Source organism: Staurois parvus, unplaced genomic scaffold (genome assembly GCF_062004578.1).
Source record: "Staurois parvus isolate SC_StPar_1 unplaced genomic scaffold, SC_StPar_1.0 ptg000151l, whole genome shotgun sequence".
NCBI lineage: Eukaryota > Metazoa > Chordata > Amphibia > Anura > Ranidae > Staurois > Staurois parvus.
This window is the reverse complement of record NW_028317947.1, coordinates 18,846,076-19,110,390: the sequence shown is the minus strand read 5'-3', so window position 1 is coordinate 19,110,390 and position 264,315 is coordinate 18,846,076. Positions and strand designations below refer to the sequence as shown.

General features: G+C 43.8%; 4 protein-coding genes and 2 long non-coding RNA genes across 9 annotated transcripts; 3 read left to right on the top strand and 3 right to left on the bottom strand.

The window, feature by feature from the left end:
- The first annotated feature begins 22,045 nt into the window (after positions 1–22,045).
- Positions 22,046–75,717, top strand: LOC149464580 (myosin light chain kinase, smooth muscle-like). 2 transcript variants are annotated; one of them, XM_089674585.1, is made up of 18 exons: positions 22,046–22,255; positions 33,030–33,116; positions 38,120–38,287; positions 40,116–40,229; positions 43,440–43,595; positions 48,217–48,252; positions 50,377–50,504; positions 52,031–52,184; positions 55,454–55,759; positions 57,859–57,961; positions 59,440–59,643; positions 60,049–60,266; positions 61,052–61,175; positions 63,489–63,641; positions 64,653–64,773; positions 66,549–66,630; positions 68,711–68,842; positions 72,933–75,717. In XM_089674585.1, the coding sequence occupies exons 1-18, from the start codon at positions 22,138–22,140 to the stop codon at positions 73,181–73,183; spliced, it is 2,655 nt and encodes an 884-aa protein (XP_089530711.1). In that variant the 5' UTR covers positions 22,046–22,137; the 3' UTR covers positions 73,184–75,717. The 2 variants fall into 2 exon arrangements, with proteins under 2 accessions (XP_089530711.1, XP_089530710.1); XM_089674584.1 differs by having other exon boundaries at positions 57,856–57,961.
- A 4,857-nt stretch (positions 75,718–80,574) lies between these two features.
- FMNL1 (formin like 1) lies at positions 80,575–146,356 on the top strand. Its single transcript, XM_089674579.1, has 26 exons — positions 80,575–81,146; positions 104,395–104,478; positions 104,618–104,701; positions 105,396–105,469; positions 108,362–108,445; positions 108,606–108,743; positions 110,093–110,198; positions 112,069–112,145; positions 115,029–115,122; positions 116,521–116,595; positions 117,218–117,328; positions 117,830–117,979; positions 118,067–118,168; positions 118,489–118,681; positions 121,044–121,577; positions 124,132–124,256; positions 124,345–124,547; positions 124,845–125,079; positions 126,837–126,905; positions 128,586–128,666; positions 131,939–132,068; positions 134,508–134,671; positions 137,115–137,216; positions 138,171–138,254; positions 140,821–140,941; positions 143,250–146,356. Exons 1-26 carry the CDS (start codon positions 80,988–80,990, stop codon positions 143,348–143,350), a joined length of 3,480 nt encoding a protein of 1,159 aa, XP_089530705.1. The 5' UTR covers positions 80,575–80,987; the 3' UTR covers positions 143,351–146,356.
- Positions 120,340–211,719, bottom strand: LOC149464577 (uncharacterized). The gene is made up of 2 exons (XR_016312364.1): positions 208,644–211,719; positions 120,340–120,626 (listed from the first exon to the last, which is right to left on the bottom strand). It is a non-coding gene; the product is annotated as an uncharacterized LOC149464577 (long non-coding RNA).
- Positions 198,552–200,134, bottom strand: HEXIM1 (HEXIM P-TEFb complex subunit 1). The gene has a single exon (XM_089674578.1). The coding sequence runs from the start codon at positions 199,810–199,812 to the stop codon at positions 199,000–199,002; it is 813 nt and encodes a 270-aa protein (XP_089530704.1). The 5' UTR covers positions 199,813–200,134; the 3' UTR covers positions 198,552–198,999.
- LOC149464576 (uncharacterized) lies at positions 210,641–230,857 on the top strand. Its single transcript, XR_016312365.1, has 3 exons — positions 210,641–210,727; positions 224,581–224,626; positions 229,681–230,857. It is a non-coding gene; the product is annotated as an uncharacterized LOC149464576 (long non-coding RNA).
- Positions 219,112–257,181, bottom strand: ACBD4 (acyl-CoA binding domain containing 4). 3 transcript variants are annotated; one of them, XM_089674582.1, is made up of 11 exons: positions 257,003–257,181; positions 245,178–245,313; positions 243,502–243,622; positions 241,614–241,698; positions 238,316–238,436; positions 233,718–233,852; positions 230,712–230,812; positions 230,036–230,120; positions 229,663–229,859; positions 225,528–225,578; positions 219,112–222,877 (listed from the first exon to the last, which is right to left on the bottom strand). In XM_089674582.1, the coding sequence occupies exons 2-11, from the start codon at positions 245,257–245,259 to the stop codon at positions 222,770–222,772; spliced, it is 1,086 nt and encodes a 361-aa protein (XP_089530708.1). In that variant the 5' UTR covers positions 245,260–245,313; positions 257,003–257,181; the 3' UTR covers positions 219,112–222,769. The 3 variants fall into 3 exon arrangements, with proteins under 3 accessions (XP_089530708.1, XP_089530707.1, XP_089530709.1); XM_089674581.1 differs by having other exon boundaries at positions 230,036–230,165; positions 257,003–257,179; XM_089674583.1 differs by lacking the exon at positions 245,178–245,313 and having other exon boundaries at positions 230,036–230,165; positions 257,003–257,133.
- Positions 257,182–264,315: the final 7,134 nt, after the last annotated feature.

The window sequence follows — 264,315 nt, the reverse complement described above, 5'->3', positions numbered from 1 at the left end:
GACTATCTTCTACTCTGTCCACTTTTAGGCGATCCCTAAAAATCCTTCTCTTCAGAAAATCCTTCACCTAACTTCCACTTTCTCCATCATTCCACCCCCACAGTTATTACCTTTTGTATCACTTGACCTTCCCTTTTAGATTGTAAGCTCTAATGAGCAGAGCCCTCTGATTCCTACTCTGTTGAATTGTATTGTAACTGTACTGTCTGCCCTCATGTTGTAAAACGCTATGCAAACTGTTGGCGCTATATAAACCCTGTATTATAATAATATCAACAATTTTTTAAAATGAACCAAAGAACCACCTTTTAGGTGGCAAAATCATAAGGATTAGAAATGTAAGCATAGCACTTGTCAACAGTCAAAGCACTCACCTCCTAGTGCGGGCAGCAAATTATTCATCTGATGTTCTCTTCTCTAATGATACCCTACATGTCTGTGCAAGCTCTAAAGAGATTTTCACACTTGCATCAGGGGTTACATTTATCACTTGATCCATCAGGGCTTGTTTGAAGGGATTTTTAAATGGAAAGCCGCTTTGGTGAAATAATCCCTAAATTGTAATCCCACTTGATTGTACTCTTATTGTCCTCAGAATCACTGTCCATCACTGTATTTTGTAAGACTGGGCACAGTCTACATACACTCGTTCTGACTCACTGAAGTGACGTACGGAGCGGAGATCTGCTGAAAATCAAAGTTCCACCAAATTTTTGGCTAACGGAATATACAATGAATCTGGAAGCATCAACTAAGACACAGTAATTCACAGGGCAAACGTTATCGAAATGAGGCTTTAAAGTTCAATGCAATACAGATGCCTGGCACTGCTTACCCAGGGGCGTATTTACCACAAGGCACTTGCCTAGGGCGGCAGCACCTCCCCCCAGAAGAAGGGATGAAAGAAGGGACACGCATGCCATGGGAACCAGGTGGGATCCAAGACAGGCTGTGGGCTGCTTGGTGTGTATGTAGAGCCTGGGTGTTGTAGAGGGGGGTGTTGGTCAGTGTCTGCGGGGGCAAACGATTTTTGTGTTGCCTAGGGCAGCACAAAACCTAAATACACCACTGTGCTTACCAAAACACATCCATAGCCTAGCCTTGCTGGGCAGAATGAATGCAAAACACTGCAGAAATGCACTATCTTGCATCTCAGCAGCTTCTTCATTGGACTCTATGGTAGCAAAAACGCTGCTTTTTGCTTTTTAAAGGCACCACCTGCCTAGAGTTTGCATGTTCTCCCTGTGCCTGCGTGGGTTTCCTGCGGATATTTCGGTTTCCTCCCACACTCCAAAGACATGCCGGGAGGTTAATTGGCTCCTGTCTACATTGGCCCTAGTATGTGTATGTATGATGTGCGTTAGGGACCTTAGATTGTACACCCCTTGAGGGTTAGGGGCTGATGTGAATGTACAATATATATGTAAAGCGTTGCGTAAATTGACGGCGCTATATAAGTACCTGAAATAAATAAATAATAAAAAAGTCCCAGACCCTTTCCAAAAACGCCGCAGCTCAAAAAAGCATAGATGTGAATGTGTTCCATAGGAAACCATGGTAAATGGACTTTAGTGTGTTTCTGCAAAAAGCACTAAAAAACGCATTGGTGTGAACAGAGCCTAAAACATGTTCCTTCCCAAGTTAAATCTATAGACCTACACAGCAAATCTCATGCTCAGTGCTGGTTGGAGAGTTCTAGCCCTGACTCAGCAAGTGGATCTCCGCAGGGAGACCACTACTTCCACAAAGAGAGCAATGGTCCTTCTCTGCCACATGCTGGCAGGAGACAGGCTTTTCTACTCAAGCTGTGGCCGCTCTCTTGTAAAGCTGGTCATACACTGTTAGTTGGGTTTCATTCAGCTAGTGGACTGAGACGTTTTCTAACCTATTTGACAAATTGTCCCCGTCAAGCAGGGATGGCCATACATGGATCAAAATGTGTCTGTTCCCTGCTGAACTGGCCAGATTTCAGACGAGTGTATATGACCAGCTAAGAGTCTGTACAGCTTTTGATTTGATATCCTGGTATTTCACTATATTAGGGACTGTGCTGACAGGCTTTCGTTCACTTCATGCCGTTTTCTATTCCTATATGTCTATAGGAATGCAAAATCTTCTTAAAGGAGGTCAGTGGAGATGTCAGATTATGAAAGATCTCAGACGGATGAAAACCAAAATGATACCCATTGCCAGTCACCCTGGGCCCAAACTGACGGGAGCAGGGGCGGACTGACAACTCATGGGGCCCCCGGGCAATAGGGGATCATGGGGCCCGTGTCCTTGCCCAAACTCAAAAACGCCTATGAAAAAGGTACCAGGGGCATCTCATGGGGCCCCCTACTGACCCCGGGCTCTCGGGCAGTGCCCAAGTTTCCAAATGGTCAGTCCGCCCCTGCAGGGAGAGACCTGTATGTAAACAATACAGATCTCTCCCCTCTCAGCTTTTGCACACTGCTTTGTATGGCTCTGCATAGCATTGGTTTCTACTCTATCATTTTCCTTCATCTTCAACCATGACCTGTTCTTACGTGGTCGTATCTGTTCTTACGTGGTCGTATCACCTCTCCAAATATGTAAACCAAAAGAACTACTGTTGTAAACTTGTTTCAGTTCAGGTCAGAACTTCATGAGCATTTCAATGGGCTGCCTTAAACCATGGCAGAAATGTCAATGGTCCCTATAGCTATACTTTCATCAGCATAGAATGCCTGCAAATATTTACAGGTGAAACGTCCAACTTTCCAAGTTCTTTTGTTTCTAACCTTGGCATCACCTGACCACACTAGGTCACCTCATTGTCTAGAATTTTCTGGTTGCCAGCAACCTGTTTTTTTTTCTGAGGACACCAAACAACGAGTTCATTGGCCAAGAATCAGAACCCTTCCTATAAAAGTCTTTGTATACCTGGCTTGCCAACAGAAACAACACAGCTTACATTCCATCAACACCTCCACTGTCTACTAGAAGCCTGCCAAACAGGACAATGGACATCTGCAGCATTAAAGAGATGAATGACAGAACCAGCAATCTGAGGCCTTCTCAAGACCTTTGAGTTGACTTTCTGTCTTTTGTAGAACTTCAAGTATATCCAGTACTTGTTACCTGGAGTTGCCCTTTAACCAATTACTGAGCTTTTTCATATGTAGTCAGCAGCAGATGTACCAATGATGTATCTCTCTATCTATCCATACAGTCGTATCTGACCCTTGGCGATTGCATGGACTGTCACTTGTAAGCGACTTTTTCCATGAATTCTCTTAGCAATTATTTTTACAGGGTAGGTTGCCAGGTCTTTCCCCAACCCCTACCATGCAGGAGATCCCGCATGGCCAGGGATCCAATGATGTATAATACATGCAAAAGAGGTAACCAAACCCAAGAACCAAAAGTGCAGTACATGGCAGCTTACAGTCTTTAGATCTGGGGCTGCATTTGTTTTCTTTTTATTTAAAGCTAAGAAAATTTTCAGCAAGTACAGCTTGAGGTGATTGTAGCCGTGTTAGTGCAAATAAAAAAAGTATCACGGACAGTACTCAATTGTTTCTGCAGCAAGTACAGAAAATATCTGTTGATCTTGCCAAAAACGAAGAGTCCTTGTCACTTCCTGTGAGCTGCACCAAAGAAAATCTATAGCTATCTTCTGTAAACTACTGTAGCACCCCCTTGAACCCCAGCATCAGGGAGGGGCTCACATTTCCCCTTAGGATCAGGGTTGTCTTTAACATGAGGCAAAAGGGACGGCTGCCCTGTGCCCAGGCATTGTTGTGGGGCACAAAGCAGCTGCCCCTCAAGCCCGTGCTGCCTGCAAATAGGCTAGGTCCTAGTCACAGAGCTACTCCACGTCCACCCTCCCAAGGCCACGGCTTGAGGGGAAGATCACTTGGACTCTCTAGATATTTATACTCACTCTCAACATGCACCAGTGGCCAGTAAACTCCTACTGGTTGGCTAAGAGTAGCATAAATATTCACAAGCCAGTTTTACTGCAGCTCATCAAACTAATACTAGGGGTACCAATGACACTTACTGGCAAAAGAGAGGGACTACAGCTACACTGGATTCAGAGGAAACCCCATATGATTAAATAAACTACAAATCAGCTGGGTTACTTACCACCCTGCAAAGCTAAATTTGGCTGCAGCATTGCATGACCACCCAATTACCAGTTAAAGTAGCATAGTGCTGAATAGCAAAAAAAATGCCCTGGTCAAGAAGGGGGTAAAATCTTTCAAAGCTCAAGTAGCTAAGACAAGGGCGCTACACTACTAATTACCCTGCCCTCCTTGTAATGGAGAATAAGACATTCGGACATGATTGGAGTGTATACCAGGAGAGTGACAACTATGTCTCCTCCATAGATACAGTGCAGGAGTGATGTAGCCACCCAGGGAAAGGAAGTGTGTTATTTGTAGGACTACCAGGAGAAAATAAAGCAAAATATACTTGAAAACAATGTAGCCACCACACCAAGCATTAGTAATCTGCAATAGCTTTTGGTTTAGACACTCTCTAATGATAATATTAGTGTGCGTGTAAAAGATTTTCCTATGAATAGATTGTAATTAACACCTGTTTGGTTATACACTATATTGCCAAAAGTATTGGTCGGCCTGCCTTTCCACGCACATGAACATTAATGGCCTCCCAGTCTTAGTCCGTAGGGTTCAATATTGAGTTGGCCCCGCTCTTTGCAGCTATAACAGCTTCAACTCTTCTGGGAAGGCCGTCCACAAGGTTTAGGAGGGTGTCTATGGGAAGGTTTGACCATTCTTCCAGAAGCACATTTGTGAGATCAGGCACTGATGTCGGGGGAGAAGGCCTGGATCACAGTCTCCACTGAAATTCATCCCAAAGGTGTTCTATGGGGTTGAGGTCAGGACTCTGTGCAGGCCAGTCAAGTTCCTTCACCCCAAACTCGCTCATCCATGTCTTTATGGACCTTGCTTTGTGCACTGGTGCGCAGTCATGTTGGAACAGGTAGGGGCCATCCCCAAACTCTTCCCACAAAGTTGGGAGCATGAAATTGTCCAAAATGTCTTGGTATGCTGACACCTTAAGAGTTCCCTTCACTGGAACTAGGGGGCCAAGCCCAACCCTTGAAAAACAACCCCACACCAACCCCCTCCACCAAACCTTACACATGGAACAATGCAGTTAGGGAAGTACCATTCTCCTGGAAACTGCCAAACCCAGACACTTCCATCGGATTGCCAGACAGAGAAGCGTGATTGGTCACTCCAGAGAACATGTCTCCAATGCTCTAGAGTTCAGTGGCGGCGTGCTTTACACCACTGCATCCGATGCTTTGCATTGCGCTTGGTGATGTAATTGTGCTAATCTGAAGGCCACACGAAATTTGGAGGTCTTTAGCTATTGACTCTGCAGACAGTTGGCGACTTGTGCTCACTGTGCGCTTCAGCATGCGCTGACCCCGCTCTGTCATTTTACGTGGCCTACCACTTGATGGCTGAGTTGCTGTTGTTCCCAGTTGCCTCCATCTTGTTACAATCCCACTATCAGCTGACCGTGGAATATTTAGTAGCAAGGAAATGTCACGGATGGACTTATTGCACAGGTGGCCACCTATCACAGGACCACGCTTGGAGTCACTGAGCTCCTGAGAGCGACCCATTCTTTCACAAATGTTTGTAGAAGCAGTCTGCATGCCTAGGTGATGATTGTATACACCTGTGGCTATGGAGGTGATTGGAACACCTGAATCCAATGATTTGGAGGGCGGGCCCAATACTTTTGGCAATATATTGTATATGTGTATTACCTAATCCACTTCCTGGTTGGTTTATCCTCTATGCTGAATGTTCATCATACTATACCGCACAGTTTTTTGGAAAGCCCCTCAATAAGGGCATGTGCCTGGCTAAACAGCAGCGCAGTACAAGTCCAATCATATGAGTAAGTCAGCACGCCAAACTGAAAATCCAGGTTAAAGATTTACTAAAGTCAGATATCATCATTCAGATATCAGAAGAAATAAACCACCAACATCTGAAGGGAACAGCGGCCGTCCTTATCAATATGACAGACAGAGATGTTTCTTCTGATATGTGTCACTAGTAAACTTTCCACCTGGATTTTCAGTTTGGCATGCTGACTTTTCCTTATGATTTGATGCTCTTATGCTGGCCATACACGGTTAGAAAATTGATCGAAAAAGTGCTCGATTGTTCGACTTTCGAAACATCAGTGGGCTAATTTTGATTATCTAAATGCAAAGTTAAATGGCAAAAAAATAACTGTCATGTCAGATTTTTTTGAACCCAGGGGCGGACTGACCATTTGGAAACTCGGGCACTGCCCGAGGGCCTGGGGTCAGTAGGGGGCTCCATGAGATGCCCCCTACCTTTTTCATAGACTTTTTTGAGTTTGGGCAAGGACACAGGGGCCCCATGATCCCCTATTGCCTGGGGGCCCCATGAGTTATCAGTCCGCCCCTGTTTGAGCCTAAACATATAGATTTTCGAGACATTACTACTGGAATCGATTGAAAAGAGTTCGAAAATATCTACAGCGCATGTGCGTGTTAGAATGTAACCCTGGTAGTCGATTCAGCAAGCAATGAAAAGAAAGATCGTGTAATCAATCGATGAAAAATGTACCATTTGTGTTGTTATAAATGGATAATTATCTATTTATCTATCTATCTATATTCTATAACATCTATCAATACAACGATGGCGTTATTGCATGCACGTTCGATAGAACTTTAGAAATCCGACTGTGTTTTTATAACAATTTTCTAACCATGTATGGGCAGCATTAGCTGACTGCAAGTCTGGCAGACAGAAGCTCTGCAGTCCCTAATAATGGGAAACACCCACAATGTGACTGATAAACAGAGACCATGTGATCAAGACTCAAGGGATAAGCTCACCTTTTGACAAATAACAATAAATGCACTTTTTTTCAGGTAAAAAAATGTGCATTTATTATTTTTTTCTTTGCATTGCACTAGCGATCAGCAGATCTTTGGTGCCATGCAGGTCTCCTGCAGACCTGTCAGTATATCTTCTTACCCATGCAAGCAAGCCGATACACTGACAGAAAGACTCAATGAACTAACACGGCACTCCACAGTGCTGTGGTAGTTCATTGAGAACTACAAGCTGAGGTAGGCGGAGCCCTGCATGGATACGTGTTTTTTATAATTTTGACAGCTAGCAGAGGGAGAAGATCCCCGCTATCTGTCAAAGTGGGGGAGCGGGGAGCAGCAGGGGGCGTTCCTTTCATAACATGTTACATCTGGATAATGTGTGTAACACGTTATGAAAGGTGCAGTTATCCTTTAAAACCACATGACAGAGCATTGCAGCATTTGCTGAAAATAATAAAAGTCAGTTGTTAAAAAAAAAAAAGACACACAAACTTACCTTTTGTGCTGCAGCATCAATGTGATATTGCAGTTGTCCCACATCAGCTCAAAAAATGCACCAAAATCACAACTGCAGTCCATTTTTGATGCAATCAAGGGACCTTTCACATGGAGTTTCCGATTGGGTCCACACGTTTTTCAGGCGGACCTGATCGGAACCTCCATTCTCCTCTATGGAGTGGTGGGTGTAAATGGACACGTGTGGGGAGGAAGGTGTTTGTAAAGATCTGAGCTGTCTAACGTATAGGTTATGTCTTTAAATGAATGCCCCTTTAAAGTACCTGAGCTGACTAGTTCATACATAGGATAAATATCCCATGATGGCCTAGCAGACCCCACCCTTCATCTACAGGTGCTGCAATCAGAGTTCTGACCCAGAATACAGGACACCAGAATTTTTGCTGTGTACCTGAGAGGTAAGGATTCCATGATATTGAACGATGAAAGTGTCTTTTAGCTGAAAGCTTGTCAGCAGTGTTAGGTTGGCCATACACTATACAATTTTCCTTTAGATTTACCAAAATCCTATAATATGAGGTCACACCTAAACCCTTTCCTTTTGTATGTAATCAGGCAGGCCCTTGCACTGCATAACTGAAGGTAAATCTAGTAAGAAAATTGCATAATGTATGGCCAGACTTGGTTTTTTTCCTATTGTGATTCGGTCACTTCTGCTGATGGTGTTTTCTTTTTTTGTTTTGTTTTTTAGGATGAGTACAAAAAAACTGCTGTTTAAGTACTGAAGGCTAAGGCTTGTCATATGTAAGATCACAGAGTTGCATGTGAATCACTCAGGCACGCACAGTATGTTCCTGTGCGACTCCGATGCGGTCATGATCTGAACCGGCCCTAAATCTGTCACTCTGGTTTCTACGGTGTTGCTGTACGGGGGAAATCAGGAGGCTTATTTAGAGACAGATTCGGGTATTTGCACTAGTTCAGCTTAAAATTTTATTTTTACTGTGTTTAATTGTTACTTTTTATTTGCCTTGAGTTCAGACTTGGTATTTGGTCACACCCAATCCGACTTTGAAATCGTGCAACTTCACTTGAAATCGCACAATTTTAACGTCTGATGTCAGAGCGACCTGGAAGACATCTGTGTGACTTCATGCACCGGTGTCTTTGCAGGTCGCACCTGAACTTGCAAAAAGTAGTGTATGAACTCATTTCACAATTGGTGTGACTCTGACAGAGTTGGAATCGCACTGATATGACCACTTCCATTGAGGACGACGGGATGCAACCTGTCATGCGATTTGAAACGATCAAGTTGCACTGGTGTGACCAGGGACTTAGCCTGGGTTCACACTGATGCGGCACGGAATTCGCAGCAGTTTCTGTGCAAATTCCGCACTGCATTGGAATTGCACCCTGTTCATGCGAGCCGCTGTGGGGCCCTGAAATCAGGCTGCAAAACGCAGTGCGATGTGCAGAATCAGATCGCATAGGTGTGAATACCCATGTGATCCGATTCTAGTGCGGACCCAAAAAAGGGTCATTTACCTTTTTGGGTGCGGTGCGATTAGAGCCATACAAAATTTTTGAGCCACTACTCTTATGCTAGAGGGCAATACACAGACCCTTAAGAAATTGCAGACAGTTGTTTAGCCTGGGTTCACACTGATGCAGTGTGGAATTCGCAGCATTTTCAGTGCAAATTCCGCACCGCATCAGAATCGCACCCCATTCATGCAAACCACTGGGGGTGTGTATGTTAATAGCGGTTTGCAAAACGCGGTACGATGTGCAGAATCGGATCGCTTAGGTGTGAATAACCATGCGATCTGATTCTAGTGCGGACAAAAAAAAAGTCCTGCACCTTTTTGGTGTGGTGCGATTAGAGCCATACAAAGTGTATGGCACATGCATGTGATTCGCACAGGAATGTGGTGCAGTTCTTGTGCGAATCACATGCGATGTGCCGAGCTGCATATGTGTAAAGCGCTGCACAAATTGTTGGCGTTATATAAATCCTGTATAATAATAAAATAATGTGAACCCGAGCTTAAAGGCCTAATCCACCTTTTTGCAAATCAAAACAATAATAAATAAATGCACCTTGTCTGTATTTGGGTCCATGCGGTGGTGTCCAAGCACACAGCTTGGGGTGGACACAGATGCGCAACAAAGTTGTCTTCTGCATGCAGGACGGGTGCCAGCAATTGTCTGAGGCCTAGCTGTCTGTCCCTCATTCTCAGGCAGGGGTGCTCAGTGGCAAACCTGGAGGGCCACTATCAGACGGGACACAGCTGCAGAAGTTGGCAACCTGGGTAACACGAATGTCTCACCTGTGACCCGGTATAGTGAGTGCCATCAGGACACCTGAGACTGACGTCGTACAAACCCACAATGTACAGACGTGTGCTGGGAGTGAGTGCTCTGAAAATGCCAGTTGCCTGGTTGTCATGGTAACCTGCGCTGATCCGTACCACTTCCTGGTTCTGTCAGAACTCTCCCTCCTTCACAAATTCAGGGCTCATACATACAGGTGTGTAAAAGCTGGTGACTGAGCCACAGTTTTACTGCCTTCAGACTGCGCACCTTAAGAAGGGCTGTACATATCCACATACCCTAGGTTCACACCTATGCAGGTTGCGTTTAATGCGTTTCTGCATTGCACTTGCGGTTTTGCCATGATTTTGATGTGTTTTGCAGGGTTCTTTTTTCATTTATTTTTTTTTTCTTGTTCTTAGTAAGATTTTAAATGCAAAAACACACTACATGCTTTTCTGCAGCCTTCCAATTGAAGTCTATAGAACCAAAAATGCAATGTTTTGCATAAAAAGTCCCTGTCCCTTTCCAAAAAAACGCACCGGGTGAAAATGCAGAGATGTGAACCTGTCCCTTAGGAAGTCATGGTAAATGGACTGTACTACGTTTCTGGAAAACGCTGCAGAAAACGCTTAGGTGTGAACCTGGGGTTAAAGACCAGGCCTTTTTCTGACGCTTTGCTTACAAGTAAAAATCAGTATTTTTATGCAAGAAAATTACTTGAAACCCCTAAACATTTTATTACACACACACCTCTGTTTAAAAATTTAATGCGTTCTCCGTGACAAAAAAAATTTGTAAACCGAAATGTGATTTCCCATAGGAATGCACTGAAAACCAATTAATCCGTTCTGGAGGTCAGAAAAAAGTAAAAAAAAAAAAAGTTGCTGTCACTATAAGTCAGTGCCGGTTTTTAAATGTAATTTACAGCTTTTTATATATATTTTTTTTTTCTCTTCACTATAGCTTACAGAATCAGCTGTCACTTCCCCCCCAGCTAAAAGAGAGTTTCCTTTTTTGTTTATTTTCCTGAGTTAAAAGAAACAATGTTTTTTCTTTTAGTTTGTTTCCCAAGATAAAAGAAACAAAGTATCCTTTAGCTCCTGAAAATGTGACAGCTAATTCTGTGAGCTATAGTGAAGGGAAAGACTAAAGCCAGCAAATGCATTTAAAAATCGTCACCAACATACACTTCGTATTGCAAAAAAAAAAATTGTAACCCGAGGCATTATCTTCAATGGATTTTCATTCGTAAACCGAGAATTATGTTAACCGAGGCGTTCGTAAACCGAGGTATACCTGTGTGTATATATAAAAGTTTTTAGCAGAGGCCCCATATTTTTAACCGCTTCCAGACCGGACAGTTTTACCCCCTTCCTGACCAGGGCAATTTTCAGCTTTTAGCGCTATCACACTTTGAATGACAATTGCGTGGTCATGCAACACTATACCCAAATGAATTTTTTACCATTTTTTTGAGATAAAGCTTTATTTTGGTGGTATTTATTCACCACTGGGATTTGTATTTTTTTTGCTATGTAAATGAAATGTCCAAAAATTTTGAAAAAAAGTGGTTTTTTTTATAAAATTTTGCAAATAAATAATATTTCATCATAAATCTTAGCCAAAATTTATTCCGTTATCTTTTTAGTAAAAAAAAAAAATCCAAATTAGTTTATAAGCAAAAATTATAATTTTTAAACTTTGTTTACATTTTTATTTTATTTTTTTATAATATTATTTTTTATTTATTTATTTTTTTTTTTACATACTGTCACCCTAGCAGTACAGTGTCACCATGGTGACACTGTATTACTTGTGAGGGGTGATGAAGATTTTTTTTTTTTTTTTACACTGATTGCTTTTACACCCATATAGGATGTAAAAGCAATCATTTCTCTTTCTCTCTGTGTGCATTCTTGCACTCATTGAGAAGAACTGAGTGAGCTGTGATTGGTCACAGCTTGTCACATGGTACAAGGCTTTTGTGAATAGCCTTGTACCATGTGACCTCTGTGATCATTCACAGATTTCACACATAGTAAGCAATGATGTCAGAAGTGACATCTTGCTTACTACTTTGCATGTGATCACTGATTGGCCAATCAGTGATCACATGATCGGGACCTCGTACAGAGGTCCCGTCCGATGATCAGTGTTTCACTGTGTCCGGAGGGCACAGCGGGCACCGGATCGCTCCCAGGGAGCGCGCACAAGCAGGGTGCGGGGAGGCCGTTTATAGATGGCCACCCGACCCTGCAGTGCCACCGTCCGGCCGTTTATATACAACGGCCGGTCGGGAAGTGGTTAATTATAAATAAATAAAAATGTATACACACACTTTAACCTCTTCCATACCGGGCACTTTTACCCCCTTCCCTCCCAGGCCATTTTTCAGGTTTCAGCGCTCACACTTTGAATGACAATTGCTCGGTCATACAACATTGTACCCAAACTAAAATGTTATCACTTTCTTCACACAACTAGAGCTTTCTTTTGGTGGTATTTAATCGCCGCCGGGGTTTTTATTTTCTGCTAAATTAAGAAAAAAAACCTGAAAATTTTGAAAAAAAAACCTACATTTTTCTTTGTTTCTGTTATAAAAGTTTGCAAATAAATAATTGTTCATAAATTTAGGCCGAGATGTATTCTGCTACATGTCTTTGGTGAAAATAACCCAAACTAGGATGTATTTTTTAGTTTGTAGGAAAGTTATAGAGTTCACAAACTATGGGATATATCTGACTATTGATCAATCCTGAAGTACTGACAGCCAATCTAATGTCTTGAGGTCCAAGAATGTACCTTTTTCATAGGCTTTTTTGAGTTCGGGTAAGGACACGGGCCCCATGATCCCCTATTGCCCGTGGGCCCCATGAGTTGTCAGTCCGCCCCTGGTTAGAAGATGGTATCGATGAGTGTACATGGCTTACAGATGATGTTTGTAGCATCAATGGTTACCTAGCTAACATCGGTCATTAAAAATAGGTTTGTGATAGAACCATGATAAAAAAAAAAAAAACACCTTGGGGGCAATTCAATAAGGCGCTGTGGAAGGAGTTGAAAGCCTTGCGCTAAATTCATGAATAACCTACAACCTTTATTTTATTGTTTGTGCTGACCTGTGCAACAAACTCAATTATTTTTAACATTTTTACTATGACGCTATTGTTGCGAGATTCAGCAATAAAACCGCTATATTGGAGATTAAGGAAAGTGGTGGTAAATAAGACCTCCATGTTGGAGCAAATTGTTGATTAAGTTGCACTTGTAATCATTGTGTTGCATCTTTGGGCAATTATGCAACAAATATTTGTCTTCAAGTTCCTCAGGAACTGAAGCTTTTGATATGTTTCCATTACTCTGTCAATTGCCCCCAAATGGCTTCTCTGCCTGTAAAACTTACCCACACATACATGAATCTGTTGCAAGGTCCGCCATTTGTTATACTACCGCGAGGTAGATTGCCAGAAAGAGTATCTACGACACTTTCTCTGAATTCCAGGGAGTGTTTGATAGGCCTCAATAATATCCTATGACCTGCTGGTATGTAATGGCATTTACCTTATTCCTCACGTATGAAGGTGTGTGGGTGCATGTATTATCTGGATTGTGTGCTCATGCCATATTGGAGAGCCATGCATGTGAATAATTGACCTATTAGTCTACATTAGTTGTATGACATCCGTGTACCTTCAAGGTGACTAAGCAAGGTGGTTTTATTGTAATTTTGTATGTGTATACGATACACTTGTCAACTCCCATGTTAGAAGGTGCAACCTCAAGATGGGTTTATAATGGCCTTGAGCTGCTTCTCAGGTTCAAGAAGAGTTTTTTTAGCTCATGGTTGAGGCACCTCTACGACCATACGCTCTTTAGAGTAGAGTTCACATTACAATGCGGGTTCTTCCTTTTGGAATTGTTCCAGTTCTGTGAATGTCCCAGAAAACAGATATTCATAATGCATATTGATTAAGCAATAGTTCCTCTTATTACAGATCTCAATAATTGGACCTCTTTCATAATGTAAAAAAAGCAAATTGTCATTGGGAGCCAGTCACTTGCTGGCAACAAGAACTATTCGCCGTAGCACCCTCCTTGTTAAAGTAGGCTGCTGGGCCAAATTTAGTTTAATCTCCCCAATATTCCGTGTAGCAGGGGTTGATTAACTGGGGCTGCTCAGGGTTTCACAGGCTGCTGCTCTACTTCCCCTTGTCTTTTAGAACAGTGGGAGGGAGGGTGGGCAGAAAATGCAGCATGAATATTTATGCCATGTCAGCCAATCCCTGGGGTGGTGTGCCCAGAAGGTGGGGAAGGGTCCGTAAATGGTCTGAAACCTGTGCAGCATGGGCAGATTGCAGTATGTGTGTGTATAGGGCCACATCCTGAGTCCACCCTGGTGTAGGAGACCCTTGTTGAGGGGGCTTGCCCTCCTGGGCAGAAGGCGGAGAAGAAAGCCAGCTTGAAGGCAGAGGTCCCAGCTAGGCTTAGCTGGGGGGCCTATTCGCAAAGCAACCAAAGAATCCAGAGGGTCAGGAGAGAGCTTATGGGAGAGAGCCGGTTGGAAGCTTTGGGAGAGAGCCCAAGTTGATCAAGAGGTGGTGTGAGTCTACATCTCAATCACTAGACAGAGCCTGGAGGGATACCGGCAGGAGGATACTGATTATGCTGGTGGCTGAGTGAGTACAAGACCCCAGTGCTGCAAGAGTGACAGTTAGGTACTTTGGATTGTACATGAAGAACAGGTCAAAGGCAGCTGGAGATTCTATGGGACTTTGCTGGGAGAGTGCAGACAGAAGTTATGCAGTACAGTCAAGCAGTTGTGGAATACAGTCAGGCGTTGTACAAGTACAGCCAAAGTAGTGCAAGGCTTTCAAGAGTTATGCAGAGCAGCCAGAAATTTAGTAGTCCTCAAGTTGTACTGTTTTGAAATTCTGGGATATTCCATGCTTCCCATCCCTATCAGTTACTGTCCCAATAAAAACCCAAAAAGAAACTTAGATTGATCTTTCAGCCAGAGGAAGAATGCTAAAAATGCTGTGTTCCTGACTGTGTGCTTCAAAGTGGGGGGAAATAGGCCCAAAGTACCAGCAGCTCCTGCAGGGGGTACTGCTAAATGTACTTCAGCCCATTTGCTCACCTTTTACGTAGAGGGGGTTGGTGTTTTACTTGGGATTAGAATACTAGCATTTCATTTCCATGTCTCCACCACCAAAGCCTATCCCACTGTTTTTGTTTGTGTTTGGCTTGGCAAAAACAGGAAGGAGTTCATAGGTGTAGCAACATGCCCTATCAGCCCTCAAGGTGTGACTTGCTGTTGGCGCTTTTTATTCCATGATCTTTGTGTAGGTTTCAAACGCCTCTTTCATACGTGCAGAATGTACAAAGCATATTCTCCCTAAGTCATGTTCCACATATCTCCAAACCCCATCACTTGTCAACTCCCATGGTTAGAAGGTGCAACCTCAAGATGGCTTGTATAATGGCCTTGAGCTGCTTCTCAGGTTCAAGAAGAGTTTAGCTCAAGATTGAGGCACCTCTACGACCATAAGCTCTTTTGTGTAGAGTTTACATTACAATACAGGTTCTTCCTTCTGGAATTGTTCCAGTTCTTTGAATGTCCCAGAGAACAGATATATTCGTAACGCAGAGAGTCTCTAACCGGTTTTTGCTTTTTTTTTTTTTTGGCTAGTCTTTACCAACAAACCAATTATGACCATACTGTCAAAGTTGAGCTAAAGGGGAATACTTGTAGCCCTTGTTCACCCTGAATGTGGCTTTGAAATTGTGCTACTTCACTTGAAGCAGTGTGATTTCAATGTGCAGCTTGCCTGTCGTGTGCAAATTCATGCACAGATGTCTATGCAAGTTGTACAGTCTTAAACCGCACCTCAACCCCCTGGTTTTACCACTACCCTGCTGGGCAGCCTGGTCTGGTAATGGAAGTTGGGGGAGGGGGGGACACTTGACACGTGTTTACGCCAGGCGCAACTTGTCATGTGACTTGACAGATCAAAGTTGACAAGTCACACCTTCTTTGCCGCTTTGGAACTGTTCAAATCAGTGCCATTTCATGTACGACTTGGCATCGGTGTATGAAGTTGCACAGATGTCGGCAAGCTGCACACGAAGATTCAGTGATCGGTGGCACTGAAGTAGCGTGACTTCATAGCCACACCTGGTGTGAACTAGGATTTTGGGTGAATTCCCACTCTGCTGTCAGAATACACTGATCAGCCCTGCATCCAATTGGCTGCAGACCACTGATGGAGAATCATTTTCTAACAGTCTTGAGTGGGAATGTCCGTAGATTGACTGACTGAAATTCAACTGGTCACTGCTGAATCGGCCGAATTTCAATCCGTCTATGGTCAGCTGCTTCACCTGAGCTGTGGGAACCTGTACAGCACAGATCCATATTTATAAACTGATGGGTAACTATCATGGATGTAGCATCCTCTAGTGATAGGCTTTGTTTTGTTAGAGGCTCAGTATCAGCCTGGGTGAGTAGGCCTGGGTGTGAGGCAGGAGTTAATCTCAGGACAGGGTGGGTGGCTCTACAGGTCAGGGCTTCTTCCCACCCTTCCAGAAACTGAAAACTTTCTGGAAAAGGGAAGGGGGGGGGCAAAAGGAGGCCCAGATCTGTTGAGGAACCTTGGCCAATCCTCAGGCAGGAGGCCAGGCATGGATAACCCTTAAATTTGGCAGAGCATGAGCGGCAGAGTTGTTGCTGATGTTGGGTGGAACTTGGACTGAAGGAAGAAGCTGGATTGTGGAGTCTGGGAAGAGAGCCTACCTACAGGCTGGTTGCTGGACAGGAGGATCTCCAAAGCTTCCTAGACAGGACATCCTGAGTCAACAAGACACTTTAGGGACGTGGCACTTTGGTATAAGCTGGGTCTTTACCTCCTTCCACCCAATGGTTGTCCCATTTTTCTTAATATAGGAATGGTACAGGATCCTTTGTGGTGTAAAGTGGGATGTAGCTGTTATCACGATGACTACAGCTAGGAAGGAATTTCCTTTTCTATATTCTTTCCATAGATCATGAAAGACCCAGACATTGAAACAGAGGGAAACGGATTCCTGTAAATCCTAGCAATCAGTGTGACAAGCTGTGGCATTCCTTCTTTACTGTGTGAAAGAAATGTACCAAGATTTTATAGATCTTTGCAGTCAAGACTTAGGAATTTGAGAGTCCCTAGGCAGCCTCAGTGCTGAAAGGAAGCTGGCACTGACCGAAATCTGCCGGCTGCCATTGCTGCGTCTCTTATGTAAATACAAATGCAATGGCTTCAATACTTCAGGATTCCCTTAGGCCCCTTTCACACGGGCAGAACGTATGTCCGTTTTTTCATCTGATCATTTACGGATGAAAAACAGACACCCATGTATTTCTATGGACTAGCAGTTGTAAATGGATGATCATCTGTTTACATTTGTTTAATGTCCACATTCGTTAACATCCGTGTTTTTGAACGGAAGAAAACCCTATTCGTGTGGGGTTTTTTTTTTTTTCCTCTTGTTTTTGAACTGCGTACCATGGATTAGGGTGGACAGGACCTGAACTAGACTTTGACTTTCCTTGACCTGATCTTTGTTCTGAGTCAGTGACTCAAAGTAGTTGTAGCGCTACCTCCGCAGGGGCCGCTTGATAATGCTTGTCCCCAGTGGTTGCCCTGACCTTGCAAGCCTCCCAACACCTCTGACACTCTGGGTTCAGACATTATTTCAACAGTATAGGATAATAATGCAAGAGACACAAGTCTTTTGAACACGTTTAATATAGAGGTGTTACTAAAGAATAGACCGCGTGAATACCGGGTTCAGGATATACAACCTCATAAAAGCATAAAACTGGTAAACTGGGAATAATCAATTGGCAACATGTAACAGGTTATACAGTTATCAGTAGTAATCTTCAACTATTTAATTGCAACACCAGCAAGAAGAAGGGGAGAAGAAAAGGCTTGTTGACCTATCTGCTTCCTCTGTGCCACCGGCACCACAATGGGGCATGCAATGCATTATGTAAATGTATACTCCTGGAATAAATAGATATACATACCCTAAACTGCATAACAATGACCTTTAGAAGAGAAAAGGTCCTTTTTAGAAATTGAAACTTAAGTCCTGCGATGTTTAAAGTTCCTGATATGGTGGTGTCTTCTGCTAGCAATGGTGGGGTCCGTAAGCATTAGTCAATACTGGTAATTTAATGAAGTTAAACAGATAAGTCATGATACTGCTCAACGCAAAGGTCTCCTGGTAATTGTGCTGTAAAGGTGTCTCTAGAGTGATGACAGAAAAAGGTTGGGTATCTGCCCACTCGCCAACCCCATGGATAGCATGGAACAGAGTTCTTGACCAGGCTATTTGCAGGTAAGTGCGGAGTTGCCACCTGTCAGCACGGCAAGCAGAGATGTCTGTGTGAACTCCGGACACTGACAGTCCATATGCAGAGAAGCTAATGTAATCTGTGTGGCATCACCGCTGTGCTGAACTGATGTCCAGAGTCCCACAGCAGCAGACCAGCAATCTGTCTCTGGAGGAGAATGGCAGTTCCCCTGTGTTCGGCTCTGAATCCAGCACCAAGAGTGCCAGTTCCTTGCTGTAGAATATATCTGCTCTCCCAGCATCCTCCTCATTCCCCAGCTCTCTGGTAGTTGTAGTTCAGTCAGCACTCAGGAATACAGGATGTATTGGCTATAAGACTAGAGGTCCCAATATCCTCCTGGTGTCAGAAAAACTGAATCGGCTCTGTGAACAGGAAGAGATATAGCAGTCCCAGTACTAGGCACTAGGGGGGGACAGGATTAACCATAGTCTTCTCTGTAAATGTACCTGAATGACATGATATAGCTGGTGCCTGGCTACATCAGGTTTATTTTAATACATAGGTGTGGTCTGTCATACTGAAGGGTTGCATTGAGCCTGACCTACGCACATATTATATATATTCTTTGCAACGGAGCAAAGTTCTGTACTGGAATTTTACAAGAAGTGTTTTACAGCTTCTTTTTAGATGTGTGTGGGTGTTTTTTCTTTATATCCGTAAACTTGCAGGACTAGTATTGGCCTTTGTTTACTCCAGTATATACATATATGGAACTGAACTAGTTGCCAGTAATTATACACTCCGTATACTGGTGCCAGTGCCTTCGTCAGTACAGTAGAGTGTGGTCAGATTATGGTATGGCCAGGTGCCCTCTTAGGTCTAGTCCAGCCCTAGACTTAATGTGAATCTGTCATTGCATCTAGACATGGAAGCAGGGCCAGTGCTTCAACATGGCAAACTAGGAGGCCGCCTAGGGCACACTGCCACCTAGGGGCGCCAGGGCACAGCACAGGCCGGCACTCTGTGTGGTATGCCACCACATCATAAATGATTCTTCAGCTGAGATGGGGGGGTGGCAGAGGGGAGGAAGATGCCGGGTGTCCTAGCTCAGTGTAGCAGCTGAGCTGCAGCTCCTTCCAGTGTTCCTCTCAGACTCAGTCCCTTACTGCAAGCCTGCTACCAGCTGCTGATCACTGTGGAGTTCCAGCCCTACTCTTCCCATTCATCAGCAGAAGTGGAGCTGTGCCTGCGGAGGAATGTAATGTCTGACTCTGATGTCTGTGTGAGTGGGACTCAGCTGGCCAGCCATTCATCACATGTGCAATGTGTCAGTAAGTGATGACCTCATCACGATCCCACAGCCTGCTCTTCTAGTGCCAGCTGGGCCTGCTGATCTGTGTCAGTGTTGGTGGTGGTGTGTTGTGTCCCACTGTGTGGGATCGCTCAGTTCAGAGCCTGCTGTCAGTATTTTATCTCAAATACCATTGCCTGGGGAATTCCAGCCTGGGATCTGTCAGTGTAGATCCATCATCCTCCACTCACTGCCATTACCTGGGGAATTCCAGCCTGGGATCTGTCAGTTTGGATCCATCATCCTCCACTCACTGCCATTACCTGGGGAATTCCAGCCTGGGATCTGTCAGTGTGGATCCATCATCCTCCACTCACTGCAACTGTCACCCTGCCACTGCCAGCCACAGATAGTCATTCTTGTCTTTAATATTGGTGCTGGTGGCATCTTACGGCACTTATCTTTGCAAATTAAAAGAAATTTAGCAGTTTCGTTATTTTCGGGGTGCAAGTAGTCTAGCATGCCAGGATACTGGTCCCACTAGCTACACATACTTGCCTATCTTGCAGCTGGCCATACACGGGTAGATTTTCAAGCCAACCTTTGTACACACGTTCCTATGAGCATTTTCATCCATACAGTCCATCGCTTGGCAAGTGTTGTTAGAAAGTGCTCCAAAAAACTCCGGTCATGAAAATTCTTATAAAATTCCTCAACAGCCGCAAAAGGATACAAATCTACTGTTGTGTGCACCAAATGCCTCTGCAAACCCTAATAATAAAAGTAGCAGTGATATCATTGAACCTTGCATAGTCTGAGCAGAGTTGTGGGAGGGGCCCAGCAGGCCCCACCCACTACAGGCTGCCTGCGGAAAACTACAGGAGGGGGCGGAGACCAGACAAGTCACCCTGCACAAGGTGACAGAGCAGCAATGAACGGTCTTTATTACAGGAAGTTCCTGCCCAGAGGCAAAGTTTCACACTGGATTACTGCATAGATCATGTCCAGACAGGCACAGGGATGAGGACTCTCTTGACCCCATGTGACCATGTTAAATGCCTGTCAAGCACCAATGCTGGTACATGGAAGGGATAGGAGGCAATTGCGCTCATACCAGGAAGTACTGTTTTTCCCCTGTTAAGTTAACAGTGGCAGCGATAGAAACAGTCCAGATGCATTTTGGATGTGTTCCAGTTTTTTTTTTTTTTGTTTTTTTTTCATCCCCCTTCTTCAATTTAAATAGGGACATGTGCATTTTTGATGTGTTCACTTATTTTTTTTTTCCCCCCTTTTTTCCTTCAATTTAAATTTATTGTGTTCCAGTACAGTTCTGTGTATGAAAAATGCAGCCTGTTCTCCTTCTCCCCCCCCCCCTTTTTTTTTTTTTTTTTTTTTTTTTTTTTTCCTGCAGCTGAAACGCAGTAGAACTGCAAGCACTGATGTGAACTATGACATTGACAACCATATTACCTACTTTCTGTGCGTTTTGGATGCAGAAAAAGAGCAACTGAAACGCATGTCGTGTGAACTGGCTCTTAAGGTTAACCTTTTTGGAAATTAAAATCTGGTATTTTATTCTCTCTATATCCACCTGTGACCTCACTGGGGAGATTCACTCTTTATTTGTCCTATTTACCACTATTGCCAGAGGGAAAATTGTTGATGGAACAGCACCTGCATCCAATCAGATAAAGGCATTGTTTGTGGTGTTGTGACAGCCGGTGATCAGTGGTGTATTTAGGTTTCGTGCTGCCCTAGGCAACACAAAAATTGGCTCCTCACCCCCCATGGAGAGACCCTGACACCAGCCAACACCCCCCCCCCCTTTCTCACGAGGAGGGTCTGACATTGACCAACACCCCAGTCCCCCGCCCACCCCCACCTGAGAGAGCCTTCCACTGCCCCCTATACACTGGCAACCCCCCCACCCCAGAAAGAGATAAGACACCCACCATCACAGCTCCCCAGGAACAAGAGTCAGGCTCTGCATTTACCATCAAGCAGCCCGCAGCCTCTCTCAGATTCCACCTGGTCCCCGTGCTGAGTGTGTCCCTTCTTCCTTTCCTTCTTTCAGGGGATGGCACTGCCCCCCTGAAAAATACTGCTGCCCCCCTGAAAAATGCCACCCTAGGCAACTGCCTTGTTTGCCCTGTGGTAAATACACCCCTGCCAGGGACACCAGCTAGCAGAATACAATAGCTCACAGCAGAAGATTGGTCTGCCCAGACTGTTCCTATGGATGGAGGAATCTGTTAAGCTGCCCAATAGTTGTGTGTGGGTTTTGTTTTGTTTTTTTTTGTGTTCAGCCTACACAGAAAATATGAACAGATTGCTCTATCCCTCCAAAAAGGTGGATGGAGGAATCCCCCTGCCAGGATTATGTGTTCTGCTGATCAACAAACGCTTTCATCTTGTCCGATAAATCGATCTTACAAGCAACTTTTGTCAAATAAGGAGGGCCACATGCTGATTAAAATTTGCCTTTTCCCTGTAATGTATGGCCAGCTTTAAAAAAAAAAAAAAGAAAAAAGTTTGATGTTTGTGTATAGTGTTTGTTTATTGTATATAGCTGAAACACAAAGGGATCCCTTTGAATTGTGCTGGTAGCTCCTCCTGCCCCTATTAGTAGCAGACTACATGGCAATGTGTGCAGTGAGTGCCCCCAGGGAATGACACCACTGATTAGCTCCACCAGGTCTCCTGTGATGTGTTTCCATGTCTTGGTGGTGAGCGCTGCCCTCCCTTCACCTACTATAACTAGCTCCGCTGAGAGCAGCAGGCAGACTGGGTGTGCACTGACAGTCCACTGAGATCTGATTAGACACACCGCACACACTCTACTGAATGAGCAGGACACGCCAAAGGATGAGTTATACTTCTACCCTCCGGATCCAGATCAAGAACAGACCTGGAGGAGCGTCCAGGGGCTCGGAGAATGGCTGTGGAGGGCTACACCACTTGGGTATGTACCAGTGAGTATGGGATATCAGTGCTACACCACATACTAATGTATGGGATATCAGTGTTACACCACATGTACCAATGAGTATGAGATATCAGTGCTACACCACATGTACTAATGTATGGGATATCGGTGCTACACCACATGTACTAATGTATGGGATATCGGTGCTACACCACATGTACTAATGTATGGGATATCAGTGCTTCACCAAATGTACGGATATCAGTGCTACACCAAATGTACTAATGTATGGATATCAGTGCTACACCAAATGTACTAATGTATGGATATCAGTGCTACACCACATGTACTAATGTGTGGGATATCAGTGCTACACCACATGTACTAATGTATGGATATCAGTGCTACACCAAATGTACTAATGTATGGATATCAGTGCTACACCTAATGTACGGGATATCCGTGCTACACCACATGTACTAATGTACGGGATATCCGTGCTACACCACATGTACTAATGTACGGGATATCCGTGCTACACCACATGTACTAATGTACGGGATATCCGTGCTACACCACATGTACTAATGTACGGGATATCCGTGCTACACCACATGTACTAATGTATGGGAGATCAGTGCTACACCACATGTACTAATGAGTGCTACACCACTCTGTGTACTAATGTGTGGAATATCTGTGCTATACCACTCGGCTATGTACTAATGTATGCGATATCAGTGCACAGATCTATCTGTTATACTGCCATCTAGTTTGATATCTGCTGCATCCAAATGTAAGTATAATTGTAAGATTTCCAGAGACCATTAACCACTCAAGTGTTTTATCTAAGCTCACAATACTGTTGTGAAAGACACTGAACATTGTATATTTGTTTGTTTTTTGTTTTGTTTTTTTGTTTCCCATTTTTAAATATTTATTTTTATTTTACTTTACATTTTTATTACATTTACAGAAAAGTTAGCATGCCATTAAAAAATTTCCAGGTAACATGTACAACTTCCACTAGAAGCTGAGCGGAATAGATAGGCTGACATGGAATCCTGAATTGTACAATCAGGACACCTTTCCATACAACGGCCCCTTCCCAGAAATGTGTGCTTTTATAAATGTGTGCAAAGACCGGCCGCCCTCTGCTTGCTCTCCCCTCTGGTCAGGACGGGAAGGTTCCCATTGGTTGTTTGGGGTCATCACACATTGCCTCTCCATAATACAGCAGAGAATGGCTTGCTGTAGATGATCAGTAGTTGTCAGTAATGCCAATATTTCCCTTCCTAGTATCTGTCAGCATGGTGGACAGGAGTTTCCGACTGATGGATCATTCATAGTGCTCAGTGGAAGGAGGAGATCATGGTTCACTGGATATGGTTTTAAAATCCTCTTCTTGGTCATGGTGCATTGATCGCAGTAAAGACTGCCTGATCTGTGGGAAGGGAGGGGGAGCCATGTGACAGCGATTTAGTTGTCTGCTTCCTAATGTCAGGATTCTATAGGGACTTCAGGGGGAAGGGGTGAGATCTGAGGACAAACAATAATTAAAAATTAGATGAGGGTGGTGATACCATAAGTTGATTTTTATTTTCAAATCGTATAAACAATAATATTGCTGTCCTGTTAGGAATTCATTGCTGTTCATTATTTCACCACTGTCGGTTTTAGATTTAAATATAACCCAGTTGTGTCAAAACAAAGTATGTCTATTCATTTTCTTTAGAAAGCAGCCATAGCGAGTCCCCTGCCAGCATGCTGCAGAAAAGGACTGTTGCTCTCTGTATGGAAGCAGTGGGCTCTCTGCAGAGATCTGACATTTTGTCAAGGCACCCTGGTTGAGACAGACTGCTGTACAGCATGCTGGCAGGAGACAGACTTTTCTACTCAGGCTGTGGCACCTTTCTAAAGAAAATTAAAGTACATGGAAACTCTTATATGACTCCTTTTCAGTCTGTTTCATAGACCATGGACAGCTTTATGCAGTATCTGCTCAACAAATGCAAAAAAAAAAAAAAAAAGCTGTTAGTCCATCCAGAAATCTTGTAAGATTCTGGGATGTGTGCCTCTGGACTGTTATCTAACCGATAGAGGTACACATCACAGAAAGTGATCAGCTTTGTTTCTAGCTATCACCATGTACTATAAAACGCCTCCCCTCTTATGTCCCAACACACTCCATCTAAGGGAGACAACCATGGCAGGATCTAAGTGGGTGCTGGGGATGGGCTGCGTACACCCAGATTTGTTGTGCCCCCCGCCCAGGTGACCCTGCTGACTTCTGACCTTCCATCCTTTGTCCTGTTAACCCCCTGTCCTCTGCCCTGCTGACCCCCTGTACAATGCTTCTTCAGTTCCTTTACACTCCCCTTCTGACCTTCCGACCTCTGCCCTGCTGACCTTCAATCCTTTGCCCTGCTGACCCCCTGTACAATGCTTTTCCAGTTCCCTTACGCTCCCCTGTGGACCTTCCATCCATTGCCCTGCTGACCCCCTGTACAATGCTTTTCCAGTTCCCTTACGCTCCCCTGCTGACCTTCCATTCTGTGCCCTGCTGACCCCCTGTGCAATGCTTTTCCTGTTCCCTTACGCTCCCCTGCTGACCTTCCATCCTTTGCCCTGCTGACCCCCTGTGCAATGCTTTTCCTGTTCCCTTACGCTCCCCTGCGGACCTTCCATCCATTGCCCTGCTGACCCCCTGTGCAATGCTTTTCCTGTTCCCTTACGCTCCCCTGCTGACCTTCCATCCTTTGCCCTGCTGACCCCCTGTGCAATGCTTTTCCTGTTCCCTTACGCTCCCCTGCTGACCTTCCATCGTTTGCCCTGCTGACCCCCTGTGCAATGCTTTTCCTGTTCCCTTACGCTCCCCTGCTGACCTTCCATCCTTTGCCCTGCTGACCCCCTGTGCAATGCTTTTCCTGTTCCCTTACGCTCCCCTGCTGACCTTCCATCCTTTGCCCTGCTGACCCCCTGTGCAATGCTTTTCCTGTTCCCTTACGCTCCCCTGCTGACCTTTCATCCTTTGCCCTGCTGACCCCCTGTACAATGCTTTTCCAGTTCCCTTATGCTCCCCTGCTGACCTTTCATCCTTTGCCCTGCTGACCCCCTGTACAATGCTTTTCCAGTTCCCTTACACTCCCATGCTGACCTTTTTATCCTTTGCCCTGTTAACCCACTGTCCTTTGCCCTACTGACCCCCTGTACAATGCTTTTCCAGTTCTCTAACACTCCCCTGACTATTTGCCCTGCTTTACCCACCATCCATGTGAATGCGGCTTTACTCTCAAGCAGTGGATCTGGGCTGCAGAAATTCACTGAATTCCGTCCTCCCTTGGTAATGATGTCCATTTGGGCTTAATCATTTGCTAATTATTTAAGACCATGCTTTGATAAGCAAGCTGGCAGCTACACAGAACACCATTCTCCTGGGCAAAATCCATGGGTCATGTGGAATCCTGCCAGTCCCAGACTGTCCTGAAGTCACTCTGCATGGCTGATTGCACCACAAAAAAGAAGAGCTGCAGTAGGCCTGGTTCACATCTATGCACTTTGCGTTTTGATCCATTTCTGCTGCGCATTTTTGCGGGGGGTGTTTTTTTTTTTTTTAACTTGTTGCTAGGCAGATTAAAACTCGTCAAACGCACTACATGCTTTTCTGCAGCATTTTCATTGAATTCTATGGAACCAAAAATGCAACTTTTTTTTTATATATTTTTTTTTAAACTGACCCTTTCCGAAAATGCGGAGATGTGAATGTCCCATAGGAAATCATGTTACATGGACTGTAGTGCGTTTCTGCAAAACGCTGCGGTAAACGCTTACGTGTGAACCTAGACTTGGATGCAAGGGGGTGATTTACTACATGCAAATTGACTGAAAACTAATGCAGCCACCACATCGAAGGTTTGGTCAGCTGCAATATGTTACTTGTTTGGCCAGCTAAAAATATTAAAGAAGATTGAGGACTTTAAAGCTTTAATACCAAAGGGTAGCAATGTTATTTGATTTTAAGCCTGGGTTCACATATATGCGGTGCGGTTGTATTGCATGTGATTCGCACAGAAACTGCACCACATTCTTGTGCAAAACAAGTGCGATTTGTGTGATTGGAGCCATACGTTTTGTATGGCTCTAATCGCATCGCACCAAAAGGTTCAGGACTTTTTTTTTTTTTTTTTTTTTTGGGTCCGCAGTAGAATCGGATCGCATTGGGTATTCACACCTATGTGATCCGATTCTGTACATCAGAGTTTTGCGGACCGCTTTCGGGGTGGTGTTAACTTAAGTTAGCATACGCACCTGCAGCAGTTCGCATGAACGGGGTGTGATTCTGATGCGATGCGGAATTTGCACAGAAAATTCTGTGAATTCCGCACTGCATCAGTATGAACCAGGGCTTAGTGTACTGTAATGTATGCTTTTAGTTTCTGAGCAGAGATTCAGAGGACTACTGTACTGATTGAATGAAAATCATGTGATCTGGTATCATCCAAAAATTTTCATGTTTTTGATCCTTTTGCATAATTTTGGATGAAAGCAGTCTATGAACAAATAATTATTGTATGATCGCTTCAAAAGCAGTATTTCTTCATCTGATTTTTCTGATCAAGTGTACTAGGCTTTAGTTGGTAGGGGCATCCCATCCCATCCCATCCCCCAGTAACGTGCAGCAACTGCTAGGGGTCTTTTAAAATTGTGTACATGTCCCACTTGCCTGAGAAACCAGTTGAGTAAACATAGAAAAGCATCTAGTAAAAGCACTCTCCTTTGACATTGCTCTGTAATTATGGACCTTCCTGTTGCAGAGTGACATTCCTTAGGCCTGATCAAGAAAACCCTACTAAGGAAGAGGCTCACTTTCTGTGATGGCAGTCTGGTTTATAAAGATTTGGCATTGCTGTGCTTTTTATTTATTTATATATATATATATATATATATATATATCATACACAAATGATGTGGTATAATCTTGGACAACCATCAAAATTCCTCTTGTATGAAGTGGAATTAAACTCAGTTCTGGAAAAAACAAAGGCTGATGAGTAGGGTTTTATAACAGAAGAGACCCTAGTTCTGTCATTTGTGCTTCTGGCTGCTTGTCGGTGGTGTTGTACTTGTATAGCACCATCAATTTACACAGAGCTTTACATATATATATTGTACATTCCCATCAGTCCCTAACCCTCAAGGGGCACACAATCTAAGGTCCCTAACTTGCATACGTACACATGCTAAGGTGCAATTTAGACAGGAGCCAGTTAACTTATGTCTTTGGAGTGTGGGAGGAAACGGGAAACCCACGCAGGCACAGGGAGAACATGCAAACTCCAGGCAGGTGGTGCCGTGGTTACGATTCGAACCAATGACCCTATTACTGATAGGCGGAAGTACTAACCATTTGGCCACTGTGCTGCCTATTACCTTTTTCTTCTCAATCTGCAGCCACTCTAATTTTCTGTAAAATTTGATGCAGCCTGTCAGCCTAGAGGTGTTCTGTACACTGGTGGTTATTCTGTTTGTATGATTTGGTTTACTGACTTTCATTTTCCCGGACACATGCATTTTTAGCCTTGGTTCACACCTGTGTGGGTGGTTGTCGCTGCAGGACCTTCCTCTTCCAGCAGCTGCAACCACCCGCATAGTGAAATGCGGGTAGGTGCCAATAATTCTAATGGCACGCTGGTGACACTGGAAATTGTACCTGCAGTGAGACTCATACTGTACTTGCAGTTCCCGTGCGGGCTGCGATTCCAAAAAATAGTGCAGGGACCTTTTTACCTGCTTTTCATGAGACATGGCGGCCGTGCCCGCGCAAACCGTGGCCGGCAAAGCCACACATAATGTGAACCTAGCCTTAGACATGGCCTGCAATACGAATTTCTGTTTTTGGTGGGATAATCCCCAAGGGTTAAATAGTTCTGAAGGGATACAGATTCTGTAAATTTGTTTAGAATACTTTGGATTCTGAATTAAAGGGTCTGGTTCGTTATCTGGTGCATTCCAGTGTGTCTGCAAAGGACATGGTAAAACAGCTATTTCTTCAAAGCAAAACAAGTTAGAATCAGCAAAGTCTGTGTTTTTTGTTCTTGCAATGTAAATTGATCACCCAGAGGGGGTTGTTTTATTTTCTCAACAAAAGTGGAGTTGTTGTTTAAAGTAAATGCATTTCATTTGAAAGAATGAAATACCCATGTACAAGAGCAGCTTTTGGTAAGGAGCCGGTGAAATGACAATCCTGTACTAGAAGCATGAGAAGATCTGACAATACACCCGGTGATGTAAGCCTTTAAACAGACATTTGGGTGGTCACGGTACAGCAACCCATTATCACAAGACTGTGTTGTACAACCTCCCTCTAATGTTCCAGTGGGCATAGCTGAGGCTGCAGTGGCCTTGGATTGATGGAGAGGGCAGTGCTTAGACTTGACTCCGTATTGCTCAGATCCAGGGTTATTCAATGACATACTGTGATCTACAGATTGTGAACTTCCAGGAAATGAACTGAAATAAATAAACCCAGATTTAGCTAGTAGATGGTGTTCTCTGTGTTTGAATGTAAAATATTATTGTTTGACTGGATTATGCCACTATATGTTTAGGTGTGTCTTTTTAGTAGATTGAAATGCTTTGGTGCATTGTTGGCCATTTGTGATCTGCAGAGTACCATTAGCTGTGTAAATTCACAATTGGTGTCAAGAAATGTTTCCATAGAGTTCCCATCCAGGAATGCTCATAAAATTGCAGATTGTTTAATTACAATTCCTAGCCTTTTTTTTTTTTTTTTCTGAGGAAAGTTGCTTACGTGAAAGGTTTAGGGAATTCCTTTGAGTAAGTCCCACATCCTATTAATGGACTCTACAAAGAGCCGGATGGAAGTAGTTGTCATCATTTTGCACTTGGGCTGGGTACATTTGTTCAAAAGAGGATCTTGTGCTTTTGTGTACTTACTGGAACATCAACCCCTAAAAGAATCTACTCTTCCATAACAAAATCTATATAATGGACATTTGTTGAGTTTAGCAACCATACAAAATGGGTTTGTGAATGTCATGGTTGGAGTTGACTCTAAAATGCTTTTTAATTTTAAAGAATTTTGTGTAAGAAGAATTTCATGCCAATATATGTATATAACACACTTGCCTAAAAGTTGTTCTATTGAGTTGTGGAGTTGCAATATGCCCAACTGAAAGGTGAATACCATCAGGACTCTCTGGATGCCAGAATTGTTGTACAAGAATGAATGGAGAAAAAAAAACAACCAAATATATATAATTTTTTTTTTTTTTACTGCATTTTTGGCACATAGAATCCGGTACAAACATACAGTATCTTTGATATTCATGTCAATACAAAAAATAGGTAATCTACACCCATCAGCACCACACTGTAATATTTGGTAGGTCCCGGGGGAGGGAGGATTAGCATGTTGATGGGAATCTGAAAGGTAGCAGGTTCAAGTTACCTCTTGAACAGCAGCAGGAGTGGATAAGTAGTTGACTAGGCTGGGGAAGGCCTCCAGACCAAGCTCCAACTCTGTGGTAGTGAGGATACAAATTCCTAAAGGGAAAATATCTACTGGAGTCAGGATTAACCACGGTGGGAAGAGCATAAAAGGCGAGCAAGGATGTTAGAACGGGTGAAGTGTCTGGTGGGGGGGGGGGGGGGGGTGTGACCAAATCGAGCTAAGAGGTGAAAAGAAGATCATCAGTTAACCAAGGAAAGGTAGTAGTTTGGGTGATGTGGAGAACTCTATCCACACAAACCACAAGTCTCTAAATTTTTTTTATTTTTTTTTTAAATTTCAGTGGCACCAGCAAGTAGCTCTTCCATCCTCCTATTATGGTTCAGTTACCCAACCCCTGATTGTGGGGACAGTGGAGGATTTCCAATGCCCTGGAGATCAGGGCATTCCCAGCTAGGATGAGAAATCAAGATACCTCTCTGATACTTTTACTAGATTCTGGGATCAAGAAAAGAAGAGAAACCTCTGGCCATTGTCCTCCCATAATTAGGTGGCTTAAGTGAAGGATTGACTTCCAGAATGGTCTGATCCAAGGGCAGGACCACTACAGATGGAGATGCGAACCACCTAGCTCTCCGCACCTCCAGCACTGGAAGAATGATCATAATTACTGCGTTTATCAATTTGTGTAGCCAGCCTTGATCAAATGCCTTCTTTTCATATTTCTTTAAAAATGTGCTTTTCACCACAAAATGTGCATGGTACCCCTGCTGCTGTTTTTAATAAAAGTTGTTGCACCCCAAGTGTGGTGAATAATTTCCTTTTCAGGCTGATTTGCCATTGTGCAGTAAGCCAGATGGGCACTCGGAGATTTTGCAGTGGAGCCTGTGATGAGCCACTCACCTTGAGCATTATGAACATTTCTTTCAGTGAACCTATTCATCTTGCTTCTGATTAAATTGCAAAGTTGGGAGTGCTGTGGAGGTCGAGGGCTGCAGATTTTCTTTGAAGTATTTTATTTAAGGGTTTACATATTCAAAATCAGGACATATGCAAGACAATAACAAGATATTCCTTGCCTCTGGTCATGAGGGCCAGTAGGTAACAATTACAGAGTACAATAACCATTTGTGTTTGATGTCATGGATATTACACTCCGGGTATATCAAGTGAAGAAAGTTGAACCATTTTGAGGGGTGCAGATTTTGGTACAGAGGAGGTGCTAGGAGTGTTGAGGGGTCTAGGTGGAGGGAACTCTTGAGTCAGGCTATGAGTGTGGGAATAAACCTGAGGCCCTGACTCATTGCAATGGGGGGGGGGCAGGTATAATAAACTATGCTACTGGTATGATATAACTGCCAGTGCTTGTAAAATATATAGGATTTCTCTCCGCTGTAGATCCTGGCCTAACCACCAGTAGCACGTCTTCACCTACAGCTGCATTTCTTTGGTATGGAAATTTTTTTTTTTTTTTTTCCTTCAATGTTTTTCGAAGACAATCATAATGCTCTGTTCTCTACATGGAACTATGTGCAAGTCCTGTTTCAGTGGCTCTATCAGTTCACATTTGTACAAAAGTCCATATAAGCACTCGCTCATACATTCACCTAGTTAAAGGAGATTCATTTGTACAGGCCACAGCAGGTGGGAGAAGCTTAGCACTTGGAAGAAGAGACCTCACTGCTGGAGTTAGGAAATCTTGGTGCTGTGACCAGAGGGCTGTATGCATCCTCCTGGTAATTGTGTAGGCCTGGCTCAGGCTTCACAAAAGAGTATAGGTCTGAGGAAAGACTTTTAGGCCATGTGTTGTAGGAGAATGTATTCCCTCACCTCTGCTCTACAGTATCTGCAATTTGCAGAACGAAGACTGGTTTTGAAGTCTGTGACTACTGCCCTGGGAAATATGAGGATCCATTGAGTAGCTCAGCTGTGAACATCCTTTTTATAACTGCGATATGCCCTTTTTTTATATAAAATAAGTGTGTATATGTGATATATATTACACTTTTACTCGCCCAGTAAATCCAGCCTGGATGTGCTGTCATCCATCATTCCACTGTTGTGCAAGTCGAACATTGCTGTGCTGCCATCTTCCTCTGTCATCGGGTTGGCGGTCTTTTCTGATTTGGACAGCCAGCCCCCTGATGTGTCTCCAGGCTTGTTCTCCACCACAGCTAGGTCCTCCCCGCTTTCAGCTTTGTGTTGTACCTCAGCAGAAGTCTCCTAGGATATGTGATGTGGATATCTTATTACTCCTTACTCACTTTATTACTATTTACTATATATCGGTGGTTTTTACGTGGTTACCTGAGTGTATCAGCTGCTATAACTGAAAGTGCTCACTATTGCTACTTCATATTGTGGATAGCTTAGATGGCTGCAGAAGCCAGGTAACGTGGCATTCTCCTGTACAAAAAAGTGGGAACCACCCCAACCTATAACTGGCGTTTTACAGCAAGGTGCACATGGAAGGGCAATGCACATTGTAAACACAGGATTTCCCAGCATACTTGCCAACCAGCCTGCAAAACAACCAAATTGGACCTGACCGTTTACGTTTAAAAACAGTGTTTTTGTTTGCACACACTTGCAAATATACGCATAAGCCTCAGTGCCCACACCAAGGGACCTCTGTATATACTGCAGTCCTAGCTCTATATTTCATAACGTGAACTGTTAGGGCTTATTCAGTCGTTTTGCAGGCTGGCTGGTAAGTGTGCTGTGAAGTCCTTTGTTTGTGATGTGCATTGCCTTTCCATGTGCACCTTGCTTCAAAGGCCAGTTATAGGTTGGGGTGGTTGCCACTTTTTTGTACAGCTGGATAAATTGGGATGCACTGAATGTCTTTTTTCTTCCATTGTGCTCTTGGTGGGCATGACGTGTGTCCCTATGCCTTTTTAAGGAGAGGTTGGCTCCCTCCAGGCACACCTGCCCTTAATCTATCCATTCTTATATGTGCTCCTACTATAGAGGCTCTGGAAATTTTATTGTTAGGACTGTACTATATACAGAGGTCTCTTGGAGTGGGCACTGCGGCTTGCGCATATATTTGTAAATGTGTATAAATAAAATGCTCTGTTTTTAATGTAAACTTTTGGATGGGGCCAATTCAGTAGTTTTACAGGTTGTGTGTGTTTTTTTTTTTTTTTTTTTTTTTAGCATGTGTGATTCTTTTCTAGGTGAGAATAGAGGGGGGAAATCAGGAATTTTGCAAAATAAAATGTGACGGTCATCTATTGTCATTTACATACATTATGTTGTACAAATCCTGTTTATAGGAGGACACCTGGCATTTAAACCAATTAAAAAAAAAAAAAAAGTAAAATTTTGTTTTTCTAGGAAACGCGAAGATGGTCTTACCTGACAAACTACACGTTGAAATGCAGTGCCCTGCCGGCTCACGAGTCAAGGAGAAACCTGGGAAAGGTAATTGTGGCTCTTAGCAGAGTTAGTATAGAAGTGGCTGCACTTACTGGGGAAGTGACACTGTTACTGTGCATATGCAGGAGTAAGAAAAATTCTGGAAAATGCAGGGCACTGATAATCTTTGACTGTCAATGTTCCATTAAATGAGTGTGCGGTTCTCAATCCTTTACACAGCTCCTTGAATTGACCTTGTCAGTCACCTTTTTATATTATATTATAATATATATATATATATATATATATATATATATATACAGTCATGGCCGAAATTGTTGGCACCCTTGATATTTTTCCTGAAAATCAAGTATTTCACACAAAAAAGGTATTGCATTAACACATGTTTTGCTATACACATGTTTATTCCCTTTGTATGTATTGGAACAAATATAAAACAGAGGCAGAAAAGCAAATATGACATAATGTCACACAAAACCCCAAAAATGGGCTGGACAAAAGTATTGGCACCCTTAACTTAATATTTGGTTGCACACCCTTTGGAAAACATAACTGAAATCAGTCGCTTCCTATAACCATCAATAAGCTTCTGACACCTCTCACCCGGAATTTTGGACCACTCTTCCTTTGCAAACAGCTCCAGGTCTCTCTTATTGGAAGGACACCTTTTCCCAACAGCAATTTTAAGATCTCTCCACAGGTGTTCAATGGGATTTAGATCTGGGCTCATTGCTGGCCACTTCAGAACTCTCCAGCGCTTCTTTGCCATCCATTTCTGAGTGCTTTTTGACGTATGTTTGGGGTCATTGTCCTGCTGGAAGACCCAGGATCTTGGACGCAAACCCAGCTTTCTGACACTGGGCCCTACAGTGCGACCCAAAATCCTTTGGTAATCCTCAGATTTCATGATGCCTTGCACACAGTCAAGGCACCCAGTGCCAGAGGCAGCAAAACAACCCCAAAACATCATTGAACCTCCACCATATTTTACCGTAGGTACTGTGTTTTGTTCTTTGTAGGCCTCATTCCGTTTTCGGTAAACAGTAGAATGATGTGCTTTACCGAAAAGCTCTATCTTGGTCTCATCTGTCCACAAGACGTTTTCCCAGAAGGCTTTTGGCTTACTCAAGTACATTTTGGCAAACTGTAGTCTTGCTTTTTTATGTCTCTGTGTCAGCAGTGGGGTCCTCCTGGGTCTCCTGCCATAGCGTTTCATTTCATTTAAATGTCGACGGATAGTTCGCGCTGACACTGATGCTCCCTGAGCCTGCAGGACAGCTTGAATGTCTTTGGAACATGTTTGGGGCTGCTTATCCACCATCCGGACTATTCTGCGTTGCAATCTTTCATCAATTTTCCTCATCCGTCCACGACCAGGGAGATTAGCTACAGTGCCATGGGTTGCAAACTTCTTGATAATGTTGCGCACTGTGGACAAAGGCAAATCTAGTTCTCTGGAGATGGACTTGTAACCTTGAGATTGTTGATATTTTGCCACAATTTTGGTTCTCAGGTCCTCAGACAGTTCTCGTCTCCTCTTTCTGTTGTCCATGCTTAGTGTGGCACAGACAGACACACAATGCAAAGGTTAAGTGAACGTCTCTCCTTTTTATCTGCTTTCAGGTGTGATTTCTATATTGCCCACACCTGTTACTTGCCCCAGGTGAGTTTACAGGAGCATCACATGCTTGTAACATTCTTATTTATCCGCAGTTGTGAAAGGGTGCCAATACTTTTGTCCAGCCCATTTTTGGAGGTTTGTGTGACATTATGTCGAATTTGCTTTCTTTCCTCCCTTTTTTTGTTTTGTCCCAATACACACAAAGGGAATAAACATGTGTATAGCAAAACATGTGTTAATGCAATACGTTTCGTGAGAAATACATGATTTCCTGGAGAAATATCAAGGGTGCCAACAATTTCGGCCATGACTGTGTGTATATATATATATATATATATATATATATATATATATATATATATATATATATAGGAAGTTCTTTGCAATAGAAGAGGTTTTATATTGACCTGTCTGGTGGCCTGTGTCTCCTGTCTTTTGCTTTGTTGAAGCTCTGCAGTCTCCTTTTGGACTCTCCAGCATTCAACATTTCCAGGTCTGGCAGGTAACTATGTCCACCACCATATGTTCTGGGTCCTATCTCTCATCTCTGTACCACTACAGGACACAGCATGGATGTAGGGATTAGAGTCTGGCCAGAAAATGGCCATTAGAGTGTGAAAACCTCTCTTCTGTAGTGGCCCAGCTAACAATTGTGTTGTAAATAGAGATGTAATAAAAAGAGTAGCAATACACTCCATGTTTGGGAAGCAATGCAAGACCAAGCTCAGTCTCTACATGTCCCTTGCTCCTGATGTAGCCTACAGCTGGGGATGTTGTCATGGTAAAACACATCAATATTCACAGGTCCATACAGCAAAAAGGGGGGAATTGTATAATCGGGTATTTATGATCCCAGCTCCACCTACCCCCTAAGCATGAGGCAAGTAAGCATTTTGGGAAACTCTTTACTGTTACAGGAAACTGCCATGTAAATAATTTTAGGTGACTGAAACAAATACCGTTTTTAAAGTGACCTTGTCCAAGTATGGGCCCTTTCACACAAGTGGACCGATCGGGTCTGCCTATCCGTTTTTCAAGCGGACCCGATCAGGTGCTCCATTGCTCTCTATGGAGCGGCGGGGGTAAACAGATGTGTTCATTTACACTTGCCTGCATCCGATCCAATCCTGTCCATCAAAAAGTCAGGTGTGGATCCGTTCCCCCATCTCTCTGGCTGATCAGATGATAGTCGGATGGAAATGGACAGGCGGTCCGTTTCCATCTGACAGCCCATAGAGGACAGTGGGCTGTGTCCGCTCTGCATAATCAGAGCGAACACAGACCATTCATACGCTTGCTCAGTGGGGATCAGCTGGCAGATCCCAATCTGAGCAAGCTGATCCACTGAAGTGTCTGCCTTGTGTGAAAAGGGCCTAAGTGCTATTCTTTAAGGCATTATAAACCTCCCTACCTGCATACTGTGTTTTCAACTACATAAAATGTATATTGAATTGCAAATCAGAAGCACTTGATGTCATTCTCGCTCCAGGGGCCATTTCTCACCTTAGCAGCATCTTCCTATTTCGTAGGAACCTCCAAGCCATTCAGTACTCGGGAGCCAGAATCCCTTCTAACCTCCACCTTCTTTTCTAGTTACATTTCTAGCCTCTGCTGGCTTCCCTATCTGCAGACCTAGCTGTCTCTTGGATTGGTAGATGCAACGTCCTTAAGATGAACATCATAGCACATCTCCTATATCTCTTACAGGCTCTACCAAGTAAAATAGCACAAACAAGCATATTTTTGAACGATCAGGGCAGTTTTTATCAAATATGCATGGCAAAGGAAATTGTATCTCAGAAGAACCCTTCTACATTGATCCAAACCTAGGGGAGGCATTGGCTGCCCCAATCCTGACTTATACTGCACTGCTGTGCATATGACTAGAGTGACTGACTGACTGGTTTAGGCATTCCCCCTACACGCTTTGGGTCTCCTTTGAACCTGATTTGGTATCTTTCCCCTTAGTCGTCCTTCCATTGACAGGTGTCCAATTCTCTCGTATCCACCTTTCCCACCCTTTTGAGTTAATGGTTTTTTTGAGTTTGGGACTTTGTCCAGGGAGTCCATAAGGCCTTTCAGCTCTGACTGGACTCGGACTTGATTAGGACTTCCACTTTCCTACACCCCTTGGCTCTTACAAACTCCACATTGAGTAGATGGAAGCTGCTGTAGTTCTCCAACTCTTTCCGTTTCCTCTCAAAACACACATGCTTTTGCAGACAACTCTCCCTCTTCGAAGACCTCTGTTTTAGGTTAAGGGCCCATATGGAAATCTTCTTCCCCTTCTTTTTTTTTTATTGGAAAAAACTGCATACTTTTTATTGGCCATATATCTTCACTTTGTAGCAAGCATCTGGAAAGCACACAGAATTTGAACGCGATTTGTATTGGGCTCCCTAATTCTTAACATCCAGCTTTGCTTTATGCTGGAGATTCAATACCTAGGTCAGCACCATACTTCACATTTTTTTGGATATGTCCAAATATTTTCCCCTTTTGGCAACAAGTCTTGCATATTCTACACAACTTATGGCTCTTTCTTTCTGATCCAGCCGCGGTGATTCTCAACTTGACCCATGTGTCCAGTAAGGGATACCGCAAGTTGTCGGTAAAAAATTACCGTGACAATGGACCTAACTGTAGGGCTAACAGACCCTAGGTAGACCTATGATTCCAGGAGCAAGAAGGGCAAGAAAGGACTTTGTCAGTGAGCTCACTCTAAGCCCTGATGCCACAGGCAAAGAAAAATAAAGCACAATTTTGGAACCTGGGTAAGGGTTCCCCATTTTATAAAAAAAAAATTGCTACATTAACGGGAAAAGGGGGTGTCCTTGAGGTAAGGGTTTTCTGTGGTTTTCAACTAGCTATGAGAGGGCCCAAAGGTATTGCTGTGCAATGGCAACCAGCAGAGTGAATTGGATAGAAAAGGGGTATTGCCCAACAGTCTTTAGGCGAATGAGTAGAGGGTAACAGTGTCTGCATGCTCTTAGGGGAAAATGTTTGGACTTGCACCCACTCACCAGGCCCATGGGAGGTGACACAACCCAAATCCGCTGTGGAGGGTCAGGATCCTGGCAGAGTAGAGTGGCACCAAATTGCCTCGTGACAACCGATCAGGACAGTGGGTAGCAATACCTGTAAAATGACTAGCGGCGATCAACATGATTTCTGGATGATACCATGGTCCCTGGAACATTTGAGGGTTGCTCCATGGTGCTGGGTGATGCTGGACTGCCAAGGAAGTTCCCTGCACTGAACGGTGGTAAGCCGCGGTCTGGTCCTGAAGGCGAAAGACATTGCCTCTCTCCAGCTCCAAATCCCCAAGCCAAGAGCTTCAGTGTGGCTGCTGTAGGTGGAATATATATCTCTCTCCCCAGAATGTCCTATCAAACTTTGCTGAATGTTCTTTTCTTCTCATTTTTAGCTGTTGATGTAAAGGTGACAGCAGTAGAAACCCCACCTAACCTCCGAGTGGTGAAGACCTCGGATAGATACCTCACAGTCCTGTTTGAGCTGAGTCCGCACAGTGGAGGAGGACTATGTGTACGCCGGGTGGAGTCCCCTGTGCCTATCCTCACTACTGCCTCCAATGGTGAGCCTAGAACTGGGTAAAAGATCAATTCTATGGAAAATGTATTTTTATTGGCGGATACATTTAAAAGATACGTTTGTAGAATAAATAATAAATGCATTTGTTTGCAGGACAAAAGTGCATTTAGTTTTTTCCTGAGGGAGTCTGGAAAGCATTGCACCTGTGATCAGTGGATCATGGGTGCAAAGTAGGAAAGCCCTACAACTTTCAGCCAGTACCTCCCATACAGGTTGTCCGTTTTTAAAACTACAGATCTTGTGAAATGAGTGCCCTCACTGCTGCCTCCAATGGTGAGCTTACAACTGGGTAAAAGATCAATTCTATGCAAAATGTATTTTTATTGGCGGATATATTCCGGTTCATTCTGTCACAGTGGCAGACAGTTGTACAGTAGTTCATTCAAAACTCTGAATGAATGGTGCGGTTGTGTGGGTGGAACTAGGCATAGCTGTGCTCTTTTCAAATGGTGACAGCAGGTGCGGGGAGAAGAACCCCTGCCTGCTGTCAGGAGGGGATCAGGGAGGAAAGGTGGCAGGAGCTGGAAGTATTGGTGGCACGTGCAACATGTTCCAAAAGTAACTTTTAATCTTTTTTCTTAAAAAAAAAAAAAAAAGTCAGGTCAGAATTTCAGTAGATGAAATGGGGTAGTTTTAGTGTTTATCTTCCAAAAGAGAACGGAAACCTAACAAAAAATGGCAGCCTTGGGAGGGACTTTTTTTTTTTTTTTTTTTTAATAGTGTTGGTTCTTATTTTTTATTTTTTTTTAACTCATCATTTTCAACACATAACCTTAGCTATCACTCAATATACAATCGTACTCAGATCTGTACCTAGACAGGGATCCGACAACCTATAATTAGCCCCTATGCAGAATGACTGACTGTTTCTGCACAGAATAGGTGACTTTTGATTCTCAGAGTGGTCCCGACGATCCTACGTGATCAGTTTATGGATCATGCAGTGGTATGTAGTGAAAGGTCTCTACTCCAAATAAAAATTCCAAATATTATGAGCAGAGGTTCCCTTTTTTAAATGTGCCTGGAGACAGTTTCTTCTTAGAGAGGAATGTTTATTGAGCATGGAATAGATCTATAAAGCACAGCATTTCACACAAAAATGGCTGCTTCTTCAGGACTATGTGTAGGGTACTTTTTAAACAGAGCCGCAAGTCTCCCTCTGCTGCGGCTGCTTTTATCATCAAGTAATCCTGCGAATAACACACTTTCTGTCCATTGAGGGCTACACTTACTCATCCACTGTATGTATGGAGTGAGCCATGGTTTTCACTAGGCTACACTACAAACCATGCCTGCCTTTTTGCTCATCTCCTTTAGAAGGTTAGATTAAGAGATGGTTAACTACAGAAAGATGTGATGTGTTGTGTTTTTTTTTTTTTTTTTTTTTAATAGGCTTTTTTGAGTTTGGGCAAGGACACGGGCCCCATGATCCCCTATTGCCCGGGGGCCCCATGAGTTGTCAGTCCGCCCCTGGTTGGGGTATAATTTTTAATTTGATTTGAGCATCTTTGTGTTAACAGGCTGTGGAATGACACTCCTGTACAGAACAGTCTTTCTGTTATACATTCCATGACCTCACCTGATTGCTTATGTTAGATTCTTTACTCCATAACATGTAAGGCAGGTGTTATCCCCCCTCCTGCACTCTTTACACAGGAATATTTGCCCCGAGGTAATGAATTCTTTAGTCTTTTGACTGAGCGCAAAATCATTTCAACAGTGTCCAGTGATCCTTGACTATTACAGCTAGAAATGAATTCTTCTGTATTTCTGGACGCTTCAGGACTTGACCTCTGAACTTTCTTTTTCAGCCAACAAGAGACTGGTCAGGGAGGGACAGCTTCCGGCATTGCTGGAGTTTTGCTCACCTGAGGGCAACCATCAGACCTGTAAGACTGAAGTGGTTAACGCCTCATTTGCTGTAGGTAAGAACTTCTCCATTAATTTGTACTTAAACACGGTGTCACTGGGTAATGAGACCTACATAAAGGTGTGACATTAAGTCTTTCTGTTACTCAAAGGTTAGAATGAATATGCATGATGAAGTATGTGTTGTTCATGAGGATTGTGCAGAGCTCTAGCAGTACAGGAGTACCAGAACAAGAAATACCGCCATTAAGATGGGTTTTCTAACCTGTTCTCTGAGAACAACTGTCCAAAGCAGCCTTTCTCAACTTTTTCAACACATAGATAACCTGGGAGTGTCTTTCCACTCTTGGGGGACCCCTGCTAAAAATTACTATATCTACATCTCATGATACATTAGTGTAGTGGTCAGTGGGAAGAATATTCCTTACACTTGTGGCTATTGGGAAGAATTACCCCCTTTTTTATATAGATGGCTAAAAAAGATCAGTGGTGTCAGTGGGACCTTCTCTTAGAAGCAGAAATTGATCATTGTTCAAACAACTCCTAGCAATCTCTGGAGGAACTCTGTTTGAGAAACCCTGGTCCAAAGACATACTGGTAGGTTCATTGGTTCTTGTCTAAATTGGTCCTAGTATGTGCATGTATGAATGTGACCTTGGATTGTAAGCTGTTTGAGGACAGGGACTGATGTGAATATATATTAAAGCAATTCTAAAGGTTGTAATTCAAAAATGGGGGGGCTCTGTGCAGTGGTTATGTACAGAGCAGCTTCAATCGTCTTTTTGTGTCTTCTGGTGGTGGTCTTTCCTGGCTCCTCTCCTCCTCCTTGCTGCGCTCCTGTGAATTGGCAGCAGCCAATGGCTTACTCTGCTGGGAGCCAATGAGCAGAGAGACCCAGGAGATCCGCTGCTTTCATGCACACTTCTGGATCGAGATGGGGCTCAGGTTAGTATAAGAGGGGGCTGGAGGGAAAGCTACACCCAGAAGGGTTGTCCACCTTCATGCACAGAATGCTTTAGAACCACTTTAAATATGTAAAGCACTGCATAAATTGATGGAGCTATAAAAGTACCTGTAATAAAAAAAAAAAAAAAAAAAAAATGGATGGATAGATATACATTTTTTTTTTTTATTATGGTGTCCACTAAGCTTCTGCAATAAGGATCTCCCTTGTGCTACACAGGTGTCAATTTCACCTAACGCAAATTGGCTACAGAATTTGCTAACCTGTTTGAGGTATGAGAGGTTTTACTTTGAAAAGGATTTATATAGCTGTGCATACAGTCCTGAGAGTTTCGGAGTCAAGTCGGTGACCAGACATTCTCTAATGGAGCTAGGCAATGCAGCCTGGTCACCCCTATTGCCCTTGGCCTGCAAATCCTCTCAAGCTTATTTAGGTTGCATGGGGACTGTCAGTGCACAGCCATTTTCAGGTCTCTCCGGAGATGTTCAATAGGGTTCAAGTCAGGGCTCTGGCTGGGCCACTGTAGAACATTCAGAGTTGTTCCTAAGCCACTCCTGTGTTGTGTTGGCTGTGTGCTTAGGATCGTTGTCCATGTTGGAAGGTGAATCTTTAGCCCAGTCTGAGGTCTTGAGGAGTGCAACAGGTTTTCATTGAGGCTATCTCTGTACTTTGCTCCATTCACCTTTCCCTCAACCCTGACCAGTCTCCCCGTTCCTGCTGCTGAAAAACACCCCAACAGCATGATACTGCCACCACCATGCTTCACTATTGGGATGGTGTTGGGCAGGTTATGAGCGTTGCCTGTTTTTCCTCTAGACAGAACATTTAGAATTGAGGCCAAACAGTTCAATCTTACTTTTCATCAGACCAGAGAGTCTTGTTCCTCTGAAAGTCCTTCAGGTGCTGTTTTGCACTGAGGCTTCTGTCTAGCCACATTGCCATAAAGTCCAGATTGGTGGAGTGCTGCAGTGGTGTTTTGTCCTTTTATGAAACTCTGTCCCATCTCCACACAGGTTCTCTGGAGCTCAAAGTGACCATCAGGTTCTTGGTCACCTCTCTTACTAAGGCCCTTCTCCCCTCATTCGCTCAGTTTGGCCGGGCTACCAGCTCTTGGAAGAGTCCTGATTGTGCCAAACTTATTCTGAGGCCACTGTGCGCATGGGAACTGTTTTGTGTTGTGGTTTTTTTTTTTTAAGTCTTCCCCAGATCTGTGCCTTGCCATAATCCTGTCTCTGAGGTTTGCAGGAAGTTCCTTTTTGACCTCATGGCTTTTGCTCTGATACAGCATGCATTGTCAGCTGTGAGGCCTTTTTGTAAAGAGGTGTGTGCCTTTCCAAATCATGTCCAATCAATTTAATATACCACAGGTAGACTCCAATCAGGGGCGGACTGACAACTCATGGGGCCCCCGGGCAATAGGGGATCATGGGGCCCCTGTGTGCTTACCCAAACTCAAAAAAGCCTATGAAAAAGGTACCAGGGGCATCTCATGGGGCCCCCTACTGACCCCGGGCCCTCGGGCAGTGCCCGAGTTTCCAAATGGTCAGTCCGCCCCTGACTCCAATCAAGGTGTATAAACATCTTGGCAACAATCGAGAAATAGGAGGCACCTGAGCTAAATTTCAAGTGTTGTTGCAAAGGGTCTGAATACTTATGCCGATGTGGTATTTCAGTTTTTTTCCTTTTTTTTTTTTTCCATACATTTGTAAACATTTCTAAAATTCTGTTTTCACTGTGTCATTATGGGGTACTGAGTGGAAATTCATGAGGAAAAAATGGATTTAAACTGTAGAATTGGGCAGCAACATAGCAAAATTGGAAAGGTCTAAATAATGCGTGTTTTTTTAATGTATTAATATTTTATAGTTATATTTTTGTCTGTTACGTTATACATGGTATCTCTTATCTGCCCAGAGTTCAACATTAAGGGGTTGATTTACTAAACCCGGATTTACTAAACCTGGTGCAGCTATAGAAACCAATCGTCTTCCAGGTTTTATTGTCAAAGCCTAATTAAGCTGAAGTTAGAAGCTGATTGGCTACCATGAACAGCTGCACCAGATTCTGAGTGCTCCAGTTTTAGTAAATCAGCCCCAATACGTTTTCATAATCTAAATTCACCTTTTTCCAATCATGTGTTGTAGATCCTTTTTATTTTATTTATTTTTTTTGCATCTGCACCACTGCTATGGCTAGAATTGGCTTACTGATCATATCTAATAGTTGGGCAGCATATTGTGAATTTCTGTTGCTGCTGGCTGAAATTGTACAGGAAGTGACTGTTTCCTATTCAACTTACCAGGCAGGGAGATAAAGTCACCGTGTTGGGAGAAGCGAGAAAGAGAAGGGAAGAGAGCATCGTCCACTGTACTGGCATCACCCCACAAGAAGAGCAGCATCTATCAGTTACAGCCAGTGTCCTCAGACTCCAAGGGCGGCTACACCAGCCCTGCACAAGGTGAGAGCACCATGCACCAGTGTATGGAGAGGTCATAGAAAACGCCATTTATGGACAATACTATAGTTCATTTTAGTTGCGACCACTAATCTTTCCTGTGGATTAGAACTAAATGTAGTAATTTGACCAAGCCCAGTCACTGACAGGAATTGCAAATGGGTACCCTATGATATCCTCCTAAATGTTTCCTTAGTGTGAGAAGTCACTGGATCAGGTGGGACAAATACCCCAAGCCTTTATTTAACCAGGATCGATTTGTCAGCAATGTCTACAGAACTCAGTATTTTTGCACATTTCCCCATGTTTCATCCTTTTTAAAAATACTCCAAGTGACCTCTCTTTTTTAGTTGTTTGCCATTTCCTAAAATGGAATTTAATTTCCAGCCCATGTTATCACCTGACCTCTACCTGTTCTAAAATACCTAAAGCATTTTGCTTGAGCTAACACTGTCAGGGCAGTCTGAATGAATGGGTACTGCCCAGGGGCTGTAGGTGCATGGGGGGGAGGGGCACATGATCAGAGCTAGGACAAGGTAGAAGCCAGGGCACTGTGTTTTGGGTGGGGAGAGATGCAATGGTGATTTGGCTGCTTGTGCCATTCTTTGACAGGAGGAACTCTTCCTTCTATCAGAAGCAGCTCACTGATGCTGGAGAGAGAATTCAGCTTTCTCCTCCCTCCTGCAGGGGGCTGAAGAGAGCCAGCACTGAGACTGAGAACTCATCTCAGCCTCAGCAGGGGAGAGGAACTGCCTTCATTAGAGGAGGGTACAGCACTTGGGATCTGTGATTACAAGGGGGAAGGGGGGTACAACTCTGATGTCTGGGGGACACGGCGATGGGAGACGCCGGATGTCTGGGGGACACCCAATGTCGGTACACTGATGACACCTGATGCAAGCTGGTGGGGACCCTAGTTCATTACTTTGCCTAGGGGCCCATGGTGCTATTAAGATGGCCCTGAACACTGTGCCACTACTGCATGAATGAAATCTCAAGCAGTTATCAGCCCTGCCTAGGTACTCCCTTCCTACTCTACAGAACTCTTCTCCTCATCTCCATAATATAAGGGCACATTGATCAGGTCACAAAACACCTAACATTTAGCCAGGAGACACTGGTGCCTGAGGACTATCAGAGTGTCTGCACACCTGAAAAGCCTCTGTTGTCTATGCACACCCTGTGCTATTGGTCCTAGAGGCAAAACATTGTGGAGAGAATTTATGTAAAATATGAGGCCTAAAGGGAGGCCACATGGCATGGAAGAACATGAGTGAGATCATGTAGATCAGAAGACAATTACACTTTTAAAGCACAATGAAGAACATAGACCAGCTGTAGTAACCACTCCAGTTCAGTTGTGTATTTGATATGGGGATGCTATTCCCACAATCCAGGCCTCTAATCTGTTGTATCAATAAACATCCATTCTCCCCGGGGCGTAAGTCGCTCATGTGGGTTGATGTCAATGTGTTTTCATTTCATTACAGAATATTTATTTTCAAAGGAATTAATTTTGATTTCCAAACTGACCCACCCCAAGCTAACAACAATAAACACTTCTTGTAATATAGCAAGGTAACTATTAGATTGTGCAGTTAATTACTTGTAGGGTGATCAGTATCCATGCAGGTTTAAACCGAACAATCTACAGGTAATCTTGGGCGAGAGGTCCACATTATTGGGGTTGGTTGACATTCTATTAAAGTGGGCCTTTTGGGCAAGTCCTACTTTTTCTTTCTTCTATTAAATTTTTTTTTTTTTTTTTTGTCTCCCCGGTGGGTGGGGTAAAATGTCAGGGCGTGGCATGTGGAGTGGTGCACATTTACCCCACAGACTAATGGGGTGGAGTGGTAATTTTTCTAAGTATGCTACACACTACTGGATGGTGATCTTTTCAGCCAGCACTCCATTTGTGAGTACCAGCAGGACTATACACATTCTCCTTCTTTGCTCAGAACTGCACAAGTGCTAAGTCATATACGAGGGATAATTCTTCGCTCCCTGTCTTGTAAATGCAACAGGAAGTGAAAGATCACCCCAGGATGAGGTGGTTCTATGCTCTGGAACAAGTTGCATATTCCCCTCTTTGGGCTGTCATCAAAACTTTAGGATTTCCCTCACTTTCAGTCCTGTTGACAGTGGTCATCGGGGCCTGAAGAGTAAATCTCTCCCAGCAAGGACAGAGAAATAAAAACCTTACAGGGGGTCAAATTCCCACACAATACAAATCTCAAACAAGAAAAAGGTTACTGATTTTGGGACCAGCATGCATTTGGTGAAATCAGAATTACTATCTACTTGTTCCAGAGCAGTGACACAGATGGCATTGAAGCCAATGGATCAGCACGAGAGCCAGACTAAGCATTGGTCAGCAGTGGCATCTTTCATTTTTGCCTTGGCAAAATTTTGTTTAAAAACTTCCCACCTATAGGACTTCACATGAGGTCCTGGACTTGAAGGGGAGATATCTAGATGCTACAGCAGCTACAATCATCATCCAGCTATCTTTTATTTTCAGCCGGCAATGCGCTGTAGTATAAAAGCCATCCTAGCAGCTGATTAGCTGCTGGATGGCTTTTACAGGGCACAGGAGGGGATGCCCCCGCCACCTCCTGGGCTCTCCCATGCAATTGGGAGCCTGAGATCGGATTTGGTGGCAGTAGGTTACCACAGAGCTGGCCAGGAACCATATCTATGATCGAGGCACGAAGCAATGTCATGATGTCACTTCCAACTCTGGCAGAAATAAACACTGCCATTTTCCTTGGAAAAGCAGAGATCAATGTTGTGGTGTGTTTGTGTGTTTTTTTTTTTTTTTGTTTTTTTTTTTTATCTTGTGACCTCCCAGAGGAGAGATTTGGGGTCTTATTGACCCGAGAGGTCTCCATAAAGAGGGCCTGTTATTCCTATAACAAGCAATGTGTGTGTTTTTTGTGTGGTGTTGTTTTTTTTTTTGTTTTTTTTTTTTTGTTTTTTTTAATCACTTTTTATTCCTATACAAGAAAAATGGGACAATGTACAAATTAAAATATTTATTTTTTTCTTTTAAATTGCCCTTATCCTCTCGTGCTTACATGCAGAATCTAACAAATACGTAGGTCACGCATCATTCAACCTTTAAGACTGAGGGCATTCTGTTAAGTGTAGTGCATGGCCTGTTCACTCCTACAATGATGCAGAGCGGTGATGTCCTAATTTTCTTGCACCTCTCTGGATCATGGTTGACCATCCACTTCTAGGAGGTGACCCTAAAAGTAAGACCACCGTTTGCCATGTGACTGGCCTGGGGGAGCAGGACCACAAAGTTGGACTTTGGGTCTTGTCCCCACTGTGCCGTGTTATCTTGAATAAGTCATATCTAATATAATTTGTCTGTACTTTGTCCTCATTCTGATCTCATAGATGCCGATGCCATAAATCTCAGTCCTGCTTGGAAGGAGTGTACACAGGATAAATGTGTGCTGTGCTCCTTGCACTCTTCTGATCATTTTAGTCTTTATTGCTAACTTCCTGAGACGCACATTCCATATTTTGTTGTGTCTAGCTTGACTACATAAGTAGGTATGACTCTTTGCTCATGAAACCCAATAGAACAGGTTTGTGTGGTGTGTTTTTTTTTTTTTTTTGGGGGGGGGGGGTTGTAAATGAGTTTTGAAGTTAGTTTTCAGGTATTTATCAGAACTGTTTGAGTTTATATAATTGATGGGATTGATGTGTTCTACTTGAATGACTAACCTCCTGTGCTGCAAATGTAATCTAATCAAAGGACAGGCAGGAATTTTCTGACTCGTCTCTAAGCCTGGTATGACCCATCTGAGCAATATGGTACATATCAATATATACTTTTGTATAAAAAATGTTCAATCTTAGGTTTTCATAATGTCCATGGATTTACTTTTTTATTTTTTGTCTCTTACTTGGCGCAAATGTCCAGCGCTACTACCCATTATGTGTTGTATCAATAGAGCTCATGGGTGCTTGATCCGCAGTTGCATATATGAAAGTAATAGTCCATAAAGATGATCTGCACAACTGATGTGGTTCTAAAATCCTGCTTTTATTCAGAAAACGAGTGTACAATACACCTATACAATTGACGTGTTTCAGCCTACATGGCCTTAATCATAGCAGTTATGATTAAGGCTGTGTAGGCTGAAACATGTCAACTGACTATTTGTGTATTGTACACTGTGGTTTTCTGAATAAAAGCAGGATTTTAGTGCGACATGGGTTGTGCAGAATATCTATATGGACTATCTTTTACTTAACATTCTAGTAGCATGGAAAGCATTTAGATTAAAGTCAATCAGACATCAGCATACTCTGACTGGGCTCAGCACCATACCCTTGTACACTGATCACAATAATAGGACTCTGTACTTTAAGCCCTACCTTTTTTGATATAACTGTGTTGGGCTGGGCAGCAGGCATTTTCACTATATGACCATAGACTGGATTGAAATGCATTTCCACTGAGGCAGAATGTTTCATTGTGATATTGTACCAGGGCATTGCAGTAATCCAGAAGAATGTTAATTCTGATTAGCAATTGAGCTTCAGGATGGTAAATCTAGGAACCCAAAGGAGAATGCACCGTTAACAGTCAGTCCGTGTTTTTCAGATGTGGTTTCTCCGAAGAGAAAACCTCACAGATCTGGTAAGTTGCTGTTTTTATTGTATAATGTCACATACATAGTATATAGTGTAGAAGTGTAATCCGATGACCAAAACCATCTTTCTCAGTGTTCACTTAGGGACACTAGACCAGTGATGGCGAACCTTTCAGAGACAGAGTGCCCAATCCCCTTCCCATCCAACCATGTCTCAGTGTTTGCTGAAAAATCACTTTGAAAATCACTAACCTTTCTGGCTGTGGCCATCTTGAGTAAGGGCAGATGCTTCATGTTGCATTTACTACCTGGAATCCATCTGCTCTTAGCTCAGGTATTGACTGAGCGGAGAGCCATCCCTTCCGTCCTGAAGATTTCTGGGATGTTTCACATCATTTGCCTAGGCAGAAAACCAGGAAGTAACTGAAGAAATTAAATGTACAAAAAAAACCCCTGTAAATATGATATACCATCATATCCATTTACTAATGTTGGCAGCATAAGGATTTAAAATGGTCAATGTTGATTGAGAGAGTGAGGTTCCACTTTAAAAAGGACATTGCATTGGGCAAACTCCATTTCATTCATCATAGACCACATCAGCATTATATTAGCGGTTATACACGATATTAGCGGTTGTATCTGTAAGACTAGATGTACAGAGCGTGCCACCCCCCCCTTACATCATTTGTCAAGAGTTCCCCCACCATTCTTTACATCGGTGTACCCCCCCCCCCTTACCTTGTGCTGCTGCCAGGAAGAAGCTGGAAAGCAGAAAGTGCAGGGTCTGGAGGAGGACCAGAGGGGAGCTGGAGTCTGAATGCTGAGACCAGAGGAGGTGGAGATGAGGGGGTGTTGCAGCTTCAAAGAGAGGCGGGGGATCTGTAGGTGGAGTTCTGTCCTCTCTGCTGCCGTCTGCTGTGACAAGGTGGGGCAGAGGCAAGGAGGGTGCCACAGGAGAGGTGTGAGGGCCACATGAAATGGCCTGGCAGGCCGGGTTCAGCCTGCGGACCTTGTGTTTGTCGCATGTGGCATAGGGTGTTTGCACTATGGTGGATGCTGCAATTTTCATGGGACTTTTTATTATAATGAAAAGACTAAAGGATTTACAGTGAAATTCTGATCTTGCTATTTTATATTTTTTTGTTTATCAATATGTTTTGTTTTGAGGTTTCTCACATTTTTGTTCTCTAGGGTTTTACTGAAATGCTTAGTTCCATTTTTAATTTGCACTAGGATTTATTAGATGTAGCAGTTAAGTAGGATGAATTTTAAATGCTAGTATAGTTTACAGACTGTGATTTGTTTTAAGCATGGAGTGGGAGAAAAATACATTTTAGCTTAACACCATACAGCTAGTTTAATGCCCTCACCGCATGAATAGCAATGCCGGATGCCTCGAGTGGTCTATCAGTTTGGCATGTGGGGGAGATTTACTAAAACTGGAGCAGACAGAATCTGGTGCAGCTCTGCATTAAAACTATTCGTCTTCCAGATTTTATTGTCAAAGCCTCATTGAACAAGCTGAAGTTAGAAGCCGATTGGTTACCAATGACAGCTGCACCAGATTTGTGCGCTCCAGTGTTAGTAAATCTCCCGTTCATGGATACTTTGAATTCAGCAGGCAGGGTCCAGGGCCTTTATACTAAAATATAACATTTGGGTCTATTCATGTTTTTCATCCAAGATTTACACCTGGCCACCCAACATTCAATTAAAATGTGGTGTTCTTGGGTGTAAACATTGATAACCCCAGCACAGTTTTTACACCCTTCACTTTAGAAATTGAAAGAGTAAAGTGGTATTGTAAGTATAGACAAAAGTACAAAAAAAAAAAACCCAAAACGCCACGCCATCTTGGTTCCCTCTTCCACTACCATACACGCCCTAAATCCCAGATGCTGGCCCTGTCCGCAGCATACAAACAAAAAATCTGATGGCGGCACATCCAGTAAAACCACCTTTTTTTATTTCTTCTTATAGCGTATTCCAGAAACATGACAGGGATACAGGATTCCTCCAGCTAACGCGTTTCATGCTCCACTGGCGCTTAATCATAGCTAGGACTAATATATAGATAGAATATATCTGGGCTCTTTTCCCTCGCGCGCGCTTTTTTTCCCTCTCATCTCATTTTGATACATTTTATATTCTACTTCTCTCTCTCTAAGGGGACAATCTGAAGATCCTGAATGGAGTATCCCATTTGGAAGTGAAGAAAGGGGGTCAGGCAGAGCTGCGTTGTGTGATCCAGGGGACTCCCCCTCTGGCTGCTTCTTGGGTGCGCAACAAGAAACTGGTATGTGAATCTGCAAACGATACCCATAGACTTCAGATGAGTCAGGAGCAAAAGCACCTTAAAGCTGCCTGCCAGCTATAGAAACCGGTGCTCTAGTGGTCTACAAAACCTATACAAGTAACATTTGCTCTCGCCTATAAACTGGTGCAGACAGTATATATATAAGTTGAGGTCCCCAGAAGCAGTAGGTGGCGTTACAGAAAGGGTTGTTCTTTTGAAATTGCAGGATAATTTCAAGAGGAATGGTTTAAAAAAAAAAAAAATTAATTTCAAGAAATTTCAAAATTACTCGCTTCTGCCATTCCTTTCTTTAGGTTACAATGGCATTTATACAAAGAAATTTTAAGTTTTGTGAAAGTTGGTCAACAAGGTAAAGAACAGCTGTGGCAGCCATAACGATGGCCCCGTCAGCGGATCTCTCTGCTAATCCCTGCTGAGTAGGGGGATGAGAGGTCCCTGTCCGCTCCGCTGTTGCAGAGCAGACACACTGCATGCTGTCTTCTACGGGGTGGTCGGGATGGAAACACACCGCCTGTAAGTTTTTTTTGTTTTTGTTTTTTTTCATCTGATCCGATCCACCAGACGGAACAGATCCCCATCAGTCTGTTTTTGGCCTACAGGATCGGATCAGATGCTGGCGGGACACTTCTCCGCTGACACCCGGAGGTCCATAGAGGTCTATGGATGGTCCGATTGGGTCCGCCTGAAAAACTGAGAGGTGGACCCAAATGGACCATCAGTGTGAAAGGGGCCTAAATCTCCCCAACCTAACCTCCTAGCCTTGGTGATGTGCAAGCAGCATGGAGATGCACAGGACAAGAGTGACTTCTAATTGTGAGACTTATGAAAGACCCTTAAATGTAAAGACTTTAACCATCCTTGCTGAAGAGCCACATGGGCCAGTTTTTACCTTCCATACCCTCCTGCACAACATGTACGGTAAGGCCAGGTTCACATATGTGCGGGCCGCGTTTTGCACGAGAGTCCATTCATTTCAATGGACTCCTGTGCCCCGTGATGCGCAGGGAACAAGTCTCTGAACTTCTATAGGAAACGTAGCCCGCACGGGAACCTCTGTTCTCAGTATGGGTGCAATTTCCAGTGCGGGCAGCATGCCATTAGAATTAGTGGTACCCACCCGCGTTCCCACATTCCTCTGTGCAGGTGGTGCGACTGCAGGTACATTTGTGCGGGTCCTGCAGCGGCACCACCCGCACAGATGTGAACCAAGCCTAAATGTAAATTACAGGACTGAATTGGGGCAGTGCTGTACAATGATGTATTGGGGGGGGATTTACTAAAACTGGTACTCACAATCTGGTGCAGCTGTGCACGGTAGCCAATCCGCTTCTAACTTCAGCTGGTTCAATTTGGCAATAAAACCTGGAAGCTGATTGGTTTCTGTGCAGAGCTGCACCAGACTTTGCACTATGCTGTTTTAGTAAATGACCCCCAATGTATTTTGTGTCCTGTACTTCTTGCACATTGAGATTTGATGCTTTCTCTCACTGCTCCTTATTTTACAGATTGTTGATGGTTCTCGAATATCCATACATACAGCAGACAGAGAAAGCTGCCTACTGATTCGAGAAGTGTGTGAAAACGACAGCGGAAATTACACCCTCTGCGTACAAGATCAGACTGGCAGCACACAGCATCAAACCACACTGACTGTTGTCGGTAAGTCTGCTGGCCACTTCTGTAGTGATTGTGCATCTGTTTTTGTGACTAGTTTCGAGACTGATGTTGTAACGCGCCAACAGATGGCAGCACAAGGCTGCACTCAGTCACATGGAGCACCGGCCTTCATAAGTCAGTGTCCCAAATGAACTTCTCCTGTGTACATCAAGAGCTGTGCAAGTGGTGCTATTCTGACCATACGCATTACCATGGCTGCTTTTTCAACGAAAGAGGACGTGGGTAAGAGAACTACAGGTGAGGCACTTTTTCCTAGCAGCTCGGCCTTTCCACTACCTAGCAAGCATGCAGCCAGTGTGATCAGAAATTCAAAATCTCAACGCTTGTAGAAGAAGAAAACTTCTACTGTAAAGAGCCATCAATAGTGTTTTTATATTTCTCAGCTTCAATTCAGTCAGGTTCACTAAATGATGCTGGAATTATTTTTATGCCCAATAAAGCAGACCAGAAATGTGGGCGCCTGACTTGGAAATATTGGGCATAAAAATAATTCCAGCATCATTAAGTGAACCTGACTGAATTGAAGCTGAGAAATATAAATGCCATTGATGGCTCTTTAGAAGTTTCTTCTACAAGCTTTCAGATTGAGTTCTGATCACACTGGCTGCATGCTTGCTATGTAGTGGAAAGGCTGAACTGCTAGGGAAAGGGTGCCTCATCTGTATTTCTTAGCTATGTCCTCTTTCGAGAACAAAATGTGCTTACTCCGTAATAAATTTATCATGGTTTTGTGACTTATTTTGCCTTCGTTTTTTTTTTCTGAGAGTGATTTTCACACTCCGTTGAAAAAGCAGACATTGTAATGCGTTTGGTCAGAATAGCACCAATTTCACAGCTCCTGATGTACACAGGATGATGTCTGTTGGCACACTGACTTATGAAGGTCGGTGCGCCATGTGACTGAGTGCAGCCTTGTGCTGCTATCTGTTAGCACGTTACAAAACTAGTCTCAAAACTTTTTGGTACCACCTCGTATGTAATTCACCATGAGACCGAAAACTAGGTAAACCAACCATAATGGGTTGTCCTACCTCCTGTAATACCCTATTGGATGTCAAGGCCTCCTTGTGACTCTGCGTTCCAGTAATGAGTTGTTGGAGGGGAGTGAGCCAGTCATTGAATTTTTTTTAGAAAAAAGTAAATTTTTCTCATATTGCCCCCTTCCCAAATTTCCAAATGTTAAAGCTCCCAGGGGATTTGTGAGAATGGTGACTGATCTGTGCAATCCACCTGACTGTTCGTGCATTGCCTTCAGGCTGACCTTTTTACTAAAGGTTTTGAAACGAAAGGTTTACTTTATGGGTAAGGCACCCTTTTTTAGGCCTCCAAGCTGCATCAGGCCAAAGTTCTGTATGTTTGTGTTTATTTTTTAGTCGCATGGATTACAATGAATACGTTTTAGACCACGGTGATACCGCGTCATTATTTGTTTACTGGTCTGTTGTAACATGAAGCACAGAAGGTAAAGCCAATCTAATCTAATACAGGGTGTGGAGTTATTTTTTTCGTTATGTAAAACCAACCATTGCATCTGGCTGCCTTACTGAAGCCAGCGCTGAATGACCTCATTGTGTTCATGTCCAAGTATCTCGTGATGCTCAGTGCTTTGATATATGTAGGCTGCTAGGAACCATCATAGTGAAACACCTCCTTTACCCCCAGGTTGTTGAGATCTTTGTGCAACTGTAATGATGAGTCTGTTTGGTATGTGGTTGACGTGAAACTTTTAATCATCCATTAACAGTCATTCAAAGCTGAACTCTAGACAAGCAGCTACTTTAAAATCTGAAATACATTTTATAGAAGCTATCTTAACTGCCGAAAGACCTCTTTTTAGGCTGTCTGTCCTTTCACCCCTGCCATACAGCATAGTCCGATGCCTGACCTCCAGTGCAGTTTGGTCCTATGCTCATCATGGTCTCCTGATTGGACAACGAAGGTCTGCAGAACCATGATGAGGTCATTAACGCTCTGGTTCTGTAACCATCCTCAGTGTTGAGCTGATGGCTTTGGCAAGAAATATCCTGGGTGTATGCAATTTTGGTTTGGATCCTATATTCTCCAATGGCTAAATTTTAAAAGCTGCAATCAAAGTGGTGAGATTTTAAATTTTGTTACGTATCTTTTTACTGGAGAAAAACTGGGTTTGGCATTGCTGACCACCTTTTTAAAAATGTTAAACAATGGTAGGTTAGCCCAGCTACTGGTCAACAAAGTCACTGACCTGGAGAAAGTAGGCAGATTGGATAGTTAAAGAAAAATAAGGACTTTATCTGCATGTTTGTTGCCTGGATAGTTCGAGGCAACAAATATTCAGATAAAGACCTTTTTATATTTCTCCAAGTATTGAAGTCCAACATGTTCCAGTCCCAAGTTTCTGGTCTTCCTCAGTGTACAGGAGGTGGTGTCCTTCAGGTGTCCACACCACTGCCCCTGAGAAGTGGAATCGTGCTATTGGCTATACAGAGGTGGGTTCCTTTTAGGATCCAGAGGAGGGTGACCTCAACCAAAGGGGACTGATGAGGATTGGCTGATGCAGGCACATTTTACCAGGCTGGATTTAAAATTCTGCGTGGTTTCTGTTAAAGTAGAATTTCATTATGGCATATTATACATAGTTACATTGGTCCAAACTAGATCAATGCAACTATATACTGTATATACCATACCTGTGAGATCCTTGAGAAGCTGAAAATCTTTGTAGTAGACTTTCTATGCCAGTGATCTCAATTTGCTTCTCGGTCCTGTGCCAAGCGGCTTCCCTGCTGTATCATGAACACAGAAGTTCGACCGCTTGGCATGGTCGCCATTCAGAGAATGCTTTGAATTGTCATTGAATGCAAAGCGTTCTTTGATTGGACAAGGCGTAGGAGGTTGGATCACCACCCTGCCTTTTACAGCTTGTCCAATTGGAGAGCACTTTGTAATCATTGAGCAAAGCATTCTTTGAATGGCACTGGTACTGAGTGACTGATCTTCTCTGTTCACAATGCAGTAGGAGAGCAGCTTTGCACAGGACCTGGAATGCTAGTGGAGGTCACTGGATTATTGATGTTTACTATAGTTTTCAGCTTCTAGAGGGATTTCACAGGTATGGTATATGCAACTATGTGAAGAATGTAATACCTGGAATTTTGTTGACTAAGATAAAAAAGCCAATGCAGGTATTGGTGTGTACATTCCTTCCCCCACCCCCACCAACTGTCCAGGTTTGCTCATTATTGAATGCCTGCTATCCTTTCTCTTAACAGATCGCCCCTCTCCTCCATTAGGGAAGCCACTTATCTCAGCCTTGCTGCCCTCATCGCTCACCCTCTCCTGGTCAGGGCCATGTTATGATGGTGGCAGTGCTATTCTGAACTACAGGGTTGAAGAAAAGCAAGTTGGACAGGACAGTTGGAGACTGCTAACAGACACCTGCGTCAACACATCGTATAATATAAATTCTGGACTGGTGCCAGGTCAACAGTATCAGTTCCGCGTAAGGGTCTGTAACGCCTACGGAGCGAGTGATCCTGGGGACGAGTCTGAAGTTGTTACCATGTCATCCGCTGCAGGTAAGAGCACAAGTTTCTCTGTGTGCTTCAAGAACTAGGCCAAGTACTATTTGAATGTAAACTAGCCACATATCATATTTCCAGTGTGATATCAGAAGAATACGTAAAAATTACTGCAACATAACTGCTTATATTTGGTGATTTTCAAAAGCTCCTTGTTTGAAAATGACAGGAAAGGAGGAAGAAGAAGGCAATGGTCATGAATTGATGGAGTATGTCAAATATTGATGTGTATACAAGACTGTAAGGGGATGTGATCCCAGATTGAAGAGTGGTGGGGAGGACTGGATCATTAGGATTTCCTAGGAGGGGAAAAAGAATGGGTGGAGGATGTACTGTAATTCAAATGTTAGTCTTTATGGCTTGGAAAGAGTCAGCCTCTGTGGGCTATCTAGAAGGTCCACATGAAACAGGTGTTCTCTGGGTCATTGCTGTTGGCTGCCACCAGGGTCTCCATTGATTTGAGGATCTGGGTCTATTCTTCGCTATACAACAGGAAAATTTCCAATGCTGGCAATTGGCAACTGAAACCACTAACACAGTGTCTCAAGATGCCCTTTCTTGATTTTTGGATAAAAACCTTAGAATCATCAATGGCAAAGCCACTCAGGGGAGGTTGAAATATCTGAAAGGCACATATTATTGTATGTGGTAAAAACAGCCTTCCAAAAGGCATTGAGCAGGTGACAGTCACACCAAATGTGCAAGTAGGTGCCTTTCTTTTGAGCATCTCCATCAAGAGCCCTGGGTTGATGGTTAAATGTGCCTTAGCTCAAAGAGACCCCGATACCAGAGGGAAATCTTGTTTTTAATAAGACTGGGACATTTTATGCATGATAAAATATTTCTTCCAGTTTTCAAGAGAATTGTCTCTTCTAGGTAATATTCCCTGTTAGATATCAGCAGTGGTCTACTCCTGGAGGTCTTGTCTCTCATCATGTGATACAGTTGTGAAGCCACGTGAATGTGTGCACAACTTTTTAGATACCAGCAACTATGTAGTGAAAAGGGCTACCCATACACTCACCGGCCACTTTATTAGGTACAACTTTATAGTACCGGGTTGGACCCCCTTTTTGCCTTCAGAACTGCTTGATTCCTCGTGGCATAGATTCAACAAGATGTTGGAAACATACCTCAGATTTTGGTCCATATTAACATGGCATCATGCAGATTTGTCAGCTGCACATCCATGAACTGCTGATACAAGGCAGGATGAATCCATGCTTTCATGTCTATTCCAAATTCTGACCCTACCATCTGAATGTTGTAGCTGAATTGGAGACTCCTCAGACCAGGCAACATTTTTCCAGTCTTCTATTGTCCAATTTTGGTGGGCCTGTGTGACTTGTAGCCTCTGTTTTCTTGTTCTTGACTGACAGGAGTGGAACCTGGTGTCCTTTTTGCTGCTGTAGCCGATCTGCTTCAAGGTTCAACATGTTGAGTTTTCAGAGATGGTATTCTGCATTCCTTGGTTATAACGAGTGGTTATTTGAGTTACTGTTGCCATTCTAACATCTCAAACCAATCTGCCCATTCTCTGACTCAACAAGGCATTTTCATCCACGCAACTGCCGCTCACTGGATATTTTCTTTTTTCGGACCATCTCTGTAAACCCTAGAGATGGTTGTGCATTTAAATCCCAGTAAATCAGCATTTTTTTAATTTCTTTTTTTTAATACACAGCCCGCCTGGCACCAACAACCATGCCACATTCAAAGTCACTTAAATCCCCGTTCTTCCCCATTCTGATGCTCAGTTTGAACTTCAGCAAGTAGTCTTCACCACGTCTCGATGCCTACATGCATTGAGTTTCTGCCACGTGACTGGCTGATTAGCAATTTGCTATCAAAAAATTGAACAGGTGTACCTAATAAAGTGTTCGTTGAGTTTATAATCACATTTCTAGCCAGTCAAGTTGACCCTTGCACAACAAACTTGGTAGTATGCCCCAATGGTATAACATACTCTATCCGGAATGGCAAACTCTGGGCATTCAAAATGGAATGAAGGGGCTGCCTGTACCAATTTTTTATTTCAGTAGTTGCAGCATTCTATAAGATAACTTAACTTAATGTTTTCTGATTACACCCAGTAGATGGTGAGACAGAGTGTGAAGAGGCGGAGGAATACAGGACTGTCTCCATGAACAGCACAGACCGTGTGGATGCACTGTACACCAGACTGGAGAAGCTTGGAGTGTAAGCGTTGGGCTGTAAAGGACCACTCTTGCACACATCATTCTGCTCAATTGTCAACACCTTGTTATGTCTTTTTTTTTTTTTTTTTTTTTTTCCAAATATTATGTCCAAGAACCATGCCCTTATAAATATGCCTCATATTGCTTCAGTCCCATCCGAGTTGGTGAACTGTAACGCACACACAGTACGCACCCATCCCCACCTTCCTAAACGCTGCTGAACATCTCCATCTTGTGGACATTGTTGACTCTAAATTTCCTCTCGTGAAATAACTGGGGTGGTGAACTTTTTAGATACTCAGTGCTGTGAATTTAACCCTGGACTAATTCTTATTTGCCCCTTAATGATGCTCCTGTAAAATTTCAGTCTGCCAATCCACACTTTTTTTTTCTTTTTGGAAGATTATAAAATTTGTAGCAAAAGTTCCATCTGAAGGCTTTACACAGGTCCCAAACTCACTTTCTGTGTGAAACACAATCCTCAAAGGAAGACCAATTTTCTTTACTTTTGAGTAAGCCAAATCCTCATTTTTTGTACCTTGAATGCTGCCCCCTCCAGACATGAACCTGGAATGCTGCCCCCTTCCAGACATGAACCTGGAATGCTGCCCCCTTCCAGACATGAACCTGGAATGCTGCCCCCTTCCAGACATGAACCTGGAATGCTGCCCCCTTCCAGACATGAACCTGGAAGGGTTTTGGCAACCAAGGCAGTGCTGTCAGTCCAGAAAGCAGTGGTCAGGACTAGGTGTGGCCAAGTACTTACTGACCAGCTCCAAAATTATTTACAGTGACTATAGCCATGTCCCTTTTTGTATTTCAAACAGGCTCCGCCTACATGAAGGTGATAACGCTAATTTGAATTCAAGAGCAGTGCAGCCATGTTGTCATCTCATTGCCCCCCCCCCCTCCCATTTGCAGTAGCTCCAAAGTCAGTAATGCTGTAATGGAGGAGATGGTGCACCGCATGTGTGGGGGTTTGAGAGCTCATTCCTGTGATGGTGGGTGGTGGGGGTGAGCAGTAATGGCTGGGAGTGTCCTAGCAACAAGGCAGGATGAGATGATGCTACCTCCTGAGAGTTTTAGGGAGATATGTAAATGGCAGACATAATAGGCATTATTAAAGGCTGCTTAGGCTGTTTTTTGGAGTAAAAAGCAATCTGAGGTGTAATTTAAAAAAAACACATTGTTTGAGGTCTCTTGTTTAACAGTTTGTGTTCTACATTTGTAGCCTCACTGCAGGCTTTTTTCAAATTTTATTTAAGAAAAAGGAAGGTTTCATCACAGTCAGTAACATAGATCTTGAAATACACAACTCGGTGTAAAACCTGACTTCCAAGACAATCAGCTATGACCTTTTTTTTTTTTTTTATACCTCTGTACAGTAAAAGGGCAAATAAGAACCAAGGTAAGGGAGACCTCATATAGGAACTTCCAAGACTGGCGCAAAGTGACTCAATCTTTTTGTCTATCTTCCAGGGGGAAGTTTGGCCAGGTGTTCAAGCTTCAGGAGAAGGCCACCGGAAAGATCCGGGCCGGAAAGTTCTCAAAGGCACGGTTGCAGAAGGATATAGCCAATGCTCGAGCGGAGGTGGAGTTGATGAATAAGCTCCATCATCCCCGGCTAGTACATCTGGTGGCTGCTTTCCAGGAACCAGGCTGGGTGATCCTGGTGATGGAATAGTGAGCATACTTGCACGTTTACAAGACTCGCTTCATTTATCTATAGATGTTCTTCCTTTTTTTTTTTTTTTCTCTTTTCCATCTAGGTTTGTGTTTCCTTATGTGTCCTCCTGTTCCCCACTTCTCAAGGATCATTGTCCACTCTTTCTTCCACATTGAATACTGTCCACTCCTTTTCAGCCATATTGGTTACTCCCCAACCCACCTGTCTTTCTCCTCTTCTGTACAATTCAATACCTGCTCTTCCTTTTTACCTTTTTGACATCCTATAATTTTGCTTCCACCATCTTGTTGTCACCGGACATGTCCCGTCTTATGTTCTTCTCTCACTTTCTCTCCATCCTCTTGAATGTAGTCAGTACTCATATTTGGTTCCTCTAATAGTTTCCTTTCTCTCTCTTTCAGTATTGCAGGAGGAGAGCTATTTGAGCGTATAGTGGCAGATGATTTTGACCATACGGAGATCACCAGTGTTCAGTACATGTCCCAGATTATTATTGGTGTGGGTTATATGCACAAACAGGGCATTGTCCACCTGGACCTCAAACCGGAGAATGTTGTCTGTGTCAGCAAAGTCGGCACAATGGTGAAAATTGTTGACTTTGGCCTGGCCAGAAAACTTGGTAAGTTGAGATCATTCAAGAGCATTTTGGTGTATTTTCTGTGTACGGATATCCGGAGCGTTTTTAACAGTGACTTTTTTTTTTTCTTTTTTACAACTGGCCAATTGGCCAGCTCCAGTGGGTTGCTTTAAAAAAGTCCTGGATTCTTTCCTAGTATCCAGTTATATTCTGTGTATCTAACATTTATAGGTAAGGTTGATCCAGGGAATATCCGATTTTGCCTCTCGTGGAATCGGGAAGGAATTTTTTTTTTCCCGTGCAGGAGCAAATTGGATCATGCTTTGCTGGGTTTTTTGCCTTCGTCTGGATCAACTGTGGTTATAAGATTTATATATTTTTTTTTTTGTTATTGAACTGGATGGACTTTTGTCTTTCAGCCAGACTAACAATGTAACATTTGTCTTTCCATAATTTTGTTAATGTATTATGTTCGTTTAGCAAGTGCAATTATGCCAGCCATAGATGGTTCCAATCTGGGCCGATTCAGCAAGGACCGGCCAAGATTTGAACCATCTATAGGCAGACTGATTATACCCAAGTATTATTATTATTATTAATATATATAAATATATATATATATATATATATATATATATATATATATATATATATATACTCTCTATCTTTAACCTCCAAAGAAGGAATAGGAACGTGTATTAATGCGATGAGTTAGAATGTAATTTATATGCAGCATCACCACCTAGAGAAGGGTGATTGCAGAAATGGATAGAATACTGTAAGTGATTAGCACATGGTTTCACTCTTCGCTTCTTTTTCCATCTTAGAACCTGGAGTCCCAGTGAAAGTGTTACAAGGGACCGCGGAGTTTGTAGCTCCTGAGGTCATTGCATATGAACCTGTGGGGTTCACAACTGACATGTGGAGTCTGGGAGTAATCTGCTATATTTTGTAAGTGTTATGGCTACTTGTCTGCTTGTCATCAGCTATACTTCTTACCTTTTTTTAGTTGTTTTATCAGTCCATTGTTTTCACTTTGTGCTGATACTTGCCTATCCTCTTGTGAAGTCAGAATTAGTCCTCATGCCCACTTGACGTTTTTACAGCTGCTGTTTTTGGCTTTTATTTATTTATTTCAGGTACTTGTATAGCGCCGTCTATTTACGCAGAGCTTTAAATCTATATATTGTACATTCACATCAGTCCCTAACCCTCAAGGGGTGTACAATCTAAGGTCCCTAACTCACATTCATACATACACATACTAGGGCCAATTTAGAGAGGACCCAATTAACCTACCAGCATGTCTTTGGCGTGTGGGAGGAAACCGGAGTACCCGGAGGAAACCCACGCAGACACAGGGAGAACATGCAAACTCCAGGCAGGTGGTGCCGTGGTTGGGATTCAAACCAACGACCCTAGTACTGCCAGGCGGAAGTGCTAACCATTTAGCCACTGTGCTGCCCTTCCTTCTTTTTTTTTTTTTTTTTTTTTTTTTTTCTTTTTTCAGCTAGTAAAACCCCCCCAGCATGTTATCCTATGTGTCCATGCACACAGACTGTTATCCAATGTTTTTTTGGATGGAAATAAAACCCAGAACTAGTTGGTTTCTAGAGGAGTTTTTTTTTTTTTTTAGCTGTAAAAACGCTTTAACGCAGTAAAACGCCTCAAACTGGTGTTTTTGGACGTTTTTGACTGGAAAACTCACGTTTTTAATATGACTTTACACAGCTAACATTACCAGCATTCTCAAAACGTCCCTTGTGCATGAGGACTTAATGCTTTAGTCCTTGATAGATTTAAAGAAACATCATCTTTTGCTTGGGAGAGACCTTGCTGATGCAGTAAAACTACCTTGTGTCTTGTTGCTGTGCTCAGCCTTGCCATGGTGTATCACCTGTGACCGGAAACGGTCTTCCACAACCTCACCTTGGTAGCAGAGTGTGGCTGTTCCTCACCCAGTGTTAAGCCTTCTACAGTTGTTTCAGTTAATAAACTTGGGGGTGAATCTGCTCTGAAAGTCCCAGGTACGCCAGGCAATATGCATAAAAATGTCAACTGTACTATTAAAAAAAAAAAAAAAAAGTAACTTTTTTGAACGCTCATCACCGGTAAGTGATCAGCTGAACTTCCTACCTTTTCACACACCATGCTATTTTGGCCCCGGTCACTCGCCCCTCTCCATGTGCATTTCTGTTTCAGTTAATGACTACCTTCATATGAAATGGATCATTAGCTCCTGCTTGTAATAATTGGCTAATCATACACCTACAAAATCCCTGACTTTGGCTTCAAACCAGCATCAGATCATATACTTGCACAAAGGGTAGTCACACTAAATATTTGATTTAGATTTTTCTTCTGTTCACTCACTTTGCATTTTGTAAATTGATAAAAAATAATTAAACATATATTTTTTAAAACGTTCTTGCGTTACAGGCGCATCTTTATCCTTACCATGGAGATTATTTGATTTAACTGTACAAAAAATGGCAACCACCCCAACCTATAACCAGCCTTTACAGTAAGGTGCACATGGAAGAGCTATGCACATCGCAAACAAAAAGATTTCCAAGCACACTTGCCAGCCCGCAAAACTGAATTGCCCTGTCTAACAGTTTGCATGAAGAACAGAGGGTTTTGTTTGAACACACTTGCAAAATACATGTGTAAGCTGCAGTGCCCATGCCTCGGTCCTAAATCTATAATTTTAAGGGCAAGCATGCCTGGAAGGATACCTTTCTCAAGGCGGAGGACTGTTTGGACAGCAAAGGACTAGATGTACACTACTACTTATTCTCTCTTCCTGTCAGCATGTCACCCTTAGCACAACACACTTGGACTTTAATATACAAATATCTCTGCATAAGTCACTTGTATAAAGTATATCCATAGCCAAAGAAATGTTTTTGGATAGGGGTGAGGGCATTTAGACCTTTTTGTTGACAACCTAATTCATTTTTTTTTTTTGTTTTTTGTTTTTTCCCCCAACTGTCTATTGTCCTGATGGCCACTCACAGGAATAGAAAGTGATGGAAAAAAAGAAAATGTTAATAATGTTTTGTCACCAGATTGAAAACGGACAGGGCTGTTAACCATCCACTACTCTTTAAAAAAAATATAAATTTAAAAAAAAAAAATAATATATACAGTATATATATATATATATATATATATATATATATATATATATATAATGAATATTTTTACGCATCAAACTAGAATCTTGTGTTTTTGTGGTTTTTTTCTCCCCCTTGTCTCCAGACTCTGTGGGGATTCCCCCTTCCAAGGTGAAAATGATGCGGAGACCCTGAGGAATGTCACGTCTGGTAGCTGGGATTTTGATGACGAGACTGAGGCTATTCTCACTGACTCTGCCAAAGATTTCATTAGCAGGCTTCTGCAGAAGAACATGAGGTGAGCTGTGGGGACCTAGATTAGGAGATGTAAAGGTCCAATTACCGATCTGCTTTTTTTTTTTTTTTTTTTTTTTTTTTTCTTTTCCAGACCTCATCAAACCCAGTGTATATACACCCACATGGGTATAGGAGCTTCTGATCCGATCTGCCTGTAAAACTCAGGTGGACCTGATCTGATTGCCCGTCTGAAAGGGGCCTTATTAAACACAAAAGCACACATTTAATTTGTTGCAGCTTACCAATTCTTAGAGGTGGTGGCTTCATACAGGTTTTTCAAAATAACAGGCAGATGTTTTAAGTCGGTGATGATATAAACCATTTACCATTTACCATGTAATGGGTGCTTACAAAGATCGGCTTTTATTTATGTAAAACCTTTATCCCAAAGGGAAAAAAAAAGTTTGCTTCAACTGATTATAAGGTGTTACCTGGCGTTTGGATTCAAATTGTTAGTGTATCTAAATCTGCTAGTCCCCTCTCCCGTCTTAGACTGACAATGCTGCTGCTCAAAGGTGCCCCCCTGTGCTCCTTCATCCAGAGTGGGGGTGCTCTAATACAGGAGGTGTGTTACTGGCCAGATCAACAGGTGAAAACTGGGGAAAAAAGCCTACAAAAAGGGAAAAAAAATCAATGCAGCCACCTCACGTAATGATTGGTAAGCTACAAAATATTTTTGGTTTGGGGTTTAATACCAATTTTATATTGCATGGACTGGTAAAAAATTTAAATTTTTCCATCAGGACCTGCACTAGAAATGGGGATATGTGGTTGTCACCAAGACAAGAAGTCTTGAGCAGCACTTGTTGCATTAAAAATAAATTTTTGAGTTGGTCTGTCACTCTGCATAGAAGTTGTTTTAGGCCAGTGTGTGAAATTGACCTTGGCCTGAAAACTGACCAGTTAGCTGTCACTGCAATACCTCTGTGTTTACCAAACTGGTGGCAGGCAGAGAACTACTAAAGGGCAAAGTCTTCACAATGCAACTACATCACCGTATATCTGTGCCTAGATCCCGACTGACTGCAGAGCAGGCCCTGGATCACCCATGGATCAAGGACAAAGATATTTCCAGCACAAAGACACTGCCTAAGGAGCGTATAAAAAAGTTCCTGGCAAGGCAGAAGTGGCAGGTATGACCCCTACCACCCCATCCCCCCCCCCCCCCCCCCGCCCTCCCTCAGCTCCCCTTCCACACACCCCACCCAAATCCTTATTGTCCTATCTCATTGGAGAGCATTCCAGTCAAAACCTTTTTTTTTTTTTTTTTAATAGAGGACCTATGCCTGTTGAAAGATCATTCTCTGCCATTGATGGTGCATGTTTAAAGCCTAAGTGAATGAAACTCACTCAAAAGAAAATGTATCTAAAGCCTTCATTTTCTCTAGAAAACAGTCACATTCCGAGTAGAAGTCTTTCCTCCACCAGCATGCTGCAAAGACAGATCCTTGCTCTGTGTGGAAGCAATGGTCTCTCTGCAGAGGTCCAACATGCTCACTGCTGAGTGAGTTTTCGCTCTGCAGATGGCATGTACATGGCCGAATCTAGGGGGACGCTGAAGGGGGAAACCTGTGCACCACTATATTTTGGTCTTGCCTCCCACCCCCAGCACTAGTGGCAGCAGGGCAGACCCTATAACGAAGCACTGAAGCCCAGCTTGACCACCACGGTGTACATAGACCCCCAAGATTTTGGCCTTTCTCCTCAGGACTAGTAGCATCGGCAGGACAAACCCTAAAATTAAGCACTGACGCTCAGCTCGACCACCATGGTATACATTGTCCCCTGCAGATTTTGGTCTTGACCCCCCAGGACTAGTACCATCAGCAAGGCAGACTCTATAATGAAGCACTGAAGCCCAGCTCCACTGACACAGTACACATGGCCCCCAAGATTTCAGTCTATCCCCCCAGGACTAGTACCATTAGCAGGTCGGACCCTATGCTGAAGCCTAGCTCAACCATCATGTTGCACATGGCCCCCCAAGATTTTGGTCTTGCCCCCCAGGACTAGTAACATTGGCAGGGCAGAACTTATAATGAAGCACTGAAGCCAAGCTCGACCACCAAGGTGCACATAGTCTCCCCTTCAGCCCCCCCATATTTTGATCTTTGCCCTCAGGACTAGTAGCATCAGTAGGGCAAGCCCTATAATTGAGCGCTGAAGCCCAGCAAGACCACCATGGTGCATGTAGCCCCCTCCCCAGATTTTGGTCTTTCCCCTCAGGACTAGTAACATTGGCAGGGCAGACCCTATAATGAAGCGTTAATAAACTCGGCCTCCACGGTGTACACCAGTCTTGCTTCCAGGACTAGTAGCATCAGTGGGGAAGACCCTATAAAGAAGCGCCGAATCCCAGCCCAACATAGCCACAAGCATACACAGTGCACATGCCACAAGGATGAAATGAAAGCGTTTGCACCCTCAGATCAGACAGGGTAGATCCAGCCCGGGGCAAATCTTGCTGGTTGGGGAGCTTTAGCATTGAATCTGGGGGTGTACATTGTTGGACATCTGCAGAGAATATGGCTTCCTGGAGGTAAGCAAAGTCTAATCTCTGTAGAACCTCACAAGGTTAATGACCTGCTCCTCTCTTTAAGAATTCAGTATTTTGAGCCTGGAAGGAAGTGTGTGTGTGGGGGGGGGGGGTGGAAGGTCTCACTCTCCTTTACAAATACTGTGTATTTCTTAGTGCTTCTACAAACTAATGGAGCACTGGGGTTGGGGGTGCACAGTGAAGCCAAGTATTGGTGCCCTGAATACACATAGTGACAGGTTGTATTTATACCAGACGCACCATGCCTCCAGCACTGACATGTATTAGTCCTACACAGCCTGTAGTCAGGGTAAACACTGATGCTTTAGAAGTAATAGAAGGCTTCGGGACTAAACCTGATCTCTCCTGCAGAAAACCGGTAAAGCGGTCCTGGCCCTGAAGAGGATGGCGTTGCTCAGTAACAAGTCGGATAACAACTCTCCTGCCATGGAAGGTGCGGTATTCATCTCCGTCAGCCTTTCCTGCTATTATACCAACAGTGTGAAATGAGTCACTTGAGACGCCCACTCTAATGATCTGTCACTTCATCGGCTCACAGCTCATAAACACTGCGTGACAAAATCACAGGGCCTCTTGCATGTTGGTACTAAGCATAGCTGTACATTTTCCTATAGCCACCAGTCCCAGGCAAACTTCACACTATAAACGTCATCTAATGGGCTGATGGTAAATATGATTGGTGCCTATGGAGGGAAAAAGACAACGGCTTGTCACACTTTGATATGAGGCTTACATTTCCTTCATGTGTGTCTTTGTTTTTTTTGGGTCCCCTTTGGCCTAGGCCTCATGTACACATGAACTCTCCTAGATATTAAGTTCTCCTGGCAGCATAAAAACAGTTTAGTGCTTGGATCTTTATTCAGTTGATTGGCCAGAGTATTTTCTATTGATCTCGATAAAGCATTTAAACATGTTTTTAGCCATTTTTGTTTTTTTTTTTCTCAAAAAGCAACTTTGCCAATAAAAAAGATGGATGCAGTTGCATGTCATGGTACACCTTAAATGATAGTTTATAGCCGGATTAAACAGAATAAGCATTTGCTGGACCAGTAGGAAGTAGTAGGTACATTTATACTAAGAATGAAAGTGTAATGGTCAGTCTCCCCATGCCAGGGTTGACGTGATTAGGAAAATACTGTTAGGCAGAACTGGACAGTTAGACCCAAACTTCCTGACACAAGTATTGGGCGTGTTGAGCCACCTATTCCATATTTTATGTCATGGGATAGCCTCTGTGTAAATCAATTTCTTATAGGGGAGTGTCGAGTTGACTTCTATCACTCTAGCTTGGAGGGTAGGAGGTGTAGCCTGCATCCAATGGCATGCTACTAGTTTTCGAGCACTATAGAAGGTTTCATGCAAGAAGGTCATAAAAAACGTATCCTCTTCCAGATCCGAAAGGAGGCCTAGCAGACATTTAGGGTCTAGTTGAAGGGGAGAACCCATATGGTCATGCAAGAACTTGATGATTTCTTCCCAATATGTCTAAATAACTAGACAGGACCACATTAAATGGGGGGGGGGGGGGGGGAGTACCCATATCCCCATATCCCCATATCCCCTGAGCAGCGGGGACACAGAGGGCTCTTCTCTGGGCAAAATCTAGAAACTCTCGAAAGTGGGGTTAGATAAGATCATTATACTATATAGAGCTGAGTAAGTCTATCAGGTAGTCTCGGTGAAACTAGTTTAGCATCTTCCAGAGGCCCAACATCCGGCTCCCAGTGGGTTTTGGCCCTATCCACTATACGGGTAACCATGAGAGCACATAGTGTGGTGTACAGTAAGGATATCAATTTATTTCGTTCTGAACCAGAGATGACGTCTAGCAGGGAAAGGGATGGAAGAGGAGGCACCTGAACAGGGAATTGAACCTGCATGCTGTAGCTGCACATATACCAGAGGTCGTATGTACCTGGTATGGATATGACCCCATTTTAGAGGTCCATAACTTGGGGTTGGGAATAGAGGTGGCTTACAACCACTTTAAGACCTGGTTCACACTAGTGCAATTTTTTTGCACAGAATCCCATGACAAGGGAAATTGCACCCCTTTTTTTTTTTTTTTTTTGATGCCTGTTCTAATCATTGCGACACTGCATGATTAGATTTTGGAAAAAATTCCTGTTACCTTGGTGCCATTTACAGTACAACCTGGTCCCAAAGAATATGCAAAATCTCTTGCTGTAAAGCACATCAAAATAGTGTGAACCAAGCCTAACCGAGTTCATTTTTAAAAAATGTTCTTTGTGAAATGAAAAGCATGATTCCACCTTGTATCCCAAAACTGAAGAGGAACTGAAAATGAAAGAAGCTCCTATGCTTGTTCTGTACATGAATCCTCTGAGTGTTCAGGGATCACATTTCTCTCTATTGTCTTGTTTGTATCCTGGGAATCATGCAATTAACTACAGTGCAAAAAGGAAACCAGATGCAAGAATGTCTTTGATCATGGATTATCATTGATGAATCCTGACTTTCCATAACATTGCACATCTGCTGTCTTATTGTAGAGGGCGGTGAAAGTCAGGAGGTGTTCAGTTTCCTGCAGGAGCAGCTCCAGAGGCCTCCAGTCTTCTCTTCACCACTGAAGGATCAAGCAGAGGTGGTGGGCAGCTCTGCTCGATTTCACTGTCACATTGAAGGTAAGAGGCTGCTGGGGGTTTTCACATCTTGCATACCCAGATCTTTGCCTTTCTTTCAGTTAAAAGGGCTGTCCACTGGAATAAACCTTTTACCACGTTCTTTCTGAGCTATGAGGCCTTTAGTGTTCGAGGACCATTTTCTTTATAATGAAAAATACTATCCCGTGAGAGAATTAATAAACCAATAACCACACCTTATTTCACTCCTCAGTTGAGCACAAAAAAAATTGAATTCAACCAGGTGTGCTATCACAACTCAAATACTTTTCAAAAACATGATATGCAAACACAGAATTGTCAATATGAAATAGTCTGTTTTTGTGTCTTTAACAACACACACGTGAATGTGTGCCGTTCTAGTGTATCCACTTCCACGCTCCCTTGAGTGACCAACACCAGTTGTGCTTTCACCTTAAATATATGCATCCCCCAGAGGAAGTAGTGAATTCTGGTGACGAAACACGCTGGAAGAGAGCCTTGTATGGCATTTACATGCCAAGAAGGAAGTGTGGTACTGGGATTACTAGCCAAAATACTGATTATCTTTTTATACTGTGTAAGTAGTCTTACCTTTTTTTTTTTTTTTTTTTTTTTTTTATAATGTGAGTGTGGTTTTATTGGTGGCTTGGTCAAAATAAATTTAATTTTGTTTTTATGGTAAAGCACTGTTTTTTGGTGTGTGGTGTTTTTTTGTTTTGTGTTCATCTTTTTGTGATGCTATACATTGTAAGAGTGGTGAAAAGGCCGTTGCTTGCAGAAGATGCCAGTTAAAGGGACTAAACCTTTTTGGATCTGATCAGTGGTGGACAAAAGGTGCTGGAGGAGAGAGGATCTCATTTTTAAAGGAGATACATGCACATATTTCCTTTTCATTATATGGGGGTCATATATTTGAGCTTAAGCTGAGAGCACAACTGGTGCTGGTCACCCACAGGAGGTGGAAGAGTGGAGTGGATGTACTATAGGAGTATGTATTCACATGTATGTTAATAAAGAAGACACGAGAGACTATATTTCATATGAACAATTCTTTTTTATTAGGTTTTCAGCACATTCATGTTTTTGAAAAATACTGTCTCCAGTGCTATACCTGGTTGATTTTATACAGTTCTTTATTACGTTGTCTCCAGGAACATATATAAGGGTTTTCTTAGGGTGTTTACATTTTTAATAGACCATATTAAATTTAAATGCCCAAAGGTGATAGAGCACAGTGTTTGACTGACTGCCAACAAATGTTTTTAAAGGCAAATTTTGTGATGGAGGGGGGGGGGGGGGTTATGTATGTAGAGTGCACCAGGTGATTATAATGAACTAGACCCTCCCCATGCAGAATCAGTCTGCACAGGACCGGGTACAGAAAACGGCTATTTCTTCAGTGGAGAAAAAGGTAGGACTCTGTAACAGAGTGCTTTAAAATCCTTGCAATCAACCTAAATAACACAGAGGGGATTGTTTTTCGTTTTCCCAACAAAAGTGAAACTACACTTTAGGTTGTTTGACTCGTGCTGTTCTTCGAGTTGTGCAATCGTTCTTGGAATAACACATTTAGAAGCAGATCGGTGGCTCTAAGCGGCACAGTTCTGCTTTCAGGCAATTTTTTTTAAAGGTGAGACCTAGTAGGATTCAGAGAAGGTTGTGTCATTCATGAAGAAATAGAAGGTTTTCCTGTGTGAGGATATGTGTTCACATTCTGAAATTAAGTGGAAAAAAACGATTTAAGATGTTAAAAATGAAGTATACACAAGAGAATGGTTAGTTTTCTTATGAGAAGTCTTGTATCTATCCTTTCCCATCCCTTCTACCAGTAGATCTTGGCCAGGTGAATGGTAGATCACGGTAAGGGCTTGCTGACCCGCCATCCTAGAGCATCAAATGGTGCAATGGAGAGAGACGACTTGTAAAGTTGGAGCTGTAGAAGGGTGCAAGAGCCACATAAGTTGAGGTCTCCTCTAGTTCTGTATCTTACACCCTGTCATGGTTGGTGGGTGTAGCACCTACTTTAACCACTTGGACCCTGCAGAAGCATGCAGTTGTGGGGCACTTGCAGAATGGGTCTTTATTGACAGACGGTAGCACCCACCAAAAGCAACAGGGGATGTAATTGCTGCTGTGGCATGTGTACACCTTCGGCTGCTACCTCAGCAACTAAAGAGAGAATGGATTGGGTGTGGTAAAATCGTGACTCAAACCCCCCCCCACTTCACAAATGAAGGAGCCCTAAGGGTGTTGCTGCTGCATGCAACTAAGGGCTCATTCACAAGTGCAGCAGGCATTGCTGCTCCTCTGCAACACCATCACAGTATGTTTGACAGGTGGAGAGTCAGCGCTATGTTGCCTCCTCACCACCTAACGTGACTGTGACATGGTAGTGCAGCAATTAGAGGTTTAAATCAGGTTTGAGGAGGTGACACTGGCTGAAACTGTGGCCAGTGACTTCTCCTATGTTGTTCAGGTAGATCTCCACCTCTTTAAAGTTTTATACCAGGGGTAGGCAACCTTAAACATTTTAAAGCTGAACTATGTTTGCTTTCTCTAGTCCCTCCTCCCCTCTCAACAAGGATGACCGTAATGGATCAAAATTTGGCAAGTCTTAAACTGGATAAATTATGATCCATCTGCAGTTAGCCTACCGCAGGCAAAGTGGCACAAACTGTTACTCCTATGAAAATCTTGAGGTGTTTTTCATGTGTGCTTACTTATTTAAAGTTGATCTTGGGAGTTGAGAAAAATCTTCCCTGGCAGTGGATTCCCCCCCACCTCGCACTGCAAGGTGCAGGGATAAAGTATTCTACTTACCTGACTCTTTGGCCAGGTCCCTCCATGCATGCGACCAGTTCCTAAACCACTTGGGCTCAAGTTGCAGGCTCGCCTTTCCCTGCCCTGTACATGATGATGCCAAGGGACCACCAGGAACTCTTATTTCTGCAAGGATTGTCTAATTTCCGGAGTACAGCTTTAAGGTCCAAGCAGTTTTTTATTCCAGGGCTTGATTGAAAGTACCTTGAAAATGAAGCCAGTTTGGTTGTTATGGCTAATGCCTTTCTCTGGTAAGTATAGGTACTCCCTTACCTATACAAATCTATTCTGTAAAGTGTTACTTGTACAACATAGGCTTTTATGTAACATTGCTGGTTTTGGTTGCCAGTTTCTGTAAAAGGACTATTTTGTATGTGGGCATATGAGGTCAGTAGTTAGATTCTGCATGCCACATCTACCCAAAGTACCCAACAGTTGAGTTCACAGGCAAGCCACAAATTTTCCGTAAAATTAACACTAATATTTTATGTAATAAAATAAAAAATGTAATTAAATATTCTGTTTGCTCATCCCCTACACTGCCATGTCTGGGCAGAAGTTAAAAAAAAAAAAAGTGCATCGTGCAATGCATGCACATTTCCCCATATTTTGTCTCTTTAAAAATGCTGCAGGTGTTGAAAAATTTGCGTAATTTTGCCAGAAATCCAGGGAAAATCTGCATGTATTGTAGAGATAAAAGGAGTGCTCCCCTCCCGATCCAGCACATACTTTCATTATAATTGGCTCTAGTTAGTTTCTGAAACTTTTTTTTTTTTTTAACAGAGCTGTACATGTTATTTAAAACACTTCCTAGAACTATAAGCTATGTTGCTATATGTAAGGATGTACAAATAAAAAATTCTGAGCCTACAGTAATGCAGTCTGATACCAGTACACCTCCGACATGTTCAGTGGACTACTAGTACCATCCCCACACTGGATTAAAGAATACATTAGGGCCGATTTACTAAAACTGGAGAGTGCAAAATCTGGTGCAGCTCTGCATAGAAACCAATCAGGTTCCAAGTTTTAGTGTCAAAGCTTAATCGAACAAGCTGAGGTTCGATGCTGATTGGCTACCATGCACAGCTACACCAGATTGTCATCTCTCCAGTTTTTGTAAATAATTTCCATAGTGAACTAGAGTGTGTGTATGTATGTATGTATGTATTTGTGTATATATATTTATTTATTTATTTTATTTTTTTACATATTTCTATGGAGTTCTTCAAAGGTGGCGTGTATGTGGGTTTTTTTTTAATTTTTTTAATTTTCTTCTTCCTTCCAACAGGTTTCCCAGAGCCGGAAGTTTTGTGGTTTTTCTCTGAACAGGCGATCCAGGAGTCGAAAAAGTTTCAGATTGAGTATGAGGATTCTGGTAGCTGTATGTTGGTGATATCGGATGTGTGTCTGAGTGATGCTGGGTTATACACTTGCCAGGCCTCGAATGCCCATGGACAGGCTGAGACCTCATCTAGACTAACTGTCCACCAATTAAGAGCACAGCGACACTCAAGGGAGTGGGCTGACAAGACCACCTGACCGCATTACAAAGGCAATCCGCATTTACGTTCTGTGTATGGGGGCACGGGAACAGGATGATCTTCATTATGTAAAATGTTCTTGTCTGTAAAGTGTTTGATAGGGCTGTCCTGTATACTACACATAATCTGAATTGGGCTTGTTTTAATAAGGCAGAGACAGAGAGCAGTATCATCTTGTAATTGGTTTCATTGATTTGACTGCTGGACTTTGGCGTCAGTTTGGTCACTGACTTATTGCGTGTTTGTACAGCAATATTGGTTTTACATTGCCTATTTAATATGCCGAATTCTGTGATATTATGAGCTTTTATGTATTAACATGGTGCAACTGCATGCATCAGCTTATGATCGTAATCAGAAACTGTCTCCATTCAGTTGAATCAGGAACACTGATGCTCTCATTTTTGTTTTGGTGGTTTAAGTTCTTGTATTGATCATCATCCAGTGCCAAACCCTTCAATGGTATTGTGGTGCTACTGCAACCTGCCATCATAATTGGGACTTGGTTCAGTCCTTGTTTTGTAACTATCCCCCCCCCCCCCTAGATAATGATAGCACTTAAGAGCTAGCCTGTCCACTTTACATAGCCGGATCCCCCTGAACTGATTTTTATTTATTGGTTGGACTGAATCAACCACTGATCTCTTGTATGTATTGGGGGACCTTCTAGAAGTGCTCTAGGCTCTACCTTGAAGCTTCAAATATTGCAGTGTTGTAACCGAGTCCAGAAAGTCCTGCAGCAGGACAGGGGTTCTTAAAATGTTGGGCGAGAAGACTTGAACCTGAGATATCAGAAGCCAGTCAGTGATTCAGCTCTTTGACCTTTTTCGGACTAATCCTTAAAGAATGTGCTACATTTGTTGGGTTAATTTCATGCGCTACTGAAGTGTTTCACTCTAAAGGCTTTGTAAGATGAGTTACTGAAACACAAAGATTGCACTACAGCAAAGTGCCATTTATTTTCAGTGTGGGGTTTTTTTCTTTGACAAAAGAACCTTTTAATTTGGGCAGACTCTGCAAGTTGTGTGTTTTGTATTTTATTTGGTCCCCCCATCGGGAGGTCTTCCATGCATCTTGACGCCCTAGATGGGAGATCTGCCACAACCTCAACAAGAGCATTCAACCTCAACAAGAGCATTCAACCTCAACAAGAGCATTCAACCTCAACAAGAACATTCAAGAGCTTGACTGTTGAGTTGAACTTCTGTTATTGCCTTCAGTCTGTGGTTTTAAAAAGAGGCAAAGATGGTGGCACTGGCAGCAAGGAGCCAAGTTTCCGGTTGTGTCAATGGCGCAGGAAGGTCTTTCCATTGGCAGCAGGCATGACGCACAAGGCCCTGTTCACTCCACCTAAACTGAGATATTTGAGATTGTGTTGTCCTTTTTCATAGTGTGTTGTCCTTTTTCATAGTAAGATGGTCTGTAGGAAAAATGTTTATTTCCAAGTGTGTCTGTTGGTAATGGCAACCATTCTTATTGCAGGGGTGGTTCTGTGTGTCAGATGGGATCTGAACCTAGTTTCTGTCATTGACATTTATTACTCTTTTTTTTCTAGTTCTGGTGATGTAACCAATATTGCTGAGCTGATGGCAGCTAAGATAAAATATGAATGTCTCTCTCAGACCCAAGACTAGGGACAGAGTGATACACTCCTATAAACTGAATAATGATTTCCTTCCCACTTAGGGGACAGGCGAAAGCGATCCCTAGTTAACTACTCTGAGCTCATGTAGAATAACAGGATTGACACACAGCACTTATTTCAGAAAACATATCAGACATTGTGCTAAAAATCCACTGGTGTGCTAAAGTACTAAAAACCCATTCTCAAGAGCAGCCTTTAGAACTTAAAAAAAAAAGGTTTTGGCTTGAGACAGATTTTATGAATTCCTGTCCAGAGAATGTTGTCAGGTGGACAGAAAGTAAAGGTGAATCTCCCCGGTGAGGTCTTTTGACTGCATTAAAACCCTGACAGAGGTTCTAACCTTCCCCCTACACACTCTAAAAAGATGTTTTGCTGGAATTGCACTTTAATGAATGGTTCTAAAATTTTGCTGTTGAGTAACTTTAACCTTTTGTTCGCAATAGCCCCTTTTTCAAAGCACTGAAATCAATATTGAAAATTCAGCTACTGCCAACAACTGAAGCTTCAGAATCTGACATTAAAGTCTCCTGAGTAGCATAGCCCTCGTTGAACAAATTACAATGGCCCATTGGACTACTTGGTCATTCTGCACCAACATAATGGAGTTGGCAATACTGGTCGTATGTGGCTTTGCCATTAGAGGGCAGTAGAATGACTCGGCATTCTTTTCCAGCAAAGGAGACACACATTATGAATGATTGCTGATTTTTTTAAAACTATGCATTTGTTATACTTCTTCTTTTTTGTATACTGGCTACCGGATTATAAAAACCTGGTAGCTTCTAATACTACTGAATTTTTAAAAATGTGTTTTTGTTTTGTTTTTTTGTGTATTGCTTAACTTTCAGTGTATAAACTGTGCAGAATAAAATGACAAATTTTGTGAATGATGTGTCTTGTTTTCTTTACCTATTCAGCTGTCTGCCTGGTAATCAATGCACAGGAGTTCTAGCAGGCTACAGAGAGATTGTGTCTTCATAACTATGACCAGGCAAGCAAGTTATAAGTATTTCTGTTCATTAAAGTGATGCTAAAGGTTCAGAATTAAAAAAATAAATAAATTAATTAATACTCCTCTGCTCTGTGTAATAGTTTTGTACAGAGAAGCCCTGATCTTCCTCTACTCAGTACGGGGGAGCACTGGCAGGGGACCTGAGTGCCCCCGTAGCAACCAGCTTGCTCTTGGGGCACTCACTCCTGAACTGCCTCTGTGTGACAGTGTGGCTTGCCCTCCTGCTCCCTCTCCACTGGCTGTAAATGACAGTAGTGGGAGCCAATAGCCAATGACTCCTGCTGCTTTGTCTTAGCCAATGAGGTGGGAGAGATCTGGGAGAGCCCTTACTCCTGTGCACATCACTGAATCAAGATCAGGCTCAGCCAAGTATTAAGAGGGGGGCTAAGGGAGGAGCTGCACACTGAAGGCTTTTTAGCTTTATGCATAGAACGCATGAAGGTAAGAAACCTTCAGCCTTTACAACTACTTTAATGTGGTAAAAGCAGAACTCCACCCAAAAGGTTTTCCTCCTGTTTTTTTGAGTGGTGTAGAATGGGAATCCCCTCTACACCTCTGAAGAGATTGATACTCAGTTTTTTTAATATAGCCGAATCTGTGTTATGGGTTTATTGCCATTCTATCCTGTTTGGACATGAACGATAGTGGCTTAGTGATCAGCACTTCTGCCCTCTAGCACTAAGGTCCTGGATTCAAATCCTGGCCAGGATGTTCTCTGCATGGAGTTTGCATGCTCTTGTTGCATGGGTTTCCTCCCACACTCCAAAGACTTTCTGGTTTGTTAATTGGCTCCTGTCTCAACTGGCCTTTGTGTTTGGGTTGAAGGGACCTTAGATTGTAAGCACCTTGAGCTCAAGGGCTGATATGTAAAGTGTGTAAATTGACGATGCCTTATACATGCCTGTAGTAAATAAACCGTACAGATCCAGATACGTATCCTAACAGAACTCTTGGGTAAGCATGCCAAATGATAGAAATACAAATCAAGGGTACAATGGAATGATTCCAGTGCATTGATTTATTGTATCTGGAGGGGGCAGGGAATGACCAGTTTATAGCCGAAAGTGAATACCACTATTCGGGGTTTTTTTTTTTTTTTTTTTTTTCCCCCCCCTCCCAAAATGTTTACATTTTAAGAAGGTTGTAAGTCTGACATGAGTGTTCTCTGCATAACAGTCTGGGATAGGGGGACAGCCCTGTCGTGTGACTCCTGTGATGGGTTTCTGATGCTTTATTTTCCCATTCATTCAAATGATTCTTGGTTTGAGACTTGAAGCATGCAAAGAGGAAAGTATATCTATAAAGCACAACTCTATGCTTCATAATTGTGCCAGAGTATTTTTCTCTTAAAAGCAGTATTAAATCCAAAAGCATGTTTTTGTTATATTGCAGCTTACCAATTCTTAGATGTGATGGCTGCATTACATTTCTTTTTAGGCTTCCTTCTGTTTTTCATCTGGTAAGCCAGCAAGTCTTCTTTTTTTTTTTTTTTTTTTTTCCAAGAACAAGCTTTCGAGCAGAATGCATCAGTTACAGAGATGAGACAAACCATTTACTGCTGACAGGGGTGCTTACAATGATCTGCTTTTATTTATGGAAAGCCTTTATCCCAAAAGGAAAAGGTTTGCTGTAACGGATTATACATTATTAGCTGGAGCTTGGCCTCTGTTTAGTCTATTTAAATCTGCTAGTACATCTAGCACTGACAATGCTGCTGTCCAAGGGTACTCGAATACAGGAGGTGTGTTACTGGGTAGATCACCAGGTGAAAACATAGGAAAAGGCCTAGAGCTGAAAAAACAGATGCAGCCACCCCATCAAATGACTGGTAAGCTGAAACCTATTTGGGTTTAATTCTGCTTTCAAAATGTAGTGGCATGGCTGCAGCTGGGCCGTACTATTGCTGTATTCATTGGCCCCAAAGAAAGTCTGGCAGCCATAAAATGCCATATTGTGGATATCAGGGCTGTAAATGTAATAAAATGATTTAGATGTGCTGTGTTTGTGGTTTTTGGTTTCATATATTGCCTGTGTCCTGTTCTGTCAACTTCAGTTTGGCCTCTCACCTGGAACCCTGCACTGCATACTCCACTGAAGAAAGAAGCCTTCTAAAGCCATCAAAATCAGACTTTTATATCAATAAATCTGAATTAATAATAATTTTTTTATTACCTGGTACAATTTACACAGCACTTAACAGACAGTTACATCAGTCTCTGCCCTCAAGGAGCTTACAATCTAAGGTTCCTATAAGACAGGAGCCAATTAACCCACCAGCATGTCTCTGGAGTGTGGGAGGAAACCGGAGTAAGTAGAAGAAATGTGTGCAAGCACAAGGAGAACATACAAAGTCCATGCAGGTAGTGTCCTGGTTGGAACGTGAACCGAGAAACCTGTTGCTCCAAGGGCCAAATGCTAAATACTAAGTCATATGTAAAATGAAAAGTGAGATTTGATGTACAGTTCAGTCTGCTAGCATCCACCTAAAACGTAAGTTGGGGAAGACTGGCCCTTTTTAAAATAAATCTAGCATGAGCGAAATCTAGGGGCTGCTGATGATATGGTTATCACTGACAACTTGGGCTTTATAGTTTTTGAGTTGCTGACCTGAGACACGCATGCATCAAATAAACTGAGATTTCCTTACCTAGACACTTCTTTCAGGTCAGCGACTCAAGTATTGTAGCCAAGGTGCGACCCATTTTCAGCAATGAAGGAACCTATATTTCTCTCATAACTGATAAACTTTAAAAATGGAACTGTCTTGCCCATGCAGAGCAAAGCAACCGGTTCACCTTGATGTAGATGCATAGACTGTTTGTTTTTTGCTCTTTGCTATGTTTCACCACCAGTAGTGAAAGGAATGCCCTGTGAGACTACAAGTCACTAGAATCCTAGCTTAGTCATGGCTATTGATTTCAATGTGACATGTCTGATTGGCCCAGTGCTGTCACATGGTGTGAGTCCAATGCTTCCCCCCCCCCCATACCCAGAAGTACAAAATCTATCCCAGAGCTGAACAGAGCAAAAGAAAAGACGTCTATGCAAGTGGTTTACTGGGGTTATGGCTGAAGCTATCAGTCATAACCCCAGTTTTTTTTTTTTTTTTCTTTTTTTCAGTTGGTGATTGTCTATCACATGAAAGTGGTCAGAGTGGCTAACGAGCTGCTGGATTGCTTTCAGAAGCAGCAGGAGAGGTCATTCTCTCCAAATCCACCCACTACTTGCCAGTGTTTCTTGGGCTTAACGTTCAGGAAACAATCTGGCTGGCCATAGAGGTGATCGATCATATGCAAAATCTCCTGCGCTCAAGGACTCAGGCGGGTGGCGAATAGATGGAACCAGACCACCAATGCATGTAGAGTTGTGCAGTTCCAAATAAGGCTGGGGAAGCCCGACCAATACTGCAAATCAAAACAAAAACGAGAAGCGCACCAACCTTGTGCATTACCTCAGTAACCAAAGTTTATTAATTGTAAAATAATACAAACAGCGAATAAAATCAGGCATATAGGTCCTCAAAGGGACCTGAAAAGTAGAAAGCCAGCGTGGATCCCATCGTGGGGGTAGATACTCAGAGCTCTGATGAAGAAGGAATGCCCTTCGAAACACGTCAGATGTACTGAGTATCTACCCCCACGATGGGATCCGCGCTGGCTTTCTACTTTTCAGGTCCCTTTGATGCCCTATATGCCTGATTTTATTCGCTGTTTGTGAGTATTATTTTACAATTTAATAAACTTTGGTTACTGAGGTAATGCGCAATGTTGGTGCGCTTCTCGTTTTTGTTTCGATTTGCAGTATTGGCCATAGAGGTGACCAGAGACGAAATCGTCTCTGATCACCTCTATGATCTTGGAGGACCGGAGCGAAAACATCTTCCTGTGTAAACTACTCCTCCCCATTAATCCACCATGTAATGGAGATGAACAAAGACAAACATGCTTGAAGTCCAACCTGGGTAGCAACCATGGCTCCTCCATAATACAGTGGAGAAGAACATAGACAAGAAGGTAAGGAAGGAGTTGATTTACTAAAACTGGAGAGTGCAAAAGCTTGAGCAGCTCCGGGGTGGTTTTTTTTTACTCTGTATTTGTCAAAGCTTAATTTTGAACAAACTGAAGATATAAGCTCATTGACTACCATGCACAGCTGCACCAGAATTTGCACTATCCAATTTTGGTAAATTAACCCTGAAGTGAATTATTTGCATGATCTGCAGGTGAGAACACGAAAGAAAAAGCTTTGAAAAAAAGAAAAAAAATGCAGTTACATACTTCTAGGACTGGTAAGCTGAAATACATTTTTCTTTTTAGGTTTGGGTATACTTTAAAAACTAGTGTCTGGTTTTGAGGGAGACGGACTGTAGACTGTGTGCTTCTGAAAAGTAGTAAGTAACTTTCCTCCTCCGGTGCAACGTGAGGGTTAACAGATCCTGCATATAGAAGAGCCAGGGATCTTATAACCTGTCATGGTATCTAGTTTCATTCAATGCACCTTGCCATTCTGTTATCCTTCAGCTCTCAAACAACACCAGCATGTCAAATGCGGTTAATACGCTGGGTCCCCGTGTTTTTGTGGCTGTCAGTTTAGAGGGTAGATACGTTTTGTACTCAGGACTCTTGTTTCCGCACAGTACGTACCCCCTCCTCCACACACCATCTACCATCCGATTTTGAAACCTAACTTCCTTTTTGTATTTGTGGTTTTGTATCTTAGCAAGTTTGCAGCAAATGTCCACTGCGAAACACACACTTTTTCTGCTGCAAGCTGACGAGAAGTGAATCGGGAACTGGGGAGCAAGTCATCAAGGTGGAACTCATATCAAAGGTAAAAAGGAGAAGATACAGTTCAAGACGTCAGTTCTGCCACTGCTAAATCCTCATTACAGACCTGCAAATGATATATTGCCACACCTTCCTTTCTGCGTGTACCCCGTGGCTTTTGTGGTAGAGTGTGATGTCGAGATCTCCAAGACGTAATCGGAAGTTGGGCGTGTTCCCATCAAACTTTACCAATACATTGCTCTGATTCGATAGTTCTGCCGGTTTTTATCTTTCCCTCCTTGTCCCCCTCTGTCTTGCGTTCTACATTAAAGTGTTAAGCCTGGATTTAGGAGCGTGGAAACGAGGAGCTGTCTGGATCATGGGGAACGCAGCGGGGACCCTGGAAATGTTCCAGGCCCGTGATTCAAAGACACAACCACCAACAGGGACTACCCCACCAAAGCAGAAAGATGGCAATGCTTCTAAAGTTCCAAGGCCAAGTTCGGGAGAGTTGGAGGAGAGATTCAACCTAGTACTGGTAAGGACATGCCAAAATGGGTGGGTGTAACTTCAGGCACAACAAACCATGCGACTGAGGTCCCTATATTACCTGGCTATGTAATGGTTATCCAGGCAGAAATGGTAAAAATATGGCCTTTTGATTTAAATGTATCTCAGGAACAGCTGCCAAGAGGTAGTGGAAGATGGTTTGGAGATGTAAAGAGTTTGCTGTATGACTTCATTATACATTTATCTCACGTGTATATGAATAAATACATTGATTCTGTAACTGTTATAACTGAACGTGGAATTCATATAGCAGGCTAAAGCAGGGCTTTGTAACCAGGGCTCCATGGAACTTTGGGGTTCCTCCTGAGGTTGACACCATTGATCTGTTTAGCGATCTGTAAGGGGGTAATTCTTCCCAATGACCACAAGTGTAAGGAGCATTCTTCCCACTGACCATCACACAAATGTATCATGGGTTGGAAATGGACATTTTTATCAGGGTTACCCTGAGACTGGAAAGTTATTTCAAAGGTTTTTCTGTGTTGAAAAGGTTGAGAGAGGCTTCTTTAAAAGGCTCAGCTGACAAAGATAACACAAGGATAAAGATCTTTTTTTGGCCATGTGACTAACCTTCCAATCTCATTGGACTAAGCTAAAAAAATAACTGTTACTTTAAAAGAACACAAACCAAAGATGATTATCATGCTTTTGAACTGATGTCTCCTAATCAGACTGGTACATGGGGGAATATCAGAATGCATGCATTAGAGCTGTGAGTCAAATGGAACCATTTTCTATGCAGTGTTCAACATTTAGTCATTGATCTATGTAAGTGTACAAAGATGGGGCAGTAACACTTACCTACTTTGACCTACTTTGACTAAAAATAGCACAGACAACCATTTACAGCTTTTTGAAAAATGTCACAAGGCTTTCTTTATGTGAACCTGTCATTAAAAATGACACATTTCTGTGAATCAATGGGGCAATAACAAATAACGTGTTATTTGATACAGTTAGAGACTGAACAAAGTCGTCACCAGGAAGCAGGGCCTACTAAAGCTGACCATAGATCCCCGGTGCCCAACCTGCGGCCCTATGGTTTATGATGTGCGTCTCTCAGAAGTCTGTAGTGGGAATATTGATTAGGGTAATAACATTGATCTCTACTAGTCTCGTGTGTAACATGTCCCCAGTTTCATATTGTCTTCTGTAGCCTATCCCCAGCAGAAAATGTAGCATGTCCACACTCTGACCCTCCTTCTCTTTCCTTTTCTCTAGAATCTCCAAACTTTCTAAACAAAGGGCCAGATTGCCATCCTTCAAACTTTAGGAGGGCTAGACTAGCCAGTGGGAGTAGGAAATATCCAAGCCTCAATAGGAGCAAATGATGCCTCAGGATGGGTGGGCAGTGGGAGTAAAAAAAAAAAATTGCATAGCATCTGTGGTCAGATGGAAGAGGTATAGTGCCCCATCAGTGGGAGGAATAGTGCCCCATCATTGGTGTTAGTGGGAGGAATAGTGTCCCATCATTGGTGTTAGTGGGAGGAATAGTGCCCCATCATTGGTGTTAGTGGGAGGAATAGTGCCCCATCATTGGTGTTAGTGGGAGGAATAGTGCTCCATCATTGGTGTTAGTGGGAGGAATAGTGCCCCATCATTGGTGTTAGTGGGAGGAATAGTGCCCTATTATTGGTGTCAGTGGGAGGAATAGTGCCCCATCATTGGTGTCAGTGGGAGGAATAGTGCCCCATTACTGGTATCAGTGGGAGGAATAGTGCCCCATCATTGGTGTTAGTGGGAGGAATAGTGCCCCATCACTGGTGTTAGTGGGAGGAATAGTGCCCCATCACTGGCATCAGTGGGAGAAATAGTGCTCCATCTTTGGTGTCCTTGGGAAGAATAGTGCTCCATCATTGGTGTCAGTGGAAGAAATAGTGCCCATTAGAGGTGTCAGTAGAAGAAATTATGCCCCACTGTTTCAGTGGGAGGAATGGTGCTTCATTGTTTGTATTAGTAGGAGGAATAGTTCCCAAGGGCCACATAAAGGCAAGCAAAGGGAGGCATTTGGCAACCATTACTCTATTAGATCTGAAGTTTCTGACAGTCCTCTCAAGCATTACATATATTGGACATTATGTACGGCCCTTTCGTGGTGTCCGGGGCCAAATCTAAGGAAACCTTTTAGCTCATAAGTTTACAACCACTGTCATAGATGGTTAGGGTTTTTTTTTTCGTTAGGCCAGTGGGCTGAACAAAACTTAACTAAAGCAGCAATTAGTTTAATCGTTTCTTTTCCTTTTATTGTTCAGCCAGTAGGCTGAACAGAAGAAAAAAAAAAGATTCCCCTATCCACACACGCAAAGTGGATGTATTTATTATTTATTTCAGGTACTTATATAGCGCTGTCAATTTATGCAACGTTTTACATATATATTATACATTCACATCAGTCCCTAACCCTCAAGGGGCGTACAATCTAAGGTCCCTAACTTGCATTCATACACATGCTAGGGCCAGTTTAGATAGGAGCCAATTAACCTACCAGAATGTCTTTGGAGTGTTGGAGGAAACTGGAGTACCTGAAGGAAACCCACACAGGGAGAACGTGCAAACTCCAGGCAGGTGGTTCTGTGGTTGGGATTTGAACCAATGACCCTAGTACTGCAAGGTGGAAGTGCTAACCATTTAGCCACTGTGCTGCCCATGGAGGAATCCTCCCAGCTGTGACGTATTCAGACAGCAGGACTCCTCCACTGTCAGAATACGCTGATCAGCCTCTGATCAACCTACGTTTTCCCTCCTGAACCCCCTGAACTTCAATCTTTGTATGGCCAACTTGACAGATTCCTTCATCCACACAAACCCCCCCCCCCCCCGTGGAACATTATATTCTGACAGCGTTTTGTGTTGTGGGTGTGGTGGAAAGCATACTACTTGCTGTGTCTTTGGTGAACTTTAGCAAAATGCACATGGCAGGAATAAATGGCAAGGCATGTAAAAGTTGCCTAAAATGCATCTGTGTGTATAAAGCTTTGGAGTCCAGTTCAAGAAAAATAAATTTTTCAGTTTTTGTTGGGGCTAAACCACCTGGCAGGTCCCTGTACCTCTCGGTGACTCTATTGGTCCAATCTGAATTTCTATCTGCACACCTGCCGTGCCCATTAGAAGGGGATCCCACTCACCTTGATGGGTATTTTATTATATTATGGAGGAGATGGAAAGGGGTACTTATAATGTCGAGTGGGCAGGAAATTATAGCAAAAGAAATCTCACTGTTGGAGTATTCATGACCTTCAAGAAGCCAGGAACTGTCATCCGAGGCTCCACCTAAAACTAAAAGACTCTTCAAAAAGACCATACGTCCTTTGAAGTTTAGAGGTCTATGCTTTCTACTTCAGATTTTGTATTCATTAATGTATTTGTTTTGTTTATGCTTCTGTTGTTTTATGTAGCCCACAGCCTGATTTTTTTTTTTTTTTTTATGTGGACTCTGATATCCTTTTACCCAATGCATCAATGTGTTAGCCTGAACAAGGTGGGGCAATGAAAGTGAACCTTCAGTTTCAGTGATTGTTAGGGGGGAAGGAGACCATCCCCTTGCAGTTTAGCTGTCTACTTTGCAAGGAATATAGCAAACATTACTGCGATTCCTTGCACATATATTGACCAAAGCAATCCACTTGTTGATTTTTGTTGGTTCTTTTTTCAAAACGAGTGCTAGGTCGAAAGGTTCTGGGGTTCTGATGTTCATATGATAAGCTCCAGTATAATGATGAACATTCCTACTACCCCTTTAAATGTGGAAGATTAAAGATTTCTGAGCTATGACTAAGGTCATTGTGGGACGAAATGCGTTAGCACTTTTGTATGCTGGCTTGCACACCTTTTTATAGAACATGATGATTTCTATATAGGACATAGGCTAGATATCTTCTATAGTAATCATTGTCTTCTATAAAGGGGTGTGCAAACCACCATACCGCTAACGCATTTCAGCCCACAAGGGCCTTAGTCATAGCTCAGCATATCTTCAATTTTGTATATTATCTGATAGATATCTTCTGTCTATACAGATATAGAAGACAAGATTGCGGTTTCCTGCGGAGTCACCATGTTGCCAGCTCTATTTATTTGTACAAATGATCTAAATCTGGGGCTGCAATATTCCATGCAACAGTCACTTAACCCAAGAGCAAGATTCTTGCAGATGTAGGGACAATGACACCATCACACTAGAGGAAAATGGTACCAGAAATCCGTAGAGTCCTTGTACAATCTACCTGCCTAAACACTGGCACATGCACTCCATAGTTAATGGTAGATCTGAGACTGGCTAGAGATTGTACAACCAGATTGTAATGTGTGTGACCACCTTTAAAGCTGAACTCCAGCGGTTTTGAATATTTTGTATACTTACATGGGGCCAACTTTGCACCCAATTGACCCCTTTGGAAGTTGTACATCACTGCATTAACTTGAGAAGCTGCCCTTCTGAATAGTAACCACCGTAGGGTGCTAGCTTTGCACAGTTCCATTCAGACAACGCCTTGTGTGTTTCTCAATGAATGGGAAGCATTCTCTGACTGGATGAGGTTAAAAGTAAGGGAAGTGACGTTACAATCTCCACTTGGTCCAGTCGGGGGAACACTTTGCATTCCTTGAGGAAAAATGCAAGGCGGTCTCATATTGACCATCGCGTGGTTACTATGCAGAGAGGCAACCAATCTGCACCGTGTCCAGAAGTGTGGGGCTACCTCTATATAGTATCTCAGACTACTACAGTGTTTTACAGAGACTGACTAGGTATCACATATGCATACTTTATGCCAAGCTGGCCCAATGTAAGTATATAAAATGTATCCTCACCAGAGGCAAAATGTTCCAATGGGGATATCTGTTCACTTTGTTAACCAACATTGATGTGTGAAAGACCGAAATTAATTTTCCTTTTTTAAATTTCCTTTTTTTTTTTTTTGTATGCCTTCTGTAGGTAGGATCCTTACATGGACCACTTTGAATCTTTTTGGTTTGATGTAGACGTTCTAGAACTAGGTCTTAAAAATGAAGTTGCCTTTTTGTTAACAGTACCCCCCCAGTGTGTTTTGGGGAATTTAATTTGTTTAAAATGACTCATTTAATTTTAAATACATGGATGTTTACTGTCCAGTATGGCCTAATATGCCTGGCACTGTACACGGAGGAAGTGGTTATTGCATCAGTTCAAGCAATCTGCCTGTCAGTTGACCAGCGTGATATCACACAGGCATGAGTCATTAAGGATTTCATGACTTTCTGATGTCATTGCAACTTATGGCTCATCTACTGCCACACTCTCACTCCCCCCTCCTGATGAAGGGGTGTGTTATGTCTCCAAAATGAGTTGGCTTTTTGTAATAAAAAAAAATATATTTTACTCTATTTTGGAATTATTGTGTGCCTGGCGCTTCAATCTTTGAACTGTTTCTGTTACAAGCAAAGGAGATAGTAAATATCTTTTGGCGTGGAAAAGCTGCCAGCCCAGAATCCAGATTCCTAGTCCAAATACAGTTATAGCTCCTCTAGGCTATAAGATAATTCTAAGGTCCCAGAGCTACAGTGGGGATCGAAAGTTTGGGCACCCCAGCTAAAAATTTGTATTAATGTGCATAAAGAAGCCAAGGAAAGATGGAAAAATCTCCAAAAGGCATCAAATTACAGATTAGACATTCTTATAATATGTCAACAAAAGTTAGATTTTATTTCCATCATTTACACTTTCAAAATAACAGAAAACAAAAAAATGGCGTCTGCAAAAGTTTGGGCACCCTGCAGAGTTAATATCTTGTACTGATCCCTTTGGCAAGTATCACAGCTTGTAAACGCTTTTTGTAGCCAGCCAAGAGTCTTTCAATTCTTGTTTGAGGTATCTTTGCCCATTCTTCCTTACAAAAGTCTTCCAGTTCTTTGAGATTTCTGGGCTGTCTGTCACGCACTGCTCTTTTAAGGTCTATCCATAGATTTTCAATTATGTTGAGGTCAGGAGATTGTGAAGGCCATGGCAAAACCTTCAGTTTACGCCTCTTGATGTAATCCCCCGTGGATTTCGAGGTGTGTTTAGGATCAATATCCATTTGTAGAAACCATCCTCTCTTTAACTTCAGCTTTTTCACAGATGGCATCAAGTTACCATCCCAAATTTGCTGAAATTTTATTGAATCCATTTTTCCTTCTACTCGTGAGATGTTCCCTGTGCCACTGGCTGCAACACAACCCCAAAGCATGATTGATCCAACCCCATGCTTAACAGTTGGACAGAGGTTCTTTTCATTAAATTCTGTGCCCCTTCTTCTCCAAACGTACCTTTGCTCATTCCGGCCAAAAAGTTCAAGTTTAACCTCATCGGTCCACAGAACTTGTTTCCAAAATGCATCAGGCTTGTCTATATGTTCATTTGCAAAGTTCAAACGATGATTTTTGTGGTGAGGACGTAGAAGAGGTTTTCTTCTGATGACTCTTCCATGAAGACCATATTTGTACAAGTATCTCTTTATAGTGGAATAGTGTACCACAACTCCAGTGTCTGCCAGATCTTTCTGGAGGGATCGTGCAGTCAAACGTGGGTTTTGAATTGTTTTTCTCACAATCCTGCGAGCTGTTCTGTCTGATATTTTTCTTGGTCTTCCAGATCTTGCTTTAACTTCCACTGTTCCTGATGACTTCCATTTCTTAATTACATTCCAAACAGAGGATATTGACATCTGAAAATGCTTTGCTATCTTCTTATAGCCTTCTCCAGCTTTGTGAGCATCAACTATTTTCAGTTTCAGTTTTCTAGACAACTGCTTAGAAGAACCCATGGTGCTGATTGTTGGGGCAAAGTCAGATGAGTCTGGGCATTTAAAACCTTTGAGATTGACATCACCTGGTCTTCCCAGACAATGATTGAGAACAATCCATGACACTGACAGGTCTCAGCTTGGCAAAGGGGGCAGTGCATGCTATAAATTCTGCAGGGTGCCCAAACTTTTGCAGACGCCATTTTTTTGTTTTCTGTTATTTTGAAAGTGTAAATGATGGAAATAAAATCTAACTTTTGTTGACATATTATAAGAATGTCTAATCTGTAATTTGATGCCTTTTGGAGATTTTTCCATCTTTCCTTGGCTTCTTTATGCACATTAATACAAATTTTTAGCCGGGGTGCCCAAACTTTCAATCCCCACTGTATATTTCTGTTTATCGTAATGTTGCTCAGAACACTGGAAAAGAGCAACAGGGCTGCCTGAAGGAGGTTTGTCATGCAGCGTGTTTTAAACTTGAGGTTTTGTCCATAGCAGAAGTTGCAGATGCCAGTATTATGGTGCAGTTTAGAGAATATGTCCTCTTTGGGTTGATTTGTGCTTGACTGCGGCACATGTTTGGTAGCATTGGAGGTGGTGTAATGTAAGTTTGTGTGATTCTACTGACCGTTCCTACTAGTACTCCCGTTGTGTCCCCCCCAGCCCTAGTGGGCCAGTCCATGTCCCATCACAATTCCTGGCCAAGATGGTTACATGCCGGTGGGGTGCCCTCCAGTTTCTATTTGCTTTTTTGGGCAGTTCATCAGCCCCTGCATATGTTTTTCAAAGTCATATGATATGAATTGAATTGGTGTTACCATTCCAGATACCATACCTTCAAGCTTTGTGATCTCCTGAAGAAGTGAACGTTGCTTCACGAAACGTGTTGAGATGTTGCGCAGAGAGCTTGTGTTATGCAGTTTATGGATCATGTAGATTTATCTTCGTTACTGGTTTACACTTTATACAAATTTGGTATTTGATGTTTATTGACTTTTTTGGAACAATTTTAATGTCTCTTTTCTAACAACAATAATAATGTGATATTTTTTTTTTTTACTTTAATTTAGTGTGCCTCACAAAGTCCCTTGAACATGTTTGTTTGTTTTTTTTTATACTGATGTACTCACCTTAGTCTATTTGTATGCTCCAGAATTTTGGACTGCAATGTTTATACAGAATCTGCAGGATATTCAGAGAACTTTACGTTTTATGCACCATGTTCAAAAAGTTGAGACTACACATATATTTTAAGGGTTAGTTATTTCCAGTATTTATGAAATGCATATATATCGCCCTCAGCCCTGTAGAGTACATACACAATCACATCAGTCCCCACCCTAGAGGAACTTCTAGTCTAATGTTCAAAGTAGAGTATTATGTACGCGTGCACACTCTTGCAATTCTTATGATCAGCCATTTCACCTACCAGTATGTTTTTTTTGTTTTTTGGATTGTGATAGGTGATCTGAGTAAAAGCACTTTCAAAAAAAGTTCATGTAGTTGGTGACCTTGGTGGGAATTGACCCCAGAATGTTAGGGTTACTGTTTCTTGCTGCACCAAGCTGTAAAAATAAGTTGTAAGGTGTTGCCTGTGGAAAGCAGTTCAATGTTTTTGACTAGTACAGGTTAGCAGAAGACCATGTTCTAATTGCATTCATTGTGATTCAGAAACTCAGCTGCAGTATGCTGCGTTAATGAGATTGCTAGATTGATGGGTTTGTTTTGATCTATATTATGCCATATCTTCAGAAGACGTTGGGTGTGTCAGATGTTGTGTTTTGTTTTTTGATTTTTTTTTACTAGACGCATAGAAGTCTCTCAGCTGTCTGTGATTTCACCGCCGTCTGCCATCCCAGCTGTGAGCACCAAATAACACATCTGTAGGTCTAGGACATGTCACTTTATTAATGTTTGTTAACCTTGTTATATTTTTATTATATTTTTATTAGTGTCCATTGGAGCAAGAGTGCCATTATACTGTGATGTCACCACCCCCTAGTCCCCCTAGAATGTACTGGAATTATTAAAAGCTTCACTTTGACCCCGAAAACAAGTCTGATATTTATAATTGTAATCATTTTTATAAATGTATAATTTAATATATATAAAATTATATTATATAGTATTTTTATATATATATATATATATATATATATATATATATATATATATATATATATATATACAGTCAGGTCCATAAATATTGGGACATCGACACAATTCTAACATTTCTGGCTCTATACACCACCACAATGGATTTGAAATGAAACGAACAAGATGTGCTTTAACTGCAGACTGTCAGCTTTAATTTGAGGGTATCTACATCCAAATCAGGTGGATGGTGTAGGAATTACAACAGTTTGCATATGTGCCTCCCACTTGTTAAGGGACCAGAAGTAATGGGACAATTGGCTTCTCAGCTGTTCCATGGTCAGGTGTGTGTTATTCCCTCATTATCCCAATTACAATGAGCAGATAAAAGGTCCAGAGTTAATTTCAAGTGTGCTATTTGCATTTGGAATCTGTTGCTGTCAACTCTCAAGATGAGATCCAAAGAGCTGTCACTCTCAGTGAAGCAAGCCATAATTAGGCTGAAAAAACAAAACAAACCCATCAGAGAGATAGCAAAAACATTAGGCGTGGCCAAAACAACTGTTTGGAACATTCTTAAAAAGAAGGAACGCATCGGTGAGCTCAGCAACACCAAAAGACCCGGAAGACCACGGAAAACAACTGTGGAGGATGACCAAAGAATTCTTTCCCTGGTGAAGAAAACACCCTTCACAACAGTTGGCCAGATCAAGAACACTCTCCAGGAGGTAGGTGTATGTGTTTCAAAGTCAACAATCAAGAGAAGACTTCACCAGAGTGAATACAGAGCGTTCACCACAAGATGTAAACCATTGGTGAGCCTCAAAAACAGGAAGGCCAGATTAGAGTTTGCCAAACGACATCTAAAAAAGCCTTCACAATTCTGGAACAACATCCTATTGACAGATGAGACCGAGATCAACTTGTACCAGAGTGATGGGAAGAGAAGAGTATGGAGAAGGAACTGCTCATGATCCTAAGCATACCACCTCATCAGTGAAGCATGGTGGTGGTAGTGTCATGGCGTGGGCATGTATGGCTGCCAATGGAACTGGTTCTCTTGTATTTAATGATGATGTGACTGCTGACAAAAGCAGCAGGATGAATTCTGAAGTGTTTCGGGCAATATTATCTGCTCATATTCAGACAAATGCTTCAGAACTCTTTGGATGCCGCTACACAGTGCAGATGGACAATGACCCAAAGCATACTGCAAAAGCAACCAAAGAGTTTAAGGGAAAGAAGTGGAATGTTATGCAATGGCCAAGTCAATCACCTGACCTGAATCCGATTGAGCATGCATTTCACTTGCTGAAGACAAAACTGAAGGGAAAATGCCCCAAGAACAAGCAGGAACTGAAGACAGTTGCAGTAGAGGCCTGGCAGAGCATCACCAGGGATGAAACTCAGCGTCTGGTGATGTCTATGCATTCCAGACTTCAGGCTGTAATTGACTGCAAAGGATTTGCAACCAAGTATTAAAAAGTGAAAGTTTGATTTATGATTATTATTCTGTCCCATTACTTTTGGTCCCTTAACAAGTGGGAGACACATATTGTTGTAATTCCTACACCGTTCACCTGATTTGGATGTAAATACCCTCAAATTAAAGCTGACAGTCTGCAGTTAAAGCACATCTTGTTTGTTTCATTTCAAATCCATTGTGGTGGTGTATAGAGCCAAAAATGTTAGAATTGTGTCGATGTCCCAATATTTATGGACCTGACTGTATATGGATATATAGATATATAGATATAGATTATATATTATAAATTATATTATATATTTTAATATTCTAAACCTGTTCAGCTTAAAATAGAAATAAAAAGCAAAACATTTGTGTATAGATTAAAAAAAAACATAAATACCTGTTTTTCTTCACTTGGTACCCACTGTTTTCAGCTGCATAAGAGTTGGGGGAGGAGAAACATCAGCATATTTGCGATTCCAGGTGAAAGGCTGTGTGGGAATATGGGGGGGGGGGGCGTGTCAGGACAAGTCTCTTATCATTGGAGGAGAGTTCAAAGCATAGCTACAGAACTGACCACGCTGTGCTCTCATGCCCAGTGTGGTCAGTTTTGCAAATGTCAGTAAAAGTCATTCAAAACTAAGCAGCTCTGCTTACCCTGTGCTTACAGGTTACAGCTGCTCGTGTGTGCTGCATAGAAACCATGCCAGTGTGTGAATCCTGGCACATCAGTGTTTATTTTTTTTTTTAGAACTTCAGTGACATGGCACAAGTGACATATCATTTATTGCTGGTATCGCAATGTGAGCTGGTGGGTTGCGTTGCACCATGCTGCGCTGAAAATATGTACTGCATGCAGTGTTTTCAACATGCACCACCACAACTCTATCCTAAGGAGAAAGCCTAGTGCACCTGGTGTGAATGAGCCCTATCCGGAGATTAGAAGGTTGGAGCTCTGACAGTCACTTCTGGGAGAAGGTAGCGAAGTCAACTGTGGAACTGGGCGTAGAAGCTTGGGCTGAATTGCTGTACAGAGCCAAAGGAAATGACTGGCTGCACAAATACTGGTTACTTTATTCAGCCAATCAGGAAGTGAGATCTGAGTTGCTGAAAGAGGGGTTTTAATTATTTCTGTGTTTCTGCTGTGAGCTTTAAGGATGATTTGGTTCATAGTGGCCACAGATACACAAGTGGCTGAGGGCTTGTTGTAACCTCTTCCCATCACCATAATGCTTATATGCGGCTGCTGGGCAGGTGAGCGTTTGTGTCCATGGGGGTCCAAGGTGGTATATTGAAGGAGTGCTTACTGTGCAATCTCAGCACTTTAACTAGGCTGTCACCGGCAGCCTCTGAGAACCAACCAGTGATCATGTGATCGGTATTGTGACAGACCCAACTGGGACAGGGGCTTTTGGAGGGGACTGCAGGCTAGCCCTCTTGCCTACTGACCCTGGCCCTGGCATCAGAGGGGGCTCTATTCTTTAATGTGTGCCTGGGGGGGGACCTTTTGGAGTAGTTTTACTTGGGATTCAAGTCCATGTCTCCCCAAAACACACAGACTGAGAACTGGAGGACCAACATACAGATTTAGGGTCTCTGTGCCCAAACTAGCATTGACTGCTTCAACCCCCTCCTGGACTCAGAGACTCTAAGAAGATGTTGATGTAATTAGCAAAACGACCTGATGTGAGGACTCTTGCTCTAATGTGTTTATTAAGGTGATATGTGTTTACTATCTTTCCCATTATGTGCCTCCTAGGTGTGCATTCCCATTGCTAACTGAGTCACCTATTGTGGGTCTGTTGGCAAGTCCTCTTGGAGGCTCCTACATGAGCAGGTCAGACTGATGGCAGCTTCACCTCATCTGATCAGTGTGGGATGTAATATTTGTTTTATTCATGTAGGGGCACTGCCCCTATTTCTGAAGTGTATAAAAACTGTATTTCTGTTCAATAAAGTAGTTTGTTTGGTATCTAAACTAGTCTTGTCTAGACTTGGGTGCAATGCCCAGCTATAATACTGGGTCCTGTGTCCCAGTGGCAAGGAAGCAGTTTCTGATAGAATAGCCCAATCTTGGTGACACGCATTCCGTCACAGGTACACTGCTTCCCAGCATTAGGAACCACTTAAAGGGTCACTGGAAAAGTGTGAATTTTAAGGATGAATTGCTCCATAATGCCCATGGATACACAAGTGGGTGAGGGCTTGTTTTAACCTCTTCCCACCGTCATAATGCTTCTATGCAGCAGCTGGGCAGGTTGGCATATGTGTCCATGGGGGTCTGAGGTTGTATGTTGAGGGCGTGCTCACTGTGCAATCCCAGCACACTAATTGGGCTGTCACTGGCGACTCTTAGTCTCTATGAAAACCAATCATAGTGATTATGTGATCTGTATACTGCCTCCCAGCATTAGGAACCACTTGAAGGGTCGCTGGGAAGGGGTTAAAGATAACTGATCACCTATTCTGAAAATGTAAATACTTGTGTCCATAGCCTGGCCACAGGGTCACATTAAAGAAATATTAAACATAATTTATGGGGCAGGCAGTGTTGACTTGCCCCCTCAGTTGGATGACGTGGACTTTTTTTTTTTTTTCCTTTGACCAATCGCAGTCTCTGGCTCTGCATATGCCGTGCATTATTATGGAAGGAAGGAGCAAGTAAACACTTTGCTGGTCCTGGACCATAATCCGTTTTATTTCTTCAATATGTAGGTGTTGCTTCATTGCTGGGAAGTCTAGCAGACATACTTGATGACAGTATTGTGCCCTTTTTCCTTTATTGATTTGATAGAAATCCTTCCTGAATAGTTAATCTGTCAAACAATGAAATTGTGGCTCAGCATTGCAGATAATGCCATTCCTAGGTAGGTAGGTGGTCAGCCAACGCTTGGCCTGACACCAGAGATGGAGATGGAGGTGAGGGTGAGGTCACACCGAAATAGTTCATGTATTATTCAGTCTGTCATTCACCTGCTGCTATTAGCTGTTGTATGACTCTGTAGGGCGGGTGTGTGTGGCTAGGAGAGGCTCCACTTGTGCGCTTCAATGCAATCAGCTGTTGGTGTTAGAGGAATGTCCTTCTTAATCAAGAGAGTACCTGTCCAGCTGGTGTGCCGGGATGAATGGCGTCGTGTGAGCATAATGCGATGAGGTTCCCACATTGGGCTACACAAAGCTGTATTCTTAAAGAACATCAAATTGTGGTTTTCGATATCAGCCTGCAGTTCAGATATTTATGAGGTTATATTTAAAATAACCTTTACACTGAATGTCTTAATGCTAGTCTCCAGGACGCACGTTGGGAGGGGTAGGAGCAGAATTCTGAGCCATTAAGGGATGTACACAGAGACATCAGTTGCCTCTACTGGACCTGCCTACAGGTCTGGTCAGCTCCTCAGAATCCATTGGAACGTGATCTACCACCATACCCTAGACCCTATTACCTACAGGAGAGCAGAGGGATGACATCATCATTGTGCTGCTGCTTATGTACAGTCCAATCAGCAGCCTGATGACCAAGCTCTGTTGCCTAATTAGAGAAATGCAAGGTCATCTACCTATTTATACTGCCTAAAAGGAGTGTATAGAGAACAAGACTGAACAGAATAAATTGTCAGTCGAGGGAGTCCATACATCTGCAGCACAGTTCCCTTATATGTATGTATAAAGTTCTTTATCTGAAGTTCAATTTGAATAGACTCCCATCAAAAGAGTGTCAGCAAAGTGTTATAACTATGCAGCACTAGTAAGAAGGAACCTCATGGTGGATATCACTAGAAACAAAATTAAGTTTTTTTTCATATCTTATTCAATTTTTGTTACAGGTACCTATATAGTGCTATCAATTTAGGCAGCACTTTGCATATACTCTCACCGGTCACTTTGTTAGGTACACCTTGCTAGTACCGGGTTGGGCCCCCTTTTGAACTGCATTAATTCTTTGTGGCAGATCCAACACGGTGATGGAATCATTCCTCAGAAATTTTGGTCTATATTGACACGATAGCATCACGCAGTTGCTGCAGATTTGTTGGCTGTACATCCATGATGCAAATTTTCCACCACATCCCAAAGGTGCTCTAATTGACTGAGATATGGTGACCAGGGGCGGACTGACAACTCATGGGGCCCCTGGGCAATAGGGCATCATGGGGCCCCTGTGTCCTTGCCCAAACTCAAAAAAGCCTATGAAAAAGGGACCAGGGGCATCTCATGGGGCCCCCCTACTGACCCCGGGCCCTCGGGCAGTGCAAGAGTTTCCAAATGGTCAGTCCGCCCCTGATGGTGACTGATGAGGCCATTGGAGTACAGTGAACTCATTGTCATGTTCATAAACCATTATGAGATGATCTGAGCTTTGTGAGATTGTGCATTATCCTGCTGGAAGGAGCCATCATGGTTACACTGTAGTCATAAAGGGATGGGCATGGTCAGAAACAATACTCAGGTAGGACGTGGCATTTAAACAATGCTCAGTATGTACTAAGGGGCACAAGGGGGGGGCCAGGAAATATCTCTTGCACCACCAGCCTGAACTGTTGACCATACCATCTGAATGTTGCAGCTGAAATCGAGACTCATCAGACCAGGCAACATTTTTCCAATCTTCTATTGTCCAATTTTGGTGAGCCTGTGTGAATTGTAGCCTCTGAGGAGTGGCACACGGTGTGGTCTTCTGCTGTTGTAGCCAGGGGCGGACTGACAACTCATTGGGCCCCCGGGCAATAGGGGATCATGGGGCCCCTGTGTCCTTGCCCAAACTCAAAAAAGCCTATGAAAAAGGTACCAGGGGCATGTCATGGGGCCCCCTACTGACCCCGGGCCCTCGGGCAGTGCCCGAGTTTCCAAACGGTCAGTCTGACCCTGGTTGTAGCCCATCTGCTTCACGGTTTGAGGTGGTGTGTGTTCAAAGATGGTATTCTGCATATCTTGGTTCTAACGAGTGTTTTTTTGAGTTACTATTGCCTTTCTATCAAATCGAACCAGTCTGCCCATTCTCCTCTGACATCAACAAGGCTTTCCGTCCACACAACTGCCACTCGCTGGATATTTTCTGTAAACCCGAGAGATGGTTGCGCATGAAAATCCCAGTAGATCAGCAGTTTTTGTAGTACTCTGACCAGCCTCCCTGGCACCAACAACCATGCCATGTTCAAAGTTACTTAAATCCCCTAAATCCCCTTTCTCCCCCATTCTGATGCTCAGTTTGAACTTCAGCAAGTTATCTTCACCACGTCTAGATGCCTAAATGCATTAAGTTGTTACCATCTGATTAGCAATTTGTGTTATCAAGCAATTGAACAGGTGTACCTAATAAAGAGGCTGTTGAGTGTATATTGTATATTTACATCTGTCCCTGCCCTCAAGGAGCTTACAATCTAAGGTCTCTAACTCACATTCATACATACACATACTAGGGCCAGTTCGGACAGGATCCAATTAATCTACCAGCATGCCTTTGGAGAGTGAGAGGAAACTGGAGCACTGGAGGAAACCCACGCAGGCACAGGGAGAACATGCAAACTCCAAGCAGTTTGTGCTGTATTTGGGATTTAAACAGACAACCCTAGTGCTATATATATATTTTAAAAATCATATTGGCATGTTTGATTTTTGACTGGGGGATATTCAACTGATGGGCATATTCCACCAAAGGGATCCAATCCTCAACATATATTCATCTTTCCAATGTATCCTGCCCCCAGCACACACCCTCACTTGCAAATGAGAACAAAAGAAAGCTCACCAATCTTGCGCATTACCTCAGCAATACAAAGATTTTATTAAAATAAGATGTGTACTTACAAACGTAGCAGTATAAAAAGCGTATAGTATCCAAGTGGATCACAGGAAATCGTAGCGTGTGAAAAACATTTCTTGTAGTTGGCTACACGGTTTTCACACATCACGGAAGGGATTTTTGGTTCATTCTTCTTTGCAGATCTTCTCTAAAGCTTTAAGGGTTCTTGGCTGTTGCTTCGCAACTCAGTTTCAGCTTCCTCCATAAATTTTCTATAGGATTAAGGTGTGGAAAATGTAGGCCACTCCATGACCTTAATGTGCTTCTTCTTGAGCCACTGCTTTGTTGCCTTGGTGGTATGTTTTGGAAGACCCAGTTATGACCCATCTTCAATGTTCTGGCTGAGGGAAGAGGGTTCTCATCCAAGATTTTACAATGCATAGCCCCGTTCATTAACTCTTCAATGCGGCAAAGTTTGCTTGTACCTGTAGCAGTGAAGCTGCCCCAAAGCATAACGTTTCCACTTCCATGCTTGACTGTAGGGATGGTGTTCTTGGGGGCCATTTTTCTTCCTCCAAACACGGCGAGCTGAGTTAATGCCAAAGAGCTCAATTTTGATCCTATCTGACCACAGCACTTTCTCCCGGTCCTTCTCTGAATCATTTAGATGTTCACTGGAAAACTTCAGACGGGTCTGTACATGTACCTTCTTGAAGAGAGGGACCTGGTGGGTGCTGCAGAATTTCAATCCATGGCGGTGTATTGTGTTACCAATGGTTGGTTTGGTGACTGTGGTCCCAACTGCCTTGAGATCATTTACAAGATTCTTCTGTGTAGTTCTGGGCTGATCCCTCACTTTTCTAATAATCATTCTTTACCCCATGAGGCCAAATCTTGCATGGAGCTCCAGACCAAGGGCGATTGATGGTTATTTTGTATTTCTTCCATTTGCAAATAATCTCTCCAACAGTTGTCTCCCCACCAAGCTTCTTGCTGATGGTCTTGTAGCCCATTCCAGGATTGTGTAGATCTACAATCTTGTCCCTGATGTCCTTTGACATCTCTTTTTGGTATTGCCCAATATATTCCAAATGCAAATACCACACTTAGAATCAACTCCAGACCTTTTAGTTGCTTAGTTGATGAAGTAATGGAGTAGCCCACACCTGGCCATGAAACAGCTTTTGATTCAATTGTCCAATTACTTTTGGTCCCTTGATAAAGGGGGGGTGGCTACTCTTAAGAGCTGTAATTCCTAAACCCTTTCTTCAATTTGGATGTACATACCCTCAAATTAAACCTGAGTGTGCACTTTCAGCCCATATTTATTATGTAACTATAACTTGAATATATTTTGGTAAATACCTGTAAAAATCTAAAATTGTGCCTGTGTCAAAATACATGTGGACCGAACTGTATATTAGAACAGAATGCCAGGGAGGGGTCCTGAACAGCATGTATATTTCTCCCCACTATTTTGATTGTGGTCCCTTTTTAAGGGGGATGGTTTGGAGGTATGTTGAGTACTCAGGAGTTCTCACCCATGCAGGGTGAGGGGTTCTTGGGTAGTTCAGCTGGAGAGGAGAGGTCTGATTTTTCATTACTTTCTGGATTGCTAAGTCCTTATTAGGGAAACAGATATTCAGACTTTCAAAGAGTTTTGGAAGAGAAGAAACTCCAAACCCTGAATGCAAGGACTTCGGTCCTGAAAGGGCTAATGCGGGTGTATAGGAGTCCAAAAAAATAAGTAGAGACTGCTGGTACTGGACTGTGAGAGAGAGAGCTGGACACACCTGAGTGAGCAGGCTGAACTAAGCCTGGGACTGAGCTATGGTTGCTGACTACAAAACCCTTCTCTTTGGGACCCTTGCAGCAGATGGGAAACCCCCAAAACCCCAGTGTGAGACAAAATGGTGGCGGTGAGCCATTACTTTATGGACTTTTTTTTTTTTTGCTGAAGTAAGCTACTTTATTTTCTGGACTGTGTACAAGTTCAATAAAGACTATAATTTTTACAAGTGGCTGGTGGTGATCCCAAGTGCCTATATCACAATAAATAAATATATACAAAGACAGTATGCATACAGGATGGAATGAAGGAAAGTCCATGGTGAGGACACAGGCACACTGGGCAACACTTTCTTCCTGCAGTGTGACGGTCCAACACAATGAGATCATACACAGAGAAGTCAGAACTGGCCGACAGGACCATGTCTACTGTACAGGCTCATTCAGGAAATCAATGAGAATGTTGATATGTAGACTGGAGATACCCCTAGCAGCCGGGTCTCCATTTTTAGTTTTATGGGCATTTTGTTTCAATTAGTAAACATGTGTTCACCCATTAACGGGCTATTATTGGAGTGTGTACAGAGCCTTGGTTGGTGTAAATGTGAGCATATGGAATGTTTCATGTATGATTGCTTCTATTTAATGTGTTATTATGGAATAACCTCTGATGCAAGTGATGTAGAATATCATTATAAAGTCTACAGTAATAGGTAAAAGGCAACATCCGGGGGTCAATCCTCCACTGCAGTTTCAGTGTCCTACTACAGCTCAGTGTTGCATTGTTCAAAGACACAAATGGTTTCACTTTAGATGCAAAGTGGTGCCCGTATCAAAAAAAAAAAATATATCGGAGGGCAGACATTACTGTGAAGAGGGTAGGAACGACAGTAAAGGGTTAAGGAAAGGTAGGAAGATTGTAAAATGTGTAGATTTACCTGATTGGTGATGGGCAGTGTGGGGTGGGGTCTTCGGCAACTTTGGGAGTGGTGGAGGGTCGGACGATCCAGTACAGGAGTGGTAGCGGAAGAGGAGACTTCCCTCCCACCCTCCTTTTGGGGTTGTTTGGGTCTTTCAGTTCCTGGTTTGTTCTGGCTTTGGGTGCGGTTGTTGGTCTTTGAAGGCAGCAAATCATTTTAAACTAAAGTGAATGGTTGGGACCCATCGGTGGTATGGTGTGCCCGGGTGCATTCCGGTTAACCAAGGTTTAACTGGAAGGTGGAGGTTTTGCACTGCGGATGGTTTGTTTTGTCTCCAAGCCAGTGTGTTGCGGCTGGAGGCTTAGTATTAATATTATGGTTAAGGTTCCGCAGGGGGATATTGGTATTGTTTTGTGCCTTCTAAGACCAACAACTTTTTCCTGTATGTTTCTGTTTTAAAGAATGTTTTTGTGTTCTTGAAGTTGAATTGTTAATAAAAGGCCATGATGGCCATTTTACTCCAATAGTGGTTTGGTCTCCTTTATTGAGAGTTGGGGGATGGGAATATGGAGTGAAAGAGAGAGAGTTGTGTAGGGGATGGTTCAGCAGCTATGGTCTTAATTAGCAGTTGTTAATAAAAGGCCGTGATTGGCCATTTTACTCCAATGGTGGTTTGGTCTCCTTTTTTGGTATATTGAGAGTTGGGGGAGATTGGGGATATGGAGTGAAAGAGAGAGAGTTGTGTAGGGGATGGTTCAGTAGCTATGGTCTTAATTAGCAATTGTTAATAAAAGGCTGTGATGGCCATTTTACTCCAATGGTGGTTTGGTCTCCTTTACTGAGAGTATATTGAGAGTTGGGGGGATGAGGATATGGAGTGAAAGAGAGAGAGAGTTGTGTAGGGGATGGTTCAATAGCTATGGTCTTAATTAGCACATCTCCTCTACACTAGTCATGGGTTCAACAATGTAACTGAGAGCAATTGAAAGGCTGGATGTAAAGGGATTCCAGGAGCAATGTTTCTTTTTATAACATTGGGAGTTATAATGAGAATAAAACAAAGAAGCTTTTATTTAACACTCCTTTTTGAAAGATTTCAGCCATTGTCCAATAGTTTGCCCAAACCTTTCTATGGCTGACCTGGAGGGTGCTGTGCCGCACTTGTATGGCACCTTGGGTGTGGTGAGCTGCGACGCATTGAAATGTTGATCATGATGAATGCTCCTCTTATGGTCTCCTACTATATATGCTATATTTATATTAAAAGAAAAATATATATTTGGGGTTTTCTGACCCTTTAAATAGAGACGTCCTAAAACCATTAGAGCGATGAGGCTTCCCAATCTGGTCACCTCTCTGCATCTCCCTGCCTAGGCGTTCCCCTCCCCCAGTCTTGCTTGCTAACAGCTACAGGAAGACTAGACTTAAACGGAAACCCACAGGGAGGGGAAGAAGCAACTGACACCTGCAGGGGAGCTGCAAAGCTCAGTGTAACTAACAAACAGATAACACTGTTTTTATATAGAGATCAGGGCAAACAAGTTGAAGGAAAGCCTTGCCAAGCTGCAAACTTTTCCCGACTACAACTTGGCCGTCTCTCGAAAGAGGTTCATGACTCATTGTTGTACGATTGGCTGACCATCAACATAGCCATTGCAAAATAGTAATGCTGGCCACACATTTTGCAGTTTCGTAAAACGTTGATGTGTAAAGAATTTGTATATGTGTTAAGTAAGGTGATGAGCAAAATAAACTGACTATAGTATATGACGCCTGAAGTTTTTTATATGGTTGCTAAATGGTTAGCACTTCCGCCTGGCATTACTAAGGTCGTTGGTTCAAATCCCAGCCACGGTACCACCTGCCTGGAGTTTGCATGTTCTCCCTGTGACTGCGTGGGTTTACTCCGGGTACTCTGGTTTCCTCCCACACTCCAAAGACATGCTGGTGGGTTAATTGGCTCCTGTCTAAATTGTCCCTAGTATGTGTATGTATGAATATGAGTTAGGGACCTTAGATTGTACACCCGTTGAGGGTTAGGGACTGATGTGAATGTACAATATATGTATGTAAAAGTGCTGCGTAAATTGACGGCGCTATATAAGTACCTGAAATAAATAAATAAATATGACATATAATATCTGATCTACAAATCTCCCTGAGAGGGGGAAAAAAAAAAACGATGAACGCCAATCAAATATAACAAAACCTAAAACAAAGCAATTTTGTCAAAATGAATACGTCACTGAATGTAGTGTTTTATATGTAAGCCGTGTAAGTACCTACACTTGACTTGCTCAGCGGCCACTTTATTAGGTACATCTGTTCAATTGGTTGGTAACAAAAATTGCTAATCACCCAATCACAATGCATTTAGGCATCTAGATGTAGTGAAGACAACTTGCTGAAGTTCAAACCGAGCATCAGAAAGGGGATTTAAGTGACTTTGAACGTGGCATGGTTGTTGGTGCCAGGTAGGCTGGTCTGAGTATTTCAAAAACTGCTGATCTGGGATTTTCACACACAACCATCTCTAGAGTTTACAGAGAAGGGTCCGAAAAAGAGAAAATATCCAGTGAGTGGCAGTTGTCTGGACAGAAATGCCTTGTTGATGTCAGAGGTCAGAGGAGAATGGGAGACTGGTTGCTGCAACATTCAGATGGTAGGGTCAGATTTTGGTGTAAACATGAAAGCATGGATCCATACTGCCTGTATCAACAGTTGAAGCTGTTGGTGGTGTAATGGTGTTGGGGATATGTTGGCCACTAGAGGTGGACCTATTAAATTGGACGGTGAGTGGGGCCTTAGGACCAGCCTCTTGCAGTCCCTGTACAGCAAAGCTCAGACTGGGATTGGCAGGAGCAGCACAAAGAGCCAATTTTTATAACCAGGAACATGATAATAGGAGAAGAGAGCAGAGAGATGAGCTCATCAATGTGTTGCTTCAACTTTCACAGTTCAGTTACACGGTGGGGAAAGGGCAAGACTTCAAGTGTTACATAACAGAAGAAGAAGAAAATAAGGTCTCCTTCCCTTCCAGACAGGACTGTGCTGTATACATCTCAGGACTGGATGGAAAGAAATACAACTTTTTTGGCAGATAAAACAGCTCATATAAATGTATTTTATGTAACAGTTTGAGAAGCGTTCACCTTTAAATACTAACATGTTTATTGTTTTACCTGCCAAAGGATTTTCACCTGTTAGTCAGATACTACCTATTTGATTGTCCCCTTCCCCAACACCCAGTGGTATCGGGGGGCAACGCACAGACATATGAAACTGGCTACAGTTCAGTGGGTATCATAACCCTAGATATACCCATGGCTGCTTGGTCTTGGCGATGACTGGTGATAAATTTGGGTCCCCCATTAATTGTGGGGTATTGTGGATTTTATCAACTGAACATTATTGTATCCTGTGATACAAGGCCAGACCCTGAGGTGTCTTCTGCTTCTCATTTACATTATCATGGAAGCAAGGACAGTGCCATCTTAATAGCATCATGGGCCCCTGGGCAAAATAATGCACTGGGGCTCCTACCAAGAAAATGGTGGCCTGCGGTGCATGTAGCACGCTGTGACAAACAGTGGGTGTGGATTTTTAGTCTGATTTAGAAATTTTAATCTGATCCCTTTTAAAAATTTTAAAAATAAAAAGGGGGGGGGGGTTGTCTTTGGTGAGACATCAGGGGTCTAAATAGACCTCTCAAGTCTTACTTTGAGACAGAAAGGGACTAAGGAATCACATTCCCCAGTTTCATTCTACAGCCTCAGCTGCACTGCAGATTAATGAATAGGAGACAGGCTCCTGTTCATTCATACACTGAAGCCTAGTAAACACAGTTTACAAGGCTTCAATTATGAATGAACACTGTGAGTGATCGGTACCGTGTTCATTTAGAGAGGGAAGGGGCCAGAAAAATACGCATTTACCAGCCCCTTACCCATCTCTCCATCCTGTATAGATCCCCCGAAGCATCTGGTAGGAGAGAAGGGGAGTCGGCAGCCCTGCTCTGTCGGCGTACAGGGGCCCAGGCATCGGGAGAATTTGATAGTGGACAGGTGGGGGTGATCAGTATGGCGGGTGGGGGAAATTACTGGAATTTATATTTTATGGCTCTTCCAGCTTTCAGCTGCTGAATTAAAAGCCACACAGAAGATTGGTTCCAGGTATTTTCCCATCTGCATGTTGGTCACCTCCTCCTGTCCACTTCTGATTGCCCCTGCTGGAGGAAAACTGCAAGGGACCCCCCATGTACCTGGGGCCCCTGAGCAGTGCCCAGGGGTGCCAGTATGAAAAGACAGCCCTGCGCAAGGAGATAAAGCATGCATGTTAACATAAGTTGTTCTGTAGTTGGATTGCACACGTTTTCCAATCTCCATGTTATGGATGAAGTGGTTTTATTAATGGTTCTGTCTGATACTGTTGTCTCTTTTCAGGAAGCTATGAATCTCCCTCCAGATAAGATCAGCGTTCTCCGGCAGTATGACCAAGACAAGAAATGGGAGCTGGTGTGTGATCAGGTAAGTGGGAGTTTGTGTGGACATTATGCTCCACTATGTTGATCTTATGCTTCATGGTCTTCATAGGAGTTGCAGCAAGTTTGGTTCAACCTTTTGTGTTACCACCTGTGCATGCCTTAACACAGATCTGTTTTATCAGGAAAGGTTCCAGGTGAAGAACCCGCCAGCCACCTACATCCATAAACTGAGAAGCTATGTGGACACGGGTGGAATCAGCCGGAAGGTAAGCTACAACAGGAATGTCTAAAGCTGTCTCTACAATCCTATGCAAATGACGTTCAGGAAAGTGAAGACTGACTTCCAGGCACAGATCTGCACTGTATTTGCCATAGTGACCCCTGTATAGGTTTCTCAGAGAACTGGGACAATAGTGAGTGCACCATTCTATTGTCAAACCGTAAACCTAGCTAATACTTTTTGAGTTTCTGCATCCCCTTCATCATGGCTAAATAAAAATGTGAAATTGAAAATCATACAGACTATACCTTTCAACAGTTATGTAATGTAGGCGGACTACAGCCAGTCTTAAAAAGAACCCAGGGGTATGGACAGTGGAGCTGGATCCAACATTATAAAGTCCTTAGGAGGTACATGGATTGGCATTGATCCTGTTGAAGAGAATAATGGCAGCTCCTAGACCAAAGTCGTACCAACAGTCAGTAAACCTATAGAAAATGTCCATAAATATACTATATGTATTAGGCTTGCCAATGGGAGAATTTCACTTTAATGGGTTACATTTGGTGGGCACTAAGCACTCTGACAGAGTTGGGGGGTACGATTACCGCTTTGCGCTCGCTGCTTGTGTACACCCCGCCAAATCCACCCCCCCATCCCCCAACCACACCTGTGAATGAGCCATAATGGAGAGGAGCAGAAGATCTATGACCTAACCTATGTGAATGTCTTAATTTTAGTTCAAGAGAAGAGTTCAAGAATCCACACAGGTTCTAAGAGAACTAGAGATCTCCTTACGGACCAATCACATTGGGTGAGTGTTGCATTCTACTGAGATCAAAAACTTCTGCTCTTCCACTGAATCCTCCATGTTTGTATTGTATGGGTTTAGATACATCCCCTTCACACTAAAGCCAGTAATATGTGTGAATTAGGGAAATTACTCAATTTTCCTAAACGTGTGGATGGATGAATCTGCAATGCTGACTATTGTATTCTGACAGCCAAAACTCACGGTCATTGGATACAGGCACTATTTGGCCAAGGATTTTCTGACCATCTCCTTTGACAACAGTTGATTGAAAAATCGATTCTTGTCCAGCCAGGTGGTGCCAACAGGGCCAACAAAGGAACAAATTTCAGCCAAATCGGCAGGAATTGCAAATAGGCACATAAATAGGATTTTATAGGTACCAAAAAACACTGAGCAGAAATAAAACATGCATTTTATTCAATAAATAAAAGATGAAATCATAGTTTACATACACGTATATGCTTGCGACAAATACGCTATATTAGATCATTCAAATGTACCTCTGAATGAACACTTCTTACTGTATATCCATATTTCACTGTGTATCGTAACAATAGGTTAAGTGGCACAGGACAAGATAGCTCTGTTACATATGACTGCTCTATGTAGTGCTCCATGAAAATTCTCCAATGCATGGTGGAGGTGTATTGTGGGTCAACCCATTTTGTATTCAGCTTCATCAGGTAGACGGAGGTAATATTCTGTGCATTACAGGTTGGATGTGTATTGAATGCCGCTAGCCTATAACTAATAAAACACCTTCTTTGGTTGGGACTGCAGGGGAAGATATGAGGAGTCACAATTCTGTCTCTTTGCGCTTCATATTCCTCTTGGCATAATAGCCCAATGGAGACCACCACTGGATTCCAGTAATGGTCACTATCCAGATCACTGTAATGCTCCTCCTCATATGTCTTCCCCATGGGCCTGCAATGGTCGCTATCCAGATCACTATAGTGCTCCTCCTCATATGTCTTCCCCATGTGCCAGCAATGGTCGCTATCCAGATCACTATAGTGCTCCTCCTCATATGTCTTCCCCATGTGCCAGCAATGGTCGCTATCCAGATCACTATAGTGCTCCTCCTCATAGGTCTTCCCCATGTGCCAGCAATGGTCGCTATCCAGATCACTATAGTGCTCCTCCTCATATGTCTTCCCCATGTGCCAGCAATGGTCGCTATCCAGATCACTATAGTGCTTCTCCTAATATGTCTTCCCCATGTGCCAGCATCAACAAAATGTCACCAAGAATCGATCTGTGTGAGTTTAAAATACCACTTGATGAGTGTGATAACGTCTCCGTGGTAATGGTTTTAAATGATGCCTCTGTAGACAGGCAATTTACTGAAAACTAAAAGTGAGAGAAAAATGAGGAAGAGGTTTAGGAAATTTGAAATTATTTCTAGACTACTTTTCGATAGCTTTTAAATAAAAGTAAACCACCAAATTTTATTCAGCTAAGCTCAGAATATTGTATAGGGCCACTTAATTGCTTGATTTTTTTTTCTTTTTTTTTTTTCTTGGCCTAGAGAGCTTTTCATTGGCTGAGAGCTTGTTCACATCACAGTGCATGCATTTGTGCACACATAACATATATGTGCTGGCATGTGTCTTTTTGCACTGTCATGCACTGCACCACACTGCAATGCATTTATAACATGCATTGCAGTGCATTGTTTTTGTTTTGTTTTTTTAGTTTTTGATTGTGTGCAGTTTTGTTTTTGTTTTTTTCTTGTTTTTTTTTTTTTTTTAATTCTTTATCAGTGTCAACAAGGTTACATACATTTAAGAAGCCAAACATGATATTGATTATACCAAGAACATTCCATTTTAACAGCTGGAATCCACAGACACAATGGCAGACACAATGGGGTTGATTTACTAAAAGTAGATGCAAAATCTGGAGCAGCTCTGCTTGGTAACCAGCTTCCAACTTCAGCTTGTTCAATTAAGCTTTGACAAAAAAAACAAAACTGGAAGCTGTGCAGAGCTGCACCAGATTTTGCACGCTTCAGTTTTAGTAGATCAACCCCAATGTCGTGCATGTGGTTGTATTTTTATACTGGGAACCAAATAAGGTGAGTACACCATTCACATGCCTGTGCAGTTAATAAAAATCAGTTAAATAATTATTTTAAGTGCATCATACCCCATAAATACAAAGTGCAATACATTTGATAGAAATAAATAAATGTAAAATCCCCAATTCATGAAATCAAATAGAAATAGTTTCAGCTTATATGTGTGAAAAATTGACTGTTTTCCCTCAATTTGGAGCCAATTAAATCAATAACCAAAGGAAAGGGTTAAAGGAAATAAGCCTAGGGTATAAAGCCAAGGATCATTATTACCTATAGCAAGGGTGAATGCTACTGGGAAGGGGTGGGGGCATGAAACACTAAAACCTGGGCAGGGTCGGTCTAAGATGGGGGTTGACCAGGGGTGGACTGACAACTCATGGGCCCCCCGGGCAATAGGGGATCATGGGGCCCCTGTGTCCTTTCCCAAACTCAAAGCCTATGAAAAAGGTACCAGGGGCATCTCATGGGGCCCTCTACTGACACCGGGCCCTCAGGCGGTGCCCGAGTTTCCAAATTGTCAGTCCACCCATGGGGTTGACTATGTGCTATATCTATGATCTGCAGCTAGTTGCATTGGCAATAAGTGTGCAAACATGTACTTTTTATTTTGAAGCCCAATATTGCAGGTGTGACCGAATCCTGAAGAATCCTCCAGTTTGTGTGTGTGTGTGTGTGTGTGTGTGTGTGTGTGTGAAGCATTAAAGCTGATCCAAATAGCTGAATATTTCCTGATAAAACATGTGAATATCTACAATTGGTCTTGTGTTTCTTGCATAAGATGGTGTAAGGCTCCTTTATTCTGTTCACAGTTGGGTGGAAGAATTCCTGAGTCCAGAGGTTGGTGGCCTTGAAGCTCTAGTGGAGTACCTGTCCTATGCTCAGTGCTCCTTCCCGTAAGTCAACACATCTAAACAATGACATTAGAATGCTTTGTGTGCAGTTACATGCAGATGCCATAGTTGTTTAGATATGTCTTGTCCAACCCTTTCCACCTTTCCAATTTCAGGCTATTTCAGGCTATTCACTGTCTTTTAACTTCTTTCTCTATTCCAGGCTAGATATGGAGAGTTCAGACAATGGGACGCCGGAGAAATCAAAATCCTTACAGAGGTCAATGGAGGATATTAACAAAAGCAGCACATCTTCTTCTCCTGCAACCATTCCTTCACGTGCCCGCAACCTAACCACCAAGTAAGTCATATGTGACCATGCATGGGATCACCACTTGATCTCAGGCTATTCCTTCCATATTTGAGCACCAGTAGGTCATTACTTACATAGACACTGACTCATTACCAGCTCAAATAGCCTCTTACAAACCTTTGTCTGCTAGAATAACCTTTTCACAGCTATAACTACACAACTTGTTGTATTTTGTCTTGTTTTTTTTTCTGTTTTGTATTTGCTTTGCATTATGTATTTTATTTGCATTGTATTACATACAATGCTGTTGAGCAGTGGTCTCCAAACTGTGGCCCGTTGGCCAGATGTGGTGCTTTACTTGCCTTTTTCTAGCCTTTGGGGCACTATTCCATCCACTGACCCCAGTGATGGGGCACCATTGCTCCTACAGACACCAAAGATGGGGCACAATTGCTTCTACTGACGCTAATGATGGGGCACCATTCCTCCCACAGACATCAATGATGGGACACTATTCCTCTCCTGAATACCAACAATGGGACATTATTTTTTCCACTAGAACCAAAGATGGGGAACTGTTTATTCCCACTGAAGTCAGAAAATTTTCTGTGCCCACTGGCCAGTCTAGGCCCCCTAAAGCCTGTAGGAACAGTAAACAGGCCCTTTAATTAGAAAGTTTGGAGACCGCTGCTATTGAGGAACAGAACATCTTGTTGGAAAATCAGTCCATTGCGAACAAGGATACAATGAACAAGGAGCATGATATTACAATGACGCTGGTAGTTTAGACTCATAGAGTGAACCAGTCTGGATGAAAATAAAACAGGTGTCAGTGCTGACTGCTTTTTAAAAATGCATGCTTTCATATAAAGCTGGCCATGCATGGCTTGAATTCCGGCCTGTGTATCTCTGAACACATGGTTAAAAATGAAGAAATTGACAACAACCAATCAGCAATGCTTTGACTGTTCTAAACTTTTCTATTGATAACTGACATCTGATTGGTGACTGTAGATCACTGTAAATTAGTGCTCGTTCACTTGCCTGTTAAAGAGATTTCTATGTGCAAGCTGAACAAAATAAATCTAACAGATTCCTCCATCTACTCTGAACAGTGAGAATGGAATAATCTCCTCTGATGGCTAGTGCATTCTGACAGCTGGCCCCAGCAACAGTCAGAATATCCAAACAGTACCTGCAGTTGTTTGGCCAAAATTGTTGAGCTGGGTGATGCTGACAGGGGCACCCATGGCTTGAGATTTATACGGAATCAGCTGAAATACAAGCCATGTATGGCAACCTTACGTTTTGACCTTTATACCTCTGTGCTGCTGGCCATGTTGTCTCATTGGTGTCAAGAAATGTCTAGCAAGCTGACTTCACGTGTGCCCTAACAGATACAACTTTTACAACCGCGCTACAATGAGGAACTCTCGGCATGCTAACATGAAGGATGACGTACACGTGTGTATCATGTGCTTGCGGGCAATCATGAACTACCAGGTTTGTACCAGGAAAACCTAAATTGATTTAATTGACATTAGCTAGCTCAGAAGAATGAAATGGGAATGTTCTGGTCTCTCCGTCAACCTTGGTAGACAATTGAAATGGTATTCTCCCTTTATATACATTAGAACAGAGTTTCTCAACATTTTTTCAGTCAAGGCACCCTTTAATATCCCGCACATTCCTGAGGCAAATATAAAATATAAAGATATAAATTTAATAGCTTTCCATAACATTACAACATCCATATATGTAGGGCACCCAGAATTGGAGGTGATTTATTCTAACAAAGCTAATACATCTTTGTATACTGGTGCGAACTAGTATTACACCATTCCTCTTCTCCCTCACTCAGCTAAATGACATCAGGGCTGATGGAGAGGGGCAAACACAGATGGAGGCGCCTGATGTCCTCCCTTATCAACTAATTCATAGGCCAATGGCTGACCCTCACAGTGCCCAAGGTTGTAACGCTGCACTTGCCGGCTTGTTGACAAATAGGGTCAATTTCTAGGCATTTTGCCAAGGCACCCCTGAAGAACCCAGAAGGTACCCCAGGGTGCCTGGGAATCCTGGTTGAAAAAAACTTACACTAGAACAATAACAATATAAACTACATTGTAGAATGTAATAAAATTTTCATTCTGACATATGAGTAACACAAGTATAGGGAGAGTTTGAGGTTTCCCAGAAAGGTGATCCATCAATCAATGAGGCATGACCTTGTCAAGAGGTGACACATATCTGAAACTATTGTCTTTTGAAAACTAAAGTGATGTGGGTCTGTGAGTTATACATATCAGCTATATACACATACACAAGCACAGTATATGTTTAATCCCCTTGCCGCATGAGGACATACATCTTCAGACCTCATTGCATTCTGCTGAATAATGGAAACTAAATTCCAGCCACATGATCAGTGGAATTTTGGCCACAGGACCTCTGGAGGTGGATATTGGGGACTGGGGTACTGACTTTTGGACGGAGCCAGACAATCAGTAGAACACTGGTGACTTAATCTCTAGAGGAGGATCTTGGGGTAGAGATTCAGGCAGAGCCAGACCCACAGTGGAGCTTCGACCACATGGTCTCTGGAGGAGGAACTTGGGACATAACATTGAGGCAGATATCAGATTCAAAGTGTATTCAAAGCCCAAACTGTTTTTCTTGTTTTACTGCTCTCGGGCTCTGTTAGATAAATTTCTCCTTACTATCTGTTTTGGGGACAGTCTTTTACCAGACAGGAAGTTAGAGAAAATCTGCAACAGGAAACCGGGCTAATTAAATGGCCCTTGGTGTACGCCGTGCCAATGCATTGATGTGGGCTCATCACATGCTTTAGTTTTCTTTTTGTTAGAACTTTATTGAAATGTCACAAGTTCTATTCACACAGAAGTGTTGCGATACAGTAGTTTGTTTTAGCACAGTGGGTTGTGACAAAGTACTGCAGTCTTGTAATGGGATTGTGCAGGGCAAGGTGTGAACGTGCCATTAAGTAAAACATTGTACAGGAGTTAAAACATGGACCTTTAATGCATTAATGCCTGTAATGAGGAATGGAAAACAGAAATAGTCTAAATCCAATTGTCACTCGCATTCCTTAGGATGTAACCAGGAGAGCGAAGGTTAAAAATTGTTGTAATTGCTGGGCTCACACACAAAATTTGGCTGCTGGAGTCCCTAAAGGATAAACAGGACTCAGTGGGGAAATCCACCAAAATAAACTTAGAAGACCACCGATTGGGGGGAAGGGGGGGGTCATCAGTCTACGGTTTGAATATATCTGGTCAGTCTGTTGGTAACTAGACCCATAGGTGTATTGATATATATTGTATTCAATTATGGTGTCTTCTTCCCCATACAGTCAGGATTCAGTATGGTGATGTCCCATCCCTCCTGTGTCAATCAGATTACTCTCAGCCTCACCAACAAGAACCCCCGGTGAGTAGAGCCTGTGATGGAAACTGATGTGCGATCACCTGCTTTGTTTATTTTTTCAGGACGTTCTCTATCTTCCTTTTCCTTCTTCATTCCTTTCCAACTGCCAACTTCTATACTATCTAAAGGGAAGCCTGTCATGAGCTGACACAGAGTCTGCCATTACTTACCTCTACTTCTTGAAATTTAAAGTACCTGGCTGTCATGTTGAGCCTCTTACTTCAATATTTTGAGACCCCAATCCAGAACAGCAACATATGACTTTTCCCAGACTTTCCTGCTTTGCATTCGTATTTCTGGCCAGTAAATCAAGTACCAAAGCCAGTGGGCCAGTGTAGCAGTCAGGAAACTAGCTCCGCAATGGCAGCCCACATCAGGGGCGAACTGACCATTAGAGTACTCCGGCACTGCCTGAGGGCCCAGGGTCGGTAGGGGGTCCCATGAAATGCCCCTGGTACCTTTTTTATAGGCTTTTTTGGGTGTGCTTTGAATGTGGTCAAGGACACAGGGGCCCCATGATCCCCTATTTCCGGGGGGCCCCATGAGCTGTCAGTCCTACCCTGGCCCACATACTTCTTTTCTGAAGGGTTCATTAAAAAGCACACCGTTTAGTATATATTTAAGTCCTTTTCGAGCACCATATGCCTCCACCTTTCCCTTTCCTCTGTTGCCACATTTGCACCAATAGGTTTGACAGGGTCAACATGTTCAGAACAACTCAACACCATCAATTCCCCAACTCTTGTTTCTTACAGCTGTTGTGCTAGCATACCAAGATCTAATTTATTCTTCCCAAAATTATATATATATATATATATATATATATATATATATATATATATATATATATATACAGTCAGGTCCATAAATATTGGGACATCAACACAATTCTAACATTTTTGGCTCTATACACCACCATAATGGATTTAAAATGAAAAGAACAAGATGTGCTTTAACTGCAGACTGTCAGCTTTAATTTGAGGGTATTTACATCCAAATCAGGTGAACGGTGTAGGAATTACAACAGTTTGCATATGTGCCTCCCACTTCTTAGGGGACCAAAAGTAATGGGACAGAATAATAATCATAAATCAAACTTTCACTTTTTCATACTTGGTTGCAAATCCTTTGCAGTCAATTACAGCCTGAAGTCTGGAACACATAGACATCACCAGACGCTGGGTTTCATCCCTGGTGATGTTCTGCCAGGCCTCTACTGCAACTGTCTTCAGTTCCTGCTTGTTCTTGGGGCATTTTGCCTTCAGTTTTGTCTTCAGCAAGTGAAATGCATGCTCAATCGGATTCAGGTCAGGTGATTGACTTGGCCATTGCATAACATTCCACTTTTTTCCCTTAAAAAACTCTTTGGTTGCTTTTGCAGTATGCTTTGGGTCATTGTCCATCTGCACTGTGAAGCGGCGTCCAATGAGTTCTCAAGCATTTGGCTGAATATGAGCAGATAATATTGCCCGAAACACTTCAGAATTCATCCTGCTGCTTTTGTCAGCAGTCACATCATCAATAAATACAAGAGAACCAGTTCCATTGGCAGCCATACATGCCCACGCCATGACATTACCACCACCATGCTTCACTGATGAGGTGGTATGCTTAGGATCATGAGCAGTTCCTTTCCTTCTCCATACTCTTCTCTTCCCATCACTCTGGTACAAGTTGATCTTGGTCTCATCTGTCCATAGGATGTTGTTCCAGAACTGTGAAGGCTTTTTTACATGTCGTTTGGCAAACTCTAATCTGGCCTTCCTGTTTTTGAGGCTCACCAATGGTTTACATCTTGAGGTGAACCCTCTGTATTCACTCTGGTGGAGTCTTCTCTTGATTGGTGACTTTGACACACATACACCTACCTCCTGGAGAGTGTTCTTGATCTGGCCAACTATTGTGAAGGGTGTTTTCTTCACCAGGGAAAGAATACTTCAGTCATCCACCACAGTTGTTTTCCGTCGTCTTCCGGGTCTTTTGGTGTTGCTGAGCTCACCGGTGCGTTCCTTCTTTTTAAGAATTTTCCAAACAGTTGTTTTGGCCATGCCTAATGTTTTTGCTATCTCTCTGATGGGTTTGTTTTGTTTTTTCAGCCTAATGATGGCTTGCTTCACTGATAGTGACAGCTCTTTGGATCTCATCTTGAGAGTTGACAGCAACAGATTCCAAATGCAAATAGCACACTTGAAATTAACTCTGGACCTTTTATCTGCTCATTGTAATTGGGATAATGAGGGAATAACACACACCTGGCCATGGAACAGCTGGGAAGACAATTGTCCCATTACTTTTGGTCCCTTAAGACGTGAGAGGCACATATGCAAACTGTTGTAATTCCTACACCGTTCACCTGATTTGGATGTAAATACCCTCAAATTAAAGCTGACAGTCTGCAGTTAAAGCACATCTTGTTCGTTTCATTTCAAATCCATTGTGGTGGTGTATAGAGCCAAAAACTTTAGAATTGTGTCGATGTCCCAATATTTATGGACCTGACTGTATATATATATATATATATATATATATATTATACACACACACACACATATATATATATATATATATATATATATATATATATATATATACACACACATACATACATACATACACTCACACACACAGAAAAAATCTTACAACATTAAATTCATTGTCTGTCTTATCTATTCAGCCATTTCCTCAAGAAATACAGATGCTAGTTAAAGTATGTATTCATAAGTACCACCTCTTGCACTTACATGGCTGGTATGTAATTGAGAAATGGGCTTGTTACTTGCAACCATTCCACACCAGTAGGACAATTGCACAAGCAACTTTTTTACTAAAAGTGATTATTTCTCCCCTCGCTCCTTTATTTTAAAATATATTTGCCTTTTTTCTTAGTACGAAGGCCCTGGTCCTGGAGCTTCTGGCAGCTGTGTGTCTGGTCAGGGGAGGACATGAACTGATACTTTCAGCTTTCAATTATTTCCTGGAGGTAGGGTTGTGTATACTTCAATGACGTAGAAATAAAGGAAAGTGGCAAATGCTAATTGAAGATTTCTAGCTTCTACCTTTCTTCCCTAATAAAGCCATATCAAATGAATGCATGTCAAGGGATGCTTGGGTCACACACTTTTTTTTAACCAGAGAGCAGTTGTGGTTTTGTTGTTGCATGACCAGGATTAGTTTTCTGATAACTAGTGAGAATGGAGGAGTAATTTCCTTCCCAATATTTAGTTTCTAGCTCCCTCTCACAGTGGGGAGTCCACAACAAAATGTAAATAAGTCTCACCATTAGGGACAGAAATGACAATAAAACTTTTTTTTTAGTGATTGCAACCCTTCCCAATGCTAAAGGAGTTCTTATTGCTATGTCACCTATGGAATGATTCTCCTCACTTTGGTCCTGGTGACACTACAAAATTGTAGGACAATATTCCCAGTGAGACATAGAAAGCACTAAAGGTTAACAGAGTAGTTTTGGTTGATATTCTAGAACAGGGGTCTCTGAACTTTCTAAAACAAGGGACAGTTTACTATGCTTCAGAGCTTAGGGGAGCCGAACCGTGGCAAGTGGGGACAGAAAATGCCCCAGCTTCAATGTGAGTAAACAATGCCCCATCCTTGATTCTAGCGGAAGGAATATCATCTCATTCTTTGTATTCAAGAGGATTAGTGTCTCATCATTGATGTCTATGGGCGGAATGGTGCCCATTAGATAATGTCCTGGCATCAGTGGGGGTAAACAATGTCCCATCTTTGGCATTAGGGGAAATATTAGTACCCCATCGTTGGTGTCAGTGGGAGGAATAGTGCACCATCATTGATGTCAGAGGGAGGAATAATGCCCCATTGTTTGTGTCAGTAGGAGGAATAGTGCCCCGCTGTTGGAGTCAGTGTAGGAATGATTGCCCCATTGTTGCGGTCAGTGGAAATAATAATGCCTCGTATCAGTGGGAGAAATAGTGCCCCCAGGGCCAAATACAAGTATGCAAAGGGCTACATTCAGCTCTTGGGCTGTAGTCCCAACCAGCCACAACAATGCAACCTGGTCTGAATTAAATGTTTAGTTTTGGATAGAGTGGGGAAGTGGTGGAACATGTCAGGTTTTTTTAATGTCTCCTCACTGAGGAGATTCTGTGGGATGCGTGTGGGGGGGGGGGGGGGGAGGGGGGGCATAGTCCTATTTCAGTAAGAGGGTATTTATGTTCACTTTTACAAGATTTTTTTCTCACGTCATGTATATAGACAGGAAATGAAAGGAAATCCCCTGAGCAGAAGATGGCAAAAATGACAAGGGCTTAACAATTTCTTACTCTAAACTGGCTTTAGATAAATATTCTCATAGCACATAATTATTCATTACTACTGGTGACTGTAAGTGTTTGCACAGGTATGCGGAGAAGGTGCAAGATTTGAAAAGTTAATGGAATATTTCCGAACTGAGGATTCCAATATCGACTTTATGGTGAGTGTGCAACAGTGACATTGAGGTGGAATACATAAAAGATACAGAAAGAAAAGTGGGAAATTGAGTAATAACCTTGAGTGTTTCAGCTGTTGCTGTATACCCATAAAGGCATGGTTTGAGGAGCTTTGTATATGTGAAAACCTGCGTTGCCTACATAGCTCTCTGACCACAACCCTACTGAACACCTTTGGGATGAGTTAGAACACTCATCGTCAGCCAGGACTCCTTGTCCAGCTTCAGTATCTGACCTCATGAATGGGTACACAGTCTCAAAGACACACTCAAAAATCTTGTGAAAAACCTTCTCAGAAGAGAAGAGGCTGTTAAAGCTGGGCAACTCTATAATAATGCCTGTGGCTTTGGTAATGGGGTGTCCAATGAATTCATATAGGTTTGATTAGCAGGTTTTGTAAAACTTTTGACCATATAGCAATTACAATGGTTGATAGAAGAACGTTCTGTGTTACCCACTGCAACAACGCTTAATTTACATGTTTCTAGAACAAATTGAAAAAGACAATCAAAAAAACCTCTACTTTTAGGCAAGTGAGCAACTGTATTGGTTGTGTCTTCCTTCCAGTGTTTTACTGACTACTACTATGGTCTTTTGTATCTCCAGGTGGCTTGCATGCAGTTCATTAACATAGTGGTCCACTCTGTGAAAAATATGAATTTCCGGGTTTATCTACAGCATGAATTCTCCCTCTTGGGACTGGATGAGTATCTTGATGTAAGTGTGCTTTTAAAGTTTTAAGCACCCAGTTACAATTTCCTACAGCCAAGTTGCTTCTTAAAAGAGACTCAAATCTTCTTTGCTACCCGTTTCCACTTACAAACAGATCAGTTTTCTAACATATGAAGCAAGGCGAGAAATTAATTCCTTTTTGTGGTACAAAATCCATACATTGTGGTATTTACCCAATATCCAGGTTAGCAAAAAAAAAAAAAAAAACTTGTGTTAGGACGTATTTCAGTTGGGGGACAGAGGAGTGGGGGGTTCAGGTTATACTACTTTACTTTATGTAGTCTTTAAGGCTATGTTAGAGGTGAATAAGAGAGGTAAGGCTGCTCTATACGATTCTCTTACAATGTCTTCATGGAGTTTAAGATTGCTCCTTTAAAGCTCAAAATTAGGGGGTCTGTAATGTATTGGGCTCCACTTCCCATATTTACCTTTGAGACCACATATTTTAGGCTAGCACAGTAAATTAATCATTTCCTTATTTGCCAGGAGTTGAAGAACACAGAAAGCGAAAGACTCCAAGTACAGATTCAAGCCTATCTTGATAATATATTTGATGTGAATAGTCTTCTAGAGGACACCGAGAACAAACATGAGATGCTGGAGCATGTTGATGACCTACAAGCCCATTTGGCTCTTGTAAGTTTGTAACAGACATAAGAATTTGTATGAGAAAGGAGAACTATGGAATCTTATAATGTACCAATTAATCTTTATGGTGGTTAGCTCACAGAGAAGCTACAGCAAACAGAAAATGAGTACATGAGAAGAGTGGCCGAGCTAGAGAAGCAGTTGGACCAGACTCGCAAAGAGTTGAATGCTTTAAAGGTAAGTGTACTTTCTAGGGTTGCTAACCCATTTTCCCTACACCATGTGTAGAGAATGGTGTATTGGAAGATGTAGTTCTGGGGGCCTACGTACATCAGTAGGAACTCAGCAGGACACCCTGCTGATCCCTCCTCCCAGCAGCTAAACCTGTTAGAATTTTACAAACCTGGTGCTCTTGTGGGGGGGCTAGACTGTTAGGGGTAAATTTAGGCCATGCCTATGCAATCCCTTGACATTAAACAATTGTGGGGACAGAAGCTGATTGCAGGGCTTTGAATTAACTATTTGACTTAATCATTTCTTCCTCTGATATCCTTCAGGAGAAGCAAGCCTCATATGTTCCAATGGATACACACCAGGCTGTAAGACGTTTGAAATCCAGTGACCAAGGAGTACTGTGGGTTGAGCCTGCAGGGGACACATGTACAGAGGACATTGTGTCCACGACCAATCCTCCAGCCTCACCATCAGCCATCTGGCTAACTATAGTATCTCCTCCAGTCACAGCTTCAGGTGAAAGGTTTTATTCACATCCTTTACATGGCATTTATTAGAATTCTGTACGCATTTCATTTCATTGCGTTGAGGTTTATCAGTTTTTAAACTGTTTTGAATTAACTATTTAATATAATCTTTATTTAACAATTGAACATTTTATACAGGGTGTCTAGCTCCCAGCTGTCCCACTTTTACAGGTACTGTCACTTTTTTGGAAGCCAATCCTACTGCTCTTCCTCAGTTTCCCCCCTATTTAGTCTGATATATACCTATAGATCTCTATCAAAAAGTACTTTTCAACTGTCAGAAGTGTTAATTGCACTACACTTTTCATACAACGTCTAAATGAATGCATTGACTATTTTTAAAAGAAAATTTACTGCTGAAAAGAAGCATTTATGCATATTATTATTATACAGGATTTATATAGCGCCAACAGTTTGCTCAGCGCTTTACAATATAACGGGAGACAACACAGCAACAATACAGTTCATTACAAGAGGGATAGGAGGGCCCTGCTCCTTGGAGCTTACAATCTAAGAGGGAGGGGCTGGTGGTACAAAAGGTAATAACTGTGGATAGGAAGTATAGAAGATTCCGTTATTAGCTGAAGGTGGGATAGGCTTCCCTAAAGATATAGGTTTTCAGAGATCACCTAAAAGTGGGGAGAGTAGGCGATAGTTGGATAGATTGGGGTAGAGTGTTCCAGAGGATGGGGGAGGCTATGGAGAAGTCCTGGAGACGAGCATGGGAGGAGGAGACAAGGGAGGTAGAGAGCAGGAGGTCATGTGAGGCGCGGAGAGGACGATGCATATTAATTCTTCCTGGTCTCTGTCATGGAGACATGCCAGGACAGTGTTCTTTGCTTACATCTTTTGTGCTAAAAGATGTCCGTCTATTTCTCTCAGAAAGTATAGAGGTAGGCACGGTACATCCTTGACTCTAGTGTCTAGATCATAATGGGTATTCTAAAAGGGCAAACACAACAATAGCTTCTTTGCCTTCATACTATTTCTCTATAACCTATACACCGTATTGGAGGGGGTCTCTTTAATTACTCAACTTTGTGTGTAATTTGAACTTTACCTATAGAGCTCTATAAACACATAAACGTGCACAAAAACACTAGACCTTCCTTGACAAGCAGCTGTAGGTTTGGAGAAAATGTTGTGGTGTAAGGAAAGAGGGTAGGTAGAGTAGATATAGCAAGGCTTATTTTTCACTCTTCCAAAAAAACCACCATAACCAAGATGAGTTCTTTCGAATTGTTATTTAGGCTCTTCTGGCAGGGTGAATATAAGCCATGCCTTCTGTACTGTTAAGACTGTTACCCATTTTATAGATGGAGGTTTTTATGAAGTGAGATTGTTTGGTGTTGTGGGATGCTTAGGAAGTGCTGAAGGACTGCTGAACCATATGATATTGTCTCTTCCCTTATTGTGGGCTCCATTTGACTGCCTCTATACATAGCCAGTGCCCTCCCTGGGTGGTTTAAACCCTTCAGGCTACATCCAAGCCTTCTGCCCAGTTTCAGGGCTCATATATGCAGCAAGTGATATACACACCCAAATGTCTACCTTGCTAATCTGATTTTGGTGAAATGGGAGCATATAAAACATTTTTTTAAGGTGATATTTATAAAGTACACTGAAACATTTAATGCAGGCTACAAATGTTTTTAGGTCAATATTTTATTCTTAAAAAAACAACCTTTAATGTTTTATATATACGTTGTTATACATGAATTTGCATGCATATATAACTGCATGTGTGTGTATATATTTCTTGTGCATGAAAATTATTCCTAGAGCAATGTGTGTAAGTAAAAGAGACAGAATAGTAGTAGTTTTATTTTTTCAGACTGGCCTTGTTGGATTGAAACTTCAGTTGGAGCTGTCTCAAAAGGAAGTGTCACTTCTCTAAATCGCGCTTTGTGTAAATTTCAGCTTGGTCCAAGTAGCTAAGGAGAAAAAGAAAGACAAGTATAACCAACCCAAAGCATTATTAGTTGGCTCAATAGAAGGCTGCAGTACTAAAATGCAATATTTAATATTTTCTTGACAAAAAAAACTTGGTATTTTAGATGTGACAAGAATAAAGTAGGGAAACAAATACTCTCTAAGTTCTCTTTACTTATTGAAAGAAATATTGTTTTTTACTAAAGTACTTTGTCTTTTAAGTCATAACCTTCTCTGACGAGACGACTTGCACAAAGCCTAATATTAATATACAGGATTTCAATAGCGGCAATAGTTTGAGCAGTGCTTTACAATGATAAGGGGTACAGTACAGTTACAAAACCGTTCTATACAGAAGGATTCGGCTAGGAGATTGTTGTTTTAGAGAGAAGAGGTAACATCTTGTTCTCCGTTTTCAGATACTGCTCCTTACAAGACAGAAGAATCTTTGGATACTTCCACCTCTCCTTTACTGTTGGCTCTGGAATCAGAGGTCCGCACTGTCCCACCAGCTCCAAGGTTGGATTGCAGCATTGTCACTACTGCCCCTTCAGAGACCACTATTCCGCCACCTCCTCCGCTTCCAACAACAAAGGGTGACAATACAGAATGCCAACAACCACTACCACTTTCTGATGTCAGCGAGATTCAACAAGTAACACCAATTTCTCCTCATTCAAGTGTTCCTCCTCCACCACCACCACCACCACCTCCTCCTCCTCCGGCTGCATTAACCATACCTCCTCCACCTCCACCCCCGCCTGGTTTGATGAATGGCTCTCCTGTTCCTCCACCACCCCCTGGGGCTCCTCCTGCTCCTCCTCCACCACCACCTGGTGGTCCTCCTGCTCCTCCACCACCACCTTGTTTTAATGGTGGCCCCCCTCCTCCTCCACCACCTCCTGGAGGCCTTGCTGCACCACCTCCTCCTGTACCAGGTGGCTTAAATACAGGTACTAATGAAGATGACTATACTGTTAAAGAAACATAGTTGAGTGCTTTAAAAAAAATCTGGCCATGTTAAGAGTCTGACTGTGCAATCTCCAGATGTGCCAACAATGAGAGTGTTGCTGATTGAATACAAATTAAAGCCAGGCTATACCAAAAATGTATTTTGTTTTCTGGATGGCACAGGGAATGGTTAAAACCTCCTATCAAGTTGTTATTGCTACCTGTGTGCTTATTGGGGAGAGGAATTGATGGCAAATCTACAACTGGCATATAAAAAATAAGTATGTAAAAGAAATTTACATTTATCAATTTCTCTAAATTGGTGTCGATATCAGACCCAGAAAAAACTAATCCATCAACTCCTCTACAAAAATATCAAATTGGATTTTATTTTTGTGTAAACGCTAGACCAAAAATGAACACATTTAAAATCAATTTAAACATCGCTAAGTCCTGCAAGGTTAATGTTGCAGCAATTTTTGGGCAGACTGGGCCTTAAAGTATTGGGTCAACCTTCCTTGTGTGTCTACCTAGAGAGTCTCTAATATCCTCAGACAATCCTTATAGACATCCCTTAAAGTACACAATTTGTTTGAACACAAGTAATTCAGTATTTTATTGACTGTTAAATCCCAAAGTTCCTGTTAATATAATTACAGTCATGGCCGAAATTGTTGGCACCCTTGATATTTCTCCAGGAAATCATGTATTTCTCACGAAACGTATTGCATTAACACATGTTTTGCTATACACATGTTTATTCCCTTTGTGTGTATTGGGACAAAACAAAAAAAGGGAGGAAAGAAAGCAAATTCGACATAATGTCACACAAACCTCCAAAAATGGGCTGGACAAAAGTATTGGCACCCTTTCACAACTGCGGATAAATAAGAATGTTACAAGCATGTGATGCTCCTGTAAACTCACCTGGGGCAAGTAACAGGTGTGGGCAATATAGAAATCACACCTGAAAGCAGATAAAAAGGAGAGACGTTCACTTAACCTTTGCATTGTGTGTCTGTCTGTGCCACACTAAGCATGGACAACAGAAAGAGGAGACGAGAACTGTCTGAGGACCTGAGAACCAAAATTGTGGCAAAATATCAACAATCTCAAGGTTACAAGTCCATCTCCAGAGAACTAGATTTGCCTTTGTCCACAGTGCGCAACATTATCAAGAAGTTTGCAACCCATGGCACTGTAGCTAATCTCCCTGGTCGTGGACGGATGAGGAAAATTGATGAAAGATTGCAACGCAGAATAGTCCGGATGGTGGATAAGCAGCCCCAAACATGTTCCAAAGACATTCAAGCTGTCCTGCAGGCTCAGGGAGCATCAGTGTCAGCGCGAACTATCCGTCGACATTTAAATGAAATGAAACGCTATGGCAGGAGACCCAGGAGGACCCCACTGCTGACACAGAGACATAAAAAAGCAAGACTACAGTTTGCCAAAATGTACTTGAGTAAGCCAAAAGCCTTCTGGGAAAACGTCTTGTGGACAGATGAGACCAAGATAGAGCTTTTCGGTAAAGCACATCATTCTACTGTTTACCGAAAACGGAATGAGGCCTACAAAGAACAAAACACAGTACCTACGGTAAAATATGGTGGAGGTTCAATGATGTTTTGGGGTTGTTTTGCTGCCTCTGGCACTGGGTGCCTTGACTGTGTGCAAGGCATCATGAAATCTGAGGATTACCAAAGGATTTTGGGTCGCACTGTAGGGCCCAGTGTCAGAAAGCTGGGTTTGCGTCCAAGATCCTGGGTCTTCCAGCAGGACAATGACCCCAAACATACGTCAAAAAGCACTCAGAAATGGATGGCAAAGAAGCGCTGGAGAGTTCTGAAGTGGCCAGCAATGAGCCCAGATCTAAATCCCATTGAACACCTGTGGAGAGATCTTAAAATTGCTGTTGGGAAAAGGTGTCCTTCCAATAAGAGAGACCTGGAGCTGTTTGCAAAGGAAGAGTGGTCCAAAATTCCGGGTGAGAGGTGTCAGAAGCTTATTGATGGTTATAGGAAGCGACTGATTTCAGTTATGTTTTCCAAAGGGTGTGCAACCAAATATTAAGTTAAGGGTGCCAATACTTTTGTCCAGCCCATTTTTGGGGTTTTGTGTGACATTATGTCATATTTGCTTTTCTGCCTCTGTTTTATATTTGTTCCAATACATACAAAGGGAATAAACATGTGTATAGCAAAACATGTGTTAATGCAATACCTTTTTTGTGTGAAATACTTGATTTTCAGGAAAAATATCAAGGGTGCCAACAATTTCGGCCATGACTGTATATGGCAATTCCTGGATTTCAAACTTTTTCAATCCTTGTATTGTAGTGTAACCTCACTGTTTTGTTTTCCATCCTTAATGTCAATTGCCTTCAGAAAGAGAGGTGTTGTGAAAACCCAATTTTTCATAGCTGCCAAATGTTATTGCACAGATACACTGAATATGTGCTGTTTGTTTTAATTTTGACCTGATGTAAACTTTTGGTTTGCTTTTCTGTGCCATTAAAAAAAGCATTAAGCATACATTACTATCCTTGCCCTGTAGGCATGAGTATTAAGAAACCAGTGCAGACTAAAAACAGGATGCAAGTCTTTAACTGGGTGGCCTTGAAACCTACACAGATCTCAGGGACTGTCTTCACACAACTGGATGACGAGAAGGTTCTTCAGGTAGGAAAAAGATGACCATGGTTTAATACAACATTTGATCCTGAAATTACTGAAGCCATCTAGTGTTTTGTTTCTGTCGTACCTTTAGGAACTTGACATGAGTGATTTTGAGGACCAGTTTAAAACGAAGGCCCAAGGTGCAAATATGACCACCTTCTCAAAGAAAGTGAAAGCAGCACAGAGCCAACCAAACAAAATTTCCCTTATTGAGACAAATCGGGCCAAGAACCTTGCAATAACCCTCAGAAAAGGAGGCCTAACCCCTGAAGCCATCACTTCTGCCATTCAGGGGTAAGTAAATTGCCCTAGCCAGTAATTGCCCTTAGTGTCCTCCTTTCAAATGAAGATAGTATCTAAGTGAAGAACACAGGAATCCTCTTTTCAGCAAATAAGTAAAGTCTTTCAATGCACTACTGGAGAAAAGGATTTTACAGTCAGAACAAAAGAATCCATTTTTCCTTTATAACTTTGCATCTGTTTCTTCAAAGCACATGCTAGTGTGATTGTTGGTTACACTTAACACCTTTGGTATGCAACAAAATGGCCTCTCGTGTCAAAGCACTTGTGTGTTTTGCTCTTGTATTACAGATATGATATGCAGGCTCTGAATGTGGATTTCCTTGAGCTACTGGCAAGGTTTCTTCCGACAGACTGGGAGCGGCAGCAGATCTCCCGCTATCTGAAGGATGAGAAGCCTCTGGACCAGCTGGGAGCAGAGGACAGATTCATGGTCCACCTTTGTTCTATCCCAAGACTGGCTGAGAGGGTGAACACCATGATCTTCATTTCCAGCTTTGCCGACACCGTGGCTCGTCTTACGCCTGTAAGCATAAATTATTTGTTGATGCATATGAGATATAGAACTTTGATTTAGCTCTTAGGTTTAAGCTGATAGTCCACCTTTTTAAGGCTTGTCGAACTAGTGTTTTATGGGCTACACAAGTCCCTCAGACAGTTTAGGAATCTAAAATGAACTAGGTCCCAGCTCTTCTCTAGATGGAAACTTTGTGGAATTTTTATGGCCCCTCTCTGATAAAATGTTGTAAATTGCAATTGTTATATTGTTTAACAAACTGCTGGAATTAAGTAGATATGGCGCTTATTATATATAATGTTGCCTCTAGAAGCTTACTGTACTCAGTTTGGTCCATTTTTTCACTTCAGTTTGAAATGCTTGCCCTAAAGCGACTGGCACTTTTACTTGTTTGTGACTGTAATCTGAATATTAGCTACCAGGAAGTTTTAGGAGCTTTACCTTATTAGAACTGTCCAGCATTTGACTGTAGCAGGGGGACTGAAGATAACTCATCACCTGTCTGGTCTTCCACTTAACCTACGTGTAAACCCCAAGAATGAACTTCAAAAACTCATTAAAATGGAAGTCAAATACAAACTATATTTAAACATGCCCAGACCCCCATATGAAGCATATTCTAACTGCCTTGTAAAGGAACTGTGTATACTTGCCTATTCTGAGGACTCTCCAGTCTGGTCACATGATTGGCTTCTAGCGTTGGCTTCAATGAAGAGAAGGGATAGCCAGCAATGGAAGTCCCATAGTAAGCCATTGTCAGTAATTTCTCCTCTTAACTGAAACTGGCCGCTGGGGAGATCATGTGACCGGAGCGCTCTGAGTAGGTAAGTATAGATATCTTTTCTTCTATAGGGAAGTTAGAATCGGGGTGGGAGCAGATTTAACTATAGTTCGCATTTGGCTGAACTTCTACTTTTGATTCATATAAAAATGCATGCCTTTTTGTGGCATTTTTAGGTGTGAAAGAACCCTAATCCTTCCCTACTCTATGCAAAAAGAAAGATGGGCTTTAGATATACTTTAAAGGAATAAAGCATGAAGAAATGTGTATGTATTGTAGATGCTTTTTGCTATGACACATGCTTTATTCTATCATTTTAAATACTAACCAGTATAAAATGCAGGTACTATCCTGCTACTGGCAAATGGTTGCATTTCTAATTGGGCCAAGCTTCCTTGTAGTGTCAAAGCTTGCCAGTTCATCCCTATTGGCTCATTGCTATGACTGGATTGCCTCACTGGCCAAGAAGAATGTCTAGGGGGGGGCAAACTTTGACATTACTAGGAAGCCCCAAAACTTTGTCTGGTCAGAATGTCCCTGCATTTGGCTGTATGGAGAAGATTGAGAGCAGCAGTGGACTCATTCCAAGTGTCTGCAGTTCATACCTGTCAGCAGATTTTTTTTTTTTTTTCTTTTCCGAGTGACAGAATATTTTTATGGGTAAGATCAAACCGGTAATGAGTCACTCAAGCTTGTTGTCTGAGATTTTTATGAATTTCACTTCTAGCCTGACAGGCTTTGTTGAATGCCAAGAATAATCAAATTATGATTTAAGCACAGCACAGATATGTGATAAAAACACAGGTGACACATCTCTGTCCCACCAATGAAAAAAGGGATAGGAAGGAAACTCTGCTCATGTGGCTTCTAGGGCACATGGAAACACAGTTGGTGAAGACCTAAGACAAGAATATCAACAAACATAAAGAAATATTTCTGCTCAGGCATGGTTTTATTTTCCTAGTATTTTCTTTTCTTTTTCTAGCAACTCAATGCTCTTATTGCTGCATCCATGTCAATCAAATCTTCGGAGAAGCTGAAAGGAATTCTGGAGGTGAGATATCATGACTCTGGGAAATTATATAGACTCTTGGATGGGCCTCATTTGTCAACTTGAGTTTTGGTTATGGTATTTGTTACAGCTGGCACATGCAGGAGGACCATGGCTAGATAGGGCAGCAACTGACGTTAAGGTACATCTAACCCGTGTCTCAAGCTGAAGAGTCAGAATGAAGCTAAAGTTAAATAAAAAGGGGAATTCTCAATCTTTCATAACTAGGCCTATACAATTACACTATATGGCCAAAAGTTTGGAGACGCCTTACCCTCACATATAACAGTAAGCATGTTGGACATCATATTCCAAAACCATAAGTATAACTATGGAGTCACCCTACTCCTTTACAGCTGTAGCAACTCTACTTTTCTTGCAAGGCATTGTCTGTGAAAACGTGTGCCTATTCAGCTAAAAGCGCATTGGTATTGTCAGGTACTGGTGCTAGAGACTTGCAATGGTGTTCCAATTCATCCCAAACGTTATCAGTAAAGTTGAGGTCAGGGCTCTGAGCAGTCCACTCGAGTTCCTCCGCACTAGACCCATATATTTAAAGGAGAAGTTCACTTTGTTAAAAAAACAAAATAACAAACACATGTGCATTTATTTATTTCTAAAGGAGCTTGCAGAGCATTGGACCCATGATCAATCTCAGGCTCCTGCAGACTCTCCGCATAGCTGCCTGCTCATATCTCATATGGGCAGGCATTTACTTGAGAGCAAGAAGATCAATGGATTATGAGCGTGCTCGCCAGCACCCTTGTAGTTCATTGAGAACTACAAGCCGTCAGCAGCAATGGTTGACGTTACTTGTAGGCATTCATTCACCCGTAAACTGTGGATGAATGACGTGGCTGTATGGGCCAAGCCTTGCATTACTGCACACTTTTTTCAAATAGTGACAGTGGGTGAAGAGAGAGGATTCCCCCGCCCAATGTCACAGAATGGGGGGAGAAGCTGCTGGTGCTGGAATATCTTCCACCCTAAAAATGGGTGGAACATGTTCCAAAGGTGAATTATCCTGTTTTTTACACAGGGGCACAGACATACTGCAGTGGAAAAGGGCCTTCCCCCACACTGCTGCCACAAAGTTGGAAGTGTGGAATTATCTTTGAAAATGTCTTTGTATGAGGTATCCTTCACTGAAAACATCTGAATGCAATAAATTAGAGAAGTGACCATATATTTTTTCCCCAGATAGTAGGGTATGTGATGGTCACATGTACCCAAACATTTGGCCATATACTGTGTAAAAGCTTAATACTGATCATTCAGACGCTTGAATGAGCCCAGTCATAACTGATGTCTCATCGTTGGTGTCAGAGGGAAAAAGTATACCCGCCTAATGAGAGGAATAGTGCCTCGTATGAGTGGGAGGAATAGTGCTCCAAGGGGCTGGAGAAAAAGGCAAGCAATGGGGATGCATCTAGCTTGTGGGTCCCAGTCTGGAGACCACGGATCAAAAGCAATCTTTCTGTAGCTATAAAAACACACAATCAAGGATCCAGCTACTTTCATAAGGCTGTCCATTGGATCCGTTGTGTTCTGGCTCCGTCCCGATACTATACAGTTGTGCCTCGTTTTTTTTTTCTAGATGTTGTTTTGTCTGTGTTCTCTTATACCAGTGCTGATCTGTAGCCTCCTAGTCTCCTCCTTTTTAATGTCTTTCTCCTGTTGCAGTTAATTTTGGCATTTGGAAATTACATGAACAGCAGTAAGAGAGGTGCAGCGTATGGATTTCGCCTTCAGTCACTGGATGCGGTGAGTGGAGAAGATTAGTTGAGGGAAACATGCAGAATCAGAGCTTAAAATGTTACTAAGCCCAGGACCCTGCATTCACTATATCTGGTCTTCCATAGTACACACAACATGGAAATGCAATTATTATAGTAAATACACTGCGCAGAAAAATTAAAGGTACTCTTTTTAATCAGAGTATAGCATCAAGCCAATTAAACTCCTGGGATATTGATCTGGTCAGGTAAGTAGTAGAGGGGGTTGTTTATCAGTTTCAGCTGCTTTGGTGTTAATGAATTTAACAACAGGTGCACTAGATGGGCAACAATGAGACGATCCCCAAAGGAGGAATGGTTTTACAGGTGGGGGCCACTGACCTTTTTTTCCCCCTACTCATCTTTTCTGAATGTTTTTCCACTAGTTTTGCATTTGGCTAGGGTCAGTGTCACTACTGGTAGCATGAGGCAATACCTGGACCCAACAGAGGTTGCACAGGCAGTCCAACTCCTCCAGGATGGCATGTCAATATGTGCCATTGCCTGACTGCCATTAGGTATCGGGATGAACTCATTGTCACACCCTACGCTGGTGCAGTGGCTCCTGAGTTCCTTCTGATGCACGACAATGCTCGGCCTCATGTGGTGAGAGTATGCAGGCAGTTCCTGGAGGATCAAGGAATTGAATGGCCCCCATGCTCGCCTGACCTAAATCCAAAAGAACACCTCTGGGATATCATATTTTGGTCCATCCAATGCTGCCCGGTGGCACCTCAGACTTCCCAGGAGCTTAGTTATGACCTTGTTCCAGATCTGGGAGGAAATACCCCAGGACACCATCCGTCATCTCATTAGGAGCTTCCCCCGATATTTAGGTATGCATACAAGCACGTGGGGGCCATACAAACTACTGAGTATTATTTTTAGTTGCGGCAATGAAATTTCAGCAAAATAGACTAGCCTGCTGCTTCATTTTTTTCACTTTGATTTTCGGGTGTCTTTGATGGGAATGAAAATTATCAACCTACTGAATTCAAACGATGGGACATCCTTATATTCCTAACACATCACCCAGTCCATATCAGTATAGATATCCAGCATGAGATTTTTTTCCCCATTAAGATTTGATGTGTTTTTCAAAGTGTTCCTTTAATTTTTTTGAGCAGTGTATAAACTGCTAAATACCTTTTCTCATCAGCAGTATATAGCAGTCTTCTATCAGTCACCAGCTTAAGCACTGTTTAAATCTTGTAGGAGGTTTCATTCTGCTCTGACTTTCCTATGAGGCTGTATAACCCCTGACCCTCTGTTTGGACAGTGCTGATTGGGAGAGTGCATGTGATGAGCACAGGGCCAAAGAAAAGAAAAACTCTTTAGCCACACTGATATGAGCATGTGTAGAGTGACTCCTAGAGCTCTGTACCATCAGCAGATGGATTGGGGACAGTAGAAGGTGAGGATCAGAGAAGACAGGATCAAACGTCCTTTTTACACAATGTGGAGGATTACCAGCTTAGGTTCCACAGTGAGTATAACAAACATGCTTTACTGTATATACAGACTGATTTTACTATTGCGGGTTTAGTAGCACTTTAACAGGTACAGGATATGACATAGAGGGTCCAATAAAGTGTCCAGTCAAGTATCTACAAATTATAGAAATTGATTTGTTCCTTTTAAAGTGACACTGTCCTTAGCTCATGTAAAGCAAGAGAGAAGTGTCACCTAATTATCTGTCCAACAGCAATATTTATTTTTACAAGTATCTTTATAGCACCAACAATTTACACAGTGTTTAACATATCACACATTCATATCAATCCCTGCCCTCATGGAGCTTACAATGTAGGGTTCCTATCTCGTATGCACACATAAACCTACTAGGATCTATTTAGGCAGAAGCCAATTCACCTACCATCGTGTCTACATGAAGTCTGGGAGGAAACCGGAATACCCAAAGAAAACCCATGCAAGCACAGGGAGAACATGCAAACTCCATGAAGGCAGTGTCCTGGCTGAGATTGGAGATGGGGCCCTAGTATATGGCAGGAGTGCTAACCACTAAGCCACTTCACTGCTCATATATACTCAATACCACAGTGCTCCTTTCAGTCACCTGAACAGGAATACTTGGCATTTCCAGGTATAGGAGAGCAAGTGACACTTCCTCCTCTACGACGAGACTAGGTGCCTTGGAAAACTTTCATTTCTTTCTCATAGCCCAGGTATGGAGTCTGTAGACTTGGAACTTACATTGGGCCCTTCTTTCCATTCTCCTAGTACAGGGGTGTCAAACTGGTGGACCTCCTGTTGTTGCAAAACTACAAGTCCCATCATGATTTTGTCCTTGGGAGTCATGCTTGTAACTGGGGCAGCACAGTGGCTAAATGGTTAGCACTTCTGCATGGCAGTATTAGGGTTGTTGGTTCGAATCCCAGCCATGGCACCTCCTGCCTGGAGTTTGCATGTTCTCCCTGTGCCTGCGTGGGTTTCCGCCTGGTACTCCAGTTTCCTCCCACATGCCAAAGACATGCCGGTAGGTTAATTGGTTCCTGTCTAAACTGGCCCTAGTATGTGTATGTATGAATGTTAGTTAGGGACCTTAGATTGTACGCTCCTTGAGGGTTAGGGACTGATGTGAATGTACAATATATATGTAAAGCGCTGAGTAAATTGACGGCGCTCTATAAGTGCCTGTAATAAATAAATGTCAATCTTGCAATGCCTCATGGGACTTGGAGTTTGGCAACAGCTGGAGGGCCGCTAGTTTGACACCCGTGTCCTAGTAGCACTGCAGTGAAGAAGGTGAGTACATGGTGGTAGATAGGAGCAGATCTAAATGAACCTTTAGCTTTGCCCCTGTGGGCAAAAAGGGGGTCATATTAAAAGCACAATTGCACAAAAGGCCTCAGTTATCACAGGTCCTAAATACAGTATTGACATCAGTGTTCTTGAGCCTTGCTCCACTACTTAGTGAGAGACTAACAAGCAGACCGATTTCACTACCCACGTGTTTGTTTTGGGCGGGGGTCAATGACTTGGTGATGGCAGCCTTCTTTTCATCCTTCATTTCCCTTAAAAAGTGAACCTGTGGCAAGGCAACGGACTGTACAATATTTACATACTTTGGCATTGGTGTCAGTACCTGTGCTTTCTGTATGACAAATGATCCTGTAGAATCTTATGTACTGTGCAAACTTCCATTTGTAGCTGGGGAACACTAAATGGATGTAGTTGTGGTCATCTGCTTCGAAGAGCACGCAAGCCTTTGTAACCGTACATAATTCTGTCTTTTTGCAGCTCCTGGAGACAAAGTCTACAGACAGAAAGCAGACCTTGCTCCATTATCTGGTCCGAGTGATCAGTGAGAAGTACGCTCACCTGGTCGGGTTCTACTCTGATCTGCACTTCCTGGAGAAGGCTGGCACAGGTACCTGAAGACACGGTTACACTGAATCTTTTCTAAAATGGGAAACTGACATTCAACCAAAATTTTCTTTTACAAATTTTTAAGGATTAGAGAAGGCGTATAATCTGAGTGATCCCATTAGGGAAATTTCCCTTCACCCTATCCTTATGGCACCAGTGACTGGAACAGGAAATGAAGGGAGATTTATCCACAGGATTACAGCCAGCAAAAACAAAGTTACCAGTTCTACTAAGAAAATTTTAAAGTAGTGTATGGTTTGGCTACCATTAACCAAGACAGAACGTGAGGGGAAATTTCCTTAACCTCATCCAGCTTTTTGTTTTTTGTCTGTGTGCCCATTGAGGCAATGCTGTGTCTCTTCCTGTAATGTCTGATACGGGTCACCTGAACAGGACATAAAGAGAAATCTCTCAATACGGAAGCAAAAGCAATACAAAATGGTTAGGAAGGGTCATGTCTTGCTGTGTTTACATTGTGGAGATTTCCCCTCATGTCTTGTGCAGGTGATAAGTGTAGCACCCTCCTAGTTAGCTAGGGGCAGCTACAGTCCTGATTGTTAGAGAGAAGGGCTGAGTTGTACCCTGGGTGCAATAGTCAAGAGGTCAAATTGTGATCAGGGCTGAGAGATTCTGCAGGCCAGCCCTTCTTGAATTTCCCCCTATTCTAGAGCTTTGGAGGAAGCTCTAGAAGCAGTGGGTGGATCAGAAGACTGGCTGGCTTGTACTCTTAAGGGATCCTGGGCAATCCCCAACAGGAGGCTTGGCAAGGGGCCAGGACAATTTTTAAAAGTGTTTGAGCCTGCTTAGCAACAGGGGAGAGTTTGGGTGGAAGATAGAGGAAGATGTGAGGCTAAAGGCAGGAGCCTGGGAGGGGGCCAAGATGGAGAGGGGGCTCACCTACAGGCAGTGGAGCTGGAAAGGAGGAAAGCTCTGGCCATCATTAGGCCCCCAGACTGAGGGCCACCTGTACAGCAGGGAGGCGGGGCCCAGATAGAAGGCCGGTTAGCAGCCGCCAACGCATCAGCAGTACAGGAGAGGATCAGGAGTGAGTTCCCCTGCACCCCCTGGGCAGATAGAGGAAGGAGCACTCTGGTGGGGAAACAGATACGCTACCTATCTGGACCTGTCCATTTCCTAAAGCAACAGGCACCAGATCCCCTGCTCAGGGATACCTTCAGATTGCTGGGTGAAGGAAGAGGGGTTCATCTAGGGCACATGTGTCAAGCTGGCGGCCCTCCAGCTGTTGCCACACTACAAGTCCCACGAGGCATTGCAAGATTGACAGTTACAAACATAATGATGGGACTTGTAGTTTCGCATTAGCTGGAGGGCCACCAGTTTGACACCCCTGATCTAGGGTCTGGGGTTGTACATTAGGAGACGCTGGCTAGCTCTCCAGCAGAGAATGTGTTGTGGTGGAGGCTTGTAAATAGTTTCAGGAAGTTGTCCTCAGTTCCATTGGGCATCCTGTACACCCCTAACCCCATCCCAGTTCAAATCCCCCCCCAAAAAATAACAAAAAAAGCCTGTGTGAAGATGTAGGTTACCTACCTGTGCAGGGCTATAGGGAGAGCCAAAATCCCTTGCAACTCCTAAGGGGGTAGTGATAAATAAGCATTGCACAGAACAGAATGTGACATGAAATCTCCTCAATGGATACACAGATGGCAATAAAAATAAATAAATAAAAAGAGGTCTTCTCCTTTCTGACATGGTTGGTGGAGTCCCCAGCATAGAAAGGGAAAGTTATAGCTAGAGATAGGCTTTAGGAGAGCACTCTGCCAATTCCGTGCTCAGATTATGCATGCAAGTCGGACATCCCTGCCAAGTCATTGGCCTGCTGTAGACCGAGGAACACACTGCACCTGCATCACCAGATTGCCAAACACATTGACATCCTGTTAGAGAGGCTGCTTCTGGCCATGTGTACAACAATCTCTTTAATGGTTGGGTAGATCGCCAAGAAGTAGAGAAGACAAGTCTGTATGGAAAGCTCTGCATTACAGGGATATACAAGCGCAGGTCAAGAAATGTCTCAGCCTTTGAGACTTTCTAAACAGAAAATCAAGGATTACATACAAATAGCTCATTCATCACTAAAATAAATTCTGTAAAGAAAATCTTGTTCACTCTACTTCCAAGGTTAAAGATGTAGCTTGATTTTTGAAGAGTTCGATCAAGGGGGCTGACATTTCTCACCTCTGTCTACTTGGAACAAGTATGTAGACCACTAAATTCCAAGAAAAGTCAGGATTACTTATCTGTGTACTTTTCCCAATGTAACTATAAAATATCCATACCTAAACTTCAGCTTTAAAATCTCTCCAACAGGGACACAGACAGCAATAAAATCTTGGCACGTATTCTATTCCTCCCCAAGCATTTTGGCTATAGTTTGGCTTTAAATACAATGAAATTTAAACTCTTACTCTTTATTCAGTGTCCCTGGATGCTGTGTTGTCTGATGTCCGCACTCTGCAAACTGGGATGGAACAAGCTCAGAAAGAATTTACAAAGCAAGATGATTGTCGCAGCCTGAAGGACTTCCTGAAATCCAACATGGAGAAGATGTCACAGCTTTCTGCTGATGCCAAGACAGCACAGGTAGGACATCACCAAATCGGTACAAAGCAAGCCGTATGCATATTACAAGGAAGCCAGGGTACAGTATATGCCAGCCCTATTAGCTGACCATAGTCCTTAGAAGGCCATTGTACAGAACATTGGCCAACAATTTGCCCATGAATAAAGCCCTTTTAACAGTTGAGGTCCAGAGATATTAAAGTTGAAGTCTGGTCAAACCCTAACTAAATTTATACCTGCTCTCACCCCCATTATAAGTCCTATAATAACTACCCTGTAAAGAACAGACATGCATACTTACCTAATCTAAGGACTCTTCCCCACTGGTCAGCTTCAAGGAAGAAGAAGAGAGCAGTGACAACAGTTGGAATGCCTGGATGGTGACGTCACCTATAGGCTTACTATAGGGCATCTGTTGTCTGCTATCTCCTGTCCTGAGGCCAGTGCTGGGAGCCGACCAGACCAGAGCACCCTTGGATTAGGGAAGCATACACATCTTTCCTTTATAGGCTAGTTAGTATAGGGCTTAGAGTGAGAGTGGGAGCAGGTTTAAGCTTAGGTTTTGGTCAGACTTCTACTATAGTATCAGTGTAGACCATTTTTTAAGCTATGGATAGCGTGGGAGAGATTGGAACCTCTACTAGACTTTTACTGCTATCCAGGACTCTGTTAACCTCACCATACACATTACAAAAGGACCATATTACCAACTTTGGATTTACCAAAACTATGTAATATTACGACCTATCCAAAGTATCCAATTAGGCAGACCTGTGCTTTACATAGTTGTAGATCTAAAGGAAATTGTCAGACTGCAACATGTGTAATGAGCTTTAGCGAGATTTCCCTTCACTTACTATCATAGTGACAACAGTTTTACCAGGGAGGAAGTAAAGAAAAAAAATCTGCAATAGGGACACACACACACACACACACACACACACACACACACACACACACACACACACACACACACACACACACACACACACACACACACACAAAAAACAAAAACCTGTCAGGAGTTCTAGCCTTCCCTTCCCTATTTATTTCTGTGCTTGTCTCTATTGAAAATTTTGTCAAAACCATTGAGACCATGACACTTAAGCTGCCCATAGATGGATCGAAACTTGGCCGGTTTAGTATAGAACGGCTGGATTTTGATCCATCTATAGGCAATTTGGTTGTACAGAAGTTGATCTCTCGATTGACTTCTGTGCAACCAGTCTGTTGGGTTTTTTTGCTTGATCAGTGTTGTCCGCTATAGCCATCAACACGGATCACTGTATTCTGACAGTGGGAATCTCTCCCCACTGTCAGAGTGCATTAGCTCCATGGGAGGGATTCCCCCCATCAACACTGTGTGTGTTTATGGGAGAATCAACTTCTTTTTTTTTTTTTTTCACAGCTTACCCTTTGGTTCAATGAAAAAAAGATGCATCACCTATGGCCTGCTTACTTGAGGGAAAAATCTCACCTCCCTGGAAAGCAGTGACACCTACCAGGATCTCTAATCCTTTTAAAGGACTCTTATATTTAAGCTGGACATACACTTTACAATGGCTAGAAGGGAAGAGGCAGTTTTTGTAATGAAGAGGTTATAAACCAGTTTAATGGCAAAACCACTGTTGTGCAGGGAATAATTGAAGTATATTTGCCTTCTGAAAGTTATTAATTACAGCAGCAAATGATGGTATTGGCTACAAACTCTAACAGTACAATGTCAGTCCTGTCCAATCAGGGAGCTCCAATTGTTAATGTACTGCTGACCTCTAAAATGGATGAGGCAGATGGCATTTTTGAAAGCTCCATCAGTGAGGCTCATTACCAACAGAGCAGTAATGGCCTTCCTATAGGATTTAAGCAAAGAACCATGAATCTGATATTAATGTAACAGTAGAATTATTGAAGAGCAGTAGGCATTCCCCTACTGGGTGAGTACACATAACCCCAATGTGCATTATTTGTAGAATGTTCATAACATGTTTTGAAGCATTTCAGATGCTGGTTTCTCCACTGCGTCCAGCTGAGATATCCTATTACTACAAAGCAGGTGTAAATTACTGTTCATGCACCTGCTAGGTATACCATTTAACCCTTACACTACTGGTTGTGAGTGGGTTGAACTTGACATCCCTGAGTGCTGCATTGCAAGAAATTCGGAGGACAATAAATACAGATTCAGTGGTAAAGGAGTATGAGCTTCCCTGGTTTATCCAGAATGTTAAAAAAAAAAAAAAAGTTTAGTCTTTAGCTATACCTGAGATGGGTCATATGGATCTAGCAATGGACTCTGTTCTCATATGTGGGTTGGTAGGCATTATACGTTCGCCCCAGTGTGACATTGGCAGCAGTCAGCTTGGTATATACATGTAATTGGCAGAACCACCAGTAATCCAGGTCTTTATCATGCCAACCTTTTTTCAGTTTAGCTGTTTTCTTCTCTTCTTTCTGTCTTATCCAGGAAGCCTATGAAACAGTTGTTGGGTATTTTGGGGAGAACAGCAAGACAACGGCTCCTGCGGTATTCTTCCCAATATTTAATCGCTTTGTAAAGGCCTACAAGGTAATGATCAATTTATTTCTTGAATAACAAAAACAAAATATGTAGAAACCATAACTATAACTGAGCAGATTATTACTCAATGTTGTACAATTACTGACTACAAGAAATTCTACTAAAATAACAAAATGGGGCAGAATGGCTGTTGTCTTGGGGTAAGCTATCTCTACCTTCACTCATGGGTTTCACCCATCTTGTAGAAAAAGTGGAAATCCAGCACTGATGCAACTTAAGATAAAATCGTGTAACCTTTATTAACGATCCACCAAGACATAAAAGAATCCATTATACAGCAAGTTTGTGTTTCAGCCACAACCTTTGAGCCTTAGTCATAAAGATGGACTGCTAATAACAGTTACACCCAGGGGCGGACTGACCATTCGAGCACTCGGGCAGTGCCCGGGGTCGTAGGGGGCCCCATGAAATGCCCCTGGTACCTTTTTTATAGGCTTTTTTGAGTTTGGGCAAGTACACAGGGGCCCCATGATCCCCTATTGCCCGGGGGCCCCATTAGTTGTCAGTCTGCCTCTGCTTACACCATTCTATTTTAAATTGCATCGGTGGCAAATTTCCACTTTTTCTAGAATACCAGTGGTATGCACAGCATATGTCCTGGCACAGACAACTGAACCCCATCCTTCATACACTGAACAAGAGTTGTAGCGCCGCAATTTTCTTTCGCTTGAATTTATTACACCCAAATTGCCCTTTAAAATTGGGACACAAACAAATCTGCCCATCTCAAGCCTGCTCTTGTACATGGCAATAATGCTCCCAGTTACTTGATCCTCTAACCATTGAACAGTATTTGCTTCCAAAACAGCCGCTCAACTTGTTACTTGGTCATTGGAGGAAAGATTGCCATGTGATCTGCATGGCGGTACTTTTTTCAGACTGTTTAAGACCGCCTTTATAATAAGAGGACTGTACAGAGTCACATTTCTTCTCTATTGTCAGCAAGCAGAGCAGGACCTGGAGGCATGGAAAAAGCAGGAAATGGCGCCCACTGAGGAGAAGGCTCAGCCGGAGAAACAAGCACAGGTACGGTAGCAAAACCGTCAAAGGGCTTCACCAAGTGAGGACTGTAGGGGTCAAAAAAAAAAAAAAAAAAAAAAAAAAAAACATGAGCAATGACATGCATTTAAAGTGATCCAAATTTTTTAACAATTGGTAATGATCCCTACATTACACCAAACTTTGTCAGTCTAGTGGGGGTTAAAAGCTACAGCAGTTATGTCAGTGATATTAATGAAGAGTAAGGCAGGCCATAGGGAGGAGAGACTTGCATCTTGGCAGGTTCAAAGGATCGGAGGAAGCTATGGACACACCATCTATTGTGTCCTTACCTATTCTCAAGCTTATCCCAGTCTGCAATACTCACTTCTGACAGCCATAAGTACTCTTTACCACCCCCTAGGGCAGAGGTAGGAAAGCTTGGCATACCAGCTGTGGTGAAACTACCAATCCCATCATGCATCTCTGCCTGACAGAATCTTGCAATGCCTCATGGGACTTCTAGTTTTACCACTGCTGGGGTGCCATAGTTGTTTACCCCACACCCTAGGGCAGGGGTGTCAAACTGGCAGCCCTCCAGCTGTTGCAAAACTACAAGTCCCATCCTTCCCCTGCCTTTGGGAGTCATGCTTGTAACTGTCAATCTTGGAATGCCTCATGGGACTTGTAGTTTGGCAACAGCTGGAGGGCTGCCAGTTTGACACCCGTGCCCTAGGGTGTCCCTAAACAGTTCAAATGCCACCTGATTTTCAAATTGAGGACAGCTGTCCTATGGATCGGTAGTAATTCATACTAAATTACAAACTGGCATGAGTGAAATGATTCTGGTAAAATTAAACACTTTACCTTAGCCTCTAGATTACCATACTTTTTCCTTGGGCAGAACTTGCTTGAAAAAAAAAATCTATATACCCTTAAGGAAGAATTCCAGGTATGATTTTATTATAGATCATTAAATTGGTCAATACGGATGCTGCATACCATACCTGGCCAATGCCCCTGGAAACGGGAAATCACTACGCTACATCAGTGATCTCAAATTGCTTCTGGGTCCCCATACTGAGTGGCCAACTGATGGACTGAACACAGGAGGTTGGCACAGCATGCATAGAACACTTTGCATTCTTTCAGAAAATGCAAATAATCCTCTGAAAGGATGAGGTGGAAAATTCAACAACGCCGCCTTGCCTCTCTGCCTTATCCAATCAGAGAAAGCTTTGCTTCAGTGAATTCAGGAATGGCACCTGTGGTCAGCATCCGTCTCTTGTGTTCAGTAACCAGGAGTGAAGTCACTCAGCACAGGACCCGGAAGCAAGTGGAGATCACTGTTGATCATTGATGTAGTGATGTCTGCTTCTAGAGGTAGCGTCCAGGAATGGTATATACATTGGTCCAAGCTGGATCATTCTAACTTTGCATAATTTGGCCATGCCTGTAATTATTTTTTTAAGGATACCTTCCGATGTTACTTTTCAAAGTGTTTGTTTTCTCGGTCGCATTCTATTATTTGATGTACCTACACACACAAAAAATAGGTAAATTATGACAGTACAAAAGAATATTATTTTGGTATATTGCATTGTGGTTTTTTTAATTCACAGAAAAGAAATTCAAGCAACAGAACACAAAAACGGTGTTTGATATTTTTGTTGTTAGAATTCCAGGCTGCCTGGCCCCTAAAGCCTCGTACACACGATGAGATTATCCCAGGGGCGGACTGACCATTTGGAAACTCGGGCACTGCCTGAGGGCCCGGGGTCAGTAGGGGGCCCCATGAGATGCCCCTGGTACCTTTTTTATAGGCTTTTTTGGGTTTGGGCAAGAACACAGGGGGCCCATAATCCCCTATTGGCCGGGGGCCCCATGAGTTGTCTGTCCGCCCCTGTTCTCTCCTATCAAAAATGAAGAGACTAGAAAAAATCGAAATACAACTTCGGAAGTGATGAAATGTATTCTTTCCTTTCCAAGCATGCTTGGTCTCAATCACACAATTTTTTTTACGGACGACTACTGTACTGATTAAAACGGAAATGGTTTCCTCTGTTATCGTACAAGAGAAATTTTTGCACTTGTCCTGTTGGATAATTTCACATGAACTGTCGTGATTGGCTCTAGAAAGCTGTGGTAACGATCAGATTATCAGCAAGCTGTATTTTTTGCCTGATTTTCTCATCGTGTGTACTAGGCTTTAGTCATCAGTGATTCTGCTATAACTACATATATTGGTTGACTAGTATGCAGCAGCTTTCAGTGTAACTCTTGGGAAATTATTGTACTTGCAGCAGAAACGTTGAGGATATAGACGCCAAGTGATGGGGTGCTGCCAGTAGACATTTCTGGTATTGCCACTTTTCTGGTAGAATCATGATGCTGATATCTGCTTAGTACACTCAAATGATTGCATCAGAGAGGAATAGTCTAGAGCAAGTACATATACTATAGATTGCCACCATGCTTTTAGTTCATATAGTAGGATGTGGTGACAGGGTCCCTTTAAAGCCCATTGGACCCTTAAAATCAACCTTCGTTTTGCCATTTCCATTGGATTTAATGCATTTTCCTCATTTACAACTGCACATTTTTCATATTACAGTCTCCACCTGTCAAAGCGGCAAAACCGCAAGTCAATCTGATGGCTGAACTGAACAAGAAGCTGCAATCAAAAGAGCCGCGGGTGTATGAGGAGAACTGGGCCATAGAGGACATCATTACAGGTAAAGAGAGATTGTTTACGGCTTGTGTCCATAAGTATTTGCTTTCATCCTCCTTTAAGTCAATGTAAATGCGAGGCTGTCACGTCCCTTATGGGAGACTGAATTGACGAGGTCGGCCTCACTTGTGTCACTAGCCCTGACCCCGCTGATGTTGGAACAGAGGGAGTCTAGGGACCAAGGGGACAAGAGCGCCAGTGCTTGTTGTTTGCAGCTCTTGCAGATGATGACCTTGGAAGGCAGATGATCCTCTGATTTGGGCACCGTAATAATAGGCAGAGCAGATTTTGTGGATTGCCAGACGTGCAGCAGAGCAAGGTATGTAGCAAGGACAAGAGACTGGAGCAGAGTCATAGGATAGCCAGGGTCATCAACAGTCGGGCAGTGCCGTATAGAATCAGAAGGAAAAGCCAAAGTCAGGAACCAGTAGCAGGAGAGTAATCGAAGTTGGGTCAGGAACAAGCCGGGTTGGTCACAGAGGAATCGTACAGGAACAAACAGGACATGGGGAAGCTGAAGACCAGTCAGCACTGAACCTGAGCACTCCTTAAATGGGCCGTCTGGCACCAATCTTCGCCATGCATGTGCGCGAACGCGCATTCCTGCGCGCATGCGCACAACCGGCAATTCTCCTGCGGGAATTCCTATGCGCATGTGCATTCCCGATCGCGATTCTTCTTGCTGGTAATCCCTTACAAAGTCAAAGAAACGAGCATTTTGTATCGTACGTGCTTGTATATATACCAGCCCTAAACCTATTTGTGCACGAAATTAAGAACCAAATACAATCTGGGCCATAGAGCATCATACCTCTGAGATATGTGGCACACAATGATCAATTATAGAACTATTTTTTTTAGAAGTTCACAAAAACTTTTTTTTTTTAAATCTCCAAAAAAAAAAAAGTGGGTATCAAGATGCACACAAATCCACTATTCCGATGTGAGAGCTACTGTGTATGCTGGGGGCTAACAGCTGGGGGCTACAGAGAGAATGCCGGCATATACTGATAGTAACATGGCTGACCTCTTGTAACAAAAGGCTGAGCACCTGCATATAGTACAAGAGCTAGAACTGCCTTCCCCTTCAGTAATTTCTGATGTCACTGTGAGCTCCCACTGTCGGACACAGCAGGGAGAGGAGATCTGACACTCCAGGAAGTGTCTGATTCCAAAGAAACACCGCAAAACAGCTACGTGTAATAAAAGGAGATTTGATGCTGGTGACAGGGTCTCTTTGTCGGGGAAGGCTATAACCACAGTCAGATTTGAATTGGTGTCTGTAACACTGCTTCAACTTTTCTGTCATCTACTGTCCGGTGCAGCAGTTATCATTGGGTCAGTAAAGCTGGCCGTACACCAGTGGAATTTCATTTGAAAATTTTCACTTTTGGAAAGTTCCTAATGGTTGATGGGGACAAACTAACATCCATAGAGATGAAAACAATTCAACAAAGAAGCAGGAAAATGTTTGAAATTTTGAAAAAATTTAATTCTGTGAAGGGGGTAAAGGCTTGTGACCACGAGCTTTAGGCTTGTATCAATGGCATACGCAGTGGTGTATTTAGGTTTTGTGCTGCCCTAGGCAACAAAAAAAAAAATCGGCTGCCCCCCCGGGGAGAGAGCCTGACATTGACCTGCAATGCCCCTGCTCCCTCACTTGAGGGATCTATCCACTAACACACAACTCCCCCCCCTATGAGAGAGAGATACTTACCGTCACAGCTCTGGCCATCCCTGGAAGCAAGAGTCGGGTTCTGTATACACCATCAAGCAGCCCGCAGCCTCTCTCAGATCCCACCTGGTCCCCATGTCGCATTTGTCCCTTATTCTGGGGGGCTGAAAAGTGCCACCCTAGGCAAATGCCTTGTGGTAAATACACCCTTGGGCATACGTTTGAGACACGTCTGAGATCATTCACAATTAAAAGAGGGCAGCTGGCTTCCTTCAAGTGGATTTTGCATTCCCCATAGACTCTGTAAGGGAATGCAAAACCTGACTGAAGCAAACAAAAGCTCACAGACATAAGCCCTGAGGCAGGCTAGGGGTATGGGCAGAGTTCCAGAAGTTTGTTGAATGTGTGGGAGTTGTATTAGAAAGGTCACTTATGCTTTCAAATGAAATGAGGAGTATTGTTTTCAGTTACTCGGATGGTGACACAAGCATAGGTGGTAGTTGCTTAGCTTCAGATGTGAATAACTAGGTTTAGGAAACCAGTAGTGCAGTACAAAGAATCTGATGTATTGCCCTGGACAACTGTACCTGTATATACATTGACCAGCATAACCCTTATTGTTCTGTCTCTTCACCAGACCTGAGGAATCAGCCGTACAGGAGGACAGACGTTGCGCGGAGGAACAGCAAAAAGCAGAACAGTGGAATAGCAGTCAGCACCACAGATTTACCTGTCTGAGCTCCTCGGCCACACTTGGGTCTACCCGAGGCTTCATACTACTACCATTGGCAAGATGAGGGTTAGAGTCCACCTTGCAACATCCCCGACCCTCAGTACAAGCATTTGGATCTCAAAAACCACATGGCCGATTGGTTTATCTAGAAACTGGACATTTATTGGTGAAAACCAGTTTTCAAATGCACCAAATATTGCAGCTTCTGCCAAACACTTCTGGATGGGAGGTGGAGTCTCCAAGAAAGGGCCAATATCGCCAGTGTCATGGTTCATCTAAGTGTTCGATACATTGCAGTTTACAGTGTTCGGATTCTTCCATCTTACTTTGTATATAGAAGAGGTTCTGGTTTTAAAGGTTGCTGGTATCACTGTAAATAGACTGATAATTGGTCTTCTTGCACAAAGTGTATGTACTATTTTTTTGTTACTTACAGGCCCGACCTCTTAAAATGCTCTATAAAATTATAACGAAGACCAGCCCAAGCCTTGCACTGATTTATCTAGATATATCCATATAGGTAAGGCCAGTCCCCTCTCTGCACTGCCTCCAGGCCTCGAAGCAGAGCACCAGGCTATTAGGGGGTATACCAGCAGGGGCGGACTGACAACTCATGGGGTCCCCGGGCAATATGGGATCATGGGGCCCCTGTGTCCTTGCCCAAACTCAAAAAAGCCTATGAAAAAGGTAACGGGCATTTCATGGAGCCCCCTACTGACCTCGGGCAGTGCCCGAGTTTCCAAATGGTCAGTCCACCCCTGTATACCAGTATTGCACAATTTTCCTATGGGTGCTTTGGTGAATTTAGGTGGATCCGTCCTAGACGCCCTAAAAAGACACCAATCATATTTCTAACAGCAGAGACAATTAAAGAGCAGTATGGCCCAGGAATGTGCGGTAGGTGTGGATACCTGTGCCAGATAGTTGCGACTAGATTGGCTTCTGACTACCTCCTTTTTCTGACCACCTCTGACAGGAGTGATCTTTTCACTTGTAGTTTCTTTGGAAACAAAGTCCAACATGAAGTCTCCGACGCTCATTACGCACAAGGCAAGTACAAGAATTTACATAATTAGGCTTGAAGGTCTGTGAGGCGTGGCCGAGCTGTTTTAAGTTCATCGGTACTATTAATATACAGCTAACCTATTGAGTTCTGTTTTCAAGGACCACATGAACAATATTGGTCTTTCCTTGACGTAAAGAACCTGGTCAGTAAACAGTCATTTAAGGTGTGTACGTTCGCTATGCTCACCACACCTACCAAACGCACCTTCTATTCCTTTGTCTTTTATATCTGGACTTCACTACTTCTCAAAAAAGGACCCTGTCACCAGATCGCTTATTTCAACAACCATCATATACGATTTTATGTGCATTTAACATATTTTAGGCATGTTATCTCCATATAAAATCATCCTCCTTGTGCAGACATCCAAAAGCCCTGAGACCGCTCCTTTGTGTGTTGCCAGCTTGGATGTGATGTCAGCAGACAGAGCTGACACTCTATAGTATTTCCCTCTTTCACTCCTCCCCTGGCAGCTCCTTAAAGAGTTGTTAAAATCGTGTGGTAGAGGAGCTGGGTCAGCACAGAGAGTAATTAGACACTCCCAGAAGAGGAGGAGAGTCTGTTCCCCAGCACAGACTCCTTCTGTAACATAAGCATTTGATACTTTAACATTTTTTAAAGGCCAAGTTCAGCTTTAGTAACATGATACGACCGTGCTAAAAGGTGTATCATTATTCCCCCCCCCCCCCCCCCCCCAAGGGACATCAGGGAGGAGTTCCTCACCCCTGCACATGCTGTCACCTTCTATAACTGGCGCAGTTGTGCAGGGCTCCGCCTACACAGCTGTGTAATTTATTCATTCATTCACAGAGATCTGTGAATGAAGAAACTACAAGTCCCATTTTTCACTAGAGCAGACAGCTTGTAGGTCTGAATGAACCACAGAGGGCGCTGATGAGCACTCATAGCTCATTCACACACTGCTGTAAAATCTCAGATTGGACCACTTCACTTTAAAAACAGTTCTTACTTTCTTTTGCAGGAACCACTGATCATTTTAGTTGAGAGCCAGAAATTTCTCATTGCTCAAGGAACCCCTAGAGCAGGGTTTTCTAAACTTTATGGACAAAGGGCCAGTTTACGGTCCTGCAGACTGTGCTCAATGGGAGTAAGCTCAGCCCTATCTTTGGTATTCGAGGGAGGAATAGTGCCCGTGGAAGAAATAGTGCCCCATCATTGGTGTCCGTGGAAGAATATTGCCCCGTTGCTGGTGTCGGCGGGAAGAATAGCGACGATTGCTGGTGTCGGTGGAAGGAATAGTGCCCCATTGCTGGTGCCGGAGGGAGGAATAGTGCCCGATTGTTGGTGCCGGCGAAAGGAATAGTGCCCCATTGCTGGTGCCGGCGGGAGGAATAGTGTTCCATTGCTGGTGTCATTTCAAGAATAACATCTCAAGGGCCAGATAAAAGCAAGAAAAGGGCCACAGTGCAGAGACCACTGCTCTAGGAGGAACTCTGGTTCAGAAACCCTAATTTATAGTGTATGCTAGGAGATTTCATCTAGTAAACTGCCCTACTGGTACATTCACAGAACAGGGCACAATCAGGGGTGGACTGACAACTCATGGGGCCCCCAGGCAATAGGGGATCATGGGGCCCCTGTGTCCTTGCCCAAACTCAAAAATGCCTATGAAAAAAGGTACCAGAGGCATCTCATGGGGCCCCCTACTGACCCCGGGCCCTCGGGCAGTGCCCGAGTTTCCAAATGGTCAGTCTGCCCCTGGGCACAATGACAGTAGCCACGGATATATATATATATATATATATATAGATAGAGGCGACCACATATATTTGTTCATTTTACACTTGTCTGCAGTCTTACTTCAGCTTCTAAAACTCTACGGTGTCAGATGTATATGAACTGAATATAAAACATTTTGTATTTTGTTTTTTTTTTAAACTTTTATCAAAAATGCATATCAAGCAATAAAATATCCCAAAAAGAAGCGAATGTTGCCTGACATCTGAATTCTTTTACTTTGTGAACAATTAACTAGAGTCTGTCCTAGAGTGAGCTACACCAGTACCATATAGTAGGGATCAATCTTTCCTCCCCAGACAATGCTGTAATCGAGGGATTGATGACTGGAAGATGCAGCCACATAGTATTGTCTAGCTTACTTCATGGGGAGCCATTTGCTACTCCTGGCCGTCAGTCGATCTCTAGTGATTTTAGCAGCACAGTAGAACTATGCACAGATTTAAAACCATAAGACAACCAGAACTTTTATTTTTGATCCAATGTGACATTAAAAAGGGACACTAAACTCTCTGGTTTAAAAAAAAAAAAAAATTATTATACAGGATTTATATAGCGCCAACAGTTTGCTCAGTGCTTTACAATATAACGGAAGACAATACAGTTCAATACAAGAGGGTTAGGAGGGCCTGATCCTTGGAGCTTACAATCTAAGATATTATATATAATATCCTCCAAATTCCTTTTTTGCAGCTGTAATCTGACTCCTGGTTAGAGGGTTGCTATTAGAGATGAGCGAAGTATTCAAAAATTCGATTCGGCTGATTCGGCGAATTCGAGGAATAAATTTGATTCGATGCGAATATATTCGCTGCGAATTTAACTTATAAAAGGGTGTTTCTAGGCTTCAGAGAGCCTTTATATTAGTGCAGAACACTGTACCTTTAATTTAAATGCCCTTGGAGTCTGCTGGGGAAGAGAAATAATACTGTCAGTCAGTATGACATGCAGATGAGTGCCGTCGATCTTAGAATCACCGCACACTTCACTCATTTGGGCAGTCACGGGGCCAAAACCAGAGTGTGGAGCCACAGTGTGGCGGTGGAGGCAGCAGCAATGGGAGGCCATACAGCACCCTATGACAAAAATGGAACCCACCAGCAGTGTGAGGAGACCTGAAAGTGGCACATGGCAGAGTGTGGCGATGGAGACAGCAGCAATGGGAGGCCGTACAGGGACCCATGACACACTCTGGACCTGGCAGCAGCATGAGGAGGTGGTACGGGGGCCCATGGCAGATTACGGGCCTGGCAGCAGCAATGGGAGGCCCGTAATCTGCCAGCACCCTATGACAAAATGGAACACACCAGCAGTGTGAGGAGACCTGAAAGTGGCACATGTTTGGGGCATGATTCATGGCGGATTTAATCAGTTGTGTCAGGAACTGGTGGTTTGAAATCCAGACTAATCCACGCCTGATTCATTTTCACAAACGTGAGTCTCTCCACACTTTGGGTGGACAGTCGTGTCCTCCGCGGAGTTACAATACCTCCTGCCGCACTAAACACGCGCTCCGATGCCACGCTACTGGCCGGGCATGACAGCCTTTCAAGGGCAAATTCAGCTAGTTGGGGCCAAAGGTCAAGTTTCGTTGCCCAGTAGTCAAGGGGATTGTCTACCTCGGTTGGCAGGGTGCTGTCCAAGTAGGTCCAAGCCTGTTGTTTGAGGTCCTGCTCCAGGTCCACCTGATGCTGCTGCTGCTGCTGCTGCGGCTGGTTAGTAGTTTCCTCACTGCGCTGGTGAAGAAAGCTACTCATCATCGACTGCAGACTGAGGCAGCCGCTGCTGGTGGAGCTGCCACTGCTCCTACCACCCCACCCCTCCCCTGCTGCCATGGCAGCGGAACGCGAGCGCACAGGGCCCACAGTGTCTGAGGATGGACGTTGGCGCACAAAGGCAGAGACCAACTGACTACATAGGTGGTTTTTATAGTACGTTATTTTGGCCTCCCTCTCAGCAGGTGTGAAAAAGGCCACCATTTTTGAACGGTAGCGAGGGTCCAACAAGGTGGACAGCCAAAAGTCATCCCTCTGTCTGATGGTTATTATTCGGCTGTCGCTACGCAAGCAACCGAGCATGCTATGGGCCATTTGTGCCAAGGAATGCGAGGGACTCCCTGCCTCCATCGCCACAGCATACTGCCACGGTGCGTCTGGGTCCTCTGTCTCCTCCTCCTCCTCCTCTACCAGATGCTCCTGCTCCTCCACTCCTGTCCGCTGAGTGGAAAAACCACCCATTTCACTCAATAATTCCTGAACACAAATGTCCTCCTCTACCTCCTCCTCTTCTTCCTGTCCTGCCCCCACAGGGGTCATGTGGCGTTGAGATCTGTGCGCCACGTCTACCGCACCCTGACCAGCCATTGTTAACAGCATTTGTTCCAGGACGTGCAACAGAGGAATGACGTCGTTCATCCCATAGTCCTAACGACTCACGAATAGCGTGGCCTCCTCAAAGGGCCTGAGCAAGCGGCAGGTGTCACGCATGAGCTGCCATTGGCTGACATCGAAGTTACACAGGGGAGTACCTTTATCCGCTTGTAACATCAGGAAATCGGTGATGGCCTTTCGCTGTTCGTAAAGGCGGTCTAACATGTGTAGGGTTGAATTCCACCTTGTTGCAACGTCGCAGATCAGGCGATGCTGTGGAATTCCGTTCTGCCGCTGCAGCTCAAGGAGGGTGTGCTTTGCGGTGTAGGAATGGCTGAAATGCATGCAAAGTTTACGTGACATTTTAAGGATGTCTTGCAGTGGGATGGTGGATTTTAGGAACCGCTTGACAACCAGATTGAACACGTGAGCCATGCATGGCGCATGGCACAACCTTCCTTGACGCAGAGCAGACACCATGTTCTTTCCGTTGTCGGTCAACATGGTTCCGATTTTCAGTTTGCGCGGAGACAGCCATCTGTCGATTTCTCTGTTCATTACACTCAGAAGTTCCTCCCCTGTGTGACTACGTTCGCCAAGGCATACCAGGTGCAGCACAGCGTGACACCGTTGCGCCCTGCACATGTGATATGCCGGTCGGGTAATGGGACTTGGCACGGGGGTGGCGGCTGAGGACACGGCGGAAGAAGAGGTGGTAGAGGCGGACATCTTTTGTGGACCAAGGACGTGCAAACGTGGAGGCAAAAGCGGCGTGACCTGTCCAAGTTGCTGGTGCGGCTGTGCCGGCACCACGTTCACCCAGTGGGCCGTAAATGACATGTACTGTCCCTGACCGTAGTTACAGCTCCACACGTCGGCGCTGCCGTGCACTTTGGCAGAGACCGACATGCTCAAAGACTGGCCCACCATCTCTTCTACATGTGAATGCAGGGCTGGCACTGCCTTTTTGGCGAAGAAATGCCGGCTTGGCACTCTCCACCGCGGCGCGGCACAAGCCATCATTTCTCGGAAAGGTGCTGAGTCCACCACTTGGAAAGGGAGGGACTGCAGCACCAGCAACTTGGACAGGAGGATGTTCAGCTTTTGCACCGTCGGGTGCGTGCTCGCAAACTGTTGTCTCTTGGAAATGGATTCCAAGAAAGACTGCTGACGGAATCCGTGAAAAGGAGTAGCAGGAGAAGGAGCATCTGAACGAGCGGAAGATGCCAACGAGCGACAACTGCCCTCAGCAGAGGTGTTGGAGCCTTGACTGGCTGATAGAGGGCGATTGACGTCGGGTGACGGAGCAAGTAACGGAGCGGGTGATGGAGCGGGGGCTGGGGCAGGCAGAACCGCCGTATCTTTATCACGGTTTTCCCAGGCCACCAAATGGCGACGCAACGCTGTAGTCCCAACATGGGCCCCCTGGCCACGCTTGACTTTCTGGCCACATAGTCGACATACAGCTACGTTTACTTCCTCGGGCGGCTTGACGAAAAATTGCCACACCGCCGAGTAGGAAACTTTGCCCCCGCTACTCCTCACTGGCTGACTGCTGCTTCCTCCGTGCACACCGGCACCACTACTGGCCGTGGTGGTAGGCTGCAGTGGAGCTGGTGCTCTACTCCGTGGCCGTTTGCCTCCACTGACACTGCTGCGACCCTGCTGCCTCCTGGGCAACCCACCGACTGTTTTGCTCGCTGCCAAGCTGCCACCCTCTTCTCCTGATGATGCGGAAGCAATAGCCTGATGACGACGAGGCTGCCAAGTGCGATCAGCCTCATCATCATCAATTAGGGTCTCCGCCTCACTACTAGCCCCCTCGGCTGCGTGTGGGTCAGGAGACAGACCTGTCTCTAGACCGGCTACCAAGCCACTCTCCTCGCCAGTACTTCTTCGCCTGGCTGCTGAAGAGGCGGATGTCTCCCCCCGTTCCTGACCGCCCTCTGTTAGCTCTTCCTCACTGTACAGTGGGGCTGAGCCCACAGCATGCGATACTTCGCTTGGTGAGGGAACACCAAAGGACAGGGGCAGGTAGAGGACACGTGATTTCAGTGGGCTTGCTCCCGGGCCATGCCAACTAACGGTTGTGTCTGACGAACCCACCGACCGTTGGCTGTAGGTGTCAGAGGTGACCTGGGAAGAGGAAGACGACCGAGCCAACCAATCGATGACGGCAGGGTTGTCGGTGGAGACACGACCGCTGGATGACACCGGGAGCACTGGCCTCTGGCTGCGACTAGTGCTGCCTCCACCCCTTCCTCTGCTGCCACGTCTGCTCGCTCCTAAAACATTGCCTCCTCTGCCACTCCTCTGCGTGTTGTCTGACATACTCTTTAATTAAACGATTCTGTGTCCCTGAGTAACAATTCTGTGTCTGTCCCTGAGTAACAATTCTGTGTCCCTGAGTAACAATTCTGTGTCTGTCCCTCAGTAACAATTCTGTGTCTGTCCCTCAGTAACAATTCTGTGTCTGTCCCTCAGTAACAATTCTGTGTCTGTCCCTCAGTAACAATTCTGTGTCTGTCCCTCAGTAACAATTCTGTGTCTGTCCCTCAGTAACAATTCTGTGTCTGTCCCTCAGTAACAATTCTGTGTCCCTCAGTAACAATTCTGTGTCCCTCAGTAACAATTCTGTGTCCCTCCCTCAGTAACAATTCTGTGTCCGTCCCTCAGTAACAATTCTGTGTCTGTCCCTCAGTAACAATTCTGTGTCTGTCCCTCAGTAACAATTCTGTGTCTGTCCCTCAGTAACAATTCTGTGTCTGTCCCTCAGTAACAATTCTGTGTCTGTCCCTCAGTAACAATTCTGTGTCTGTCCCTCAGTAACAATTCTGTGTCTGTCCCTCAGTAACAATTCTGTGTCTGTCCCTCAGTAACAATTCTGTGTCTGTCCCTCAGTAACAATTCTGTGTCTGTCCCTCAGTAACAATTCTGTGTCCCTCAGTAACAATTCTGTGTCTGTCCCTCAGTAACAATTCTGTGTCCCTCAGTAACAATTCTGTGTCCCTCAGTAACAATTCTGTGTCCCTCAGTAACAATTCTGTGTCTGTCCCTGAGTAACAATTCTGTGTCTGTCCCTGAGTAACAATTCTGTGTCCCTCAGTAACAATTCTGTGTCCCTCAGTAACAATTCTGTGTCTGTCCCTCAGTAACAATTCTGTGTCTGGCCCTCAGTAACAATTCTGTGTCTGGCCCTCAGTAACAATTCTGTGGCCCTCAGTAACGGTTCTGTGGCCCTAAGTAACGGTTCTGTGGCCCTAAGTAACGGTTCTGTGGCCCTAACTCTCTCCCTGAATACAGACAGCTCTGCCTCTCTTGAATGACTAGAGGCTAATGCAGAATTCTAAAATGGCCGCAATTTATAGCTCGACCATTACACAGTGCTGGCTGGCTGGCTGCTGATTGGCTAATGCGATCACATGTCATGAATGAATGCATAATGGGTCAGCGCGCCTTGTCTGCGCGCCTTCCCAGAGATCCCCGCTCCGTCGCCGCACATGTCGCCGCCATTTTAGGAAAAATTTTGATTCGCGCATCGAAATTTTCCTAATATTTGAAACGAATTCCACTTCGCCAAGTTCGATTCGCTCATCTCTAGTTGCTATGTTTGTTCTCCATGGACCCACTGTATGTGAGAACATAGTCACCCTATATTGCTCATTTCTGAGTTGGACTATGGCAGGGGTCTCCAAACTTTCTACATAAGGGCTAGTTTACAGTCTTTTCAAATTTAGGGGGGGGGGGGGGGCAGGATGGTGGCCAGTGGGAGTGGAAAATGCCTTGGGCTTGGTGGTTACTGGGAGAATAAAAAAAAAAAAAAAATACATAGTTCCTGTGGTCAGTAGGAGGAGTACCCGATCATGGGTTGGAGGAATAATGCCACAGTGTTGGTGTCAGTGGGAGGATTAGCACCCTATAGTCTGTATCAGTAGAGGGAATAGTGCCTCATCTATGGTGTCAGTGGGAGGAATGGTGCCCCAGCATTGGTTTCAGCGGGAGGAATGGTGCCCCATCATTGGTGTGAGTGGGAGGAATAGTGCCTCATCTATGGTGTCAGTGGGAGGAATGGTGCCCCAGCATTGGTGTGAGCGGGAGGAATGGTACCTCATTTATGGTGTCGGGGAGGAATAGTGCCCCATCATTTGTGTCACCGGGAGGAATAGTGCCACATCTATGGTGACAGTGGGAGGAATGGTGCCCCAGCATTGGTGTCAGCGGGAGGAATGGTGTCCCATCATTGGTGTCAGCGGGAGGAATGGTACCTCATTTATGGTGTCGGTTTGGCGAGCCCTGGACTATGGGGTTTGTAGTGTGCATAGAGCAAAGCACATGACTGCAACTAATGTGAACTAGTTCCAAACAAATTAAAGTGAGGGAGAAATATTAAGGTTTGGGAGCCCATGGGGACATTGCTCGAAGTCAGAAAAACACAGCAGATTTAATGTTCTCCCTGTGCTTGCGTGGGTTCCCTCACATGCTGGTAGGTTAATTGGATCCTGTCTAAATTGGCCCTAGTATGTAGATTGTTCACACCTTGAGGGTTAGGGACTGATGTGAATGTACAATATATATGTAAAGCGCTGCGTAAATTGATGGCGCTATATAAGTACCTGAAATAAATAAATAGATTACAGGGCCATAAAGAATTGGATGTATGTGGATTTTTTGGGGGAAAATTAGGATATTATTTTGTGATTTTGGGGGAAAATTAGGATATTAATTTGTGTCACTTTAAATGGAGACGAGACTATGAGATGGCCCTGTGTTCTATTGGTTTAATAAAGCCAATTAGGAAGGTGTGGAATGTAGACATACATCAGACACATGATGAGGATCAGTACTATTGTTACTGCTGGACAAGAACAAGAGAAATCCAACATGAGACTCTGGCTCCATCTAGTGGTGTGAGATGACTATAGCATGTTCATTGCTAAAACGTCTTTTCATATACTGTAGGTGGGTGTGCATGGCCTTCATAGCTTCCAACTGTCACTTCTTTATTGTTTTATCTTCTGTACAGTGCGGTATTTATCTGCAGATGCTGGCATAAACTGATATTAGTGATGTCACCTACCCCCAGAAATATAGGATTCCTGTAGTAAACAAGTTGCATTTATAAGAGCTCTACGGTTATAAGATCTGTGGCCTAGGGATGAAGGGACTGAAATGATCCAGAAATGGGGTCAGCTGCAGAAAGCCACAACTTTGTTGCCAACATGTCTGAATCGTAGCATGAACCCAATGGTGTATGATTTTTGTGTTGCCTAGGCAGCACAAAAACAATAGACCTCCACCCCAAATTATTAATAAAAAGAAAAAAAAAAAAAAAGAGAGCAGCCACCCATTCTCAGTGCCACAGACAGAGAGATGCATTCTTCCAGCACCTCTCCAGAATGAAAGCAGCCAGCCAGGGGCAGACTGACCATTTGGAAACTCGGGCACTGCCCGAGGGCCCAGGGTCAATAGGGGGCCCCATGAGATGCCCCTGGTACTTTTTGCATAGGCTTTTTTGAATTTGGGCAAGGACACAGGGGCCCCATGATCCCCTATTGCCCGAGGGCCCCATGAGTTGTCAGTCCGCCCCTGCAGCCAGCCATCCCTATTGTGCGGGAATGAGAGTCGGCCTCTACCTAGACCCTCCAGAAGCCCGCAGCCTCTCTCCGATCCCATGGCAGAGCTCACATAGGAATCTCACCTGCTCCCCATCTTCTTTCACCTGCCACGTGAGTCCCTTCTTCCAGGGGGTTCGGCACCACCCCCTGAAAAATACTGCCCAAGGCAAAATGCCTCGCAGTAAATACACCCCTGCATGAACCCCATATTTTTACACTCTCTGCAAGCCAAGTCTAGTCAGCCTAAATCTTTTTCTAATAAAACTGTCCATGCTGTACCTTCTACTACTGGTTGATTCAGAGTGTGGTGGCTAAATAGCTGCTGGATTGCTTTTTACAGGTGACAGAAGGGGATCCCCTCTCTCCAGCCGCCCTCCACCACCTTCTCAGGCTCGCTTGTCCTACCAGGGAACCTGAGATTGCAGTGGTTCTGCAAGCTGACCACGAAGATGATCGTGGACTGGAACGTCCATGATGATCTCTATGGTCTAACAAAAAACTGAAACCGACGAATAATTTACATAGTCTGACTGAAAAAAAAAACTAAAGTCTATCCAGTTCAACCATAAACAAAAAAAAATTGTCAGTTCTGGCTTTGTGTTTTACTGGCTGATTACCGGCCAGTGAAGCAGCCGATCAGATCGATCTGTAACCGATCGGCAGCTTTGGAGGCCAGACAAGAGATCTGGGGTCTAAAGTGTTCCCTCTCACCCGGGCAAAGGAGAATCCATACACAGGCCGCACATGCATATGTTTGCACCACACGTGCGATATCGCTGCAAATGTAAATCAAGAGCAATAACTTTATCACCAGACATCCTGTGTAACTCTAAACTGGTAACCAGTAAAGGCTTTTAAAGCATCACCTATGGAGATTTTTAAGTACCGTAGTTTGTCGACGTTCCACAGTTTTAAAGCGTGACATGTTGGGTCTCTATTTACTCGGCCTAGCATCATCTTTTATATTTTATCAAATAACTGGGTATTATATTATGTTTTTGTGCAATAAAATTTAAATATGAGAAGGGGGGGTGGGGTGATTGCAGAGGTGCTCAGTGTAAAAGGAGTTCAGGGCTGCAGCGGTGGTCAGTGTAAGAGGGTTGCAAAGGGGGTGCAGAGGTGATCACCTCTGCAACCCCTGAACTCCTCATACACTAATCACCTCTGCACCCCTGAACTCCTCTTGCACAGCTCAGTGTATGAGGAGTTCAGGGGTGCAGAGGTGGTCAGCGTAAAAGGAGTTCAGGGGTGCAGAGGTGGTCAGCGTAAAAGGCGTTCCGGGGTGCAGAGGTGGTCAGCGCAAGAGGAGTTCAGGGGTGCAGAGGTGATCAGCGTATGAGGGGTGCAGAGGTGGTCAACGCAAGTGAAGTTCAGGGGTGCAGAGGTGATCAGCGTAAAAGGAGGAGTTCAGGGGTGCAGAGGTGATCAGCGCAAGAGGAGGAGTTCAGGGGTGCAAAGGTGATCAGCGCAAGAGGAGGAGTTCAGGGGTGCAAAGGTGATCAGCGCAAGAGGAGGAGTTCAGGGGTGCAGAGGTGATCAGCGCAAGAGGAGGAGTTCAGGGGTGCAAAGGTGATCAGCGCAAGAGGAGGAGTTCAGGGGTGCAAAGGTGATCAGCGCAAGAGGAGGAGTTCAGGGGTGCAGAGGTGATCAGCGCAAGAGGAGGAGTTCAGGGGTGCAGAGGTGATCAGCGCAAGAGGAGGAGTTCAGGGGTGCAGAGGTGATCAGCGCAAGAGGAGTTCAGGGGTGCAGAGGTGATCAGCGCAAGAGGGTTGCAAAGGTAGCAGGGTAAAGTGGGTTCAGAGGGGATCCATAAAAGTAAACAGATGTTGGTGAGGAAGGGGCAAGCACTGTAAGAGCGGTGGCAGTGGAGGTTCAGGGGTGAGCAGTGGGAAGGTGTTGCAGAAGTGACCAGCAGTGTAAGAGGTATGAGTGATCTGTTGTTACTGGAGCTGCTGACTTTTAATATTAGGGTACTTACCTGTCCAGGGATCCAGCGGTATCCTCGCCCCGAGCCGATTCTTCAAATCGGGTTCTGCCACTGCCATGTTGACTAAGGGAAACCGGCAGTGAAGCATTGAAATCTCTACCGCACAGGTGAGAAGCACGCTGTGCTTTGTGAATGGGCCGCTGTCTTCTGAGACCTGTGAAGTGGGAGTGGGTACCTTCAAAACCAGGTCCCTGCTCCCCCCAAAAAGGTGCCAAATGTTGCAGCAGAGGGTGGCGGGAGGCAGATAAGCAGATCTTCCATTTTTGGGTGGAACTCCACTTTACCAAATGATAATTTGCTTTTGACAGCTTTTTATTTTTATACATTTCAAGGTATCGGAGAATTTCCACAAGTACCGATACTTGTACAATGCATAGTATGGGTACCACCAACCCTAGTTTAGAGCTCCGCTATCTGCCACTCTCGCTGGGATCACCTATGGAGCTCTTATGGTCACCAAAAATATGTCCTACAGCAGGCCATTGTCATTGGTGATCTTAGCTGCTTGATCCAATGTCACCTGTGTAGCTTTGGCCCAATGGAAGTTAAGAGACTTTCTAAAATTTTAGCTCCCCGTATCCCCAGATCTTCTGATCATTCCAACATGCAGTTCCACTGAGAACTACTGGTTATGCGTTTTCCCCCAACCATAGGCTTCTCTGCAACTTGTCTGGTTTCTGAGAGATTTTCTATAAAGCTGAACTACAGCTAACTGCTAAATACACAAATGAAATGCATATATGGGAGCTGCTTTATCCACCAATGGATTTGTATTTCTGTCCATCCAGTTCTGAGATTACCACAACTCTGCCACACAGCAAATTCCTAACAGTTACCAAAAAATAACACAACACATTAAACCAAAGCTATAATGGCTCCAAAATACAAACCGATTACATCAAACATAAACCACTTGCAAACATGTGTTCATTTACTTACAAGTCTTCCTTAAGTGCATTTGACCATTTACAAGAAAAAATAAAACTATAGCTTTGCGACTTTCATAAGAACACATAATCTGGGGCCTCGCCAAGTGGATGGCATTTGGCAAATCATTACAGATAAATTATAAACCCAATTTAGACCACGCTACAGATTTCCTATACTTCCACTAAAACAAACAATCTTTAGCATTGTAGTGGATACCTTAGATTGTACACCCCTTGAGGGTTAGGGACTGATGTGATGTACAATATGTGTATGTAAAGCGTTGTGTAAATTGACGGCGCTATATAAGTACCTGAAATAAATAAATAATTGTTGTCTGGAATATAATAGGCTCTACACTATGGGTGGCACAGTGGCTAAATGGTTAGCACCTCCACCTGGCAGTACGCGGGTCGTTGGTTTGAATCCCAACCACAGCACCACCTGCCTGGAGTTTGCATGTTCTCCCTGTGCCTGCGTGGGTTTCCTTCAGGTACTCCAGTTTCCTCCCACACTCCAAAGACATGCTGTTGGGTTAATTGGATCCTGTCTAAATTGGCCCTAGTATGTGTATGTATGAGAGTTAGGGACCTTAGATTGTACACCCCTTGAGGGTTAGGGACTGATGTGAATGTACAATGTATGTATGTAAAGCGCTGTGTAAATTGATGGCACTATATAAGTACCTGAAATAAATAAATACAGTATCAAAATGTTGTTGCAGGGTTTAATCCCTTGCCTACCGGCACTTATACCCCCTTCCTGCCTAGGCCAGCTTTCAGCGCTGTCACACTTTGAATGACAATTGCACAGTAAAGCAACACTGTAACCATATGAAATTTTTATAATTTTTTTCACACAAATCGAGCTTTATTTGGGTTGCATTTAATCAACCGCTGGGCATTTTATTTTTTGGACTATAAAAAAACAAAAAATTTGAAAAAAAATGTTTTTCTTTGTTTCTATTAAACAGTATTTATAAAGCGCCAACAGTTCACTCAGCGCTGTACATTACAATGGGGGACAATACATGAGACAGTACAATAACAATACAATGTGATACATGAGGGGTTCGAGGGCCCTTACAAATCTAGAGGGGAAGGGATAGTGGTACAGGAGGAGATAGCTGTGGGGGATGGAGTGGTAGGAAGAGTGGAGGAGGTCAGCAATTAGCAGGGGGTGGGGTAGGCTTCCCTGAAGAGATGGGTTTTCAGGGTGCGCCTAAAAGGAGAGGAGCGTAGGTGATAATCTGATGGGTTGGGGCAGGGAGTTCCAGAGGATGGGTGACGCCCTGGAGAAGTCCTGGAGGCGGGCATGGGAGGAGGAGACCGGGAACTAAAGAGAAGGAGGTCTTGTGAGGAGCGGAGTGTGCGTGTTGGGCGGTACTTGGATATTAGGTCAGTGATGTAGTTCGGGTCAGTGATGTAGTTCGGGGCAGTATGGTGGACAGCTTTGTATGTCAGTGTTAGGATTTTGAATTTGATCCGTTGTGCAATCGGAAGCCAGTGGAGGGATTGGCAGAGGGGGGTGGCGGAAACGGAGCTATTGTTAAGGTGGATGAGTCTGGCTGCCGTATTCAGGATCGACCTGAATATGGCAATATAAATACATTTATATGAATAAAAGTTTTCCATTATAAAACTTTGCAAACAGGTAATTTTTCTTCTTCGCTTTTGTGCGATGATGAGGCTGCACTGATAGGCAGTACTGATGGGCACTGATGAGGTGACACGGAAAGGCAGCACTGATGATACTGCACTGATATGCAGCAATGATGGGTGGCACTGACCATCAGTGTCGATCTGTTCTCTGACAATTGCCGGTTATCAGCATGAGGAAAGTTCAGCTGATAACTGGCAACTGTATTTACTCGGTGATCTGCTCTGTCATTGGACACAGCTGATCACGTGGTAAAAGGCTGCATAACCACATCACGTGATCAACTGTGTCCGTAGGACACAGCGATCACAGAGCTTGTCGGGTGCGCGCCGCTGGGGGTGTTCTGGGAGGACATCATATAATGCCCTCCCAGAACTGGACAACTGCGCTGTAGCTGTGATTTCGCTGTAGCGCGGTTCCCAAGTAATTATATTTGTAACCGTTTGAAGACGATTGCTTTCCTCCAGGTCTTTTTTTCAGTTTTGGATTGTTAGGTTACCTGTTGGGTTTCTATTGCAGTCTGTGTCCCCACTAGGGAGATGTACCCTCTCTGTTTGTCCTGATGACTATTGGCAATGAAAATAGGAAATGCAAAATGGAGTCATCGTCACAGGAGAAATCTTCCAATGGGGACACTTGTTTCAGTGATAACGGTTTAGAAAGGGGGTTTAACCACAAATTACTCTATCCAAAACAGACAAAAACACACCATTCATGATGTTAGGACCACCCACCTAATATTGAGTAGGTCCCCCTTTTGCCACCAAAATGGTCATGACCCCTCAAGGCATGGATATCACTAGACCTCTGTGGTATCTGGCACCAAGCCGTCAGTAGAAGATTCTTTAGGTCCTGTAAGTTGCGAGGTTCCATGGATTGGAATTGTTTTTCCAGCACAGCTCAGATGTTCAATTAGATTGAAGTCAGAACCTCTAACCTCGTTGTGTTCCTCAAACCATTCTTGATTCAGAACAGGTCATTTTCTTCCATGGTCCAGTTCTGATGGCCATTGTAGGCACTTTTGGCTGGGCACCCTGACTGGTCTGCAGCCTCATACACAACAAACTGCGATGCACTGTGTGTTCTGACACCTTCCTATCAGAACCAGCATTAACCATTTTAGAAATTACAGTAGTTGTTCTATTGGATTGCACTACTCAGGGCAGACATCACACCCCATGTGCATCAGGAAGCCTTAGCTGCCCATGACCCTATCACCGGTTCACCAGTTTTCCTTTCACAAACTCATGTTGCTCAAACCATTCTTGAACATTTTGCAGTGTGGCAGGGTGCATTATCCTGCTGAGGCCACTGCCATCAGGGAGTACAGTTTCCATGAAGGGGTGCACTTGGTCACCAACAATGTTTAGGTAAGTGGTACGTGTCAAGGTAAGATCCACTTGAATGGCAGGACCCAAGGTTTCCCAGCAGAACATTGGTCAAAAGCATCATACTGCCTCTGCTGGCTTGTCTTCTTCCCATACTGCATCTTAGTGCCAGCCAGAGGCGGACTGACAACTCATGGGACCCCCGGGCAATAGGGGATTATGGGGCCCTGTGTCCTCGCCCACACCCAAAAAAGCCTATGAAAAAGCGAATGAAAGGTATCAGGGGTATCTCATGGGGCCCCCTACTGACCACGGGCCCTCGGGCAGTACCCGAGTGCTCGAATGGTCAGTCCGCCCCTGGTTCCAGCTCTTCCCCTGGAAAGTGACACACATCTGGCCATCAACATGATGTAAAAGAAAACATGATTCATCAGACCAGGCCACCTTCTTCCATTGTTCCGTGGTCCAGGTCTGATGCTCACGTGCCCAGTGTAGGCACTTCTGGCTGTAGATGCAGCTACGGGTCAGCATGGGCACCCGGACCGGACAACAAACTGCAGTACCCAGTTTTTCCTGTTTTCAACACATCAACTTCAGGGACAACATGTTTACTTGCTGCCTAATAAATCCCATTGACTTTCAAATGCCATTGTAATGAGATAATCAATGCTATTCACTTGGTCAGTGATCTGAATGTTATGGCTGATCAGGTATAGATTATTGACTCTCGATACACTTTAAATAAGCAAGATGGTAGTTAAACTGCAATCGTTACTACACACCGTAGGTGGCGATGTTGCCCAGGGAGTGTAGCCATGAGAATAAAAACAGCACCCCTCCCTTTCCTGAACAGCCCTGGGAAGGCTCCTCAGCCCTCGGCCAGCATTCCTCTTTTCGGGCCACTTCTATTCCAGCACTATGGCCACTTCCAGAAGTTTATACTGAAGCCCTTCAGACTCAATTCATGACAAAGAGAAGGAATTCATAGAGCCCCAGAACTGGGCCATAGTGTCAGCCCTGTGCCCTGGTGAACGCACTGCACGCTGTGCTCTGGATGGGGGGAGCCGCACACATCCTATTAATAAAAGTGTCAGCTGTTGACGTCTCTGTTTGTACGCCAAGGCCACCCCACTACGAGACAACCGATAGTAAACACCAGAGAGAATAGGCCAGTGTTCAGTCTGTACTACACAACACAAAGAGCTTTGTCACACCAGGCTTCCCCTGGGCCCTCAGACTAAAGCCGTGATCGTCAAACCACCTTCATACAGGGGTCTCAGATATGAACCCCGACATCACCAAAGGGGGGGGAGGGTCACATAGCATTCAGTAATTGAGATGGTCAGAGACAGCAGACATGATACGAGAGATGGACAGAAACTATGGACATGATACAAGAGATGGTCAGAGACTGGTGACATGATACAAGAGATGGTCAGAAACTATGGACATGACACAAGAGATGGTCAGAGACTGGTGACATGACACAAGAGATGGTCAGAAACTATGGACATGATACAAGAGATGGTCAGAAACTATGGACATGACACAAGAGATGGTCAGACTGCAGCCATGCCGCAAGAGATGGTCAGAGACTGCAGACATGATACAAGAGATGGTCAGAGACTGCAGACATGATACAAGAGATGATCAGAGACTGCAAACATGACAGATACTGGTGACATGATACAAGAGATGGTCAGATACTGGTGACATGATACAAGAGATGGTCATAAACTATGGACATGACACAAGAGATGGTCAGAACCTATGGACATGATACAAGAGATTTTCAGAGACTGCAGACATGATACAAGAGATGGTCAGAGATTGCACACATGACACAAGAGATGGTCGGAGACTGGTGACATGATACAACAGATGGTCAGAATCTATGGACATGATACAAGAGATGGTCCGACACTGGTGACATGACACAAGAGATGGTCAGACACTGGTGATATGATACAAGAGATGGTCAGACACTGGTGACATGACACAAGAGATGGTCAGACACTGGTGACATGACACAAGAGATGGTCATAAACTATGGACATGACACAAGAGATGGTCAGAGACTGGTGACACGATACAAGAGATGGTCAAAGACTGCAGACATGATACAGGAGATGGTCAGAGACTGCAGACATGATACAGGAGATGGTCAGAGACTGCAGACATGATACAGGAGATGGTCAGAGACTGCAGACATGATACAGGAGATGGTCAGAGACTGAATGTGCTATGTAAGTTGTTGCAGACATGCTTCAGGAGACAGCCATAGGCTGTAAATATATTACATGAGCCTGCTATTACCACCTCTTTACAAATCAATGTTCCTACATTTGTCCCTTGTTCAGCCCCCTTAAAAATCACTTGTGTCTCATTTAATGTTTTCTCAGCAAGATTCATTACTAAAGATTGCAGGGGAAAAAAAGACCGATTGTACAGAAAATGTAAGACAGTGTGAAAGAAATAAACCATTTAACTACTAGATGTCATTCTCAGGAATATATTTCCTTCTCTGGCTGGACTAAGCGCTACAACACAGACTACTGTATGCAGGGCTCCAGGTTGGGGGGGGGGGGGGTGCATGGAATAATGTCAAAAAGGTCATACATGGGATAGGCAACTTCGACACTCAAGTGTTGGAAAGAACTACAAATCCTATCATACCCCTGCCTCTAGGAGTCATGCCAGTAACGGTCAGTGTTGCAGTGTCTCATGGGATTTTTGGTTTTATCACAGCTAGAGTGCCAAGGTTGCCCACCCTTGATCTAGAGGATCCAAAAAAATCAGATAAACCGATGGAGTCTCCCGTTACCGATTGATGACTAAATTGACTGGACTATACTCTCCCCCACTTCTATTTCTTGGGGACTCAGAGGACAAGATCACTACATCAGTACTCAGGTCCAGAACCATGACTCCCTGGTTCACACCAATGTGGTTTTTTTACAGGGATTTTTGGGAAATGCAGTTCTGGCACCTCCAATGCTGAATGTATGGAATGGAAAGGGGTGCTGGGGTGTGCTGGTTAGTCTATTGCTGCTGGCTACTGGGGGGTCTATTGTTGCTGGAAAGGGATTTATTGTTCCGGGGGGGGGGGGTCAATGGTTGCCGGAAGGGCTCTACTTTTGAAGAGGAGTCTTATCTGACAGGATGACAATGCAGGAGCACCACTGGGAGACCGGGACAAAGTGTTGCCACCCTATTACAGGACGTTCATGAATGGCAGGATCATGGTATTTAATAAAAAATGCAGATTTTAATAATGACAATTACTTTACCTGGAAAATCTTACCTAGGATCATAGGGATTGGGTTTATTTTTCCTTTAACATTTAAATGGTAAATCTACTCTGATGCCAGCAATAGAACGCATTGAGAATGGATAGAATACTGAAAGTCCAACTCCATCCAAAAATATTTTTATTTCTTTTGGTTAGAGATGAAGGGGTTAAAAAGGTTTTGAATAAGCTACCTGTTGTTCTTGCCGGAGAGGAAAGAAAACTCACTCTCTGCCCTTGTGAAGCAGAAGATCTTCCGGCAAGGACAAGGACAGTAACAGAAACCTGAAAAAGGGGCCCAACCTTCCCCACTCAAATTTTAAGAAATGGTTTATGGTTGTATCCCTCTTGAAAAGAATTTGTTCACTTCTGGTCTTTGTAACCACATATTAAAGCAGAACTACATTGGCCTGCACTCCAGCAATGCATTGCTTCCCTGATGGCATCTTTTGCCCAGTACTAGGGTTCACCCAGCACTATATTCCAACGAGTTCTCGAGTTCACCTGGACCCATCTTCTGCTCAGTTCTCGAGTTTCACTGGTGCCATCTCCTGCCCAGTACTCCAGTTCCCCCGGCCCCATCTTCTGCCCAGTCCTCAAGTTCCCTCAGCACCATCTTCCATGCAGTCCTTGCGGTGCTGCCATGTGCCATCTTCTGCCCAGTTCTCGAGTTGCCCTGGCGGCATCTTCTGCCAAGTCCTCGAGATCTTCTGGCGGCATTTTCTGCCCAGTCCTCAAGTTCTCCTGGCAGCAACTACTGCCCAGTCCTCAAGTTCCCTTGGTGGGATCTTCTGCCCAGTCCTTACATTTCCCTAGCACCATCTTCCATCCAGCCTTTGTGTTGCTGCCATGTGCCACCTTTGCCCAGTCTTCGAGTTCCCCCAGTAGCATCTTTTGCCCAGTCTTCCAGTTCCCCCAGTGGCATCTTTTGCCCAGTCTTCCAGTTCCCCCAGTGGCATCTTCTGCCCAGTTTTCAAGTTTCCCTGGTGGCATCTTCTGCCCAGTTTTTGAGTTCCGCCAGTGGCATCTTCTGCCCAGTCCTTAAGTTTCCTCTACAGCATTTTCTACCAAGCTTCTTTTGGGTTTAACATCTTTGGCCTTCTGGATTGGAGATGTAGCAACTCCAGCACATACACACTGGGGTTCATTCTGGCACCCAGCAGATGTCAGAATTTTTATATTGTACACACACACACTTTTTTGCCCCATTTTTTGACATTCCTCTACATGTGGGGAAAGTTACCCAGTGTGAATAAGGGGATCACTACTGAGATGCATTATCTATGAACAGACATCTATAGGACTCAACAAACCAGGTCTCAGGTTTCCTAACACTGGTATAAGCACTGTCATCTGTGGTTTGTTTACACATGTGGTTTGTTTACACCTGAGAGGTTCACTTTAAGCACACAGCAGTGTGGGGTTTAGTGTATGGTAGTCCCTCCATTTACTGATCCGGACCATGTGACTGTCTTAAGCGTGTGAAGACGTGACCTCACCTATACAATACGGATGATCCATCTTTGTTTTTCCTACGTGCAATGACGAGGTCTGATAGAGTATGTGACAGCAGCTCTTTTCCTGGATAACACCCCCCCCCCCCCCTAGTGGAGGAAGTAGGAAAAGGACACCTTTGTGCTCAGATACATCCTGGAAAAAAACTGCTAAAGGAAATGTCACCAGACCAATCATATCAACAAAATCTTTCTGGAAGATTATGTGGGCATTGCATGTATTCCAGACATGATTACCTGCAAGAGCCTTCTTTGTGTAGACATCAACAAGACCTGAGACTGCTAGCGGGAGCTGCCATCATGGATGTGATGTCAGCAGCACTGGAGCTGTCATTTTATAGCAGGGGTAGGTAACCGCGGCACTCAAACTGTAGTGAAATTACAAATACCCTCATGCCTCTTGTTTCAAGTGCCACTTTATGCACTGGCACACCTTCATAGACCCAGTCAGTACGGTCACCTGCTGACTTGGCAGCAGCTACAGGCAGCTTTACTCTTCTATAAGACACAGACGTTATACATGAGCTAACTGCAGTACAGAGGATGTTTTTCCTGTATTTTGAGGAGTAAGTACAGCGACTTTCCTGAGCCCTGACTCTGCGAAGAACATGGAAGAAACAGGTAGGATCTAGCTAGGACTAAATTAGTCACTTGCCATCTGCCCTGTAGCAGAAGTACTGCTACAGTGCAGCATGTCTGCGGAAAATCACAACACATTATCATAATTATCATACACACGTGATCTGCATTTCTGGGTAGGAGGGCCCCGTACCTGTGCTGCTGGGTCCTGGCCAATCACCAATCACTGGGTCCTCAATGGTTGTCAGGGAAAGCTGACAGGGGAGAGACCTGTGTGTGAACAACACAGGTCTCTCTCCTGTCAGCATGGACATGCTGCTTTGTATCTCTCCGCACAGCAGGTCTCCCTAGTAAAATAGCACACAATGTGAAACAGCACACAGTTAACCCTTTGATCACTCCACATGTTAACCCCTTCCTGCCCAGTGTCATTAGTACAGTGTCAGTGCTTTTTATTATCACTGATCACTGTATTAGTGTCACTGGGGATGTCAGCAGCAGTTAGTCAGTTCCCTCCCAGTGTCAGAATGTCAACGCAGTCCCGCTATAATCACAGTTTGCTGCCATTACTATTAAAGAACAAAAAATTCCAGTACATATACACACCGCCATTTGTAGACGCTATAACTTTCATGTAAACCAATCAATCAATATACAATTATTGGGTATTTTTTTTTAGCAAAGACATGTAGCAGAATACATTTTGGACTAAATTTATGAAGAATTTTTTTTTTTTTTTTACAGGATATGTTTTATAGCAAACAGTCAAAAAATATATTTTTTCCTTCAAAATTAAATATCAGTCTTTTTTTTTTTTGTTTATAGCGGAAAAAATAAAAACCGCAGAGGTGATTAAATACCAAATCGACAGAAAGCTTTATTTGTGGGGGGAAACAAATGACATAAATGGCATTTATCCTCCCTCCTAGATTGTAAGCTCCCAGGATCAGGCCCTCAAATCCATCTTGTATTGAACTGTATTGTTACTGTATTGTCTCCCATTATATTGTAAAGTGCTGAGCAAGCTGTTGGCGCTATATAAATCCTGTATAATAATAATAATTTATGGGCAGCGTTGCATAACCATGCAGTCGTCAGTTAAAGTAACGTAGCGCCGTATCGCAAAAAAAATGGCCTGGTCAGGAAGGTGGGTAAATCCTCTGGAAGGCAAGTGGTTAACTTGCACTGCGTCATTGCGACATCACCAACCTGCCTCTCCAACTTGTCCATCAGAGAACACTCTGCATTTATCCAGTAAATACTACATTTTCTCAAAACATGGGAAGTCGCTTACTCAGCCCAGGCTGAGCGAGCGACTTCCTGTGTTCATAAGACAGCAGCTCGGCATGGGACCTGGATGACAGCAGAGAACACAGTAACAGCGGTTCTATTACAGCGATTTCCAGCTTCCAAAGGGATCGCACTGGTATATTTATATTGATCCAAGCTGGACCAAAGAAATGAAAATTAGTCCATACTGCAACCTCAGCTTGAAGAAAAAAAGCTTGGTCACCACCACGCCCCCAGCCTACGATTGGACACACAGCAATAGTTCCTCATAGGAAGAGAGAGCGGAGGGGTCATGTTCCTTTGATCGCACATTTACACAGAGCTCACCTGACCGCCTCTCAATGCTGCCCCCTCTCTGCTGTACAGGAGATGACAGATGTCAAGTCAAATTCAGGTACTTCTACTAGCTGCATTGACAAGAATACATAACTGCATCTATCGATGCATTTTCCCATTATCCTGAGGTTTAGCGCAGACTAACTTAACTTTCATACAAAAGTCAGTTAGCTAGGATGCCCTATAAAAAGTAGAAAGCCTTCAGAACCATGCCTTTGGGAATGTAGACAATGACAGGTCCTCTTCGGGACTTCACATTTCTGTGTGGACTCCACACATCTTCATGTAAACAAACGCTCCGCCATCTACTGGGAGGAATCTGCAGAGGTCACGGCGCACACTAGAATCTGACATCTGTTATGGCTCCTATTGATATTCAAGCTGCAGGGCTCACCAGCAATCTACTAACCAGGGGACCCAACATGGGAGACGTTTGCTTTCTTTTTTTTTTTTTTTAAGGTTTAAAGGATTCCTCTATTCTGCTTAGAGCAAGTTTAGAAGTATTGTGAAATCCATTTCATACCCTAAAACCTTTTCCCAGTGAAAGCGATTTCACCTAAAGTATCCCACAGCATCTAACAAATAGAAATTTCCTGAAATACAGTATGATCTGATTGCTAATGTTTGAATGTCAGTCTGGACAAGACAACACGAAAGCCAAAGCGTCAGCAGTGTTAAAGGAAAGTTCAACAATGGCAGTTTCCATTCTTCTCTCATGACAGATTCCCTTCAAAGTGCACCAAAGTTCATGCATTATATAAAGCCATAGAGCAGGGATAGGCAACCCTGGCACTCCGGTGGTGATGAAACTACAAATCCCAGTATGTATCTCGCCTGTGTCTGTCAAAAATGTGCAATGCCTCATGGGGCTTGTACAGAGGTGGACTGACAACTCATGGGGCCCCCAGGCAATAGGGGATCATGGGGTCCCTGTGTCCTTGCCCACACCCAAAAAAAGTCAATGAAAGGTAACAGGGGCATTTCATGGGGCCCCCTACTGACCCCGGGCCCTCGGGCAGTGCCCGAGTGCTCAAATAGTCGGTCCGCCTCTGGGCTTGTAGTTCCACATTGGCTGGAGTGCAGAGCCCTGCAGCAACATTTCACTGATTTCAAACCCTTCTACTTTCACCTACAAATGGCAACAGTCTATGAGTGTTTATCATCATTTTCTTCGAGTAAATTGAGGGACACAGGGTGAAAGAATTCAGGTATTCTGGGTTGTGTTGCCATCTTCAGGAGATTGGACCCCTCCCATTCTTATCATGAGAACAGAAGAGGGGACCTGTGTTTTTTAAATCTAAGTCAACAATCCTGTTTTTGTACATATAGGAACATGGGGTCAAGTAATTTGGTTACATAGTTGGGCTGCTTTTGGACATCCCTAAGGGGTAGACAATGCAGCAAACTAGACACCAACAGGTCCACAAGTAACCACAGATTAACAGGGAGGGCTCCATACAGAGAGGAGAGTCAAATCTGTCTAAAAGGAAGCCGTAGCTGAGGGACTGAACAGTACATACCATATTGAGACAGTGAAGGGAAATTTCTTTAGGATTCTTTGGCATAGGACAGAATGATATTATAATGAGACAATGTCTGGGTCAAGGTGAAAGGGAAAACCACCTTAAGAAGAAAGAAGGCCCTAGGTCTCCAGCCAACCTTGTCTCTATGTAACAAAAAAAAGGGTTGTTTAAAGGATGAAGCCTCAAACTCATAAACCAACATTGCAGAGGGGATGGCAAGGAACAGAACCTTTTGAGAGGAATATCCCTGATGGGTTCAAAAGGACAGTTTCTGCAGAACAGAACAAAGTTTAGATCACAGAAAGTCCCTGAGGAACGTACAGGGGGGCATTGTGAACACCACCTGCATGAAAGCCTTTCCCATGAGAAATAAGCTTTCCAGATGTAGACTGCGCAAGCAGACAATTTCCTAGCTTTTAAGAGCATAGGGATAACTGAATCAGGCAGGACTGGGCGCTTCAGAACCAGGGCTTCAACAGCCAAGCCCTTAAAGCCAAGGACCAGGAAGCCGGGGGTAATCTGCTCCTTGGGATAGAAGATCCAGATTAGAGCACACAGAGTGCCTACTAGAAGTTTGAGGAGATCAAAGTACCAGAGTCAATAGAGCATACACTGATCCCTGGGAATGGAAACAAACTTGGTAAGATTGTTGTTGAAACTGGAAGTCAGGAATTCCACGCCTGGCATCCCCACCTGGGAAACGAGACCTCGGGGTAAAGAGACCATTTTTGAGTCCACAAAATGATGATTGATGAAGTCAGCCAATTTTTCATGCCTGGGATGTGCTTGATGGACAAGGCTGGAATTTGACATTCTAGCCAAACTAGAATCTGATTCATTGGAAAGTTGGGGGACCCTCAGGTGGTAGGAGGTCAGACCCCAATAGGTAACAGAGTGCCACATCCCTGTATAGAAAATTAAGAGGAAGAATATGGAAATGGACTTTCTAGGCACAGAACACGAAAGGATAAAATCAATGTTCCTTTATTAACATCACATCACCTCTAAAATGTATCTTGTATGATATTATTATACAATTTGCCCACAGCTTGTATCCCATAACCCACCAACCACATAGAATGATTGAAGGATTACTTTGTTGGTACTATCCATACTGTTACCATCTTTTGCAAAGAGGTAAGGGATATTCAAGCTGTGCAGGCAGCACCCAACGTTTCTCGACGACAGTCGCTTCCTCAGGGGCTAGCAATATATCTAGGGAGGATAAATATACTTAGTGCATACTACCATTTTATATACTATGTGGTTTTGCAATCTTCTATGTGTATGTCTTACAAAATTAACCAGTATGCACTGGACAATGAGTGCATGCAGGGGCACCAGCCAGAGATGAACCACGGCACTGTTGCTGTGGTGGATCTTCGGGAGGTGGCAGGTTGTTTGGGTCACCGCTCCCGGGGGGTCCCTGGTTTTTTGGTCGGGTGTGTGACCAGGTGGCCGCGGTTCATCTCTGGCTGGCACCCCTGCATTTGCCTCTCCTTTGGCTTCTCTGAACTTTGGAGTTGGCGAGGGTGGCACGCCGAATCAGAGTGTACTTAAGCAGTGTGGGTTGGTGTATGGCCCTTGACGTTGGTTCCACGAGTCGTGGATATCGTTTATTACGGTAGGTGATCCTCAATTGGGGGGTGGACGATTCTGATCCCAATATAGGATATATATCTATACTAACGAGGGTACCATATTTGTCTCCTTTTTAGGCCTACAGGCCTACTGAGGACAAGATCTCTGGATTGATTTTCGGGCTGTCCATTTTTCGTTCCCCGGTGAGGGATTTTTATATATATATATATATATATATATATATATATATATATATATATGCCTTGATGGGCCTATTTATCCATTATATTACAAGGTAAAAAGATGCCCCTGGAAGCAAGCTTATGCTCCGGTATCTGCCCTGTCCAGATGGATGTTTCTTAGTCAGTTTACATGCTTTGGTCTTTTTTCAGGCCCTTCCTGGCTTTTTATTTCTAGCCTGTAGCCTTGCCATTCAACACGTGGAAATTATGTCGGAGTATCCCCGTGGGTCCTTCGCCTGCCCTAAGCCGGGTTTTACACCCCCATACCTGACCTCTAGAGGCTACTCTCCTTGCGTGTGGCCTGAGGGGACCTGCCCTTTTGGAACTCAGGGAGTTAATCATTGACCAGTGCATACTGGTTAATTTTGTAAGTGCATACTACCATTTTATATACTATGTTGTTTTGCAATCTTCTATGTGTATCCATATTGTCGAAGTATATTTATCCTCCCTTCGTGTACGGAGTTTCTGTGCCTAGAAAGTCCATTTCCATATTCTTCCTCACTAGAATCTGATTCAATTCTCTTTGAGCCACAAGACTGCCAGTTCTTTGCTTTATATTGCTCTGAGCTCAGGAGATGAGTTTCCCCAAGCAACAAATGCCTTGAACTGAGTTTCCAGGATTCCTCTTCAGCTGGACAGGCTGGTATCAATCATGAGAACTCTCCAGGTAAGAGAGAAGAAGATCTCCCCACCTTCAGAGCTGGGATAGGGCAAGGACTAGATACTCCAAGCAGCAAGATGGTTCCAGCTCTTCTTCTGAATGTTCAGGATCGATCTGAATCTCTGTAGACGGTGGACAAGGTATCCCACTATGTGGATGCAGGAGCAGAGCAAGTACCTGGGGCTAGCATTGTGGTGAAGAACCAAAGTGCAGGGGATAGACCAAATGGATTGGCATCCCTTGATGATGTTGTGCGCCAACTACAAAACGCATATAGTGTTAAATTGCCAGAAAGTTAGGGACTTGCATATAGGCATACTTGGAGTCCACAGAGGCCAAGGAGTGTATCTGCCATGAGGCAAACAAGGTGTTTCACCTGATTTGCTGTCTCCACCTGTCCCGTGGCCCCTCTCCTCTTCCGTGGCCCCTTCCTGTCCCGCGGCTCCCCCATCATGCTGCCCCCCCTTCTGTCCTGAAGGGGTAGATCTTAAACAGGAAGAGATAGAACAAATTTAGATGGGGGTTGCCCGATATTAGTCTTGCCTAGGGCAGCACAAAATCAAAATGCACCACTGCATAGAGGCCAGAAGGTCTCTAGGATGGAGTGAAGCAATGACTGGCCTCACAGATTTCATGGGGAATTTTTGTACCCAAAACATAGGTGTTGAGAATTTTTAGATCCAGTATGAGGTGAACGCCCCTTCTGCTTTTGGAACTGTGAACACTTTTGAGTGCTAACCCTGGAATATTTTCCTTACTCGGGACAATAGCAATGACACCTTGGGCAGCAGAACACTATTAACGTGTGCTAGTCTTCGCAGGGACATTGGCAGGTTTGACAACATGAAGCGGGGTGGAGGCAGAGATTGAGATTCTAGTTTGTAGCCAAATTCTGGACCCTTTTGCTGGGAAAAAGGGCACTCTTCCCCCTGGCAACGTCCTTCATAAAGCTGTGTAGGGTTTCAGTAAAGTGGCTTTCCCACTTATGTTCCACAGGCTAATATTTGGGTCTTAATTTTTATTACAAAACATCTAATGTAACAAATCTTTCTTTAGAAGTGTAGATCAAAATTCTACATTTCTATGGGTAAAAATTTTTTTTTAAATAAATATTTTTTAGACTATGTAATAGTTAAGTGTCCTCAAACTACGGTATATACAGTATTTTTAAAATGTACGAACCTTGATGTTTTGACTGCATCAGGTCGCATTTCTTGAGGTCCTAAAATGCCAGGAAAACACAACACCCCTGAAAGTGACTGCTTTTTGGAAAGCGGATACCCCAAAGTATTTGTCAAGCGGCATGGTGAGAAATATGAAGATCTCATTTTATGTCACCATGTTTTAGAAAATTAATTTTTAACAAACGTAATTTTTCAAGTAATTTGTTACACACAGCATACTTTAGAATTACACCCCAAAACACTTCTACTCCTCTCCAGTACAGTTATGTGTGAGACTTTTTCCTGCCTAGCTGCATAGAGGGACCTAAGCTCCAGGGAACGCATGTGGAAAAAAAAAAAAAGAAAAAAAGACCTTGGATGACAGCATAATTTGATCTGTAATCTTGTAATACAATGCTTGATGATTCTTGCTGTTCTATAGCACAGTATGAATAAAGAAAACAGACCGCTACACACCGCAGTCTTCTTTTGTCATCGAAATGACCTTTGCAGACCACTATATAGGCCGCCCCTACTGGCTTTATTCTGTAGACCCCAGCCTCCATTTGAGTTCAGTAATATATCCAGATCATTAGTAAATTACTGCCATGGCTTTTTTTGTGGCCAGTAACAATACAAACAGCGGGTAACAAATGCGCTGCACCATGGGGGTTCGTCATATTTGGGACATATCCATTGTTTGATGGACAGTCTTAAATATGTATGGTTTCGAGGACCCTATGTAAGCTCTGCACTCATTGCATTATTCTTCTGCTTTTTTTTTTGCTTTTAATAACATGCTGATTATATATCCTAAAGCAGAAGTGGTGGGTGTCACTGAGCATGTCATTGCTACTGAACAATCCTTCCTATTGTGATTTCAATAGCAGAGACTTTAATTAGAGACTGAAAATGTTGGCTAAACGGCCATGATCCTAATTCCATATGGCAAGACGGTAAGGTCTGCTAAGCAGCAAGTGTAGAATCATTCAGCTTTTCTGTAATCAAGCTTTCCACTCTTACTGCTGAGAATGCATTGCTGATAGCTGGTTTTATCGGATGATGATGTATGATAAAATCCTCCTTCCTCTTAGACAGAGCCTTTGTGAGAGGAAGGAGAAGGCTAGCAGCTGTGGACAGTGTTTACTACTTGTAATTGCTGTGATTGGTTTAGATTGATCACAAGACACAGAGCCACTATGATTGACTCTCGCTTTGGTTTTTTTTCCCGGGATCTAACAACAGTCAGATAACAGGCATTTTGAGCCAGCCTGGTGCCCACATGCACATTACAAACAAAGACAATTCTAAACGTCCTCTCGGAATAGAAGGTGAATCAAAGAAACATAGAAGAGTGATGGTGGGAAAAAACAAAAAAAAACAAAAACCAAGTGGTCCATCAAGCCCGCCCCAATTTTATTTATTATTATTACTACGAGTTTATATAGCGCCAAAGGGTTTGCTCAGCGCTGTACAATAGGGGGGGACAATACATGGCACAGTACAACAAAGACAGACAGCGTACGAGGGGTAAGAGGGCCCTACTCTTACGAGCTTACAATCTAGGAGACAACACAGCCTTCCCCCTGGCCAGCTTGCTACGATCCACAGCACCACCCTTCACACGGAGCAAGCTGCCAGCAACTTTTAGGGTAGACACAATCTTGCTCCTAACCCGCAGCTTTTGCTCCAGCTTTTCCAAATCGGGCTTCATGGCCACACGTTTATTACTCCACAAACGATCATATGCACTGCAGAATTTTTTTAACCTCTTTCAGCTTATTTTTTTTACTTTTTTTTATTGGAGTATAGATCTAGGTTTGTCCCAAGCATGTTTGAATCCACTTACTGTTGATGGACTCACTACACCTCGACCAGCTGTTTAATTACAAAATGTGGGGAATAAAAAAAGGTTTGATAATTAAAAAAAAAAAAAAAAAAAAAAAAAAAGGACATGCTGGTAGGTCAAATGGATCCTTTCTAAATTGGTCCTTGTATGTGTATGTATGAATGTGAGTTAGGGACCTTAGATTGTACACCCCTTGAGGCAGTGGTGTATTTAGGTTTTGTGCTGCCCTAGGCACCCCCCTCCCTACAGAAAAAGCCTGACATTGGCCAAGAACACCCCTGCCCTCCACCCAAGCCTTCCACTACCACTGCCCCCCATACACCAGCCACCATCCCCCATGGTGAGAGAGAGAGAGAAAAAGACAGACAATCACCTTCACAGCTCCGAAAATCCCCAGGAAAGAGAGTTGGGCTGTGCATAGACTGTCATGAAACCCACAGCATCTCTCAGAACCCACCAGGTCTCCATGCCGTGTGTGTCCCTTCTTCCATTCCTTCTTCCAAGGGGCATTGCTGCCCCCCCTGAAAAATGTCACCCTAGGCAAATGCCTTGTGTGCCTTGTGGTAAATACACCCTGCTTTGAGGGTTAGGGACTGATGTGAATGTCCAATATATATGTAAAGCACTGCGTAAATTGACAGCGCTATATAAGTACTTAAAATAAATAAAAAAATAAATAAGTGTAGAAGCGATGTGCTGGATTCACAATTTGATCTTCAAGAAAAATGGAGTTTGATGTGATGTGAAGTGCCTAGTTATGCAGGTGTCATGCAGGAAAGATCCTCAAAAGCATGCTTCATATAAAACTCAAGTACAGAAGAAAAGGAGTACCACACTAATATTTAGGGGGCCAGAATTGTAGTTCATTACAAAATTCCGAAAGAAATAAGACAACATTTCAGGGACTGTGGAGTGCACACTTCATCAAGGCTAAAAAAAAAAAATAAAAAAAAATGAACTCCGCATTTAAAATAAAAATCAATAAGAAGTATAAATCGTTCATAAACTCATAAAATGGAGTGTATAAAGTTTAAAATGTGCTTCTACTTGTATATAAAATAGGGATATATCGGCTGGAAATACTGAAGCCTCCTTTTCTTGCCTGAAAGTTGGAGGAGGACACAACGTACCTGTTCCTCCTCAGCATGGCTTGGCTACATAGGATTACACCAGACATAGAAAGCTCACCTCTTAATATGAAGACAAGCCATCAGTACTTTGATCTCAGTGTGCTCTACTATCAGTCCAATGACACACAGTAGAGGTGTGGACACAGTACTGTACTTTCCAGATAAGCAATACATTGGAATGAGAGATAAGCCAAACAGCTGATCTACAGCTTTCACCAAGAAGCAAGGAGCCCTATAACAAGATTTCTCCATATAGTACATGACTCGGTATGGCCACCTAATGCACCATCTTCGTGGGCACTGCAATAAAACTTTGTACATGCAAAGTTGGGCATAGACATGAGATTTCCATCTTAAGACATGCTGGAGAATTATGGGTGGCTGAGGTTGTTTTAAAGATAATGTGGAAATGATATGCTGATGAATGACTGGCAAATACACCAGAAGTAATGCCGACCATTTGTTGAGGTCCTGAAAGAGCAAGAAGCCAGACTGTACATGCATTATGGTGGGGCAGGGAAACTGACCAGGCAGCTGTTTTGTGTCACAGCATGAGGTCCCCATCCAGACTAGAAGCCACTGGAGAGCTAGGCCTGCCCTGGAATTAGTACCACCTCCAGAACTCAAACTATTGTAGATGGAGGGGTATGACCGAGAAGCAATGGATTAGTATAACTTTACAGTGCTGAATAGAATCCATTTTGTAAAGTGCAATCTTAGGTTGGGCAGCCAATAGACACAAAAGAATCTAAAACCGCACCTTCAGCAATATCCAGGAGTTTGAAAATGGCAAATAGAACTTCAAGTCCACGACCTTTTATTTCCACAATCAAATCCAGGGAAAAAAAAAAAAAAAAACACGGGTTTTGAGGCTTTCTACAGTATCCATTAAATCAGGAACAAAAGACACAAACAAGGTTTACCCATTTTTACTATTTATACATTGCTCATGCTCTTAGGCCCTGGTAAAGTATAAAGCCCAGAAAAAGAACGGAAGCTTTATGCTGGATTTGAAGGATAAAAAAAAAATACACTCACACCAAACCATCTTTGGTTGTAATGTTCTTGCTTTTTTCAAACTCCTAGAAACTAGGTTGCGGCAGTCTTTAGTAAGTAATAAATCCTGGACAGACAGAGATTCTCTTTATAAACACATTAGCTTTAAAACAATAGGACATGCCCTAAAATCACCTACTAATATAGCCAGCCCTGTCTATAGTTCCAGGATAAGACCTGCCCCAGTAGTACCTACCAATATACCCCCATCTATAGTTCCTGGATAAGACCTGCCCCAGAATTACTTACTAATATACCCCTGTCTATAGTTCCAGGGTAAGACCTGCTCCAGTATCACCTACCAATATATCTCCATTTATAGCTCCAGTATAAGACCTGCCCCAATATCACCTACCAATATACCCCCCGTCTATAGTTCCAGGATAAGACCTGCCCCAGTATTACCTACCAATATACCCCCCATCTATAGTTCCAGGATAAGACCTGCCCCAGTATTACCTACTAATATACCCCCGTCAATATTTCCAGGGTAAGACCTGCCCCAGTATTACCTACTAATATACCCCCGTCTATAGTTCCAGGGTAAGACCTGCCCCAGTATTACCTACTAATATACCCCTGTCTATAGTTCCAGGGTAAGACCTGCTCCAGTACCACCTACCAATATATCTCCATCTATAGCTCCAGGATAAGACCTGCCCCAATATCACCTACCAATATACGCCCCGTCAATAGTTCCAGGATAAGACCTGCCCCAATATCATCTACTAATATATTCCTGTCTATAATTCCAGGATAAGAGCTGCCCAAATATCACTTACAAACTTACTCCTGACTATAGTTCCAAGGTAAGATCTGCTCCAATATCACCCACTAATATACTCCTGTCTATATCTCCAGGATAGGACCTGGCCCAATATCACCTACCAATATACCCCATCTATAGCTCCAGGATAAGAGCTGCCCAAATATCACTTACTAACTTACTCCTGTCTATAGTTCCAGGGATTACACCTGCCCCAATATCACCTACTAACATACCGCTTTCTATAGGTATAGGATAAGACCTATAGTGGAACTATAGACAAGAATATATTGGCAAGTGATTTCAGGACAAGTCTTATCCTATGCCTGCCTATAGAGAGCAGTATATTAGTAGGCGATATTGGAGCAGGTCTCTCCCTGGAACTATAGACCGGAGTATATTAGTAGACGATACTGGGGCAGGTCTTATCCTGGAACTATAGATAAGAATATGTTGGTATGTGATTTTTTGAACAAGACCTACTCCAATATCACATACCAATATGCCCCCATCTCTTGTTCCAGGATAAGATCTGCCCCAATACCACCCACTAATATACTCCTGGTCTATAGTTCTAGGATATCATTTTTTCATAAAAGTTGTATTTCCAGTGGAGATTCTGTAAGGATTCCATTTTCCAGGACATTTTTCTTCATATTTTTTCCCCATTTTACATTGTAAATTTTTCAGCATTGAACAGCTGACGATACAAGATTATCAGACTGACAGCTGTGACCCGTGAGTCACTGTGTCCTTTCTGCTTAATTATAACATGTTTGTGAGTTCCCATCAGAGGAATTTTTGCAGCTTCAAAATCCAGACTGCTGAAGTCATGTGACAGCCACGTGACCCATCCTGGCTGAAGGGAGCATCATTCTGCCCAGCATACACACGCGCCACAGCACATGTCTGCCATGAGGATCAAGAGCGATGGCACAGGATCGCTACAAACCAAGAAGATCCTGATGTTGGTCTACAATAGCCCACTTCCCTTATCAAAACCAGTGACTTCCCACATCCTGCTCCACAATACAATCTGAAATAAGCCATCTCAGATATCAGATTGGATTGTCTGCAAGTAACTGCCTCTTCTTCCTATACATACACTTTGTTTAGAGTTTGGCTGGAGTGGCCCTTTAAATGAACAAGTATCAGTTTATCATTACTTTACATTTTTGGCTTCTGCACCTACTACAAAATGTCTTCTTTTCACTACTACAAAAAAAAAAAAAATAAATGTGTACAATTGTAGAGGCGAGGAGCAGGAATAATCAAATTCATGTCTGCAGTATGTGGCCCTCAAATGAGTTCTGACAGTCATACAGCTGAAAGATTGGGGCATATATCTTACTGAGAAAGAATTGCAAGCTTAGAATAGGGAGCGCTTGAACATCTACCCTATGAGGGGTAGGTGGTGGACCATGGATAGATGAGTTAATGTAAGGTCCATGTGGAATTAACATCCAATTCCATCTTTGGTGGAGGGCTCGTGGATATGTGGGCTCGTGATAGCAGGCAGCCGGCTGTAAGAGCTTGTAGATACTCCTGGATGCAGATAAAGAAGAAAGACAGCGGCACCACTCTAAGTATAGAAGGTTAAAAATCAGGTAAATTTAATGTAAGCTACTCACAAAAGGTAGGTACGCTAGTAGGCATGTCAGTAGACTGGAGGTCCGGTGGAGCAGGAAGTCCTATGCCGCGCTATGAGTGTATCCCCGCAGCTCTGGTGGTGTCCAGGGCTCGGACTAGCAGGGAGGCTCACTGGAATTCCAAGATGGCGCAAGTTCGCAGCATGCACCATACTATAATTAATCCCCCCCATACATATTAGCCAATACACGCTATCAAACCAATTCCCAATCTCTCTTATCCCCGCATTCCCTATACTCCTCATAATCCTATATCTTTGTAATATATTCAGCTTCTCCTCTATTCCTACCATTATCCTTCACTACTCTAAACTATCACCTTTACTCATTTAGTACATCATTATTTATATTCCCCCTTCTCCTTTTTTAATATATTTTAACATTTTTTATTTTCATTTTCTTCTTTTTTTCACCCAAGCCTGTTATTGCTTATACTTTGACAATCTTACCATGTTTTTTTTTGTTTTTGTTTTTTTAGGTCTATTTTGTTATGGGCTACTGCACCCTAGTCACTAGCTTCTCTTGTGAGTATCCCTGGCATATCCTTTTACAAGTGTATACAGTATATCTCCTTTGCTTCTGTATTTCATTATCCCTGTATAGCTTTTGATCCAGCGCCCTTTGTGTTAACCAAGGCCCTCACACATGCAGTGAGGCTCAATTTACATCAATGCTCCACCCACTTGCATTACCTATATTTACCTTCACTAAGAAGGCCGCCGGATTGGCCTGATGAAGGAGCGCGCATGTTCCGAACGCGTGCCATCTTGGAATTCCGGTCAATGTGGTGTCATCATCCCAGTGAGCCTCCCTGCTCTTCTCCGAGCCCTGGACACCACCAGAGCGGTGGGGATAAACTCAGAGCGCGGCATAGGACTTCCTGCTCTACCAGACCTCCAATCTACTGACATGCCTACTAGCTACCTACCTTTGTGAGAGTATTTTACATTAAATTTACCTGATTTTTAACCTTCTACACTTAGAGTGGCGCCGCAGTCTTTCTTTATTAGAAACTTGGAAGTCCTGGTCATCAGGCCCAGCACAAAAAAGGTGGGGAACACTGACAAATTCAAGGGCCGACTGTCTATAGAAGAAAGATGGAAGTGGCCATTATTATAATGGTTTGAAAACAGCTTTGGCTGGAGTTTTCTGCAACCTAAGAAAGCAGGTTTAATATTAAAAATTGTCAGCTCATCAAGTAGATCATTATAAAAAAAGGAGTCTATGACATCTCCCTGACAGTGTACCCAACGCATCCCCAGGGCTTACTATTCCTGTAGCATTCACAATATTATGACATTGATTAAAAATCCAACAGGAAGAGTGACAGCCCTTTTAATGGTCGTAGGTGTACAGAGTCAAGAACAAACCCACAGTTGGCCCCATTGGAGACAAGTCCAAGAAAGCATTAGGTGGTCAACTCATAAGCATCTACCAGAAACGGAACTTTATTGATTATGGTAGGCATGTACACATATGCTGCATATTTCAGGTTGGGAGTACTCCAAATGAGGACGTAACGCTGATTGCGTCATCGCTGACAGGCTTGTTCAGCCAGTTCATTATATAGCCATCACTACAGAACAATGTTTACATAATACAGTGGAATCTGACAAGTGACTTTATTAACTCCGTGTTGTCCGAACTCATGCACAACCATTGAAACCTTTCCCGTATATTAGGGCTTGCACAGGTAAGTGCACCTTTTGCATTTCAAACTCCCTGGGCTTGCTGAGCAATGATTGACCAAGCAGATGACATATTGGGATTTACTAAAGCTGGAGAGTACAAATCAGGCTCACTTCTGCATAGAAACCAATCAGCGTCTAACCCCAGCTTTTTCTGTAAAGCTTTGGCAATAGCATCTGGAAGTTAATTGGTTTCTGTGCAGAAGTTCGCCTGATTTTGCACTCTCCAGCTTTAGTAAATAAACCCCATTGTCTCCACATGACCACAACTGGCAAATTACTCTGCTCAATTCAGTGACATGAAGTCTCTTTTCATTCCTTTGGGCTTCCAAGGGTGTCCAAGACATTCATCATCCAGTGAAGTCACTAATCTCTCCAACAGGGCCACAGACGCCAACAACATACACCTCCCTAGCACAGTCTAGTGGTTGGTGATGACACTGAAATCAACACATTTTCATCCTTGAGATGGCTTCTTGGTAGTATAGGAACCGTGAAGAAGCAACTTTGTTGCAGTCTCCATTCCCAACCTAAAAGGTCAAATCCTATTGAGTCCAGCCCAAAGCAAGCATATGAAACCCACCAGTGGTATACACCCCCTATGGTATCAAGCCCCAACGTGACTTGTGTCACATTGTGGCTGTGTCAACAGGTTCTTGTTTGCACCAGAACAGTTTCCCTCCTAATACAATTCTATAGAAATAGAATTGAAGCAGGTCAGATGCACTGGTCAATTAATTCCAAAAGATCTCAGAAGCATCTGAAACAGATGTTAAAAGCCCAAACCCTAATAGCAGGGGCCCCAAGAGGTCATAACTGACCAAACTAATAGGGAAGCTGACGATATTGTAAACAAAATAAGGCCTCATGTATATAGGCAGGTGCAGTCTTTTGTCCACTGCAGGTGGCGCTCAACCACTGCAGGACTGCAAAGGGAGAGGAAGTCAAGAGGAACCTAGCTCCTCTATGGTTTCCTGTGTTACAGGGGCAGCTATCCGATTGGATACTGGCACCTCACGTGACTTTGGTAGCCATCTTGGGTCAGGCAGAATCTACATTAGACAATAGACCAAATGCGATTTCTCCTGCGCTCCAGGACCCAGGCTGGTGGCAAGTGGATGAAACCAAAATCAGAAGAACGACCACCAGTGTATAAAAGGTTGTGCAGCTCCAAACAAGGCTGGGGAAGCCCGACCAATACTGCAAAGTGAAACAAATAACAAGAAGCGCACCAACCTTGCGCATTACCTCAGTAACCAAAAATTTATTGATAAAGGAATGGTACTCACAAACAGCGAATAAAAAACAGGCATGTAAGTCCTCTGGGGGACTTCAGAGACAGGGAGCCAGCGTGAATCCCATCATGGGGGTAGATACTCAGTAAAGCTTTACTACATCAGTGTAGCTTTACTGAGTGTCTACCCCCATGATGGGATTCGCGCTGGCTCCCTGTCTCTGAATTCCCCCAGAGGATTTACATGCCTGTTTTTATTCGCTGTTTGAGAATCTACATTAGACTCTAGCTCCTGGTTTGGCATGCATTTTGCGTGTGGCTAGAGTAGAGACAGGTCTCCCATCTGTCCGGGACAGTGGGAAGGCCCTCAACATCCTTCCATATCTGTATTGTACAGGAAAGATGAACAGCTTTGTGGGACTGACCATAGGGAGGAACAGAGCCTTTTGGAGCGAGGATTAATTATTTCTCTAAAACCCTCTCTAACTCTAACCCAGACTAAACAAGCTTACATTGCTCACTGTAGGGGCACCTGAAAATAATAATGCTGACTGGAGATCAACTTTAAAAAAAGTGGAGGGCAGAATTTATATTTCCTACCCACCTTTTAGGGGGCATCAATTTCTCCATATCTATAGAGGTACGTGACATTTAATAGTTGAACTAGATGGCCTTTTGTCTTTTTTCAGCCAGACTAACTATGTAAGATACAATCATACAAATTTAAGCTTCATCTATAGCAGACTAAAACAAAAAAAAAAAAAACAAGCCCCCCCTAAAACCCGTATGGTTTAGGTGTCTGATTAGTGAATACGTTTGTTCTGTTTAAAGACAACTCTTTATTTTACTAGATTTTAGAGGTGGGGGAAAATGATCATTAAATGCAAGCAGAGATCACAATTGTCTTCTGCAAGAGTACAGAGAAGGGGATGGACAAACCTTTTGTAGAAGACAGAAGGAAACAAGCTTTCAGAGAGAACAGATGCAGGTCCAGAGTCAAGCTAGTGTCAAGAAAACTGGCAGCTGCTGAAAAACGTAACCCATTCCACCCACCCAACTTTCCAGTGCACAGCAGCTCAACATGCTTCAAGATAGTACTGCTCTCTCTATGGATTTCACATATGTAGCAATGATTATGCCAATTGTCTCAGGAAAATAAACCAATTTTCAAGTATTCTACCTAAATATCGAAAGCCGTATAAAATAAAGTTCTCGTTTTTGTCAGTGATTTTGAATGATAGGCTTCAAAGACCCTGTTAAGGCATACAATACTTTTTTGGGCCCAGTCTTCTAAAATAGAAAAAAAATATTAATAAAGGATTATGCAGGACAGTAGGGATGCACCAGTTGAGATGGAAGCACCAAAGCACCCAGCATACACACAATGTAATGCCCTGACATCATGTCTGCATCACTGTGTATGGTGGGCTAAATATCTCTGGGAGATGATCTGAAGAGGAACCCATGTGTCATGTGACCAGCCTAAAGACTGTTGAAAAACATAAGTACAGTGCCTTGAAAAAGTATTCATACCCCTTGACGTTTTCCACATTCTGTCATGTTACAACCAAAAACGTAAATTTTATTGGGATTTTATGTGATAGACCAACACAAAGTGGAACATAATTGTGAAGTGGAAGGAAAATGAGAAATGATTTTCAGAATTTTTTACAAAATAAGATATCTGAAAAGGGTGGCATGCATTTGTATTCAGCCCCCTTTACTCTGGTACCCCTAACTAAAATCTAGTGGAACCAATTGCCTTCAGAAGTCACCTAATTAGTAAATAGAGTCCACCTGTGTGTAATTTAATCTCAGTATAAATACAGCTGTTCTGTGAAGTCCTCAGAGGTTTGTTAGAGAACATTAGTGAACAAACAGCATCATGAAGGCCAAGGAAACCACTAGGCAGGTCAGGGATAAAGTTGTGGAGAAGCAGGGTTAGGTTATAAAAAATAAAAAATGATCGCAAGCTCTGAACATGTTACGGAGCACTGTTCAATCCATCATTCGAAAATGGAAAGAGTATGGCACAACTGCAAACCTACCAAGACATGGCCGTCCACCTAAACGGACAGGCCGAGCAAGGAGAGCATTAATCAGAGAAGCAGCCCAGAGGCCCATGGGAACTCTGGAGGAGCTGCAGAGATCCACAGCTCAGGTGGGAGAATCTGTCCACAGGACAACTATTAGTCGTGCACTCCACAAATCTAGCCTTTATGGAAGAGCGGCAAGAAGAAAGCCATTGTTTAAAGAAAGCCATAAGAAGCATCGTTTGCAGTTTGTGAGAAGCCATGTGAGGGACACAGAAAACATGTGGAAGAAGGTACTCTGGTCAGATGAGACCAAAAACGGTATGTGTGGAAAACACTGCACATCACCCTGAACACTATCCCCACTGTGAAACATGGTGGTGGCAGCATTACGCTGTGGGGATGCTTTTCTTCAGCAGGGACAGGGAAGCTGGTCAGAGTTGATGGGAAGATGGATGGAGCCAAATACAGGGCAATCTTATAAGAAAACCTGTTAGAGTCTGCAAAAGACTTGAGACCGGGGCGGAGGTTCACCTTCCAATAGGACAACGACCCTAAACATCCAGCCAAAACTACAATGGAACGGTTTATATCAAAGCATATTCATGGATTAGAATGGCCCAGTCAAAGTCCAGACCTAAATCCAATGGAGAATCTGTGGCAAGATTTGAAAATTGCTGTTCACAGACGCTCACCATCCAATCTGACAGAACTTGAGCTATTTTGCAAAGAAGAATGGGCAAAAATGTCCCTCTCTAGATGTGCAAAGCTGGTAGAGACATCCCCAAAAAGACTTGCAGCTGTAATTGCAGTGAAAGGGGGTCCTACAAAGTATTTGACTCCAGGGAGCTGAAAACAAATGCACATTTTTCACATTTGTGAACATTTTTGAAAACCATTTATCATTTTCCCTCCACTCCAGAATTCTGTGCCACTTTGTGTTGGTCTATCACATAAAATTCCAATAAAATACATTTATGTTTTTGGTTGAAACATGACAAAATGTGGAAAATTTCAACAGGTATGAATACTTTATCATAGCACTGTACATATAAAAAAGGGGGAAAAAAAAAAAAAAAAAAAAGCAGAAAAATGCACACAATGTGGTGGGGGGGCTCATTGACCCTAGGTTTGAACCTTTTTTATGTTTCACTGGTTATTCTGGTTACTATTGCTTGGTATTAAGCTTCCATCAGATAAATTATAGTCTGGTTGACCATGTTTGGGTCTGTTGTCTAAGGTCTATGTCCATTTTAGGCTTAATTGAACAAGCTGAAGTTAGAAGCCGATTGGCTACCATGCATGGCTGCACCAGATTTTGAGTGCATTGGTTTTAAGAAATCTTCCCTTAGGCGTGACAATTAGGCCTAGGTTTGGCAATTTTGGAACCTCCCTTAGGAATTCTGCCTTTATTCAGCATTATCATATCAATAGTATGATCCTCACCTCTGCAGCCCCAGCAGGAAAAATTTACCACTTTCCTCACAGTAGCATGTCATAAATTAGGCTTCCGTGTGGTCCAAACTGCCAAAACTGCACAATGCAAACATCAAACAGGCATGGTGGAAAATCCAGTCCTGCAATGACCCGTGTGTCAGTAGAGCATGCACTGTTTGACAGCTTCTACTGTTTATCAGTTGATTAATCTCGCTGCGATCATGGAAGCAGCAGACTGAGCCAACAAGGATTTGCATTTCCGAGAATCCAGTCTTGCATGTTTATCGATACATGGCAAGAACATTTTCTCAGTGGTCATGGCACATCACACATATGTCTACAGGTATCTATGGATAATAAGCGGTCAGTCCCGGATCGCCCCAATCACGCAATGCAACTTTTACGAGAGCCTGTGCTTTGTTCATGCAGGAATAAACATCACATTTACCTAGCTAACCTAAACTCCCTCCAGGCAGAAGTTAGATCAACTTTACATAGGGCTTTTCTTCTGTTCACCTGCCAGATCACAGAGAAGAGTAGAAGAAGTAGGAACAGAAATGTGGGGGGGGGGGGGGGGGGGGACTAGTCGTCTGTTAGGTAAAACAGTGGCCTTGCCCTGTATTCACAAAGCATGTGATCTTTGGGATGTCTAGAGCACAGATCTACTCCAATTTAATGAAATGATGGTAACAGGAATGCCTACTAAAGACTTCTGAATCAGCTACCAATGTTTAACCCCCTCGCCCTCCTGAGGATTTACCCCCCTTCCTGACCAGGCCATTGTTTTGCGTTACTTAAACTGACAATTGCACGGTCATGCAACGCTGTACCCAAGTTCAATTTATGTCCTTTCCCCCCACAAAAATAGAGCTTTTTTTGGGTGGTATTTGATCACCCTTGCGGTTTTTATTTTTTGCGCTAACAAAAAAAAAAAAAAAAGACAATTTTGAGAAAAAACAAAACAAACAAAAAAAACAACAACTATTTTTACCTTTTTGCTATTAAACATCCAGTAATAAAAAAAAAAAATCCCAATACGTGTAAATTAAGTGGTTTACGTGAAAGTTATAGCATTTACAAGGGGTAATATATATACCATGTACCAGGTCTAGGTACCTGAGCAGCCAATCATGGGTGCCATCACACAGGAGTAAGGGAAGAGAGTCACATGCTCCCTCTACCATGCAACAGCTCCAGGTACCTGAGCAGCCAATCATGGGTGCCATCACACAGGAGTACGGGAAGAGTCACATTCTCCCTCTACCATGCAACAGCTCTAGGTACCTGAGCAGCCAATCATGGGTGCCATCACACAGCCATAAGGGAAGAGAGTCACATGCTCCTTCTACCATGCAACAGCTCTAGGTACCTGAGCAGCCAATCATGGGTGCCATCACACAGGAGTAAGGGAAGAGAGTCACATGCTCCCTCTACCATGCAACAGCTCTAGGTACCTGAGCAGCCAATCATGGGTGCCATCACACAGGAGTAAGGGAAGAGAGTCACATGCTTCCTCTACCATGCAACAGCTCTAGGTACCTGAGCAGCCAATCATGGGTGCCATCACACAGGAGGAAGACAAGCAAGTCACACTTCTAATACCAGCTAGAGCTAAGCGCCTGAGCAGCCAATCATCTCGCACTGTCATATAGGAAGCTAGTCACATGCTCCCCATACCAATAGTTACATGTACTTCTCATCTATCTTGGTGGCAGAATAATAGGCTGCTGGGTGAGGAAGGAAACGACAGACAATTCATTACCATCTCCTTTCCAGTGATAGGACATCCACAAGCTCTCAGAGCTACCACCATCTTCTTCCACGTTCTTCTTCGCCCTTAGTGACATAACTCTCAGGCATGCATACGGGAGTTCATTTATCCCGGCACCAAGGCATGCTGAGATTGTACACTCAGTTACACATGCGCAATCAAGTGTTCAATCCGTAGAGACTTGCTAGCAGACGTTAAGAAGCTCTTCTAACAGAAGAGACATACAGTTGTGTTCTGCAATAAAAAGCCTACCATGGTCAAAGAACAGGTTTATATCAATGTGATCCCAGGTAAAGCCCAGCTTAAGCATACCTCTGGATTTGGCATGTATCATCAAATTATAACTCAAGTGGACTTTTAGGAGGATAGATGTGTAATAACCAATCATTGAAATCTTTATAATCAACATATTTCTATAAAAAATTTCAACCATTGTTTAAAAAGTGGGATTTTCATCTGTGAAATGATCTCTCCTCTGGTTCCTTCCCCATGCTCATTTATAGATTTATTGTCATTGTAAAATATATTTTATTCTCTGTACAACCCTCCTCTTCATGATTCTTTGCCTAGGTGAAGAGGACAGATGGGACACCCCTGCGATGTTCACGTCACACATCCCTGGAGGCAGTATATCAGTGGACAAAAGTAGCACACAATTTTTAACCATTGCATGCAAGACATTGCAAAGCTTTGCCAAAGACCTAAGAGGGACCTGCGGCATGGCTTCCCACATGCGGGATAGAAACCCAAAAAGAGGACTTTCAAAATGGCAGAGCAGCATAAAGGAGAACTCCAGGTGCAAGAGAATCAATGATGGAATCCACAGATTATATACTGTACCTATCTCCATATATCCCATTAATACCCAAGGCCAAACGTTATTAACCTTAAAACCTAATTTTACCTAGGTAGGGAGAAGTTCCTACAGCTTTCATTGAAATACCTTAAAAAAACAGGAAAATGTGTTGCACTGCTGAGAAATAAATCAATACATGTTTCTGTGTATTAAGCGAAACACCATCCAAAATTTCTTCACATAAAAAGAATCATAAATAAACCAACATTCGTGTATATATAGTCTATAAAGATGTACACAATAGTCCCCACAAATACTTCTACTCCAATCTGAAAGGTAAATCAACAGTCTCAATCTTAATGATCTCAAAGCCACATGGAAGCCAACATAGTGTAGTACATTAAAAACAGTGGGGAAAATAATTATTTGATCCCCTTCAGCTTGTGTAAGTTCGCCCACTTACAAAGAAATGAAGGGTCTATCTTTTTTTTATCATTGGTGCATTTAGTTCAGTGAGTAAAATAAGTATTTTATACCCAAGTAAAACATGATTTAGTACTTGGTGGAGAAATCTTTGTTGGCAGAGAGGCAAGGTGTTTCTTGTAGTTGGTTACCAGGTTTGCACACGTATCAGGAGGGATTTTGGTCCACTCTTCTTTACAGATCTTCTCTAAATTCTTAAGGTTTCTTGGCAACTCAAAGTTTCAGCTCCTATAGGATTAAGGACTGGAGACTGGCTAGGCCACTCCATGACTTTAAGTGTGCTTCTTCTTGAGCCTCTCCTTTGTTGCCTTGGTGGTTGGCTTGGCTCATTGTCATGCTCTATAGTAAATAGTAATAAAGTAAATAAAAGTAAAGTGGGGACTTTTTATGCGTTTTCCTTTATGTTCAGCTGCTGTTACTGTTGTTGAGCGCTTACTATATATTTTATTATCCTCTAAATAAAAGTAAAGTCAGGATATAACTCAATATGCAGTCGATGCTATGAATAGTGGCAGTAAGCGTATCCTTTATGGTGCTCCAAGCAAATGATAAAAGTATGTGCTTACCAGAAGCGCATAGATTATGCCCATTGATATATCCAAAAACAGGAGCATCAGGGTATGCATCTGGGGCATCAGTCTCCTAATGGGCAGCTCTACAGTAACTGGGTGATGTCTGTTCCAGAGGACTCCTTTAAGGATCAGCAGGGTCAGCCACCTGATTACAGGAATTCCCCTTTTCTGGATGGTGAAGAACTTCCCAGGGTCTGCATACTTAAAGGCTCCATAAAGAAGTCATAAGAAAAGTGCCCATAGCGTAATATTGCCAAAGAATATTAAATTTATTAAGTACACAAATTTCCAATAAAATAGGTACACTGACCAGTAGTTAAGATGGCCACCGGACCTGCATGTGGCTCTGGTGGCTAAACATCACAGCGTGTTGATTCCTCATTGTCGTGCTCGAAGACCCATCCACAGTGTTCTGGTTGAGGGAAGAAGGTTCTCATCCAAGATTTTACAATATATGGCCCCATCCATTGGCCCCTCAATATGCCAAAGTCTACCTGTACCTTTAGCAGAGAAACAGCCCCAAAGCATGTTTCCACCTCCATGCTTGACTGTAGGGATGGTGTTCTTAGGGTCATAGTCAGCATTTTTGCTATCTCTGAACACGGCCAGTCGAGTTAATGCCAAAGCGCTCAATTTTGGTCTCATCGTACCACATTTTCTCCTAATCCTTTGCTGAATCATTTAGAAGTTCATTGGCAAACATCAGATGGGCCTGTACATGTGCCTTCTTGAGTAAGGGGACCTTGCGGGATCTGCAGGATTTCAATCCATGGCAGCATATGGTTACTAATGGTTTGTTTAGTGACTGTAGTCCCAACTGCCTTGAGATTATTCTGAACTGATCCCTAACTTTTCTCATCATCATCCTTACCCCATGAGGCAAAATCTTGCACGGAGTCCCAGACCGAGGGCGATTGATAGTTATTTTTAATTTCTTCCATTTGCGAATAACAGTTGTCTTAGCCTTGTGCAGGTCTACAATCTTGACCTTGACATCCTTTGACAGCTGCTTGGTCATTTGCCCATGGTGGTGAGGTTTGAATGGAAGAAGAGGATTCTGTGGACAGGTGTCTTTTTATACATATAATGAGTTGTTGTTGGAAGCACCTTCTTAAAATTGACAGGACTAATCTGTGTACCACATGAGCACATCACCAGTCTGTGGGAGCCAGAATCATTGTTGTTTGGTAGGGGATCAAATACTTAATTTACTCATTGAAGTGTAACTCAATTTATAACATTTGTATCAAGTATTTTTGGGTTGATTTTCTGTCACTATCATTTAAAATACACCTATGAGAAAAGTTATAGACCCTTCATTTCCTTGTAAGTGGGAAACTTACAAAAGCTGCAGATGACCAAATAATTCCCCCCCTGAAGTTAATTAAAATTTCATTTGCATATAACATGTTAAAGCTCACATTGTACATGAAACTGACTCTGGACTAAAAGTGCATCCTGCTGCACTTCCAGTATCCTGCCTCTGACATCACCAGGCTCCTCCCTACACATATCGTCATGTATCACGTGACTTCATCAGGGACCATAACTTAAGGAACGCCGTGCATGGTCCACTGTTGTCGCCATCAGGAAATCTGCCTCAAGGAACACCATGCAGCCATTGCTGGAATGTATGGAAAAGGGATGTGGGTGTAAAGAGGTTGCAGGAGATCAGCAGCACAGAGATTTGGGGGGGGGGGGCTGAACATTAGTATTTTATAAATTAAAACAAAATAATCAATGCTTTATGATACACAGTACTTTAGCAAGCCAACATTTCATCAAATTAGGTTTTACATCTATGTTACGATTACAAAAGGGGGGAAAAAAAAAACAAAAAGAAAAAAACTTGGTAGCAGTCTGACTGGTTTAAAGACAGTCAATCACCGTACATATACAGGGGAAAAAAGTGAGCATTTCTACATAGCCGCTACCTCCGCTCATACTTCTACTTTTTCCACCTTCCTGGTGCTCCACACCACAGCAAGCAGCAGTGTTGGCGACCAGTGGCATCACTGCCTCGGTCATGTGATATTACGCAGGCTTGGTATTTGGCTGCTAGGCCTGAGCACAGGAAGAGGAGATCACATGCTCCTCCATACCTGGAAGTGCAAGCTAGTGTAGCCGGCTGCAACAGAGGCAGGAATCATTGGCAAGGCGAGCAGAAGGCCCCATTCCCATGGCTGTACTCCTATGTGCTCCATCGAGCCGGCAGCTAGAACCTTTGTAAACCGTTGTCCATAGGAAACGGAACCGACATTTATTATTATACAGTATTTATATAGCTCCAAAGGATTTGCTCAGCACTGGACAATAGCAAGGGGGACAGAACATGAGACCAGACAGAAACAATACAATACACGAGGGGCTCGAGGGCCCTGCTCCTTTGAGCTTACAATCTAGGAGGGAGGGGAAAGTGGCACAGGAGGAAATGGCTGTGGGGGATGGAGTGGTGGGAGGAGGTCAGTTGTTAGGTGAGGGTGGGGTAGGCTTCCCTGAAGAGGTGGGTTTTCAGGGTGCGCCTGAAGGGGAGGGTAGGTGACAGTCTGATGGATTGGGGTAGGGTGTTCCAGAGGATGAGGGAAGTCTTGGAGAAATCCTGCAATCGGGCGTGGGAGGAGGAGATCAGGGAGCTAGAGAGTAGGAGGTCCTGTGAGGAGCGAAGGGCACGAGTAGGGTAGTATTTGGGTATCAGGTCGGTTAGGTAGTTTGGGGCGGCGTTGTGAATGGCTTTGTAGGTCATTCACAACGCCACCCCAAACTACCTAACCCACCTGATACCCAAATACTACCCTAACCGTGCCCTTCGCTCCTCACAGGACCGCCTACTCTCTAGCTCCCTGATCTCCTCCTCCCACGCCCGATTTACAGTGTAAATGGACATTACTGACCACCACCACCGCCATGTAAATAATGTATAGCCAGCTGTGCCACAACTAATTACAGTATTGATAGCTATAGATTAGCCCTTAATTGCAGAACGACCTCTGAAGGCCTGAAGGCAGAGGCCATTCTGTGCATGCGTCGCATGTCTGACTATTCAAGGGGAGATGTAAACATCAATATAATCAGTGGCAGCAGTGCTGCTGGCTTAGTTCTTATTTTATATATTATAGGGACTTGTATAGCGCAGTTAATTTACATATATATTGTACTTTAGGGGCAGCACAGTGGCTAAATGGTTAGCACTTCCACCTGGCAGTACTAGGGTTGTTGGTTCGAATCCCAACCACGGCACCTGCCTGGAGTTTGCATGTTCTCCCTGTGCCTGCGTGGGTTTCCTCCGGATACTCCGGTTTCCTTCTACACTCCAAAAGACATGCTGGTAGGTTAATTAGATCCTGTCTAAATTGGCCCTAGTATGTATATGTATGAATATGAGTTAGGGACTGATGTGAATGTACAATATATATGTAAAGTGCTGGTTAAATTGATGGCGCTATATAAGTACCTGAAATAAATAAAATACTTTCACATCAGTCCCTGCCCTCCCAAGGAGCTTACAATCTAAAAAGTCCCTAACCCACATTCATAGATACACATACTAGGGCCAATTTAGTCAGGAGCCAATGAACCTACCAGCATCCAGGAATACCCGGAGGAAACCCACGCAGACACAGGGAGAACATGCAAACTCCAGTATGTCAGCTTTGAGCAGAAGCCACCAATAGGGTCCAAGTACACATGTAAACGGTAGCACGCTCTACAAGCGTAGATCGGAAGTACAGTCCCAAGGATGGGTTTTCCATTAGAGACACTGGTAGGAAGAGTTTAGACATCAGAGTGGGAGCTCAGCTGACAAGCTGGCCGGGGTCTGGCAGAAGAATGACAATATGGCTCCTGTCATTCACATCCATATAAAGGGAGGCTTCAACCATACACTGGGACGCCATTTGTCACGCACATCAGCCTATGGCTCACTATAGAAGGGATGTATGATTTATATCGTCCAACGCCTGGGACATGCGGTTGCAAGCGCCAGGCTTTTTTTTATTTTTAACATTAGCCCTGCTGCAGACAAGCAATTTTGCATTGAAGTCAATGGGACGTGATTTTGTATAGAAGTCAATGGCATCCCATTGTCTTCAGAACAAAAACGCCTCTCCATGACTTCATTGCACAAACCCCCCCTTTTTTTGGGCAACGTGCAGGGTCGTGGATAAAGGGGGTACCACCATTCCTCCTGTACAAGGCGCAGACTGGGTGAATCAGATGTGGGCAGGGAGGGTGATTGGCGTAGTGGGGGGGGGACCCAATTACTGGAACCGATCCCCTGTATGGCTCTCTCTGAAGCAGCTGAAAGCTGACCACCTCCTTTCCCTCCCGCTGGCTTCCAGCTGCTGCAGATAGAGCCATACAAAACGTTTACAGTGAAGAAGCATTTTGCTTGCAATGGGCAAAAAAAAAAAAAAGTATGTTAGCTGCTCCACATCTACACAAAACCATTCTGTCCTCTATGTCATAGAGAGCTCCATAAAACAAACCGAGCAGCAACAGCAGATTTGATGGGACATATTCTATGCACCTCTCATTCACTGTCAGAGGTCTATTTCTAACACATTTGTTGCACGAATGTCAGAAGCATGTGTACAATCTGAATGAAATGTGACTGTAATGTTTGTAAGAGATTAATGCCTGTATCTTCAGCTCCATCTAGTGGCCAAATAGTATAGTTTTCTTCATTTTTTTTTGTCATTTTAGAAAACTATACCGCAATTTTGGCCACTAGATGAAGTTGAAGAGCCAGGCATTAATCGCTTACAAATATTACACTCACATTTTGTCTAGCGTGCAGGAAGAAATCGGATTTTTGTGCAATGAAGGTTTACAAACAGACCTCCAAGTATAATTCTACCTTTGAACGCATAATTTCCCCCCACCATATGCATTTCAGTGCGTTCCCATTCACATCGCATACCTAAACCATTTCTTAGATTTCCAGCGGTTTCTTTGGGGGAAAAAAAAAAAGTAACGGGGGGGAGTGATCAAAACGGGAGAAGAATCTGCAGCAGCTGTGCATGACAACCAATCAGCATCTAGTTTTCATTTTTAAAGCGTAACTGAAAAAGCTGAAGATAGACACTGACCTACAACAGATAATGAGATCTGCCAGCACAGTAGACAGGGTTAATTATGACAAACAAAGCTCCCCCCTTAACATTACGTAGAGAGGGGGGAAATGCTACAGAGCCTTGCTAACCCCTTTTACTTCCAGGTCCGTACATTGTACGGACCAGACATCGGACAAGCTGTCAGATGAAGACAGTGTGGTGCTGGATTGCTCTTAAACCCGTGGTAACGGGCACCCCTGCCAAGTATCCCAGTTTCCGCTTGCCCATTGGTGGGCCCGAGTATAACGGGTGCTGCTGGGTAGAGAGGAGAGAGCTGAGCAGACATGTCCGCTTTCCTCTCCTTCTTGCTGGCCTGAAAACAACACGTACATCACTACCTGGGTCCCCCTCTCCATGTCCCTGGCCAGTACAGACATGAAAGAATGTAATGCAATGCGATCTGCAATGCATTACATTCAGTGGAGCACAGGAGAGACATCCAGATGTCTCATTAAAGAGAACCGGTCAAAAAAAAACAAAACAAAAAAAAAAAAACACCACACACACCCCCACACGACTTTGTCCCCTACATAAATGAGAAGGAAAATAATATACATATATTGGGGGGTATAAAAAAAATTGGAACTACAATCTATGCTTTCCCTAAGGTGTTTGCTTTCAAAATATATTTTAATGTTTGTGCTTCATTCAATCTTCAGAATTTTTTTGCTCTGGCAGCAAAAAAGGTTAAGGAAAAAAAAAAAAAAAAAAAAGGCACTCGTTAAGGATTGGCACCTTTGGGGAGCGGGAACCGGAATTTGACAGGTACCCGCTCCCACCTCTGGTGCGATCGCCTAAGGTGATCGGAAGCAGAAGTTATCCCCACCCCTCCCTGTAGTCTTCTGGGACATGTGACAGGTCCGAGAAGACTACGGGGCCATCCAGAAAGCGCAGCGCTACTCACGCATGCGCAGTGGGCACCCGGCTGTGAAGCTGCAAGCTATCACAGCCGGGTGCCCACACTGAAGATGGCCGCGCCAGGGAGAGAAGACGGCCGGTGAAACCAGCTGTGGTGAGGACACCGCTGGACTGAGGGACAGGTGACAGTTTTTGTAGCTGCCGACTTTTTTTTTTTTCTTCAACTGGAATTCCGCTTTAAGAAGGAATTATCCCAACTTGGCTGCAAAAGTGGAAATACACTTCAAGAAACTGAGAACAATCCTGCCAAAAGGAGAACTGTAGAGAGAAATCTACGTCACAACGCAAACACGCTAATACTCTAATATAGTGTAAATACAGACATGGCCGCCCTCTCCAATACCACATCTGCAAAAATAAACCTACCATGTTTCCCCGAAAATGACACTTTTTATTTTTTTTCCAATAAAAAACACTAGGTCTTATTTTCGGGGTAGGTATTTTTGTAATGTCCAGATGTGGACAGGGGGTGCAGAGGTGAGCTGCAGGCAGTTGTGGATGAGGGTTACTATAGAGAGGGCCGACCGATGACAGTTGCGAGCTGCAGTCAGGTGTTGCAGAGGTTACTTGACAGGTGAGTTTCAGACACGGTGCAGATATGAGCCGCAGACGGGGAATGGTGGTGAGCTGCGGCCAGGGGGTGCAGAGCTGAGCTGCGGGGGGGGGGGGGCGTGCAGAGCTGAGCTGTGGCCGGGGGGGGGGGTGCAGAGGTGGGTTGCAACTCAGCTCACCTCTGCACCCCCCCCCAGCCGCAGCTCACCTACGCACCCTGTCTACAACTCACCTGTCAATTTACCTCTGCAACACCTGACTGCAGCTCACCTTTGCACATTCCCCCTCCCTATTCACTGCTCTCATATGATTGGCTAGCTTTGCAAAACACAGCTGTCAGCAGCCGGCCCCTCTCTATAGTAACTCCCATTTCGAGTCCTATCTTCCCGCACAGCGCACCAAGCGCACTCGCTCACTGCTCCGCCTCTTCCCCACTGGCCAGCGATCACCCCCAGGACATCGACTTCCATGCATTAGGCTGCAGGAAGAGATGCCCCGCCCCTAAACACACTGCATACTGCGCCCGCAGATATCTGTTCCTTCCCTGTCCCACAGCGAGTACAGAGGTAGGGAGGTTCTGTGGGAGCGGATGGCGAGTACAGAGGTAGGGAGGTTCTGTGGGAGCGGATGGCGAGTACAGAGGTAGGGAGGTTCTGTGGGAGCGGATGGCGAGTACAGAGGTAGGGAGGTTCTGTGGGAGCGGATGGCGAGTACAGAGGTAGGGAGGTTCTGTGGGAGCGGATGGCGAGTACAGAGGTAGGGAGGTTCTGTGGGAGCGGATGGCGAGTACAGAGGTAGGGAGGTTCTGTGGGAGCGGATGGCGAGTACAGAGGTAGGGAGGTTCTGTGGGAGCGGATGGTGAGTACAGAGGTAGGGAGGTTCTGTGGGAGCGGATGGCGAGTACAGAGGTAGGGAGGTTCTGTGGGAGCGGATGGCGAGTACAGAGGTAGGGAGGTTCTGTGGGAGCGGATGGCGAGTACAGAGGTAGGGAGGTTCTGTGGGAGCGGATGGCGAGTACAGAGGTAGGGAGGTTCTGTGGGAGCGGATGGCGAGTACAGAGGTAGGGAGGTTCTGTGGGAGCAGATGGTGAGTACAGAGGTAGGGAGGTTCTGTGGGAGCGGATGGCGAGTACAGAGGTAGGGAGGTTCTGTGGGAGCAGATGGTGAGTATAGAGGTAGGGAGGTTCTGTGGGAGCAGATGGTGAGTACAGAGGTAGGGAGGTTCTGTGGGAGCAGATGGTGAGTACAGAGGTAGGGAGGTTCTGTGGGAGCGGATGGTGCGGTCACTTCAGCCATGCTTCTGTGTTTATAAGAGACAGTAGATATTGGTGTGCACAGGGCCAGTGAGGAGGTGGCAGAACGCCATTCCGCCATGTTCCAGCTGAATAAAAGCCCTGATCACAGCTAGGTCTTATTTTAGGGGAAACAGGGTATGTACTGCCACTGAACACAACATCACACTCCCATAACAAAAAGCCTGATGCAGGCTTACCAGTCAGCTGCTGACATATTTGTAAAGTGCAACGAAACAATAAATAAAATTAAAGGAAAAAAAAAATGTGAATTTTCAGATTGAGTAAGGAAGGGTTAGAACTATCAGGTTTTAATTCCTGTGTGTGGGGAAAAATGTACCCTTGCCCGGTGACAACTGTGCGTGGGGGCAGAGAAATCCAAAATTTGACAGCTGTCACCAGTACAAGAATAGAGGTTGAGTCTTCTAAAATGGAGACACCTGTCCCGGTGAATGCCAAGAGGTGATCCCTGCTCACTTCAAAAGAGATTTCCTCTCACTTCCTGCTCTGTCCAGGCAGTGAAGGGCATCTACTCATATAGAGAAAGAAAAAAAAAAAAAAAAAAAACCAAAACAAAAAAAAAAAAAAAAAAAAAAACACACATTCATTCAATAAAAACACACCTGGCAAGAGTTAACCCAGTCTCTTAAGAAAAACAAAAAGTGAGTACTGGCAGCCTGTATAACATTTCACCTTCAATTATTGCTCAGTGTCCCTGCTGGGGAGATTCCCCCTCTTTGCTCTGGATGATTACTGTCACCAACACCGAGTTATCACCATAACCGAATAAAGTGGAAATCTTCCAATGGGGACACCTGTTGTGATGAGTGTCTAAAAAGGAGGATTTCCTTCGCTGAAGATATGTCCTCCTTTCATCTTTCCCAAAATAAATAAATAAGGATTTTAACCCTTTCCCGCTCTATGAACTGAAACAGGGTAGAGGGTTATAATATATTACACAAATGTACACATTTTCCCCAAAATAACAGAAATATGCCAAAGCATATACTCTTTTCCCCATTCACACCTGAGCGCTGTACCATTACCGAAGCGAGACAACGCTCAGGATGAAGAGTCCTATTATTCCTCAAATGGGCCTGTTCACACCTGAGCATTTAGGTTGCTTGTTTAGCTTCTTTGGGGCAGAATTGCAAGTTTTTGGCCCTATAGACTTTGATGGCAGCATATGACACACATTTTTCCAGGCGTTGCCATTTTAAAAAAAAAAGTCTATGAGGCAAAAATAAACTAAAAAGTGCAGTTTTGCACCACTAAAAACTATTTTTATATATCCTGAAATTATATATATTCTCTAAATAAAAAAAAAAAAAGAATAAATTAAGAAAAAAAAAAAAAAAAATATATATATATATATATATATATATATATATATATATATATATATATATAAAAAATTTATATTAATATTATATACGTGCATGTATATCTGCTTCTGCACTACAAAAAGCAAAAAAAAAATTTATATATAATAAAGTATATTAAAATAAAAAGGGCTTGCAATTCAGCTTCTCTACTACAAAAAGGCAAACATTTTATATATAATAAAGTATATTAAAATAAAATATGTGCTTGCAATTCTGCTTCCGTAAGACAAAAAGCAAAAAAAAAAAAAAAACAAAAAACAACAAAACAGGTGAGCAGTGTCAGCCCGTTTCCTTGAATTAAAGAATTAAAAAGTGCATCTGAAGGAAATTTTTTCTCTCTTTATATATAAAAATCTATTACGTTAGTTTATAAATAATTATTAAAAGAACAACACTTTAAATAAAAATGAAATGTCTGTACATAAAAAAAATAAAAACGTCTGTACATAAAAAAAAATAAAAATAAAATAGAGAAACGTTTCAAAATTGCCTGGCTACACTCAAGTGTGAATGGGGACCCACTTAAAATGTGCAATTGTCTACGAAGGAGTTACAAAATTGCAATAATAAATAAAAAAGGTTAATAATTGCCCAGTTACTTGTCAACTTTAAACATTTATTTAAAAAAAATAAAATAAAAAGAATCAGTCTGGAAAAAAAAAATAAAAACAAAAAAACAGAAAGGGTTAAGAGGAAAGGCAAGAAAAAAAAAAAAAAAAAAAAAAAAAAAAAAAGCAGAGTGTGCAGAAGAACTTCTGATCGCTGTAACAAAAACAAAGTAGTAAGAAGTATATAGAGCTACAGACAGCAGAGCGCACCCGCCGGCCCCTCAGATCACACTCCGGTCAGTCCCCAAGTCTTTGTGCGATCTGCAGAGTCCCCAGAAGTCCGTGTGAAGACGGCGGACGGCTCTGTGCACCGCCGTCCAGATGTCCCGCTATGGGAGGGGAGCAGGTTATGGCTCTGAAGTGACAATCACAGAAGTCAGAAAAGAAATTCATTTTGTTGAAATGCTGCAGCACTGGTGCTCAGAGTCCACAGTATCAGTGCCCCGTAGGGTCAGCCACCACCTGCTCCCTCAGCAGCCGCCGGTTCTCCTCCTTGAGCTTCTCCAGCTCCATCTCCAGTTCCCGAAGCCTGGAGGGGTCGGCCTGCTGGGACCTCAGGCGGTTGTTCTCCTCCTCCATGCGGCTCAGGCACTTCTCCAGCTCCATGTACTCCCGGATCAGCTCCTGCTTGCTCATGTCCTGCAGGCTCTCCACGTGGTACTTCTCGTAGGTCTCAGAAAAGTCCTTCTGCAGGAACTCAGAGCCGTCGTCGCTGGCCATGCCGTCGCTGCCCGTGCCATCCTCCTCCTCGTCCTCCTCTGTGCTGTCCGAGTTGACGTGGAGGGGCGGCAGGGCAACGGGGGCTCGACGGGGTGGCGGGCACAGGTCGGGCTCCTCCAGGTCGTGGTCCTCCATCAGGAACTGAGTGGTGTTATAAGGGGCCACCGGCTGGCCCTTGGCGAACATCTCGGCCCTTATCCTGGACGCTCGCTGCGACTCCCTCTCTTCCACACGCTTCTTTTCCTCCCAGGTGAGCTTGCTGTACGGCTTCCAGGCGCGTTTCTTCTTGGAGGGCAGCCGGCGGTGCCGCTTCCTGCCCAGCTCCCTCCAGGACTCCCCCGGCTCATGGCTGTCGCCCTCCTCTGGTTCAGGGCAGGATGGGGAGGAGGGGTGGTTCATCATCCTTGGGCACTCCCCCATCTCCTCCTCTGGGGGCCACCCACTCTCTTCTTGGCTGCCCAGCAGGGTTTCCCCACTTGCCAAACTTTCGCAGGGCAGGCTTGGCTCCTGAACTCCCACTTCTGCCATGGCAGCGCACCCCCCTCTCTTGGAAATGGAACAGTCTCTCTCAAGCCTCGCAGGTGCACCCGGACCAGACCACTGAAGTCACGGGGGGGGGTGTGAGTGTTGGGGGAGATGTCACTTGGCTTTGCAGCGTGTCAGTGTGGACTTTCAGGCAGCAAGCTTTCCCTTCTCCACAGCTGCTTCAGCACTGCCCCCAGCTGGCGGCTTCCTGCCGCTGCACACACACAACAGCCAAAGCCCCCGCCTCCCTCTTCTTCCTCCTCCCCCTACCAGCTCTCTCCGCGACTCCTCAACTTACACACTCGCCAACCAACCTCCAACTGCCTCTGCCCAGCCTGGGACGCCGCCTTTTATACTGAATCCGGCCCCCTGTCACCGGCGCAAGCGCAATCCACCCCGCGCAGGGGGCTTCTGGGACCTGTAGTCCGCCCAACTTACCCTCAACGAGGCAATCAGCGCAGGTTTGGACTACCACTCCCACAAACCCTGAAACGTCACGGGCGCGGCAGCCAATGGGCGCCAGTCGCTCCGGCGCGGCCCCCCGCGCATTCCCATTGGATAAAGGGGAAACGGGTTGTTGCTAAGCTAGGGCCGGGACGCTATTGGTTGGGCCGCACGTCCGTTTACAGCACGAGAGCCAACGGGAGGGCGTGGGCTGTACCACTTTTACGCCCCAGGGGGTGTCACGGAATATTTGTACATTAACGGTCGTTTTCATGAACGGACGGTGCGCTAACATAAAGCGGACTAGTTCGGGTACGTTACGGTTCTGTGGAAATGTAAATAACAAACGCGGTTCGTGTTCAGTCGTGTGGTCTGTGCTATACACCCCTCAATCGGACCGACCCAAGCAGAGAGAGGCAAAGTAGTTCCCGTTCATCTCTGCGTATTCGGCCGCGCGTTATAATTGCAGGCAATGCGTTCCTACAAAATGCTTCTCCGGTACAGTAGGACGCCGTCCCGCTTACAAGGAAGGCTGAAAAAACCTCGCCTGACCCTCCGAGTAGAAGCTGGCGGAAGGACACACACTACATCTTGTATCATTGCATGTGTGGATCACTCCGCGCGGCCTCTTGTAAACATAGGCCGAAAGAAGTGCCGCCTTAAAGCGGAAATGACTGAACGTTGAGTCCAGGAGGAAGTGTGTGTGTGTAGGCCTGCACATGGTCCACAAACGTCACTGGATCGTTCGATTACATTTATCACGGTGGAATATTCCTCTAAAACACAAAATGGATTCTAGAGATTTACAAAAATAAATAAAGCAGTTCTGCAAGGCGTCCAATCAGCTTCTAGCTTCAGCTTGTTCAGTAAAGCATTAAAATGAAAGCTAGAAGCTGATTGGTTGCCATGTATTGCTGCTCCAGACTTAGAACATTCTCTTCAAACCAGCCAAATACATTCGAGGGCGGCTCCTGCTCTCTGTGTGGAAGCAGTGGTCTCTCCGCAGAGGTCAGACAACCCTCAGCCTTCCCAAGTCAGACCCATAGCTCTGCCATCAGCAAAAACACATGCTGATTGTCGATGAGAGGGGGGATTTTTGCAGAGAGTATGCTGGCAGGAGATAGGCTTTTCTACGTATCCTGTGGCTGCCTTATGATCCCTGAGGCTTGCTTTACACGTGTTTTATTGCTTTTTGTATTGTGTTTTTACACACGCATTTGTATTTGTTAAAAGTGGAAGATGTTTTGTTGCTGGGCAGAAGAAAAAAAAAAAAGAATGCAGCAAAAACACACAATAGTGGACCTTTCCGGGACCCATGACCAACCTATGGGCTAAGCTGCCCCACATGAGAAGGACATCCCCAGCTGCCTGCTGCTGAAACAATTCCCAGGAGGCTGCGGGGCAATCGTGCATGCACCAAGGGCACACTATCAGGGGGCGGCTGTCCTCTCCTGTGCCTTGTAGCCAGCTCCCCTGATGACACCCATGGGCTGCGTCTACAAGGGATTGTCTGAAAGAACTAGAAGTGACAGCCGGCCCCGTGATGACAGAAGGGAGGAAAATGGCAGCGCAGGACCTGGTGTACAGCAGTGGACTGTAGCAGCAGATCGCTGCATTAGCTGGGTGGGCAAGTGTTGTTTATTAAAAGTGTTACTAAACCCAGGACCCGGCGTTCACTATATCCACTCTCCATGAACCCTGCGTTCACTACATCTGCGCTCCCCGGGTCCTGCGTTCACTACATCCACTCTCCCCAAACCCTGTGCACACTACATCCGCGCTCCCCGGGCCCTGCGCTCACTACATCCGCTCTCCCCGAACCCTGCATTCACTACATCCGTTCTCCCCGAACCCTGCGAAATCTACATCCGCTCTCCCAGGACTCTGCGAAATCTACATCCGCTCTCCCAGGACCCGGCGCTCACTATATCCGCTCTCCCCGGACCCGGCGCTCACTATATCCGCTCTCCCCGGACCCGGCGCTCACTATATCCGCTCTCCCCGGACCCGGCGCTCACTATATCCGCTCTCCCCGGACCCGGCGCTCACTATATCCGCTCTCCCCGGACCCGGCGCTCACTATATCCGCTCTCCCCGGACCCGGCGCTCACTATATCCGCTCTCCCCGGACCCGGCGCTCACTATATCCGCTCTCCCCGGACCCGGAGCTCACTATATCCGCTCTCCCCGGACCCTGCATTCACTAGATCCGCTCTCCCAGGACCCTGCATTCACTATATCCGCTCTCCCAGGACCCTGCATTCACTATATCCGCTCTCCCAGGACCCTGCATTCACTATATCCGCTCTCCCAGGACCCTGCATTCACTATATCCGCTCTCCCAGGACCCGGCGCTCACAGATTTTACAATTCTATAATTTCCTTTACTGGAATCAGTCATCGGACACAGGATAGTGGACACACCGTATTAAAAACAAGACAGTGGGTCCAAGGCTCCATGCACACGGGATGTTTTGATAATGCTGGTAACGTTAGCTGTGTAAAGTCTTTTTAGCGGTTTTGCATTAGCGTTAAGCCACGTTTTCCTGTGTTTTTCCACGTTTGCAGTTTTTGGCGTTTTTTTGGTCAAAAAAGTCCAAAAACGCCGGTTTGCAGTGTTTTTCAACGTTAGAGCATTTTTACAGCTAAAAAGCTCCTCTAGAAACCCACTAGTCCTGGGGGAGGGGGGGTTAGCCAAAAAACGTTGAGTACCATCTGTGTGTGCATGGACACATAGGATAACATGCTGGGGGAGGGGGGGTTTGCTGACTGTAGAAAAAAACGTCAAAAGCCAAAAACAGCCGCTGTAAAAACATCCAGTGTGTATTAGGGCTAACCCTTCTAGACTTTATCCTGAACCCTGCATACACTTTAAAGGCTAAAGTTCACCTTTTCCCCCCTAAATTCCAGCTCCCCTATGTACCAATACACAGTACCATTAATGTACCTCAGTTGCAGAAAAATAAAAGCTTTCTTTGATTTGGAGAACAAGGCCTTACCTTAGCCCTTGCTGTATTTCTTAGAAAGATTCATCACTTCCTGGGATGTAGATTTAGGACAGAGAAACCAGTAAGACACAGGAAGGAGTTCATCAGCTGATCTTATTAGCACACATCTGTGGCAGCATATCACCGCCACCCACTTCCACAGGTGCATGGTTTCCCAATTAATCAGTGATCACTGTTCTCTCTAAATACACAGGAATACTTTTTTTTATCTATTTTTAACCACTTGCCCTCCAGAGGATTAAGCCCCTGGTCACATCGGGTGCAACTTGGCATGCGATTTGCATGCCCTGCGACTTGCAAATTGTATGCCAAATCGCACTTATTGTCCGACTTGGTCAGAGCTTCACCGATTTCTAAAGTGGTGCATGCACTACTGTTGCGATTTTGCATAGACATCTGTGTCAGATGTCTTACAAATCACAATGAAATCGGCAGGTCACCTGTAAGTCACAACGCATGGATATAATAGAAATGTTCTCCAACCCATGGATGTAATAGAAATGTTCTCCAACGCATGGATATAATAGAAATGTTCTACAACCCATGGATGTAATAGAAATGTTCTCCAACGCATGGCTAGAATAGAAATGTTCCCCAACGCATGGATATAATAGAAATATTCCCCAACGCATGGATATAATAGAAATGTTCTTCACTGCATGGATATAATAGAAATGTTCTTCACTGCATGGATATAATAGAAATGTTCTTCACTGCATGGATATAATAGAAATGTTCCCCAACGCATGGATACAATAGAAATGTTCTTCACTGCATGGATATAATAGAAATGTTCTCCAACGCATGGATAGAATAGAAATGTTCTATAATGCATGGATAGAATAGAAATGTTCTCCAACGCATGGGTAGAATAGAAATGTTCTCCAACGCATGGGTAGAATAGAAATGTTCTTCACTGCATGGCTAAAATAGAAATGTTCCCCAACGCATGGATATAATAGAAATGTTCTTCACTGCATGGATAGAATAGAAATGTTCTCCAACGCATGGCTAAAATAGAAATGTTCTCCAACGCATGGATATAATAGAAATGTTCTCCAACGCATGGATATAATAGAAATGTTCTCCAACGCATGGATATAATAGAAATGTTCTCCAACGCATGGATATAATAGAAATGTTCTCCAACGCATGGATATAATAGAAATGTTCTCCAACGCATGGGTAGAATAGAAATGTTCTTCACTGCATGGCTAAAATAGAAATGTTCCCCAACGCATGGATATAATAGAAATGTTCTTCACTGCATGGATAGAATAGAAATGTTCTCCAACGCATGGCTAAAATAGAAATGTTCTTCACTGCATGGATAGAATAGAAATGTTCTCCAACGCATGGATATAATAGAAATGTTCTCCAACGCATGGATATAATAGAAATGTTCTCCAACGCATGGATATAATAGAAATGTTCTCCAACGCATGGATATAATAGAAATGTTCTCCAACGCATGGATATAACTGCCTGTGTGAACGTGGCCCATTTTACTGGACTCCTCATTTTACATAGTTTTGTGGATACAAAACAAGGTCTTCCAATCTGATTGTACAGTATATGGACAGCTTTACATGCAGAGAAATTGATGTTCTAAAATGACACATACAGACATTCCCCGAGGCAACATGACAGAGCCGCAGGGTGCGTCCATATATCACTGCACCCCGTACTGGTAAAGCATGACCTTCCCCGTACACTGCATGGAAAATAACGAGGACATCGCCAGATGGGGGGGAAAAAAAAAATCACTCTGCTAGAAAGAAGCCGAAGATTGTCTGCGGATCACCCATCGTTTTATCACCGGCCTGGAAGAGACACGAGGACGAGATCTCCTTCCAAAAACGACATCTGGGATCACCTGGATGGTCCTGTTTGTAAGAAGCCCATGAATAAACAGCCAGAGGACATAACGACTGGGAACACCGGAGAACACAAGGATGCAAATCAGTCTCCAGGGCTGGAATGTGACAGTTAGACCCGGCCATTGTGTGCAACCTGCCCGCCAACACCGACTATTAGCAGCACCCACAATGTAAATCTCTTGATGCTGATAAGGAGGAAATTATCTGGTACAAAGTAAAGACAGACAATTGTCACCAGAACATCATCCAATGGAGACGTTTGTTTTGGTGACAACTCAGGCCAGGTCATACAAGTACAGATTTAGCGTGTTCAGCCCATGGATGGAGAAATCAAAACCCAATGGATGGACCAATCACCCACAATGTTAATCTCTTGATGCTGAACAGGAGGAAATTATCTGTTACAAAGTAAAGACAGACAATTGTCACCAGAACATCATCCAATGGAGACCTTTGTTTTGGTGACAACTCAGGCCAGGTCATACAAGTACAGATTTAGCGTGTTCAGCCCATGGATGGAGAAATCAAAACCCAATGGATGGACCAATCACCCACAATGTTAATCTCTTGATGCTGAACAGGAGGAAATTATCTGTTACAAAGTAAAGACAGACAATTGTCACCAGAACATCATCCAATGGAGACGTTTGTTTTGGTGACAACTCAGGACAGGCCATACAAGTACAGATTTAGCATGTTCAGCCCATGGATGGAGGAATCGAAACCCAATGGGTGGACCAATCAGCCACAATGTAAATCTCTTGACGCTGATAAGGAGGAAATGATCTGTTACAAAGTAAAGACAGACAATTGTCACCAGAACATCATCCAGTGGAGATCTTTGTTTTGGTGACAACTCAGGACAGGCCATACAAGTACAGATTTAGCATGTTCAGCCCATGGATGGAGGAATCGAAACCCAATGGGTGGACCAATCAGCCACAATGTAAATCTCTTGACGCTGATAAGGAGGAAATGATCTGTTACAAAGTAAAGACAGACAATTGTCACCAGAACATCATCCAGTGGAGATCTTTGTTTTGGTGACAACTCAGGACAGGCCATACAAGTACAGATTTAGCATGTTCAGCCCATGGATGGAGGAATCGAAACCCAATGGATGGACCAATCAGCCCAGCCAGCTATTGGATTCCGACAGCCACGGCTGTCTGTATACCTGAAGGGCAAGTGACTCCGATTGTACAGTCACTATTCTGCCAACAATTTTCCATCCAGCCCCTTCCAAAAATTGACCGTTGTTGAGTCAGGTGGTGCCAACAGCTCACATTTTAGCTGAATCAGCAGAATTGCCCAATATTCAAGTCGTGTATGGCGGGGTAATATACCCGACATACATACACGTTAGATGTGTAAAGTCACAATAAAAACGTGAATTTTTCAGTTTTTTTTTAGCGTTTAGCGACTGTTTCCCACGTTTTTTAGCTTTTTTTTTTACCTAAAAACGTCCACAAACGCCAGTTACAGCGTTTTTACAACTAAAAAAACTCTAGAAAACCACTAGTCCTGGGGTTTTTTTCCAGGCAAAAAAAATCCCAGCCAAAAAACGTTGATTACAGTCTATGTGTGTATGGACACATAGGAGAACATGCTGGGGGGTTTACTAGCTGTAGGAAAAAACGTCAAAAGCCAAAAACAGCCGCTGTAAAAACATCCCGTGTGCATGAGGACTCAATGTGGACCATCGCTTAGGTTTTTCACTTTCCTCCATCCCAATGCTCCCCCTCCACAGCATATAAAAAGCTCACCATTCTAAAGAACAGGTTTTTTTTTTTTTTTTCGTTTCGTTTTTTGCTGGTCACCTTGTCCCTCTCTAACCCACCATTCTCGTCTAGGTGAGGATGATGTACAGGGCACTTAAGAAGGGGGTGAAGTTGATCCTTAAGAAAGCGTTCTCTTTTAGAGAGACTTCCTCTCACTTCCTGTTCTGTTTCCAAGACAGGAAGTGAAGGGAAATCTCCCCAGTGGGACAAGAGCAGTAAATAAGAATGAAAAAGGAATTAAAAAAAAACAAAAAACACTAGTTTGGCTTTAGGTATACTTTACACTGGCCTTGTATAATCATCTGGGGGGACTTCTTGTATATACTAAGGCAGGGATGTCAAACTGGCAGCCCTCCAGCTGTTGTGACACTACAAGTCCCATCATGACTCTACCTTTGCAAGTCATACTTGTAACTGTCAATCTTGCAATGCCTCATGGGACTTGTAGTTTGGCAACAGCTGGAGGGCCATCAGTTTGACACCCGTGTACGAAGGTGTGTCAGAAAACAGTTTTTTTTTTTTTGTTGGTTTTTTTTTTGTTTTTTTACACACCGTGCTAATAAAGTTGCATTATCATCCACATTTCTGAATAGAGGTGAAATATACATTCTGATTGGTTGTATTTAAAACCACCTTATTGGATAAGCCCAATTTGTTCCCCTTACATGATTTCCTTACACCCCTCCGGGTGCACCTTGCAAGCAGCATGAGATGTAAAAGATCAGCAGGGCTATTTAATAAATCAGGTTACAATATGGAACACAACGCCTGAATGGTTGCTGTAAGAGACCAAGGCAAACTTTTTTTTTTTTTAAAGATACTAAATAATTAGTTTCCACCAATCAGAAGTCAGCGTTTATACAATTTTAGTCCTAGATACCCAGTAATCCACTTCCACCAATCAGAAGTCAGTGTTTATACAGTTATAGTCCTAGATACCCCGTAATCCACTTTCACCAATCGGAAGTCAGCATTTATACAGTTATAGCCTTAGATACCCAATAATCCACTTCCACCAATCAGAAACCAGCGTTTATACAGTTATAATCCTAGATACCTCGTAATTCTCTTCCACCAATCAGAAGCCAGCATTTATACAGTTATAGCCTTAGATACCCAATAATCCGTTTCCACCAATCAGAAGTCAGCATTTATACAGTTATAGCCTTAAATACCCAATAATCCATTTCCACCAATCAGAAGTCAGCGTTTATACAGTTATAGCCTTATACAGCCAGTAATCCATTCCCACCAATCAGAAGCCAGCGTTTATACAGTTATATAGCCTTAGATACCCCGTAATCCACTTCCACCAATCAGACGTCAGTGTTTACACAGTGAGGCTCCGTTCACACCAATGCGTTTTTTTAGTGCTTTTTGCAGAAACGCTCTACAGTCCATCTAACATGGTTTCCTATGGAGATGTTCACATCTATGAGCTGCTGCGTTTTTGGAAACAGAAACACTTGGTGGCACCCACTGCAGGAATACACGGATCAGGGTGGTGTACGGCCCTAACCCGTTCCATGCAGAAGCCCTAATATTCACAGAATAATAACAAAAATCCATACACAACCCCCCCACAGAAATGATCCAACATTTCACAACAGTGCAAAATCCTGAGTATGGGACTGACTGAGCAAAGGCCACTATGTGCCCCTTCCAGACTCCTCACCTACACCAACAGAAGACTGTGATCTTGGTGCCACCACAACACTCACCTTGTAGTAGGCAGATCCCGGCCAACACCAGCCCGAGGGGCATCCTGCTCAGCACCAGTCCAAGGGGCATCCTGGCCAGCACCAGTCTGAGGAGCATCCAGCTCAGCACCAGTCCGAGGGGCATCCTGGCCAGCACCAGTCCGAGGGGCATCCTGGCCAGCACCAGTCCGAGGGGCATCCAGCTCAGCACCAGTCCTAGAAGAATCCTGGTCAGCACCAGTCCGAGGGGCATCCAGCTCAGCACCAATCCTAGGAGAATCCTGGTCAGCACCAGTCTGAGAGGCATCCTGGCCAGCACCAGTCCGAGGGGCATCCAGCTCAGCACCAGTCCTAGGAGAATCCTGGTCAGCACCAGTCTGAGAGGCATCCTGGCCAGCACCAGTCCCAGGGGTGGCTGATTTCACAAGTGCATTGGAGACCAGGACTACACACTGACACCCCCAAAGTAATTAGGGGCACCTGCTGTAGGGGCGGGCTCACCAGGACTCCTAGATTTTGGTACATCCACTCACCCAACAGGTGTTCCCAATCATTGCTGGGACTGCACACAGGTCAAAAGGAGACTTGCCACCAGACACACCTTCCCGTGTGGGCCACTGAGGTATTCAAGGCATGGGATGGGAATCCATGGAAGGTGTCATTGCTGACCACTCTGCCTGAAAATGCTAGTTGCCTGACTGTAATGCTGAGCCTGGTAATGCCTCCCTTGGAGTTGGAGGAAATCTGAAGAGAAGGACTTCTAACCACTTCTGGGCCTGAGTGAACTGAAAGCTAGTAAGAGTGGGATTTATTTCTATATTTATTTCAGGTACTTATATAGTGCCATCAATTTACACAGCACTTTACATATATATTGTACATTCACATCAGTCCCTAACCCTCAAAGGGTGTACAATCTAAGGTCCCTAACTCCCATCATACATACACATACTAGGGACAATTTAGACAGGAGCCAATTAACCTCCCAGCATGTCTTTGGAGTGTGGGAGGAAACTGGAGGACCCAGAGGAAACCCATGCAGGCATAGGGAGAACATGCAAACTCCAGGCAGGTGATGATGTGATTGGGATTTGAACCAATGACCCTAGTACTACCAGGTGGAAGTACTAACCATTTAGCCACTGTGGGATGCCCACCTGCACCTCCCACTGTGGTGCCTCAAAGAAACATTAAAAAAGTGATGGCAGAAAAAAGCAGAGTCTGTGTTTTTTGTTGTGGTGCGTGTGGATTTTTTTTTTTTTTTTTGGGGGGGGGGGGGAGTTGGGTGTTTGTTTTGGTGTGATGTGGGTTTTTGTTTTTTTTTGTTTTTTGGGGGGGAGTTGGGGTTTTGTTGTGTGTGGGTTTTTTTTGTTTTTTAACTTGTTTTTGTTTTGTCTGAGTATAGATCTATACTTGTCCCAACCATGTTTGCAGCTATTTACTGTTGACTGGCTCACTACCTCTCCTGGCAGTTTATTCTGAGCATCAACTACTCTTTCAGTCCAATAGTACTTTCTGAGAATAGTTTTGATCTTTCCTCTAGTTGGTATGAGGTCATGTCCCCGTGTTCTTGATTTTCATTCCATGTCAAAAATACTGCCCTCCTGAACCTTACTCGCCTCGCATGTGAATGTGTTTGGCCTAGCCCTGCCATGTGGATTTTTTTTTTCTCCCAGTGGTGGATTTTCAGCGCATACAAACGCAGTAGTCGCACACAGGACACGCATCATCAGCGGTCACTTATTCTTACATTTGCAAATGTTCAAATGCAGGTTTTTTTTTTTTTTTGTTGTTTGTTTCTTTTTGTGGGTTTTTTTAACTTTTTTTTTTTTTTTTTTTTTTTTTTTTTTTCTTTTCTTTAACAGGGTTCAGCTTTAATTATTTTGAAAGGTGAACTGTCTTGGAAAGCTGATAGTGACCAATCAAATTCAACCGTTTTATTCTTTTCCAGCGCAAGTATGAATTTGATTGGTTCATAGAGCCCCACCCCCTCCCCTGCACACACGTACGCATCATTTTATAGATCTGCAGTAGTCAGACATTTCATAGCTGAAACTTTACAGACGGTTGCTGGATCTTCTTCCTCTTCTAGCACAAAGTACCTGGTGAGCGTAGCCGTCAGATGATCGGTTCTGAGATATCTCCTAGTCCTGGCGCTAAAAGCCATCTGCTGCTTTAGAACCTCAAACGCCATTAATCGACACATTTTTGTATATTCTTCGCCTTGCATTACATTTGTCCATTTCTACTGCATCATTTTTTTTTTTTTTTTGTTTCCCCTGACTATATATAGTAATAAAAGTGGTCGTAGGGGGCGAGTGCCTTCCAATCATTTTCGCTCCTGCTCCGTGGCGTCGCCCTTTTAAATTTCACTCAACTCTTCCTATAGTAGTGCACATGATAGGGGGCGAGTCTAAGCGGTCCAAACAAAACTGACAGCCCTGTTGGCCAATTACAAAGACTTCAGTTACTTCGCCTTCTTTTAACCCTCTCCGTGCCGTGTAGGCCTTTCAGCGCCTTGGTGTTTTCACCGGAGAATATTATTTGGGATTTCCCGATGATTCAAAGAGAATTCTTGGCCTTTATAGAAACAAATAGTAAAAAGGAAATATAAATGAGTCATCCCTGATGGGGCTTCCTGTCCTCGGCACGCCTGGGGATTTTTTTTTTTCCTTTTCCATCCTAAGTACATCCCGGTGGACTTGTATGTGATCACCTCCAGACTCGCCTTGACTTGTCCTACCTAAATGGTCTATAGCTTGCCCTAGCTCTTGGTTATTTACAGAACTCTGGGTTACATGCATACTCCACCCAAAATGAAAATACAGATGGCTGACCTGTAATGTTCCTATCTCTAGCACTGCTGTGTCCATGCGTTGTCATTACCTCTGCTGCACCATGGCCTAAGAGGTCCATGCACACCACTTATGGTGAGGCACTGTAGGCTGCCAGGGCCGAATGAGGCTCACATGGCAAAACTCTCCATCAATCTGCATGATGATGAGCTAGAACCGGAGACACGGTGGTCCAAGGACCACATCTGCACATGTATGTGGCTAGTTCTATTGTCTGCCACATGATCTGGGTGCTCGGCCTGGATAGTGAAGGCCCAGATGAGCACATTTGACCACCTGTGTCTAAACCAGATTGGCAGCCCTGTGGTTGCTGCATGAAATGCTATGCTGCATATTCCCCACAGGGTGTAGTAGTGGACCTGGTACGTCAAGTGAAATATGGAAGCCTGGAGCCACAGTCAGCACTTTCCTGTTGTCTGTGTCCCTGTAGTGCTGGGGTAATAAATGAACATTAACAAAGGTCCAGTCAGTAAAGTGTTCTTCCAGCAGAGGTCTCAATCTCATGTTAGTGCTAAGACTCTGACCCTTCACATCACGGGTCCCCCTTTTACATCAGTATCCTTAGTTCCCCCCTTCACATCACGGGTCCCCCTTTACATCAGTGTCCTTGGTTCCCCCTTCACATCACAGGTCCCCCCTTCATATCACTATCCTCCTTCACATCACAGGTCCCCCTTTTACATCTGTGTCCTTGGTCCCCAATTCACATCACAGGTCCCCCTTTTACATCAGTATCCTTGGTTCCCCCCTTCACATCACAGGTCCCCCTTTTTTACATTCGTATCCTTTGGTCCCACCTTCACATCATAGGTCCCCCCTTCATATCACTATCCCCCTTCACATCACAGGTCCCCCTTTTACATCCGTGTCCTTGGTCCCACCTTCACATCACAGGTCCCCCCTAAATATCACTATCCCTACTTTACATCAGTGTCCTTGGTCCATCCTTCATATCGCAATCCCCCCTTCACGGCAGTGTCCTTGGTCCCCCTTTAACATCACAGGTCCCCCTTTTACATCAGTGTCCTTGGTTCCCCCCCCCTTCACGTCACAGGTCCCCCTTCATATCACAATCCCCCTTTACATCACTGTCCTTGGTCTCCCCTTCACATCACAGGTCCCCTTTACATCAGTATCATTGGTCCCCCTTCACATCACAGCTCCCCTTTACATCAGTGTCCTTGGTCCCCCTTTACACCACAGGTCCCCCTATATATCATTATCCTTGCTCCCCCGTTCACATCACAGTCCCCCCTATTACACCATTTTTCTCAGTCCCCCCCCCTTTACATTACAGTCCCCCCTTTACAGCACGGTTCCCTCTATTACACTATTTTTCTTAGTCCCCCCCACCCTTCTTTTACATCAGTGATCACAGTCCCCCCTTCACATCACAGTCCCCCCTTCACATCACAGTCCCCCCTTACATCAGTGATCTCAGTCTGCTCTTCACATCACAGATCCTCCCCCTTTACAATATCGGTGATCTCAGTCCCCTCTTCACATCACAGATCCCCCCCCCCCCCCTTTACAATATCGGTGATCTCAGTCCCCTCTTCACATCAGATCCCCCCCCCCTTTACATCCATGATCTCAGTCCCCTCTTCACATCACAGATCCCCCCCTTTACATCAGTGATCTCAGTCCTCTCTTCACATCACAGATCCCCCCCTTTACAAAATCAGTGATCTCAGTCCTCTCTTCACATCACAGATCCCCCCTTTACAAAATCAGTGATCTCAGTCCCCTCTTCACATCAGTCCCCCTTTCACAGCCCTACCTTAGAGGGTAAAGGGACGGGAGGTGTGACAGGTCTGGAGAGGGAGGGTGCTGTTTGATGTGATTGGTTTCTAGGATCAACCTGCATCATGGCAACTAACCACCTACTTTTTCACTTGAACCGTTTGGCAGCTCCTGCCCCACCTCCCACCCTATGCCCCACTGTGCAAATAACAGCGACGGCAATTGCCGTTTGGGGCGGGGCTACCCAGGCGTGTGGCCACTTATCTGCCTGTAGCTTTCCTCACTTCCTGTCTGGTAAAAAAAAAAATACTGTTACAGTGAGGGGAAATACCTTTAACAATGCCCCCTTCTCCCGCATACACAGATACAAATGTAAACGGGCGCAAACAACTATTGCATCGCTGCAGGGGTAACTTTAGATGCTCCCTGAAGTTCAGCGGCACACCCCGGTCACACCAATCCCGACTTTGAAATTGGAAGTCGTATGAAAGTCGGGGGACACCCTGATTTTAGGTGCGATCTGCAAGACATCTGACACAAGTGTCTATGCAAATCGCCCCAAAAGTAGTGCATTGTACCAAGTGGGAACTGCACTGATATGACCGCTGTCATTGCAGACAATAGGGTGCGACTTGGCATGCGATTTGCAAGTCGCATGACATGCAAATTGCACCCAGTGTGACCGGGGCTCTTAATGTTTCCATGAAAACTAAAGTACTGTTTGCACATAATAAACGTTTGCCATTCTTTGTGTTTCAGGGGCGGACTGACGACTCATGGGGCCCCCAGGCAATAGGGGATCATGGGGCCCCTGTGTCCTTGCCCAAACTCAAAAAAGCCTATGAAAAAGGTACCAGGGGCATCTCATGGGGCCCCATACTGACCTCGGGGAGTGCCCGAGTTTCCAAATGGTCAGTCCGCCCGTTTGTGATTTCCTTCACGGTTTTGCACCAGTGTGGGTTGGAGACTCCAGCCATGCCCATACACCCGCAATCCATCCATTCACAGACCAGCCTTATCAGACTGAATGCAAAAAGCACACTGCGGTCTGCCGACTGCTATGTGTCTTGGATTTGTTTGCTGGGTCTGTTTACATTGATTATTCAAATACTGAAGAAGTCAGCTGGGTCAATAGCATAGAGAGAAGCCACCACTGCAGTCAGTAACACCTCTCAATATTTCAGATAACTGAACAGTTTATAGGAAAATTCAATATCTCCACAGCACTCGCTTAAAGCTCAGCTCTGGGCATAAATATATTTTGTAATAATCCTCAATGGCTACAAGTATAAATCCTTTTTTTTTTATGTGCGCCAAATGCCTTTGCAAACCCAGATATTACCTTGTAAAAGTAGCAGTGACATCATGAGAAGAGCTGTGGGAGGGGCCCAGCAGGCTGTACCCACTATTGGCTGCCTGCAGGAAACTACAGGAGGGGAGCAGAGACAAGACCAGTCACCCTGCACAAGGAGAGAGAGCAGCAGCGACCAGTCTTTATTACAGGAAGCTCCTGCACAGAGGGAATGTTTCACACTGGATTACTGCACAGATCTGGAAGGAATACACCAGGATTCAACAAAGAATGTATTTAGATCAGGGGCGGACTGACCATTTGGAAACTCAGGCACTGCCCGAGGGCCCGGGGTCAGTAGGGGGCCCCATGAGATGCCCCTGGTACCTTTTTTCATAGGCTTTTTGAGTTTGGGCAAAGACACAGGGGCCCCATGATCCCCTATTGCCCGGGGGGCCCCATGAGTTGTCAGTCCATATTTTCTTACCACGGAGATCCGCTTTAAATGATGATGTTTTGGTCTGTGGCAGGAAATGAAACTGTCTTCAACAAACAGTTGTTCTCTTTTGACTAGACAAAAAAATATTAATGCAAACAAACTGAAAGAGTGGCCCTTCCTCCAACTCACCCAGGATCCCAATTAGAAATCTGCACATGTGCTGGGAACTAATGTGTGACCCAGGGGTGGACTGACAACTCATGGGACCCTGGGCAATAGGGGATCATGGGGCCCCTGTGTTCTTGCCCAAACTCAAAGCCTATGAAAATGCTACCAGGGGCATCTCATGGGGCCCCCTACTGACCTCGGCCAGTGCCCGAGTTTCCAAATGGTCAGTCCGCCCCCGGTGTGACATACCACACATGAACTTTACACTTGCAAACACAATCGATTTTTATCAAGATTAAAGTGTATGTATAACCATACAAACCTTTGTTTGTTTTGGATAGAATGAGGAAAGGTGAGAACACCTGTCAGATTTTCCTGCTATCCCGGATTTTGTTAGTCTAGGTTCACACCCAGGGACGGTCTGACCATTCGAGCACTCGGGCACCACCTGAGGGCCCGGGGTCAGTAGGGGGCCCCATGAGATGCCCCTGGTACCTTTCATAGGCTTTTTTGGGTGTGGGCGATAACACAGGGGCCCCTTGATCCCCTTTTGCCCGGGAGCCCCATGAGTTGTCAGTCCGCCCCCTGTTCACACCTATGCGTTTTCCGGAAATGCACAGCCGTCCATTTAACATGATTTCCTATGGGACACGTTCACATCTCTGCGTTTTCACCCAGTGCGGTTTTTTTGGGAAGGGGCAGAGACTTTTTTAACCGCTTCTCAACCAATCACAGCGGCCTTTTACCATGTAATCAGCTTTGTCCAGTGACACAGCAGATCACAATGTAAATACAGTTGCCAGTTATTGGCTGCAGTTTCCTCACACTGTCACAGCGTGAAGAAAGTACTGCCAATAATCAGCAAATGTGACAGGAGATCTGCACTAACAATCAGGGCACTGATCATCAGTGCTACCCGTCATTGCCTCCAGTTGGTGCTATCAGTCAGTGTCCATCATTGCTGCATATCAGTGCATCATCAGTGCCTCCTCATCGATGCCTATCAGTGCAGCCTCATCAATGCACATCAGTGAAGGAGAAAAATTTACCTGTTTGCAAAATTTTATAATAAAAACAAAGAGAAACTTTTTTTTCTTCACATTTAATCCATTTAACATGATTTCCTATGCGACATGTTCACATCTCTGCGTTTTCACCAGGTGCGTTTTTTTGGAAAGGGACAGGGACTTTTTTAACCACTTCCCAACTGCAATATAGCCAAAAGATGGCTACAGCGCGGTTGTCCAGTTCCACCTATCAGTGCCCATCATTGCTGGATATCAGTGCCTCCTCATCAATGCCCACCAGCGTCGCCTCATCAGCGCCGCCTTATCAGTGAAGGAGAAAAATTACCTGTTTGCAAAAGTTTATAATAAAAATGTTTGGTTTTTTTTTTTTTTTTTTTTTGCTATTTTTTTGTTTAAAATGCAAAAAATAAACCGCAGTGGGGCTTAAATACCACCAAAAGAAAGCTCTATCTGTGTGAAAAAAATGCTAAAAATTTCATATGGGTACAAAGTTGCATGAACGCGGAATTGTCATTCAAAGTGCAACAGTGCTGAAAGCTGAAAATTGGCCTGGGCAGGAAGGGGGTAAAGTGCCCAGCAGGCAAGTGGTTAAACACAAAACGTTGCATTTTTGGTTCTATAGACTTCAATGGAAAGGTTGCAGAAAAGTATGTTGTGCGTTTTTCCATGTTCTAAATCTGCCTAGCAACAAGAAAAATTTGAAAAAAAATGAAGAAAAAAATATAAACGCAAACCGCAACCAAAAACGCAATGCAGAAACGGTTCAAACGCAAACTGCAGAGGGAGGAATCTCTCTAAGGCTAGGTTCACACCTATGCAGCTGCGGTCAACCATTCTGTTATTCTGCTGCTACAGGCTGGCACGGATGCGCGAAATCACGTATGTGTGTACTTGATTTTGCATTTACGGGTAGGGGGCGTGCACAAGGCGCACGTGCGCCCTACCCACACCGCCATTCACGGACATGGCTGTCAATCACCGGGTCCCTGCCGGTGAGCTCAGACGGGGAGGAGAACTATTTTGTTTACTAACAGTTCTCCTCTGTCAGCTCGGGCACACTGCTTTGAATGGCCATCCAAAGCAGTGTGCATACAGTGAAGCACACAGACAACGCCCCCTAGTAAAACACTCCCAGCACACGGTTAACCCTTTGATCACCCCTCATGTTAACCCCTTCCTGCCCATTGCCATTAGTACAGTGTCAGTGCTTTTTTTTTTTTTTTTTTAGCTCTGATCACTGTATTGGTGTCACTGGGGATGTCAGTGACACCAAGTCAGTTCCCCCCCCCAGTGTTAGAATGTCCGCCGCAGTCCCGCTATGATGGCATGTAGAATAATTGAGATGTCTAAATGCCAGAATTGTAGGTGGAATTGGTTTAATTTTGGGATAACCACGGAGGCTGCCATTGCTGACCTCCTAAGTATGTTAATTGCCTGGCTGCCTCTGTCAGAATTGCCTCTGTGTGTTTGCTTTGAATCTGTGAGCCACAAGGTACTTAAGACAGACAGCCAGGAAACTAGCACTTTTCTGAAGGAGGGGTCAGCAAACACCCCCTCCATTATTAATCATGATCGGTTTCCTTTTGGGAAGTATGACAAACTACTGTGGAAATGGGAGGAGACACCTACAGTGGGAGGAGACACCTACTACAGTGGGAGGGAGAAGAGAAACCTATGCCAGAAGATAAAGGGGACCTAAACTACTGTGAAAGGGGGAGGAGACCTCAACTACAATGGAAGGTGGAGGAAACGCCTACCACAGTGGAAGAGGGAGGAAACACCAACCACAGTGCATGGAGAAGGAAACACGTACTACAGTGAATGGAGGAGACCACCTACTACAGTGAGGGGGGAGGAAACACCTACTACAGTGGAAAGAGCAGGAGACACCAGCTACAGTGTAAGGGGGAGGAGACACCAGCTACAGTGGAATTGGGAGGAGACTCCTGCTGCAGTGGATGGAGGAGGAGACACCTGCTGCAGTGGAAGGGGGAGGAGACACCAGCTGCAGCGGAAGGGGGATGAGACACCAGCTGCAGCGGAAGGAGGAGGAGACACCAGCTGCAGCGGAAGGAGGAGGAGACACCAGCTGCAGCGGAAGGAGGAGGAGACACCTGCTGCAGCGGAAGGAGGAGGAGACACCTGCTGCAGCGGAAGGAGGAGGAGACACCAGCTGCAGCGGAAGGAGGAGGAGACATCAACTACAATGAAAAGGAGAACTACAGTAGAAAGGGGACGAGACAAACTAGAAACCTATTTGGAAGTGGAAAGAGACAGACAACTGTGTAGGGACACAGACAGACAAACTGCAGTGGAAGGAGGTGGAGACATAAACCACCAAGAGGACAACAATACAAAATTCTGCATTAGGGGATAGGGACACAAAAACCTATAGTGACATTTATGACTGGTCATTCAGCCTAGCAGTGCCTGCACCATCTTCAATATAAATTGTACATAAAATTGGTCTTCAAGGCCTGTGAGAAGGTAGTCTGGGCAAACCAGGTACGTGACTATGGAATAATGACATCAGATAATGAATCTAAATTCATTCAGTATGTAATAGGATTCAGAAACCATGGGTAAGAAAGTAAATGTCAGCACCACACTGTCTTATAATTTTGCAGATGAGAGAAATATTGATTTTCAGAATACAATCAGTAACTGGGTCACTTTATGAAAGACGCTGCAGGCAAGGATTAAATCTCCATGGTAAGAGGATGTATTATTAATTCCGACTGCGACACCTTCAACAGAAACTTTTTAAATATCTTCAACTCGTCACCTGAGGAAAATCATTTTCGTTTCCGCTCTAGTCCACGGCGATTCGGTGCTTTCTCCCTGAATTGACTTCCATGGCTCATTGTTAAGGCACACCGGACCAAGCTATGTGCAGCTGTCGGTCTGCAGCAAGCCTCGGCATGTACTAGCAGTCAGAATAATACATAACATGAAGATACCAGAGTATATTCAGAGAATTGCTTTATTGGTTTACGCAGCTTGTTTGGAAAATTATGCTTCATTTTGTCAGCTTTAGGGAACTGCTTTTGTGTAATTTGTAAGGACATGTCCATCCAAAGCTGATATTCGCACGGCTGTTAGCTAATTCATTTACACAAGGATGCAGGTTGAAATTGATACATGAAATGACAGCTCTGCCAACTGCCATTGCAGAGTGAAATGTTGCCAGATGACACTGGCAGAAGCAAAATAAAATCCAGTACTTCTGGGTATGAGCGATCACGTGATTCACTACCTTTCTCCTACATTGCTGGGTGCCTTAGCAGCCAAATGCCAGGCCTATAATCAGGGGCGGACTGACAACTCATCGGGCCCCCAGGCAATAGGGGATAATGGGGCCCCTGTGTCCTTGCCCAAACTCAAAAAAGCCTATGCAAAATGTATTAGGGGCTTCTCATGGGGCCCCCTTCTGACCCTGGGCCCTCGGGCAGTGCCCGAGTTTCCAAATGGACAGTCCGCCCCTGCCTATAATTGCTAGTGGGAGTAGCAGGGAAACAAATGGGTGCAGTGGTAAGGGTGGAGGGGGACAAGGAAAACCAATTAACCCCTTCCTGCCGGAGCCTCCTGGCCCTTTAAGAGTTTCAGAAGCTGGGAGGCAGGACGGGCAGGGTTTAGGGATCATGTGCCGTGTCCAGGGGCAGACTGACAACTCATGGGGCCCCCGGGCAATAGGGTATCATGGGGCCCCTGTGTCCTTGCCCACACTCAAAAAAGTCTATGAAAAAGGTACCAGGGGCATCTCATGGGGCCCCCCACTGACCCCGGGCCCTTGGGCGGTGCCCGAGTTTCCAAATGCTCAGTCCGCCCCTGGCTGCGTCTTCACGACTGTCACATGATCGGGAAAGGTCCCGATTTGAAAGAACAGACCGGGACCTTTCCATGAGTACTGGACATGTGTGCTGGGAGCGCACAGGGTGCACCCTCTCAGCACATATGTTTTTAGTTAATTGCACGCAAATGTGAAGCCACTCGGCATCTAGGCCCAGACGCCGGGCGGCCGCACGTGAAGAGTTTAAAGTGTAGCTACAGCCTTTTTAAAATTAAAAAAAAAAAAATAGGGAATAGACCAGGGTTTCTCAACCATGGTTCCATGGAACTCTAGGGTTCCTCCAGAGGTCGAGCAAGGAGCATTTTCTTTCTCTCAGATAAGTTCCCTTAAACACCATTGAGCTTTTTGGCTATCTGTACGGGGGTAACTCTTCCCAATGACCACAAGTGTAAGGAGCATTCTTCCCATTGACCACCACACTAATGTATCATGAGTTGTAGATATGGGAATTTTTAGCCAGGGTTCCCTGAGACCAGAACAGAGGGTTCCTCTGTGTTGAAAAGGTTGAGAGGCTGGTTTTGACTCATTAGTTGTTTGTTTTTTTTTTTTGTTGCTTGCCTGTGGCTGCATCCCATTGGGGAGATTTCCTTTCACTTCCTATCCCAAAAACAAAACAGCAAGGTTGAGGAAATCTCAGCAAAATTAGACAAAATCCCCCATTGGACAGCTGTCAACAGAACAGATGTCTCCATTTTCCCTCACAATGATTTCTAGTGACATTTTGGATTCCCCCAACACTTTCTATCCTGATGAGGAGGATGTGGTAAGAGTTTTTACATTTCTTTCTTACCTGCTGCGTAACAATAACTGATTTATAATTGAGCTCAATAGTGTTTGTATTTTAGCTTTGAATGGATATGTACATATGCATCTGGTGCACAAATCAAAAGACACCCTTTAAGTGATCCTGTTGCTTTTCCCTGCATAGACACTTTACGGTCTCGTGTGAGGAGGCCGAGACACACACTGCATACATATTTCACCATTGGGCTTTTTAGGAGATACAAGAAGCTTGCAGATGACCTCATCCCTTGGGTGCCCATCCAAGACTGAAATGTCAGTTTTGGGTGTGGCTCATGTCTAAACGTACTGTAGAGACTGATGTTGTGTTTTTTGTTGTTTTTTTTTTTTTTTGTTTCCGTGCTGTCATTGCTACTTTGGGTCTGATTTAAAGGCAGGCCTGAACTCATTCCAGACTTGGAACAGAACTGATGCAGGGAAATTAAACAGAGGAGTTGAACAAAATACTATCTTTGTCCTCCATAACAGTGCCAATGAGCTCTCATATGTTCTTCACATCGGTCTGATTGATTTCCATTGGGAGATCTACCTTCTTGCTCAGGTTGAATGGCGCTGACCTAATTAAAAGGTCACATTTAGTGGGCCTGGAAAACCAGAGTTGGGCATTCCTAACCTACGTCAAGGCTAGTGCCATGTTCACTCCCCTGTCCTGACCAATTCTGCACACGTCTTTACTTCTTCAGCACCATGATCATTCACTGACATTAAACAATAAGTCTTGCCATCTAAACCTAACCAGGCATGTTTTCACTGGCCAATTCTGTGCTTTGTCTCTTATCCTGACCATTTTTATGGCCATTGCCTGCCCTGTCTAGCTATTGTGCTGACTCTCTTGTTTGCTGTACCCCCTCTACCAGTTAAATGGTTGCCATCTGGCCCTGACTACTGTAGGTGTGTTTACGATCCAGCCTCACTATCCTCTACAGATCATTTCTCAGTTGGCTTTTTGGTGTGGCCAACATTTCACTCTTTATCTCATCCCCTCTGGTCCTCTTCTCCCTATCCTAGACTAGCTTTATGCTCTTTTTTTTTCCCCGACTAACTTTGCATTCCTCATTCTTTCTTCACCAGCTCCGTTTATCATATTCAGCCAATTCTGTCCTTTGCTCCTTTTTTAGCTCTGTATATAATATGCCAGATCTATTATTGCTACCAATTATGTGCCTCATCCCCAGTTCTGACCAGCTATGTGCTTACTTTTCAGCCTTGTGTTTGCTTTGTAGTCCTGACCAGCTGTGTGTTCCCATCCTAGTTATGGCCAGCTCCATGTTTGATTAGCTCTTTCTTCAATTACTAGTCCTGACCCTCTCTGGGCTTACTTCCTAATCTTGTCCAGGTCTGAGAGCTGTCCAGTTCTGCCTAACTCTATGTTCACTTCTATCCCTGACCAGTTCATTGCTCCCTTTTGTAACCCTGATCTGTTCTGTGCTTACTTCTATCTCAGGCCAGCTTTTATTCTCTATCAAGGCCTGACCAGTTATGTGCTTGCTTCCAAGTTGTAACCAGCTCTGCACACTAACCCAGGCCAGTTCTATGCTGGATTCCTAGTCATGACCAATTCTACCCATGATCAGCCCAACACTCCCTCTACTGTGTATGATCTCCTGCTGTGCCTAACTCCATTGTATATCAGCTTTAGTATGTTTATTCTGCCTTTTGTCTTAGCTTTCCCTGGGGTGTTTTAAAGAAAAGGCCATTTACCAGGTAAATCTCCAATCACTGCAGACACACTGGAGGAGATAAACTAAGGAAAACAATGCAATATTATACAGAGTACAAGAAAAGACTAAGATAATTAACCTATTCATTACTAGGCTCAATCAACAAAGCGGCATCAACTTTACCAGTTGTCAAGCCCAAAAATTAGTAATGGAGCTATTAGAAAGTGACAGCCCCCGCTCACTCGGCTGATTGTCCACTTCCTCTAGAGATAAATACGAAGGGTGTCTGTCAAAACGGCTCTCCATACTGGTCAACTTTTTCTTCCATAAAGCCTTCGAAGAAGCCAGTGTACAAAGAAAGGCCAGATAACGATGAAAAGGAGGGTCTGGGACCGGGCAATGCCAGAGTGCTGCGGCTTCTGTGTGGGGAGGCAAGAGATGAGGATATTAGTTTTTACTTATATTATTGCTTTTTTGTTTTTGGTACACGTTACTAAAAAAACTGCGTGTGCTGAAGTTTTTAACCTTTTATGTTGTACTTCCTGTACTTTCCTTTGTTATATATTTAACATTGCCAAGGGAGATTATGGCATTATATTGTCAAAATTGAAAATATTCAACAACCAACAAAACTTGCAGACTAACTGATATTTTTTTTTTTTTTCTTTTCTTTGGTTTATACTGGTAAATTGTTTTTTGTTTTTGTTTTTGTTTTTTTAATTGTGTTGCTGTTGTATATATTCCAGTTTGGTGATAATCCTTAAAGTGAACTTTTCCCATGCAGTGCAAAAACAGTCAGCTCACAGGACTGCCACCATCCCTAGCTGTAGTACACCTTCCCTTCCGCTCTGTTCTGCCATCAAGGACAAAGAAAGAACATCCCTGAAATTCTAACTTGAGCTTACACAGAGCTGAGTGCTTTCTCCCCACTGCATAGGACAGCTCACGATGTCCAGTTACAAAGCACCAGCGCTTTTACGAGGAAGAAGAGGAGTCAAATGTTCCCCATACCTTGAAACGCTAGGTATTTCTCTTCTCTCTCAGTAGTCAAATAGAGCAGGGAAGTAAAGAGTAGGTGACTATATAAAGCTGGGAAAGTGACAGTAATGTGAAACAGCTGCTTTGTTTGGCATGGCCAAATCACAGGTTCACTTAAAGCCCCGTCACTAATACGCACCTGGCACACTGTGGCACTAACCCCTGGTTCACATATATGCGGCCGTGTTTTGTGCGAGCACAAGAGCCCATTCATTTGAATGGACTCCGGTACCCCATGACAACACACAGGGAAGAAGTCCCTGCACTTCTTCCAAAAACGCAGTCCGCACGGGAACCTCGGTTCCCAGTACAGTTGCGTTTTCCAGTGCGGGCGGCGTGCGATTAGAACTAATGGCACCCGCCCACGAGTCCTCAGTCTTCTGTGAGGGTGGTGCGGCTGCACGGATTTTCGTGTGGATCCGCAGCGGCACCACCCACACATGTGAACCTAGCCTTCGAGAGGAGAAAATGCTTTTCCAAGTTCCCTCCATGTTGCTCATCTAACCAAAAGTCTAGTCATCTGGTTGCATGATTAGAAGAATCAGCCAATTTGCACTCTGATCTGCAACTTTAGAGATAATGGAACCAAAAATTTAGGCTACTGTTGCAATCAGCAATATGAAGGATTGCAAAGCAGTTTTATCCAGGAAAGATACATTTTCAGCATTTTCTCTCTGGCTATAGAGTGACCACCTTTCAACAGTTCTTTCTGGCTCAGCCAAACTTTGCTCAGTGGGCGGCCCTGCAGCCTCAGCTCCTTTTGACAAAAGTTTGATAGACTTTTGAAGAAGCCTGCTGGAGAATTTTCACTAAACAGAAGCTGCATGCAGTCGGATGCAGAGGGATTCACAGATCCACGCGGTTTAGCATGGATGGAGGAATCTCTTAGATGTCTATCCTTGTGTCGGTAAGCTGGGTCAAAGAAATCTAACAATGTATGGCCAGTTTTATTTATTTCAGGTACTTGTATAGCGCTGTCAATTTACGCAGCACTTTACATATATAGCCCCAAGTGGTTGGGAATGCGTGATGCCACCTTCCTCCTATTATTATTATTCTTCTTCTTCTTCTTCTTCTTCTTCAGGATTTATAGCACCAACAGTTTGTGCAGCGCTTTACAAAATCAAAAGGTATGTACTTACATTAGCTGCCTTTTTATTACACATTTCATTATTTTGTTATGTATACATCACTGCAAGAATTAGTCTTTTTTTTTTTATTTCTGCTTGGAGTTCAGCTTTAATATTAAGTTTGTCATAGATGGATTGTTTGGTTTTGATTGGCCAGCTGGCTGATAAAAATAATTGAAGGCATTCCCCTATCCACTCATTTGAGGTGGATGAAGGAACCCTGCCCACTGCGGCATTGTATTCTGACAGTAGGACTCTCCACTGTCAGAATACATTGGACAAAGGAAGCTTTTCCAACATTCACCTTTTTGAGAGAAGCTGATTGTTAGATCGACTTCTCTCTAGCAGGTATGGCCATAGATGGACTGAAATTTGGTTGGTCCCTGCTGAACCAGCCAAATTTTGATCCGTCTATGCCCAGCTTTACTTTAGCACAGTACACTCTTTTTAAGCACACATCGGCTGCAGTGCTGATCAAAGGAATATTTTCCAAAATTCCCATTCGAGAGAATCAGATTATTAATTCAACTTCTCTCTAGCAAGAATGGCCAACTATAGATCGAAGTTGGTCCCTGCTGAACTGGCCGGATTTCGATTAATCTATGGACCGCTTTACTCTAGCACAGTGCAATCTTTTTTAGCACACAGTCTTGTTCAGGGGCGGACTGACCATTTGGAAACTCGGGCACTGCCTGAGGGCCCGGGGTCAGTAGGGGGCCCCATGAGATGCCCCTGGTACCTTTTTTCATAGGCTTTTTTGAGTTTGGGCAAGGACACAGGGGCCCCATGATCCCCTAGTGCCAGGGGGCCCCATGAGTTGTCAGTCCGCCCCTGGTCTTGTTTTATATACTCCTGTCTCCAACACACTTATTGCAGCCACACTCTCACAACACTAGCATACCGGGTGTTTTGGTGATCTGTGTATTCGTTCACGTATGTACTTTTGCTGATCCTGTTAGAGATAAAAGGTTCTTTGTGTTAAAAACAAATACATACTCAGTGACTTAAAAATGGAAAGTTTATCTAAACAATGCTGTCCTATAATTATGACACAAAAGGAACATTAAGTCCAAGTGCTGAGAATGCCTAAATGAATAAAAGTGTTTGAAAGAAGGACTGTTTTTTTTATTGCGAATAGCAAACAATCAGCTTCTTCCTTTCATGCTAACAATGAGGGATAGAAAAGCAGATCCATAACTGTTGCCATGGGCAACACAAACTGTTCTTTCACACAATTACATCTTGAGTCATTAATCATTAGTATAGCTGACTTTGGACCACTTGCTGCTGGAACTTGTACAACAACAACTACAGAAACCACAGGGTAGATCTGACTTATTATATTACAGGTCTATATGTTCTCACTATGACTGTACATACTAATCTACTCACTAACGTTGGATGTATAGAATACGCATTCAGTAGGCTTGCGCCTGGAGGAGGAGGTTAGTTGGGGCTTTTGTTATGGTTTTCTTCTTCCGTTTTCAATGAATCTAGTGACAGAGGAAAAGCAGAGATCGCCCGATATAACTATCTACCATTTCCTCTAAAGTTGGCAATAGACAGCCTGAATCTCTTCTGATTTGAGCTGAACTGGCCAAAATTCAAGCTGAGGGTGGCCCTGCAAGTACCAGCTGAGCCAGGTGGATATATTCAGGCAGCTGTGGGTGCTGAATACAATAGCCGGCAGTGGATATTCCTCCATTCGTTCTGTTTAGTGTGTTTGGGAGAACCAATTGCTTTTCTCGTTGAGCCTAGGGGATGAATGAGACAAATTGGGCATCGTATGGCTGTCTTTAAAGCAGATCTTCACCCTACTGGGCAAGTTGCGCTGCCCTGCCTCCTCCCCCCTCCAACTCTTACACACGGAAGTTTTTCCATTTTTTTTTTTTTTCGTGAGCTGCAAAGCAGCACTACTACCATTTTTGCCTAGGTAAGAATTCCTCCCCACCCCCTGTGCACGTGCAGATGTGTTGCACGTGCAGCTCCCGAGAGAACGCTGCAGCACATCTATGCATGGCCAGAGGTTTCCGCTCATGTGCAGACTACTACCAGGAAAGTCCAAGACCTTTCCTGTCTTTGTGTGAGCATAGAAAATCGCCTACATGTGCTGACGGGCTCTGCAAGGAGCAGAAGGCTTGTCAGAGCCCATGGGCATATTCCCAACATGCACCATTATGGTGGCATGCAAGGGGGGGGGGGACAGGACTGAGCTTCTGCTTTAAGCTGGCTGTACATGGCTTGAATTTAGTCTAATTCCTAAAATCCGAGCTGTGGGAAGCCCTGTGAACAACACTGAGATTTAAAACAGGGTTTGACTGCACTGTAACCTGGCTGCTTAGAAAACATCCTTGGATATCTTATACTGTATTGATCTTCCTGTACTAGTTAGGTAAGATGTTAATTCACATGCCCAACGAAGGGGTCCTGCGTGGCTCCAAAGCATTGCACTTGTTCCTTTTGTGATGCGATTGTTCTGCAATAAAAGCCTTTTTTGGCCCACATTTGGAGATCCTTGGTGTGCTGGCGAATATGTGCATTTCTAGGTAAGATATTAAGAGAAACAGACTTGGTTCTTTCCTACACCAATCGACAAGCTCTGCAATGAGCCCATGACTTCTTCAAAGTTCACATTCTGAAAAATGTCACTAGTTGAAGCTCAAATGAACTTTCAGTTTAATCAGCTAAAAACATTCCATATGCATCAAAGCATACGGTGTGCAAAGTATTCTAGTTTGTTTTCTTTAGAAAGCAGGCATAGCCTGTGTAGAAAAGCCTTCCTCTTGCTAGAATGCTGCAGAGAAGGACTCTTGCTCTGTGTGTGGAAGCAGTGGTTTCTCTGCAGAGGTCCAACCTACCCACTGCTAAGTCAGGCCTATAGCTCTACGATCAGTAAAGTTTAGAAAGCAAAAGTCCTTCTTTGTGGCATGCTGGCAGGGCATGGACTTTTCTAAACAGGCTGTGACTGCTTTCTAAAGAACTGTAAGATGGTTCTAAATTACCATAAGAATTTGTAAGATTAATTGGGATTTAAAGTGTATGTCCGGCCCACCCCTTCTTTTTTTTTTTTTTTTGTTTTGAACAAAGTGGGGGAAGGATTACAATTCTTGTTTGGAATTTTTACTGCTACCCAAAATATACCCTCATCTACACGCCTGATGACCATGGTTTCTCCAGACATGAAGTTAGGGAATATCTCTAAAAGCAACAGTAATACATTTTCAGTACAATAGAGGAAGTCTGGAACCTCTGTCCGCTTTATATTACTGTCTGCGTTCCTGTTGCAGATTTTCCTTCACTTCCTGTACAGGTGAAGCTGTAGTCACTGCATCCACAAGTGAGCTAAAAACCTCTAACAAACTCTCAAATGGCAATAAAAAACACCCATGAGTTAAAAACTGTTACCACTCTATCCAAATGGAAAAAAAAATTGGGGCAGCCATGCACTTTAACAGAAAAAGATTGTTTATAATACAAGGAGTTAGGAATCTTAATTAAAGTTGTCTAAATTCTTTACCATATGTGTAGTACATGTTGTTAGGGGTGGAGTATACATAGCTGGAGTTTCACCTTACAAGACATATCCCTTTTTAAATATGTTATCATTCAACTAGTTTAATTGTTATGAAACCTTTTACTTTTTTCTTTTTCATAGATTTTTTTGTTTGCCTGATTTTGAGCTTGGAGTCTTACAGTGCCTATGACTGATGTGCATACTTGTTCCAAGTCAGTGACTCAGACAGTATGGAAGCCAATGAGCATCATGATAGTTAAGCAACTAGTAACTTAAAGCCGAGTTCCACTCATCCTGGCAAAAACTGTAGCTGCTGACTTTTAAAAAAACAGCCACTTACCGGTCCTGTTGTGTGTCCCCCGCAGCTCGTTTCACCGGCAGTCCTGTATTCCAGGAAGCTAAAATCTTCAGTGTGGGCACTCGGCTGTGATAGCTTGCGGCTTCACATCCGGGTACCCACTGCGCTTGCACGAGTAGCACTGCGCGTTATGAATGGTTCTGTAATGTTCTGGGACCTGTCACGTGTCCCAAAAGACTACAGGGAGGGAGTACACCTTCTGTTTTCGATTGCCTAGGTGATCGGACTGGAAGAAGGAGCGGGTACCTGTCAATTTTGGGTACCCGTGCCCCAAAGGTGCCAATCCTTAATGGGGAGCAGTCCTTAAAGCGGACCTTCCCCTTTTGGGTAGAGCTCCGATTTAAGAAGGAGTGGAGGCTATGTACAGTACAATACTGATAAACCATAGGCTCCTTCCTTGCCTGAAGTTTTGCTATAACAAACAGCGAGTAGGCAGGCTACAATTTCAGAAGTGACATGCCATATTTCTTCTGCAATAAAATGCCCCTAAATGTCTGCTTGCGGTCTTCTCCAGCACTGGAAACTTTGCTGAGCATGTGCAGGTCAGCACTGTGTGCCAGAATGGCAACCTCCTGCACATGCAGAGGAGTGATGTCCTCTTGTGCTGGCCAATGACGGCCGAACACCAGCACACAGGAGAAGAGCTGATGCTGGTGAGGGACCATTGGAAAGGTGAATATTACCCCTCTAGTTACACTTTAAATGATTCACTACATGCGCTGAAAGCAAAACTATGTAGGAATGAAATCCTGTAATAAAAACTGCAAATCTGACTCTCTAGAGTTGTCCCCAGAACATACTGAAAGTCGAAATATTCCAGCTGAGACAGCTGTTCTGCAGACAGATGTCCAAAAGGGAAATTCCTCTGCAACTTCCTGCTGCATCTCTGGGACAGGAAGCGAAGAGAAATTTCCTCAATGGTACACAAAAAAAAAAAATCTAGCATTACCCTTACCTACTCTATAGACAAAAGTTTTGTCTATAATTTAAATGAGTAGCTTCAGAAACCTCTTCAGTGTTTATACTTGCAACAGAACAAGTAGACCTACAAAACTATGAAAAATATGTCCAAAGGTAAGGGTGAAGAATTATGTGACGTGTGCCTAAGGGTAATCCATTTTTTCATTATACTCAATCTGATATACTGTCATTATGCTATAATACCTTTAATGCTTGCTCCAGACTTTCTAGCCTCGTACAGAGTCCCTGAACTGATGCCTGAAGAGAATCCACCGTGGCAGCAATCTGAGGGCTCAACTGGTGTGATGAATGTCGGCACTTGTTCTGCGATTTGCTGGACACGTCTGAGCTATCCGATTCACCAAGATTCCTCAAGCAGGCATTGCTGAAGGACTGTGATCCTAAAAAAAAAATGGCATACAGTGCTCATTTGATTGATACCAGAATCCATGCCCATGCTGTAATCTTTTCAAAGTAAATTTTTTTTGTTAGAATAATTTGTACACATCTGGCTGTCATTGCATGTCAAAAGCAAAATGAAACCTACACCCTCTTAACCAAACGCCTCAATCTTTACCTGAGAAAGAGTCATGATCGTTCCTCCGCTCTGCGCTGTGCCTCCTGGCCTTAGGCTTTGTTTTTTTGTGGGTGGCGTCAGAAGCCTGAAACAAGTGGGGATGAATCATGGAGCCATCATCTTTATAGTTCTGCAAGGTAGAAAAACGTGGAAAAAAAGGAGGACGGAGTAGAAAATATATCAAAGCCAGAGCAATTTTGTTTTGTTCAGGGATATTGCTAGGTTTCTACAGTAGGGTCACTGCCACGAATTTCCAGCTAAGTGCCAAACTTCTGAGGCCTGCAAATATCTCCTAGAGAGGGTCAAACAGCCAGCTGCTTATGTCTAAGGGGCATAGCTGCAAAGGTACCCTTGTATCAGACATTTTTCTTATGTTGTGTATAAAGGGTATTCCTCTCTGGTAGACAGGGCAAGCAGCTAGACTACCTCCCAACCTAGGGTCAAGTACTAAGTAAGGTATAAGGGAAGGAAAAGAGACACCAGCAGAAAGAAAAAAGGAGAGAAAGGAAAGAGATAAGGAAACAGTAAAGGATATGTTCTTTGTTTATGGTGTCATTCATTCATTTTTCATCCTAGGTGCTGTTCCCAAGAGTGTTCTGGTTCTTTCAGGACCCTGGCAATGCCCCTGGATTTGTCATTTGAAGAAAGCAGTGAACATAGTACAGTTTTCCCTCACCTGATCAGGTCCTAGTCTTTCCAGACTGTCAGAGAAGTCTTCATTTTCTGAACCCCAGCTTCCCAGTCTCCCATCACCTCCTTCTGGCTGGGAAGCCTCACCTGAAAATGTCACAAACAGAAACATCAACATTGCACTTCCACCATAACCTGGGTTTAGTAAGATCATCTCATCTGTTCCTACCATAAAATTGATCATTTTGATTCAGGTAGCATCTATAAAGGTGATAAAAACACAAGGATTGTATGCTGCATAGGCACTGAATAAACTGCACTTGCTGAACATTCTATATTGGTACACCTTTTCTCTTTGACACTTGGTCATCACAATGTACAATATATATGAAAAAAAGTTTGTGGACACCTTCTTATCACACCTATATGACTTTGATGAACAGTCCATTCCAAAAATCTAGGCATTACTATGGAGTTAGCCATCTCTTTGCGGCTAGAACAGATCCGCTTTTCTGGTAAGGCTTTCCAGAAGACGGAGTTTGTCTGTGATAACATGAGCCCATTCAGCCAAAAGAGCATTGCAACTGGCATTCCAAATAATTTCCCCCAATTTTTGCCACAAAGGTAGAAGTGCAGAATTACCTAAAATGCCTTTGGATGTTGTAGCATTAACAGGCCTTTAAATGGAAGCACCTGAAATCAATAATTTGGAGGGGTGGGGGGGGTATCGCCATACTTGTAACCAAAGCCTTTTTTTAGCTGGAACTTGGTGGAACCACCTCTGGCTCAGGCCTTCTGCTCACCACTATACCTTGTAAACACAGAAGTCTGGTTTACAAGTGACAGATTGTCTCCCAGCGGCTCCCACAGATCTGATCTCCTGAGCAGCTCTCACTGAGTGCAGGATAGGGACAAGGGAGATGCAGGTTCTCGGGGGTGCAGTGCGGATGCTGACACCCGCACTGGATGTTCTCCCTGCAAGTGAGAGAAGCAGAGCCACCTACAGTGTTCAGGGAGGTACTAGAGCCAGCTGGGTGCTTCAGCTTAATATAGCAACAAAAATAAGGCATGTCGAAGATGGTGGAGCTTTTAAGGAGAGGGAGAAGATGAGGCAATGGAATGGGGGGCTGCATGCACAGGTCAGAGCTTAAGAGGGGTGAAAGTGAGATGTGGATTGGGGGATGCAGAGGTAAGCAGCTGAACTCAGCACTCTGCACGTAGCGCACCCCTGAACTATGCACGTAGCGCACCCCTGAACTCTGCAGTCTTTATACAGCACACCCCCAAACTCTGCACATAGCACACCTGTGAACTCTGCATGTAGTGCACCCCTGAACTCTGCACCCCCAAACTCTGCACATAGCACACCTGTAAACTCTGCACTTTGTGTGTAAACACCCTTCCCACCCCCAAGCTCTGCATTCTTTATGTAATGCAATGGTATTTAATGCCCCTTTAAGACCCTCCCACTATTAATGATGTTTGAGCACACCCACTATTTGATGCGGTTTGGAGGGTGTGTGGGGAGGGGGTTGGGGGTTTTGGGGGCCACACCTATATTCTGAAAAAAAAAGCCCTGCTTGTAGCAGCCATATAGGTAAGTATGATGATCAAGCGTCCACAATCTTTTGGATATATAGTGGAAAATCAATATGTCAGTGAAGAGAATAAATGAAGACTATCTTTGCTACATATGACAACCTGAAAGGATGTAACCTACTTCTGCAGAAGTAGTGGTAACTCTGGTATTTCTGTTTTCTTCCCATGTCTATTAATAAACCAACTGAGTAATGAGATTACAGTATATAACAGTGCTTTGCGTGACTATGATAGTGACATTGCCAGAAGGACAAATCAAGAACGCGATGAGTAGTGCATTTATAAATTTATTATGAAATAGGTGAAATCAATTGCATTTGTTGCAACTTGTTGTAAGCCGTGGGCTTATTAGAGGATCAATCTGCAGCAATGGGCCCCAGTATGTAACTCCGCTCAAAGGGTGCCGAGATGTTGGTACCAGCTCAGGTACCAGGGCTTCATCAAGAGTGTAAGTAGGGCTTGAGCCCAAAACCTGCCAGAGTCCCTCTTCAAGACAGCACTCTACTGGGACACACCAAGCTGGCGTATTTTGGAGATCCACCATTGCCACAAAGTACTTTTTCTTTAAAATGAGACATAGGTTGATGTGAATAGTAAACACTTAATTAAAAAAAATGTTGCACTTTATGGGTACAGGAAAGAATAAGTCTGGAACATCCATGATGTCACGCCTACCCCTAGCGTTGATGGTCAGGCACTAAAGCTGGCTCTGTATTCTTCACCGATAGCAACACCTCTTTGCCATAAGGCAAGCAGGCACCCAGTTGCCCCCAGGTCTTATACACAATGCTATAGTGCCTGGCTACCACGCTGGGGCAGGAGCGAGCTAAGCACAGCAAACAGGTACTTGCGGTTGGCAGACAGGTCCAACAGCAGTCTGGGTTCAGGGCAGGCAATGTTCATAGAGTAATTAATGTCAGATCCATGGTCAAAAGGCAGGCCGAGTTCAGAGAGTAGTTCAAAGTCCAATCTGAGGTCGATAACAAGGAAATCCAAACTAGCAGGTGGGGCAGGGCTAAGGTAAAGGTCAAGGCATGGGAACAAGGCAGGCAAACAGGAAGCTTGAAGCATCTGTTGCAAACACTATCAGAAGCATGACACTAAGGGCTTGGCAGGCTTTAGACAGGTTTGGTCTCCACCCAGAGACGGTCTACATCAATCACCCTGCAGGTGGACAATCAGACAGGGAGAGTGCAGCTCAGTCAAAACCAGGATGCTGGAATGAGAACAGCTGCCATGGAACAGGAGGGTTACAAGCTCCTGACACATGCCCACTCCACTGACCCTTTGGAGGATGTAAGTGAGATTTGTGTGTCCTTTTCCCCTTTTTAGTATTAACAAATTCTAATAAGAAAAAAATATTCATACCCTTCTTTATAATCTCAGGCACATGATTACAGCATCCATTACAGTAAACAATGACTGCAGACTAGAATTTGCATAGCACACAGACCTACAGGATCTTTCCGTTCCTCCTCTCCTCCCTGACCTCGTTGAGCACCCAGTTCCATTTGCTCTGCTTTGGATACATATTGCTCTTCTCCTTCTTCCTTTAATGCCTGGTACTTATCTTCAAAAGTCTCCTCTTCTGCAATATAAAAACAAAGAAATGCTTTGCAACTTCCCGGTAATTGAAATGTGAACTGGTCTCCTAAAACGGTTGTCTATGTCTGCCACAGATGAAAAAAAAGACTGAACAAGTTTTGACGCTCACCCACAATTACTTTACGTTTTGGGTAAGCTTTAGCAGGGTAAACAGGGGGACTCTACTGCCTGAGCAAGAACTTCCTTTATGTGCTTTCACGGCTGGAGCCCCCAAAAGATATAGTAAGTCACTGGGCTGTTCCAATCATGGATGCCCATCTATAATGATCAGCTCTGAATACGTGTAGCTTGAAGGGATCAGTAGCAGAGACCTGGCTTGCTATTTTCATATGTGTTTCCTATATTACATATATATATATATATATATATGGAATTATTAAGGCATGTATGGACATTATGAAGGCAGCCACACACATTGAAGCAAACCTATCGGGTTCATCAATGTAGCAACACTCCCCATACTGCCACAGTGCAGATACCTTATGACGATGCATTCTTTATTGGCAAAGATAACCCAATGCTAGGTAATTGTTCATGCAGTGGCTTTGGTCACAAAACAACTGTAAAAAAATAAAAAATAAAAAAAATAACCCCCTCTACACCCTCTTAACTATAGCTCCACTTTTGCTGAGAAAAAAACCCCCAATAACTTATGCGTGATCAATTTACAGTTGTGCTCAAAAGTTTTCATACCCTTGGAGAATTGATACCATTATGTACAATTTTTTTAAAAGAAAACATGAGTGAGTATGCAAACACATTTCTTTTATTTCTTATGGGATCATATTCAACTGTAGGTCATAATAGAATGGCACAATCATAAAACAAAACACGACAACAAGTAAACAAATAAAATGTTCCCTGTTAAAAAGTCTGCATACCCTTAGGTTTTAGTATCATGTATTTCCCCTTTTAGCATCAATGAGCACGTGGAGTCTTCTGTAATAGTTGTCTATGAGGCCCTGAATTCTTGCAGGTGGTATAGCTGCCCATTCATCTTGGCAAAATGCCTCCTGGTCATGTAAAGTCTTTGGTCATCTTGCATGAACCACACGTTTGAGATCTCCCCTGGCTTGATGATATGAAGGTAAGGAGACTGTGATGGCCACTCCTGAACCTTCAGCTTTTTTCTGCTGTAACCACTGGAGGGTCAACTTGACCTTGTGCCTAGGGTCATGCTGGAAGGTCCAAAAGCGTTGAATGTTCAGCTTTCGTGCTGAAGAATGCAAATTGTCTGCCAGTATTTTTCTTAAAACATGTTTCATTCATCTTGCTTTCAATTTTCACAATATTCCTAGTGCCTTTAGAGCTCACGCCCCCCCCCCCCAAAACATCCGTGAGCCACCACCATGCTTCACAGTGGGGATTGTATTCTTGTCGCTATAGGCTTTGTTGACCCCTCTCCAAACATAGTGCTTATGGTTGTGACCATATGGCTTTATTTTGGTCTTGTCCCTCCAAATTACAGTGTGTCAGAAGCTGTGAGGCGTGTCAACGTGTTGTCAGGCATGTTGTAACCAGGATTTTGCGTGGCATTGGTGCAGTAAAGGCTTCTTTCTGGCAAGTTGGCCATGTACAGGGGCGGACTGACCATTTGGAAACTCAGGCACTGCCCGAGGGCCCGGGGTCAGTAGGGGGCCTCATCAGATGCCCCTGGTACCTTTTTCATAGGCTTTTTGAGTTTGGGCAAGGACACAGGGGCCCCATGATCCCCTATTGCCCGGGGGCCCCATGAGTTGTCAGTCCGCCCCTGGCCATGTAGCTAATTTTTCTTCAAGTGTCATCTTATTGTGGTCCTTGAAACAACCACACCGCCTTTTTCCAGAGCAGCCTGCATTTCTCTTGAAGTTACCTGTGGGGTTTTTTTGGTATCCCGAATAATCCTTCTGCCAGTTGTGGCTGCAATCTTTCTTAGTCTATGTGACCTTTGTATGGTATCCACTTCTTAATAAATGATTGAACAGTACTGACAGGCATATTCAAGACTTTGGATATCTTTTATATCCTATCCTATCTTTATAAAGTTCTATTAACTTGTTACGCAGGTCTTTTCTGCTCTCTCCAAGGCTGAGTGTCTAGCCAGTTCAGTGCATCTATATAAGAGCTAAGAAACTCATTGACTATTTATATACAGACACTAATTGAAATTTAAAAAGCCACAGATGTCGGAAATACCCTTTAATTGCCATTTTATCCCGAGTGTGTCACCTTGTATGTCTGTGCCAAGGCAAACATTCCAGTGTATGTAAACTTTTGATCCGGGCCATTTGGTTGATTTCTGTTATCATTATGATTTAAAAAATAGCCAAATCATTATGTGATAATAAATAACTTCATATGATCACTATCCTTAAATAAAAGACAGTTTTTTGGCATGATCGGTCAAATTTTTATATCAATGCCAAAATTTCATGATTTCTGCCAGAGTATGCAAACCTTTCAGCACAACTGTACATTGCAACATTTAAAAAAACCTATTGCAGATTCTTACATTTTCTGTTCTGAAGAATTAGCTGTTTCATCACATCCTTTCCAGATTTCTGAATGGGAGGGTTCAATATAACCACCTAGTGTACTTTCAGTGTTCTAAAGGAAAGCTGCAGGGTCTGCATCCCTTTAGCAGACAAGTCTTAGGAAGTATCTCACTAAAAATGAGATTCTAATGCAGGGTTTGACAATAGTTTATTAAAATTTTATCTTCGAATCAGGAGCGGACTGACAACTCATGGGACCCCCGGGCAATAGGGGATTCATGGGGCCCCTTTGTCCTCGCCCACACTCAAACCACACCCAAAAAAGCCTATGAAAGGTACCAGGGGCATCATATGGGGCCCCCTACAGACCCTAGGCCCTCGGGCGGTGCCAGAGTACCCGAATGGTCAGTCCGCCCCTGCTTAGAATCTTAGTGGAGGCATCTGAAAATCACGCAAGGAAGAAAGAACATTTTCAGGGGGCTTCCTGTGCAAACAAAAACCCTTCAGGTTGCAATATTGCATTCATTTTTCTGACAATTTTAGGACATTACAGCAGCTGCACATTGAAATGTGAAGGTCATTTTTAATAACAACTTACAAAATAACTTTTTATATTTTTTTTAACAAAAGTGGAGTTTTCCTTTAAGTCAGTCTACGCAAAATGAAAATATTGCATGGTACCAACAATTTCCGCACAACTTTGCAACATTCTAAATACATTCCTAAAACAGAACCTAGGACAAAGTTCTCAAAATCATTTGCGCAAACGTTATTGCTATACCTATACATCTCAAGATTTTTACATTTGCAACTTGAATTTGAAGGAATACCAGGTAGCATGGTCCAGCGTTGTCATTTAGAGCTGAATTCCTAGTTACATTGGACCAGCTTGGATGAATGGAACTATGTATATACCATACCTGTGGGATCCCTCTAGAACACGGGTGTCAAACTGGCGGCCCTCCAGCGGTTGCCAAACTACAAGTCCTATAAGGCATTGCAAGATTGACAGTTAGAAGTAGGACTTCCAAAGGCAGAGGCATGATGGGACTTGGGGTTCGTTCACACTTGACTGTTTTTCCAACTCTTGTCAAACGCCCCTATAGCGTTTGACAAGCGTTGGTCTGGCGTTTGTGGAGCATTTTTTAAAAACGCCCCACAAACGCCTATAATGAAGTTTGAATGGTGTTACCGCTCCGCAAACGCCCCGCAACCGCGTCGCCACCGCACCGCAAAAGCCGGCCGGGCGTTTGCGGAGCGGCACCATAGACTTGAATAAGAGGCTTCAACTCCTCCTGACTCGACCAGAGGCGTCTGTTTTGCCGCGATGCTAACGCTCCTGTGTGAACAGCACCATGTGCTGCAATGTGCAGAATTTTCACAGGCATTTGGGAAGCGGTAAAAACGCTTCCCAAACGCCTGTCTGCCGCTTGCAAACAAGGCTAGTGTGAACGTAGCCTTGTAGTCTCACAACAGCTGGAGGGCCGCCAGTTTGACACCCCTGGCTACATCATCAAGACACATCTGGATGGTGAATGCTATTTGGAAGATAACACTTTCCGGGAGATAAGATAAGTCTTGGCCAGGCTGTTTTATCAATTCCTTTCCATAGACAGTATATTAGCGTGTACCATTTTTGCTCGATTTCATTTTGCCTATGCCACCAATGGGAGTGATTTATAAAAAGTAGAGCCAGAGAAGCTAAAGATGTTGCCCATAGTAACAAGGCATTACCTGCAATGGGAAGATTAAGCAAGAATTCCAACTGGATCCTCACAGCCGGCAGTCAGATTTAAACTCGCCTTGGTAGTCTGAATGTGACTGGTCATGCAAGAAGCTGAATGAGAAAAAGGTTAAACAGCAGTACACTGCTACTGCCCTGTATGGAGCTTATTCTGCAGGAGGAATTATCTGACTATCACAGCTGGATTGCAACAAGAATGTGTAGATTGCTTTAAGGCGGCCAACTCACCAGTGGTATTCTTGAAAAAGGAATCTGGAGGGCGGGGCATATCTGGAATGACTTCATACAGGGGACGGAAAGGCTCAAACATCTCAGGTGTTGTGTCTTCCAAAGGGATTGTGTTGATAATCTGAAATGAGGGATAGTAATGATGATTCACATCTTCGGTGTTAAAGCCCAACTCCACCTTCTATTTTACCCCCACCCAGGGCTACCTTAATGCATGGGCACTGCCCAGGGGCCCCAGGTGTATGGGGGTCCCATAATAATCTTGCATTACATCATTCTTGCCAACTGTCCTGGGCAGCACAGTGGCTAAATGGTTAGCACTTCCGCCTGGCAGTACTAGGGTCGTTAGTTCAAATCCCAACCATGGCACCACCTGCCTAGAGTTTGCATGTTCTCCCTGTGCCTGCGTGGGTTTCCTCCCACACTCAAAAGACACGCTGATAGGTTAAATGGATCCTGTCTAAATTGTCCCTAGTATGTGTATGTATGAATGTAAGCCAGGGACCTTAGATTGTACACCCCTTGAGGGTTAGGGACTGATGTGAATGTACAATATATATGTAAAGCGCTGTGTAAATTGATGGCGCTATATAAGTACCTGAAATAAACAAATAATTTTCCGGAACAGTCACGCTTTTTACTCAGCTGTCACAGGATGGCCCAAGCAGCACCCTCGAACCTGTACTGTGCCTCGTGATCTCTACTGACTTCCCCTGTACTGTGCCCTTCTGCCTCCCCCCCAATACTGTGACCTTTGTGTTGATTAGTCTTTGATTTATGGCATGCTTTCTTGTTGTTTAAAATCAACTTTATTGAAAGTACTAGTAAATATGTTTAATTCTATCAGCTATTTATACTTTAATTCTTGAGCGTAAATTGAGGCATACTGGTAGGGTCCCCAGTGCATTACTTTGCCCAGGGGCCCATGATGCTATTAAGATGGCCCTGCCCCCACCTTCCTTTTTTATGAAAATAACTTATACATATATACACTCTGTAGTCTTTATAGATGCTATGTGAAGTCACAGGTCCTCCCTCTTCTTCTCTGGAGCGGTGATGAGCAGTCCTTACTCCTGGACAGAGCAATGCTTATGTAATGATGTGTGAGTGAATCTCTTTTCCAAGAGTGCAATGAGCTCAAGCCAGTGTGATGCCGCCCACCCAAGGGGTATGTGTTCATGACAGCTTAGGCTCATGATGCCAAGCAAAATTCAACCCAGAAGAGTACTAGCACTAGTTTGCGGTGGGCAGTGCTGAAGAAGAAAAAATAATTATTTTAGGTGTGGTCTGTTTATTTTTTATCTTTCTTTATAAAAAGGTGGAGTTGTGCTTTAAGCAGGAGGAGGGTAGCCAAGGTAACAGTAACATTGCTGACTAGTGCTGTTTAATCAGTTATGAGTGTATAATGATATCTGAATACTTTGATTACATAATTACATTGTTGAAAAAAAATACTGATCTAGAGGAAGGCAAATCATTATAGGCTGATTTTCCCGGCAGTTAAAGATAATTATAGATGGTCTGACAAATGGTACAATTTTGTTTTTCAACTTAAAGGAGAAATGTGGGAAATCAAAATAACAAACTTTTGTACTCACCTATATGCCTGCAGCACTGATCCAAGACATTACATTACCACTGATCGCTCTGTTCTCAGTCCGCTATGAGCAGAGAGCGGAGACTGTCAGTCACCACTCTTTGCTCTGCCCCGTCATCGCTGACTGGAGTACTGGGCTGAGGAGCGGGCAGAAGTGGCTCAGGTTCTCAGCGGTGCGCTAAGAGGCTGAGACAGCTGCTGTCAGGAATCTGGATGGATCTGACCTTAAAGTCTCTCCCTCTGTGACATTAGCCAACATCTGAATCTGAGGCTGAATCTGGCTCACAGGAGTACAGAAATACGTGCACTCCTGTGATTCACAAGAAAAATATGGCCAAAAACTATTTTGCCAAACTTTTGATTTAATTGAATACTGTGTACAGCAATATAATTGAAAATGGAAATAATTGTAATTTCGATGTCCCTGCTGCTTTCTTATCTCTCTTGGGGCTAGCAGGACTTGCGCACCTGAGGTTCCAGGGTCACCCTCACCTCTGAAGGGGCTTTAAAATGGCCATACACTGCAAGATTTCTCCCCTGTAGGATACTCTATTCCAACTGCGGATGCCCATGATTGTCACATAACCTGATCAATGGCTGCATTTCATTGGATACAACTGCTGTTTGATTTTCTGCCTGGCTCCCTTGTTTTTTTAAAGTGAAGGTTGTTGGGTGGAAGGGTACCAACAGGGCCATCCTCGAGTTTTGCACCGTGTATGGCCAGCTTTATTATCCTGGTTATATTTTCCATTTCCTGCACATTACTAATGCTAGCCATACACAGCAAAACAGGAGAATATCAATTGATTGACTCATCTATGCTAAACAGTGTGAATGGAGAAATCACTGCCAGCAATTGTATTCAGGCAGCTGACATAGCTGCCTTGATATCCAAACAGTGACTGCATCTGGTTGGTCAATAATTTTCCACCAATTTTGAATCAACTTTTTCTGAGCCGGGTGATGCTGTCAGGGCCTCTTACGGCTTGGATTTCAGTCGATTCAGCAGGAATGGGCTGAAAATCAAGCTGTGGGGGGCCAGCTTAAGCAAGAAAGTGGGCAGTTGAGTTCTGTCAAAGGCCATCGGCACATCTGTACACATGCAGGTGATTTTTCTTGCATTCACAAAGACAGGGAATGTTTCAGACCTCCCTGCTAGCAGTCTTTGTGTGAAAGAAAAACCCACGCATGTGCGGATGGATGAGGAAACCGGCACATGCGCAGAGGTGCTGCAGGGCTCAATTTGAACCAGAAACCTGCGGCACATCTGCACATGCAGGGGGGAGGGGAGAGCTTCTTGCCTCTAGGCAAGAAATGCAGAAGTGAATAATGTACTTTGCTAAAAAAAAACAAAAAAACAGAATGTGTTCATTTGTAAGAGAGGGAGAAGGCTAGATGGCACAACAGAACCTTCAATGGTGAAGGTCAGCTTTAGGCACACTTTAGTCACTTTATAACTTAAATTTAGTTTTGGATGAACTGACCCCTTAAGATTTTTTCTTAGGCCCCCTCTGACATGAGATAGGCAGTGTCCCAAAGAATCCCACTGCCATATCTCAAATGCATTAGGACAATTTTAATAAAAGTGTGCTGTTTTCAATAGCAGCCCTCCAGTCTGCAGGAGCTGGAATCTGACAGTTTGTCATGGGTTTAAAATCACTTTTTAATCTATTATAATGAAATTAGCGATATATGTGTTACCTTTTGGGCTACTTTCTTCATTTCTCTGATATAAGCACACATGGCATCATCCTGGCTCATCTGACCCAGCTTGTTCCAGGCATCCCTGCAAACATCAATTGACAATATGTAACAAGACTGCTGTCATCAAATTCACGCAGCCACCTTTACTTTCATACCTAGCTATTAAAGATCTATGATAATTAGAAGTTAAAGACCAGAAAAAAGCTGACTGCACTCAGGTCAGGGCTAAAGGTTTTACTGAGCCAAACATCTGCATTCTCTTAGATTGTAAGCTCCAAGGATCAGGCCCTCCTATCCCTCTTGTATTGAACTGTATTGTTGCTGTATTGTCTCCCACTATATTGTAAAGTGCTGAGCAAACTGTTGGCGCTATATAAATCCTGTATAATAATAATAATTGCACTGCATGTCATCAAGAACAACAGTGCACCTGGCACTGTGTAGTGCTAGTGTCACGGCACCACTTATGTTCCCTGTGTGAAAGGACCTCATGGAAGGCTTGCATGGCAGCTCTGAAAAGACAAGAACTTAGTGCACTGTACACCTAGCACTCATCTGTAGTAATCCTAATAGTGGGAAATATAGGGCTGTCATTGCTGAGCCCCCTCAAAAAATGCTAGTTGCTTGGCTATCTCTGACTGCAATATGTTGCGAAAGTGATCAGGAACAAGCAAGCAGATCAGGATCTGCTGGGTTGAACGCTGCAATCTCTCTGCAAAACACTAATGTTATGAAGTACTCAGGAAGCCAGAGACCATGCTACAAAGCAGAGCTCCACAGCAAGAAAGAACTACTCTTTCCCTCACAGTGATAATGTGATTTACTGTAGTTAGGCTGATAGGATCCATGTGAAGTCTTCATTCTATGACAGGTCTAGTGTAAATGAGTGATGCTCAGGAGAAAAGATATTTGGCTGTTGAAAGTATTCATTCATATGACAGGTCCAGTGTAAATGAGTGATGCTCAGGAGAAAAGTTATTTGGCTGTTGAAAGTATTCATTCATATGACAGGTCCAGTGTAAATGAATGATGCTCAGGAGAAAAGATATTTGGCTGTTGAAAGTATTCATTCATATGACAGGTCCAGTGTAAATGAATGATGCTCAGGAGAAAAGACAATTGGCTGTTGAAAGTGTTCATTTATATGACAGGTCCAGTGTAAATGAATGATGTTCAGGAGAAAAGTTATTTGGCTGTTGAAAGTATTCATTCATATGACAGGTTCAGTGTAAATGAATGATGCTCAGGAGAAAGGATATTTGGCTGTTGAAAGTATTCATTCATATGCCAGGTCCAGTGTAAATGAATGATGCTCAGGAGAAAAGTTATTTGGCTGTTGAAAGTTGAACTCTGCATGAAACTTCCAGTGACCAAATATTATCTGGACCAAAAATGAATCACTAGCCACTGTTTTTTAATTGTGAAATATATATATACACATACACAGTATATTTGTGATTAGCTCAGTGAGTCTTGTGTGTACAAAGTCTATTAGGGCTTATTCACATGGGCGCAGGGGACTGTACAGCCTAAACACTGATCTTACTTCTGTACCTGGAAGTCACAGGTGTAAGATGAATACTCCTGCACATGGTCCTAAGTTCTAAAATACCATGTTTTTCTTCCATCAGCATACGTGAGACAAAGCCTGCTAACGCGTTTCAGCTACGTGGGGTCTTAATCATAGCAGACTGTCTTAGCAGAGGTGTACACTGATACTTCCACAAATGTATACGTTCGGGACTGCGTTTACCATTGTATGCTCACATCCTATCATTGATTTGTACAGGTACATGTAGGTAACACCTGTGACATATATGACATCTGCTAAGCAGTTGCCATAAACAACACAACCACCTTCCCCAAGGTACAGCAGAGATCATACCATTTATATCTTCCAATGGGATCCCAGAAACCAGGACGGGCGATATTGCAAGGTCCAACCGTGGCTTGCTTGTAGTAGCTGTAAAAGAGAAGCATCTCTTCATAGGAAGGGCGATATGAGCCTAGAGAAAGAGAGATGAAAAGGGTCTGATTGTTATATATCCAAAGGTTTCACATCTGTATGGTAAACTTCCTATTCCCCTCTCTATTAGAATGTAAGCTCTTATGAGCAGGGCCCTTCTAACCCTCTTGTATCCAATTGCATAATAACTGTACTGTCTACACATACTGTTGGTGCTATATAAATCCTGTATAATAATAAAATCATAGACATTAATAAAGAGTTGTAGCCTTCTGTGGCTACAACAATTTCCATTCTTCTGGGAAGGCTTTCTGCAAGATTTTTGACAGTGTACATGGGAATTTGTGTCCACAAGACCATTAGTGAGCTCATATACTGATTTTGGCCAACAAGACATGGCCTGCAGTTGGCATTCCAGTTCATACCAAAATGTTCAGTAGGGTTGAGGTCAGGACTCTGTGCAGGCCATGTGAGTACCTCCACACCAAACCCATCAAACCATGTCTTTATGGAGCTGGCTTTGTGCACCTAATTGAATAATTAAGATAGCTGTCCAAATTAAGGGGTTCTATATATTTCTCACTCTAAACAAAAAGGTGCTTTTATAGCTGTGCCCCTGTCACATTCACCCCCACTTCCCTACATGTATAAATACATCAGTGGTTCATATAGTGAACTCGGTGTAGAGCTATTCACCCTGAGGTCATCACAGAGGACAAGGGGGGACTCTTTACGTCTGGAGGAAAAGAAATTTAATCTCCAAATATGGAAAGGTTTTTTCACAGTGAGAGATGTGAATATGTGGAATAGACTCCCTCAAGAGTTGATTCTGGCCAGCTCAGTGGATTGCTTTAAAAAAGTCCTGGATTCTTTCTTGGATACACAGAATATAACTGGATATAACATTTATAGGTAAAGTTGATCCAGGGAATATCAGATTGCCTCGGGGGATCAGGAAGGAATTTTTTTCCCTGCAGGAGCAAATTGGATCCTGCTTTGCTGGGGTTTTTTTGCCTTCCTCTGGATCAACTGTGGGTTTAGGATTATAACTTTTTTTTTTTAATGGTGAAACTGGATGGACTTTTGTCTATTTTCAGCCAGACTAACTATGTAACTTCCTGTGCCATTTACCTAACAGGAAGGGAGAGGAAATCATCTCAACAGGGACACTGAAAGTAAAAAAAAAAACCCTAATCCAAGCCCTAACATTTCTCATTCTGTTCAAAACTAAAATAAAAGTTTAAGCTGGAGTTACTCATGCAAATTCTACTTTTGCATCCCATTCAGCAAATATAGGCCACAAATCTTTCTGTAACAAGCTATTCCATTTTGATTACACTGGGCAGCATTAAAGCCCCCACCAAGATGTTAAAGAGCTTGGAAAGGGTAAGTACCCCTTGTCCCCATCCTCCACCACATAGCACACATACACTGAAATCCCGTGGACCTTACATACCCAGGCAGGGTCTCAAACCCATCTTCACTCCACTCAGAGTAGACAAGTCTATTCTCAGTGGATTTGCTGTGTAACTTGATATTAGATCGGCGTTTGCATATACTATTTATTATTGCAGAACTATGAAGGTTATACATACCACTTTTGGGCAAGCTCTGAATAACTGACACGGCAGCATTGAACTGTGTCTGGTATCCGCTCTCATCTTGATCCGTCCCCATATGTCTAGAGTACGACCCCGCAGTCTCAGAGGCAGCGTGAAATCCCTGTGCTTTCTGCAGAGGACAAAAGTACTGCCAGTTATTGCTGTGCCAGTGAAACGCTCTATCCTGATAAAAGGTGACCTCTGATCTGCAGGTATTTACTAGGACAGAATGAGATTTCCAGTAGAAACAATTAGGCTGTATGAGCAGCCACAATCTACTTATGTTGAGGAAATGCAGTCGGTATACTGGGACTTGTGGTTCATCAATAGCTGCAGATTCTGTAAACAGGGCCTATAAGAACATGAGAAGGAGTTGGCGGATGTTCAGTGTGACCTGTTGACAGTGACATAATTGATAGACTAAGCGACCTAGACATTGACACTATTAATAGTCAGTAAAATTTATACAAGATGACACTAAGTGTCATTTACGATGTCAAGTAGTGTAAAAAAAAAAACATTTGCGTCTGCTTTCCAGCGGTGGATCTAGAATTGCTGTGCAACCTGATCCCTTTTGGCCCTCATCGTGAGCATGTCCTCCATGCCACCTGCTTAGACTATACCTCTGTAAGGAGCTCCCAGGGCAGCTACGGTGCGCTCATTTCCACTTAATAAGCAGGATTTAATTAGGTCCCATTTGCTACCTGGCAGGGCTGAGTGCTGGGGAATTATTTCCTTTAAGTACTTACAGTAGGTTGTGTCTGCAAGTACAGCTCCCCATGTAAGCTCTACTCCTCGCCACATCTCACTATTATTCCATCCCCTTTCCTTGTGCCCCTTACTGTCATGACCAACCCCCCCATCAGTTCCTATGACATCTGCAGCGCTACGTCGTACCCCACCTGTCATGTAAGCAATGGTTTTCTTATAACAATACTAACTACCCAGCAACACCCCTGCCAAGCCATAGACCTGAAACAAGCATACAACAATCGAAAATCAGAGCAGGAAGAATCCCTTATATGTGCTCCAGGTCAGTGAAAATATAGAAGGCAAAGAATTAATATTATTATTATACAGGATTTATATAGTGCCAACAGTTTGCTCAGCGCTTTACAATATAACGGGAGACAATACAGCAACAATACAGCTCAATACAAGAGGGATAGGAGGGCCTGATCCTCAGAGCTTACAATCTAGGAGGGAGGGGCTAGGGTAACTGTGGGGGACGGACTGGTAGGAAGAGTAGAAGATTCCATTATTAGCTGACGGCAGGATAGGCAGAAAAGCATGTGTAAATGTTCCCAGAAAGGTTAGTAGTCCCAACACCAAGTTTTCCTCATTAACTGAGTTCCATGTAGATTAAAAAAAAAAATCAATGAATGCAGGTATTTGTTAACCAAAAATAGTTACAAGCATTGATAAATGCAACTAGGAGCCTGAATCTGAGTGTATCGGCCTCTTGCAATCCCATGTACAGAATAATTCAAACTGTGAAAGGGGGGGGCACATAAACGCTTACCCAATCAGGTGTGCTGACAAGGAAACAACAGAGTGTTGACTCATCGGCCTGCTTAAACTCATTGTGACAGCGCTAGGCCCTGACACTGTGAAAAAAGGAAGCAGAAGGGACACAGGGTTCACGTGAATACAGAGTGCGGGGCTCTGAAATATTGAGGAGAATGGTGGCTGAAGACAACCAGGAGAACTGAGAGTGTCTGGAGAGCTGAGAGAGCTTAAAGTGTCCAGAGAGCTGAGAGAGCCAGGAGAACTGAGAGTGTCCAGAGAGCTGAGCATATCTGGAGAGCTGAGAAAGCCAGGAGAGCTGAGAGTGTCTGGAGAGCTGTGAAAGCCAGGAGAACTGAGAGTGTCCAAAGAGCTGAGAGAGCCAGGAGAACTGAGAGTGTCCAAAGAGTTGAGAGAGCCAGGAGAACTGAGAGTGTCCAGAGAGCTGAGCATATCTGGAGAGCTGAGAAAGCCAGGAGAACTGAAAGTGTCTGGAGAGCTGAGAAAGCCAGGAGAACTGAGTGTCCAAAGAGCCGAGAGAGCCAGGAGAACTGAGAGTGTCCAAAGAGCCGAGAGAGCCAGGAGAACTGAGAGTGTCCAAAGAGCCGAGAGAGCCAGGAGAACTGAGAGTGTCCAGAGAGCTGAGAGAGCCAGGAAAACAGAGTGTCCAGAGAGCTGAGAGAGCCAGGAAAACAGAGTGTCCAGAGAGCTGAGAGAACCAGGAAAACAGAGTGTCCAGAGAACTGAGCATATATGGAGAGCTGAGAAAGCCAGGAGAGCTTAAAGTGTCTGGAGAGCTGAGAAAGCCAGGAGAGCTTAAAGTGTCTGGAGAGCTGAGAAAGCCAGGAGAGCTTAAAGTGTCTGAAGAGCTGAGAAAGCCAGGAGAGCTTAAAATGTTCTGAGAGCTGAGAGAGCCAGGAGAGCTCAAAATGTTCTGAGAGCTAGGAGAACTGAGAGTGTCCATAGAGGTGAGAGAGCCAGGAGAACTGAGAATGTCCACAGAGCCGAGCATGTCTGGAGAGCTGAGAGAGCCAAGAGAGCTGAAAGTGTCCGGAGATCTGAGAAAGCCAGGAGAGCTTAAAATGTTCGGAGAGCTGAGAGAGCCAGGACAGCTTAAAGTGTTCAGAGAGCTGAGAGAGCAAGGAGAACTGAGAGTGTCTGGAGAGCTAAGACAGCCAGGAGAACTGAGTGTCCAGAGAGCTGAGAGAGCCAGAAGAGCTTAAATTGTCCGGAGAGCTAAGAGAGCCAGGAGAACAGAGAGTGTCTGGAGAGCTAAGACAGCCAGGAGAACTAAAAGTGTCTAGAGAGCTGAGAGACAGGACAACTGAGAGTGTCCAGAGAACTGAAACAGCCAGGAGAGCTAAAAGTGTCTGGAGAGCTAAGACAGCCAGGAGAACTGAGAGTGTAGAGAGAGCTGAGCATGTTTGGAGAGCTGAGAGAACCAGAGAAGTGTAAAGTGTCCGGAGAGCTGAGAGAGCCAGAAGAGCTTAAAGTGTCTTGAGAGCTGAGAGAGCCAGAGAAGTGTTAAGTGTCTGGAGAACTGAGAGAGCCAGAAGGGCTTAAAGTGTCTTGAGATCTGGGAGACCCAGGAGAGGTTAAAGTGTCCAGAGAGCTGAGAGCCAGGAGAACTGAGAGTGTCCAGAGAGCTGAGCATGTCTGGAGAACTGAGAGAGTCAGGAGAGCTTAAAATGTTCGGAGAGCTGAGAGAGCCAGGAGAACTGACAGTGTCTGGAGAGCTGAGAACCAGGAAAGCTAGGAGAGCAGAGAGAGGGGCACAAAAACACAGATGTGAGACCAAAAGCCAAAGGCCAAGGCTGAAGGCCTTTTAACAACACTGCTGAAGAGAGGAAGCCTGGTATCTTAGTTATTATTTTCACAGTTCCCGTTTTGATTGTGGAAAAACCCCTGCGTGAGCAACTACTATACATTGGACTTTATTTTGTTTGAAAAAAGTGGGCCGACCTGCCCTAAAACACAGTTGGCTGTCATGGACTCTCTAAAAATACTACTATCACCAAGTTACCATACGTATGTATGAGGTGTTGTCAAAAAGTTTAGAGACTAGTTCTGCAACACATGGTAACGCACATGATCAGAAGAGCACCAGTTGCACAGCTCTTGCTGTACACAGGACAATGTCTTCTGGCACATTGACTTATGAAGGTCGGGGCTCCCTGTGACTGTGCGTGTAGCCTTGTGCTGCCATCTGTTGGTGTGTTACAAAACTAACGCAAAACTTTTTGATACCACTTCATAACTCAACTGTGTATTTAGCGGTTTGTTTGGAGCTTAGTTCTGAGTGCTGTGACTGGAGTATGGTCCTTCTACAAAGAAGCCTGGATGACCAGTAGGAAAGAGTGGACATGTCTCCATCCTGACCATCTGTACTCCTCTAATTAACCTCTTCTTGTCATTTGGTGCCCCATATGCAGCCTCAACTGTTTCTGTGTTTAAGTGTACCTGTCACTCACATGTGGAGGAGACAGTTTATTGAGTCATCAGGAACTCCTGGCATTATCAGTCTGACCCAGCAGATGGGTAGCTAATGGAGGCAATGCAATATTATTGTCCTCACAATGTGGCCGCAATCAGGCTAATGAACTATCTTTTCTAAGACGCATGAACATCCCACACAATAAAAGTATGGGATGCAAGATATGTGTTGAAAGGCTGGATCGATTATCTTGTTTTACCCTGCTTTTGCGGTCATTGGCTGACTGGCCCATATTGCCTTTTCTTTGTCCTCCCATTTATTGTCTTTTGTTCTATTATCTTGCTACAATTTAAAGTGGCACTGGTTGTAATAGCTTTTTATTTCCTAAAATAACAAACATATTATACTTACTTCTTCTGTGTAATGGTTTTGCACAGAGCAGCCTTGAACCTCCTCTTCTGGGGTCCCTCGCTGACACTGTTGTCTCCTCCTCTTCTTGGTGCACCCCCATAGGAAGCGCACTTGTGGGCTCAATCCTGAGCTGTGCTGTGTGCATCCATAGACATACACAGCGTGGATTGACCCTGCCCCCTCCCCACTCACTGGATTTGATAGACAGCAGCAGGAGCCAATGGCTCTGTGAGCAGACAGAGGGGAGAGGTCCGCTGCAGCTGGGCACAGCGCTGGATTGAAATTAGACTCAGGTAAGTATACTGGGGGTAAGGGGGGGCGATACAAACATTGAGACATATTTTACCTTGCGGGGAATTCATTAGGATAAAAATGACTGGCCTTTAGGACCACTTTAAAATTGGAGACGTATACTTGATGATGCTTGCGACCGCTGCAGGAATGATACATCCTGTCTCGCTCGGCAAGCACTACCACCTACCGAATGTGGCTCATTCAAGAGAATGGGGCCCTGCTGCAACCGCACACACTGCACGTGGCTGCGGTGTGGTAGTTTAGTATCAAACAGATTAAAACAGGTGGTGAGGTGATACAGCGCCTTCTCACCGCCTGTCAAATGTTCTCTGAAGTGCACTCTGAAAGTGGATCACTCTTCAAAGACTAGTGTAAACAGGCCTTGTTTTGCTACATCCCCCTGAGCATCCCAGTTGTGCCAGTAGCCAGCTTGTTTCCTGTGTTCCCCCATTCCCTGCCCTCCAATCCTGGGATTGGAAGTCCCTGGGATCAGTATGCTTGGATCCACATTACCGTTGCCAACACAGAATCCCCTTTGCCCTGCCATGTTGACTATGAGGGTGGTTAGGCCTGTTTCATACATCGTTCACCTAGAGCAGGAGTAGGCAACCTGAGAGCCGCAGGACTACAAGTTCCACCATGCCTCTGCAAGTCATAGCTGTAACTGTCAGTTTTGTAATCTTTGCAATGCCTCATGGGAAATGTAGTTCCACAACAGCTAGAGAGCCGCAGGTTGCCTACCCCTAACCTAGGGGCACTATGTGAAAAAAACAAAACAGGGCGCAGTCTCCTTGTGCATTACCGTGATAATATGAAATGTATTATAAAGATACAAATACCGTACATACTCACAAGCCAAAAAAGTCATAAAAACAGACAAGGAGTCAAAGGATGCCAGTCGTGGTTTTTCATCTATTGCTCTGAGGAAGGGAGTTCCACTCCCGAAACGCGTTGGCACTTTACCCGAGGACCTATGTTGTCCACAACTGGCATCCTTTGACTCCTTGTCTCTGTTTTTATGACTTTTTTGGCTTGTGAGTATGTATTTGTATTTTTATAATAAATTTCATACTATCACGACAATGCACGAGGCGAGTGCGCCCTTGTTCTGTTCTTTTCTGCTAGTATCAAGATTCCCCAATCTATCAAGGGCGGCACCTCAGCAAATGCTGGATTCCATATTTTGAGTGCAGGAAGAGAGATTTCTGGTTATTGTAGGGGCATTGTGTACCTGACATATCACCTCTGCTTATTTACACTGAATGATTGTAAAACGATTGTAAACCTGGAACACACTGCAATTTCCGGAGGTGTCCTGTCCTCTGCACCATGGAAAACACACATTCCTGTAGACAGATGTCAGAGGGCAATCAGTACAAATAAAACATCAGATGACTCCTATTTCTGTTCTATAATAAACCTTTTGGGTATTTGAAGAAAATCAGAAAAAATGTAAAGAATGTCATTCTAAAAACTCAGGCACTCATAGTAAATTCCTTCTCATTTGGTGGGATCTACTCCACATGTTACAACAGCTATCTCTCCAGATCTGCCGCCTGCTGAAACAGCACAAAAGTACATTTATTTATTTATTTCAGGTACTTATATAGCGCCGTCAATTTACACAGCGCTTTACATATATATTGTACATTCACATCAGTCCCTAACCCTCAAGGGGCGTACAATCTAAGGTCCTTAACTCCCATTCATAAATACTAGGGCCAATTTAGACAGGAGCCAATTAACCTACCAGCATGTCTTTAGGGTGTGGGAGGAAACCGGAGTACCTGGAGGAAACCCACGCAGGCACAGGGAGAACATGCAAACACCAGGCAGGTGGTGCAGTGGTTGGGATTCAAACCAACGACCCTAGTACTGCCAGGCGGAAGTGCTAACCATTTAGCCACTGTGCTGCCAAAGTACATGATACTGAAATTCATACAGCGCTGCAAGCCCCGTACGGACGCTACCACACGGGCAAAAAACGCTCTTTACAAATGATTTTTACTAACAGCGCTGCTGTTGCGTGTCTATAAAGTAGATCTATTATCTGATTTTTTTTCCACGTATAAACGCACAAGAGCTGGTTTGAACGATACCTTGGGGCTGCGTATAGGCGGCGCATCCACCATACAAATCCGAAATGTATACAGACTATTTTCTGGGATCCTTACAAGTCCATGTGAGCCTAGTTTTTCAAGGTCTGATGCTTGTGCGGCCCATGCAACTGGAATAAGGGCTCGTTCACACCCAGTACATCGATCTGCATTGATCAACACAGGCTCGACACAGAAAATGATTGTTTTACCTGTGCCCTGTTTACATCAGACATGTAAAAAGGGCACTTAAAAAAGTAGCATGTCTGCAGTTTTATGCAGCACAACCCACATCAGCATGCTGCAGTGCAAAAGTTTTTTTCAATTTTCAATATTAAAAATAATAAAGATTAAAAAAAAATGTATTAAAATGCATTGCGCTACTCTTCACAACGCACACCAGAACACGTGTCAGGCTACATTCATATGAATGATTAGCACACCCAGCAGCAAGAATCTGTGGATTCCTGCAGCTCGATTGTCAGGAATGTGCATAAAGCAGGTAATAGCTGCAGCCACCTTCAGCCTCTCCTTGCATTTTATGGACTGAGTGGCTACAGCTATCTGTGACTGTTGGCACAGCCAGCGATTATCTGAGATGATTGTGGCTGGATGCAAAAAGGCTGCTCCAGCTGTGACCATCTGTCCCTAACCACAGGTAATCACTGGTTGTGTAAACAGTCACAGACAGCTGCAGCTGCCATCGGCTTCTTATTGCATTTTATGGCCTGAGCGGCTACAGCTATCCGTGACTGTTTGCACAGCCTGCAATTATCTGTAATGACTGTGGCTGGATGCAAAAAGGCTGCTCTAGCCATGACCCTCAGTCCCTAACCACAGGTAATCACTGGTTGTGTAAACAGTCATGGATAGCTGCATCCATCAACAGCCCCTCATTGCATTCTATGGACTGAGTGGCTGCAGCTATCCGTGACTGTTCACACGGCCAGAAATTATCTGCGATGATTGTGGCTGGATGCAAAAAGGCTGCTACAGCAATGACCATCCGTTCCTAACCACAAGTAATCACTGGTTGTGTGAACAGTCACGGATAGCTGCAGCTGCCATCAGACTCTCATTGCATTCTATGGACTGAGCATCTGCAGCTATCAGTGACTGTTCGCACAGCCAGCAATTATCTGTAATGATTGTGGCTGGATGCAAAAAGACTGGTCTAGCCATGACAATCTGTCCCTAACCACATGTAATCACTGGTTGTATGAACAGTCAGGGATAGCTGCAGTCGCCATCAGCCTCTCATTGCATTCTATGGACTGAGCGGCTGCAGCTATCTGTGACTGTTCATACAGCCATTACCAGCGGTGATTGTAGCTGGATGCAAAAAGGCTGCTCCAGCCATGACCATCGGTCCCTAACCACAGGTAATCACTGGTTGTGTGAACAGTCATGGATAGCTGAGGCCACTGTCCACCTGTCATTGCATTATATTGGCTGAGAGCCCGCAGATCTTTGCACAGCCAGCTATTACTTGCAGTTAGGGACAGATGATTGTGTCTGGATGCCGTCTTTTTGCAGATGTGAGCCTATTATTGCATTACATAGGCTGAGCCTCAAGTCTCAGGAATCCACCAAATTTTGCAGCTGGAATTTGCAATGTGTACTAATCACCCTTGTGAATATGGCCTAATACAGAGCATAACCTGTACAGGTTGGTGACAATGGGCCCTTACACCCCATTTACACTTGTGCAACTTGTCTTGTGACTTTGGACATCAAAGTCGTATGGCAAGTCGTACCCCATGTGTTCCAATGGTAGCAATTTAGTCGTTGCAACTTCATAGTAGTTCATGCACTACTTTGGTCCAACTTTCATGCAGCTTGAGGGTCATAGACTTCAATGTTAACCCTCATAAGTTGCATGAAAGGCATAAAACAGTGGTGCAACAGTGGGTCCGAATTTGCAGACGGACAAAAAGTCACATCCAAGTCGCACCCTTTTTGCAGATGGATAATAACTCACATCCAAGTCGCACCCATTTTGCAGACGAACAAGTCACATCCAAGTCGCACCCACCCAAAGTTGTGTCAAAGTCGCAATCTAAAGTTGTACAACTTTGGAGTCATAGAAGTGTGAATGGAGTCTTAAGCGGGCCATAGGCAGGGAGAAAACCAGACTTTTTTTTGTTTTTTTTTTAAAATCGGTCTTTCAATCGGCCGACGTTACCACCATTGGTATAGAAAAGTCGGCTGATTTTCGTCCCGTCTACGGCCAGCAAATATAATAGCGGTGTCCCTGCAGAGAGCTCCACTATTATATTTGACAGAAGAAATAGAATATGAATAAGAAGAAGAAAAAGCTGCAACATTGTATCTATTTGTATCCATTTCAGATACAGATGTTTCTATTCAGATACAAATAGATACAATGTTGCTATACTTTTAAATGTCAAATATAATATCGGACTGAAATTTTTTTTTCTTATTCATATTCTATTTCTTCTTTTTCTTCTTCTTATTCACTAACAAACTCATGCAGACTCCACCTCCGCAACATCGCCAAAATCCGCACATTCCTAACCCCAGAAACCACTAAACAGCTCATCCACTCCCTCATCATATCACGACTCGATTACTGCAACTCCCTCCTCACTAGCATGCCTCGCCACAGGCTATCCCCGCTTCAGTTGATCCTGAATTCTGCAGCCAGACTCTTCCACCTTACCAACCGCTCCGTTTCCGCCACCCACCTTTGCCAATCCCTCCACTGGCTTCCGATTGCCCAACGTATCAAATTCAAAATCCTAACACTGACGTTCAAAGCTGTCTATCATACTGCCCCGAACTACATCACCGACCTAATATCCAAATACCACCCAAAACTTACTCTCCGTTCCTCACAAGACCTCCGCTCTAGTTCCCTGGTCTCTTCCTCCCATGCTCGCCTCCAGGACTTCTCCAGGGCGTCACCCATCCTCTGGAACTCCCTACCCCAATCCATCAGACTATCACCTACTCTCTTTCCTTTAGGAGCAACCTGAAAACCTATCTCTTCAGGGAAGCCTACCCCACCCCCTGCTAATTGCTGATCTCCTCCACTCTCCCTACCACGTCATCCCCCACAGCTATCTCCTCCTGTACCACTCTCCCCTCCCTCCTAGATTGTAAGCTCCAAGGAGCAGGGCCCTCGAACTCCTCATGTATCGCATTGTATTTTTATTGTACTGTCGCATGTATTGTCTCCCATTGTATTGTACAGTGCTGAGCGAACTATTGGCGCTTTATAAATACTGTATAATAATAATAATTCTATTTCTTCTTTTCCTTCTTCTTGCTGGTCTCTGCTCATGCACATTTTTTAAAATCGGTAAAAAGATCGGCTGATTTGTCCATCATTGCCGCGAAAATCGGCCGAACGACAAAATTGGCCGATTTTTTTCCCCAACATGACCGACAAAAAAAAGGTGTCAAAATCACGAAAAACGGGCAACTGATTACCCCACTAACGATCCGAAAATCGACCGATTTTTTTTTCGGACGAAAAATCGGCCGGATTTCTCCCCGTCTATGGCCTGCATTAGACCCAGTTCACACTGTCACGTTGTGGGAATGCGCATGTTACAGCGACAGCTGGGACTGCATGCTACTGGCAATGCTGGGCCACTCGTTCTGAATGACACCTTGCTGATGAAGGTGTGTCACACCACAGTGCACCCCGAGGCAATACAGTGGTGTGCTGTGAAAAGAACATTGCCGGTCTGATATTACGACTGGAGAGTTGTGTGACAGCCCATTCATTCTGAATTGCCTGCCTGAGGGCTAGCTCACAAGTGTGGCATTCAGTGCTGCTTCTCTAAAAAGCAATCCACGCTTGGATCCGCATGCTCAGTGGGGATCTCTTTGCTGATCTCCGCTGAGCAAGCAGATGACAGCTCTGTGTCCGCTCCGCTGCTGCAGAGCGGACACAGAGAAGCTTGCTCTCCTCAATGGGTGGTTGGATGAAAACAGACCGCCTGTCCGTTTTCATCTGACCCGACCTGATGGAGGGAAGGGGAATTGGATCCCCATCTGTCTCTTTTTGGCGGATCGGATGTCGGCAGGTGTAAACGGACACATGTCTGTTTACACCTGCTGCTCCATAGAGGAGAATAGAGGTTCCGATCGGGTCCGTCTGAAAAAGGTGGACCCAATCAGAACGTCCATGAGAAAGAGGCGTTATCGCTTCATTTAACAATACAGTTGTGCCATACTACTGTGCTGCAATTGTGCATGCAACGGAACAACATTAGCAGCAATCAGCTGAACACCGCCTGCCAAAAATGATGCACTGTTTACGTTTTGCCGCTGCATGCCGTGAGCCGCTGTGTAATATGGTACAAACAGGGAGTCGGGGGTGGGAAAACCTAATGCAGAAAATGCTGATGTGCGCAAGAAAAAAAAAACGCACATTTTATGCATTGTAATATTTGAGCCCTGCCTTCATCAGACGTAGCGCACAAAATACACACCTGCTTTTCTTTTGGGCGCCGCAGTGCACAAAATACACACTTGCCCTTCTTTTGGGCGCCGCAGCGCACAAAATACACACCTGCTCCTCTTTTGGGGGCACCACAGCGCACAAAATACACACCTGCTCTTCTTTTGGGGGCGCCACAGCGCACAAAATACACACCTGCTCTTCTTTTGGGGGCGCCGCAGCACACAAAATACACACCTGCTCTTCTTTTGGGGGCACCACAGCGCACAATATACACACCTGCTCTTCTTTTGGGCGCGTAGCGCACTAAACCGCCTGTACATTCACAGAGTGATAAAGTGCAGGTTGGTGGGCTGACGCTGCATTTTCCTGGGCTGACCAGGGACACCATGTTACAGCCATCGATTATCATTGGGTGGATATGGCCTGCCTCTCATAAATGACATTTCCACACCGGTCAGCTTGGCTGGTCACCTATATAAGACCCAGTCAGTCCTGGCCTCCACAAAAACAGAGAAGGTGCTCCACACACAACTGGAATGTCTATACACATCCCACTCCGTACGTTACAAATAATGTCATGCTTTATTATCATGAAGTCCATTATCACACTCCTATAGGGTTCAATAAAAACGTTACATACAATCACTGCTTCCTTAGGACCCTGGCCTCCCCGGAGCCGCCCCTCGCTGCCTTTGTCTTCCGGCACCCCGGGACGTTGTGCACGCCGAGGCCGCTCACGGTGCCCGGCAGCCGCGATCACGCAAGTCCGGGGATTGAGCAGTGGGGGAAGGCCCGAGGCGGGGAAATGTGGTGTGGGCTGGTTGTGTGCTGATGTCATGGCTCCTTTCCATCTCCACAATCAATAATGCTGAGCTTCTGTCAGCGTGAAGTGAGGGTGTTGTGGAGAGGAAAAAAAAAAAGTTTCTTGTATGTTTTAGCTGAATAACATTTGTAGGTGTTTTGTAACTTTGTTACCATGGAGTAATGGCGGACCTAAAAACAGTAAGGTTTCTAGAAAGCCAAATCATTGTTTGCAATCTGTGTCCCCTGTGAGAGTTTTCTCTACACTTCCTGTTTTGTAGACACAAGGGGAATTCTGCGGGTGCCTGAGGTGGTATGACATAAACGTCGGGCATACAGCGTTTCTCTACCTTGTATATAGATACCTGTACACGGGTACACCCCGGTACTTGCCTACACATGCAAATGCATATGGAGAACGCCCTCATAAGCAGACGCACACATGCGTGTGTTTGTACAAGTATTGGGGTGTACCTGCCATTATGGCATTCTATGGATGGCTGTATGCAGTGCCTGTGGCTCCCGGCGGGAAATGAGGTCCAAAGCAGATCTTCCAAGGTAAAAATCTCCTGTTGATTTACATCCAAAATATACCCGGAAAGAAAAATGATTAAGGGCCCTTTCACACGGGTGCGCTTAAAAAATGCATAGGGCCCGTTCGCACCAGGACGCCATGTGGGAAACCTGCCTTCTGTGCGTTTCAAAACGCACTGGGCGTGTGACCTGCTGTGGGTGTCAGTGTATTCCTAGCGACACTCCAAACGCAGATCGCAAATGCAGCACTTTGCTTGCACTGGATTGCATAGTACCGCAGTACCAAGTGATCCAGTTGCAGTGCTGTTTTAAAAGTAGCGCGTGCATTGGTTTTGGTGCGATCCCGTGTGATTTGAGCTCATTCACATGAATATCATCGCACAGAAATCACACAGGAACACGGAGCGCATTGCTCTGCCATTCCAGTATGAACCAGCACTTAACACTCGTTTAACCATTTGCTTTCAGTGCTGTTGCACTTTGAATGACAAAAAGAAAAAAAGAGCACAAAATTAAAACAAAAAAGTTTTTCTTTGTTTCTGTTATAAAATTTTGCAAACAGGTAATTTTTCTCCTTCACTGATGTGCATTGATGAGGCTGCACTGATGAGGTGGCACAGATAGGCACCACTGATGGGTGGCACTGATGAGGCGGCATTGATGAGGCGGCACTGGTGATGCTGCACTGATATGCAGCAATGACGGTCACTGATAGGCAGCACTGATGGGCACTGATAGATGACACTGATGGGCGACACTGACGGGTGGCGTTGACTGGCAACACTGACTGATGGCACTGACTGGCGGTGCTGCTGGGCAGCACAAATGGGTGGCACTGCTCGGCAACACTGATGGGTGGCAGCGCTGGGGGGCACTAATGGGTGGCATTGCTGGGCACTGCTGAGCATTGGCACTGCTGGGCACTGGTGGGTGGCACTGCTGGGCACTGATTGTCACTGGTGGGAGGCACTGATGGGCATTGATTGGCACTGGTGGGAGGCACTGCTGGGTACTGGTGGGTGGCACTGCTGGGCACTGGTGGGAGGCACTGCTGGGCACTGGTGGGTGGCACTGGTGGGAGGCACTGCTGGGCATTGATTGGCACTGGTGGGAGGCACTGATGGGCATTGATTGGCACTGGTGGGTGGCACTGCTGGGCACTGGTGGGAGGCACTGCTGGGCACTGGTGGGAGGCAGTGCTGGGCACTGATTGGCACTGGTGGGTGCCACTTCTGGGTGGCACTGCAGGGCACTGATCATCAGTGCCAGTCTGCTCTGTGGCAGCTGCCGGTTATCGGCAGTACTTTCATCTTGCTGTGACAGTGTGAGGAAAGTGCTCCGATAACCGGCAACTGTATGTACTCCGTGATCTGCTGTGTCACGTGGTAAAAGGCCGTTGTGATTGGCCTTTTACCTCATCACGTGATCAGCTGTGATCATAGGAGGGCGTGTTCTGGGAGGACGTCATATGACGCCCTCCCAGAACTGTATAACCACGCTGTAGATGCCATTCGGCTATAGCACGGTTAGTAAGTGGTTAATGGGTTTTCGGAGCACTTCCTGACTCCCACCATTCACCTATGAAATATGGATTTGCAACTCCAAAAATGCAGCATAAGACGCAATTCACTTCTGATGCATTTCCGTTGACCTTCAATGGAAGAAGCGCTTTTGATGCACTTTTGAGAAGCACACCAAAGATGCAGCATGCAGGACGTTTCAAAATGCAGCTCAGAAGGTGTAAGTATAATAACACCCAAGAGCAAAAAAAAAAACCCAAAAAACTTGAAGGGCAATTACTGATCCCAAAACCATTAAAAAAAAACCTACCAAACTTCACAATTATACACAAATAAATCCAAATACAATTCCAAAGAAATAAAAGAAAAATAAATAAATAAACAATTTTAAAAAATAAAGAAATAAAAAAATATATATACATATAATGTCTAAAAATGTATAAGAATAAAGTCTCTCTGATGATTATATGCAACTATGTATCTTCTTTGGATCCGTTAATCTAACACCTCCGTGTACAGGATTCAGGCCAGCTCTGTGCCCAACACCTGTGCTCATAAATAAACTCACCAGGGTAGTATGACCTTAATAAATATTCAGGGAAAATGCTCTTAGTTCAAACAATCCTTCCCCTCGTTCTTTAAATGTACATTTCCTCTGATAGCGCTACAAATCCTGGCTATCCTCTCAGGTAATGTAAAAGCACATAAAACTCCACATAGTGTATTTATACTACTAAAATTACATCATTTAAAACAAAAACAAAAAAAAACAAAGCCTGCACTGACATCCAAAGGTGATGCAAACAGCACCAGTTTAAAACAGGATATATATATATATGAGAATCCCTTGCTGTTATACATTTCCACTGTCTCTAGATGTCTCAGTCCCAAATGTGTTTCCCTAGCCAGTGGAGATTCTTACAAATGCATGCTCAGGATCTTCCTGCCGACGCGTTTAGTCACAAAAGACTTTTTCAAGGGACTCCTTGAAAAAAAAGTACTTGAAAAAGTCAGAAATATTTTTAGCATCACAAAGGACTTTTCAAGAGATCCCTTGTGAGAAAACGTGTGCTTAGTTCCCACCAAACCAACGCATTTCATCTCTAACGGGTTTTTCAAGGGATACCATGTGAGAAAACGTGTGCTCAGGCCCCGCCAAACCAACGCATTTCATCTCTAATGAGTTTTTCAAGGATTCCCATGTGACAAAATGTGCTCAGGCCCCGCCAAACCAACGCATTTCATCTATAATGAGTTTTTCAAGGGATCACTTGTGACAAAACGTGTGCCTAGGCCCCGCCAAACCAACGCATTTCTTCTCTAACGAGTTTTTCAAGGGTTCCCTTGTGACAAAACGTGTGCTCAGGCCCCGCCAAACCAAAGCATTTTATCTCTAACGAGTTTTTCAAGGGATCCCTTGTGACAAACCGCGTGCTCAGGTCCCGCCAAACCAACGCATTTAATCTCTAATGAGTTTTTCAAGGATTCCCATGTGACAAAACATGTGTGCAGGTCCCGCCAAACCAACGCATTTCATCTCTAACGAGTTTTTCAAGGGATCCCTTGTGACAAAACATGTGCTCAGGTCCCGCCAAACCAGCGCATTTCATCTCTAACGAGTTTTTCAAGGGGTCCCTTGTGACAAAACATGTGCTCAGGCCCTGCCAAACCAATGCATTTCATCTCTAACAAGCTTTTCAAGAGATCCCTTGTGACAAAACGTGTGCCTAGGCCCCGCCAAACCAACGCATTTCATCCCTAATGAGTTTTTCAAGGGATCCCTTGTGACAAAACGTGCCTAGGCCCCGCCAAACCAATGCATTTCATCTCTAACGAGTTTTTCAAGGGATCCCTTGTGACAAAACGTGCCTAGGCCCCGCCAAACCAACGCATTTCATCTCTAACGAGTTTTTCAAGGGATCCCTTGTGACAAAACGTGTGCTCAGGCCCCTCCAAACCAACGCATTTCATCTATAACAAGTTTTTCAAGGGATCCCTTGCGACAAAACGTGTGCTCAGGCCCCGCCAAACTAACGCATTTTATCTCTAAGGAGTTTTTCAAGGGATCCCTTGTGACAAAACGTGCTCAGGCCCCGCCAAACCAACGCATTTCATCTCTAATGAGTTTTTCAAGGATTCCCATGTGACAAAACATGTGCTCAGGTCCCGCCAAACCAACGCATTTCATCTCTAACGAGTTTTTCAAGGGATCCCTTGTGACAAAACGTGTGCTCAGGCCCCTCCAAACCAACGCATTTCATCTATAACAAGTTTTTCAAGGGATCCCTTGTGACAAAACGTGTGCTCAGGCCCCGCCAAACCAACGCATTTTATCTCTAACGAGCTTTTCAAGGGATCCCTTGTGACAAAACGTGCTCAGGCCCCGCCAAACCAACGCATTTCATCTCTAATGAGCGTTTCAAGGGATCCCTTGTGACAAAACATGTGCCTAGGCCCTGCCAAACCAACGCATTTCATCTCTAACGAGTGTTTCAAGGGATCCCTTGAAAAAGTCACAAGTAATTTTTTTTTTCATCACAAAGGATGTGTTCTAGGGATCACTTTAAAAATTCTTTTGAAAATAGTGTAATGAAATGCATACTCAGAGCCCTACTTCCTACGCATTTCATCACAAAGAGCTATTTCAAGGGAAGAAGTCACAAAGGACTTGAAAAAGTCACAAGGGATCCCTTGATGCAAGTTAATGGCCCCTCCACCCAAAAAATGCATGCTTGGCCCTTCCATCTGACACATTTCATCTCATAGGATTTTTAAAAAGGGTCCCATGGAAAAGTCACAAAGGATTTTTTGTCACAAAGGACTTTTTCAAGGGATACCTTCTATGCATGAAAGTGAAAAACCTTTTGAGTGCAACTTTGACTCCCCCCCCAGCCCCCCCCTATACTTATCTGAGCCCAGTCTCGATCCAACGATGTGCACAAGAGCTCTCTTCGCTCTCTTATTTCTCAATAGCTTAGAGACAGTCAATTGGCTCCCACTGCTGTCAATCACAGCCAGTCAGGAGAGAGCAGGGGGCGGATCTTATGGACACACAGAGGCTGCTCAAGAGTGAGCCCAGACAAGTGCCCCCATAGCTAGCAGCTTGCTATAGTGGGCACTCAGCAGGTGAAGAGGGGCCAGGAGCGCCAACGGGGAACCTGAGAAGAGGAGGATCAGGGCTGCTCTGTGCAAAACCATTACACAGAGCATATAAGTATGACGTTTGTTATTTTAAAAAAAGAGAATGTCTAGAATCACTTTAATGCTGCACTTTCCATTAGAATATATGTGTCAGACAGCTCTGAGCAGCATAAAGCCAAACTGATATGGATATGATGAGTAATGTAAGAAGAGCTGAAAGTGATGTGCCGCACCACTGCTAAGAGGTCCAGATTTTTTCCAATTAAGGTCATGGGTATATTCAAGAAGTATCCAATCGTTTCAGGGATCTATGTGCCCCCTTCACCAGGGATTGACTGGAAAAAAAGTGAACAAACCAAAAGTGAACTGAACCTACAATGGTATTTTTCCAGTGTGAATTGAAAGCATAGGCCTGATCAGTAGCTTGTTTGGCAGCCAAATTTCTGGTTCGTTCGCTTTGTTGCCAATCAAACCCTGATGAAGGGGGCACTTAGACCCCCCAAAATGTGTTGGATACTTCCTGAATTACACCCCTGACTGTTAATGGAATAAAGTTGTATATGGACCTCTTAGCAGTGGTGTGTCCCTTCAATTTCAACTCTTCTTAAATCGCACTACAAGCCAAGAAGACCATAGAGATCCTCTGGAGTGTAGAAGCTGCCTGCCTGGGAACCAGATAATTTATACCAACAATAATACCTTAAGATAACAATACCAGAAAATGAAACCTATGAGTCCAGAACTGTCTTTCCACTTTCCTCAAATGGATATGAGGGTTGAGGTTGGATGATGAGTTGAAGATCTCCTTCATTTGCACTATTGAGAAGTCACTTCTGAGGGTTAATGCATTGTTGAACAGAATTTCACTGCTATGCTTAAAGAGGACCGGTCATGATTGGGACTATACCAGATACTAAATAGTCTGGTTTAAAATGAAATGATAAAGGTCTGTGGGACAATTGTATTAAACATTTTAAGTTATGTGTTTGAATGTATATAAAACCCTCAAATTTCACAAATACAGGCACATTCATAACATTGGTGTGACCGAGCACTATGTTTTTTTTTTCTCATGAGAGCACAGTAGATGCTGCATATCTGCACATAGTCACAAAGATTTTTAGCCTGCTTGAGTGTTCATTTTTCTGCATAAACCCAGCTGAGACCGGTCATGATTGGGACTATACCAGATATTAAATAGTCCGGTTTAAAATGAAATAACAAAGGTCTGTGGGATAATTGTTTTGTACTTTTTAAGTTATGTTTTTGAATATATATAAAATCCTCAAATATCACAAATACAGGCACATTCATAACATTGGTGTGACAGAGCACTATGTTTTTTTCTTTCTAATGAGAGCACAGTAGATGCTACATGTCTGCACATAGTCACAAAGATTTGTAGCCTGCCTGAGTGTTCAGCTTCCTGCATAAACCCAGCTGAGACCGGTCCTCTTTAACCAAGTTCATGAAACCTACTTTACCTAAAATTTTGCTGAATGTGAATACATTTTGTGGCATAGTCATGTCACATGTCTTGGTCAATAACTGCAGAAAAAGACATCCACATATAGTGGGGTGAATTAGTCGCCATGTAGAAGAATAAATAGCACATGTCTGGGTAGATTTGATGGCATACTGTTAGTATGAAAGTGTGAATTGCAATGTGAACAGTAGATGGCGCTGCTCTTCCATTCTTCAATAATGAACCATTCTGTATGACTGGGCTTAGTGAGGTGTATAGTGTACACTGCATACAGCCATATCCTGGTACAGGGATCAGTGGATCAGTCTGACAACCCCATAGCTGTGTGCCTAGGCTCTACCAAGAGACAGGAATCCTTCTATAAGAAGACATTGAGGAATTCTTGCTATAATATACTGTACATTGCATTTATGAGATACAGTGGGGGGTCACACTGGATGGTTATTATACCCAAGTCAGTTTTTACTGGAT

What these genes read in the sequence shown, in the direction of transcription:
- HEXIM1 (XM_089674578.1), bottom strand. Translation starts at nt 199,812, where the DNA reads ATGGCAGAAGTGGGAGTTCAGGAGCCAAGCCTGCCCTGCGAAAGTTTG.
- LOC149464580 (XM_089674584.1), top strand. Translation starts at nt 22,138, where the DNA reads ATGAGCAGGACACGCCAAAGGATGAGTTATACTTCTACCCTCCGGATC. An exon ending in TAACGCCTCATTTGCTGTAG is followed by an intron (nt 40,230 to 43,439) that starts GTAAGAACTTCT and finishes TCAACTTACCAG; the next exon opens with GCAGGGAGATAAAGTCACCG. An exon ending in GGGTGCGCAACAAGAAACTG is followed by an intron (nt 50,505 to 52,030) that starts GTATGTGAATCT and finishes CTTATTTTACAG; the next exon opens with ATTGTTGATGGTTCTCGAAT.
- ACBD4 (XM_089674581.1), bottom strand. Translation starts at nt 245,259, where the DNA reads ATGGGGACGGATCAAGATGAGAGCGGATACCAGACACAGTTCAATGCT. An exon ending in CCCATTGGAAGATATAAATG is followed by an intron (nt 241,699 to 243,501) that starts GTATGATCTCTG and finishes TGATGTTTGCAG; the next exon opens with GGATGCCTGGAACAAGCTGG. An exon ending in TGAAGAAAGTAGCCCAAAAG is followed by an intron (nt 238,437 to 241,613) that starts GTAACACATATA and finishes CCCTCATTTCAG; the next exon opens with ATTATCAACACAATCCCTTT.
- FMNL1 (XM_089674579.1), top strand. Translation starts at nt 80,988, where the DNA reads ATGGGGAACGCAGCGGGGACCCTGGAAATGTTCCAGGCCCGTGATTCA. An exon ending in CGGGTGGAATCAGCCGGAAG is followed by an intron (nt 104,702 to 105,395) that starts GTAAGCTACAAC and finishes TCTTAATTTTAG; the next exon opens with TTCAAGAGAAGAGTTCAAGA. An exon ending in AAGAGTTGAATGCTTTAAAG is followed by an intron (nt 118,169 to 118,488) that starts GTAAGTGTACTT and finishes GATATCCTTCAG; the next exon opens with GAGAAGCAAGCCTCATATGT.